This window comes from Mirounga angustirostris, unplaced genomic scaffold, assembly GCF_029215605.1.
Source record: "Mirounga angustirostris isolate CCGP_5_RB_7025 unplaced genomic scaffold, mMirAng1.0.hap1 SCAF_14, whole genome shotgun sequence".
NCBI lineage: Eukaryota > Metazoa > Chordata > Mammalia > Carnivora > Phocidae > Mirounga > Mirounga angustirostris.
The window spans coordinates 82161522-82442301 of record NW_026991722.1 but is presented as its reverse complement, the minus strand read 5'-3'; the positions used below and the strand labels follow the sequence as shown (position 1 = coordinate 82442301).

Here is a 280780-nt window from a genome sequence, read left to right as displayed (position 1 = left end):
CCGCGCCCCCTCTCCCCGCCCCTCGCCGGCGCCTGACGCGCGCGGGCACCTGTTCGCCGCTCCCGCGCGGGATTCGCCGGCTCGCGGGTCTCCTCAGCGGCGCCCAGGTGGCGCCGGCGGCCTTAACCCCTGCGCTGCCTCAAGCCCGGGGATGGCTGCGCGCGCCGCCTGGGGAGGCGGCTGGCGCATCCCTAACGGTCAGGGCGGCTCCCCAGCGCGGCCACGCCCCCTGGCCTCGCGCCCTAGGTCGGGCGTGGGCCCGCCCCCGGCACGATCACCTCGGGGTGTGGCCTCGCTCTCACCTCGGAGCACGGCCCCGTCCCCGGCCTCCTTCTCACCTCGATGCGCGGCCCCGCATCCGGGCTCGCGCCCACTCGTGGGCTGGGGCGTTTCTCCGAGTCCCGTGGGGATCCGTTTTCTCGCGCCTTAGGTAGTCTCCAAGAGGACTGGGGACGTTCTTCCAAGGCCGAGCCCTGACAGAGCCTCGTGGGCACGGATTTTTGGTCTGGGCCCCCGCCAGAGCTAAGCAGACTGGAGAGGGAGCCCTAGAGAGCAGGAGGGGGAGAGATGACTTCAGAAACCCGGCATTTTAATGACGATGACTCAGGGATATGAGGGACCAGATGCCTTCGAGATCAACAGCCCCGAAAGAAAGGGTTATGTTGAGAAATAACGGAAGAAACTGCTCACAGATGGGAACATGAAGCAAAGAATTGCCGTGATAATGACTTCTGTGTATTAGGTCTCAGTATGTGCCGTGGCTTGTGCTGAGTGCTTTGTACGCATTATCTTAGATAATCCTAACAAGAACCTATCAAGTAAGTGCTGTCGCTCTTTCCATTTTACCGGAAGGAAATTGAGGCAACGAGAGGTGGAGTTATCTGCCCAAGTCATCACATCCAGGCAGGCTGACTCCAGGGTTCCCGTAAATCATTATTCTTTACTTTCCTCGCGCGTGAGAAGTCTCGAGGAAGAGAAATGGTAATTTGTAACCAAGATGGCTGGGTGGATATAGAAGGTAGTATCAGGAAGCTTCCTGCAAAGATCAAAACAAGAATTGAAAGCCTACTGGGAGACTCCTCGCAGTTCTTGCTTTGACCTCACTGGTGATGCTCTGTCTCCTATTTTCAGAAACAATCCCATCTGAAGCTAGAATTGGTTCCTATTCTTTTCTTTTCCTCTTGAATAACAACCCATTTTTGAGTTAGATCATACCTTGATTATTTTCATCACAGCGAGGTGGAAATTTCAGGACACCAAGAGGCTGAAATTGGTCGAATGGCTTCTCCTGGTTTTTATTCTTTATTAAATTCAGAACCTATCAGTATTCTGGTGTAGACATGAGACTGAACCTCAGGTCTGGTTTTGTTTGCTTGTTGGTTGGAAAGGAGACAGACAACTAAGGGATTCCCTCGTCGATCTGAAAGCTGAATTTAGGAAGTTGATCATGGTACTGTTCCAGCAGCAATGGATTGTTCTAACATCTTTTATTATAACCCCTTGAACAGAAATTGTGGGCCCATGGTGAGATCCAACTGCAACTCCCTTTGGTCTTTTTTGGTCACAAAAGGACAAATTTCTCCCTAACCTACTTTATAGAGAAACAAATATCAAGAGCAAACTGGATTCCTAATCAAAAAGAGTTTCAGAGAGGGAAAAATCTTTCCAATGTCTTTAATGAAGCATATAAGTTTAATATCTACACAGATAGTAATATTATGTAGGCATATAGATGTTCAAAAAAAGGGGGGTCAGCTGTTTATTTTTCCTTGATGCAGACTTGGCAGCCTATCTTTCCTGAAAGGTCTTTGAATTACCTTTCTTGAACTCAATGGCTCTACTCTATTAGACTTACCTGTTACTGTGAGAATGAACTACAATTAACTCTAGCTCCTGAAGATTCTTCTAAACAATGTTCCCCCACCCAAACAGACTAGGAAGTGATAATTTCCTATTGTAGATTTGCCCTAAGCCCTATCTTTCTGTAAACAGTCAAAGGAGAACAGCTCAAGTTTAGAGAACTATTTAGAATCGTGGTTGTTACAGTTTTTGGTCTCACAACCTCTTTACACTCTTAGAAATTGCTGAAGATCTCAAAAACCTTTGTGTAGGTTTAGATATTTATATTTACTTACACAGTAAAAATTAAAACAGAACATTTAAAAACATTAATTCATGGGGCACCTGGGTGGCTCAGTAGGTTAAGCATCTGACTCTTGATCTCAGCTCAGGTCTCGGTTGTGAGTTGGCTCCACGCTGGGCATGGAGCCTAATTTAAATAAATAAATAAATATACTTAGAATAAATTTGTTACATGTTAATATAGTGTATTTTATGGGAAAAAAAATCCCCAAATAAAAAATGAGTGAGAAGAGTGCCAGTATTTTTCCATTTTTACAAATGTCTTTAATGTTTGGCTTAGTAATGGAAAACTGGATTTTTATATCTGCTTCTCCTTTGATATAGTGATATTTTGTTTAAATTGAAATATACAAAGGTGGGGCGACTGGGTGGCTCAGTTGGTTAAGAATCTGCCTTCATGGGCGCCTGGGTGGCTCAGTTGGTTAAGCCACTGCCTTCGGCTCAGGTCATGATCCTGGAGTCCCGGGATCGAGTCCCGCATCGGGCTCCCTGCTCGGCAGGGAGTCTGCTTCTCCCTCTGACCCTCCCCCCTCTCATGTGTTCTCGCTCTCATTCTCTCTGTCTCAAATAAATAAATAAAATCTTAAAAAAAAAAAAAAGAATCTGCCTTCAGCTCAGGTCATGATCCCAGGGTACTGGGATCAAGCCCCATGGCGGGCTCACTAGGGAGCTTGCTTCTCCCTCTGCCCCTCCCCCTGCTAATGCTAATGCTAATGCACGCTCTCTCTCTCAAATAAGTAAGTAAAATCTTAAAAAAAAAAAAAAAAAGGAATATACAAAGGAAATCTGGTCTCACAAAGATGTAGTTGAGAAAAGAAGGAATGTTTTAATAGCCTTTACATATCTCTGTGAATATTTCTCTTTGATATTACATCAAAACTCGGCAAGTAATAGCTTCTTTTTTTTTTTTAAAGATTTTATTTACTTATTTGACAGAGACACAGCGAGAGAGGGAACACAAGCAGGGGGAGTGGGAGAGGGAGAAGCAGGCTTCCCGCTGAGCAGGGAGCCCGATGTGGGGCTCGATCCCAGGACCCTGGGATCATGACCTGAGCCGAAGGCAGACGCTTAACGACTGAGCCACCCAGGCGCCCCAAGTAATAGCTTCTTAAAGGTTAGTTGCCATGTGCAATCTAAAACCTTATCAAGGAAATGCACTAATCTATATTTCATTTTGAGTGTATCTTTTAGCCATGTATGATTGATTCTGTAACAGCACATATTGGTCATTTGGAAAATGTCGGTTCACTAAGCTATACAGATCTTCCAAATATTGTGACATGTCATTATAGTATATTTAAAAAATCACGGTTATTAATATCATCACTGATCTCATCAGAAAAGTCTTCAAGTATTGGCAAGCTATCAAGCTCACTGAGGTGGATATGAGTTTTTCAGAATTCTAATTTCCACTGAAAAGCTCCAATCTTATCCTTGGTACAATATTGTCAATTATTTTCCTTGAAGTAACAGACTTGCTTCATTAATTTTTGAGAAAATATCACCAGATAACCAAATCTGAATACCATAGTTTATCAGTCATTCATTCATTCAAGTGAGGCAGGTGTTTCATGACAGACATGGCTAGTTCAGCTCATAACTCAAATTGTGGTGCAAGTGCTTTATCTCAAGGCAAACATTGTACTTGGGTATACAGCTGAGTGCTTTATGGGTATTTCCCATTTCATCACATGGACTATTAAGAAAATATGTACATGCTTGCTTTGGTGGCACATATACTAAAAAAGGGTTATACTCAAGGAATCAGGATTTAAAAAAAGTACTGCTTCATCAGGGACATTCCTAAGTGAAACTAGTTTTGTTTTTTTTTTCCCTGTGAGCACATGCTAGTGAAGAATAACAATAACTGCCTTGATTCATGTTATCAGTAGTGTTATCCACCAATGTTTTCACACCATCAGTGCAAATGTCAATGCAGTGAAAAATGAAAATAGTTATTAATTAGACAATTAGTATTATTAAGAAATTAGTTTTGCTATTAATTAATAAAGTTAGAATTACTAACATTGCAATTATTATGAAAAGAGTGTTTATTTCACAGATTATCTGAAAGGGTCTTCGGGACCTTCTGGAGTTAGTGAATCACACACTCTGAGAACTGTTGGTTTAGAGCCATTCAAGACCCTCAGGTCGTCCTTGACCTAGAAGAATGAACAAGGACCTTGCCTACATGGAAATTAGTGCCAGGAATCAAAACTCATCAAAGCAAAGTTATGAAAACCCTCAAGCTTCTCAGAAGCTTATTGTTTAGTTTATTCTGCTTCATACTGGATATGATAATATCCAAAATATATTTAGCACTGCATTCCTGACATTCTTTATATGACATCTGATTTAATCCTCATAATAACTCCATAATGCTAGTATGGAACACCAATATATACTGCTACATGATACTCTGGTGCAGTGGTTTAGGCCCATCTGACCCTAAAGTGCTTGCTCTTAATTTCTATGCCTCCCTTTACATTTTAATCATTTATATATTCCTTTAAATATATTTGTATTAGGCTTTGCTTTTGGTGCCTTGATTCCCTGGTTGAACCTGGGTACAACCCATCTTAACATACCGTGGATGGAGTTCTGCATCAAGTGCTGTTACATCACTAAGGGCAAACCATGAAATTGTCTTTCTTTAGAGATCCTGATATATCCAAATACAACAACACCCATCGAATTTCCCCGAAGTTGTTTATTTTTATTAACATCTTGATCTGCAAAAAACTGGAAAGTGTAAAAGACAAAACATTTCCTGGAAAATTTGTTTTTGAAAAGTCAGGTGTTGAAGAAGCATGAGGAACTGGCAAAAACATGCGATAAAGCAGTTTTGCGCTTGGTATTTTCATTCAGCAATTACAAGAGTGTGTGCGCTTTTTAAGTTGTAGATTTTATTTATGAACTAGTCGTGGGAACATAAAAGTCTCAAAAATTCCTCAAATGTTACCCAAAAGCTTTTTATATTTTTTGGAGATGAATTGGTTCAAGATTTTGCAAAATGTGGTGTGTACGCCCCTACTGATTCTCAACTTGAATTTTAAGGGTAAAACATTAACTTCCATGGCTGGCGTTCACCAGCGTCAGCCCTACCTGGTGTGGGAGTGTGTTTTCTCTGCTCCTCACTGCAGTGCTCCAGCTTGCCCTGCTGGGACCCCTTCCAAGCCCCATCTAAACCCCAGCCACCCCTCTCACCAATAGGTCCTCAGCTTGACAGCCCCCCCTCACATCTTTCCCCTTACCCCTCCTAGGGTCCTCTCCTGAACCTGGATCCCCAGGTGAGACAAAATGTATGTCTCACCTTTTCTCCAGACCAACATTCTGCCTGAATTTCCACTTCCAGCCTCTCCATTTCCCCATCCTGCCAAGCAGCTGGTTTCTCTCAGTAACTGGTACTCTACTTATTTGAGGTCTCATCATGCCCCTGCTCTGATGCCCTCTCTCCTCAGCTTCTGCCCCCTCCCATCACTATTCCTGCCCACTTTTTCAGGTGAGAAGTCCCCTCTCCCAAGGATTTAACACCTCAGGTCCCCTGCCTTTTTACCTCTGCCCATTATTTCCTGGCTATCGTTGTTTTCAGCCCCAGACTAATTTCCCTCCTTTCTCATCAAGCATCTCCAATCTTTCCCTTTATTGATGAAGAGCATGGACTCCTGAACCAGATTTCCTGGACTGGAATCCCAGTTCTGCCACTCATGAGTCGGGTGATTGATCTGGGACCTATATGCCTCAGTATCCTCATTTACAAAATGAGGATAACCGTTCTTACCTAATAAGGTTGTTATAAAGACAAAAATATTTCTTTTTTTTTTTTTAATTTTATTTACTTATTTGTCAGAGAAAGAGACAGAGAGCACAAGCAGGGGGAGCCACAGGCAGAGGGAGAAGCAGGCTCTGCGCTGAGCCGGAGGCCCGGACACGGGGCTGGATCCCAGGACCCTGAGATCACCACCTGAGCCGAAGGCAGCCGCTTAACCGACTGAGCCACCCAAGTGCCCAAAATCTTTAAAAAATAAAATAAAATAAAGGCATTAAGCTAAAAAATGAGCCAACTCAAATTTTAAAAATTATAATATAGGTGGCCATGGGAATGGCAAAATCATAGTGGCATGCAAATGATTAGAGTTGGGGTATAGTGGAGTTATTGAAAGTGATAATCTGGCGTTCCTGGCTGAGATCTGCTACTGACCAGCTAAGTACATTTAAGCAAGACATTTGACATGCTTGGGCTTTGGTTTCCTCATCTGTATGGTACGAGGTTGGGCGGATGACCATCTCTTCATCCTCTAAACCAGTGGTTCTCAACTGGGGGTGATTTTGCCCCCTGGGAACATTAGACGCTATCTGGAGATATTTTTAGTGGTCACAGCTGAGAATGGGGGTTGCTCCTTGGCATCTAGTGGGTAGAGTCCAGATATGCTGCTAAGCACTCTACAATGCATAGGATAGCCCCACAACAAGAATTATCTGTCCCTAAATGTTAGTAGTGCAGAGGCTGAGAAACTGTTCTAAAATAAGGGCGCCTGAGGTGGTTTAGTTGGTTAAACAGCCAACTCTTGATCTCGCTCAGGTCTTGACCTCAGGGTCATGAGTTCGAGCCCTGCATTGGGCTCCATGCTGGGCATGGAGCCTACTTAAAAAAATAAAATAAAATAAAACAACAAGCTTCTAAATTTGACCATGTTGTTGCCTGAGAAAGATATAAATGAGCTATGCACAAGAGAAGCTATGATGTGAGCCCAAGGGTGTTTCGGGCTGGTTTTAGGAATTCTCACCGGGAAACCAGCCCATCACAGAGCGATACCACTTAGGTAAATAAATACCTAAGTAACAACAACAAAACCTCTTCTGTTTTGGGCTGACTTGCTCCCTATTCTCCCCTCCCTCTTCTAATGATGTGGCTGTCTTCATTGCCCAAACTCATCAGAAAATGACTGTTTTATGTTCGAGAGTTGGCTATTTTTGGTTCTTCCAAAGCCCACATCTAGAAAGATTTGTGATTTAATTTTCTTGGTGTTCACGTTTTCCTGCTTCTTTTCAGCGATCTTGGCCCTAAACATACTGCTGATGTATTTTTGCTGCATATATATCATTCATCTGAAGCTATTTTTAGACCTTTCCTACTTTTATTTCATTTCAAGAATGTGCCAAGCATTTGTTATGTCTTGTTCCTTCTGCATCACGTTCTGGTTTAATCTGTTTGGCAGGCAAGTTATTTATACCTATTGATACTGCTCATACTAACAACGTCTTAAGTGAATTTCCCCCATTTTTCCCCTCTATTTTTCTTTGTCTATTTAGAAGAAACTGACTATAGAAATAGTATATCATCCAGTTGCCAGGCCAACTGAAAACTTCTGCTGGTGGGTAGGTAAAATGACTTTAATCTATTTTTCATATTTTGTGTTATCATTGCTACTACTGTCCTCCTTCCTTTTAGTAAAAAGCCTTTGTGGGCCTCTTGATGTCTTCTTGTTATCAGAGAAATTGTCATTTTCCGAAGAGCCAGGGTTTCAGTGCATGTCCTACGGAATGTAGCTGTATTTGTGTCCGGAGTGTATATGTAGGTGTGAGATATGTAGGCATGTTAAGTGTTCTCGGAAGATAGCTGGAATAACACACCAGTTAGTATAATTTAATTTATAATTGACAGTAACTGGAAGAAATAAGTTTTTAGTTGGTGATTAAATATTTATATGGGTGAATTATTTTTTTTTGAATTCACAAATTATAGGGGTGCCGGGTGGTGCAGTTGGTTAAGCGCTGACTCTTGGTTTTGGCTCAGGTCATGATCTCAGGGTTGTGAAATCGAGCCCTGTGTTGGGCTCTGTGATCAGCCTGGAGTTTGCTTGAGATTCTCTCTCCCTCTCCCTCTGCCCCTCCTGCTCATGCTCTCTCTCCCTCTCTCAAATAAAATACATCTTTAAAAAATAATAATAATAAAATCCCAAATTATAAGAAAATTCAATGGATTGTATAGTTATCAAGGCAGCTGGCCAGTAAGTATTTACTGAATAACCATCAGAAGTTTTTATGGATTTGAAATTAAAATATGAGACCTTAGGATTTATGAAAACATGATCCCTATCCTCAAGGAGGATTCCATCAATGATTGTGTAAGAGAGTGTGGTCAGGCTGGGATCCACTGTGGTTTGTCTGTAGCTTACACCAGAGGAAATATATGTATATAGTGGTTAAGAACATGACTTCTAGGGGAGGACCCATTTTCAAATTGAGGCTCTCCCAGTTACTAGCTGAATAACCCTGGGCAAGTTAGTTAACCTCTGTGACCACCAGGCATTGTGTAAATATATAATTTTGTTCATTAATGTGTTCTTAAGACCTAGCACAGTGCCTAGCATATAGTAAGTGCTGGATAAATTTTTATAATGAATGAATAATGCATGTAAAGCACTAAGGCATTACCTGTGCATAGTCAGTGCTCACTCAGTAAGATGTTAGAAAAGAATCTTGATCTCAGAATGCCAGATTTATTACATATTAACACAGTCTGTACAGTTTGTATTAAGCTCTTCATTTACTTAGAACATTTGTTGTTCTTCAGTGTTTGGTTACTATACAGGGGAAACAGAGGTATACATACTGTGATACGTGACTCAAAAAGTTTATAATTTAATAAAGGATAGAAAACATGAACAGAAATAACTATAGGAGCACCTGGGTGGCTCATCGGTGAAGCATCTGACTCTTGATTCTGGCTCAGGTCATGATCTCAGGGTGCTGAGATCAAACCCTGCATCAGGCTTTATGTTCAGCAGAGAGTCTGCTTGAGATTCTTTCTCTCCCTCTCCCTTTGCCCCTCCTCCTGCTCTCTCTCTCTCTCTCTCAAATAAATAAATCTTTAAAAAAAAGAAATAACTATAATTATACAGTTGATGCATCAACAACATGAGTTTGAATTGCATGGCTCCACTTACATGTGGATTTTTTTGGATAACTACAGTACAGTACTATAAATGTATTTTCTTTTCCTTATGATTTCTTTTTTTTTTTTTTAAAGATTTTATTTATTTATTTGACAGAGAGAGACACAGCGAGAGAGGGAACGCAAGCAGGGGGAGTGGGAGAGGGAGAAGCAGGCTTCCCACTGAGCAGGGACCCCGATGCGGGGCTCAATCCCAGGACCCCGGGATCATGACCTGAACCGAAGGCAGACGCTTAACGACTGAGCCACCCAGGCTCCCTTTATGATTTCTTTAATAACACTTTTCTTCTCTAGATTACTTTACTGTAAGAATACTTTATTGTAAGAATATTGTAAGAATACTGTGACCAGGTGACTCAATCCGTTAAGTGTCCGACTCTTGGTTTCGGCTCAGGTCGTGATCTCAGTGTGGTGGGATCGAGCCCCGCATTGGGCTCTGTGCCCAGCATGGAGTCTACTTGGGATTCTCTCTCTCCCCCCCTCTCTCTCTGCCCCTTCCCCCGCTTGCATGTGCACTCTGTCTCAAAATAAATAAAATCTTTTAAAAAAATACAGTTTATATATAATACATATAATATACAAAATATGTGTTAATTGACTGTTTATGTTATTGGTAAGGCTTCTGCTCAATGGTAGGCTATTAGTAGTTAAGTTTTGGGAGAGTCAAAAGCTATACACAGATTTTTTTTTACTGCACTGGGGGTTGGCACTCCTAACCCCTGTGTTCTTCAAGGGTCGACTGTAAGTAGTGTCACGTTATAGTAAACAGTATATGAAACACCTCATAAGTCATACTATGTATTTTTTGGAATTCAGAGAAGGAAGAGATTGCTAGATAACACTGGCGTAAAACTAAAAGTCAGTGTGCCTTTTGTTATCACTATGAGCTGGCAATTCTAAACAGTGTTAACGGCAGCAGCTGTCACCTCCCCTTGGCATGCCATTGACAATATTTGACAAAACTGATCAAAGAACACGTTGTTCATGAGATTGACCCTTAAAGGGCATAGAAGATTCCAGGGACAAACATGGAAGGCAAGGCAAGTAGAGGGAATAGCTTCTCCAAAGGCATGGAGGCCAGAACAGCAAAGGAGGGGAAGAATAAGTTGTAAAAAGGGTAAGTTGGCACTGGCTTGAGGAAGAAGGAAAGATGTCATTTATTGAGTGCCTACCCGGGTGGCCAAAAGATTGGCTTACATTATCTTGCTTGAACCTTACAACAAACCTTACAGATGGGTATTTTTACCCATATACTATAGATGAGGAAGCTGAAGTTTTGAGAGGGTGAGAGTCTTACCCCAAATCTTGCAACCGGTCAAGGGCAGCGTTGGGAGTTGCTTATAAAGCCTGTGGTCTTTCCATCTTTCTAGCGTTGAAAGTTAAATCAAAGACAACAGGGAGCCATTGCAGGTTTTAAAACTGGAAAGTGATCTGAATAAAACTGTAGTTCAGGAGGATTAATGTGGCGCTGGTGTTAAGGAGGAACTCAAGATGGAAGTTGGGAATCTGGAAGCCCAGCTGGGCTGCTGCTGGAACAGCCTAGGTGGAAGATACAGTGGAAATAAAAAAGATGTCAGAGAGGTTGTAAAGAAAGAATTGCTAGGATTTAGAGACTGATTGGATATTTGGGAGTGGGAGTGAGGAAGAAGGAGGATGCAGAGATGCCTCTGTGGTTACTAACCTGGGCAACAGAAGGATGTTGCTATCACCAGAAACAGGAAAGCCAGAAAAAGAGAGATAATTACAGAATTAGGTCCTTTGATTTGGCTATGGCCAAGGACATCTGGCCTAGGCAGGGAAATAAGACAAGTATGTAATCAGTATAAATATAGCAATTATAAGAGTCCGTTGTTGATGAGATATTGGGTTGGGAATTTTATCAGTGGACTTGGAAATGAAGAGTTTTATCATCTGGAGAGAAGCTTCTTAAAGGAAGTTACACTGGGTGGAGAAGGACTAGAATATTTGACAGGAGGAGAAAAGTTCTTCTCTGTGTTTGGAAAACCACTGGTGGAGACCTAGTGGTGGGAAATAGAGAGGTAACCATGACTCCTTGCCTTGGGAATTGCAAGCTCCTCTCCTTAACCAGGCCTGAGTGATCATGGGCAGAGTGACCACTCTCCCCATCTTCCCAGAGTCCCATCTGCAGCATAGCGCATGGGGCTTCTCTTCCCGACGGCCCACTCCACCCACCTAACCCCAGTCTAATAAAGGAAAGGATTAGGAAGAAAAGCAGGCCTTCCTGATGGGTTTAGAAAATAATTGCATAGAAGAAAGCTATATGGGTGTTCTATTATACATTTGTAGTTAAAAAAAATCAGGAGTCTAAAAAAATGAATAAAAAAAATCAAGAGTCTGCAAAGGCTTATATTCAAGAAGACATATGATATTACCCAATTAAAAGAAAAGATGGCAAGGACTTGAAAACTGGTTACAGAATTTAATTTACTTGAAGAAAAAAAAACAAGCAATACATCAAAGGTACAAATCTGCATTTCCCTGGGGTCTCAACTGAGTGATTCAGCTTTTTTTAGTAAGTGGGTCAGAAAACTACTAATCCTATAATGAATTTGTTCAACAGCACTCAGCTGGTAGACTGTTCCTTGCAGATCTAAAAAAAAACACAAGTACATAAGATGGCGAAAGTGGATGTCAATCCACTATCAAATTGCTTTATCAACCATGAATAATGTATTTATTTTCTTGATTGAAAGTCTATCCTTTTAATTGGCAAGTAAGGATAATACGGTATGGTTTTACTTGAAATGTTCTGTACTATGTTGCAGAACTCTGCGGTACAGCTAATACAATGACATCATAGAATAGGGAGCCTTTTTTTTTTTTTAAGATTTTATTTTTTTATTTGACACAGAGAGAGAGAGAAAGCAAACACAAGCAGAGGGGAGCAGCAGGCAGGGGAGAAGCAGACTCCCTGATGAGCAGGGAGCCCAACGCGGGGCTCAATCCCAGGACCCTGGGATCATGACCTGAGCCGAAGGCAGACACTTCACCGACTGAGCCACCCAAGCGCCCCTAGAATAGGGAGTCTTAAACAGAATGAAATCCAACAGGACAAGCCATTGCCTTAAATGAGGACAAATAGAGGAGTTGATATATTGGTTTTGTGGAAACAGAGCTCAGGTTTAACAACACAAGCCATGAGTCAGCATGGAAGAGGTTTTTGTTTGTTTGGTTTTTTGTTGTTCCTGTACGTGTGTGTGTATGCGTCTATGTGTGTGTTCTTTTTAAAGATTTATTTATTTATTTGAGGGCAGGGAGAGGCAGAGGGAAAGACTCTCAAGCAGACTCCCCTGCAAGCAAGGAGCCCCATGTGATGCGGGTCTTGATCTCAGGACCCCGAGATCATGACATGAGTTGAAATCAAGAGTCGGATGCTCAACTGACTCAGGCGTCCCTGTTGCTTTTTTATTTTTGTTTCAGTTGTGGTAAAATACAGATAACATAAAATTTACCATTTTAACCATTTTAAGGTGTTCAGTTCAGTGGCATTAAGTATATTTGTATTGTTAAGCGATGATCACCACCATCCTGCGGTAGAACTCTTTTTGTCTTGCAAAACTAAAACTCTGTTCCCATTAAACACTAACTCCCTGTTCCCTTCTCTCCCCTGCCCCCTGGCCACCACCATTGTACTTTCTGTCTATACAAATTTGACTTACTCTAGGTACCTCACATAAGGGGAATCATGCAGCATTTGTCCTTTTGTGACTGGCTTCTTTCACTCACATAATGTCCACAAGATTCATCCATGTTGTAGCATCTACTGGAATCTCCTTCCCTTTTAATGAATAAGATTTCCATTGTACGTAGAGAGTTCATTTTGTTTTTCCATTCATCAGTTGATGGATACTTAGGTTGCTTCCGCCTTTTGGCTATTGTGAATAACACTGCTATGAACATGAGTGTACAAATATCTCTGAGTCTTTTCAAATTGCTTTCAATTCTTTTGAGTACATACCGAGGAGAGGAGTTGCCAGATCATATGGTAATTCTATTTTTAATGTTTTGAGGAAGTACCGTACTGTTTTCCATAGTGATGGAGAGCTATTTTTAAATCATCTGACATCAAGGTGCATTTATTCTTTCCTCCCTTCACTCTCATTCTTTCAACAAACATTACTGAGGACTCGCCTTGTATAATGACTGTGCCAGGCTCTGTGAAGTTTACAAATATGAGGAGTTTGATGGTCCAACAGAGATCTAGAAAACCAAATATACAATGTCTCAGAATAAAGAGATACAGTCACTCCTCAGCCAGAGCAAAGCCTGAATTCAGGGGCAATACAATTTTTAAGAACATTGTCTATCAGAAGAGAAGTTGGTTTATTTGAAAGCATAGAAAAAAGGAGCATCGCAGGGGTAAATATCAGGAGACCTATTAAAATATGGCTCCGCAATGGACTTCTAGTATTACAGAGTCATCCCAGGAGGGGCAGAGTGTGTCTAAAAAACTAAGCTGAGGGACGCTTTGTTAGCTCATTTATCTAATTTTCTCTGTTCTAATGATATGTTCCTTAAGGTAGGGGTGTGTGTGTGTGTGTGTGTGTGTGTGTTTGCGCGCACGCATTTAAGCAATCTCTACACCCAGTGTGGGACTGGAACTCACAGCCCTAAGATCAAGAGTCACATGCTCTACTGACTGAGCCAGCCAGGTGCACCCATAAGGTGTGTTCTGATTGCAATTTGGCTTCTCTGCCTAAAACAGGGAGGATGCTTTAGTCCTGCCAATCTCAGTATTGTGATTCTTGAAGAGTTTAAATTTCTCATCACAAATTAATAATTTAGCATCCCAGTCTTGAACATTGGACTTAGTAAGCTCTAATTAATGTGAGTTCGATTCAGAAATATAGACCCATTCTTGACATACTGGCAAAATCAAGCCTTTTAGCTTTCTAATCCTTTCAGATCATAGATCAGGGCCAAGCCACAGACGTCTCTGAACCTCAGGTTCCTTCTCTGACAGTGGAGATGAAAATAGTGCCTACCTTTTAGAGTTGTTGTAATGATTAAATAAGTAACTTCATATACAGTGTTCAGAACAGTGCCTTGTACATAATAAATACTACGTAAGGGTTGAAGCTTATTATTAATGGGAAATTGTCCAAGACATTCTTACCCTATAAGATTTCTTGATAGAAAATGTCTGACCTCGAAGAGTACATATTCTTCTTTTCTGTTGGAATCTGCATAATTCTTATTCTCAAAGTGCAAGCAAAGTTGTGAAAGATTTATCTTGGTTGTCTATTTTTTTTTTTTTAAGATTTTATTTATTTATTTTCCCAGCGAGAGATGGAACACAAGCTGGGGCAGTGGGAGAGGGAGAAGCAGGCTTCCCGCTGAGCAGGGAGCCCGATGCGGGGCTCAATCCCAGGACCCCGGGATCATGACCTGAGCCGAAGGCAGACGCCCAATGACTGAGCCACCCAAGCGTCCCTTGGTTGTCTATTTTTAACCTCTTTTTTTGGTGCCCATCCCTCTGCTTCCAAGCACCTCACACCTGCAGGATTTTCTGCCAAGGCAAGATGAAGCAAGCACCCCCACAAGCCCCAAGCCCTGGCCTTCACATAACCACCTTGCAAGTTCCTAGGGCCTGGCAGGGTTACTGTGACCAATATGAGAAATTTATTGATGCCAATGAAGTCATGAAATTTATTGCCAACATCCTAAATAACGTTCTCAAATTGTAGAATTTAGCTGACTGAGATTGGCCTATAGGGAAAAAAACTTTGGGGGTCATATGAGGCCTATTTGGTGCCATCTCTCAGGCGTACTGTTTTCTCTCCATGTTCCCTTTAAAGAATTCTGGGCCATTACAGAAAGAGAACTTCTGCTCTTGTGTGAACTGAAGGGGTTTTTATGAGATTTGCAGGACTCTGGGTGAGACTAGGGAAATTCTTGGGCTAAACTAGGCGTTTCAAGGGCAGGTGAGGTGCTGAATAATAAGTATGAGGTAGTTTGGGGCCGGAGGCAGAAGAGTGATATGAACCAGAGCTGATCTGAGCCTAGGACAGATACAGGCTGATTCTTTTGGAGCAAACTAGGCTTGGTCCAGGGGGCCTGAAGCAAGGAGAGAGACTAGGCGCGAACCACTTTGCTACTTTCTATTGATGAGTCCATATATGAAGCCCAAACCAGCAGATGGTTCAGAGAATCATGAAATATAGCTAAACAATTGGTAAATAGAACTTAAAGAAAATGTGAGCGAATAGAATTATTTAACCTGAGATAGGTGGTAACATATCTTGTGTTATTTTACTGGAAGTGGTTGTATTCGGTCCAGAGAAACAGGACCAATAAGATACATAGATAAGAGGATATTTATTGTAGGAATTGGCCTACATGGTTATGGAGGCAGAGAAGTCCCACAGTCTGCCATCTGCAGGCTGGGAACCAGGAGAGCTGATGTAATTCAGTCTAACTCCAAAGGCCTGAGAATTGGGGGCTGCTGGTGGTAGTCCCGTTCCAAGTCCAAAGGCCTGAGAACCAGGATCGCCAATACCTGAGGGCAAGAAAAGATGGATGATCTAGCTCAAGCAAAAAAAAGCAAATACACCCCTCGTCTGCTTTTTGGGGGCCCTCAACAGATTAGATGATGCCCACTACACTGGTGAGGGCCATCTTCTTTACCAGTCTACCGATTCAAATGTTAATCTCTTCCAGAAACACCCTCACAGCCGCTCCCAGAAATAATGCTTTACCAGCTCTCTGGGCATCCTTTAGCCCAGTCCAGTTGACAAATAAAAATTAACCTTCACAGCGATGATCAATTACTCTCCAATTGCATCGAGGGTTTTAATTCAAATCAAAGAAAACTTCCTGAAAGTGCTCGTTGCCGTGATTCTGGAATCATTCACTGAGTTTACTGACTCTGGACTGCTTTAAAAAATTGGAGTGGTAGGCTAGGATGTAGTTTATATAGGACGCTTGTTTATAGAGAGTGTGGCCATGGTGAACATCCAAATATGAATGAATGATACACAAATCAACTTTTTATTAGTCTCTTCTGCCTTAGCACTCTGCTATAGTTAACCATAAAAACAGAAATTAGTCTGTGTTAACCTAAGCTGATTCACTATATTGGACATTTATGTCAACATGTAGTAATAACATTCTCAGAAAGTTTTTGCCCTTAATTTAACACTTTGGTTATTATGGTAATTGGGCTCCTGCGAGATGTCGAAAAACAGATCAGGATGGTTTGTTTCAGCTGTAGGAAGTTTTGAAAGTAAGAAGTGAAGGATACGGTTTTATATCAAACTGTTACAACTGCCATGATAAAAATTAATTTTCTTTTCACACAAATGGTATTTGACTTTAAAGCTAAGATTAAGTCTCCAGGACTTCAGTTGGGTTGTGGCAGCTCACTAGATTTTTGTGTAATAGGTATTCCAAATTAGATATGACCTCAAACTGTTACCTAAGAAATGAACCCTGGGGCACCTGGGTCTCTCAGTCAGTTAACCATCTGCCTTCAGCTCAGGTCATGATCCCGGAGTCCCAGGCTCCTTGCTCAGCGGAGAGTCTCCTTCTCCCCCTGCCCCTTACCCCGCTCATGCACTCTCTCTCTCAAATAAATAAATAAAATCTTAAAAAAAAAAAAAAAAAAAGAAATGAACCCTAGACCACTTCCTAGGGCTGGGGAAGGCTTTCTATGTTGAAGGCACCTGGAGAAGAGTGAAAAGTTCATTGTTCACACAAGTTCAGGTCACTAACCTCACTTACCTTCCATTAACTGTTCCCTTGAAATTTTGAGTGAGTGGAACCCTCCTCTGGGTGGGTGCAAATATAGGAGCCAGAAAAGAAAGAACAGAGAAATTAAAGAGGAAATTGTTTGAGCAAGGTGTCAGATCAGAACCAGCTGTCTCAGTGAGCTAGCAAGCTTTTATAGAATCAGAAACTTGGAAACCTGTATTTTTCAACTTGGCTTTTTTCTTTTCTTGTTTTTGGTACTTCCTGTGTTTACTAGTGAAGCCTCTTTTGGAAAATTATAGATGATCTCGTCTTTGCCAAAGGGAACAAAGGAAAGGAGGTTTTAAATTTGTCTGTGTTTCTACCAATTAAAGGGAGAATTATGGAAAAAGGCAGGGGTGCCCTGGGTTTTTGTTTGTTTTATTTTGTTTTTGCCATTTTTTTTTCAATGAAATGAACATCAGGCAAGTCATTTAAGATATAGAATTGTCGTACCAAACCGAAAATATATACCGTGTCACGTACAACTGCTTTCATAAAAATGGGTGTTCCAAGGGGATAAACTTTTGTTATCTTACAGCCTACTAAACATTGAACCATAACAATGTAACCTTTAGGGTTGATTTATCTTTTCAGAGCACATTCTTGGGAGTGTCTAGCATAATCATCTAATATTATTAAAAATGAGTCATCTAGGGGCACCTGGGTGGCTCAGTTGGTTGGCCGTGTCCGGCCCTTGATTTCGCCTCAGGTCATGATCTTGGGGTCCTGGGATCAAGCCCTGTGTTGAGCTCCAAGCTTGGTGGGGAGTCTACTTGAGGTTTCTCTCTCCCCTTCCCTGCTTGCATTCTTTCTCTCCCTCAAATAAATAAATAAATCTTTAAAAAAAATGAGTCATCTATGCTAGAAAGTTCTTTCTGTTATTTATTTTTGAAGGCTGCTTCCCAAACACTGTGCTACAGTTCTGCTTATTTTAGGAAGCATGCTTATGATTTGGCTATTAATATATTCAATATCAATTATCCACTTGTACACGGCTCTGTGTGGGTGAGTTGCAAAGTTGAGAATTTCCTTAAGAAAATGAATTCTGAATTTTAAGTTTACTTTTATCACTTTCCCGTTTCATCTGGCTACCTGGGATGAAGAAAAGCTCAAAAGACATCTGCTGCTGCATTTAACTTTTGGGTTGAGTCATGCAGTTTGGATTTAACTTTAATAGGAACAGAAGAAATAAATCCTGAAGTGGAGGTGTTCTTCCAAATTTATAGGTTCTGGATGAGACATCCGAGTTTTTTTTTTTAATTCATAAGGAATGCGCTTTTCATTCTTGTTGTTTGAAATCTCAGAACAGGTTTCCCCTGCTATCTGAAAGTTTGCTTTATGCCACTTTGCTTTTATGAAAGACTTAACATTGGTACCTATTTCAGTCGAAAGAAATCTGAAGAGGATTTTGCCTTTATGAAATGCTAATTACATCTTTGCTTTACATCAGTTTGGCTCTACTTTTGGATAGCGGGGGAAACCTGTATTGCTTAGCCTACTACAACCAGCCCCCCCCCCCACGACATACTATTATATTCTTAGCAAAGTTTTTTTCCAATTCCACCTAACCTCCTCTCCCAGTGTCTCCCTTTCCCCTGTAAGTAGCCCCCACTCCTTTCCCCTAATCATCACAGAGATACCCTCATCAGCTTCAGCATGGTAATGAGCTGGCCCCCTGATGGCTTGAATTTCTTTCATCCCAGAAACTATTTCTCAAAGTCCTGTTTGTGATTAACTAACCTTGGCAGTTAGGATAACAAAAGGTGAAGCAGTTCAAGCAGCATGTAGGAAATTTCCTTTACAGATGGTTTCTTTCCCTTTGGTAGAAAAAGCAGAAACTATTGCATGACATATATTGGCTCATAATTAATCATGAGCCAGGTTTAATATCCATCAACTTGACCCTACCAGAGTATTCTGACTTACAAGATTTGCCTCCCTAGGAAGACAGTAGGTGGTACATTCTTGCCTCTTTCTGGGCATAGAAGAAATTAAGCTAATGAAAAATAAACCTGTCTTGGACAAAAACATCTTAGATCTGGCTTTGTATCCAAAAAAAATTAAAGGCAGAGTCTTAAAGAGATATTTGTATATTCATGTTCATAGCAGCATGATTTACAATGACCAAAGGTGGAAGCAACCCAAGTATCCATTGCTGGATGAATGAATAAACAAAATGTGGTGTATTCACGCAATGGAGTATTATCCAGGCTTACAAAGGAAGGAAGTGTTGACATATCCTACAAGATGGATGAACCTTGAGGACATTATGCTAAGTGAAATAAGCCAGTCTCAAAAAGACAAATACTACATGATTCCACTTATATGAGTACCTAGAGTGGTCAAATTCCCAGAGACAGAAAGTCAAATAGTGATTGCCAGGGTCTGGGGAGATTAGGGTAAAAGGAAGAGTTGTTTAATGAGTGGCTGTGGAGTTTATCTTGCAAGATGAAAAAGTTCTGGAAATCTGATGCACAATACTGTGAATATACTGAACAATATATTTTTTAAAAGATTTTATTCAGGGGCTCCTCGGTGGTTCAGTCGGTTAAGTGTCTTCTTTCAGCTCAGATCATGAGCTCAGGGTCCTGGGATCAAGCCCCGCATCGGGCTCCCTGCAGAGCAGGCAGCCTGCTTCTCCCTCTGTCTCTCCCTCTGCTCATGCTTTCTCTCTCTTTCTCAAATAAATAAATAAATAAAATCGTTTAAAAAAATATTTTGTTCATTCATGAGAAACAGAGAGAGAAAGGCAGAGGAAGTAGCAGGCTCCCCACAGAGCAGGGAGTCCAAGGCAGGACCCTGGGATCACGACCTGAGCCGAAGGCAGACGCTTAACCGACTGAGCCAACCAGGTGCCCTATGCTGAACAATATTGAACTGTACGCTTAGAAATGGTTAAGATGGGGGGTGTCTGGATGACTCAGTCAGTTGAGCATCTGACTCTTGGTTTCAGCTCAGGTCATGATCTCATGGGTCGTGAGATCGAGCCTTGCCTTGAACCCCACATCAAGCCTGGAGGCAGGCTCTGCACTCAATGGAGAGTCTGCTTGAGTCTCTTCCTTCTGCCCCTCTTCCCACTTGTGCTGGCTCTCTCAATCTCTCCCCCAAGTAAATAAATCTTTAAAAACGTGGTTAAGATGGTTAAGTTTTACATTATGTGTATTTTATCACAATTAAAAGAAAAATCCTGGGAAGAGGAGTCAGTGACAACTCTGATGATGAGTTTGAGATGGTGACAGGGAGAGACAGGCATTGGGTGCTGGACACAGGGCTATTGTGTCTGGCACCACCCCATCCCCCCTCCAGGACTGAAGGACACCTGCCCCAGCTGCTGTGAGTGCTGCTGGTTTAACACACCCCAGTCACCAGCCCTCAGCTGGCAACCCTTTGTGGGAATTGCCCTCTTGCCAAAGAAAGCCACCTCTCCCAGTCTCACACCCACCTGCCCAGTGCAGCCTGCATCCAGTGAGATGCCCAAGCAAGGGCAAACAAGGCCCAGTCTTCTCACCCCAAGTGGGGGACAGCTCTGAAGGTTGAGCCCACCTTCATTTTTCTTTTTTAAAGATTTTATTTGTCAGAGAGAGGGAAAGTGCACAAGCAGGGGGAGGGGTAGGCAGAGGGCAGAGGGAGAAGCAGACTCCCCACTAAGCAAGGAGCCGGATGCGAGACCCCATCCCAGACCCTGAGATCTGAAGCTGTGACCTGAGCTGAAGGCAGTCGCTTAACGACTGAGCCACCCAGGCGCCCCTCTAGTGGGCTCTTATACTCTGAGCCACTATTGACCTGCCTTACTTCAGGTCCAGGTATTACACACCTAGAGAGAGCCCCTACACCCCAGAGCCTATTGAAATTATCCAAATTAGCCAATCCTAAACCTACTTACCCTGCCTCCTATGTTCCTTCCTATGGAAACCATAATAAAGGCTCTTGTCCACCTTCTCTCCCGGCCCTACCCTCTGGCTGTCCATACCTCCTGACTGACCTATTGTTCCCTGTGTGGCCCTGCTTGGCATGGCACGTCCCCTCCTCTCGGGCACCGTGAGTAACAAACTCTATTTCCAATGGTAACCAACTCCTGATCTGTTGGCCTCCTTATACCTGAATAATAATAAAGCCTACATTTTAAAACACCTGTTGAAACCCCAGTCACTTTACCTTGCAGGGCTGGGTGCTCTCTCGAAAGATGTGGTTTACACTCTGAACCAACAAGTGATATATAAAGGGTGAGGTACTGTGTCTCTCTAGCTAATATCTGAGGGCTGGAGATCAAGGAGCAGCCTTTCTCATAATTATACCCAGTGATCCACTTGCAGATTCTGTGCTTCTCATTCCCTATAAACTTGGGCTCTGTAGAGTACCAGTTTCTAATTTCTTGAGGAGCACTTAGGCCAGGGGACACAGTGTGGGCCCCACTGCATTGCACATTGTGACTCTACATAGTCACTTTGGGCTCTTCCTGTCACTGAGCCAACAGGCAGAGAAGGGGTGCTGCTACTTAATGGGGACAGGACAGAGAATGTCTGGAATCCAGATGATTCACTAGTGCATCATTTGCTACTTCCATGCTTGGGATGACCGTTCATGGGCAGTTACAGTAATCGCAACCTGTCAAGGGCACCTAAAGCATTCACACCCTTTGGGGATGAACGTCTGGGGACCCCACCAGGCAAATCACCCAGACCAACCAAAATGCTAGCTGTAGGTGAGGGAAATCTGGATGGGTAGCAGAGGAGGGAGATGATAAATGGAGGATGGCCCTCCCACTAGTCACAGCAGTAGAGACTCTGTGTTAGTTGCCTATTGCTACTGTAACAAATCACCACAGACTTTGTGGCTTGGAACAACACAAATTAATTTTCTTACAGTTCTTTAAGTCAGAAGCCCAAGATGGGTCTCACTTGTGAAAAGCAAGGTATCATCTTTGGAAAATACAATTTGCCTGGTGTGTGTTCTCTTATTTGGGCATATCAAACGTCACCCCACTTACACATTGGTTTCACCTCTGTCTTGTACCAAGTCTCTTAACGGTCTCCAAACAATGTGAAGAATGCTGCTGGATGAAATTGGGTTCCTCTTTCCTGGGACCCTCCCCCTTACACAGGACATTGCAGGACTCGGCTTCCGTGGCCATGGCTGGAGCTCACGTGACCCCACACTGGGCTCTCTCCTAGGAATCTGGAATGGGAAATAGAAAGGAACGAAGTCGGAGAAGACCTGGAACAAAGTGATGTTAATGGCAGTGTTCCAGAAAGAAAAATTTACGAGCTGCTACTGAATTCACAAAATGGACCCTGGTTTCTTCCTCCTCTAAATTTCAGTTATTTAATTTTGCCTTTGATGTTACAAAATACCTCTAGCATCCCTTCACTGACTTTCTCCACTGCCTTGCCCTTTTTTCTTGTTTGGTTTATGCTAGCCATAGGACATTTCTGTTACTTGGGATCAAAACCTTACAAACAAAACATCGCATACAGCCAAGTTCAACCTTGAAAGAGGTATAAATGACAGCAAGTCTTTGGGGAATATTTGTCATTTCTTCAGAGGCATCTATAAAAGCCATCACTTTTTGTCAGCAACAGGATTGAATGTGCCACCATGGTTTATATTTTATTGTCGTTGTTGTTTTCTAAAGAAACTACCCAAGGCTTGTGTTATGAATAAATAAGAGAGATATAGATTTATGGTGATAGCTATCACTTCAATATTAGATAAAATTTGAACACATTTCCACTATTGGACTGGCCAAAAAAAAAAAAAAATGAGCAGGTGGAAATTTTATTTACTCTTCTCTCCAACCTGATGAGGAAGACAATAATAAGGGCAATGGGCAGCAAGAAAGAGAGGGGGAAAAAAAAATAGTCCAGGCAATCTAAAAACTGAGTAATCATATTGGGATGCAGAAACATCAAAAGTGAGAAAAGCATCAAAAGTGAGAAAATGCTAGGGGAGCCTGGGTGGCTCAGTTGGTTAACTGACTCTTGGTTTCAGCTTAGGTCATGATCTCAGGGTGGTGGGATCCAGCCCTGCGTCAGCCTCTGCGCTGGGTATGGAGCCTGCTTAAGATTCTCTCTTAAGGGCGCCTGGGTGGCTCAGTTGGTTAAGCGACTGCCTTCAGCTCAGGTCATGATCCTGGAGTCCCAGGATCGAGTCCCGCATCGGGCTCCCTGCTCAGCAGGGAATCTGCTTCTCCCTCTGGCCCTCCCCCTCTCATGTGCTCTCTCTCTCTCTGTCTCAAATAAATAAATAAAATCTTAAAAAAAAAAAAAATCTCTCTTAAAGATCCAATCTCTTAAAAAAAAAAAAAAGTAAGAAAATGCTAAAGAGGTTATTTCCAGGTAAAATATCCTGACATTCAGGAGACAGTCATCATGGAATGATATCAGACTTAGCTAAGAGGTTTAAAGATAAACTAATAAGAGAGGTTTTGATAAGGAAGACTTAGAAAAACACTTCTTGATACCCAAGAGGTACAATTCGGTGCAATGTGCAGACAAGAGTCGTTGTGGATCTTTATCTCTGGAGAGTTGAAAGAAACGGGCAAGTTGCTCTTACTCATCTGGGATGGACTAGGTGAGCTCATCAGATCCTTCTGAGTCCTATGAATCATCCTTGGGGTGTCTTAAGGTGTATGCCCCTCGTCATCTAAACCACTCGTAATACGTGTTCCTAGCAGCGCATGCCTGCTCTCTGTGAGCTCATTCCTCGTCTGCGCCTCTTTATCTCCCTGGAGGGAAGGACAACTGGAAAACCTTTGTAAGGCAGTTCCTGAAGCACATACTGCAAACTTCTGGATGCCTCACGCCCTTCAGAAAAGCGATGAAAGAATCACAACATGCTCAAAAGTGTGGTGAACCTAACAATCTGTCACCCAAAACGTGCTAATCATGTGGAACAGTAGCAATCAGATTCATGGCTGCCTCTCACGAAATAGAAACGTGACACTTCACTGGCTGCCAGGTGGTGCTTAAATAAACTGGGACACTTCACCTTGAAAGCTTTCCGTGAGTGCTGGGAAACCAGGTCCTGGAAAAACAGAAATAAATGTTTAAAAAAGCCGCAGCCCCTGCATAGGAATGAATTAACTGGTCCTGTGTTGTACAATGTCATAGTCTGGTGCTGTGAAGCACTTGGATTGAGGCTGAGTGATGGAAGAACTCAAGTTGTAATTTTACTTGAATTCTATTAATTTCAATTTTTTAATGATGGCGACATTCACATAAAATTAACCATTTTATGTATTTATTTTTTATTTATTATTTTTAAAGATTTTATTTATTTATTTGAGAGAGACAGAGCAGAGAGACAGAGCACTCACGAGAGCAGGGTGAGGGGCAGAGGGAAAGGGACAAGGAGACTCCCCCGCTGAGCAGGGAGCCCGATCAGGGACTTGATCCCAGGACCACGGGATCATGACCTGAATTGAAGGCAGACGCTTGACTGAACCACCCAGATGCCCCTGTATTTATTTATTTATTTATTTATTTAAAGATTTTATTTATTCATTTGAGACACAGAGATACAGAGAGAGAGAGAGCATGAGCAGTGGGAGAGGCAGAGGGAGAGGGAGAAGCAGGCCTCCCGCTGAGCCAGGAGCCCGATGCGGGACTCGATCCCAGGACCCTGGGATCATGACCTGAGCTGAAGGCAGACACTTAACCGACTGAGCCACCCAGGTCCTCCTGTATGTATGTATGTATGTATGTATGTATTTATGTATTTATAAAGATTTTATTTATTTATTCATGAGAGACAGAGAGAGAGAGGCAGAGGGAGAAGCAGTCTCCCAAGGAGCAGAGAGCCCGATGCGGGACTCGATCCCAGGACCCTGGGATCATGACCTGAGCCGAAGGCAGACGCTTAACCATCTGAGCCACCCAGGCGCCCACCTCCTGTATTTATTTTTTAAAAATTTTATTTTTAAGTAATCTCGACACCCTAACCTGGGGCTCAAACTTACAACCCCGAGGTCAAGAGTTGCCCGCTCCACCGACTGAGCCAGCCAGGTACCCCAAAATTTACTATTTTAAAATGAGCAATTCCATGGTATTTAGCACATTCACAATGTTGTGCAACCACCACCTATATCTAGTTCTGAAACATTTTTATCACCCTAAAAGTAGACCCCAAACCCATTAAGCAATTGCTCCTCACTCTCCTCTCCCCCTGAGCCCCTTGCAACCACAGATCTCTGTTCTGTCTGTCCCTGTTCTGGACATTTCATATAAATGGAATCATACAATCTGTGACCTTCTGTGTCTGGCTTCTTTACCTTAGCATAATGTAATTCGTTATCATGTTAAATTTAAAAACTGATACTCAGTTCTGCTATTGGAAAATTTTTGAGTATGTTTGGAATTACTTGGGCACCTGAATCTACTTTTTCCACTATAAATTTTTGAAATTTAAATGTAGAGCAATTATTTCCAATTCAAATTTATCATTCCCCCCGCCCCCCCAAAATTTATCATCCCAATGGAGATGTCTGTGCGTATAAAATTACACTTTCTCCAGATTTCAAAACCTTAGTATGAAATAAAATATAAAATATCTCTTTTAAAAAATATTGATTACATGTTGAAACAATAATATTTTGGATATATTGGGTTTAATGAAATGTACTATTAAAATTAATTTCAACTGTTTTTTTTCCTTTTTACATTGTAGCTACTAGAAAATTTAAAATTATGCGTGTGACTCACGTTGTATTTCTATTGGACGGTACTGGTCTGGTCAAAGATCTAATCAAGCTAGACACTAGTTCAAAAAAAGTATTTTGAGCACCCATTATGGACTTGTAGAGTTTTTTGCTACCATGTGGAATGGACTGGTTAGGAATAATATGTTTGCCAATTTTTTTGACCTTTCCTTAGACTTTAGCCTGGATTGAAAATTGTCTATGAATTAAGTGGTAAGAATTTGACAAAGCTTTTCTCCTCTCCTGCTAGCTACTGATGCTCACAGAGAGACAGAATCAATAGGAGAAGTCTTATAATACAATCATTAAAAATTTTTTTTAAAGATTTTATTTATTTGAGGGAGAGGGAGAGCATGCGCGTGATAGAGTATGAGTAGGGTGGAAGGGCAGAGGGAGAGGGAGAAGCAGTCTCCCCACTGAGCGGGGAGCCTGATGTGGCTGATGTGGGGCTCGATCCCAGGACCCTGGGATCATGACCTGAGCCAAAGGCAGTTGCTTAACTGACTGAGCCACCCAGGCACCCCAATCATTAAAATGTTTTAAATGAGGGAAAATAAGTGACACGTACTGGCCTCTGGGCTTTTTAACCTATACTTCAACGATATACTATCAGTTTTGGATAAATCAAAAGTATATGCCTTTCTGCTCTTGAGAACAGAAAGATAAGCACTTTCTTTTTTTTTTTAATTTTTTTTTTTTTAAGATTTTATTTATTTGCGAGAGAGACAATGAGAGACAGAGAGCATGAGAGGGAGGAGGGTCAGAGGGAGAAGCAGACTCCCCGCCGAGCAGGGAGCCCGATGCAGGACTCGATCCCGGGACTCCAGGATCATGACCTGAGCCGAAGGCAGTCACTTAACCAACTGAGCCACCCAGGTGCCCAAGATAAGCACTTTCTTATACACATTCATTCACCAACAGCATATTGGCTGGATATTGTCTGCTATGTACTATGGTAGATGCTGGGAATTTCAGTGCAAAAATACCAAAGTCCCTGCCCTCATGGAACTTACATGACAGAAAACAAATGAATAAGAGAATCATAGATTCTGGTAAGTTCTATGAAAAAAATAAATATATAGATTTGATAAAAAGTAATTTTATCAAATGATGGGAAGTTGAGGGGGAGTCCTCTATTTTACATAAGGTAGCTGGGCAATCTCTCCGAGAAGGTGACAGTTGAAGAAAAAAAACCATACAGAAGAGCCATGGGAAGAACACTTCAGGCAGAAGAAGGTACAACAGAAGCAGAGACCTCAAGGTTGGAAAGAGTTTGATGTGTTTGAGGAACAGGAAAGGAAAGCCATATGGCTAGGATGTGATGAGCAAAAGGGAAAGGGATAGCAGATGGGGTTGGCAAGCAGGAGCCAGTTGGCCGTATTAAGAAATTTAAATTTTATTTTAAGGGTAATGGGGAGCCATTGATGGTTTTAGAGCACAAGAGTAACCAGATGCATTTTTCATACAGATGATCCAATAGTAACTTCAATGAATAGCTCTGTTCTTTAATGCTAGAAGAAGAACCAAGAACTGATTGATTTCGGTAGACATCCTCCAATATTCAACAGTATTTTAGGTAATAATTTCATATACCAAGAAACCTTGTACATTTTACATGGATCCTGTTTGCACAAGGGACCGAGGGACCTCCCAGGAGATAACTCATCAAAAAGACAAAGTCAGCCCAACAAATTTGGCTCAAAACAAGGTTTAAAATTTTTTTTAAAAGGGCACCTGGCTGGTTCAGTCAGTAGAGCGTGCAACTCTTGATCTCAGGGTCATGAATTTGAGTCCCATATTGGGTGTGGAGCCTACTTAATATTTGGTTGGAGTCTGGACTGGAGCTCGGCGCCCCTGGGAGCTCTGGGAGACTGGGCAACGTGTCTCATGTTATCTCAGTGGAGGGAGAGAAAGCTGAGATATTCATCTACCAGCTTCCACCCATCCCTGTGTGGGGCTGTTTCTAGGAACATGAACGCTCTGCAATTTCTGGGCTATCCCAAAAGCCAGAACAGAGCCCTTATTCAGAAAGCCACAGGTATAGCAATGAGTATGCTTTGGTGTATAGAGATGAGTGTTGAGGGCCTCTGGGAGGGGCCCCTGCAGCATCTGCTGGAGTAGTGGTTGTGAGCATAGAGGAATTTATCATGTTGATCTCTATGTTACTTTCATTTCTGGCCCCATTCCTTCCTTCTTATCATTATGCGATCTGGTTATGTTTTATGTATCCTTGTAAGCTGCCTTAAATCTTTTCTGGAACACAGTAGGATTTATTTATTGTAAATAAATAAATAAATGCTACCGAGGTCTAACATTTTCTCCTTTATTTATTGACCCTTTCCCCCCTTCTTTGAACTTCTTGGAACAGAGCCTTTCTTACTTGTGCTTAGCATTGAAAGCATTTCATTATTGTTCTGCAGAATGGCACACAGCGCTAAGATACACAGGCTGTTTATAAACCAGCTCTGTGACCAGATGCAGATACAGAGGCATAGGACTCTCTAGCCTCTTTTTTTCTTGAATCCAGTGATTACAACAGTGCTTGCCACACAGTAGCTGCCCAGTAAATACTTGTGAAATGAAAGAATGAGATTTACAGGACCTTTTTACAGTAAGGCTTCCCACACACCACCCATTAGAAATCTACCAACATACCGGAATTGTGTGTTTCATCAGGTCAAGGCTGCCCTTGAAATGACTATCATGTGGATGTACTTATTTTCATGAGCACAAACTTGAAAGTAGGGGCTAAAGATAGATCTCGAGATGGTGTTTTAAAATGTATACCCAGCAGGTTATGTGCATTTAAAAACACCCAGTGGTAATTCAAATACAGCCTGTTTATGAACCTAATCTTTGCTCGTAGGTGTCCTGGCAAACTGTTCTCAATAACACCCCTATTGAGAAAAGAATTGCCAGCAGTGTGGGAACTGGGCTCCCCAGGATTCTCAGATGCTAGAAATTGAGTGACTGCTTTACATTCCATGAATCAGAAAGAAATTGTTTTAAGTGGTGAGTCACAGGCATGTAAGTATCTGGAATTTGGGGCTGTAATATTTTTCCCTTAAGAGGCAAGTGCAGTAGTTTTATTTAATAAAGCACTAACTAGTGCTAAACTAGTTAGACTAAAGTCTAGCCTTTGAGGGGCACCTGGGTGCCTCAGTCAGTTAAGCGTCTGACTCTTGATTTCAGCTCAGGTCATGATCTCAGGGTCCTGGGATCGAGACCTGGGTCATCGGGCTCTTCCCAGCTCAACGGGGAACCTGCTGGAGGTTTCTCACCCTCTGCCCTTCCCCCAACTCGCATGCTCTCTCTCTCTAAAATAAATAAAGAAATCTTAAAATAAAAAGTCTAGCCTTTGAAAGAGAAATTCTTGCCATTCAGTTATCCACAAGTAGGTTATTCTAGGAAGCCTCATTTTCACGTAGATCTTAGCAAAGGAGGAGAGAGATGGTTTGGCGCTTCTGTTATTTATGGGTTTTTTAATTAAGACATAATTTACATAATATGAGATTCATCCCTTGAAAGTGAATAACCCGTGGTTTTAGTATAATCACTATGTTATGTAACCATCAATCCTATCCAATTCCAGAACAGTTCCATTTCTCCAAAAAGAAACCCTGTACCCATTGGCACTCACTTCCCTCTTCCCAGCTCCTGGAAGCCATTAATCTACTTTCTGTCTCCGATGCATTTGCCTCTTCTGGATATTTCATATAAATGGAACCATACCATGCCATACCACACCTCTCATGTCTGGCTTCTTTCATTTACCATGATGATTTCAAGGTTCATCCATGCTGTAATAAAGTATCTTTACTTTCTTTTTTATGGCCAATGGATATTCCATTAGCAAATGGATATTACCACATTTTGTTCATCCTTTCATCCCTCAACAGACACTTGGGTTGTTTTGATATTTTGGCTATTACGAGTAATGTTGCAATGGACAGTGGCATACAAGTGTCTGTTCAGTCCCTGCTTTCAGTTGTTCTGGGTATATACCTAGGAGTGGGATTGCGGGGTCCTATGGTGACTTATGTTTAACTCTGAGGAACTGCCTGTTTCCCAAAGTGGCTGCACCATTTTACATTCCCACCAGCAGTGAGTGAGGGGTTCTGTTTCTCCATATCCTCGCTAACACTCGTCATTTGGTGTGCCTGTTGATTTCACTTGTTTATTTATTCCTGTGGCTGTTTGAAGTATAGACATTCTAATGGGTGTGGAGTGGTGTCTTATGGGTTACTTCAGTTACTTTTTGGAAAAGCTTTAATTTTCCTCTGTTCTGTCTGAGCCCAGGGACTCCTGGGTTCTGGAACATTCCCTCCACCATTCTGTTTTGTTTTCCGTCTTCCCTCTTTCACATACTTTGAAATTTTGTTTTGTTTTGTCCTTGGCACCGATTTCTGTTTACAGAACATTGAGCAGATAGTACGGAGTTGACATACGTTCCTTCTCTCTGTTCTGGTTGTCTTCTTAGTAAGGTCATACATGAGTGTGACACATTTGTTACAATTGATGAACCAATATCAATACATTTTCCACTGAGGTCCTAGTTGTTGTTGTTTTTTTAAAGATTTTTTATTTATTTATTTGAGAGAGTAAGAGAGAGAGAGCACATGAGTGAGAGGGGAGAGGCAGAGGGAGAGGGAGAAGCAGACTCCCCGCTGAGCAATAATCCCAGGACCCTGAGCCGAAGGCAGACACTTCACCAACTGAGCCCCCCAGGCACCCCTGAAGTCCCTAGGTTTACATTAGAGTTCATTCTCGGTGCTCTGTGGTTGTATGGGTTTTGACAAACACGTAATGCCGTATTTCCACCATTATGGAACCAGACGGAATAGTTTCACTGCCCTAAAGATTGTCCGTGCTTCACTTCTTCCTCTCTCCCTCCTGTCACCAAACTGGGGCAAGCACTGTTCTCTTGCTATCTCTTTCTATTGTAATAGTTTTTACTTTTTTTCTATAGCTTTGTCTTTTCCGGAATGTCATGCACATAGTAGAATCGTGCCATAGTTAGCCATTTCAGGTTGACTTCTTTCAACTTGTTTGTCCACCTTTTGAAGGACAATTTGGTCGCTTCGGTTTGGGGCAATTATGAATAAAGCTACAGACACTCAGTGATTGAATGATGACACGGAGAGGCCAGTGCCATTGAATGCTTTTTTCTGACTCTCCTTCCCCAAAGAAGGAGGCCATGTCATGCCACACAGGGCCACAGAAGAGGCATCAGGTTTTGGTCAGGAGGCAGAAGCAGGGATGAGGGGAGAGCCTAAGTCAGAGCTTTCCTGGTTTTATAGGAAAGGTGAGGCAGGAGGAACAGTTTAGGGTCGGCTAGTTTGAATCATTCCAGTGGGCGCTGGTACCTGGTTCTCGGTTGATTCAGGACAGGGGACATAATGGCTTGGTGTGTAAAAGTTCTATGAGCAGGCACGTGGGGGCAGGGTGCTGAATCATGTCGTCTGCATGTGACTGTGCGCTCTCCAGGCAGGCCAAGCACCAGTCCTAGGAATTAGCTAGCCCTGTAGTGGCAGTCTCTCCCCAAATCCCCAGAAATGTCAAAACATCATAAGATACAGAAAAGAGAAAAAAATATGATCAATACACTGAGTTTCCCTAGAGTGATGGTTTTAGGGATAGGTTCTCGGCAAGCAGATACTTATATGGAGTGTGGGGTAGAAAATGCTTATTTGGGGTCAACCCCTCTGAAAGGAGAGGAAAAGTCTAGTTGCAGTACAGGCTTGACAAAGGCTTGGCCAAGCCAGAGGGAAGCTCTGGAGTGAAGATTGCCCACTGAAATGTCCTGCCTCGTGTGGAAATGGCCAGCCTTTGTAGCCTCGTCTTGCTTGGTTAGCAGGTCCAGGCTGTTCTGGGAAGGGCATAACCTTGAGTGAGGCAGCTTTCTGCCCCTGAGGCAGACCCCGAAGGAGCTGACAGCTGGGGGCCATCTGCTGACTACATTCCCTGCAGCTGGACAGCAAGTCTTTCCCTGAAGGGGATTTGGGCGGCACATCTCTGGGACGACCACAAGGGAGCATGTTCCGGTTGCCACAGCGTATCTGGTTTGACAACATGCTCTTACTGGCTGCCTTCTCTTGTTTCACTTTCCCACTCTTAGAGATATCGCTTTCACCTCCCCAATAAACTACATATTTGCACCTAAATCCTCATCTTGGGGTCTGCTTTTGGGGGAAGGAAACCAAGACATATCCAACTCGCCTTTAGAGGGATCTTCCTAGGGTGCAGGTCTGATGGTTTCCGGTTATATAAATTTACTTTTCTTGAGCTACATATACTTAAGGTGACTCAAATTTTGGTTTTCTCAACACAATTGCTGTTTCATCTGTTGCCCTGATGTTCCATTTTATTGATACCCTTTTCCTCTTAAAAGTATCTGGGCTTGGATGACATATTTGATAATTGTCCTACCCCTGTTTGAAGTGAGTGATCCTTAATAAGATACATGGACGGGGAGAGTGGTTAGTTTCGATCTTGGATGCCATCAATTCGTTGCTCATTTAGGGTGAATCATCAAATTTTGTCTCTGGAAGCAACCTCCAAGCCTGGCTAATCCGTTGACTCTTAACCTTTTTTCTATTACGATGCACAGGGTCGGGCATCCACACGCCCAATATCCCCATGGGAATTCCCAATATACCAGCTGTAACTGTGCTCCTTTTCCTCCCACTTAGGAGAGCATATTGAATGCCGGCAAGAATTAGGTTGTTATAGAGATAATGTATTATTTAAAAAAAAAAAGTTGAATCATTCTCAAGCTTCGGTCCTTTAACCATTAGCATCAAATCACTCATGACACAGTTCACGACTGATTGAATTTGAGAACTGCTGATCTCGTTCCAAATCCCTGCGTTACATAAAAGAGTCATTTAGCCACATGGCATCCCCATTTTTCTCACCTGGAAACAGGGATGGTAGACTCTCCTTCCCTGTCTGGTTGAATTAGGGTGGAAGGCGAATGAGGTAATGAATGCAAAAGCCCTGGGGAGTAGAAAACCTTTGAACGAATGGGAGCTGTTGCGGAAGCTATCTGTATGTGGAAAGAGGTAGCCATATGGGCTGAGAATTTTCAAGAGCCACCACAAGATTTACAAAATAGGACTATAGGTGAATTTACACCCCCCCCACCCCCCACACCCCAGTTTGCACAGAGATTCCTTCCTCAGGACATTTACAAGTCAGAATTTTATCATTGCTCTTGGTTGTTATGTGAATTCTCTTTACATCTTTACTATGGTGTATTAGTCAAAACCTAAGAATTGCAAGAAACAAAAATCCAACATGAATTAGCTTGAATACTTTGGTTTACATAATAAAACTATGGGAACGTCCTGGTTGGAGTTGGCTACAGGGATGGGCAGAGCTTGACACATGAATATCACAAGGATCCTCCATGCCTCTCACCCATGCTGCTCTGCATGCGGGCTTCATTTTCTCAGAACAATTTCTTTACTAGGTGAGGGTGGTACATGGCTATTAGATGCTGGGTTCTCATCTTTATATCCTTGTGACCAGAGAGGTAAGACACTCTCTTCCCCCACCATGTCCCCTAGAAGAACCCCAGGGAACTATTCTGATTGGCTCGCCCTTGGACTGACCACTGCGGTCCAGGGAATAATGTGTAGACTAAGTCAGTTAAGCCAGACACCTACACCTCAAATCAATGATCCAGGGGCCTCAGGGATCGTGGGGAACTAGCAGCCACTGGATCTGTGTCTATCACTCAGGGAAATAAAGTCTCATACATTGTCAAACTATTAACTCCTCGTGAATCTATTACATTTTCAGGGCTATAAATAGTAAATCCTTTCCCTTTCCTTCCAAATGCAAATATTTTGAATATTTTAATGATTGCTTTCCAAAGCCTACCTCCAAAATCACTCTTCAAAGGGTTTGTGCTAACGTATACTCCCACAAACAGATGGTGGTGGGCATTTTTGAATTGTAAACTGTCATTGATCTATACTGGTGGTTCTTGATTGGGGTGATTTTGCCTTCCCAGGGGATAATGGCAATGTCTGGAGACATTTTTGACTGTCACCACTGGGGTGATGCTGTTGGTTTCTAGTGAGTAGGAGGACAGGATGCTGCTAGACATTCTATGATGTACAGATAGCAGCTCCCCATAACCAAAAATTATCTTGCCCAAATCTCAGTAGTGTTAAGGTTGAGAATCCCTGATCTATACAAACTGATATGGTCTTTATTTTTGGATATAAAGCAGTCTCAGTAAGAAGAAGAAGAAGAAGGCTTGCCTCTACAGAAAAACTTTGGCAGCATACTCTATGGCTGGTTTTGGTGTATTGAGATACACTGGAGGTCCTGTTTTCCAGTTTGGGAGGAGGGCACTGAACATAGCAGGTAAAAGTTTTCAAGGTATCCAGCTACACTGCTTAGAAAACTGAGCACCTGGGTGGCTCAGTTGGTTAAGCGACTGCCTTCGGCTCAGGTCATGATCCTGGAGTCCCTGGATCGAGTCCCGCATTGGGCTCCCTGCTCGGCGGGGAGTCTGCTTCTCCCTCTGACCCTCCCCCCTCTCATGTGCTCTCTCTCTCATTCTCTCTGTCTCAAATAAATAAATAAAATCTTAAAAAAAAAACAAAAAAAACACCTCAATCTTCCAAGCTTTGCTGGACTCTTTGTTTTAAGGGTGGTGTTTAAAGCACTTTAGTAAAAGGGGGATAGCTCAGATTACAAATGAATGTGAGAATTACCATTGTTCGGTTTATTTCTATTCTGACCTTTGGAAAATGATACTCATATGCTATCATTAAGGGAACTTAGTGAATGACAAAAGAGAATGTAAGAAAACCCCACTAACAGGTCTGGTTTCAGCAAATTATACAACAGAAAATAATTTAACAACTAATCTTACCAACTGCTTCTTATTTTCAGAAGTACTATAACGAGGCAAAAAAGGGCAGAAACTCTGGCATCAGCCTGTTTTGATTCAAATCCTGACCCTATTAATTACTATTGATATGACTTCGGGCAAATGACTTAATTAACCTTTCCTCATCTGCAAAATGGCATTATATCATGGAGGAGGTTTATATCTGGCATTATATTAAGGAGGTACTATATCTCCTTTTCAGGCTGTTGTGAGAGTTAAATAGTTAATATACCTAAAGAACTTAGAACAGTGCCTGCAACATCACATACTATGTAAGTGTGAATGATATTATTCTCAACTCTCTACTACTTTATTGAAACCTGGTGTCAGACTGATACCCAATATGAAGGTTTAAATGAATGGTCATGGCTTAGTATGGAGTGGTGGTAAGGGTCTTTGGGTTTGAGAACATGCGATCTCAACCAGGATAGTACTCCACATACAACTCAGCCAATGCCTTTTCAATATACACATAAAGCTCATCCAGGAATAGAAATATCTAGAGTAGGGGTTAACAAACAGTGGCTTGTGGGCCAAATCCAGCCAGCCTTTTGTTTTTGTAAATAAAGTTTTATTGAAACCTAGGCATACCCATTTTTCCATGTATTATTTAAGATTGCTTTTGCATTAGAATGGCAGAATCAAGAACTCACAATGGCGGAGCTGAGTAGTCACACAGAGACTGTAGACCTTCAAAGCCTAAAATAGTTGGTCCTTTTTAGAAAAGTTTGCAGACCCTTCTCCAGACCTTTGCTAGCCAAAGTACGGTCCCTGGTCCAGCATCATCAGCATCATCTGGGGGTTGGTTGGAAACAGAGTCTCAGGCCCCACCCCAGACTTACTTCATCAGAAGCTACATTTTAACACAACTCCCAGGGAGTTTGTGTGCACAGTAAGGTTGGAGAATGCTGCATAGAAGACACCTGATTTAGAAGGAGGAGTTTTGGGGTGCCTGGGTGGCTCAGTCGGTTAAGCATCTGCCTTCAGCTCAGGTCATGATCCCAGAGTCCTGGGATCGAGTCCCTCATCGGGTTCCTTGCTCAGTGGGGAGCCTGCTTCTCCCTCTGCCTCTGCCTGCCACTCCCCCTGCTTGTGCTCTCTCTCTGTAAAATAAGTAAATAAATAAACAAATATCTTAAAAAAAAAAGAAGGAAGAATTATTTCAGGGTTCCTTCTAATATTAAGCCTCAATGAAGCACTAGTTGATTCCTTTTTTCTTTTAAACATTTATTTATTTTTATGAGATATAATTGACATATAACACTGTGTTAGTTTTAGGTATATAACATAACGGTTTGATGTATTAATGTATTGCAAAATGATTACCACACGTTTGGTTAACATCCACCACCTCACATAATTACAATGTTTTTTTGTGAAGAGAACTTTTAAGATCTACTCTCTCAGCAACGTTCAAATATACATTACAGTATTGTTAACTAGAGTCCCCATTCTGTACGCTATATCCCCAGGACTTGTTATCTTAGTTGATTCTTATTTGTCTCTCACTGATCTGAAATATTAACATTTGGGGATATTACTTGGAATCGGTAAATTTAGAACTGGAAAAAAATGTAGAGATGCCATTTCTTCCTTCACTCTCTTCTTGGTCCGTTTTCCTTTTCTTTGTCACTTTTCAGGATCTATGTGCCTTCACTGTTGGAAAACTTAGTTTTTGTGTGTGTGTGTGTGTGTGTGTGTTTTGTAATACCCGTTTTTCTGTAGTCAGTGAACTGGGAGTCAGAGAACCTGAGTTCTAGCCTCATCTAAACCCTGTTCTTGACCAGCTACAATGCCCTAAGCAAGCTGTGTCTCAGTTTACTCATCTGCAAAATGGGAATAATTTTACTTGCTCAAGGCTATGAGGATGAGTTGAAATATTGTATGTGAAAATGCTTCATCATTGGTAAAGGAACATAACAACATAAGGAATTAGCTCTAGATTGCCTGGCACAGAGCCTTGAACAACCCAGTGGGCGCTGCATAACTGTTGGGTGGAATTTTTTTCCTATGGGAACTGCTCCAATAAAAGCCACCAGATGGCAGCAAAGAGCAAGCTTCCGCTCGGAGGCTCCCTCTGGTCAGCACATGAGGGTTTTAGAAGAATTTTTTTTTTTTTTTTACTTTCATTTATCGTCAGAAAGAGAGAGATTGAGTGCACAAGCAGGGGGAGGGGCAGGCAGAGGGAGAAGCAGGCTCCCCGCTGAGCAAGGAGCCCGATGCGGAACTCGATCCCAGAACCCTGGGAACATGATCTGAGCCGAAGGCAGACACTTAACTGACTGAGCCACCCAGGTATCCCTATTTTTTAAAAATTATTTTATTATTATTATTTTTTATTTTTATAGAAGGGGAATAAAGTAACTGATGGTTCTCCCTGGTCCCTAGCAAGCTGATTCCCCTTCACTCACTACCCCCTCCCCAACTCTTCCCTACTTCAAACCCACCCAGATGTCCCACCATGAGAATGCTATAAAAGTAAGCAAGCATTGAGGGACAAATCGGAAGTGACAGCAATCTTTGTGTTCAGAGCCTGAAGTTAACATGTCTTGGTAATGGGGATTCAACCTAGGGGATTTATGAATTTGATTTTATGAATTTCGGGCAAAATCGGTGAAAATCGATGAGGCAATGCAGTATTTAAACAGATTACTTGTTCTCTAAGTTCCTATCCCAGGCAGGCCATCCATCCACCCACCACCCATTCAACAAACATTTGACTCCGGGCTTGGGAATACAGATGCAGTTCCAGTCCTCATGGAGGAAAAGAGAGACAAATATTGGACAAGTAAGTAATTACACGTGTGATATGACCCACCTAGAGAACCATGGAGATGTGTCAGAGGGTGACTTAATCTTCCGAAGGGTTGGGATGGGCCTCCCTGAGAAAGCGATGCTTAAGCTGAACCCCAGGGAGGAGTACGAGGTGGCTAGACAAAGGGAGGGGGGAAGAGGGAGTGTGTAAGAGCCCTCTCCGTAGAGGCTGAAGTGCACTGGATGGCCCAAAGACCTCCATATAATTTTAGTGCACTCCAACGGGGAAAATGTACAGTGACCAAAGGCTACCAGGATTCAAGGACACTTAATAGATTTCTATTTTATTTATTACAACATCATCTATACATAACCGAAAGTTCCTCATTGTGGGTGTGCTCTGGAGGCAACATTTCTTCAGTCTATAGCTGGTGATGGGTCAAATCGACGTCACAGAATCCTCATGATAACTCTACAACCCTCCCTCCCTGGATAGCACCGGACATCATCCCTGTCCTCCAAGGGCTGATAATTTAGTTGGAACAATGGTTGCCTCTCCCCACGCTCCTTGTCTTAACATTTCTAGGCTGGGTCGTATGAAGTATTTCCACACTTTGGTCATGACTTTCTTGGTTCCATTCCTATTCCTGATCTCTCTCTGTCACCTCTTCCCCAACACTCGCTAGACTAGGAGTTCCTAACCAGGACCCATAGGCCCTTGGGGGGATGTGGATAGCATTCAGGCATCCACGAACTTGAATGGGGAAGAAATTGCTTCTTTTATTTTCACTAAGTCCTCACTGAAACCAGCATATCTCCTTCCATTATGAACATAAGCAAAAAACCCACAGGAGTATTAGTGGTGCCTGTAACTGTCACCAGTAGAAGCCACATGGATCTTATTATTTAGTGCATTAATAAAGACATACACAAACATATTACTATGTCCCAAATTAGTTTTTTAAAGTATTTTGGTAAGGGTGTTTCAATACAACTGATTTCTTTGTGACCCTAGGTGTTTTATTTTAGGCATTTATAAACATTCTGAGAAGGGTCCCTCAGCTTCACAGGACAACCAAAGGGACTCCCCGTACAGGAAAGGCAAGAAGCCTCTGCAGAGCTCGTTGAGCTTGGCCTCAGCTCTCCTCTGTGTAGGTGGACTTGGGGCCACATTATGACTTTTGTGAGTCTGAGGCACGTTTGCCTCCGTGAGCCCTTCCTCCATAAAAGGTACTAAAAATTACATTCTTTGATTGCAGAGGTATAAAGACGACTATAATCCAGGTGGAATTTATTTTTATAACATTTCTTTTTCTTCAGCTTTTTAAAAGCAATTAAAACATTTTCATGGGCCCCTAGCCCTGGGCATGCTACGCCTGATGGCGAAGTCGGCCCTGAGTGTGCTCATTCATTTCCATTTCTTCCATTATTACCTGTGTCCCAAGGATACTCCGGTTTCTGTCTCCAACCCCATCATTCTTCCTGATGACAGACTTGACCAACCATTAATTCACCGACTATCCACACTGCTGTCCCAGAGGCATCTCCAGTGCATCAGAACCAAACGCATTGCTCTTCTCTCCAAATTTGATTTTGCTCCTACATCCTATTTGCACTGCCATCCAGTCAGTCACAAATGGAGGAACCGTGGGGTCGTCTATGACTCCTTCCTCTCCTTCCTTCATTCTCCAGTCAGTCACCACATCTTGCTGCTGTTGCCTCCCACGTCTGTCCCACGTCCAGCCTCCACTCACCATCCCCAGTGCCAACGACCTACTTCAGACCAGAATCACTTGCTTGGAATTCTCCAGGGGCTCCCTGATGACTATTCCTGGCTTTCTCCTCTCCAGAGTCAGCTCACTGCAATCCCAATATGATCAAACCCCATCATTGCTCCATCCTTGGACCATTCTCCACTGTCTAAATTAACAGTGAGTTTGTTAAAAGTGCAGATTGTACTGTAGAGATAAGCTTCTGATGAGTTAACTTTTCAATGGAGATCTGGAATCTGCATTTTAAACCACAAATGGGCAGGTAATTCTTTGTGGGGCAGTTCTTAGATCATACTTTGAAGAAACACTGTGATACCAGATAAATAAAACATGGCATTCAATTTTCATCCTGACCTGGCACCAACCTATGCTTTAAACGCTTTTCTTGTCCCATACTCTAGTGATGTCAGCTACCCACCCCTTCCTCACTGCAGTTTACATTTGTGTACCATTGCTTATTGTCTAAAATACTTTCTTTTCCCTACCTGCTGAAAACCTCCTCATCTTTTGGTGTCCAGTTCAAAAGCTACTCATTTTCAAGTCTTTCTTTGACTCTTCTCAGTAGAAATTAAGCACTCCCTTTTCTACACCTCCATACCCCTCTGTGCACACTTCCAGTATCACATTTTTATTGTAGAGAGGGCGTGGGTGGGATGTTTGAAATATTTAACAACAATATGGCATGTTGACCAGGTCAATCAGAACTCAGAAGATGAGACGTTCTTGTGTCTGGTTTATGGGGAGAGTCAGCCCAGGAAGGACTGGGTAGTAGTGTTACTGGATCCCTAAGACCAGGTTCTTGAGTCTCAATGTCAGAGAAATGAACACTGAACTCGAGAGAAAGAAAGCAGGCGGAGTTTATTAGAGATAGCTTGGTACAAGAGAGGCGACAGGAAAGAAGAACATCCCTCCCCGAAGGGGTGGCATGCAAGTCTTATAAAGGCACTTTTGCAAGGGGTGAGGGGCTGGGAGTGGCGAAGCATCCTCTAGTCCCATGGTCATTATCTTGTGGTCGTTACTTTTTGCTGAACCCAAGACAGTCACAGGATGCCTATCCCCAGGGTGGACATTCTTCCAGGGCTCCTGGAAAATAGGACTACTTGTGCAAGCAGGCTCTAAACTGTTACTTCTAATTTTGCCCAGACAACCATGACTCCCTGAGGGCTGTCTTCTCTCATTTTTCTCCCAGAAGGAGGCATTTGTCTTTAAGCCTATGGAAACTTTTTTTTTTTTTAAAGATTTTATTTATTTATTCATGAGAGACAGAGGCAGAGGGAGAAGCAGGCTCCCCGCAGAGCGGGGAGCCCAATGCGGGACTCGATCCCAGGACCCTGGGATCATGACCTGAGCCGAAGGCAGACGCTTAACCGACTGAGCCACCCAGGCGTCCGCCTATGGAAACTTTTTAAAAAGATTTATTTATCCATCTGAAAGAGAGAAAGAAAGAGAGAAGGAGGGAGGGAGGGGGGAGGGAGGAGGGGCAGAGGAGATAAATCCTCAAGCAGACTCCCCACTGAATGTGGAGCCCGATGTGGGGCTTGATCCCAGGACCCCGAGATCGCGACCTGAGCCGAAATCAAGAGTTGATACTTAGTTAACTAACTGAGTCACCCAGGTGCCCCAGCATATGGAAACTTAACTCTTGCCTTAGACCAGTGGGTTCACAGCGGTCAAGTCCCTCTTGCTTTCCCAATAGTAGCATGGGGGTGGAGGGCAGGAAGAAAACCTTGAAGGGAGCAGCTATTTACTAGCTGGGATAGAAGTGTTTCAACAGTTTAACAACAGATTAAAATACTGGCTGTGTAACAGGGACTTGTGTGGAAACGTGTACCGGTGTGTACGTGTGTGTGTGTGTGTGTGTGTGTGTCTGTGTCCTGCCAGGTTAAGAGCACAGAATAATGCACTGGACTGCTTATCCCAAACCTTTGTATAGTCAAGAGCTTCACCCAGCTCTGTCAATGGGCTCTGGAGCATCTGCAAAACTGATAAATTCAAATATCAACTCCTTTCCTTTCCTTTTTCTATTTCTGCTGCGAATATGGCTGGGCAGGTTAAAAAAAAAAAAAGTAAGAGACCATCAGAATACCTGCAGATTCCAGGGCCCCTAGGCTAAACCCACCCAATTGTAATCTCTGGGTAGGAACCAAGGTCCTGCACCCTTAATAAGTTTCCCCCAAGTGCTCCTCTTTCATGTTCAAGTTTAGGAACCACCGGTTTAGGTCAGTGGTTTCAGACCTGGTTGCACATTAGAATTACCTGGATAGTTAAAAAAAAAAAAAAAAAAATTCTCAGACCCTACTCCAGATCACCTGAGCCAAAATCCCTGCAAGTGGGACCCTGTATTTTTTTAAAACTTTCCAAGGTGATTCTGGTTTGCAGGCAGGATTGAGAAGGACTGGTTTAGGAAATTCTTAAACTGGTTAAGCAATCCCCGAACCATGGAATTGAATGTTTTCTGCAGTTAGGAGGTGATTTTCTCTCTGGAATCTGATCTTATATGTTGCTTTTTTTAATGTTGGGAAGGAGAAAAACTCATTCTTGTTTTGACTGCTGTCAGTGGGAAACTGCTTAGTGAGTCAAGTCATGCAATTCTGTTCTGTGCTGGGCACGATGATTATTAAAGTCTTGAAATTGTCTTGAGTGTGGGCAGAGCTGGAGTCGGCTGACTTGTCATTCGGGGGATTTGCATTAACCAGAGGGGCAGATGGTCTTTCTGCAGTACCTGGTGCCTGTGGACTGCTTTGCACAGCTCCCTTGTGAAAAAATATACCTCTTTCCTCCCCAGTTCATGGGAGAAAATAAGGCACAGAAATTTAAGGGAACTGCTCAAGGCTGGATATCTTTCAAGTGTCAAAGTCAAGTCCAGAGCCCCTGAAGTCAGGTTATACTACACAAAGCGGTGAGCTGATGGGCATTCAGAATAAGCATCTTGGATGACATAAGCCCTCATTGGCACTTGCCATCCTTGTTCTTTTTCAAAATTTTCGTTATGCAAGCTGAACTCATAGGCCAAATCCATCACTTAATTGCTTGCTGTCTACTTTGCTAAAATAGACCAAATCTAACAGGAATAGGTTAAGTTCTCACTATCAGATGTAGGACCTGGACCTGAATTATACAATCATTTCAAACATTTGTGCAAGGCTGTGGTGGGCTGGAGCCAGACCTCTCTATTAGCCACCAGGAACCAGCTATATACCTCTCTTCCTACCTCCATGTTCAATGACATCACATCGATAACTTGAAATTGGCAAACACAACAAACCAGGTTTTTGTTTTTGTGTGTGTGTGTGTGTGTGGTTTTTTTTTAAGCTCTCAAAGAGCCAGTTGTTAAACATTTACCAGCACACCACTGGTGCTAGATCCCCACAGAAATTTACCTGAACCCTTCAGGTTTTCCCAAGTGATGGAACCAACCAGAAAATATGATGAAAAAGATTGATCTGAATGTCACCTTTGGTATATTCTGTGTTAGGTTTTCTTTTTAATGTGGCCTATGAAATGTCAACTTGTAAATGTGATATTATTTCTCACCTATCAAGTTGGTTCAAAATAATATTCAGAATTGGCAAAGGTGAGTGGAAGAGGACATTCTCAAGCAGTGTTGATGGGAGAGTAACTAGTATAATTTCTGAAGGGCAATTGACAAAACTGTGTCAAAAGTCTTAAGAGGGGGGTGCCCGGGTGGCTCAGTCTGTTAAGCATCTGCCTTCAGCTCAGGTCATAATCCCAGGGTCCTGGGATTGAGTCCCGCATCGGGCTCCTTATTCGGCCAGGAGCCTGATTCTCCCTTTGCCTGCCGCTCCCCCTGCTTGTGCTTTCTCTCTCTGACAAATAAGTAAATAAAATCTTATTTAAAAAAAAAGGCTTGGGGGCGCCTGGGTGGCTCAGTTGGTTAAGCAACTGCCTTCGGCTCAGGTCATGATTCTGGAGTCCCTGGATCGAGTCCCGCATCAGGCTCCCTGCTCGGCAGGGAGCCTGCTTTTCCCTCTGACCCTCCCCCCTCTCATGTGCTCTCTCTCTCTCATTCTCTCTGTCTCAAAAAAAAAAAAAAAAAAAAAAGGCTCGGGGCACCTGGGTGGCTCAGTCATTAAGCATCTGCCTTCAGCTCAGGTCATGATCCCAAGGTGCTGGGATCGGGCCCTGCATCAGGCTCCCTGCTCGGCGGGAAGTCTGCTTCTCCTTCTCCCACTCCCCCTGCTTGTGTTCTCTCTCTCGCTGTCTCTCTCTCTGTCAAATAAATAAAATCTTTAAAAATATAAAATAAAAAATTAAAAAAAAAGGATTAAGAGGTGCAAACTTCCTGAGTTGATCCTAAGGAAATAATTAGAGATGTATGCAACATGATTTGCTTAAAAGCGTTCACTGCACAGCAAAGGAAACCATCAACAAAACAAAAAGGCAACATACTGAATTGGAGATAATATCTGTAGATCATATATCCAATAAGGGGTTAATATTCAAAATACATAAAGAACTCATACAACTCAATAGCAAAAAAAAAACCCTAAATAATCTGATTTAAAAATGGGCACAGGATCTGAATTGACATTTTTCCAAAGAAGACATACAGACAGCCAACAGGGACATGAAAAGATGCCTAACATCATGATCCATCAGAGAAATGCAAATCACCACCACAATGAGATATCACCGCATACCTGTCAGGATGGCTATTATCAAAAAGAAAAGAAATAACAAGTATTGGTGAGGATTAGAGAAAAGGGAACCCCTGCACACTGTTGGTAGGAATGTAAATCGGTACAGCCACCAAGGAGGTTCCACAAAAAATTAAAAATAGAGCTACCTTATGATCCAACAATTCCACCTGGGTATTTATATGAAGAAAATGAAAACACCAACTCGAAAAGATATACCCATCCCTATGTTCACTACAGCATTATTTACAATAGCCAAGATATGGGAACAACATAGATGTCTATCAACGAATGAATGGATAAAGAAAATGTGGGGGGGGTGTGTGTGTGTGTGTGTCTTATATGGAATATTATTCAGCCATAAAAAAATAAGGAAATCTTGCCATTTGCTACAACATGGCTGGACCTTGAGGGCATTATGCTAAGTGAAATAAATCAGACAGAGAAAGACAAATACCATGTGATCTCACTTATATGTGAAAAAAAAAAGCTCATAGTTACAAGAGAACAGATTGGTGGCTGACAGAGGAGAGGAGTGGAGGGTGGGCAAAATTGGTGAAGGGGCTCGGAAGGTACAAATCTCCAATTAGAAGTCCTGGGAATGTAATGTACAGCACAATGACTATCATTAACAATACTGTATTGCATATTTTGAAGTTACTAAGACAGTAGATCTTAAAAATTCTCATCACAAGAAAAAATTCTGTAACTATATATGGTGGCAGATATTAACCAGATTTATCGGGTGGTCATTTCACAATATGTACAAATATCTAATCCTTATAGTGTATACCTGAAACTACTATATTGTTGTATGTCAATTATACCTAAACAAATCTAAAAAACTAAAGTAACTCCCCCCAAAACCCCCAAAAGCTAAGGTAAAAAAACAAACAAGAAACCCAAAAACATTTACTATAGCATTATTTACACCACTGGTTCTCAATTCTGCTTGCATATCAGATTCACTTGGGGACTTAAAGACAGGATATTGGTGGTTCTCAACTGGGGTGGGGGGACTGGGAAGGTAAGGGAGCATTTTGTACCCAGGGGACATTTGGCAATGTCTGGAGACATTTTTTGGTCGTCACAACTGGGAAGGAAGATGCTACTGGCGTCTAATGGGTAGAGGCCAGGGAGGCTGCTAAACATGCTACAAAGCACAGAAAATCTCCCTGCAACAAAGCTTTATCTGGGGGGGCGGAGCAAGATGGCGGAGGAGTAGGAGACCTGGATTTTGTCTCCTCTCAGGAATTCAGCTGGATAGGGATGAAACCATTCTGAACACCTACAAACTCAACAGGAGATCGAAGAAAAGAATAGCAACAACTCTCTCATCAGAAAAGCGACCACCTTCTGGAAGGTAGGACGTGCGGAGAAGTGAATCCGAGGTGATATTCGGGAGGATAGACGGCGGGGGAGGGGCCTCCATCGGCCGCTTCTGGCAAGTGACAGAACCGCGGAGCACAAAATCGGAACTTTTAAGTCTGCTCTGCTGAGGGATGTCACTCTGGTGGCTAAGCGGGGGGTGGAACCCTCCGGGACAGTGTGGTCTCAGGACCCTCGGGGTCACAGAAAGACCGGGGGTGCCTGAGTGTGGCAGAGCTCCCAGGTAACGGAGCAGGGAAGCCGGCTGCAGAGGCGGAGCCCAGGCGCGGGCTCTCAGCTCGGGGTGGCCATAAACCGGGATCCGCGGCACAGCGGGCCCCTGCTCCTCCAGCAGGGACCCAACAAGCGGCAGATCCGGGGAGACTCACCTTCCTCCCCCGGGAGGAGCCATGCGGGAGTGCACCGCAGGGATCTGCTGGGTTTGGAGACTCCACCCGGGGCCGGGTGCCAGAGATAGAAACGCGCGGTCACAGGCCTGGTGAGCACGGAGTGCGGCCGGAGACCGGGGAGATGGGAGTGACTGACGGCTTTTCTTTGGGGGCTCACTGAGAAGCGGGGCCCCGAGTTCTCGGCTCCTCCGGGGCAGAGATTAGGAGGCCGCCATTTTCACTCTCCGCCTCCAAAGCTGTACGGAAAGCTCGCAGGGAACAAAAGCCCCGGAGAGCAAACCCGAGCAGATTACTTAGCCGGGAGGGGGCAAGGGCGGGGCAATTCCGCCTCCGGCAGAGACATTTGGAAACCACGGCAACAGGCCCCTCCCCAGAAGATCAGCGAGAACAGCCAGCCAAGACCAAGTTTACCGATCAATGAGAACGGCAGAACTCCAGCGCTAGGGGAATACTGCACATAGAAATCATGGCTTTTTTACCATGATTCTTTAGTCTTTCAAAGTTAATTTTTTTTAACTTTTTTTCTTTTTTTTTGAATTTTTCTTTTTCCCTTTTTCTTTCTTTTTTTTTTTTAAAAGATTTTATTTATTTATTTGAGAGAGAGAGAAAGAGAGAGAGCACATGAGAGGGGGGAGGGTCAGAGGGAGAAGCAGACTCCCTCCCGAGCAGGGAGCCCGATGCGGGACTCGATCCCGGGACTCCAGGATCATGGCCTGAGCCGAAGGCAGTCGCTTAACCAACTGAGCCACCCAGGCGCCCTTCCCTTTTTCAACCAACATCTTATCAATCCCTTTTTTAAAAAAACATTTTTATTTTTCATTTTTAGAGTCATATTCTATCCCTTCATAGTAGTTACCCGTATTTTTGGCATATATATATAAGTTGTTCTCTCTTTAAAATTTTGAGATAGTTTCTTCTAACAGATTAAAATATACCCTAAATCTCTAGTATATGGTTTTTTCTACTCCCCTGCCTGATCACATTCTCTCCCTTTTTTTTTTCTTTTTTCTCTCTTTTTAAATCCTCTTCTTTCTTTTTTCAAACAACTTCTTATCAATTCCTTTTATAAAATTTTTTATAATTTCCATCTTTACAGTCATATTCCATCCCTTCATCATATCAACCCTTATTTTTGTACATATATAAGTTTTTCTTTCTTTAAAATTTTGGGAGGCACTTTCTTCTAAAAGACCAAAATACACCCCAAATCTAGTGTGTGGCACTGATCTATATACCAGCCTGATCATATTTGGTCACATTCTGGTTTTTGTTGTTGTTGTTGTTTTGTTTTGTTTGTTTTTATCTTTATCTTTTTCTTTTTTCTCTCTTTCCGTTTCTTTTTCCACTGCTTCAGGTCTTTTCTGATTTGTTTAGAGTATATTTTCTGGGGACGTTGTTACTCTGCTAGCATTTTGTTCTCTCATTAATCTATTCTCCTCTGCACAAAATGACAAGATGGAAAAAATCACCTCAACAAAAAGAACAAGAGGTAGTACCGACTGCCAGGGACCTACTCAATACGGACATTAGTACGATGTCAGATCTAGAGTTCAGAATCATCACTTTAAAGATACTAGCTGGGCTTGAAAAAAATATGGAAGTTATTAGAGAAACCCTTTCTGGAGAAGTAAAAGAACTAAAATCTAACCAAGTAGAAATCAAAAAGGCTATTAATGAGGTGCAATAAAAAATGGGGGCGCTAACTGCTAGGATAAATGAGGCAGAAGAGAGAATCAGTAATATAGAAGACCAACTGATGGAAAATAAAGAAGCTGAGATAAGAGAGATAAACAACTACTGGATCACGAGGGCAGAATTCGAGAGATAAGCGATACCATAAGATGAAACAACATTAGAATAATTGGGATCCCAGAAGAAGAAGAAAGAGAGAGAGGGGCAGAAGGTATAATGGAGCAAATTATAGCAGAGAACTTCCCTAATTTGGGGAAGGAAACAGGCATCAAAATCCAGGAAGCACAGAGAACCCCTCTCAAAATCAGTAAAAATAGGTCAACACCCCGACATCTAATAGTAAAACTTACGAGTCTCATAGACAAAGAGAAAATCCTGAAAGCAGCTCAGGAGAAGAGATATGTAACCTACAATGGTAGAAACATTAGATTGGCAACAGACCTATCCACAGAGACCTGGCAGGCCAGAAAGGACTGGCATGATATATTCAGAGCACTAAATGAGAAAAATATGCAGCCAAGAATACTATATCCAGCTAGGCTGTCATTGAAAATAGAAGGAGAGATAAAAAGCTTCCAGGACAAACAAAAACTAAAGGAATTTGCAAACACAAAACCAGCCCTACAAGAAATCTTGAAAGGGGTCCTCTAAGCAAAGAGAGACCTTAAAAGCTACATAGACCAGAAAGGAACACAGACAATATACGGTAACAGTCACCTTACAAGCAATACAATGGCACTAAATTCCTATCTTTCAATAGTTACCCTGAATGTAAATGGGCTAAATGCCCCAATCAAAAGACACAGGCTATCAGACTAGATTAAAAAACAAGACCCATCGATATGCTGTCTGCAAGAGACTCATTTTAGAACCAAAGACACCCCCAGATTGAAAGTGAGGGGGTGGAAAACCATTTACCATGCTAATGGACACCAAAAGAAAGCTGGGGTGGCAATCCTTATATCAGACAAATTAGATTTTAAACCAAAGACTGTAATAAGAGATGAGGAAGGACATTATATCCTACTTAAAGGGTCTATCCAACAAGAAGATCTAACAATTGTAAATATCTATGCCCCTAACATGGGAGCAGCCAATTATATAAGGCAATTAATAACAAAAGCAAAGAAACACGTTGACAACAATACAATAATAGTGGGGGACTTTAACACCCCCCTCACTGAAATAGACAGATCGTCTAAGCAAAAGATCAACAAGGAAATAAAGACTTTAAATGACACACTGGACCAAATGGACTTCACAGACATATTCAGAACATTCCATCCCAAAGCAACAGAATACACATTCTTCTCTAGTCCCCATGGAACATTCTCCAGAATAGATCACATCCTAGGTCATAAATCAGGTCTCAACCGGTACCAAAAGATTGGGATCATTCCCTGCCTATTTTCAGACCACAATGCTTTGAAACTAGAACTCAATCACAAGAGGAAAGTCGGAAAGAACTCAAATACATGGAGGCTAAAGAGCATCCTACTGAAGAATGAATGGGTCAACCAGGAAATTAAAGAAGAATTTAAAAAATACATGGAAACCAATGAAAATGAAAACACAACTATTCAAACTCTTTGGGATACAGCAAAGGCAGGCCTAAGAGGAAAGTATATAGCAATACAAGCCTTTCTCAAGAAACAAGAAAGGTCTCAAGTACACAACCTAACCCTACACCTAAAGGAGCTGGAGGAAGAAGCCTAAACCCAGCAGGAGAAGAGAAATAATAAAGAAGAAGAAAGAGAGAGAGGGGCATAATAAAGATCAGAGCAGAAATCAATGAAATAGAAACCAAAAGAACAGTAGAACAGATCAACAAAACTAGGAGCTGGTTCTTTGAAAGAATTAACAAGATTGATAAACCCCTGGCCAGACTTATCAAAAAGAAAAGAGAAATGACCCAAATCAACAAAATCATGAATGAAAGAGGAGAGATCACAACCAACACCAAAGAAATACAAACAATTATAAGAACATATTATGAGCAACTCTATGCCAGCAAATTAGATAACCTGGAAGAAATGGATGCATTCCTAGAGATGTATCAACTACCAAAACTGGACCAGGAAGAAATAGAAAACCTGAACAGACCTATAACCACTAAGGAAATTGAAGCAGTCATCAAAAATCTCCCAAAAAACAAAAGCCCAGGGCCAGATGGCTTCCCAGGGGAATTCTACCAAACATTTCAAGAAGAATTAATACCTATTCTTCTGAAACTGTTCCAAAAAATAGAAATGGAAGGAAAACTTCCAAACTCATTTTATGAGGCCAGCATTACCTTGATCCCAAAACCAGACAAAGACCCCATCAAAAAGAATTACAGACCAATATCCCTGATGAACATGGATGTAAAAATTCTCACCAAAATACTAGCCAATAGGATCCAACAGTACATTAAAAGGATTATTCACCACGACCAAGTGGGATTTATCCCTGGGCTGCAAGGTTGGTTCAACATCCGCAAATCAATCAATGTAATACAATACATTAACAAAAGAAAGAACAAGAATCATATGATCCTCTCAATAGATGCAGAAAAAGCTTTTGACAAAGTACAGCATCCTTTCTTGATCAAAACTCTTCAGAGTATAGGCATAGAGGGTACATACCTCAATATCATAAAAAGCCATCTATGAAAAACCCACAGCAAATATCATTCTCAATGGGGAAAAACTGAGAGCTTTCCCCCTAAGGTCAGGAACATGGCAGGGATGTCCACTATCACCACTGCTATTCAACATAGTATTGGAAGTCCTAGCCACAGCAATCAGACAACAAAAAGAAATCAAAGGCATCCAAATCGGCAAAGAAGTCAAACTCTCACTGTTTGCAGATGATATGATACTTTATGTGGAAAACCCCAAAGACTCCACCCCAAAACTGCCAGAACTCATACAGGAATTCAGTAAAGTGGCAGGATATAAAATCAATGCACAGAAATCAGTGGCATTCCTATACACCAACAACAAGACAGAAGAAAGAGAAATTAAGGAGTCGATCCCATTTACAATTGCACCCAAAACCATAAGATACCTAGGAATAAATCTAACCAAAGAGACAAAGGATCTGTACTCAGAGAACTATAAAATACTCATGAAAGAAATTGAGGAAGACACAAAGAAATGGAAAAACGTTCCATGCTCATGGATTGGAAGAACAAATATTGTGAAGATGTCAATGCTACCTAGAGCAATCTACACATTCAATGCAATCCCCAACAAAATACCATCCACTTTTTTCAAAGAAATGGAAAAAATAATCCTAAAATTTGTATGGAACCAGAAAAGACCCCGCATAGCCAGAGGAATGTTGAAAAAGAAAAGCAAAGCTGGCGGCATCACAATTCTCGACTTCCAGCTCTATTACAAAGCTGTCATCATCAAGACAGCATGGTACTGGCACAAAAACAGACACATAGATCAATGGAACAGAATAGAGAGCCCAGAAATGGACCCTCAACTCTATGGTCAACTCATCTTTGACAAAGCAGGAAAGAATGTCCAATGGAAAAAAGACAGTCTCTTCAACAAATGGTGTTGGGAAAATTGGATAGCCACATGCAGAAGAATGAAACTGGGCCATTTCCTTACACCACACACAAAAATAGACTCCAAATGGTTGAAAGACCTCAATGTGAGACAGGAGTCCATCAAAATCCTAAAGGAGAACACAGGCAGCAACCTCTTTGACCTCAGCCAAAGCAACTTCTTCCTAGAAACATCGCCAAAGGCAAGGGAAGCAAGGGCAAAAATGAACTATTGGGACTTCATCAAGATAAAAAGCTTTTGCAAAGCAAAGGAAACAGTCAACAAAACCAAAAGACAACCGACAGAATGGGAGAAGGTATTTGCAAATGACATATCAGATAAAGGGCTAGTATCCAAAATCTATAAAGAACTCATCAAACTCAACACCCAAAGAACAAAGAATCCAATCAAGAAATGGGCAGAAGACATGAACAGACATTTTTCCAAAGAAGACATCCAAATGGCCAACAGACACGTGAAAAAGTGCTCAATATCGCTCGGCATCAGGGAAATCCAAATCAAAACCTCAATGAGATACCACCTCACACCAGTCAGAATGGCTAAAATTAACAAGTCAGGAAATGACAGATGTTGGCGGGGATGCGGAGAAAGGGGAACCCTCCTACACTGTTGGTGGGAATGCAAGCTGGTGCAGCCACTCTGGAAAACAGTATGGAGGTTCCTCAAAAAGTTGAAAATAGAGCTACCATATGATCCAGCAATTGCACTACTAGGTATTTACCCCAAAGATACAAAAGTAGGGATCCGAAAGGGTACGTGCACCCGATGTTTATAGCAGCAATGTCCATGATAGCCAAACTGTGGAAAGAGCCAAGATGTCCATCGACAAATGAATGGATAAAGAAGATGTGGTATGTATATACAATGGAATATTATGCAGCCACCAAAAGGAATGAGATCTTACCATTTGCAACGACGTGGATGGAACTGGAGGGTATTATGTTGAGCGAAATAAGTCAAACAGAGAAAGACATGTATCATACGACCTCACTGATATGAGGAATTCTTAATCGCAGGGAACAAACTGAGGGTTGCTGGAGTGGGGGGTGGGGTGGGAGGGATGGGGTGACTAGGTGATAGACACTGGGGAGGGTATGTGCTCTGGTAAGCACTGTGAATTGTGCAAGACTATTGAATCTCAGATCTGTACCTCTGAAACAAATAATGCAATATATGTTAAGAAAAAAAAAAAGAAGAAGAAGAAGGTAGCAGGAGGGGAAGAATGAAGGGGGAAATCGGAGGGGTAGACGAACCATGAGAGACGATGGACTCTGAAAAACAAACTGAGGGTTCTAGAGGGGAGGGGGGTGGGAGGATGGGTTAGCCTGGTGATGGGTATTGAGGAGGGCACGTTCTGCATGGAGCACTGGGTGTTATGCACAAACAATGAATCATGGAACACTACATCTAAAACTAATAATGTAATGTATGGGGATTAACATAAGAATAAAAAAAAAAGAATTAGGATGCTAACCATCAGAGAAGCCAAATGCAGGTTCATGGTGGACTATATTTGGTAAAAGGGCTGGGAGAGGGTGATTTTTTGTTTTTAATCCAATATCCTCTTCTACTGTGCATATTCAATAAAACATTTTAAAATGCTTTAAAAAAATAATAAAAAAAAGCTTTATCTGGTCCATGATGTCAGTAGTGCTTAAGTTAAGAAACCACACGATGGGGTGCCTGGGTGGCTCAGGTATTTAAATGTCTGCTTTTGGCTCAGGTCATGATCCAGGGTCCTGGGATCAAGCCCTGTCGAGCTCCCTGCTTAGCAGGGAATCTGCTTCTCTTTCTCCTTCTACCCCTCCCCACCACTCTTGTGCTCTCTCTCTCTGCTCTCTCTCTCTCAAATAAATAAATAAAATCTTAAAAAAAACCACACCACACCAAATGCTATATGTGGGCACTAGTCTAAGCAATTTACAAGATAATAGATATAGATAGATAGATATCTTGCATGCACATCTATTTATGAGAGAGACGCAGAGCAATAATCTTTCATTATTCAGAATGAAACACTATTCAGAGAAAGAATGTCTCATCATTGTGTATATCAAAGAACTAAGAATTACTTAAGTGTCCAAGTGGAGACTAGTTAAAAAATTATGGCCTATTGGGGCACCTGGGGGCTCAGTCGTTAAGCGTCTGCCTTCGGTCATGATCCCAGGGTCCTGGGATCAAGCCCCGCATCAGGCTCCCTGCTTGGCGGGAAGCCTGCTTCTCCCTCTCCCACTCCCCCTGCTTGTGTTCCTGCTCTCACTATCTCTCTCTCTGTCAAATAAATAAATAAAATCTTTAAAAAAATTATGGCCTGTTTATGCAACAGAACACCATGTGGCCATAAAAATATATTTAAAATATATTGTTACATTAAATAATAACTTGTTGAACAATAATACAGCAATTTCATTCTGTATATATACACAGAATATTCTGGGAGGATACAGAAGAAACGCTCAGCAGCAGGAGTAGTATGAAGTTTTTTTTACTTTTCTACTCTTCTCTACTACTGAAGTTGTTTTTTTTTTTTTTTTTTTTACCATGGGCATATATTTTTATACAATTTAAAATTATTTAAATAGGTTATAATATATAAACATTTTTGTAGAAGTATATAAATAAATAATAATATCCATGATATACTACTAAGGGAAACATTTGACTCCGAGAAAAGTTAGTACAGACTTGTTATTTATGTATGTATGTATGTATGTATGTATGTATGTATGTATGTATGTATGTTTAAGTAGGCTCCATGCCCAGAGTGGAGCCCAGTGCGGGGCTTGACCTCATGACCCTGAGATCAAGACCTGCGTGGAGATCAAGAGTCAGACGCTTAACAGACTGAGCCACCCAGGCACCCCAGTATAGACTTGTTTTTGTAAAACATTCATAGGAAAAAGACTGGGAAGTACATGCATCAAAATAGCCCACTGTTTGGAAGATTGGTGTTTTCTCTGTGCTTTTCTGTCTCCTCCAAATTTTCTACAAAGGGCTTGTGATTCTTCTGAAATTAGAAAATTAAAAAACCTGCGAGAACTGTTATTTTTCTCTACGCAAATCTATACACAATTGTTAGGACATTGTGCATAGCTCTCATATAGTAATGTGCAAAAATAATTTGGCTGTGAGTACAATATTTTGCTGGGCATCTGTGGCGAGGCTGGGAAGTGAATCAGCTGGGATGCTGATCCTGCAAGCCCTTTGTTAAAAATGGCACTTCCTCGACACATGGTTCCCAGATGCTCTTCATTTCTGGATCCATCTATTTAATGTGAAAAATGTTTCTGCTGCAGAAATTCATTGTCATCTCAAGTTTATAGAGAAGATATTCTCACAGAGCAGAGTGCCAATATCTCAAAAGGGAAGCAGAGTCCCGAATCCCTCGTTCAACATACATTTATAGGGTACTGAGTTATGCTTTGGGTATTGTTTAGGAGTTTGGGTTCCAGTGGTAAAGGAAACATTCAAGGTCTCTGTTCTTTTTTTTTTTTTTTTAAGATTTTATTTATTTACTTGACAGAGAGAGAGAGAGAGCAAGCACAAGCAGGGGGAGCATCAGACAGAGGGAGAGCAGGGAGCCCAATGCGGGACTTGATCCCAGGACCCTGAAATCATGACCCGAGCTGAAGGCAGATGCTTAACTGACTGAGCCACCCAGGTCCCCTCAAGGTCCCTGTTCTTAAGAAAATGACATTATATAAGTGATGAGAAAGACAAACTGGTAAACAGATGAACAAGATGGCTATAGAGAGTAAAAATGCTGGGGTGGTGGGAAAGAACTAAATAAGGAGGATGGCTAATTTTAGGATTGTGTGGCCGCCCATATAGGAGGGCACATTTTAAAATTGATATATAATTGGCATATAACATTAGATTAGTTTCAGGTGTACAACATGGTGATTTGATCTCTGTATAAGGAGGGTGTGTTTGCACCAATAAATAGACTACAAGCGGAGCTAGCCATCCATGGGGCTGGTAGAAGAGCCCAGGCAGAGGGAATGGCAGGTACAAAAGCCCTGAGGCAGGAACAAGTTCGGCATATTTAAGAAAAACAAGGTCAGGGGCACCACGTGAGTGGGTCAGTTGGTTGAGCATCTGGCTCTTGATTTTGGCTCAGGTGACGATCTCAGGGTTGGGGGACTGAGCTCCTCCGTGTTGGGCTCCACTCTGGGTGTGAAGCCTGCTTGGGATTCCCCCTCTCTCTCTAAAAAAAAAGGTCAGTGTAGCTTTCGAGTGGTAGGTTAATGAGTGGTGGGAAAATGTTCTAGCAGGGTCTGTAGGTTATTGGTAGGGGTTGGATTTTATTCTAAGTTTAAAACTAACATAATACAATAGCTTACATTTATTGGATACTTACTATGTGCACACACCGTTCTAAGCATTTTACAAGTATTATTTAATTTAATCATTTCAACAAACTTGGGTAGTAAGTATTATTATTATCCTCATTGTTCAGATAAGAAAACAGAGGCATAGAAAATTTAAAGTTTTTTTTTTTTAAGATTTTATTTATTCATTTGACACAGAGAGAGAGATAGTGAGAGCAGGAACACAAGCGGGGGAGTGGGAGAGAGAGAAGCAGGCCTCCCTCGGAGCAGGGAGTCCAATGCGGGGCTCGATCCCAGGACCCTGGGATCATGACCTGAGCCAAAGGCAGACACTTAACGACTGAGCCACCCAGGCGCCCCAGCATAGAAAATATAAATAGTTTGCTTCAGGTTACCCAGTTAATAAGTGACTGAACTGGGATTTGAAATCTAGTTGGACTTCTATATACTGTCCAACGAGCCAGTCAGATGTACCCTACATACAATCCAATCTTTGCAACCATAAGACCCAATAATTGGTATAAATCATTGGGAAAAAAAATCACAGAATGTAACAAAAATGTATCAAATACCTTTGTTTAAGGAGGGTACCTTATGTGCCAAGTATTGTGTGGATCGTAATTTTTACAGCTATCTATTGTTTTGTCTTCTCAAAGCTGGTTTCTTTCAAAAAAAAAAAAAAGGAAAATATCTGGTAAATTCTGAACTTAACCTTGCAGGTTGTGACTTCCTGCTTTAGAACTCAACATTATATTTCCACTATTCTGAGCCATCCCTTAACAAATGTGACAGTGAGCAAAACAGCCAGGGAACAAACCCTTTTACACCAAGAGTAGAAATAAAGAAAAAATTTCTTAAATTGTGATAGCTTTAAATAGTTCTTAGAAGGCTTCCCTATTTGCTATTTAACTTGATTCTTTCAGAAATCCTACAAAGTAGATGTGGTGCTCTTCCCCACTCTCTTGGAGTTGAATGTGCCCTCGTGACTTGCCTTAAACAATGAATTGTAAGCAGAAGTGACACCACACTTGAATTGGGCTTTAATGAGCCAGTCCATGATTCACCATACTTTCTTTTTCCCTTGGTCATGGAAACCAACAGCTTTCAAGATGGCAGCTTGAATCCCTGAAATACTATGATGAACATCTTTCAACCTGAGATGGTATGAGCAAGAGAGAAACTGTTGTCTTAAGCCACTGAGATTTTGACTTTATTACCTTGGTATAACCCAGCCCAGTGGTTCTTAATGGGAAATGTTGGAATGCCCCTATAGAGTTTCTGATCCAATAGATGTATGGTGGAGCCCAATGACTTGCATTTCTTTCTTTTTTTTTTTTTTTAATTTTTATTCATGAGAGACAGAGAGAGAGAGGCAGAGGGAGAAGCAGGCTCCCAAGGAGCAGGGAGCCCGATGCGGGACTCGATCCCAGGACCCTGGGATCATGACCTGAGCCAAAGGCAGACACTTAACCATCTGAGCCACCCAGGCACCCTCAATGATTTGCATTTCTAACAAGTCCCTGGGACCACATTCTGGGAATCATTACATAGCCTATCCTGACTAATTCAGTATTACTCCAAGGAAACCAATGCTCAGGCACAACTTGTTCATTCCCTCATGCACTCAGGGAATCTTTACTAAAAACCTGCTACATGCAAGGAACCAACCTGAGTGGTGCATAATCAGTGACAATCAAAAGAGACATGGTCCTTGCCCTCAAGTTTTAGAGACAAGTGATTTTCCCAACATTACACAGCCAGTGGTGGAGCTAACACTTAGACTCTGTCTTCTTCCTCAACATCCGGCACTCATTTCGTTATGCAATAAACATTAACGAATACCTTGGTTGCTATTTATTACTCCCTTCGATATCTTTTAAGGAGGTAGCATTAGTGGTAACGTAACCAAACTCAAGGGGTTCGCCACTTGGGGTGCATCATATTGCATACAATGGAAGGAAGTGTTGAAAGCAAAGATCTTTTTATTACTTGTCACAGGTAAGGAGACAGGGAGATAGCGCTCAAAGCACTATCTTCCCGAACATACATCGTATGTTCAAAAAATGATGGAAAAAATCTTAGTATGATGGTAGTCATCTATAGAGATCTTAGTATTATAATGAGCTAAAGGTAACTTCAGGACAACTCAGGGAGGCTTCTGCACAGGAGCTCAGCTCCACTCCAGCTCACACTGGCTCAGGTAAGGGTCTATCAGGGGAGACACACCTAGCAAGGGGCCATCAGTAAAACGCCTCGTTGGTCATCTTGTTGGCCGGAAATGTTGGTTCCGCAAAACAAAACACATTCCTTCCCTGCTTTCGTCCCTTCCCCACCTCCCTTCTGCTGATAGCTTGCAGTCCTCTTACTGGAGTAGCTTCTCTTTGCATCCTAGCTAACAGTAACGCAGTTTCTTTGCAGATGGGTTTGCATCTACATGTTTGGAGAAAGAAGCTTCCACAGGGAGTGAGGACTGTGAGGGCCCCTCAGCACTGTGAGGAGAGAGGAGAAAAAAGGAGCCCTGACTGACAGCGGCCAGAGGAAGAGAGAAATGACAGTGGAGGCTTGGTAGACACTGTGATGTGCTGCCTGGATGCTCCTTAAGGCTGAAGGACTTATTCCCCCAGCTGCTGGCTGGCGGATTGCCTTTCCTATAGAGAGCCGCTTCACCCTGGGAATCCTACATCCAGTGGGCAACATAAAGGCTCTGAAGGGCTATCCCAGCTCCAGAACTCTTCATGGGGTCAATGAACTAACATGAGTTTGCTCCTTGTGCTGGAAACTACACCAGGTGGAGTTGTCACGCAAGAAAACCTTTACTTGCAGCAAGTAAAGAGATCGTGGGGAATAACTTCCAAAGCCATAGCTCCCTGAGCAAGGGTGAGTGGGTTCCTTTTATTTAGGTTTAAGATGACTATTTAGAAAGGGGAGCCCTGGGCGCCTGGGTGGCTCAGTTGGTTAAGCAACTGCCTTTGGCTCAGGTCATGATCCTGGAGTCTCGGGATCGAGTCCCACGTTGGGCTCCCTGCTCAGCGGGGAGTCTGCTTCTCCCTCTGACCCTCTCCCCTCTTGTGGTCTCTCTCTCTCATTCTCTCTCTCAAATAAATAAATAAATAAAATCTTAAAAAAAGGGGGGAGCCCTGTCATCGTAGGGAGAGACAGACATAAAGTTGTGCATGCACCTTAAGGAAACATGCCTATGCGTATATTGCATGCTATGTAAATGAGGCTTGTGCTCCTCTTTGGGCAGAGATTTCCACATTATAATGAGGAAAAGGTAGCTATCGGACACTCTGCGGCTCACTCCGCGGTCCACCTGTGCAGGTGTGAGTCATGGGTTAAACTCAAACCGGTCTGGGTGGTCTGGGCCACCAGAGCTTCTTGTCCAGGCAGACATTATTGGTTGAGGGGTAGTTTTGGTTTCCATTATAGATGCTCTGTCCACCAGGTCTTTTGCCTGAGTTAAGGGTTAAGCTGGAAAGAAGAGCTTAAAGAAAAATGTGGGGGCAATTGTCAATGAGTATAAGCATGTGAGCAATAAAGTTCAGGTCTTGGGGTCTAGCTGGTGACACACTCGGGTCTCTGATGTGGCTGCATCACCACCCAACCCCTGGGTTCTTCTCTTCTTCTCCTCGCTTCGCAAGGGTTGAGAACCCAAGAGCGAGTTCTTTAATAATATCCTCTCTGCTAATCTCCATCTTAGAGTCAGCTTCCTGGGAACACCTGTGACGGAGAGATTTCAAGGTATCTGCTGTGGGGTGAGTCATCCAAACCTCCTCCTCCTCCCTTCCAGCTTTGGTGAGATGGGTGTTGCTCACTCATGCTTTCGTGAGACAACATTTATAGCATGTTGAATAGTATCCCCCACCCTGCAAAGATTCATGTCTACCTAGAACCTCAGAATGTGACCTTATTTAGAAATAAGGCCTTTGCAGATGTAACTAGTTAAGGATCTCAAGATGAAACTATCCTGGATTTAGGCAGATCCTAAATCCAATGAACTGGTGTCTTTATAAAATAAGGAGAGGACACAGAGATGGCCACATGAAGACAGAGGCAGAGACTGTCAAGCAGTCACAAACTAAGGAACACCAGGCCACCAGATGCTGGGAAAGGCCAAGAAGGATTCTTCCTGAGAAACTTTGGAGGGAGCGTGGCTCTGTAGGCACCTCTATTTGGGACTATTAGCCCCCAGAACTGTGAGAGAACAAAATTCTATTGTTCAAACTGCTCAGTCTGCAGTACTTTGTTATTGCAGCCTTGGGGCTGTTATTGCAGCCTTGCAACCATATTCAACTTGGAAGAGTTTAGTGAGAAAATTGAGGTGACAGCTGATCATCATACAAATGGAAATGAAATGCCCAGTGCTGCGCGTGTAGTAGGTACTCAATAAATGCTTATTGAATGAAACTGAACCAAATGCTAGTAAAGGAGAAAGCAAAATTTATTGCAAGTTATCTTAGAATAAGCTTCTTGATTTATTTTCTTTAGAGCTTGGGCATGTGAGCACTTGCTAATTTGCATACTTACTCATGATATTTGATTCTATCCATGAAACTGTGGAAGGATCAGTATTCATTTTGAACAATTCTAATAACTCGTTAAAAGTCAGTCACTAATGAGGTCCCTGCACTGTGTCACTATAATGCATGTCCTGATAATTTAAACTAGATTTATAATTTTAAAATGCCGCTGGCCTTTTTTTTTTTTTTTTGTCTTCTTTTTTTTTTGGCCTGCCCCTCCTGGTCCCCTCCCTCCCAGGAGCCTCCAGTTCTATTTTTAGGTGTCTAGGCAGGTAGATAATATGTGACAGAGGTGATTTAAGAGCTCAGAACAGCATCAAACGTGAGTAGCTTTGCTAGAGCTTTTCACTCCATAGCTGAGTCTATCACCACCATATGCCTCAATTTGCCTTATCCACAAAATAGAGCTCATGCTTCCTTTTCATAAGTTAGCAACAGGAAGAGATTAAAGTGAATCATCTGATCAGTTCCTACAAGCTCAGCCACTCTTCTGATCATATTTGGGGGTCCCAAATCATCTCTGAATCCTGCCCTTGGGTCAACATCGTGCAAGGAGAGTTGTGTTTATCGATGGCCAGAGATGCAAAATAAATGAGTTTCTGAGCTTTATGTGGGTTGTAACAGCCCAGAATGAGCCCTAAGACACTTGCTCTGTTTGTTCTTGCCTACTTCTTCAAACTTAGTGACCCAAAACATAGGAATGATTTTAAAAGGCTAAATCAAAATGAAAATTTCCAATCAATCAGCAAATTTACTGAGTTCTTGCACACGTAGGGCACTCTAATAGGCTTTGTTAGAGGACTCACACATGTGGTTTCTATAACTGAAGAGACTCCAGGAGGATCTGTGAATACCCCTTAATGTGCCAAGAGAGCCTGCAGAGCTTGCTTTGGGAGTCAGGTCCTTTTTAATGGCACATGGCCTGAATTACCCCCATCTGTTACCCCCTAAAAAAGTAGTAAGTTGTCAATGAGGATGCTTTTGGCTTTAGCCTAACTCCAGATGGCTTGAACAATAATGGAATTTGTTACCTATTTGCTCACATAACTGAAAATCTATATGCAGGGCTGCCTTCAGGTAAGACTTGATTTCAATGGCTTACAAATGTCTCCAAGCACATGTTTTCTTCTCACCTCTTAATTCTAACTCTGTAGTGTTGGCATCATCTTCAAAGGTTACCGAGTGGTCCTAGGACTGCTCCAGATTCTGCTATTTTTAGCACATTTCACTTCTTCATGCCACACCATCCAGGGGAAGAAAGAATGTATCTTCTGATATCTCTTACATGAGTCCTGGAATTCACTCTCTCGCTCATTGACCTGAATCCAGCCTTTGCTGATTCCCAAACCAATCACTATGGACAGGAGACAAGAACCAGGGACTAGAAATCTCTCAGGAGTCAAACATCTCTCAGGCTCCTTTTTTCAGATGCTACATGGTCTCTCCTCAACTCTCTCCTGTCAGTGCCTCTGCTTCTTTCTTTCTGCATGTCAACTTTCTCTCTCTCTCTCTCTTTTTTCTGCATAGAGTGGAAGGTAACCATCTTTAGTCCTTGAGTTTACATGGTCTTATTCAAGGGTTAGTAGAGCCTGATGGACTCTCATGTCCTGATTTCAAGTGCTGGGAGAAATAGTCTGATTGGGCTCAGTAGGGTCAGTTTCTGCTCCTGGTCCCAACAAATATGCTCAAGGAGTTGGAATCACATTGTACAGACACAGGGAAAGGGGACCACCACTGGACTGGGGAATGGGGACAAGATAATTCTCCAGAACATGATGTCCACCCCCCTATAACCTACAGAAAAGTGAACATATGCCCTTATATGCCAATATCTGAGAAGGTCTTCAACTCAATAGACCTGATACACATATTACTAGAATTCCTTAGGGGCAAGGGACAGAAATCAACACTGGCCAACTCAAGCCAAATACACACACAAACACACACACACACACAATCTGAAGGGGTTCAAGGAGGATCTGTGTATACTCTAAAGTGCCAAGAGAGGCTGCAGAGCTTGCTCTGGAGTCCCAGGAGAGAGTATCTAATTGAAGTGGGCTGGTCATTTGCTGTATTAGATCATTATAATAATGGCCCTCAATGAACCACACTTTCTTCTGTCCACCCCTCTTTGTAATGTGATGTTGCTCCTCCTCCCTTCAAAAAGGGGAGTCTATTTTTCCACTCCCCTGAATTGGAGTTGACCTTATGATTTCCCTTGACCAACAGAATGCAACAGACATGATGTGTGAGCTCCAGAGCTTAGGTCTTGAGAAACCTTGCAACCTTTGCTCTTATACTCTCTAAACCTTAAAACTACCATGCCATAGGGCTAGCCTACTGAAGGATGAGAGGCCACATGCAAGAGAACTCAGGCTCTCCAGATGATAGCACCCACTGCCAGATATTGAATGAGACCGTGTTGGATCATATAGCCCAGTCCAGCCCAGCCAACTGAGGGCAACCATGTGGATGAGCCCAGGTGAGACCCGAAGATCTGTCAGATGGCTAACCCACAGAATCATGAGAAATTATAGATCATTGTTGTTTTAAGCTTCTAAGTTTGGGATTGTTTGTTGCACAGCAATAGCTAACTGAAACACATGCCCACTCTCTAGATCTAAAGAGGAGGAATCTGCCTTTGCTGGATTTTCTGCTCTACCAGCTGCCTACAGTCAGGGAGAAGTTCTTCAAAATGCAAGCAGAGTGCTGTGTGTTAAGAGAGAAGTATACACCTGGCAGTAAAAATAAATAAATAAATAAGAACACAAAAAACCAACAAATATCCACATTATTTTGCATTGTGCTTCTTGTAAGCAGAGCTGTGTAAACAGTCTGAGTACCTATTACATGTTGTCTTAAACTCATACTTTTGGAATAAACTCCACCAGGACAGACTCATCTGAATTAAATAGACAGAGACTACAGGCTGTGCCATCTGCAGTCCACCACTTCTTCTCTTGGCCCAATTTGAGAACAAACACATACACACCGAACCACAAGAGAACTACTGATTTAGAACAAATTAAATAAAGCAACATGTAGGATGTCAATGCTGAGCATTCCAAGACAGGACCCACACACCTACTCCACTGAGTGTGGAAGCCAGAACTGGCCATGTGCTCAGCCACTGAGTACCCCCTGGTCAGAAGCAGGATTAGAACACCTTCCATTTATTAAGTAAAGTCTAATACAGTGGTTTTTATCCAGGGGCGACTTGGCTCCCTAGGGAACCCTCGGCAATATCTGGAGGCAATTCTGGTTGTCACAAGTGGGGCAGGGGCGGGGGGGGCACGCTAGTGGCATCCAGTGGGTGGTGGGCAGGGATGCTGCTCGACATCCTACAGAGCACAGTACACCCCCCTCTCCCCGAAACAGCAAAGAATTATCTGGCTTAAAATATCAATAGTGCTCAGGTCAAGAAACCCTGATTTCATGGAAAGAGTATTGCCAGATAGAACAGAAATCCTAACTATATCCCTGGGCCTTAGAATAGTCTTGAATGATAGCAAAGCCCTGCTGTTTAACATAGCACTACGTCTAACATCTTACCGTGGACTAAAACCTTACTCCTTACCGGCCATCCTGCTCCTCGGTATTTACCCCGAGAGAAATGAAAGCATACCTCCACACAAAGCAGCACACGAGAATGTTCAGCAGCGGTGGTATTCGTGATAGCCACCATATGGAAGCAATTCAAAATCTATCAACTGGTGAACAGATAAACAAAATGTGTGGTAGCCACGGTACTTAGCAATAAAAAGGGGTAATGACACATGTTACCATGTGGATGAACCCCAAAACATTATGCTCACTGAAAGAAGCCAAACACAAGAAAACCACCAATTGCATGATTCCATTTATAGGAAGTGCCCAGAAAGGGCAAATTATAAAGACAGAGGGTAGATTCGTGGTTGCTTGGGGTTGGGTGGGGGTTGGGGGAGTGGGGATTAGTTGTAAACGGGCATGAGAGAGCTTACTGAAGGGGTGAAAATGTTCCCAAACTGGGTTATAGTGATGGTTGAACATCTCAAGAAACTCACCAGAGAGTACTCAGAATGGGTGAATTTTATGATCTGTGATTCATACCTCAATAACACCTAGCTGTTCACAGGTCCAGGCCCTGGACCTTGACTTTCCCACTTGAGCTGTAATACGAAACCATATTTACATCCCATTGGAGGAATGCCTTCCTTCCAGCTTTCTAGTTCACAGGCTCAGTACTATCTCAGGAACTTGAACCACAAGGCAAGTTTGCGCCCATGTCTTCTCTTTACACAGCCAGTTTGGGAGACCTACCAGTGTGTTTGAGGTTTCTGAATAGATTCGAAAAAGTTCTGTCAAAAGTTTGTAATAAAAACAGGATGGCAGGAGACAAGCAGTTTTAGGGAGCTTATTTTCCATAAGAAAACATTCTTCTAAACTGACCCAACTGGTTGATAATCCATTGCAGGACTCGGATTCCCTCCCTGAAGCACAAAGGTCCCTAGGCCAGGTTCTGCTGAGTAAGGTAAGAAAATAACTCTCAACTCCATGGTCTGAGGTGCAGGTAACTTTTAAAAAGTATTTTTTTTTTTTTTTTTTTTTGCTGAGAACTCAAATAATGCATGCTCATTACTGAGAAAACCAAACATGACCAAAATGTGTGTGACCTGGATGTAGCAAGTCTCCCAAGAGAGCCACAGCTTCTTACCTTGCATCTGCTCTGGGCCCACGTTCAGCACTTAAATGCAATCCTAGAAAACCGGGTCCAGTTGGTGACACATCACTAAGTGATACAGCTTGGATGAAGATGTTTTGAGAAGGTGAGGGAAAAAGGTTTACCTCCCATACCACATGGCAACACTTTCACAGTAATCTCTGTAAACACCTTTGTTCTGCCAGAATTTCCCCTCTAAACATCAGCCTCCTCTCTCCCCTCCTCTTCCTCCTTCCCTGTCTTTCTGGCTTTGTTCTTTCTCACAACCTGAATTCCCCCTCAATTTTTAGAACAACTCACTTCTGGTTCTCAACTTGCCTATCCCACTCAAAAAGACAAAGACTCAAAAAAACAAAGACTCAAAAAGACTCAGTAGATGGCTCGTCTGACTCTGATCCCGTTTTGGAGGAAGCGGCTCAATATCCATCAATTATTTATCAAGAATGGTTGGGGAGGGGGGAGCTGGAGCTGGCATTCTCAGGCTTGGCGTGTTTCTCTTCTCACTTCTGCATTCAGCAAAATCCTGTGGGTAGCTTGAAATGGGCTACAGTTGGAGTATTTACATCACGGAAATTGGCAAACACTATAAATCAGGGTCCCCACCCCCAAAGAGCTAGTTCTTAAACATTTACCAGCACACAACTGGATCCACCCTGCAACACGCATATAAAAGTTTTACCAAACAAAAATAGGTTTTCTTCTGCAGAAGGCAGTGCCAGGGGCTGGGGTGGGGGTGGAAGATAATTTCTGATGCCAAGAAAATAAGAGCTTTTCTCCAAATTGTTACATATATAATGTATATAGAAAGTGCAACTCTCATTCCTTTTTTTTTTTTTTTTAAGATTTATTTATTCTGAGAGAGAGAAAGAGACAGCAGGAGCGGGAGGTGCAGAGGGAGAGGGAGAGAGAATCCCAAAGACTCCGCACTGAGCGGGGAGCCTGACGTGGGGGCTTGATCTCATGACCCTGAGATCATGACCTGAGCTGAAACCAAGAGTCGGATGCTTAACTGACTCATTTCTTTATCCTCTCACGGCATGCATTCTCCCCAAGATAACCATCATTTAGTTGAATATATAGTTCCCTCATTTTCTCCAAATATATATAAACAGATATTCATGTTATTTGCATGAGATTATACAACATATCTTGTTGATATCTTACTCTTCTTTTTAATCTAACAAGGTATCTCTGATATTTTCCTTTCTGCACAGAAAGTCATTGTTAAAAAATGGATACATAGTATTTAGCTGTGTGGCTCTGCAGTATTGAATACAACCAAGCCCTTATGAATAGCTGTTTGTCTTTTTTAGTTATTATTATTATTTTCTGTTGGGTAAGGCTTTTTTTTTTTTTTCCCCAGTAAACTGCCAGAGGAAGAATTGTGGAGACAAAGGGTAGAAAACATTTTCTATTTTTGTAGATACTGCCAAATTGCCCTCTGAAAAGGTTTGTGTTGATTTAGGTTTCCACTAACAGCGTATGATAGAATTTTTGAAAAAATCGTTTTTCAGATAAAATTTAATGCTCTGATTGTTGCTGGCAGGCACAGCTGGGACTGAGCACTGATGATTTGATCGATTTCCTCATGAGCCTTCTGTTCCCCCTTCTTGGTTCCTTTATTCATCTCATTGTACCCACTGGAAATGCCTTTCCCACATAAATACATCCCACCCATTCTTACAGATTTTTTACAAATCCCTCTCTCTAGCTCAGTGTTTTTCAACTGGGGACAGTTGACAGTATCTAGAGACATTTTTTTTTTTTTTTCCACAACTGGAGGTGGAGGGTGCTGCTGGTATCCAGTGTGTAGAGACCAAAGCTATTGCTAAGATTATGGCGAGGGCAGTCCCCTCACAATGAAGAATTCTCGAGCCCCAAATGTCAAAAGTGCCATGACTGAGAAACCCTCCTGTCGCCAGGTTAATTTCTCCCTTCTCTGAACACTTTATGCTTACTTTGCTTTTTCGGTTTGGGCACATAATAGATTGTTTTACTTTATCGATTACCATTTGTATCAGTTTCTTTGTTTGGAAGTGGCAGAACTTTTGATTTGAATTAATTTAAATAGTAAAGGGAACTTATTGGCTTACATAACTGAAATGTTCTGAGGTTATGCTAATTTCAAGTGATGCTTAATCCGGTGACTCAAATGATGTCACCAAGAACCCAGTTTATTTCCACTTCTTTTCCTTAGATGTGGTCAGTGTCATCTTAAGCTTCCTCCCATGAATACAGATCTAGTTTTCCATCTTCATACCCTACTGCCCAGGGGGCACACATGTGGCTCTTGAGAAATGTGGCGAGTCTGAATTGAGATGTTCTGTAAGTGTATATTTTAGATTTTAAAGACCTTAGTATGAGAAAAAGTAAAATATTTATTAATACTTTTTAGTCTGATTACATATTGAAATGATAACATTTTAGCTATGTTGGGCCACATAGAATATATTGTTAATACTAGTTTCACGGGCGCCTGGGTGGCTCAGTCGTTAAGCGTCTGCCTTCGGCTCAGGTCATGATCCTGAGGTCCTGGGATCGAGTCCCACATCGGGCTCCCTGCTCGGCGGGAAGCCTGCTTCTCCCTCTCCCACTCCCCCTGCTTGTGTTCCTGCTCTCGCCGTGTCTCTCTCTGTCAAATAAATAAATAAAAAATCTTAAAAAAAAAAATACTAGTTTCACTTTTTTCTTTTTGCTTTCTCAAACGTGGCTACTAGAAAATTGAAAATTGCATATGAGGGCGCCTGAGTGGCTCAGTGGGTTAAGCGTCTGCCTTTGGCTCAGGTCATGATCCCAGGGTCCTGGGATGGAGTCCCCTGTGGGGCTCCCTGCTCAGCAGGTAGTCTGCTTCTCCCTCTACCCCTCCCCCCTGCTTGTGATCTTTCTCTCTTGATCTCTCAAATAAATAAATAAAATCTTTTAAAAAATTGCATATGAAGCTCACATTATATTTCTATTGGCTAGCACTGGTGCAGAGGAAGAGACTCTACTGAAGACTTCCTCAAGAGTGAGGGGATGTTCTTTTCCAGAGGCCTCAGTAAATTTCTTACCTCTCATTGGCTTGGGTGGGGTTGCTGTTTCAATTGTGAACCAATCACTCACTAGGGGAAAGGCATGGGGTAAACTGTAAACCAGCTGACGCCAGGTATAGGCTAATCTCTGGAGGAGGGGATGGATTGATTGATCCCACCTGAGGCTTCTGGTCGAGAAGATGTAGGGGGAAGGGGGCTCTCGCAAAAGATGTTTGGGATTCTGTTTCCAGAAAGTAGGATAGGAAATGGCTACTCTTGGGCGCCTGGGTGGCTCAGTTGGTTAAGCAACTGCCTTCGGCTCAGGTCATGATCCAGGAGTCCCGGGATCGAGTCCCGCATCGGGCTACCTGCTCAGCGAGGAGCCTGCTTCTCCCTCTGACCCTCCCCCCTCTCATGTACTCTCTCTCATTCTCGCTCTCTCAAATAAATAAATAAATCTTAAAAAAAAAAAAAAAAGAAAGAAATGGCTACTCTTGGGCACCTGGGTGGCTCAGTTGTTAAGCATCTGCCTTCGGCTCAGGTCATGATCCCAGGATCCTGGGATCGAGCCCCACATGGGGCTCCCTGTTCTGCAGGAAGTCTGCTTCTCCCTCTCCCACTCCCCCTACTTGTGTTCCCTCTCTCGCTGTGTCTCTCTGTCAAATAAATAAATAATACCTTAAAAAAAAAAAGAAAAGAAATGGCTACTCTCAACTTCTGCATGCTCATTATTTAAAAATTCAAACAAGGTGGACAAAAGCTGTCTACTATGTCCTTTAGGTTTATGGTCCTTTTACCCCCTCTTGGGTAAGACCTTAGAGCAGTTTCCATCTAGGTTGTAAACATCTTGAGATCATGCCTCATTATTCTTTCCATCATCAATTTATGGCTAACACTCTGCTTTGCTCAGCAGAGGCACTGACAGCTGAGCAGATGATAGCGGTGATGGTAGAGACCTCCCTGTACGCATAGAGACAGGTTTGTCCCCACTGCGGGGTGTCCAAGCAGGGCACTCATGGAGATGTGCCCTATAGAGTGGCAGTGTGGATTCTCAGTATTTGGAGGGGAGGTAGATGGGAAAAGGAGAAAGAAGAAGCAGATAAGAGGATAAGAGAATCATCCAAGTTTGCCTTCAACTGTGTGGTAAATGCTATTCTTGAATTAAAGGATTCGTGACAAAGGATGGTCCATCTGTCAATCACAGGGATGAAGTGCATCTTTATTTAAACCAAGTCATCACCATTTATACCACAGTGATGTTTTCAGTCAGTTTAGACAACATGAAAGACAGACTCTAAGGGGACTCCCATGATCCTTGCCCCCTGATGTTCATGTGCTAGTGTGATCCCCTCCCCTTAAGCATGTGTGGGACCAGTGACTTGCTTCTAACCAAGAGAATATGGCAAAAGTGATTGGCTATCACTCTGTGATTAAGTTACTTATGATTGCTGTAAGACTTGCTGTAAGACTCTCCCTTGCTAACTTTGAGGAAGCAAACTGCTGTCTTGTGAGCTTCTCTGTGGACGGGGCCACAAGACAAGAAACTGAGGGCGACCTCCACTGTAAACCAGCAAGAAACTACGGAGTTCAAGGAACTGAATGTGCCTGCACCCACGTGAGCCTAAAGCAGATTCCTCCCCAGTCAAACCTTGATATGAGACTGCTACCTTGGCCAAAACTTTGATTGCATCTTTGCAGAGGATCTGGCTCGGGTGTCCCTGAACCCAGAGAAACTGCGAGATAATAAGTGTATGTTGTTTTAAGCCCCTAGGTTTGTGGCAATATTTTTATGCAGCATTAGATAACTAATACAGACAGAGCTGAGTGATGTGCTCCATTTAATTTCCAGCAGGCATTCAGAAGCACCTTATAAGGTTGTTCTCATTTTATTGAGTAGCAGTGACTAGAAAGACACTCCAATGGCTCAGAAAACAAAAGAATATCTCCATAAGTTACCATAGGTCCCAGTTTCAGTCATTGGCTGGCTGCCATGACTATTTCCAATAAATTTCAAATCTTAACAATTCCTTGTTCCTTGAACAATCTTAGCTCCACAGAGTGAAAAACTGGTAGAGAATCTCAGACGTAATGCTTTGTGTTAGTGGTAGAAATGGTTTTTACTTGGCAAAGGAAAGTGAGCTGGGAATTATGTTCCTGAGGTCACAAAGTGTTTATTTTCAAAGTCTGCTTTTTAGACCCTGCTAATGGGGAGCAGAGAGAAAACTAGCTCGGAAGAGTGATCATCTTCCAAACACATCACCCCTTAATAAGAAATTTCAATTCTAAAAATATACCACCAAGCACACCGATTGAAAGAGAAATGTCTTAATGGTTGTGGAAAATCTTTAGGCCCAGAAAAATTGGTCACATTAAGGAGCTGTCTTGCTTTTGTCTGCAGTGAACACAAAGTATGTTGATGCATCAATCCGTTGTTCTTCCTTTTCAAGCATTTCATGCTAAATTACAGCAACCCCGTGGGAGCTTACAAAATCAATTTATCCCTATTCTCCTCTTTCCTGCTCCATGCGCACTGGAATCTGCTATCCAATGTTCGCATCTTTCCCCTCTTAAATCCCTAGAATTTATTTCAGTTTATAGGTGGGCCTTCTTTTTAGGTCATGAAACAATATATTTTTGGAGACATCTAGGATATAAGGAGCATTGTAAAGGAGTTTGAACCTCTTGATTGCCTTTGTAATCGAGTGACTCTGGGGGACATAAAAAAACTTCATGGACCCCAGGTTTAAAAGAGAGAAGGAAAAATTCTGTAAGATGGGACTAAACTTCTTTGCTATCTGCAACCTCGCTCAGACTTCCATTCCAGGCTGTTTGGGGAGTGGAGGTAGGGGAAGGTCTGGCACTGTTCCCCTGCCCTCCCCGTGGGGACACTTCCTTAGAGAGGAAAGGATGGAGAGTCCCTGCCAACAGGAGGACTGGAGGCATCTCATTCCCCAGGGGGACCAGGTGGCTGTCTATTTGGGCAGCGAGCTTGTTTTTTTTTTTTTTTAAGATTTAATTTATTTATTTGAGAGAGAGAGAACATCAGCTGGGAGAGAGGCAGATGGAGAGGGAGAGGCAGACTCCCTGCTGAGCAGGGAGCCCGATGCGGGGCTCGATGCTGGACTCGATCCCAGGACCCTGGGATCATGACTTGAGCCGAAGGCAGACTCTTAACTGACTGAGCCACCCAGGTGCCCCGGGCAGCGAACTTGTTGATGCGCTTTCTGAACTTATGCTTTTTTTCTTGGCTGATCTCTTGCAATTCTGCTTGCCAAAGAATTTTATTTTTGTTTCTTAAGTCTCTGCCACACCTCTCCCCCAAACCCTAAAGTTGGGGTGTTTTTTGAATTGCATTTCTATTGGAGTTGCAGTCCTTTCTTTATTGAGGTATAATTTACATACAATAAATGCACCATTTTAAGGATACATTTAGATGAGTTGTGACAAGGGTATACACTATGTAACCTCCAGTGCAATCAAGATATAGAATGTTCTCATCAACCTCCAAGAGGTCCCTCATGTCCTTTTGCAATTAATCCTCTTCTCTACCCCCAACCCCAGCTGCTTTCATTTTTCCCCTTTCTAGAATGTTATATAAATGCAATCTTACAGTGTGTACTCTTTTGTGTCTAGCTTGTTTCACTCAGCATAATGATCTTGAGATTTATCCATGTTGCTGCATATATCAATAATATATTCCTTCTTACTACAGAGTATAATTCCATTGTGTAGGTGGACCATCATTTATTTATCCTGCTCTTCATTTTAATGTTAATTTGGGAAGAAAAGGACTTCTTTCAATGCTGATGCTGCCTATTTAGGAACAAGCCAAGCCTCTCCATTTTCTTACTCACATCTTGTGTTTATGTTTGTAGTCAAGCTTTATAGTTTTCGTTATGTGGCCTCTGCTCTTCTCCTGTTGAGTTTATTTTCAGGAACTTGATATTTTGCTATTACCGGAATAGAATCTTTTCTCCATCACATTAGTTCAATGGCTGCTGCTGGTATAATGGAAAGCTATTGATTTTTCTGTGCATTCCTCTTATTTTGGACTATCTTTTGTAACTTTTTTGGTCCTAATAATTTCCTAGTTGAGTCTACTGGATTTTTTAAGCTTACAGTCCTACCTGATGATAACATGATCTCCTTTTTTATGAGTGATACTTACTTATTCTTATTAAATGACCTCTGAGCAAAGGGAGAAAAATGGGAAAGAGAGGGCTGGGGTTCACAGGCAGAGAGGTAGAAAGAGGGGGCAAAGTAAAGCAGCCTCAACTCTTGCTGTTGGATGGGGCAGGAATGAAGAAATGGACACCTTGGGACTTAGCTAAGAGTGTGAGCTGAGGGAGGGTAGTTGGAAAAGTCCAATCAGAAGTCCATTTCTGACGTCAGAAAATTGTGTAGGGAAAATTTCCAGTCATGGCTCCAAACATCAGAGAAGTTTTGTTTTTTTTTCCCCCTAGCATTTCAGAATAAATTTTAAAAATAGTTGACATGTAATATTAAGTTAGTTTCAGGTGTACTACATGCTGATTCAACAATTATATACATTACAAAATGCTCACCATGATAAGTGTATCACAATATTATCGACTATATTCCCATCCTGCACTTGTCATCTGTATGGGTTATTTATTGTATAACTGGAAGTTTGTACCTCTTAATCTCCTTCCTTCAGAGGAGTTTAAAGATTTTATTTTTAAGTCATCTCTACACCCAATGTTGGGCTTGAACTCACAACCTTGAGATCAAGAGTCACGTGCTCTACTGACTGAGCCAGCCGGGCACCCCCAATTCAAAGGAGTTTTCAAGGAAGAAGGGAGAGAGGAAAGTGCATGAGAGAGAAGACCACCCCCACCGACCACCCTCCTCTCTGTGGCCTGTTCTGGGGAGGGGAAGGTGAAGTATCAGATGGCATGACAAGGAGCTGTGGGAACTTGAGGAAACCTGAAAACTAGGGTTTGCTAGGTACATCTTTGAAGGGTGCAAAAGGGAGGTTTGCTAGAGAATGACTGAAGGAAGAGACTGGAAGAAAATTAAATTACTTCTTTTTTGGAATGCTCGTTCAACAAACCAGTTGCATTTAAAATGTCAGCTGCATTTCTATTATTCCTATTTTAGGAAGGGGTCCAATTAAGGGGACACTGGAGAAGGGATTGTCATTTGGGGTGAAGCCTAGCTATATAATCTTTGTAAAAACGCCACTTTCTGAATCGGATTTGGATTTCACCTTTCGTGGTGCTGCCAGATGGGCATCACCAGGAAAATAAAATACAATCGAGGATTCTGTATTGGCACAAGCGTTAGAGTAAAAAGGGGGCTATACCTGCAGTTACCCGATTGGGCCACTAGATAGCACCTCGGCTTCGGTGAGGCAAAATGCAAAACAAGGCGCGGTGCTTTAGGTGCTTGAAAGGTAAGGAAGCCACTGACTGAAGTAATTTTGAAGACAGGAGCCTAAAGCCGATTGGAAGTGAAGTAGAGGTGCTTATTAGACAGTGTGCAATGAGTGTGATCTGGAGAAATGCCTGCATTTCATAGAAAAGATTCGTTTACTAAGCAAGGAAAATACAAATAAATAGGCACAATGAGATGCCGCTTGATACCCATTAGGATGGCTATTATAAAATAACAAGCACAGAAAATGACAAGCATTGGTGAAGACGTGGAGAAATCGCAGCCCCGATGCCTCGCTAGTGGGAACGTAAAATGGTATAGCTGCTGTGGAAAACAGCAGTTCGACAGATTTGGCAGTTCTTCAAAAAGTTAAATGTAGCATTACCCTGTGATCCAGCAATTCCATTCCACTCCTAAGATGCGCCCAAGATTTGAAAGCAGGGACTCAGATAGATGCTTGGATGCCGATGTTCAAAGCAGCATTATTCCATAACAGCCAAGAGGTGGAAACCACCCAGGGGTCCATCACCGGGTGCAGGGATAAACAAAATATACCTACAATGGAATATCAGTCAAAAAAGAAAAAAAAAAAAAAACAGGAATGGAGTTCTGATACATTCCACAATGTGGATGAGCCCTGAAAACAGTATGCTACATGAAATAAACCAGACACACAAAAATAAATATTGTACGATTCCACTTGGATAGGCAAATTCAGAGAGACAGAAAGAACAGAGGGTACCAGGGGCTTGGAGGAGTGGAGAATGGGGAGTTAGCATTTAATGGGTGCAGAGTTTCAGTTTTGCAAGATAAAGAGTTCTACAGATGGGTGGTGGTGATGGTTGCCCAACACTATGAATGTACCTAATGCCACTGAACTGTAGAGTTAAAAATGGTGAAGATGGTAAGTTTTATGTTCTATGGATTTTATCATGACTAAAAAATAAATGAAAAAAAAACCCAACTATGCAAGACTGGCCAGTGTCTTCCCCAATACACACAAGCCACCAAATAGAGATCTTGGTTTTTTTCTACAAAGTGATGCTAATGAGCAACAGGATACACCCTTTTCCACCCACTCCACGTTTTGTATTTCCTTTCTTTCCAAAGTTCTCTCAGCTAGGTCTCCTTTTGGGGATTGGACAGCCTCTCTCAACATTCACATACACAAACTTGAAATAATTCATGCTGTAGTCTCTCCAAGTGTTTTAATTTTATTAGACGATGTTGAGAAAGAAAGAGAACATTACAAAGGCAGTCCAAGAGCGGAAGGAGCAGAAAAGTGCAACTTAATGTAATTTACTGTGGAAAGGGCCAATGCAATTAGTTTCAAAGGATGAAATTGCAAAGATGATTCTTTTTAATGAGTGCATTTTTAGTCATTAAAAAGGAGTATCTTTGACCTTCTCTCCCACTATTCTTGCCTGCATCAACTCTTCTTCAACCTTGCTGGTTGTGGTAGACCCAACAGTGCCCCCCCAACCCCCTGCAAAGAGACCCACATCCTAAACCTCCCCCACCATCAACATACCCCCACCAGGGTGCACATTTTTTAAAAAAATATTTTATTTATTTATTTATTTGAGAGAGAGAGAGAGAGACAGCATAAGAGGGGAGAGGGTCAGAGGGAGAAGCAGGCTCCCCGTTGAGCCAGGAGCCCGATGAGGGACTCGATCCCAGGACTCCAGGATCATGACCTGAGTTGAAGGCAGTCACTTAACCAACTGAGCCACCCAGGCACCCCAGAGTGCACATTTGTTACAATTGATGAACCTACATGGACATGTCATCAGCATCCAAAGTTCACAGTTCACATTACTGCTCATTCTGGGTGTTGTACATTCTATGGGTTTGGACAAATGCACAATGACATGTATCCATCATTATGGTATCAAACAGAACAGTTGTGCTCCCCTTAAAATCCTCTGTGCTCCACCTATTCATCCCTCCCTCCCAACCCCAGGCAACCACTGATTTTTTTTACTGTCTCCATAGTTTTGCCTTTTCCAGAATGTCATATAGTTGGAATCATAGAGTGTGTAGTCTTTTCAGATTGGCTTCTTTGACTTAGTGATATGCATTTAAGTTTCCTCTATGTCTTTTCATGGCTTCATAGTTCATTTCTTTCTAGCACTGAATGATATTCCATTGTCTGGAATGTTTCACGGTTTATTTATCCACTCACCTGCTGAAGGACATCTTGGTTGCTTCCAGGTTTTGACAATTATGAATGAAGCTGCTATAAATATCCATGTGCAGTTTTGTGTGGATATGCAGTTTTCAACTCCTTTGGGTAAATTCCAAGGACGGTAATTTCTGGGTTTGTACGTTAAGAGTGTTTAGTTTTATAAGCAACTGCCGAGCCATCTCCCAAAGTGGCTGTACCATTTTGCATTTTCCCCAGGAATGAACATGAGTTCCTGTTGCTCTACATCCTCACCAGCATTTGGTGATGTCTGTGCTCGGAATTTTGGTCATTCTAATAGGTGTGTAGTGGTATCTCACTGTTGTTTTGATTTGCACTTCCCTGATGACGCAGGATGTGGAGCATCTTTTCATTTGCTTTTTTGCCGTCTGTATATCTTCTTTAGTGGGGTGTCCTTTAAGGTCTTTGGCTCATTTTTACATTGGGCTGTTTTCTTATTGTTGAGTTTTAAGTGTTCTTTGTATATTTTGGATCTTTATCAGATGTGTATTTTGTAAAAATTCTGTTGGTCTATATAAAGTATATTTAATGTATTCATTGGAAAGTTTCATAGCATCCAGTTATAAACAAGTGGTTCTCTATCCAGGGTGGTCCCTCCCCCTACCAGGGTACATTGGCAATGTCTGGAGACATTTTTGGTTGTCACCACTGGGAGTGCATGCTAGTGGGTGGGGCATCTAGTGGGTGGAGGCCAAGATACTGCTAAACATCCTACAACACCTGGTTTGATGAACTAGTTACCATCGTTCCTAACACGGTAAAATGTGTAATTAAAAAAAAATAAGTGACATTTTGGGGCACTGGGTGGCTCAGTCGTTAAGCGTCTGCCTTCGGCTCAGGTCATGATCCCAGGGTCCTGGGATCGAGCCCCGCATCGGGCTCCCTGCTCCGCAGGAAGCCTGCTTCTCCCTCTCCCACTCCCCCTGCTTGTGTTCCTTCTCTCGCTGTGTCTCTCTCTGTCAAATAAATAAATAAAATCTTTAAAAAAAATAAGTGACATTTGTATGTGACTTGAAAGTGTCCCTCATACCAGTGGTGGGTACTCATCTCTGGCAAACAGGTAATACCTTGGCTATGACTTCTTAGAAAGCACTCAGTTAATGGTAGTTGGTGTCATGATTTAGAAGTTACCTGCAGCTAAAATAGCTTGAAGAATTCTTCCTTGCCAAAGGGACCAGAATAAATTTATCTCTATATCTAGAATGGGGTTAGTTCCTCAGATCCTTTTTTCTGTCCTTTGGGGGATGGTTATGTATCATTCTTAAGGTTCCACTAGGTCTGGTTTGAGTCTTGCTGTCTTTCCTTCCCCTTCCAGGAGCCTTGGAGTATCTCCACTTGTGTTATCTCCCAGGGGACCGCTCTGAGGGCCATCGCATTCTTTCCATTTTCAAGTTTTGGCTATGTGCTGCCACGTACCGTCTGCCCTCCCCTGTCTGGGTTGCCCCAGTTCTCTGTACTTCCCACTGTGACAGGAACTTCTCAAAGTGTTTCACGATTGTTTGCTCACAGCCCCATTTCCCCACTGTAATTAGCCTTTGAAAATCAGACAAGAAGGGTGTCTTTTTTGTTTCGGTACCCCCAGTGCTTGGCACCATAAATGGTTTTTTTTATAAATGAATGGTTGAATGGAGGAATGTCATAAGGTCCTTCATTATGGCTCAGTTATGATGGCGTTCTTCTAGAATCCTCATTATGATAATCGTCATGGATTCATGTTCAGCATAAGTCTTGTCATGGTTTCATTTTGTGCAAGAACAAACATACGGTCTCAGGTTTCCTGTTTTTTTTTTTTCTTTTTTTTTTAAGATTTATTTATTTGAGGGGGGGCAGAGGGAGAGGGAGAGAGGGAATCCTCAAGCAGACTCCCCGCTGAGCACCGAGCCTGATGTGGGGCTTGATCCCAGGACCTGAGATCATGACCTAAGCCAAAATCAAGAGTCTGTTGCTTAACGGACTGAGCCACCCAGGCACCCGTCTGTCTAGTTTTAATGACAGTTCTATCTGGCAGTGGCTTATCCTTTTAGCACCTGCATATCCACTCTTGGGCCCTTCTTATTTGCTCTCCCCATACATTTTTTTGTGCAGCTACTACTCCTGAAAGAAAATTGGTGGGGTTAATGTGTTTTTTGGCTGTATCTTTCTGTATTCATTTTATTTGTTCTTTATTCCCTGTCTTGTTTCATAAGGGATTTGCAGAGACCAGTAATTGTTCTAACGGGAAATTAGGATATCTAGGCAGGATTCAGGGCAGTGCAAAACAGTGCTGCTAACACTGCATTCTAATTTAGGATGAACAAATCCCAAGATTCTGGTAAAGCCTTCTATTTCTGATGCCAGGAAACTAACAGGTTTGGCTGGACTAGAAAAATCAGAAGTGTTGACTAGATCCACCTTCAGACCTTGCTGAGATCCTTTATATCAAATCAACAGTTGGCTACAACCCACTTTGCATCTCCCCTTACCTTGCCATCTCCAACATGTCATTTAAAAGCATTTCTTAGTTTTGCTCGACATCTTTCTATACTGGGTCAGCCCTTGCAACATGACAAATGTAAAGACTGGGAGAATTTCTAACGTCCTTCTGAGAAGCAGGTTTCGTATAAGACCAAAGGATTTGGAGTCAGTCCGGGAGTTCCAAACCCCATTCCACCACCTAAAGTTGAATACCTTCAAATTAGCCACTCCATTTCTCTGAGTTTTCGTTTTTCCATCCATAAAATGTGGGTTATAGTTCCTCTCTCTTAGGGTTGTGGTAAGGATTAAATGAGGTAAAGTGCTTGGTAGGGGAGGGGGCTTGATAAATAGTAGCTATCATTATCGTCCCAGGGAGAAAGAGCAAGTTTACATTTGGGGAAAATAAGTGTATTCAGCAAGTCTGTCACTTTGGTTTTCTACTGCTGCACACACACATGTGTGTATGGGTGCATGTGATAACATATCTCCAGTTCTATCTAGTGTAGGAATTAGAAGAGTACAGGAAAGGGGCGCCTGGGTGGCTCAGATGGTTAAGCGTCTGCCTTCGGCTAGGTCATGATCTCAGGGTCCTGGGATTGAGTCCTGCATCGGGCTCCCTGCTCCTTGGGAGCCTGCTTCTCCCTCTGCCTCTCTCTCTCTCTCTCTCTCTGTCTGTCTGTCATGAATAAATAAAATCTTTAAAAAAAAAAAAAGAGTACAGGAAAGACTGTCTCTTCCTTCAAATTTTTAATATACATAAATAGAACATGTATATAAATACATGCACACCCAGTTTAATAGTTCTAAAACAAGCATCTATGTTATTACCATCCAGGTTAAGAAACAGATCATAGCAGCTCCCTGACACACCTTGAATGGCCTCCATTTTAACGCAAGGGAAACACTCTCCTGACTTTTGCTTTCTTTATGGTTTTACCACCTGTACGTACATCCCTCCCTTTACATGTTTTTGGTCTGCTTTTGAAATTTATTTTAATGAAATCATACTTTATTCTATTGCCATTTCCCTCATTCAGCATTTTTTCAAAAATCATTATGTCATTGTGTTTAGCTGTATTTATTCCTTTTCATTACTGTATGAAAATACTGCAATATAAAAAATTATACTTTGTACTGCTGGTAGACATTTGCGTTGTTTCCAGGGTTTTTTTTTTTTTTTTTTTTTGCCATTATGTCATACAATACTATTTGTACATTCTTGTACATGTGAGCCATAGAATGTGTTTATCTTCAGTTTTACCAAATAGAGCCATACTTTTTTTTCGAGACTGTACTAATTTATAGTCCCATCAGCTATGTATGAATGACTGTGGCTCCACATCTTTTTTGGGGGGGAGGGGGCGGTGAGTGTTATATCTCACTGTGGTTTTATTTTTCCTATTTCGTGATTATGTATTAGGTTGAGCACCTTTTTATACGTTTGTTGGCCGTTTGGATTTCCTTTTTAGTGAAGTGCCTATTTAAATCTCCTGCGTTTAATCGATTTTAAAATGTCCTTTCAGACATTATCAATACATTCACCTATTGGTCGCTGGACAATCAGCCCGAAGTTGCAAGTAACCGAGGCAGGTCGGCAGTTCAGGCTCAAAACATTTCCTGCCCCAGCTGTAGCAGAGAACAAGCTGATTTCCCCAAATAACAAGTACTTCGACTTTAGCCCGGTTTAAGGAACAAGACCAGGGCGGTCTGGCTGCCTTCCTCCTCGCAGGTGGCCATGATAGCAGAGGACAGCGCCCTGGCGACCTCCCCAGGGATCCTAGGCACAAACAGACGCGTCCTTAAAAGCAGCATCCTGCTTAACCGCCAATTTCAAACTTCCAGGAGCTGCCCTGCGGGGGTTTGTCTTTCCCCGTTTTCCATTGGTCACGAGTCAGAGGAAGAAACAACCTGATTGGTTTTCCCTTTCACTTCCTCTATCCCTTTAAGGACTTGGGTGGGGCTTGGGTGGGACGCAGTGGGCCATCCTGGGAGCGGGCACTCTGATTGGTCCGGACACGACTGAGCCCCGCCCATGCTGTTCGCCTGGTTCAAACGCGGCGGCGGGAGGCGCGGGGCGGAGCAGAGCTCGGACTGGCGGGGTCCGCGGAGTGTGAGTCTGAACCCCGCACGCCCATTTCTCCCCACCCCACTCCGCAAGGCCGGGGGCAGGGCCGCCTCCACCCACACCAGTCCCGGCTTTGCCTCCCGTGGCGGGGAGGGCGGTGGTGCCGCCCCCAAGGCTGCCGGGGGCCCGAGGGTCTTCCCAGGCTGGCGGTGCGCGCGCCCTCCTCCGAGAGAGCCTAAAGGTCAGTAGGTGGTGCCCGGGGCAGGAGGAATCGTTCCCTTCTTAAACCCGGAGGGGGTCCCCTGTGGGTTCCGCCCTGCCTCGTTGCTTGTCAGCATTCCCTGCGTTATTCCGTCCAGTGGAGTGCGGCAGCTCCCTACTGTCTGTGTAGTGACTTCACACTCGGTACCGTCAGTCACCTCCTATTTCCCGCGTCTTTCCCTCTGCTCCAGCCCCTCGTCTCCCTGCTGTTGTCAGAGAAGGCCAGGTCCTGCCTCAGAGCCCTAGCCCTGGCTGTTCCCTCTGCACGGCACCCTGTCCTTTCCTCCCCCGCCCATCAGCAAGGCTTACTGCTTACCCGCTTCAGATCTTGCTTCAAATGTTACCCTCTCAGTGAAGTCTACTCTGACTATACTGTTAAAAATTGCGCACACACACCAATTGCCCCTACCTTGCTCTCTCTCATTTTTAACTCTGTAGCACATATTACTTTACAACGTACTATGTAATTCGCTTATTTCAATCATTCACTAAGTATTTATTAGCACCTGCTATGTGCCGGGCTCTGTGTCTCCGCCCTTGTGGAGCTTACATTATCGGTGGAGCAGATAATAAACAAATTGATTTGTAAGAGAATATGTCAGATAAGAGTATTACCTCTTGTTACAGTGAATAAAAATCTGTTTTTTTAATGTCCCTTGCTAGACTGAACTTCCCAAGATCTGTTTTGTGGTGGCTGGTTTTCACCTCGCTATCCCTGACATCTTGAGGAAGATCAGGATCTTTCAAGCCCATCCTCCTCAATTTGGCAGTTCACACTTGACCTTCTCCTGTATCTCTTCACCATCGGAGAGATGTTGAAGTTCAAATATGGAGCACGGAATCTGCTGGACGCTGGTGCTGTTGAACCCATTGCCAACCGGGCCTCCAAGCTGAATCATTTCTTCCAGGTAACAGGCTGCCAGCTCTGTTCACCTGTGTTTGTTTCCTTGGAACCTCCTTGTCACTTTTATTCTTATTACAGGATTGAGGCTAATCTTCTGGGAGAAATCCCATTTGGTCTTTTATACGTGCTGATAGTATTGGAAAAAGCCACTGTACAGAGGAGTAGCTAGCTGAACTTGTCCTTGAAGGGAGATCTTTTTAATAATTTCTCACACTTATCTGTACTAAGGTTGTTCTTTTGTTAAGGAAAAACAAACAGGGGCGCCTGGGTGGCTCAGTCGCTAAACGTCTGCCTTCGGCTCAGGTCATGATCCCGGGGTCCTGGGATCGAGCCCCACGTCGGGCTCCCTGCTCAGTGGGAAGCCTGCTTCTCCCTCTCCCACTCCGCCTGCTTGTGTTCCCTCTCTCGCTGTGTCTCTCTCTGTCAAATAAATAAATAAAATCTTTAAAAAAAAAAAAAAAGGAAAAACAAAGGCATTTTTTTGGCCAAAATTGCTATAGATGTACTTCTATTTATTTTCGTTCAAGAGATTTTTTTTTAAGATTTTATTTATTTATTTGACAGAGAGCGAGAGATCACAAGTAGGCAGGCAGGCAGAGGAAGAGGGAGAAGCAGGCTCCCTGCTGAGCACAGAGCCTGATGTGGGGCTCCGTCCCAGGACCCTGGGATCATGACCTGAGCCGAAGGCAGCCGCGTAACCGACTGAGCCACCCAGGCGCCCAAGAGATCTTTTTTTTTTTTTTTTTAAGATGTTCTTATTTATTCATTTGACTGAGGGAGAGAGAGAGAGAAGCAGGCAGAGGGAGAGGCAGGCTCCCTGCTGAGCAGGGAGCCCGATGCGGGGGCTTGATCCCAGGACTCTGGGATCATGACCTGAGCTGAAGGCACATGCTTAACCGACTGAGCCACCCAGGTGCCCCGTTCAAGAGATCTTTATTAAAAAAAAAAAGAGATGATAAATACCCACACCTGTGAAACCCATATTCTGTTTAAGATAAAGAAGCTTTCTATCACCCCAGAAGTGTTAAAGCTCAGGAAATAATTTCCAAGTAGACTTCTAATTCTTTTATTTTTGCTGTAGATGAAACATTGTTGATGTAGAAATCCTTGTTTGACTTATGTATTCACAAGTCAGGGGGACAATATAGATAGTGGTGAAGATCTGGGTTTGAATCCTGGCCTCAGCACTTGTTAGCTGGGTTATCTTGGGTGACTCTCTTGCCTTATCTGCATCCATTTGCCACTCTTTCAAATAGAGGTTATGGCACCAAATTCACAGGGTTATCATGAGGATGAAATGAGATAATTGATGTAAAGCACTTATCTTCTTGCTTAGCTCTTGGTAAGCCAATGGTTATAAATGGTAACTATTATTAATGCGAAGTGTAGAAATAATATTAGTTATAATAATGACAAATTTGTGTTTACTTAGCAGTAATTATATTTAGGAAGGTATTTATGCAAGGATACCTGTATGATGATAAATACTGATACTTTCTTGATGACATTTTTTTCCCCAAAATATTGTTATTGGGGAATGTTCAAAGAGATCAGAATGGAGACAGATTTAAAGCTTAGGTTGTTTTGTGGGACCATTCCTGTTGTCATTGTCATTTTAAGTCATGAGATATTTTTCACAAATGAATAGTCTGTCCCTAACTCCTGCTGACCGGAGTGCTGCCATGTTTAACCCCTCCAAGACTTTTTTGACTTACTACAAAATTGACTGAAGGCATATAATGTGCTCCTTTGTAAGAATTGTGGCTTCCAATGTGCTGGGTACAGAGCCAGCATGCTCCTGATTATCTCACTTCAGCTCCATTACAGACGTAAGGACTATTCTTATTTACATTTTAAATAGGAAGTGACAGATATCGAGGGAGGCAAGGACTTGCCCAGGATCATGCAGCTTGTAAATGACAGAGGCTCCATTTTTGTTCAGACAACAGAGGCTGGGCATGTAACCATTGGCAACACTGCCAAAGTGCGTTAGAATTTATTGTGTATTATATTTATGTCATTCTAACAGCAAGGGTTGTGGGTAAATCCCCAGTTCATCTTTTTTCATGATGAGTTCTTCCCTGTCCCCAGGAAAGCTATTATTTGCAAGTGTAGCATACATCTAACATTTGCCTAACCAGGTACGGATACTGTTCTTTCCCTGTGTAATACTATTTTAATGAGGTTTAGATAGAGTAGTGATTTTGTTTTCCATTCAGGTAGGTACTTTGGACTGGGTCTTAGTTTCTTTTTTTTAAAAGATCTTATTTATTTGTCAGAGAGAGAGAGAACATAAGCAGGGGGAGCGGCAGGCAGAGGGAGAAGCAGGTTCCCTGTGGAGCCAGGAGCCCGATTCAGAACTTGATCCCAGGACTCTGGGATCATGACCTGAGCTGAAGGCAGACGCTTAACTGACTGAGCCACCCAGGTGTCCCTGGGTTAAGTGGTTTCTACTTAACATTGTACTTAATGTCCCAATGAGTTTTGTGTCATGTGGTCAGCAGACATTTAGATTTTTGAGCCAACAAAATTTCACAAATTTGCTAGGCCAACCTCGGTTTGCCAGCTTTTTATTTTGCCAACTAAGAGATATAAGAAGGATGTAACAAGACAGATATAGAGAAAAGCCATTATCTTCTGGTCCTTTCGTTTCATAAAGAAGGGACATTTTAAGAAACACCAACAGAGGAAGGACGTGATTTCAGAATAAAAGGTCACTTTAAAATTTGAATGTATTTAGCTTTATAGACCAGTCATCATGTGGTGTTTGTTTTTTCTCATTTCGTGGCAGACTTGAGCACTTGGTTAAGCATCAGTACTGTATTTGGGAACTGTTGCTCCAATTAGTCTAAACTCAGTAAAGAACGAAGGAACAAAGACTATTTTTTGGAATTTGTGACAGAACTATTAAAGTGACAGGTATGGCGGCTTGTGACCCAGTGCTTCACATCCCTGGCTGAGGTTTGAATCTCTTGGTGAGCTTGTTAATAAGACAGATTCTAAGCTACAAACTGGGAAGTTCTAGTTCAGTAGGTCAGGGATAGCACCAGATAATTTTTTTTTTTTAAGATTTTATTTATTCATTTGAGAGAGACAGAGATAGCGACAGAGAGCACGAGCCGGGAGGAGAGGGCGAAGCAGGCTCTCTGCTGAGCAGGGAGCCCAACGCGGGGCTCGATCCCATCCTGGGGTCATGACCTGAGCTGAAGGCAGACGCTTAACCGACTGAGGCACCCAGGTGCCCCAGCACCAGAGAATTTTGTTGTTGTTTTTTAGCTAAGTTCTTCAAGTGATTCAAATGTAGCCAGTCCGTTTCTAGTATCCAGTGCTGTGTAAGAAACCACTCACAGAGTTTAAAGCAGTGATGATTTATTTTATCTTATGATTCTGTGGGTTATTTGGATTCAGCTGGGCAGTTCTGTTTCAACCTGTGATATCAGCTGGGGTCACGCAAGAGGCCATATTGTGTTGGGAGCTTGGCTGGGGCTGGAACATCTGGGTACTGACTGCTGGCTAGGGCATCTCAGTGTTCCTCCAGCTGGCTTCTCTATGAGGTCTTTCATTATCCAGTAGTCTGACCCAGGCCTTGTAACTTTCTTCTCGAAATAATAAATATTTTAGGGGCGCCTGGGTGGCTCAGTTGGTTAAGCGACTGCCTTCGGCTCAGGTCATGATCCTGGAGTCCCGGGATCGAGTCCCTCATCGGGCTCCCTGCTCGGCAGGGAGTCTGCTTCTCCCTCTGACCCTCCTCCCTCTCATGCTCTCTGTCTCTCATTCTCTCTCTCGCAAATAAATAAAAAAAAAAAGAAAGAAAGAAAGAAATAATAAATATTTTAGGCTTTGGGTGTAGCTGCAGCCATTCAACTCCGCCATTGTAGCACAAATGCAGCCACAGACAATATGTAAGTGAATGGGTGTGGCTGTGTTCCAATAAAACTTTATTTATAAAAACAGACGGTGGGCCACATTGGCCTATGGGCTGTAGTTTGCTGACCCCTGGTCTAGACTAAGCTTTTTTACGTGGTGACTGGCTTCCCAAAAGAGCAAAAGCAGAAGCTGCTAGGCGTCTTTAGAGCTCTGCCCTGAACTGACACAGTGTCACTTGTGTCACCTGTTGCTTGAAGCAAGTCACCGAGACAGCACAGATTCACGGGGCGGGGAAATAGACTCTGGCTGTTGGTGAGAGCGGTGCCAAGCACCTACAGAGTGAGAGGGCCTGTAGGTGGCCATCTCTGCAGAGATACCTCCACACAATCCATAGCCTGGCACATGGAAATCATTGTTCTAGACCAGAGGTTGCAAACTCATGTCTTTGGGGGCCAGGCAGTGACTATGGGTGAGTCACAGGGGCCACCTGGAAGACTGGGAGTCAGGTCTGTGATGAACTGCAGACCACGATCACTACCCAGAGGGGCAGCATCACTCAGCCACAGCTCAGCATCACTGGGCAGGGATGTGGGGGCAATGTGGCTCGGTCCTCCAGTGTTTCAGGAGAACCCCCAAATCCCACCTCTTTTGGGTAAAATTTCCTGATTTTTCAATATTGGCAGATAATTCAAATTATTTTATCTTATTTATTTATTTATTTTTAAAGATTTTATTTATTTATCAGAGAGCGAGAAGAGAGAGAGAAACAGCATGAGAGGGGAGAGGGTCAGAGGGAGAAGCAGGCTCCCTGCAGAGCAGGGAGCCTGATGCGGGGCTCGATCCCAGGACTCTGGGATCATGACCTGAGCCAAAGGTAGTTGCCCAACCAACTAAGCCACCCAGGTGCCCTAATTCAAATTATTTTAAATGCTGCAGGCCCAACAAAACATGTGGGTTGGATACAGTCTGCCAGTTTGCAACTGTTGGTCTAGATCATGAATAAGTTCAGCTTTAGCATGATCACTCTGCCCATACTATTCTAGATTGTTCAAGTGAATTAAAGAAACCACAGTTATATTAACAAACCTCTGGGCACACTCGAAAGAAGTAGCAATCATTGTGTCCTGTTGTAGAGACATGGAAACATTTCAGAACCAGCAGGGTCCAGAGTAAATGTTCCCATGAGCCACAGACTGTTAAAAAGAAGGGCCTTGGGCACCTGGGAGGCTTGGTCGGTTAAGTGTCTGCCTTCGGCTCAGGTCATGATCCCAGGGTCCTGGGATCCCAGTCCCACATTGGGTTCCTTTCTCAGCGGTGAGTCTGCTCCCACTGACCTCCCCCCCACCTCCCTGCTCATTCTCTCTCTCTCTTTCTCTCTCAAAAATAAAAAAAAAAAAAAAGAAAGAAGGGCTTTTTGTTTTTAATGGCATGCTTGTGAAGTTTTTCTTCCCAGGTGCTGGTGGAAAAAACCCACAGTAATGGAATCTTATAAGTGATAACATAATGACTCAGTTGATGTCACTTTAAAGAATGAAGCCCCAGAATTGTGCTGTTAGCGTGTGTCGTGAGCAGTTAGAGTTGGTGGCTTGTAATTTACTCTGTGTGGATGTTATTGATCAAAGCTTTTCGTTATTGACAGTGTCTCCATCTGCTGTTTGCTGTTTTTAGGGGAAACCACCCTTTCTGACTCAACAGCAGATGTCTCCTCTTTCCCGAGAAGGGATATTAGATGCCCTCTTCGCTCTCTTCGGAGAATGTAGTCAGCCTGCTCTGATGAAGATCAAGCACGTGAGCAACTTTGTCCGGAAGTGTAAGTTTGGAGAACTTTCTCTTGAAAACTGTTCTGCTAGACAAAACTGCAAAGATGCTGGAGGCCAGATGAGTTAGTGGTTGGTGGTCATGGGTAAGAACTCTGCTCGGAGGAAGACAGACCCAGTTTCAAGGCCAGTTTCCACCTGCTGCAGCTGGGAGACCAGATAAGTCAGGTCTGCTGGTTGCAGGTGACAGAAACTCAACTCAAACTAGCTTAGGCCAAAAAGTGAATGTATGGCTCATGAAACTGAGAAACCCAGGGTTGGGTCAAACTTTTGGCATGGCTGGTTCCAGGGTCTTAAACGATGTCCTCTGGTTCCATCCTTGTACCCACTCAGGGCTGATAATCTAGTGGGCATAGCAGGCACAGTGCTTAGGGCCCACAGTATTTAATTTTAATAAACAGCTTCTTTTCATTAGTTTAATTTAATTTTGAAATAATAAGAAAAATATTATTATAATGTATAATGATTAGGGGTTATATTCATCTTTATGTTAATGTCACAGTAAAATATAAGTTTTGACTTTTTTTAATAGTTTTTTGTTGTTGTTGTTAAATTAGGCTCCACACCTCACGTGGAGCCTGATGCGGGGCTTGAACTCATGGCCCTGAGATCAAGACCTGAGCTGAACTCAGGAGTTGGATACTTACCCGACTGAGCCACCCCAGCGCCCCTTGATTTTTTTTTTTTTTTTAAATGGAGGAAGAGACTTGATGAAGGGAGGCATGCCTAGGGCCTATGAAAGGCATAAATCGGCTCTACCCACACCCTCTTCTTGTCTTCCTTGAGGTGGGGGAGTTGGCTGCTGGTGTCCGTGTCCCACTTTTGTATTTTATTACCTTACATCAGTGTTTTTCAACCAGTGGTGATTTTGCCCCCCTCTGGACTCTTGGCAGTGTCTGGAGTTATTTTTGGTTGTCACAGCTTGGAGGGGAAGGGTACTACTGGCATCTAATGGGTGAAGCCAGAGATAATGCTAACCTTCCTGCAACAACAGAATAGCCACCACAGCTTAGAATTATCTGGCCCTAAATTTCAGTAGTGCCAAGTGTGAGAAACCCTCCCTTATACGACCTTGCTGTGTAACCAAGCACCCTGAACTATAGTGGCCTAAAACAGTAATCACTGTATTACCTCTCATGAATCTGTGGGTTGACTGGGCTCAGCTGAGGAATTTTCCTCTCCATGGGACTCTGACTAAGATTGCAGGCACCTGGGACTCTCCTGGTCTAGAATGTCCAAGATGGCCTGCTCAGTGTTTGGCGGGTTGCCTGGAAGACTGGACTCAGCTAGGACTCTGGGATGACTGGGCCTTTCCCTGTCTCTGTGAAGTCTCAGGGCCTCTTGCTCTCCATGTGGCTTCTCCGTGTGGTCTCTCCATCAAGGTCAGCCAACGACAGCCTGGGATACCTGTCTTGTACGCAAAGTTTTACTGGAACTTGTTAGCCATGCCCTTTGTTTATGTACTCTCTGTGGCTGCTTTCTCACAACAAGGCATTTGAGTCATTGTGTCTGAGACTGTATGGCCTACAAAGCCTAAAATATTTACTCTCTGGCTCTTCAAGCAAAAACTTGCTGACCTCTGATCTACATGGTCCCTTTGGTGCCAGGCACCAAATTTCCAAAGCACCATAGCTGCCAGGAAGGGACAGAGGATTTCTTTGGCTGCATTCTGTGGTTTGAAGTGAGTTATACGGCTTCCCAAATTCCATGTGCCAGGGAACTACACAAGGTCGTGAATTCTAGGAGGCATGTGATTCATTGGGCACCATCTTTGGAGACTGGGTACCATACCCTGTGCAACTTTTATCGTCCACTGTGTATATTAGTATAATCCCGATGAAAGATTCTAATTAGCTCTGCTCTGGGTCATCTGCCTACCCCTTGAGCAGGCACTGGGCCAGGATATGAAGTGTGATGGGAACTTCTCTGGGTATCCAGGGGTTCAGGGCACCCTGATTACCGGGGTCTCATGGAATGGGGGATGTGCAAGTGTCCAAAGGAGCTGGGGGTTTTGAGTAGCTAAAATCAGCGTATGGCCACCACAGTGAGCTTTGGGATTTACCTGTACCTTGTCTCTTCTGATTCCTTATCTGCAAGATGGGGAAAATACATATGTAATAAGGCTGTGCAGGGATTGAATGAATTAGTGCACAGACCAGGCTTATGTTGCCTGACACGTAAGAGATAATAAATGTTAACCCAATAACTGTGGCCATCAACCTCAACATATATTTAATATGTTGTGTGTCTTTAATTTTAAAATGTACTTGGGTACTTTTCTTTTTTCCATATTTGTTTGAATAAACTCCCACCTTATCTTCTTGAATATTTAAATTTTTAAGTAGGGAGTGGGAGGGGAGGGGAAATTATGAGACAGACGAATTTATTAAGCCATCTACAGGCACCTTCATCAGTCTGGAGTCTGCCCTCTGGTTATTTTATTTTTTAATTTTTAATTTTTATTCTTTAAAAAGATTTATTTATTTATTTATTTAATTTATTTATAGTACAAGCAGGGGGAGGTGCAGAGAATCTCAAGCAAACTCCCTGCTGAGCATGGAGCCCGACACGGGGCTCGATCCCATGACCCTGAGATCATGACCTGAGCCGAAATCCAGAGTCCAGATGCTTAATCAGCTGAGCCACCCCGGACACCCCTCCCCTCTGGTTACTTTAAAGTAGTGGGTCTTCTAAACTCCTTCAGTAATCAGGGGACTTAGGCTTAGTGAAATGTAGATTTTTCTAATAGAATTCTCTTGCAAGGAATTGTTTCGTATTTTTGAAGAGGCTTTCTGGGGAGTAAGGCCGAGAGGCTGTGATTGAAAAAGGGTGATTACATTAGTAGGGTTGTTTGTTTTCTTTTTTCCCCTCTTTTTTTTTTTTTTTTTAAAGATTTTATTTATTCATTTGACAGAGAGAGCGAGAGAGCACAAGCAGGGGGAGCAGTAGAGGGAGAGGGAGAAGCAGGCTTCCCGCCAAGTAGGGAGCCTGATGCAGGGCTCGATCCCAGGACCCTGGGATCATGACCTGACCTGAAGGCAGATGCTTACCCATCTGAGCCACCCATGCGCCCCTCCCGCTTTTGAGTTTCTGTTTTGGAATGTAATGGGAAAAATGGCCAACAGCTGCTGCTGCATAAGTTTCTTGAATCTTGTCATAGAGGTGGAGATTTTCTTTTGGGACTGTTGGAGGAAATGAGACGGAGGTATAGCTCTGAAGAGGTGCCCCAACTTTGGGCCAAAGGAGGGCCGGGAGCAGGAAACCCGGATCTGGGAACCAGGGAAAAGATTTTTGTTTCTTAATTACTGTTCTATTCCCAGTGCTTAAAACAGTGTCTGGCACATGGTAGATGTTCAGTAAATATTGGTCGAATGACTATATTGCTAAGCAAACCAAGTGGGAAAACCTTAAGCATTGTATTATAGAATTTGTGTAAAAAAATAAACATATTATGCATGCAAAGTGTTGATAATTGTTGAAATTGGACTGCTCTTGGTGATTTGACATTAGCTGCAATCCTATGCTCTTTCAGCTATGTTTACTGTAGGCAAAAGCTTCTGTATGTTCACAACTGTAGTACTTATAGGTGAATATATAACTTTAAGAATTTTTTCTTCCTAATCGTGAACAGAATACAAAGTTAAATATAAAAGGTCAAAATGAGAGAATATCCCTCAAAATCTCCTCTGAGATATCCACTGTTACCAGTTTGGTGCATAATATTGCAATTTTTTCGGTCCTTATAAAATATTTATTATAGAAATTTTCAAGCATGTCTCAAGGTAAAGAGAATAGCATAGTGAACTCCTGTGTACCAGTCAACACGCTCTAGCAATCAATCAACCCTTTCCATGTATGTTCTAACATCACTCTTGTTTCATTTTACACAAAACGGATCATATGTCTGTAATATTTTGCTACTAGCTTTGCTCACTTAGCAATATATTTACTCAACAAATATTTATGGAGCATTTGTTTTCTGCCAGGTTCTGTTTTGGGTACTGGGTTTATAGTGTGATCAAAACAGAAAAAAATCCCTGCCCTTAAAGAATGTATATTCTCGTGGAGATTGAGCTACTTCATGTGCCTAACATTCTTTTATGTGGGTGGACTTTAGGTTGGTTCCACTTTCCTGTTGATGGACCTTTAGGTCATTTCTTTTTTCTTTCTTTCTTTTCTTTTTTTTTTTTTAAAGAGTTTAGTTGAGAGAGAGAGCGAGCATGAGTCAGGGGCAGAGGCAGAGGAAGAGGGAGAGGAAGAGGGAGAGGGACAAGCAGACTCCATGCTGAGCCCGACGTGGGGCTCGATCCCAGGACCCTGGGATTATGACCCAAGCTGAAGGCAGACACTTAACTGACTGAGCCACCCAGGCGCCCCTGGACCTTTAGGTTCATTTCTGGTTATTTTTCTTTTACAAGCAGTGCTCGTGATGAGCATCTTGCTGTGTTTTGTTTTCCAGCACATCTGCTAATGTTTCTGTGAAGGACAAATTCCTAGAAATTGAAATGTTGAATTGACTGAGTTTCAGGAGAGGAAGGGATATACTCAGCTGTGTTGGCTTTTGCCCCTGGGTCCAAATGTTTATCTGACAAGGCCGTGCTTTGACTGCATTTTCATTACAGTGCTTTGGATCTTCGTTTCCACCTCAATATTCAGTCCTTAAATGCTGTAATTAACAGTGTGCAGGGCTGAAGTGGGATGTGGTTTTGGAGTCATAGAAGCTGCTGGTATGGAGGGAAGTTGTGAGGGTCTTTTTTTTTTTTTTTTTCAATCATCATACTCTTGAGTTTAGTATCTGACCTGTTCCCCTCAATAATCCAAAGCGTTTGGAAAAAGACATAGACATTTGGAATTACTCCTCATAATCCTGAGTATTCTTGTGGTTTTGCCTGTAGCAGTTTGTCTACTCACGTGATTGAAATGCCTGGTGGTTACCAGCCACGGATCCAGAGTTAAGTTGGACAAATGCTATAAGCAACCTGGGGACACAAGACCCAGCAGAGAATCGAGAGAGGTTGGCTTTGTGGGCAAGCAATAATAAAACCAGGTTCAACCCAGAAAGTTGCAAGCCAGCATATTTGGGGAATTATAATTCAAACCTCAAATACCTGGTCTGAAAGAAACTTGGAAAAAGAGCAGGGAAGAAAGACGGGACTTGGCACAGGGATGTCAGGGCAAAAGGAAAATATTGTGCAGCTTTCAGCTTTGCTTCTGCATGGAATTCTCCATGAAGGCGCTTTAGATTGATTTTTTACAGTGATCATGGTGAATTTATTTGGATCTACCCAGCACTCTTGCCTGATTCCCCCAGGGACCAAAGGGAGGTATTTTCAGGTTGACTGGCTGAAGAGAAAGGTGTGGTCTGTGGCTGGGAAGGTACCCAGTGCAGTGGGGTTCATCATGTGTGCCTTTGATCCAAGTGAATTCAACTCCACTCGTGCCACAAAGAAAGGGGGTGGGTAGCAATTAAAACTGCATTGACTAATTTATCAATATGCTGCCCAACAACTATAGGTATGAAATGATTTTCCCCTTCCTTGGACTCATTTCCTCTCATTGTGTGAATAACTTGCCAAGCTGAGTGTAACTCTAGAATGTAGCCTCCTGGCTTTATCTGGTGCCCAACCATGGACATGGCAACCCACTCTAGTGCCCGGAGGACTTTAGTGTCCGTGTGGGAATTCAGGAGTCTCTTGGTCTTCATCACGGCACCTTTCTGAGGGATTCTCCAGGATAATTTTGATTATGTGTTCCTCTTGTCTTCCTTTGGAGTGTAACCCCTGTTTCTCTATATGGAGTTTCTCTATCATGTGAAGGATTGAATTTTTCAGTCAGATACAGCTGTTCTGCTCCATTCTTTCAGATCCTTAGAGTCGTTGCATATCCAGTGATGTCCCAGCTTGGTGTTCTTAGAGCATCAATAAATATATGGTAGATTTCAAATCTGCCATCCATTTAATCCATACTTCATACATGGAGGATCTCTACCTGTGATGGACTGAATGTTCATGTCCCCCTGCAGATTCAAATGTTGAGGCTCTAATTTCCAATATGGTGGTATTTGAAGGTGGAGACTTTGGGAAGTAATTAGATTTAGATGAAGTCACGAAGGAAGGTGGGGCCTCCATGATGGAACTATTGTCCTTCGAAGAAGAAGAGAGACCAGGGTTCCCTCTCTCTCCATCCTGTGAGGATATAGTGAGAGGGTAGCTTTCTATAAACGAGGAAGCGGGTTCCCACCGGGAACTCGATCTGCCAGCACCCTGATCTTGGACTTCCCAGCCTCCGGAACTGTAGGAAATAAATGCCTGTTGTTTAAGCCACCTCATCTGAGGTATTTTGTGGTAACAGCCTGAGCGGACTAAGATACTGACTGAGAGACTGCACTTGAAAAAGGAGTAAGACTATATGCTAAGAAAAAGATAGTTGTAAACCCTTCCAGGGGTGTGACCTGCCAACTCTGCAGAGCAAATGCCAGGACGTCATTTTTTTTTGTTTGTTGGTTGGTTTTATTTTTTGTTTTTTGGTAGCACTGCTATATATTAAGGGAAAGAAGGTAGTTCTGACAGCATCCAGGAGATGGAATAGTGGGATAAAACCTGGGTTAGTGAGATAAAACTGCAGAATGCACTTAGGATGGAATGATCTGGAAGTCCGCTCCAGAGTGGATTGAGATGGGAATCGTGTTGCTTATGTCACATCATAAGCCAGTCTAAATGCTTATAAACATGTTTGACCAAACACTGCCCTGCAGCCCTTCAGAGAGGAGGAAGAGAAGCATGATTTGTGTTCTCCTCCTATTTTCTGAGTCTACAGGATTCAAATTATAGCTACCATGGAAACTGCTTTGGAATTTCTGGAGCCCTTAATTTTAACTTAACATATAAAAACACTTTTGTGCTGATTTTATAATTATTCATGACGGATGAGAAAGTGACTAAATGTCTTTTGACAGGGAGGGAACACATAGGAACACTTTTTCCTTTCTTTCTTCTTCTTTTTTTTTTTTTTGCTTTCATAAAGATGCATGTATTTGAAATGCTTTCCTTACCTGGGAGCAACTCTTCCATCTCTTGCAGATTCTGACACCATCGCTGAGTTACAGGAGCTCCAGCCTTCAGCCAAGGACTTTGAAGTCCGAAGTCTTGTGGGTTGTGGTCACTTTGCCGAAGTGCAGGTGGTAAGGGAGCGAGCAACCGGGGACATCTATGCCATGAAAGTCATGAAGAAGAAGACCTTGTTGGCCCAAGAGCAGGTAGGAGCATTTTAACACCACGGCCTTTCCCCTTTCTGTGCCAGAATGTTCACTGCAGAGGTGATGATCTGTGGAATTGACATCTGGGATCACACAAGTTTTCCTTGGTGACTCTCTGGTTAATGACGGTTGCAGAAAGCTCTCTCACGTTCTCAGCTTTTCTTCTTGAACTGATATTGACTCATTTTGAAAGCCTCACAAGCTCTCCTTGATTTCTTTATCACGTTTCTCTGGTTGTATTTTGTTCAGAATCAACATGGCCTTTTAACTAACGAATTTAAGATGACCTTTCCTGACCATTGGCTGGGGGATTTTGAGATACGCATATTGTGGGGTTAGACAACATTCGCTTTGGGGCACATTTTCTTTCTTTGTGCTGTGGGCATATGTATTTGATTTTTAAACAGGCCTTTGAAGAAATGAAATACAATTACTCTGTGGCTAGGGTGTTGCTTGTTTAAGAGCAGGTAAGAACTTCCCTTTTTGGTTGTGGTATTTTTCTTTCTTTAAACAAGTCTGCTGCTCCAGACATATTGATTCATTTGCCGAGTTTCTAGAGAGACGGTCATCAGCCTTGGTGTTCAGAGCAATTTATTAGTTACAGACGTCTGAGTGCACATCATGTGTCCGATAATGTACCCAGCTCCGTGGGAAGCCTGCAGAAGGAATTGAAGCTCCATGGCTGTTAGTTACAGGTTTTAAAAACAACTTTGGAAAGTGGAGGAAAAATGCAAATGTGTAAAGCAGGCGCCTAGCAGCTAAAGCATCGCAGAAGGGAGAGCAGTGAGCAAATTCGCCAACTATGGAGTGAGGAGAGATGTGGGTGAGCCAGGGACAGTCAGGGGAGGTTCACACCACTGACAGGGAACGTAGGTTCTGGGCAGAGAGGCGTGACGGCAGGTGGAAGTGTGTGTGTGTGTGTGTGTGTGTGAGATGTTCCGGAGGATTGAGTACTAGAATGCTATACAGATGTGTGTGTGTGTGTGTGTGTGTGTGTTTTCGTCGTAGTGGTTTAGAACAGAGGGAATGGGGAGAAATGAGACATTTGGTTGGGGACAGGGTCATCGGGAAATTGGAAGAACCTTTTTTTTATTGTGGCAAAATATACATAGCATAACATTTACTGTTTTAATCCTTTTTTTTTTTTAAAGATTTTATTTATTTATTTGAGAGAGAATGAGATAGAGAGAGAGCATGAGAGGGGGGAGGGTCAGAGGGAGAAGCAGACTCCCTGCTGAGCAAGGAGCCCGATGCGGGACTCGATCCTGGGACTCCAGGATCATGACCTGAGCCGAAGGCAGTCGCTTAACCAACTGAGCCACCCAGGTGCCCCTGTTTTAATCCTTCTTAAGGTACAATGCACTGGTCTTAATTGCATTTACAATGTTGTGTGCAACCATAACCGCTTTCTGTTTCTGGAACTTTCTAATCACCCCACACAGAAACTCTGTACCTATGACATGGTAACTGCCCATCCCCCAAGAACTGTTTTTCGGAAATGCAGTTCACTCTGTGAGGCGGTTGGGGATCGTTTGCACTTTTGGAAGGAGGAGGTTGGGATCAGAGTTTGAGGACTTAGTGACTTTGTGCGGCCTCCAGTCAAAGGAGCAGTGGAGGGCAGGAGGCTGCTTGTCAGAGTCCAAGAATGACGTAGCCTGTGTTTCGCAGTGAAATCGGAACAACTTCACCGAAAGGAGAAATGACAGGACGTTGCAAATCATTTGGAAGGGAAGACTGGAAGATGCTCACTCAAGCTTCCAGTACCTAAGCCACCACCTATCATCAGGACACACTTCCCGAGCACCTGTTCTGCATGGTGTGCTTCTAGGTCTTTGAGAAGAGGCATTAAATGTAGCCCTGACCTTGCAGGGTTTGTTTTATATGGGAAGTAGTGCATGTAAAAAGAAAACAATCTAATATACTGTACTGCAGGCAAGCAATAGAGATGTTCGAATAGATGTGCCTTCCTTGAGGTGAAGGACTCTCAATGACCCTGTGTGAGGTATGGGCTGGGGGTTTTAATTTTTTCGTTTCCTTTTATTTTTTTTAAATTTATTTTTAATTTTATTTTTTTTGAAATAAAGTGCGGGGTTTGCACTTACAACCCTGAGAACAAGACCTGAGCTGAGATAGAGAGGCAGAGGCTTAACCAACTGAGCCACCCAGGTGCTCTGCGTGGGCTGGGGGGTTTTTAAAATCAGACACACACAGGAGCTAATGAAAGCTACCCAACCATTCCTTAAGAGAGTGAATATGAAGAAAAGTAGAATCTTTAATTGAGCCATGGCAAGGCTTTGGAATTTAAGGGCATGAGAAGAGAAAAACCAGCACAGGGAGTGAGTGAAAGGAAATGCCAGAGAAGGAGACAGGAGGGGCACATCCTATCCTGTAAGCAAGACCGGTCACCAGGAGAGCCCAGCACAGCTGCCCAGGGCTTGGTGAGAACCAGAAGAGTCCTCAGAGCCCACTTATTTTAACAGAAGCTTCAGGGCTCAAACAAAGAGTCCACAGTGAGCAAGTAAAGATGTAGGTTCTTCAGTTTGGCCAACCTTCACTGCACACCTTTTATGTGCCGGGAAAGGAGAAGGACCTCAGATCAGGAGCAGGAGATTACGGCAGTTGGGTTGTGGTTCCCCAGCAACACCTAGATTGGTGTTTGATTGAATAGCTGGGTGCTGTAGCCTAGCCAAGTTGACATGGAAAACTAGCACAGAGTATGAACAACTTTTTTCTTCCTGAGCCATTTGAAAATCTGTTGCCAACCCAATGCCCCATTACGTCCGAAGACTTCAGTGTGCATTTCCTACAATAAGGACGCTGTCCCATGAACCACAATACAACCATCAAAATCAGGAGAGAAACAGTGCTCCATTACCACTGTCTAGTCTTCAGACCCCATTCATGTTCCACTGGTTGTTTCATGTTCCTCTAGAACAAAAGTGTCCAGCTCAGGATCCCACATAGCATTTAATTGTCCTGTCTTTTTTGTCTTTTTCATTCTGAACCAGCTTCTCAATATTCCCTGGACTCTCATGATCTTGGCGATTCTGAAGATTAGAGACCACTTACTTTGTAAAATATAGATATGTCCAATGTTGCTCAGGTTCAGGTGCTAGATCTTTGGCAGGAATATCACAGACAAGATGCCCTGTTCTCGTTGCATCCCAACAGGTGACTTTGTTTCAGTTTGTCGCGTTCACGTCAACGTTCACTTAGGTATCTGCCATGCTTCACTGTGGGGTCAGCCCTGTCTGTTTCGTCATTACATTAGTGTTCTGTAGGGAAGTGTTTTCGAACTAGAAGCACCTGTTCCTCACAAAACTTTCAATTTATTAACTTATAGCTGTGTGGATTTGCATTTTCCTGTTTAAGTCAATGAGTTCAAGCCATTATTGTCATTATGTATTTTTATACTCAAACTGTCCTCTAAGTTGGGCCACGAGACTCTCTTCAGGTTGATTTTTGCGTCTTTTGACACATCCCCTTCTTTGGGTTGTCTTTTGCTTTCTGGCACAACAAGATGTTCAGGCTCTTGCCTGCCCCACCCTTGCATCAGTTATTTCTCAAAGATGAGCAATAACTTTCAGTGTAAGAGGGTATTTAGAAGCCAAGATCTGGGCACTAGATGCCCTTATTGCTACTGGGGTATCACAGCTTCCAGACCCCTTTCAGTGGACAGAGCCAGGGAATACACCTACCTCTGTACACACATTTACATCGATATTTATTTCTCTGTCTCTGTATATTGAAAAACCATGTGTTCACACCAGTACCTCCAAGTCCAATCCAACTTCACTGAGTTTATTCTAGTGTTCACCCTTTCTGTATTTGTAGCTCTCTTCTCTTCCCTTAATATTCTAGCTTACTTTATGCATCTGTATGCATCCAGTCTCCTGTCTTTGCTGTCACTCCTCCCCTTGGTGGGCTCAGATGCCCTTTTCCAGGCCATCCCTGCATGTGGATGCCTTCCTCACCCTATGTGGGCCCTTGATACCCGATATTGGACTGCCCTTACACATGGTCGCTGCCCTCCTCACACTGCTTGGGCCTGGCACCCTGTTCTGGGCCACCGTGGCCCTCTCTTCCTACCACCTGTCATGGATGCTTACCTTGTTCTGCACCACGTAATGGCTTTAGGACTGAATTGTTCAGGGAGAGGAGGTGAAGAAGAAGAGAAAGAGAAATATACGTAGATTTAAAAGAAGTGAGTTGACTTTAAGGGGAGGGGTTCAGCCAATAATTGGACAAATAAGATACAAATCTGGCAAAAATGTTGAGCAAAGTAGGCAAATGAATGAAATTTGTCAAGTGCTGGGCTAAGGGATGGTTTTTCTTTTTTTAAACTAGAGACATTAGTTTGGCTTACAGAGAGAGGATAGGGCATTCTCCCCACCCTACCCCAATGCTGTTATAATTGTCTAAAGAGTTTCTTTTCCCCCTAGGTTTCATTTTTTGAGGAAGAACGGAACATATTATCTCGGAGCACAAGCCCTTGGATCCCCCAGTTACAGTACGCCTTTCAGGACAAAAATAACCTTTATCTGGTGAGTCTTTCCATCCATCTCTCTAGAATTAGTCCAGTGCTGACACTCAGATATCACAGATGTAGAACTGGATGTAGTTCTTGCCCGTACGGTCCATCAAATTGCTTTCCTCACTTTGAGGTATCTTCCTATTCTCCTGTCCTAAAGATTAAGGGCTAGTCCATTTAGAGACAGCCCCATCTATTGTTGGGTATTGTAGCCATGGCTTAAAGGGCAATAATGAGAAGTCATTTATTTGGGAATAGTCTGATATGACCTTTAGTAGACTAGAATCTTGCTTTAATTTTTTTTTTTGAGTCATAATCGACATACAACATTATATTAGTTTCAGGTGTACAACCTAATGATTCAGTATTTGTCTATGCTGCAAAATGATCACCACTAAATCTAGTGAATGTCATTAAATTTTTTAATTTTTAAAAATTGAGATAATGCATTGTGATTTTAAGAAAATGCAAGCACTGCAGAGTGGTATGAAATAGAAGGGAAGGTTCTCTACTTTTCTTTCTTTCTTTCTTTCAAGATTTTATTTATTTATTTGTCAGAGAGAGAGAGCACAAGCAGGGGGAGTGTCAGGCAGAGGGAGAAGCAGGTTCCCTGCTGAGCAAGGAGCCCAATGCGGGACTCGATCCCAGGACCCTGGGATCATGACCTGAGCCGAAGGCAGACGCTTAACCAACTGAGCCACCCAGGCGCCCCTACCTTTCTTTCTAATCCTTTTCCTTAGGAAAACGTATTAATGGTTATGTATGTTCTTCCTGACCCTAATGGAAAAAATATTTCTATGTCTGTATTTATAACACATGTATATAGTTTGTTTTTACAAAATTGGTGTATATTGCTTTCTACTCTGCTCCTCAGCTTGCTTTTTGCCTTTCAGCAATTTACCCCTGACATCTTTCCATGTCAGCACGTACACATACAGATCTGCCTCATTCTTTTGTTTTGTTTTCTATTAAAATTAGTCAATATTTTATTACCTCCAACATTTATTTATTTTTTAAAGATTTTATTTATTTATTTGAGAGAGAATGAGAGAGAGTGCATGAGGGGGGGAGGGTCAGAGGGAGAAGCAGACTCCCCGCTGAGCAGGGAGCCCGACGCAGGACTCGATCCTGGGACTCCAGGATCCTGACCTGAGCTGAAGGCAGTCACCCAACCAACTGAGCCACCCAGGCGCCCCCTCCGACATTTATTTTTGCCTTTGCCCATGGCAGTGTGTGGCACATGAAGGCACATCACACCTTGTTTTGTTTATTCTGTGCTTTGGTATCATTAAACATTTGAGTGTTAGGGGCACCTGGGTGGCTCAGTCGTTAAGTGTCTGCCTTCAGCTCAGGTCATGATCCCAGGGTCCTGGGATCGAGTCCTGCATTGGGCTCCCTGTTCAGCGGGAAGCCTGCTTCTCCCTCTCCCACTCCTCCTGCTTATGTTCCCTCTCTCGCTGTGTCTCTCTGTCAAATAAATAAATAAAATATTAAAAAAACAACAACAACAAAAACATTTGAGTGTTAGATGTGATTCAGAGGATAGTTATAGAATTTTGCAATTAATTGTAAATGAATCTGGAAAGGGGAACTGCCTCCCTGCCACAGCTTTCTTTTTTTCTTTCTAATTTTTTATTTAAATTCAATTAATTAACATAACGTATTATTAGTTTCAGAGGTAGAATTCAGTGATTCATCAGTTGCATATAACACCCAGTGCTCATTACATCACGTGGCCTCCTTAATGTCCAGCACCCAGTTCCCCCACTCCCCACCGTCCTCCCCCAGATCTGCCTCATCCTTTTGAACAGTGCCATAGTATTTCTAATGTACATGTAGCATAACGTATACGAGGCTAAAATTCATTTTGGGGCCTTGTTTAGGTTCTTGGGGGTTTAGATTCCTAAAGGAAAAAAATGTATCCCAGAAACAATTTTTGTTCCTGATTCAGCCCTTCAAACACGACCATCCTATTACCTTGAATGGAGAGAAACTTTTATAGAGCCTCACATAGAGAAGGTAAGAGAGGGATGGACTCCTATTTATCTTGAACATCCATAGGGTAGTTTGGGGGACTTTATTGCCTTTATTCCTGACCTATAATAAACAGTTTATTTGCGTTGGTTTCATATTAGTTGAGAACGCAGTGCTGGTAGAGAAGACCCCTGACCCCCCCGACTCCCGCCGCCCACAGCACTACCCAGCCTTCTGAGCGAAGGTGTTTTCATACAGATGTGTTGGGAGACTGGCCTTGCACTAACCACATGCTTCTTTTTTTTTTATTTTATTTTATTTATTTATTTATTTATTTATTTAAAAGATTTTATTTATTTATTTGAGACAGAATGAGAGAGAGAGAGAGCTCATGAGAGGGGGGAGGGTCAGAGGGAGAAGCAGACTCCCCGCCGAGCAGGGAGCCTGATGCGGGACTCGATCCCGGGACTCCAGGATCATGACCTGAGCCGAAGGCAGTTGCCCAACCAACTGAGCCACCCAGGCGCCCTTGGGACTCACTTCTTTTTTTTTTTTTTTTAAGATTTTATTTATTTGAGAGAGAGAATGAGAGACAGCACAAGAGGGAAGAGGGTCAGAGGGAGAAGCAGACCCCCTGCCGAGCAGGGAGCCCGATGCGGGACTCAATCCCGGGACTCCAGGATCATGACCTGAGCCGAAGGCAGTCGCTTAACCGACTGAGCCACCCAGGCGCCCTAACCACATGCTTCTTGAGGACCAACACTATGCCTGTTGTTTAGGGCCTGAAACTTCCTTTCCTTGAATATTGTCTTTGGAACTTTCTTTCCTTGAGACATGGGGCATGGATCCCTGACCTTCATAACTGACCTTGGTATGTTTTAGGCTCACTGACATTCTAGGATATTTCTTGCATACACAACATTTGCCTTGTGCTCTCTGTATCTTCTAGAGCCCCTCGTGTTTGGGTGTATTAACAGACTTCTTCATTAGCTCTCAGAAAAGAAAATCCCTTGAAACAGCAGGGATTTATTTGTTTGTTATTATTGTTTTGGATGTTTTAACTTCAGCTCTGCAAGCAGTCCTTTTTGTGTTCAAGGCAACACAGAACACAGGCGGTCCTGGAACTAGCAAGGGCCCCGATTTGTGGCAAAAGTTGAGAGTCCCCAGTTTTCTGGTTTGCCTCGCATCGTTCTGTAAGCTTGTATTTCTCTTCATCTGGATGGAAGACCCAGACAAAGTGCATCTTCAAGAGGGTAATACTTCGTCATTTCAAAAATGTTAAATCTCTTTGGGGCCACCATTTTTTATCCCTGCTAATTGGCTTTGTCCCAGTGGTGGAACCTCCCTTTCTTTGTAATCGTGGAATTCACCCCTGTGGACTTGCTCTTGGATACAGCCTTGCTGGAATACCTCAGGGATTGGGAATGTCAGCCTCTCCTCTGCTAAGACATCTCCCAGGGGCAGGGGGCTTTCTTTTTGGGGCCTTTTGGCTGGGGTGGGGGGGCTTCCATCTGGATTTCGCCACTAGCATCAGCATTCTGGGCTTAATGACTGTCTTCTCAGGTTTTCCAGCCACCATCTTACAAGATGGGAATGATCTCGTTGCCTCAACACATTGATACCTGGCTGCAACGACTTTTTTTTTTTTAAGATTTTATTTGACAGAGGGAACACGAGCAGAAGGAGAGGGAGAGGGGGAAGCAGGCTTCCTTCTGAGCAGGGAGCCCGATGGCGGGGCTCGATCCCAGGACTCTGGGGTCATGACCCGAGCCAGAGGCAGATGCCCAACGACTGAGCCATCCAGGTGCCCCTGCAACGACATTTTTACACCCTTCTTTAGTAGCTCAGTTGGGTATCGCTGATGGGATCTTGTAATTATTTCCTTCTCTGCATTCTCTTCTCAAGTGCATTGGTAATTCGGAGTAAAATGCTTGCTAAGGGCACAGTTTTCTTACAAATATCCAAACTCAGCATAGAAGCTAAGATAGATCCACCATCCCTTATCTGCAATTCTGAAACACCCAGAGCTCCGAATACCTCAAGTTCTTTTGTTACTTATTTGACAGCAAAACCTGATGTGAACTCTAGCAAAACCTGACCCAAATCTCGTCTTCATTCCCTTTAGTGTGACTTTTCATACATTTTGCCTCAAAATTGTGAATGCATTTGGGTACAGGGAGATATCCCAAAACCCTACGCTAGGGTGTCACATAATATAAAATAAAGTATACACACCATTTTACTTTTCTAAAATCTCGACATTTTTAAGTCTGGAAATACATTCTGTACAAGAAGAGCGTAGATCTGTATTGGCATCTGAAGTTCCAGAATTCCATTGTACCTATTGACCATTTACAAATCACCAAACCTTTGAAGTTCAGGGAAGCATACAGATCATCCTAAGCTCCCTGGCAGTTAACCGTTCATTTGTAATGCAAATGCAGTGTAATTGAAGAGACATTTAAAAATCAATGAGTAAAAGAAGTAGCCCGGTGATGGGTATTAAGGAGGGCAGTACTGCATGGAGCACTGGGTGTTACACGAAAACAATAGATCGTGGATCACCACATCAAAAACCAATGATGTATTGTATGGTGAGTAACATAACATAATAAAATTAAAAAAAAAAAAAAAGTAGGATTGGTGCCCTGTATATTTCTCAAAGCTACCTTTTCTCTCCATTCTTGCTTCTACTGGGTGAGTTCTGGCCGCCACCTTCTTCTGCCTGCGTTACTGCAGTAACCTCCTAAGTGTTCTTCCTGCCATCTGTCTTGCCCTTCCCCCAGGTCTTCTACACACTGCAGCCAAGTCATCCCACTGTTAAAACCCTTTAAGACTCCCTGCTGCCCTCTGGATGAAGTCCAGACTCTTCCATGTGGTTTACAAGGCCTTTTCCCATATATCTCTAGACTTGTTGCTTACCTTTTCTCTCCTTTCACTTTAATTAATTAATTAATTAACTTGTATTTTAAGAGAGTGCAAGAGATGGGGGCGGGAGGAGGGACGGGGGGGAGGAAGAGAGAATCTTTTTTTTTTTAAAGATTTATTTATTTTAGAGGTGGGGGAGGGGCAGAGGGAGGAGAGGCGAGAGAGAATCTCAAGCAGACTCCCCGCTGAGCACAGAGCCCATCGTGGGGCTTGATCCCACAACCCTGGGCTCATGACCTGAGCTGAAATCAAGAGTTGGATGCCTAACTGACTGAGCCACCCAGGCACCCCAAGGAAGAGAGAATCTTAAGCAGGCGCTATGCTCAGTGTGGAGCCTGATGTTGGGGTTCATCCCATGACCCTGAGATCACGATGTAAGCCGAAACCAAGAGCCAGACATTTAACCAACTGAGCCACCTAGGCACCCCTCACCTTGCACTTTATACTCATCTTGACCTTCTTTTTGTTCTTTGAACTGGCGTCTGACCTTTCTCTGTGCCATTTCCTCTTTCCCTATTTCTCTGGCTAACTCCTATTTCTCCTTCTGGCCGTGGACCAGATGTCACTTCTTCCAGAAGCTCTTCCTGGCCCCTTTACTTCTGGGAGGGATGCCCTTCTGGCTGTGGACTCATAGCACCCTGTTCCTCCTCTTCAGGAGTGGGTGTTGGGCTCCCCCACCAGGCTACTCCATCCCTGAAGGGAGGGATTATGTCTCGCTTGCTTCCAGTAAGGCTTCTCCAAGTATATGCTTAAGAAGCATTTACTGGAAGAACGTATGATTTATTTCATAGAAATTGATTTACATACAGATTAACTTATTGTGTTATGGAAATCACACATTAGGAGTGTAAATTTTATTCTCTAAAGTATGTAATTCAGGTTAGATCCAGTGGGATTTTCAAAATTTGGAGCAGAGTGCAAGGAAATTGAACTTGGATCCTTTTGAAATTTGATGGTTAAAAATTTCCTATTTGTCATTACATACCAATGAATGTGGCTTGCCATTTTCTGGTATACAGAAAATTGTAATGAAGCCCATTGTATTGTTAATGTCTGGTTCTATATAACAAGGCTAGTTCTGTATTCTGGCAGGCAGCCCATGGAAACAGCGCTTTGTTGATCTGGTTCATGATGAAATCTGTTCAGTTCCATATAACAGATGCCTTCACCAGTGTCCTTCCAGGAAGGAGCTGATCTTTACAAAGAAAGCATTGTTTTGCAACTCACTATATGTAGTCTTGTTGTATCTGAATGCTTTGTGAGATTCTTAAAGGTTGCTGGCTTTGTACTGATGTTTTTCGTACTGGGGGTCTTTCGGGCTGCTCTTGCTCTGCGCCTATAACTGACCCATGAATCTTCTTTCCTTACAGTGACCTCACATTAACCTCCCTCTGTTCATTCCAAACTTTTCTTCCCCAGTTACATATAGGATGTATTAGTTAAGGTATAGGCTAAGCTACTGTAACAAAAAGATACCAAAATACAGTCCAGGCTGATGGAGCAGCTCTGTTGTATGTTGATAATTCAGAGACCCAGGTTCCTTCTATCTTGTGGCTCCTCATCCCTTAGGATGTTGTCCCCCTGACATGGTGGGAGTTGGGCATTTGATGTTCTTGTTTCCCCTGGCTGGCAGGAGAAAGGGGTGGAGAGCAGAACAAGAAAACTCCTTTTACGTAGCACGATATGGAAGTGGGACACATCATTTCCTCTCCTATTTTGTTGACCAGAACTTCATCACATGACCTCACATCAGTACCGTCTAGCTGCATGGCCAATATCCAGCTAAGGGAAGAATGGATTTGGGGGGCAAGTTATAGTCTGTTTTGAGGGTAATAAAAGATAGATCTGGGTTTTGAAGCCAGGCCCCCTCGATCCACCTCCAATATTCTTACCCATTACGTTACACTGTTGCATCCCAAAGCACTGCCAGTCTGACCCTGGCCCTGAGGTCCTACTTGGGATTAGTTCTTTATATTTCCTGTCTCGCTTATATTTCCTGTCTCGCTTATATTTCCTGTCTCGCTTTCCACTGAAGGTTGTGCAATCACATGGGGAGTATTTCCTTCCGGTGTAGGCACAGTTTGGAGGTTAGCGGTTTCTGGGCAGTGACCTGTATAAACACCAGCCCATGCTGTGACTGGGAGTCTGGAGAGAGTTAATAAATAGAACTTCATTGTTTATTTTAGTGAAATGTGGCAGCTTATGATAGTTTTGACAGCGAGACATGTGCTGTTTTGATCTCTCGGATAAGATTATCCAGTTTTCAGGCATGTCTCAAAACTTACCAGCATGTTCGCATGTTGCCGCTTGGGAAGCTGGGGTTTGGAAGCTGGCTGCCCGTCGGAAAGAAGCTGTTACTAGAATAGAGGTTCTCGTTTTATTACTCTTCCTTGGTTGGTCTCTCTGGAGTCATTGGCCTTTTCAGTTTCAACATTCTCATTGGCAAAATGAGATATTAATACCTCTTATTGACCCCACTTCAGTTGCTGAGTGTGTTATTGCCCTGGGGGGTCCTTTGTGCCTTCAAAACAGTTGTTTTGTGTCCTGCTCTTTTGAGGCATATTTCAAGTGAATGCGTTTGGAGTTTTAAGAGTCAAAATTTCGTTCCATTTTCCCAGTTTGCCTGGTACCACTGTCACAGTTTCTGGTTTAGTAGGTCTAGGATGGGGCCCAAGAATTTGCAACCAGATCCCAGATGCTGCTGCCGGTCTGGGGCCCCCACTTTGAAAACCTTGGTCCTGTGGCTATAGCTAGCTACAGTTCCTTTCTGGGTACTGCTTCTTCCTTTCGTTCCTTCAGCAGTAGTGAAAAACCTGAGATCCTGTTCCTTGCACTTGGCTCTTTCAGGTGGAGGAGTGGTACCTACTCCCCTGTTGTTAACTGGCCCTGGGATTCTTCACCAGTGCGGGGTGCTTCATTAACCATGTCCTCAGTTACCTAGTTTGAGTGTGCTATCTGTGTCTTGCCAAGGCTCTGGATGATTTGGTGCTCAATGAGGATCTTTTGAATAGATGGGTGAGTCAGGCTGGGATTTGTATTTTCTGAAATAAAGGGTCTTCTCTCTTTTTCTCTTGGTGACCTTGCCCTTCAAGAGGAATAACTTAAGGTCTCTGCCAGGGACCACTCTGCTTCCAGGATCTCTTCCTTCCTCCCCGATGCCAAAGATCGGGAACACTGCACAGGGCAGATAACAAGGCCAATAACATCATTACATTCCCGTGGTACTTTCAGGCATGCTGATTGTAGTGCAAGCATTTCAAGGGCGAGCTGCTAGAGGGGTGGCCAGCACAGCTAATGACGCCCTGTGCGAACTGGAACAGAGTACAAGAACGATTAGATACTCACCTCCTCCCCGCATATGGATACGTGTGCATGCGAGCATACATAGATGTGCACGTGCATGCACATGCATGTGGGTACACACACACACACACACACGTCCTTGGTTTCGAAGGCAACACAATTGATGGGCACTGCCATCCCTGTTCTTGGGGTGTAGATGCGAACACCAGCAGAGAAGCCGCTGCTCCTTCCAAACTGAACACATGTAAGATTTGCCCTTTAATTAGCATCTGCAGCTGTGCCATTAACAGGGTTTGTCTCTATTGGCCTGAATGTCTTTGCTTTAAAAGAGCAAGTCCGTTATAGCTCCAAGCCAGGCTTGTCTGTCAGCTGCTGTGCTTTCTCTGCCATCTGCAGGGTGATCGCATTGTTTAGGACTGTTTCACTGTAGGGCTCTTTCCTCCTCCTGGCTCCCCGGCCTTTGATTACCATGCCTTGGTGATTGCCGTTCGGGTGACCTGCAGCTGGTCGTTGTGGGCAGGGACCTCGCACGTCCTTCCGCACAGGATGGTTGCCTCCGTGCTGATGGACTGGTTCCTTTCCGGCCCTTTGTTGCCGGTAATCCTGGCGTGGTAGGCAGATGACTGTCCTGTCCAGGTAGTCACTGAAAAAAAAAAAACGGCAAACAGCAGGAGGGTTGGCTGTATTCAGGGCACCTCTGCCGTAGAAACTTTTCATCTGGCCGACGCAGGAAGCCTCTTTGTCTCTGCACCTTCATCTGCGGTGGGTCTCAGGACTGTGCTGGCCGCATGAGATCACCCAGGGAGCTCCCTAAAAATGTAGATCTCTGCACCTCACTCAGGGTCACTGGAATTTTTAAATAGCTCCCTGAATGGTTGGGAGGGGAGTGAGATGCACTTTACCCTTTCAGACTGCTTAATGTTTACTCTTGTTCATTCCACTAGAATTCCAGCCCCATGAAGGCAAGGGATTTTTTGTCTGTTACAGTCTCTGCTGTTTTTCTAGTATCTAGAACAGTGCCTGACACATAGTAGGCACTCAATTTTTTTTTTTTATGAATGTGTTTATTTTTTTAAAGATTTTATTTATTTATTTAACTAACAGAGAGAGAGACAGCGTGAGAGGGAACACAAGCAGGGGGAGTGGGAGAGGGAGAAGCAGGCCTCCGGCTGAGCAGAGAGCCCCATGTGGGGCTCAATCCCAGGACCCCGGGATCATGACCCGAGCCGAAGGCAGTCACTTAATGAACTGAGCCACCCAGGAACCCCGGATGTGTTTATTTTAAAAAAGCAGCTCCTCAGGTGATTCTGATGGGCAGGCAGGTTTGAGAAGCCTTGCCCTGGAGGACTTACCAGGTTCATTAGGTGAGAAGCCACATTTTTGGGGGATCAGTACCTCACTGGGCGTCTCTGAGTAGTTAAAGTCTGGGATGGAGTCATGCTTTTGGACAAAAGCAGGTGCTGTGAATGGATTGTCTGGCATAGCCTGGGTAGTGACTTTGGCCTTAAATTGTTTATAGTGTTCTGCTGACCCTGGTGTTTAGTTCATAACAAGTCATCTGGTATGGAGACTTGAAGACTCTTAGTTTTTGACCTTTAATGATGCTTTTGGAACTTCTTGACTTGGTACCGTTTTTAAAAGTCCAGAAGAGTTTTCTGAAAGTGCCCGAGTCCTGTTCTTCACTGTACGTCTAAGCTCAATAGCAAGATGATCGATTCGGCTTGGGGTGGCCACACACAAGCCATATTCCCCCTGGGCTCCATTCATAACAGAATGAGTGATTCTACCACAGTAGGATGGTTTTGGGGAAGGGGTGACATCTCGGGACAGCCAAATTTGCTCAGTAAATTTCCAAATTAAGTTCTTGGATGGCGGGTGCTTGGAATTTTTAGTATGGTAATGTGGAATCGTGTTGATGGGTCAAGTCTGATTAGTTTCTTTGATAAGGACCCAGTCTATTTAGAGGTTTGTCATTTCGTGTCTATTTTGTCCCATGCTGTGGAGCCTGCTGCTTAGCAGCTGTTGTAATTTTTGTCGCTTGTCTTCTCAATCAACCCTGGTTTTGAATAAATGAAAAGTTGTTTGACTCAGAAAAGACTAATCTACTTTTGGCGGGGGTTTTTAGCTCAGGAAATTGGATCTTCTGAATAGGAGCAAAGAATACATATCTTTTGCCTTTTAAGAGATGGTTCTTCTTTTCTGAACTATTTTACTGGTCATTCCAAAATAGAATCTTCAGGAATAGTTGCAAAGTATTAAATAGTGGTCAGTTTGTGAGCTCTTAAAAGTTGCCAGCTGGTGCTATCTGTTTGATGTTGTCATCTTCAAACTTACAAGCCATTCTATTTCACACATCTTTAATAGAGCCAGGTTAGAACATTTATAACTGTGATGTGTCATCATAAATATGCATTGTTCTTATTTTAAGATGTTTCCGTTCTAAAAGCACAAGTACTTCTGTTGTTATCGGTGAATTTTTTTTTTTTTTTTATATTTAAGACCTTTTTTAATGGCAATATATATTTAAAACAGATGTAAAAATTGGCATTCACCCACATATCCAGGGCCTGTGGAGAGCCAGGTTGGGATGAGTGGGTGAGCTTTAGGCAGCCAGGTGGCTCCTGTGGGCTCTTCTAGGGCTGGTACTGGTAGCTTTCAATCTGCTGTGAATTTGGGGGAAATAAAGTCTGCATTTTAGCTGCTACCCCTTCTAAGTTTTGTTCTTCTTGTGGGTTCATAAATCTTTTTCCAGCGATTGCAGTGCAAATGGAACCTTACTCTTCCAATCGTCCAGTATCTGGTTGACTCTCCACTCCATGCAAGATGTCATGTGAATGGGGGAGATTCCCAGATGACACAGAGCCCTTGTGGAGGGCATGTGGGTCACTGGCTCCCCCAGGGGTCTCTGGTGTGGGGTTCACTTAGTGCCAGGCAGAATCTTTACTGGGCCAGCCTGCGGCCTCTGCAGATACGTGCAGATGCTTAATGTCTCACTTGACTAGAGCTTTCTTCTAATTCTGGACCGAAAGCAAACAGGAGTTTGGAGGAGGATGGAGAGAATTCACATCCCAAAATTGGCTTCTGGAATGCAGTAGTTGGAGAGATTTTGTATTTTTTTTTTTTTTTAAGATGTTTATTTGGATCTTGCCTCTTTCCAGAAAGGATTTGAGACAATTTAAAACAAAAGGCGTTTAGAGTGTGGCACACAAAATGGGAAATCAGAGCAAAGGACAGGAAGAGAACCGAGTAAGAGTTAACATGACTGCAAAGATGATCAAAATGTGTCCCAGGGGCGCCTGGGTGGCTCAGTTGGTTAAGCGACTGCCTCCGGCTCAGGTCATGATCCTGGAGTCCCGGGATCGAGTCCCGCATCGGGCTCCCTGCTCGGCGGGAAGCCTGCTTCTCCCTCTCCCACTTCCCCCTGCTTGTGTTCCCTCTCTCGCTGTGTCTTTCTCTGTCAAATAAATAAATAAAATCTTTAAAAAAAAAAAAGTGTCCCAGTTTCTCACAGCCAGAGAGGGAAGGATCCTGAGGCCAAGGATGGGAAAGGAAGGCGCTTGACCGGCAGTGGAGGACCTCCTTGGTTCCAGGCACAGTACTGCGAGGCAGTTGGTCTCACCCCATTTTACAGCGGGCGAAACTGAAGGGCCGAGAGCTGAAGTCACCAGGCTGCGGTTTGAAGCCCCTGGGCAACTCGGCCTCAGAGCTGCATGTTGGCTCAGAATATCACACTCACTTATCATCAGAAGGAGGAAGGATTTCAGGTCCTTGGAGTGGAAGACATGTTTTGCTAATCAAACATTTTACTTGAAGCTGTACTTTATATTCTTTTTTTTGTTTTTCTTAAGATTTTATTTATTTATTAGAGCAAGCACTGGGCGGTGGAGGTGGGGGGGCGCTGCGGGGATCAGAGGGAGAGGGACAAGCAGACCCCTCCGCTGAGCGCAGAGCCGGATGCCTGGGGCTCAATCTCACGACCCTGAGATCATGACCTGAGCTGAAATAAGAGTCAGACGCTCAACCGACTGAGCCACCCAGGTGCCCCTATATTCTTTTTCCAGATTTTGTTCCTATGTATGTATTAACAAATGTAATAATTTTTTTTTTTTAAATCGCAAAAAGGAGGTTGTATTTTGTCCTGTATAGGATGTCACTTTGTATTATCCTGGGCAGCTCTCCACGGCGGTATGAATAGATTGACTGTTCATTTTTAATATCTACATCTTCTCCCATTATTTAGATATATCATATTTCAACAGTTTCTTTTTTTTTTTTTTTAAGATTTTATTTATTTATTTGAGACAGAGAGAATGAGAGAGAGAGAGCACATGAGAGGGGGGAGGGTCAGAGGGAGAAGCAGGCTCCCTGCCGAGCAGGGAGCCCGATGCGGGACTCGATCCAGGGACTCCAGGATCATGACCTGAGCCGAAGGCAGTCGCTTAACCAACTGAGCCACCCAGGCGCCCCTCAACAGTTTCTTAATGATGGATGTTTGGGGGATTTCCAGGCTTTTCCTCCCCTGTGTTACAAACAGTGCTACAGTGAATCTATGTATCTATCGATCTACAAACTACTATAAGTTCCTGTAAAATAAATTGTCAGAAATGGAATCATGAGGTTGGAGAGTGTATGTTCACATTTAAATTTTTAATAGAAATGGTCAGATGACTGTTGCAGGAAAAGACTATATCATATTTATTGCACGCCTCCTCTAGTCTGCTGGGTGCTGAGAGAAATGCAAAAAGGATGCTGGAGGGTTTGTTGCCCTCTAGCAATTTCCATCTATACTGTGTACCTAATCCTAGGGAATGTCTGGGGTGTCGACTTGGGTGGGTGGGTGGGTGAGTGGGTGGATTTAATTCAACTTTTCAAGCTTGCCTTGCAAACATTGTGCGTGGTGTCTGGGACTAGTCTTTCATTATATTGATTCTCTTGGGTATCGGATGTAATTTCCTTAGGGCAGGGACCTCATCCTACGTGACTTACAATATGTCTCCCACATCTTAGTTGCTTTGGGGAGACATTGTAATTATAACGCGTCAGGTAGTCTTTGAGGCTCTAATTGAGATGTTCCTTTTTTTGGGGTGTATGAAGAATTAATAACTTTGGCATTCTATGCAGGTCATGGAATATCAGCCTGGAGGGGACTTGCTGTCACTTTTGAATAGATATGAGGACCAATTAGATGAAAATATGATTCAGTTTTACCTAGCCGAACTGATTTTGGCTGTTCACAGCATTCATCAGATGGGATATGTGCATCGGTAAGTGAGACTCTCTGGTAGTGTACTGAGAATTTATGTGTATCACCTAAGCATTCCCACAGAGAGAATAGATTAATAATTTCAGCATCAAAATGATGCTCCATCAAAATTTTAACTAGTCCTAACTGCAACTGGCTGAAAGTATATTTTCCAGAGTGGCACACATTTCAGCTTTACCCATTCAACAGTGAAATAAATCTAGAATTATAGTGTTCTCACGTTTGCTAATAAGATCTGTGACCGTGGCTGATAAGACTGAGAACTCTCGCATGGGTTCCTTGAGTTATACGGTGGAAAAACCAAATTCGATTTGCAGAGGGAACCTGCATTACCACATAGGAGCAGAAGACCATGGAGTTGTACTTCTGACCTCGCCCATTAGTAATTTACAAAGGTGTTCCAGCAAATCCTCAGTTGAAAAGTGTCTCTTTACATCCTCATGCATGTGATGTTTTATGTACATCCGAGAATGTTGTTCCCTTCCTCTCCCTCCCCCCTTTTCTTTTTCCTTCCCCTTCCCTTTCTCTTCCTCCTCCTCCTTTTCCTGCTTCTCCTTCTTTTTCTTACTTAAATTTGTTTTGCAGAATGTCTGCTTATTATTTATATCTATCAATAGGGAGGTCTATATAGCAGAATTTAGACACTGAGGTTGTTGGCTGAATCAATATCCTACGTTAGCAGTTGCTTGCTGATTTGCATGGAGAAAACAACACTAATTTGTGGCCCTGATTTTCTTAGAGACATCAAGCCTGAGAACATTCTCATTGACCGAACAGGACACATCAAGCTTGTGGATTTTGGATCAGCGGCTAAAATGAACTCAAATAAGATGGTAACATAATGGAATGAGATAGCTTAATAGAGATTATGCTACAAAGTGTTCCGTGGTCCTCATAAGTTTGGAAAATATGGGATAACTTTGAGTGACATTTTGGAATCTTCAACTGCCTGTGTAGGGCGTGATTTCTCTGGAGGTGGTTGTGGGGATGGGGACATAGAGCTATTTCCCAGACTTGCTTGACCTTGGCACCCTATCTGTTAATACCCTACAAAACATTTTTTTTTTTTTTAAAGATTTTATTTATTTATTTGAGACAGAGAGAATGAGAGACAGAGAGCATGAGAGGGAGGAGGGTCAGAGGGAGAAGCAGACTCCCTGCTGAGCAGGGAGCCCGATGCGGGACTCGATCCCGGGACTCCAGGACCACGACCTGAGCCGAAGGCAGTCGCTTAACCAACTGAGCCACCCAGGCGCCCCCCTACAAAACATTTTTAGGAACATCCTTATGGTTTGGTTAAAACATAAAAGGGAAAATGCTCATTTTTGGTTTTCTTCTCATTTTCCTTATTATAGATTATCTTCTGTAATCTTATTTCACATCTGTATTTTCTATTCAGCAAAATTGAAAGAAATCACTGGCACATTTGAACCAAATAACCTTTAGCATTAAGAACCAACTGCTCAAAATGTCATTTCGAAGTCCTGGACCTCTGGTAAAAATTAAGCTGTATTCCCCATGCTAAATAGGAAGGCCAGAGGGTACCTGCTGAGATCAAGAGCAAGAATACTTGAGGGAAAAGATGACAAAGTAAAAAAAATATATATATATATATAGAGAGAGAGAGAGAGAGAGAGAGAGATTTAAAAACAAACCCTAATAAAATTGGTACAGACTAAAGTGAATTTTCATGTCATCTATGCAAAAAACTGGTAGGTCTAAGAGAAAATCAACTTAGATTTTAAGACTTATTTTACAACTAACCCATTTGGTGACCTGGACAAATTTTTAGGAACTTGGCCTTTCATTCTTTCTCAGTAAAGTACTGATTCTAGTTAAAATCCACAAGTTAAGGGGAGCCTGGGTGGCTCAGTCGGTTTAGTGTCTGCCTTTGGCTCAGGTCATGATCCCAGAGTCCTGGGATTGAGCCCCGCATGGGGCTCTCTGCAGGAAGCCTGCTTCTCCCTCTACCTGCTGTTCCCCCCTGCTTGTGCTCTCTCTCTCCCTTTCTGTCAAAATAAATAAATAAGTAAATAAATTAAAAATGCACAAGTTAAGAGGTTAGAGAGGTTACTCTGTAAAATGCCCCCCTTCCTAATGTCTGAGAGTTAAGTCCTTATAAAGGGAAATACGTAAAATTGCCTTTTTTCCCTCAGGCTCCTTGGAGGAAAGGTGGGTGTTATCAGGTTGATATTAGGAAAAGGTTTGGGGTTATGTTAACTGTTTGCACCCTAGGCTCTGGCTTCCCTGTTCGGCAGACCTGAGGCCTACTTGAGATAATTTACTTGGTGTTCAGATCCTTGGAAAAACAGTCTCTCTAGGCGCTGTTTCCCTGCTCCCCGCCAAATCATGTTCTTGTAATCGACTCCTCTACAATGAGATTTAGATTATAGGAGCATGATAAGCATTTCATGTTTTAAAAATTACCTGCTGAAACAGGCATGAAAACTTAGTTGTTGAATTTAGTGGAATAAAGCACAGGAAAAAAGTTAAGTAATGGAAAATTTTTATCATAGTGGACTCAAAAACTTGTTCATTGCATGAGTGACCTTAATAAACTCATGCATCTAGAAATAAACTGAAGCATAGATACATGGTCTAATTAATTGAAGTGTAGATACATAGTCAGCTCTGGATACCATAGACATTGACCATTAATATTTTGCCCTGGATAATTCTTTATTGTGGGGGGCTATCTTGTGTATTATAGGATATTTAGCTATATTCCTGGCTTCTATCCACCAGATGCCAATAACACCCTCTCCTCCAGTTGTGAAAACCAGAAATGTCTCCCGGCATTGCTGCGTGTTCCATGGAGGACAAAATCACCCCTGGTTGAGAACCATCCCAAGTTGATTGAGAAACAGCAGACAGCTTATTAATGAGAGCCAGCACTAGGTATTTGCAACAAGAAAACCTACTTGGGGAAAACTAGATTATGATCCAAAGTCACTGCTTGGTAAACAAATAGGAATAAAGAGTAAGGCCCCATCTCTGCATCTGGAATCGCTCACTCTCTTCTGGGCCCCAAGTGGAGAGACTGAACTTTCCTTCATTTCAGGTTTCTGTTTCTCAGTGCTTCAGACTATCCCTTTTCAGTTCTTCTAATTGGAACAACCTTCACTTCAGGCGCAGAGCCCTTCAGAGTCACTCAGGTTTATTTGCAGCTCAGTGCTCAACCCCTGATTATTCTGGTGAAGGAGATAAGGCACTCAGTCCTGCATACTTGAGAGTAGTGCACCTCCTCTTCTCTTGGAGAAAGAATCGCCTCTTCAGGGGCACCTGGGTGGCTCAGATGGTTGAGCGTCTGCCTTAGGCCCAGGTCATGATCCCAGGGTCCTGGGATTGAGCCCCACATCGGGCTCCTGGCTCAGCGGGGAACCTGCTTCTCCCTCTCCCGCTGCCTCTCTCCCTGCTCATGTTCTCTCTCTCTCTCTCTCTCTCTCTGTCTGTCTCAAATGAATAAATAAAATCTTCAAAAAAAAAAAAAAAAAAAGAATCGCCTCTTCAGAACTTTGTGCTTTTTAGAGCCAGAATGTGACAAGCACATAGGAAGGAATTTTTAGCATTGTTTTAAGTGAAAAGGCCTTTAATTATAAAAGACCGATAATCTACAATCTAGGTGAAGTCAAGTATGGATATAGAAATACTTTTTTTTTGTATTTTTGATCAGTGGAGGTGGGTTAAACTTTTTTTTTAAAGATTTTATTTATTAGAGAGAGAGTGCGCAGGGGAAGAGGAGGGGGGAGGGAGATGGAGGGGGAGAGAATCTCAAGCACACTGAACTGAGCATGGAGCCCTTTGCCCATTGTGGGGCTCGGTATCACGACCCTGAGATCATGACCTGAGCCAAAACCGAGTCAGACGCTCAACTGACTGAGCCACCCAGGCATCCCAACATGTGTTTCTTTTAAATAGAATGTTTTATAGGCCTAAAGGACATTCTAAATGTTTTTTTGTACTCAAAATATATGAAATATAATCTACGTTTACTGAAATTCATGTATGCTACTCACCTAAAATCAATTCTTTCCCCTACCACTCTCAAATATTATCTACGAATTTTAGATATTTGTGACTTTTAGATCTGTTGGGTTTTCCATCTTCCATTGTCATTATTTCAAGCTTCTTGGTGTGTTGCTTTGAAGTATTCTTACTAACAGTGGGGAACCATACTGCCTAGAGGTTTGGGTGTTGAGCTGAGACATGCCATCCACCTGCTATGTGCCCTTAGGCTACCCATTTCACCTTATTAGAATCTCAAAGAGTGGCAAATAGTAAACTCTTCCAACCTGTCTCATTCAGCTCTCACACAAACACTTGTAAGGAGATTGTAAATAAAGAGCAGTATAGCATGTTAAGTGTTAATCAGCCTCACTGAGCAGTTGAAAATCTATAGGAGATAGCCTTTTTTGACATTTACGTAGGAGTGAGAAGATTTTATCCTTTTCCCGCAAAAGGAACAACATAGTGAGATACCATTCTCCCCCTACCGCCCCCCCTGCCCCAACCCCCCATCCCACCCCTGCTTCTGCAGGTGGATGTTTCTGCCCTGCGTAGCCACATGGGGGAAATTTAGGTTGAAATAGTTTTATGTTTAAGCATTTTATGGGAAGAGGCTTGGGGGGAGACAGACAGTGGTTTTCTTACTTTCTTCTCATCTGCTTGTAAAGGAATCTAAGTCAATCCTTTTTTGTTTCTTTTCTTAACCTCTCTCTCTCCTGAAATATGACTCCGTCTTCTGTCTCCTACTCATTTTGTTATTGTCTCCTGCTGAACTGGTGTATTTTCTTCCCTGTCAATACAGTGAAAATTAACTAAAATTTAGTAAAACTTTTCAGATGGTGCCCTGTACATGGCTCCACTTTTAGTATCTTACCCAGATTAGCTGGCTGTGAATAGCCACCAGAGGAGAGTGAAAGCATCCTGCAAAATCCTTATCAGGATGTGAGACATTAAGTGTTGAATGGGTTTAATGTGCTTGGAGGTCAATAACTAATGGAAATTTAGCTGTCATTAAATTGTCATTAAAAACCTTTGTAAATTACTATTAAGTACCTAATGTACTTTATGCAGGAGATGTGCATAAAGGAAGCTAGGGATATTTTCCCTTAAAATTTAGAAAATCACAAAGTGATTAGACATAAATGTGTATAATCACATGCTTGTTGTGGGGCAGGAATTAGGGAGTTATCTGACTTTCTTGGATAAGTCTCATCATGAATCTGAAAATGAGGCATTGATGACTTAAACCCCTTGCCTGGGTCATGCTGATAAACACAACCCAGTCAAGTTCCTTTCAACTCTTTGCTGGTGAACAAGTGACTAAGCCCTGTGCACTGCAAACAAGGAGACTGAATGTTCCCAAACAGTCTAGTGTGATGACAAAATAAAACCCAACAAGTGCAAAGATGCATATTTGAGGATTGCATAGTAATAGTTCTGCAAGGTAATTAGGCATAAAGGGTAAGCATTTAATGATGACATTAGTTTTTCTTCTCTTGTTTTCATATTTAAAAAAATATTATTGTCAGTATGGAGGGTTTTTACCAAAAACCTATAGTTTAATCCTAGTCCCATGCTGAGCTCATTAACATTTACACACACATTAAAAGATAGAAGTCTTAGCGCAGGCTCCCCAGCATCAAGGCTTTCCCTTGACTTACGCTGCTTTCAGTTTCTCAAGTTTAAGGTACCCTGTCTTAGACCAGATATCGTCTCCTTTCTCCCCACTTTTATCTATCAGCAATGGCTTGTGGCTTTCTTGGGCAGTGTGACCATCTAGCTTTCCCCAGTGGGTACTTGCAGTGAAAATTCTTTTTTTTTTGGTAAAGATTTTATTTTAAAGTAATCTCTGCACCCACTATGGGGCTTGAATTCACAACCCCCGAGATCAAGAGGGGCATGATCCACTGAGTCGGCCAGGCACCCCTCAGTGGAAATTCTGTTGCCCAAAGCAATGGATGACTGGCGTCAAGAATACCAGTATCACACTGTTGTCCAGATTTAGGGTTTGGAAAAACCTATGGTGGGCTTGAGAGAAGGGGTGAAAAGAGAAGGAGAAGGGAGAATGGGTCTGTTTCCTACAACTGTGGATCTGTGGGGCAGAGGGATGGATTAAAGATTAAAGTTACAGGCTTGAAGAGCTTGAGTCTCCATCCCTAGGGAAGGGATATAAAGCCCAGCCTTAAAGATGCGTGCCATATCTATAAAATCTCTAACGTCTCTCAGGGGCACTCAACATCCTTTAATGGGGAGAAGATTCTTTTGTGCCCATGTAACTGCTCACGTGAGAGAAGCCTTTTTAAAGGCAGGATTACTGGACAACTGTAGGATTATTGGTTAACACAGATATGACTAACATCAGGCCCTTTCTGTTTTGATGGGGAAGAAGTCAGAGAGGTGATCCTTAGCCTTTAAATTTCATGGATCAATAAGACTTCAAAACAATTTTCAAGGCTGAAAGGGTTGCCAGCTTACTCTGTTGTCTAGGAAGGAGTGGGGTGGGAGGGGGGCAGAAAACCTTTCATCAGCATCATTTCGAGAAACAAAGGACGTATAAACACTAAAACAGAAGGACAAATTCTTAAAAGGACAGTTCTTCAAATGGGATATATTTAGCTTTACAAAAAGACCTACTACATTGTCCTAGCCTTTCTTTGCCAAGGTCAGGTGCTTGAGTGCCATTGGATTGGAGGGCTCTGGATTTCTGAACAGTGGGGAGGGAACCACAGGACCAGGAGTTGGGGGTGAGGAAAATGAACTCATTAACATTGGACCTCTGGTGGAAGATATTTATCATGTCTTTCCCTGTGGGTGGTTCAAAGTAGGAATGTTGACTCTAGATATTTAAACTTGAGATACAACGAGTTTGCAATATTGTTTTGCCCCAGCTAGCTGCCAGGTTTTCAATAATGGGTAGATCTTATAGATTCATCTTCAGGATTTATTATCATTTTGCTGTTTTCATAAGAGAAGTTCTGTGTAACATGTATCAGGAAAGACATCTTCTGTTCTAGTTATATACCCAACTCTTATTTGTGTAACCAAAGGGTGTATATCATCAACAACTCTTGCCCTTTTGCCTTTGGATTATATTATGTACTTTTTTTTTTTTTTAATTAGTAAATCGTTTGCATTTCCTGACAGCGTGCCACTTGACAGAAGGTTTAAGTGCCTGGGAGAATAGTAATCAGTGGCAAATCAACTCATGTCTGAAATGTGGCTGTTGGCAATCTATTTGAGAATAATTGAAAGTTTGCTGTGTTCATTTTATTTATGGGTTTCCAGGTGAACGCCAAACTCCCGATTGGGACTCCAGATTACATGGCCCCTGAAGTGTTGACCGTGATGAATGGGGATGGGAAAGGCGCCTACAGTCTCGACTGTGACTGGTGGTCGGTGGGAGTGGTCGCCTATGAAATGGTTTATGGAAGGTCCCCGTTCACCGAGGGAACCTCAGCCAGAACCTTCAGTAACATCATGAATTTCCAGGTAAAGAGCTGGTCGTAGGTTCTGAAGTAATACGGAGAGCTGTCATTTAAAAATGTGCGAGTGAACATTTGTGATGTAAATCAGCAGTGCCTGGATAATGCCAATAGCAAATACTTAATAAAGCACCTCGTGCTAAAAACTGCTCTAGACGCTTTAGTAATTGTGTTTCATTGACTCGCAGCTGCCAGTCATTGTAAGCTTGTGCCATTATTTTAGGTCCTGCTAAAAAAGAAAAACTCTTGCCAATTAATCTATCATATGTCATTGATTATAAAATGCATTTTGATTTTAGTGCTGTTGTAGGAATAACTGAGTCTTAGACTTGAAATACAGTTCATTAACTTGGCTAACCCTCAAACAATGTGAGAGGTCGATATTCTTTTTCTTTTGCAGATGAGGAAACCAAATCCCAAAATGGTTAAGTAACTTGCCTAGGATGTCTGGCTTTGAGTCCTTTCCTTTGATAGATATTCTGCTGGGCTCTTTCTCAGTACTCCTAGCTGTCGAATATGATAGTAAAATCGAATGGGGCTAGGAATTAGAATTATGGCAATATATATGGAGTAGAATTAAAACCATTTTCTAATAACTGTACATTCCAGTATGTTAAACCCATTTCTTAAGGATATGATAAATATGTATGTTTTAGTTTCAACCGAAAGGAAAAAGGAGAAACTTCACAGGTTTTTCTAACTCATTCAATCTCATCTTTCTGGAATGCTTAGTACATATTTTCATATGTATGATACATATTTCATATGCTTAATACATACATATATTACTTGTTATTCTTGAGTCTCCTCTGGAGTGAAAGTTTCCCCTTAGATGATTTTTGGAGCCAATTTATCTCCTTCATTTCAGTCTGCTCGATCAGTAATGAGTGAATTGCGCTTGGCCCGGTTAGGTACTGGGTTTACAGTGATGAGCAAGGAGAAGGCTCTCTCTGCCTTCTCTCCCTGTTATCACATAGAAATCACAGTGCACTGTGTTTGTGCAGAAGTAGATTACAAAGGGAGCATGGGGGCGGGGCAGTGATCGGGTGGAAGAGGGGCATGGGATGGGGAGGGCGTTCTAGGCAGAGAGAACAGCATGATTTGTTCAGGAGCTTTAAATAGCTCATCATTGTTGGACAGCAAAGAGCGAGATGGGGAGTGGAGCTACAAGAGACAGAGAGGAGCAGGGTCAAATCATGAAGGATATTGAACCCTTGTAAAGGAACGGGACCCATTGATGTGAACAGGCCATTTATTTTGGGAACATGCCTTTGGTCCAAAGTTAAGAGGGCACAAAACTTCCTTCTTTTAAAAGAAAAAAAAAGGGAGAGAGAGAAACTTGCATATATGAGAAATACCTTAACTTTGGAACATCAGAAGCTGAATCTGCTAAGGAAATGCTTATTTTATTTTATTTTATTATTTTGGAATAGCGGTTTTTGAAGTTTCCCGATGACCCCAAAGTTAGCGGTGAATTACTTGATCTGATTCAGAGTTTGCTGTGTGGCCAGAAAGAGAGACTGAAGTTTGAAGGCCTTTGCTGCCACCCTTTCTTCTCTAAAACTGACTGGAATAACATCCGTAACTGTAAGTAGAGCCACAGTCCTTCACTTCTGGTGTTGGAATTAAGTGTAAACACTTGAGAATGATCGGAAATTATTCTGACCCACAGGAGGTGGTATAAATTATATAAATAAGGGCCTTAATTATCTACAGGGGATAGAAAAGGCTAATGACAGAGCTGTCGGTAAGTGATAATTCTTCTTTAAAATTGTTTGCACAGAACAGGGTCATTTATCAAACTCTGGGCTTATGTGGCCTTCCGAACATCATCCCTCAGTAAGTTAGAGGTACGGATTGGTGGAGTTCAAGGGTTGTCACTTGCTTTGACAGAGTTTCTTCTCAGAGGAAAAGCAGACCTAGGTATATCCTTCACAGATTAGGAAAAAAGACTCAGAAATGAGGCAAAGCGCCACGTTGCTCTGCGAATGGCCAAGCCTGCACAGAAACCGTAAATGTCTCTCTGGGTTCGTTTGTTCTCCTCTAGAATATTTGTCTTTGTTCACAAGCTTGTAAAATCTATCACATAGATGCACAGTGGAGTCATTCATTCATACATACGTCACTCTGGGATCAATTAGTGCAAAGGGAATTCATTAAAAACAGAGACCTGATTTATTATCAACAAAAACCAAAATGCTTGGTTTTTTACAAATTGGTGATTTTTTTATTTTTGGATGTGTTGTTGATTGAATGTGACCCAGTGATTAGCACAGAGGAGAGCCAGTAGGAAAGCAGTTGGTCTGTGTGAGTGTTTTATCCTCGGTGATGAGGGGAAGTGGGGAGTGGAATCCATTTCTAAGGTGTCAGCACCAGGCTTCTAGCTGGAGCCATGTCGTTGTAATGTAGGAGTTGGGTTAAGATCCAGCGTTGTCCAGTTGAAAGCCATTGTGATGGTTTCTCTAACCTGCCCAAATATTTAAATAGGCTACGTTTTTGTAAATATTTCTTAGCAATTTTTTTTTCTTCTGGTAGGGACATTGCTTACTTTTTCTAACCTTCATGCATCAACCCCCAAATCTCCAAGGTTCGGGGCTTTTAATCAACAGTATATTTTCAGGGCTGTCTTCTTTTTTCGCTTTTAGAAAGATTTGATACAGTTTCCCATAGATGCTATTCATATACTCAGTCTTTTCTTGCCTTGCCTTTGTGTCTCTGTAGTCTCCTTGAACGAGCAGTTAATTTTTCTTTGTGTGCACTTGCCGATTATATCTTAACAACCTGTCTCCACTCAAGTGAGCCAGTGAGTGGTGATGAATTACCCAAGTAACTTTATTTTGAGTTTTGGTTCACCTTGATGTTGTTTTTGGTATGGTGTCAGAATTCCCAGATTTTGTGCTAGTCTTTTTCTTCCAGGCTGTTTTATAGGCTCTAGGCTTATTGGACTTACAAGTGTAACTCCTGTTCTGTAAATTACATAGTGCTCGTAGGGGATACACGTCAGTGTAGATTGTGGCCCATGCTGTCCATCACAAGGCCCATCTTTTAAGGGTGACTGGCTGACACAGTTGGTTAAGTGTCTGACTCTTGGTTTTGGCTCAGTTCTGATCTTGGGGTCAGGAGATCGAGCCCCACATTGGGCTCTGCGCTCCGTGCAGAGTCTGCTTGGGTTTCTCTCTCCCTATCTGTCTGCCCCTCTCCCTGCTATCTCTCTCTAAAATAAAATAAATAAAATCTTTAAACAAACATACAAAACAAGGCCCATCTTTTATTTATTTTTATTTTATTTATTTATTTTTAAAGATTTTATTTATTTACCTGACAGAGAGAGAGACAACGAGAGAGGGAATACAAGCAGGGGGAATGGGAGAGGAAGAAGCAGGCTTCCCACTGAGCAGGGAGCCTGATGTGGGGCTCGATCCCAGGACCCCGGGATCATGACCTGAGCCGAAGGCAGACACTTAACGACTGAGCCAGCCAGGCGCCCCAGCCCATCTTTTAGAAGGTCCTGGTTTTCTTTGGGATGAGATGACTTTGTAATGGGTCACTACAGTCTTGGTCATCTTCACACTTGCTGCCCCCATACGTGACTCACCCTGCCTCCTGTGGCTATCTACTTAAAATTTCCATGTCCTAAATCATACCCACTTAGTTTTTCCTTATTATTATTTTTTTTAAGAACTTACTTTTAAGCAATCTCTATACCCAGTGCAGGGCTCGAACTCACAACCCCGAGACCAAGAACCAAGAGTCTCACACTCCACTGACTGAGCCAGCTAGGTGCCCAGTTTTTCCTTATTTTTAACACATGCGCATGTGTCATTCCCTCACTCCCCGCCATCTTGTATTAGGGGATTCTCATCCACCTGAATCCTGATTCTTTTTTTTTTTCTGAGGTTATTTTTTTAAAGTAAAAATTGTAGGGTGCCTGGGTGGCTCAGTCAGTTAGTTAAGTGTCTGCCTTCAGCTCAGGTCACGATCCCAGGGTCCTGGGATCGAGCCCCACATTGGGCTCCCTGCTCGGAGTGAAATCTGCTTCTCTGCCCGTCCCCCACCGACTTGTGCTCGAGTGTGCATGTGCTCTCTCTCTCTCTTGCAAAAATAAATAAATAAAATCTTAAAAAAAAACTTGAAAAAAAGTAAAAATTGTATATAAGGTGTACAACATGATGATTTGATGTACATACATATGGTGAAATGATTACTGTAGCCAAGCTAATGTTCATATCCATCTCCTCACATAGTTATCATTTTTTCCTTTTCTGTGTTGAGAGCACCTGTAATCTACTCTCTTAGCAAATTGCCAGTGTTCAATACAGAGTTATTAAACATAGTCATCATGCTGTGTATTAGCTTTACTTATTCATCCTATATAACACCCAACTTTGTACCCTTTGACCACTATCTCCGCATCCCGCACCACCCCCCCGCCACAATCTGGTAGCCATCCTGCTCTCTGCTTCCATGCATTTAACTCTTAGATTTCACAGAAAAGTGAGATCATACAGTTTTTTCTCTTTCTGTGCCTGTGTTATTTCTCTTAGCATAATGTCCTCCAGGTTCATCCATGTTGTTGCAAATGGCAGGATTTCCTTCTTTTTTTTAAGGCTGAGTGATATTACCGTGTGTGTACCTGTGTGTGTACCACAACTTCTTTATCCACTCATCACTGATGGGCACTTAGATTATTTCCATATCTTGGTTGTTGTGAATAATGCTACTATGAACATGAGAGCACAGATAAATCTTCGAGGTACTGATCTCATTTTTCTTTGGGTGTACAACCAGAAGAGGGATTGCTGGATCGTGTGGTAGTTCTATTTTTAGTTTTTGAGCCACTAAAAATAGTTTAGTTTTTGTTTTCCGTACTGGTTGTAACAGTTAACATTCATTCCTACCAACAGTGTACAAAGATTCCCTTTACTCCACATCCTCGCCAACACTTGTTGTCTCTTGGCTTTTTTTTTTTTTTCCTCCCAAAATAGACCTGGGCGTGGTGCCCAGTGCAGGGCCCAAATCTATGGCCCCGAAGATTAAGACCTGAGCTGAGATCAGAGTCTGACGCTCAACCAAAGGAGCCACCCAGGCACCCCCTCTTGTCTTTTGGTTACTAGCCATCCTAACAGGTGTGAAGTGTTATCTCAGGGTGGTTTTGACTCGCATTTCCCTGATGATGAGTGATGTTCAGCACCTTTTCAGATACTTGCTGGCCATCTGTATGTCTTCTTTAGAAAAATGTCTTTTCATGTCCTTTGCCTTAAATCTTGATTCTTAAAAATCTTGGTGGTTGGGACGCCTGGGTGGCTCAGTCGGTTAAGCGGCTGTCTTCGGCTCAGGTCATGATCCCAGGGTCCTGGGATCAAGCCCCACATCAGGCTCCCTGCTCGGCGGGAAGCCTGCTTCTCCTTCTCCCACTCCCACTTGCTTGTGCTCCTGCTCTCGCTATCTCTGTCTCTGTCAAATAAATAAATAAAATCTTAAAAAAAAAAAAATCTTGGTGGTTTTTATGGACTTCCAACTCCCAGTATAGTGGCTCTGAAGTGTTATGAAATATGTTTGCTCTAAAAAAATTTCTTTTAATTTTAATAAACCTTTTACTTTGGAATAATAATAGATTTATAGAGAAGTTGCAAAGATAGTACAGAGAGTTCCCACATACCCTTCTTCTCCCAGTTTCCCCTAATGTTATAACATCTGATGTAACTATGCCACATTTGTCAAAACTAAGATTAATGGGGCGCCTGGGTGGCTCAGTCATTGAGCGTCTGCCTTCGGCTCAGGTCATGATCCCAGGGTCCTGGGATCGGGCCCCGCATCGGGCTCCCTGCTCCGTGGGGGGCCTGCTTCTCCCTCTCCCATTCCCCCTGCTTGTGTTCCCTCTCTCGCTGTGTCTCTCTCTGTCAAATAAATAGATAAAATCTTAAAAAAAGAGTCATCTCTATAAAAAAAAAACTAAGATTAATATTTGCACATTACTATTAATTTAACTTGAGACTTTATTCTGATTTCACCAGTTTCTCCACTCGTGTCTCTGTTCTGTTCCCGGAATCAGTCCAGGATACCATATTGCAATGAGAGTGTTTGCATCCAATGGGACTCTGCCTGGCTGAGATACTTGGTGTAGCTCAGCCAGTGGGTGGGATCTTCATGTCCACTGAGGACTGGTAGTGCCTTTTCCTAGAGGTTCCATGGCATCCCTGACTATGCAGAGAGCCACGGTATTCACTGAATTTTTCCTAGCAGATTTCCCAGTTTTTCACCAACCTCCAATCCCTGTGTATTTGCAATCAACTCAGGGTTGTGTGATTGAAAACATTGCTGGACTTCATGCTGTTTGAACTACTTTCTAACGACATAACTCTAACAGAAATTATGCCTTTGTCCAGTCCCATTTTTCATAAATGCACTTTGAGTGATTTTTTTCAACCAAAAAACTTGAAGCCATTGGATTTCCTGAGTTTATGGTTGCTGCTCAAGTGCCTTATGGCTCCAGCATATTAAATATTTCCACTTTCCACACACAAGATTGTCCCTTGATGAAAGCAACATTAGCCTCTCTGCTGCCTCACCCCTAATTCTTCTTTTTCTTGTTGTAACCAGTGAAAGGAAGTACTGCTTAACACAGCAGGTAATAATCTTCTAAAACTCATTATCTCAAGAGGTGGTCCTGGCAAGATATATAAATGCAGTTTAAGAAGGGTCTGGGCAAATTTCTGAATGACAGAATTGGGAGTGGCTGCTGAGGGGGGAACTAGGACATGCCTTGGCTTTGACACTGAGGTCAGACGGAACATCTGCGTCCTCCTGGGTCCAGCCTCTTAGGGTTGCTCTGGGCAACACCACGCGAAACAGGAACCTGACCCAGTTCCGGAATGCTTATTCTCCCAGCAAGTCAAAAGCTTTGTGGAGAGTTACTGCCCCATGGAGGTCACCAGGTGCCCATTACCCTGATGTTCCATTCCCAGCTTCACATGATCAGATGTCAGCTTGTGTTTTCAGCTGCTTATTATTATTATTTCAAGGCTGCTTTCCAGGTTCCAGTAGGAGGCTTCTTAAGTATCCTGGCTGCCCTGGGCTCTGCAGTCCCAGTGATGTTTCTGATGTTGGGCAAGAGTCTGGTTGTACCCAGTCTGATTTCCTGAGCTTCTGGAGAGCTGAGGCCAATCGGAGTGCCTCTTCCATTCATGCCTTTGTGGTTATGCCTCCATTTCCTGGCATCACGCACCTGCTCCTATCAGTGGGGAAGTTTTGCTGCCTGGTGCGCTTTTCTAGTTGCATCAGTTAAAATATGTTCCCTGCACAGGCACAGTGATGTCCACGGAACCAGCATGCTTGTCCCTTTCATTCAAGACCACCATGTCCCGACAGTAAGGAATGTAGAACGTGAGTGTGGATTGTGGAAGTATCCTGGATTGTCTGTGGTGAATGCTCTAGAGAACTTGCATTGTCTGTTACTTATGACACAGGCTGCTTCTCCTGATTTGTGTTCCTTTCACTATTCTCAGAAAGACACGTTTCTTGCAAAATTATTGTGAGTTTTCAGGTCCTTAGCGTTTGTTAGCAGAGAGGACATTTCACTTCCACTGGTAGTGAGTGACCTGGGGGTGCTCTCGTGCTGATGAACACTGAGGTATTCCCCTGCTGATAGGTCTCCTTTTTGTCATTGATGATCATTGTGCACTACCAGGCCCCGAATGGCCTCATGGTTGCTCAATAAATTTAGGGGATGATGGCCTTTGGTTGAAAGGAAAGGGATTTTGTGGCTCTGTAACCTCATGTGAGCTCCTTACATATTGTTGTATGCAGAAATAAGCACCATGTAACTCACTGGGCATCTACTCTGGTCCTTAATATGGTAGGAAATATTGGTTAGGTAGCCCCTGTTGTGTGCCAACCAGTAGGTGTTTAAATACAGCACACTCTATTACTTGAAAACAATTCTGTCAGAGGTCAGGATTACTATACCCATTTTACAGATGTGGACACTATTCTCACTTGTCTCAGGTCACATAACACATGAGTGAGAGAATCGGATTTGGGTCGAGGTCTGCATGATTCTAGCGCCCATGCTCTTTCTACAAAACCATGCATGCCTTAGCATAGATCATTGTTAGTAATAATATTTGTGGTGATGACAAAGAACCACGTCACATTTGCGAGTGGTTTAATCTCTACGTCTGTTTAGTGCATATGGAATCACAGTAATTTTTGAATTCCTCATGATGTTTGAATATCTACCTCCTCATTGTGCTAAATTAGTTGTAGCTCTCTTGATGGGCAAATTTGGATATAGCCCTGCCTTCAGGGAACTTACAGTCTAAACTTTGGGTCCTCTGCTTACATAGAGCTTTGTTCCTGTTAAATTGCTCAAAATCATAGAAAAGTTAATGCTTAGTAGGTCACTCACTGGCTTACTGAACCACATATGCTTGATTTTTTTTTTTTTAAAGATTTATTTATTTATTTGAGAGAGAGTGTTTATATGCATGAGTCGGGGGAGGGGCAGACTGAGAGGGAGAGAGAATCTCAAGCAGACTCCCTGCTGAGCGTGGAGCCTGTTGTAGGACTTGATCTCATAACCCTAAGATCATGACCTGAGCTGAAATCAAGAGTCAGACGCTTAACTGACTGAGCCACCCACATGCCCCCACAGAGGCTTGATTATAAGCAAAATATGGACTATGACCTGGTGACTCTTTCCCCACATACAGCATCCCATTCTTTCCTCTAATCTGTTACCCTCCCCAGGCCTCAGACCTAGCCTGAGAAAGGACAATGTTGGATTGAAGACCCACTTCCACATTTGGGGTTTATATAGTCTTGAGATGAATTGACAGGACTTGATTCATATTTTCTGTTTATTAGAACAGGGTTTCTCAACCACGGCACTGTTGACATGTGGGACCGGATCATTCTTTGTGGTGCAAGCTTATGTGTGAATTGCAGGATATTTAGCAGCACCCCGGCCTTTACCCATAGATACCAGCAGCACCCACCCCCGTGCAGATTGTGACAACCAAATATGTCTCCGGCCATTGCTCAGTGTCTGTTGGTGCCACATCTGCCCCCGATGGAGAACCATTGATTTAGAATTAGCCTGGTTATTACCAGGAGAGAAAATATTGCAGTCATCAGAATCACTCGAGACTGCCGTTGCTAACAAGTCATGGAATGATAGTTTGGGGTCAGTAGGACCTTGTTGCGCAGAGTGCAGTCTGTGGACCAGCAGCATTGACATCCCCGACATCACCTGGGAGCTTGTTAGAGATGCAGAGACTCGGGCCCCCCTAGACCTGCTGAGTCAGAAACTGCACTTGAATAAGATCCCCAGAAATAAGGTTCCTGTGCATATTAGCATTTGCGAAGCCCTGGAAGAGGAGAAAATTTATCCTGTCAGCCTCAGAATTTCTTGCTCATCTTTGTAGGGCCCTTCTTCCTCATTTTGTTCTCTGGGCTCGGGATAAGGGGAGACTGCTTTTTGGCTGAAAACTTCCATAGGTGGATGGAAATGCTTAGAAATGCTGGATTTTAGGCTCTGCTTTTGAGGAATTTAAAGCTTTTTTCTCAGATGAGCTTTACAACCTTCCTGTCTTTCAAGATGGTGGCTTACCTTAATCTCCACCCGCTGATAGCAAATAGGTGGTTGTAAGAAGGCGTTTATATGCCTTCCACTGTCCATCCCTGCCCCGCCCCCGGCTTACTATTGTCCCATATTTAGTTTCAGTTAAGGATGGATTAAGTTTTCTTCATTAACTTGTTAGCTGTGTATTATATTGCCATGCCATTTTTTGAGCACCTACTATGTTCCAGGGGCTCTGCAAAGCACATTATGCGTATTATTGTCCCATTTGCTCACTACACCTCTGTGATATGGGTGCTATGATTAGTCCCACAGTACAGGTGAGGATATTGAGGCCTAAGGAGATGAAGCCACTTGGCAAAGGTCCCGGAGCCAGTACTTGGCAGTGGCAGAAGTCAAATGCAGTTCTCTCTGACTCCAGGTTCTCTTTGCTTTTATTTATTTGAAAAGTTAGTATAGTCCATGGTTTAAAAAAAAAAAAAAAATTGAAATGACACAGAAGGTTAAACAGTGAAAATTGTCTCTTTCTCACCCTATGCCCAGGGCCTCTCCCTAAAGTGATCCACTATTGTCAGTTTCTTATATAACTTTCCAGAATATTCTACACCAACATAAACACCAGTATGGCCTATACTCTTTACGACGTTATACTGCCTCCCAAGAAATCAGGAGTTTTTATTGTCAGGTGATTTTCCTGCATCATTGATATAAATGAAGAAATCTTTGTAAGCCCTGCCATATTTATCCTTTGAATTGGCCACTCTGGCATTGATTTCTAATGAGCAGTGTTCTCTTCTTTACAAATGAAAACCCCTTATGGTTTTAACATGAGTACTTCATTTGTTTATTTTAGCGTTCTGCTTTTAGAATAGCATCTCAATGGCTTGTGAAGCGTGTGTGTGTGTGTGTGTGTGTGTGTGTTGGCTTGTTTCGGACCTTTTTCAGGACTGCTTATTTTGGGTTCCTATCATTTGAACAGGTGTCTGTCCATGCTTTGTTTTCTAAGCTAGTTCGTGGAGGTTGGTAGATGTGCTTCTGTGTTTGCCTTGGTTGGCCCTGAAGTGTATCTCCCTGTTGGACAGCCACCTAGTGACTTCAGGGGCACGAGGAAGTGTGGAAGGGGAGCTGGGATGTTGGGGGATCAGCATGAGAGAGAGGAAGGTAGAAAGAGGCGGGATGCTGTAGTAGTGATGGCAGGAATTCAACTTACTAGCCCAGGAGCATGTGGGGCGCCCCCCCCCCCACTCCAACATAAACAAGGAATAATGAAGACATGCAGTCAGTAGCTATTACAGGCTTATGGGCTATACAGGCAAGTATTTATGTGTCTCTTGGGGATTGTTCTGTTTTTAGAAAGTCAGTTATTGATAGGAGAAAATAGGCTAAGAAGAGCTAAATGCTTATAAATTAGGATTATGGGATTTCCCTGCTGTAGTCTGAATTTAGAAGCTACATCCAGAGATGTTAAAAATATGCAGTATTTCATTTTATTCCAAGATAAATTGAGATGGCTTATTTTAGAGATAATTGCAATATCAAAAGGATAAAAATAAATAAATGTAGGAATCTGGTTGAAGGGGGTATCCCAGTAAAGAAATATAAGTCAGGGTTAAAGGTAAAAACAAAGAAGTTCTGGTCAAGTTGCTGGACGAGGACAGATTTGGGACTCTAAGCCTCCTAGTGGCCAAAGCAAAAAGGAAAATATGAACAGTGACAGTTGACCCTTGACTAACATGGGGGTTACTTCTGCATAGTCAAAAATCTGTGCATAACTTTTGACTTCCCCAAAACTTCTAACAGCCTACTATTGAGCGAAGCCTTACTGATGATGTAAACAGTCAATTGACATATGTTGTATATTATATGTATTACATTCTATATTCTTACAATAAAGTAAGCTAGAGAAAAGAAAATGTCATTAAGAACATTGTTAGGAAGGGAAACATTTACAGTACTGTGCTGAATTATCGAAAAAAAATCATGTGTAAGTAGACCCCCACAGTTCAAATCCATGTTCAAAGGTCAACTGTATGAGAGCCTCAGTCCCATGAGAGAAAAACCCAGAATGGTTTGCTCAGAAAAGACTTGATTTTCTGGATACTGAGCCCTGAGGAATTTCATCATTGGATTCCCCAAAATGAGACCTCCTTGTGACACTGTGGACCTCATTCCTCCCATATGTGCTCTGGGGATTTCCCTATGACTGCTACTTCTTTTTTTTTAAAAGATTTATTTACTTATTTTAGAGAGAGAGAGCAGGGGGGAGGGGCAGAGGGAGAGGGAGAGAATCTCAAGCAAACTTCCTGCTGAGTGTGGAGCTTGACATGGGGCTTGATCCCACAACTCTGAGATCATAACCTGAGCAGAAATCAAGAATCAGATGCTCAATTGACTGAGGTACCCCCTTGTACCTCCCCATAACTGCTTCTTATCGTGCCTCTTAGTGCAAGCCAACAGTGCAACGTTAAATTTCAGTTTAGTAAAATCGGTTCTAGATGAGGTAAATTAATGCCTTTCCTTGGGGAAAGGTTTTTCTAGAAAGCCCATAAATTGGAGTCCTCGACCCTTAAATTCTCACTTGCCCAAAAACATTGACAACCAAGCAAACATGGAAACTATTTGGCCAAAGATTCAAAATTACATAAAACATCTGGGACTATATTCAGCAGCCAACTTCCAAGTCAGTTTTATGAAGTGTGGTGATTGCATTTACGCTCATTTTATGGGTGTGAAGTTTGGATAGGACTAAGAAGGTGGCTGGCAGGAGTCAAAAGAGGTTAAGAAGCCAAAGGACAAAGAGTAGGAGGTCCAGGTGGTTCACAACCAGGGGTTTGCAAACGATTTTCAGCGTCTCACTTCAGAGAAAATAAATGTGACCAACTCTGTTGCTCCCTAGTGATGGAAAGAAAAGGATTGGGTTCATCGTACAGCATTGGCAGGTTGGGGTGTAAGACCCACTCTTCCTGTCCTTCAAACTTCTGACAAGCAAAGGACACACACATCCCCAACACATAGATGGGGATGAAAATATCTACTTTATTCTTGGTGAGGCAAATACTCAATAACGCTTGACCTGCTCCTGGACATTTACCCACCCTCCCAGAGAAGAATGGAAGGCCTTCCCTCATGGACAGAGAGGGCTTGTCACGGTGGGACTGAGGGAAAGAAGGAGGACAAAAGCGGTCAGTTGGCTGAGTGAAACAGGAAGTGTTAAGCTTGGTTCTTTGCTTTCCGGGCACAGTAACCCTGCCTTCCAATAAAACATAGCCCGGTGATGTCCAGCCTGATGAGTCACATTAGTTCCCTCTTCTTGGGGGAGGAGTGAGCAGAGGGGTGAGGCTGGATGTGTTTGTGTAGCACTTCTGCCTCATGGGCTGAAGGAGCCTGACTGGAAGCTCCTCAGACCAGGAAAGGATTGGGGCCAAAATATTTGCCCTTCCCAATGGTTGGAAAGAGCTTTATTGAGGAATAATAGACATACAATAAGCGCATGTATTTTAAGCATACGGTTTAAGTTTTGAAATATGTATATACCCATGAAACCATCATGACACTCAAGAGCATGAACATGGCCATCATCCCCAGAAGTTTCTTCATGCCCCTTTGAAACCCTTTCCTCACACCCCTCCCCATTCCATCCTTTGTCCCCGGGCAATGACTGATCTGCCTTTTGTCACTGTAGTTTAGCTTTATTTTCTAAACTTTATATAAATTGAGTCCTGCACGGTGTACTTATTTTGTCCAGCTTCTTTCATTCAGCATAATCATTCTGAGATTCTCCCTGTGTTGTGGCATGTGTCATAGTCTGTTCCTTTTTACTGCTAAGTAGTAGTTCATTGTAGGGATATACCACAGTTTGTTTATCCAGTCCTCTGCTGATGGTTGTGGTTGTTTCCAGTTTTTGGCTATTTGAAATAAAGCTTCTGTGAACATTTGTGTACAAGCCTGCAGACATACACATTCATTTCTCTTGGGTAAGTATCTAGGAGTGGAATGGCTGGATCATATGATAGAGGTATGCTTCACTTTTTAAGAGATTGCCAACCTTTTTCAGAGTGGTTGTACCGTTTTATATTTTCACCAGCAATGAATGAGAGATCCAGTTCCTCCACATTCTGCCAATGCTCCCAGCAGTTGGATTCAAAGTCACTCATATCTTGGGATATAGTCAGCTATGGAGATAAATTTAAATTTTTTTAATGAAAAATACGTGTATATATATATATATATATATATATATATATACACACACACACACACACACAGACGTATATATGCACATATATACATGTATATCATTTTTTTTCTATGCCATTGGCTTGATGAAGAAGTTAGATCATTGGCTTACAGAATACCCCCACATTTGTCTCTTTGCTTCCTCCGTAAGGGATGATGATGGTACTTGTTCTTCTGGCTCCTGTAAACTGGAAGGTAGCTCCAAAAGATAAAAATAGATTCTGGTTTGGCTTTTCTGCCAAGAATATCTAGTAGAGGGGCTTCTCCTTGCCGAAGATGGGACAATATGAACACCAAAAAGACTGTAGTGACTTGAAACACAACAAATATGTAATAATTTATGAGTTCTTAATGATAACTCAAAAAGAAATCTCACTGGTCACTTCTGGCAGTTGCTCAGGGCCCCCAAGTCATTACTCTGATTGTTGCTAAATATAGGGAAAGAACCAAGCATTTGACCTGCCTTCCTATTTGAACTATATTTCAGGGTAACCAAATTGTTGATGTGCTAATACATGTAGAAGGAATGGTGAAATGAGAAAACCATCATTTTGCAGCCCTTAATGAAATAATGGCTATAGGCAATGCTCATCAATGGTTGTAAACCTTTAAGTGAAAGATTGGGGGGATCAGGTTGATGTCAATGGAACCCATGGATCATTGTGAACATCACAAGATGGGAGACAAGCAGACATTGTGTGCCTTCTAATGTCATGCATTAAGTAGACAACACATCCAGAATACTGGGAAGTATTCTTGCCAAAAGAATTGAATATGAATCTAAGGAAGGCCCTCAATTGAACTGCCAGTTAATAGGAAGCATGGGGGACAGAGAAACATGTTAAATGATGTCAACAAGGATGCATTCATCCAAGTTCAGAATTTGGGAAATTCTACAGACATGTGATCCAGTTTCTTAGACCAATAAATGACTTTAAAATAAAGTCATTGTTACAGATTAAGAGACACACCAGCCAAATCAGTTTGTAAACCTTGCTTGGATCCTGACTGAAATGAAACCAACTGTAAAGAGACATTTTTGGGACAACTGGAGAAATCAAACACAAATATGGTGTTAGATAATGTTACGGAGTTACTGTTAATTTTGTTGGGTGTGATGAAGGTATTGTGGTAACAGTATTTTAGAAGTCCTTACCTGTTAGAGCATTGGTTCTCAACTGGGGGTGATTTTGCCCCCCATGGGACATTTAGCAACGTCTGGAGACATTTTTGGTTGTCATGACTTGAGGTACTGATGGCATCTGGTGGGTAGAGGTCAGCGATACTGCTAAATGCCCTACAAGACACATGGCAGCCCCCACCAGCGAAGTACTCTCCCCTCCCACATGTCACTGGTGCCACAGTTGAGAAATCCTGCTTAGAGATACCTACTGCAGTAGGTACGTGCTAAAGTGATCCGGTCCTAGGGAATGCAAGCAGAGGAACTAGCTCCTTCACTATCCTTGAAGTATGTTCTGGGGGCGTCCACCTGGGCCCCACACTGGTTAGATCTAGACCCAACCTGGCAGGAAAATGCAGTCATGACTAGTTGAGGTTTGAAAGGATTCTCTCTTTGGAGCGTTTCCAGCCCGTGTGTGTTTTGCAGGTATGCCGAGTACCCAGACCCAGAGGGTGGGGGACAAAGTAAAGCTACAGTATTAGAAGTCTGGTTCAAGTATGATGCAGAATTGAGAGAAAGCATCTCTCAAAGTATAAATCTGTGGAAAAATGTCCATCGTTTACCAAAGACTTGATGCTAAGCAGCCTGGTAGGAACATGGCTTTTGAGAATGGTGAGGTTCAGACAGAGCACACAACTCATCAAGAATTTGAATCTGCCACCAGAGAGGGAATCTGCTTAGCCGTTGGCAGCTAGACCCTAGCGTCCTTGAGACTGATTGATTGAAGCATACTTGAGTAATGCTAACTTCCTTATTCATCTCCTTTGAAGACACCGTTGTAAAAATTGACCACTGGCCAAATCAGCATTACCTTAAAGTCTCTTTATGACTCTTTTGGGAAGCAAAGACTTGGGAGAATATTTTATTTACTTAAGTCTCTTGGAAACTGGATCTAGTCTGTCTTCTTTTTGTATTTCTTACACAACATTTTGTTTGGAGGAGCTATACCTGACCACTTCCTACCCAGAGGGGAGAAAGTAGGGGACTTGCCTGGGGCTCTGGGGAATAGAAATCTGTTTTGATGGGCTGAATTATTTACGTATATTTAGTGACTAGTTGTATTTGCCTATCCCCTAACTTATTCTATTGGTTCATTCCCACGATCTCTCTGATCCTGGATCTCTTGCTCTTCCTACTATTGCAACCTCTTTCTCTCGGAGCTGTTCCCATCCTAAGAGTTGGTCGTTGAAATTCCTAAAAGCTCTGCTGTTGTGTCAGTTGTCACATTTTGCCCCTTCTTTCTGTAGCCTGCCTCCTGTTCATCCACATCCTCTCTGTTTCCATTATCACTTCCTTACTGTAGAATTTGTCATGTTGACTATTGTAGACTTGTCCTTTAGAGGTTTCTAGCATCGACCTCTTCCAACCACCGCTCCTGCAGCGATGGTATCAGTCTCTGGCACTGACACCAGCCCAGCGCTCTAAAACTCTGTCTAATAATCCCTTCTGTCAATCCGATCCAGGATTCCCCCGCTTCAAGGTCCGGCCAAGATTTCACTTTCGCTTCCTTCCTGGCCTCATTACCCATGGCTCCCTCGAGCTGCAGCTCTGTGGCTTTTCTAAAGTGGTACTCTTCCCCACTCCAGCCCGCCAAGATACCTTTTAACCAACTCTTGACATTCAATCACCTCTGTGACACTTTCCCGCAGGAACACACAAAACTCACTGTGTCCCCTTCGGCAGAACTTACCGGCACTCCATTTATGCATCTCTGCTTTTCACGCCCACCCCTTGACCTCTAAATGACATAAATAGCCTCCTCTTCACCTACTTTGCAGTCCTGCCTTTGTACCATGGATAAGTGTGATCACATTGGTTGCTTCGGAGTTTAAGGAAATGGAGGACGGCCACTTTTCTGGTCGTCTTCCTTTTAGGTTTGAACATGGTATCGCATTAATTAAGTACTTTTTTTTTTTTTAAGATACGGGCCATCATGGTAGATAGAATGAAGCTGAAAATGTTTTTGATTTAATATTGGATGCCCACTGTGTTCCAGGCACAGTCCCGATTCATTATATCATTACACAATATTTATTTATGTGCCTTTGTCCTTTATGACACTGTTGGCTGTTATTCATCTTGTGCTTCTGCCACATGCGACTCAGCACCAGTGTCTAACTCACAGTGATGATTAAAAGTCATAGGAGTTTTATGAGCTATATCTAGGCAGATTTTTGTTGTCGTACTTGTTTTTTAATGTGCCAATTCTTCATGACTAAATCGGGTACTCTAGGTTTCCTAAAGCGGCACATTGCACGAAATAGCCCATTAGGTTTAAGAAATTATCACACATCCAAGGTTCTTGTTATTCATTCATTCCTTTAACAGAATAGATACTAAACATTGACTAAGGACATCCAGGTGTTAGGGGTGTAATGGTGAACACAGCCATAGTCTTCCCCTTCATGGAGCTCGTGTTCCAGTGGGGAAGGCAGGCAATAAACACTATACCAAAATTAGAAAATCTTTTCTATTTGTAATATTAATGTTTGTGTGGTATGCTGAAAAATGTAAGGGTGGGAATGGGGTAGATGGAGCTCAATGGAACATGTTAGAGATAAGGAGGGCAGAGGACAAACCCAGTTGATTCTCCTTTCCTTGTTTTTTTGTTTTTATTTTTTTAATTTGTAGGCAATACAATTTTCCCCAAAAAGCTTCTAATGACTGTCAGAATTAAAGAAAAGAGAGAATTTATAGGAGAGCGAGTAACTAAAGCTCTTAAAATAGCTGTTTCTTTTTTTTTTTTTTAAAGATTTTATTTATTTATTTGACAGAGAGAGACACAGCGAGAGAGGGAACACAAGCAGGGGGAGTGGGAGAGGGAGAAGCAGGCTTCCCGCTGAGCAGGGAGCCCGATGTGGGGCTCAATCCCAGGACCCTGGGACCATGACCTGAGCCGAAGGCAGACGCTTAATGACTGAGCCACCCAGGCGCCCCAAAATAGCTGTTTCTGAAAACCTTGTTCTACCATCTATCTTATAATTGGGGATGGGGGGCGGGCAGGAAACACTCCAGAACTTGCTTGCATAGCCCTTGCCACTATGTGGAATGTGCCCTAATGTGACTTCAAGCACAGGCTGATTTATTTTTAAAAATACAAGGGAAAAGATTTTCTTGTTTTTCTTTATAGTTTTTGGCAATGAACAGTAGATTTTAATATATGACTTCTGATTTGTCATTATTGAATGTGGTGGGTATGGGGGATGAGATGATTTCATAATACTGTATCAGAAAATATTAATACAAGGCACTCATTAACATATTTTTCAGACAGAACAATCTCCACTTTTAAAGCCTCTTCATTTAACTCAAACATCAAGTAATTTCTCCATGGCCTTAATTATGCTAGGTGCTCTCTTTTCAAGAGTCACTTTCTATACATCTGTTCGGCAAATATTTATTGTGCACCTACAGTATGCCTGGCACTCTGCTATGTTCTCAGATATAATGTGTATCTCCATCAACATAGGCTTAAATCCAATGACCTATTAATACCTTTTGTAAAGAAGAAGAATTACATTTTAAAAAAGATTTTATTCATTTGAGAAAGAGAGAGTGAATGGGAGGGAGAGGGAGTGAGAATCTGAAGCAGACTGACTCTGCACTGAGCGCTGAGCCTGAAGCAGGGCTTGATTCACAATTGTGAGATCATGACCTGAGCCAAAACCAAGAGTCGGATGCTCAACCAACAGAGCCATCCAGGCTGCTCAGAAAAATTATATTTTATGAAGAGCAAAAAAGGAATATTTTCCATAAAAAGGTACAAGAAGGAGGAGAATTAGCCCCCAAAGATAGGTGTGGTCATATACTTGGTAGTCTTGGATTTGACCAAGTTTCCCATAATCCTTTCAAAATGTGGCATCCAGATTTTGAGCTAGTTCACTCTCTCTTTCTGGTGCACCTGTTAAGATATGTATTGAACCTTCTCATTCTTTGTCTCCTGACCTCTTATGTCTTGTCTCTTTGTCTCTGTGCTGCATTCCATGTGAGCACTTCTCCAACTGCAGATCTTGTTACAATGCAGGTTCTGATTCAGTGGATGGGGGGCAGAGCCAGAAATTCTGTATTTTTTTTTAAACATTTTATTTATTTATTAGAGAGCATGAGTGGGGGGAGGGGCAGAGGGAGTGGGAGAAGCATACTCCCTGCTGAGCATGGAGCCAACGCAGAGTTGGATCCCAGGACCCTGAGATCATGATCTGAGCTGAACGCAGACAGTTAACCGACTGAGCCACCCTGGCGCCCCAGAGATTCTGTATTTCTAACCAACTCCCAGGTGATGCTGATGCTGCCAGTCTACACATAACACTTTGAGAAGTATGATTCTATGTGATTTCTTCAGATCTAACGCTACTTCACTAATTTTCTCTTTGGCTGTGTCTAATCTTCTATTTAATGCATTCAGGGAGTTTTAAACTTCAAATTCAATAACAGTACTTTTCATTTTTAAAGTTCTGTTTGGTTCATTTCAAATGTGTGTGGTCCTTTTTTCAGAGTATCCTATTCTTTTATTAGAGCTTCTACTTATTTACCTTGATAATAAATTAATTTTATGGCCCATTTTATTTTATTTATTTATTAAAAAAATTTTTTTTTTTTTAAGATTTTATTTATTTGAGAGAGAGAGAATGAGAGACAGCATGAGAAGGAAGAGGGTCAGAGGGAGAAGGAGACTCCCTGCTGGGCAGGGAGCCCAATGTGGGACTTGATCCCGGGACTCCAGGATCATGACCTGAGCCGAAGGCAGTCACTTAACCAACTGAGCCACCCAGGCACCCCTTTTAGATTGTTCTTTTATCTGCAGTTTTTGGAAGTCTAATTTTCCCATTTCTTATATGTGATGATGGTCCTCCATGGTAGTTTGGGTGGCTTCTTTTTCCTCGTTATGTGTAGTTGTTGGTTTTTACTTTTTTGTGTGTGAATTCCTTTCAAATAGGGTGTGTGTGTGTGTGTGTGTCTGTTGGTTTGTCTGTCCCATGTGCCCTGGATTGTGGAAGTGCTTCCACAAGATGTTCTCCTTTTGTGTCTGCCAGTGCCCTAAGGGCTCAGTGATCCTAGGCCAGTACTGATGTTAATTTCTTATTTGTTTGTTTTTTAAGATTTTTTATTTATTTATTTGACACAGAGAGAGATAGTGAGAGAGAGTGCACAAGCAGGGGGAGTGGCAGGCAGGCAGAGGGAGAGGGAGAAGCAGGATCTCTGCTGAGCAAGGAGCCCGATGTGAGGCTTGATCTCAGGACCCTGGGATCATGACCTGAACCGAAGGCAGACCTTAACCGACTGAGCCACCCAGGCGCCCCAAATTTCTTGTTTTGTAGTTCCCACCCTATACAGATTACTATAAATGCAGACACCCTAGCTGGGATTACAGTTTTAATCGCCAGCCTGTTTCTTTCCCCCAACGGGTCCTGGCCAAGGGTGAGCATCCTTGTCACTTTCTGGTGGGTATAGAATTTCCAGTTTGTCCATTTCTTTTTGGCTTGAGGCTGTGGCTCTTTTCCTGCCCAAACGTGGCCCTTATAAGTCCTTTTTTTTTTTTTTTTTAAGATTTATTTATTTATTTTAGTGAGAGAGAGAGTGTGAGCAGGGGGAGGGGCTAAGGGAAAGAATCTCAAGCAGACTCCCAGCTGAGTGCAGGGCCCAGTGCGGGGCTTGATCTCACGTCCCTGAAATCAGGACCTGAGCTGAAATCGAGAGTCAGATGCTTAACCGACTGAACCACCCAGGTGCTCCTATAAGCCCTTCTTTTCAGACCTTACTGTTGAGGTCAACTGACTACCTGTCTAGAGGTTTATATCCCTGGCTTTCAGTCCATCCTGTGACTATCTCACCTGTTACCAGCTGGTGTATTTCATATTGATTTTTCCTTCCTTCTATTGAAGATTGTCTGGCCGTTTTTCTAATCTCGACCATATGGGCTGGCTTTGAGCATGATGGAGTTTTCAAGAGAAATCTTATTTTATAGTACAGAATTTCTAAATCATAATTATTTCACAGAGGGTGGCTCCTACCCCTATATTAATTATATGGGATTCTATTTTAGTCTCCCAAAGATAAATTAGTATATAGTGGAAAGGGAATTAAACTTCTGCTAGAAATAAGATGATATGATAAACACAAACATCCACATGAGTGTGTGCGTGCTTTGAGCACGGAAGAAGAAGATTCAACACAGATTGGGCTGTATCTCACCAGCCTTCACTAATTGCAGGATCTGTCATAAACATGAATCTCATGTGAGCAATAACAATAATAGGTGATTTTTATGAAGTGTTTACTGTGTGCTAAGGAATATGCTAAGCACTTTATATAGATTTTTTTTTTTCCATTTAAACCTCCCAACAGCCCTTTGAGGAATTTATCTCTATGTTGGAAATGAGGCTCAGAGAGGTTAAGTGACTTTCCCGAAGTCACAGAGCTGGTAAGTGGTAGAGCTGGGATTTGAACCCACTCAGATCCCCAAGTAATGTGCCATCAGTCATAACGCTTCCATATTTGTATCATCTGTGAAACTGCATACATTTCCTCAGTCTTTATCTGAGTTTTTTGAGATGGAAAACTTCTCTTTCTGATCCTTATGAAATGTAATTTCCATTATTATTTTTTTTTTCTTAAAGTATTGGGTAGTTGAAATCAGATTGGATTTTAGTCTATGTTGATGGAAGTACACACAGGATGTGGGCTGAAGCATTCAATGTAATTTTTCTTTCCATCAGCTAATTTTTAAAGTATTAAGCAAGTAGATTCTGATACTAAGAGGGAAGCTTTAAATTCTCTTGAGAGCTTGGAGGTGTTAAATAATTTCCTGGTAGTGCATTTTACGTTTTCAATCTCTTACCTCGTCTCAGTGCACTTGAAGCCCTGCGAATGCTCCTTTGCTCTTCCCAGGAGGAGCCAGACCTCCTCCTTGTGGCTTCCTTCCCTCCCCCTCCACACCATCCCTTCACCTCTCCATTCACTCCCCAGCACTGCCGCTTCGATGTGGTTGTCACTGGGGTACTTTGCAAACAGCCAGATTCTTTGGAGTCTGTAAGCAGAAACCAGACTGCTGCTTCTGTCTGGTGCACAGCTGCTTCAGAAAACAAGGAGTTAAAAAGGAAGCCTGGTCTGTGACCGGCCGTGACAAGGGTCCTAGGGGGCGCTGTAGCGAGCTCCGGCAGTGAGTCATGCTGCTCTGTCACTTGGATCAGCACTGGCCCCTGCCACGCAGGCGGCCAGGTGGGGTTCCAGCCAGAGCACGCACAGAGTGGGGAGCATGAAGCCTGCACTGCGGGGGCTGTGATGCCCGGCTCCCCAACTCAACCGGCCGGCTTGCCACAGACGCCTCAGCCTGCAGCCATGGTAACGCTTCTGGCCCGCTACCCCCCCCGGAGCCCACCACAATGGGCAGCCTCCTGGTGACTGATGGCCCAGTGTCCCCCTCCCTGACCAAGAGAGCTTAGTAGGTCTGCAGAAAGTGGAGAAGATGTAAGATGCCCCTAGCCTGGAGTCATGCCTTAACGAGGTAGGACGCAGACGTCCATCGGTGCATTTACACCATCAGGGGCAGGGGTGCTGTAAATCATCGGGAAGAACTTTATTTGGCTGGTGTTTCATTATGCTGATTAAACTGCGGTGAATTTGGGCGGCATGACTGAGGTGGGGAGGAGGGATGATAATGAACTAAAAAAAAAAAAAAAGTGGTTGATAAGAGCTCTGAGCACTCTCCTCTGGCTATGAATGAGCTAGACTGCAGTGCTATCCTAACGTGAGTTACATGCCTCCCAGGTCCTCTTTCCTGCTCCCTTCTCTCATTTCATTGCATGAAATGTAGAAATGCCATCTTATTTCAATGATTAACATTAAATATTGATGATTTAGAGCTGTCCAGAGGAAGAAATACATAGGAGTGGGTCAGCCGCTGGACCAGCCAGCCTGATGCTCTGTTGAAGCCTTCTGGAAATATCTGGAATGAACAGCCGGCTCCCATGAGTTCCCCAAAGTGCTTTTGTTCCACTAAGTGACCTGTTTGAGTTTCTCCTTCAGTTTACCCCCCCGCCCCCCCCCCCTCGGGGAAGGCAGCCTGTCTGCCGGCTGGTGGCCATGTTGGCAGAGAAGGGGTTAATCTCTTGTTGCTGTCAGAGCCAAGGCTGGGTCTGCCTGTGGGAGCTAGACGCTGCAGTGCTGAAGGAGCAAGACGATTCTCCGCAACAGTGTTGAATCCGTCTGAATTTTTCTCTCCCTCTCTTCTTGTTTTTCTTTAACCAGCTCCTCCCCCCTTCGTTCCCACCCTCAAGTCTGATGATGACACCTCCAATTTTGATGAACCAGAGAAGAATTCGGGGGTTTCATCCTCTCCGTGCCAGCTGAACCTCTCAGGTTTCTCGGGCGAAGAACTGCCGTTTGTGGGGTTTTCGTATAGCAAGGCACTGGGGATTCTTGGTAGATCTGAGTAAGTGAAAATTTGACTTTCTAAGGATCGGTACTGATGTGAGGCATACAGAGCCCAAAGGTGGTGGGGGTGGGGGGGGTGGGGGGGTGGGGGGGTAGTGCAGGGAAGGGAAGCTGTTAATCAGCCTGCATTTGGGAAGCAATTTACCTGTCTGGGCTTTGGTGGGTAGACTGTTCATATTCTCATTTTGCTGTGTTTAAGGTTCCTCTTCCTGTCCCTAGCATCATAATTGTCCATTGGGTACTTTGGGTTAGTTTTTCAGTGTTTGGTCTTCTTTACAGGGGAGGAAATAGTGGGGGATATCTGGCAGTGCAGATCCTTGGTGGAAGGAGAAACATGCAGGGTTCAAATGAGCCGTCCATCTATTTCTCCATCTGTGTATCCATCTCTCAGGTGGGTGGATGGAGGTTGCTGTCTTGGCTGTACTGAACGAGATCTCATAAACTAAAGGTTTCCTGATGGGCTTAGCTGAGCTGCAAGTGGCTGTACCAGAGCTCTAACAGATGGATGGTGCTCAGCTCCGCTCGAAGTCGGCTGCAAGATCAGGGATCTGGCAGCTGAGCTTCTCTGAGCTGGCGGAGCGCTGGTGGCCAGTGAGAGACCCGTTACCGGGAGCCACCGGGAGGGAGTGTGATGTAGCCGAGTCATTGATTCACAGAAACTGGGCTTCACAGGGAAAACAAACAAACCAACAAACCAGGAGACTAGAAAATGGAAGTATAAACATCCCTGTAAACCTCTCAACATGACAGGTCTTTTCTCCGTTCTTGAAAAAGCTCATGAAAAATGCATTCGCACGGCACCTGGGACTGGAGGGTCCTGGCTTCCAGCCTCCGGGAATTTCTGTAAAAATGCAGTAGCGTCTGTGGATGTAGGAGCTCAGTGTCTTGCTTCGTTCCGTGATCCCATGACATGCTGCGTTCAGAGACATGGGTTTCCCGGGAAGGTCTTGGACCAGCTGTGTTATTCCCCTGATGCCCTGGCTTTCTCACTTGGAGGCTCTCGGGGTAATGTTAGGTAATTAGTCGCTGCCCACTTAGGAGACAAGCAGAATTTGATTTTCTCCTTGGCAGCGTCCATTCCTGATTTGTTGTGCTTGTAGTTTGGAGATCGATTTGAAGGCATGCGTTGGTTCTTGAATGGTGTCTCCCCATGGGCTCCTCAAAAGATTTCAGACCATCGTGGGGGAACTAGGCACTTGAGATGAAATAGGGTGGTGGACTGTGATTGCTTGGGAGAGAGATTTTTATGTTGAAAGGTGCTGAGGTGGTCCTACTTTCCTTCTTCCCTGGGGTCTGGGTTTAATATCCGGGGTTGCATTTTGGTAGCGTTGGCAGTGTCTTTCTGGCTCCTTTGCTTTGCAACTCCAAAAACAATCTGGATGGTAGGAGTACAGGCAGAGAGCTAACTAGCTGTTGAATGTGCCATCAGATGGATTTGAAATGGCCCAGCAGGGCATTTGGAGAGCAGGGCAGAAGTGGAGGCCTGACGCTGAAGGACGCGTGGTTGGTGGGCAGCTTAATGTGGACACGCGCAGCACACTGAAGGTCACACATCAGACTGGAGGGAGGTGTGTGGAGAGTTCCAGTTCTGGTTAGCAGTGGGCTGGCCGGCTCAGAATGAAAGCTTGCTTGGGGTGCTAGTGATCTGAAAAACTAGGGAGGACTTGAGGGAATTCGATTTCGGGGGCAAAGGCAGAATGCTGTGGGGGATCTTAGGCACTGCAATTGATCTGAAGCAGTGTGTGATTAATGGCTTATCGTTCAGGAAGCCTGAAATTGCATCTGCCCTTCACAGAAAGCTCAGTTAAGGAAGCTCTCTGACGGGGAGCGGTGGGGGGGTGGTGGGGAATGGGACGACATCTCAGTCTTAAGGCCCAGGCACTCAATAAATATTTGTTGATTGTGTTTGTACTGCTCATTGTATTTGAAGATAGGCTATTTCACCTTTGATAGTTCACAATACCTCTCTGGAGCATAACACGAGCGTCTGTTCATGCCCCAACAGAATGCTTAATAAGATTTTCATAAAAAAGAAAAAAAAAGTCCACGCAAACAAAAAAGCATGTATTTCTTACCTGGAAGATGGGATTGGAGTATTCCTGCCTTTGGGGAACTTTAATGTCTTTGCCATGGCAGTTTGGGGTTGGAATCAGAAAGATATTCTTTCATCTCGTGTCTTTGAATGTGATCTTGCTGTCGGGTTTGGCTCTTCGGTCACGGGCAGCCCTGCGGGTAAAACCTACAGCATCCTTATAGAAATCCACTCCACCTGTTGGGTGCAGGTGATCCTGGACTGATCGTGTTATCATTATTTAGAAATTCAATAAAAGATGCAATGATGAAATTAATCAGAAGCCCCTGCAGTGCTACGGACATATAGACAAAATTCATTTAGAGGTGGGAGGAGGCATCTTCTGGGGGTCCCACTGCTGCCACCGGGGACCTGCTGTTTCTTCCCAAGCATCTCCTTCTCCCCTCCCCATTCTCAGCGTCACGGGTTTTTATTTACAGAGATTACCTGTGCCGTTACTCACTCTTCACACCACCTAGGAGATTGCAGATGCTGTGGTGCTGCGCTGGGGAAATTGACCCCAGATCTGTTCCAGTGAATTGAATGAAATGTTCAGAGGTGATGCTGAATGAATGAGGAGTTTTCACGGAGCCTCCGGTAGTGAGAATGATTTTAATTGTTGTGATCATTGGTTGCTTTTTAGGATCCTTTTTTGGGACCCCAGACAGTTTTTAAGCCTGCCATGGAGCACATCATTATTTTAAGCTTAGCAAGAATCTTGATCTCAGCATTCTGTGTCTGAAGTATCGTGGGCGTTCCTTGCAGCTTGAGTTGGAGGGAGCAGGAGAGATTAGACAGGACCGGTTTTGGTTGTCTTTGGGGTGGGATTCTGGCAAAGCTGGTGCTGGAGAGTGAGGGAGTGTCTGTCTCGTGCCTCTTTTTTTTAACTGCCAGTAACCCAGGCCACATCGCCAAGCTCTGGATGCTTGGGTGTTTCTCTGAGCCTCTGTTTGCTTGAATTTTACAATATGTTAAAGATGTATGTTAAAGGTTTAAAAATAAAATGGATCCCAGTTCTCTTCCCTCCCCTGTCAGCAGGGGTACATTTCTTTAGGTCCCTTCTTCCTCTTAGATTGGAGATACCGTCTCATTTAAGCCCTAGCTGAAACCGTGCATTTCTGCAAACCTTCAGTATAAACTCTAGAAGGAAAAAACCATTGGTTTTTTATTTTGTGCTAGTTTTACACATGCTGGTTTGATGCTTTTGGAGAACTTGGAAATCTTGGAGGAGCAAAGAGATCTCGATGAGGCTGGAATCTGTGGGATGCCAGTGTCTGAATAGGCTGTTTTTAGGAAGGGGGCGCTCTCTCTTCCTTTTGGCTCAGGGCTCTTTCCTTTCCTTCTGGGTGATTGGAAGTTTCATTTTGGAGCCAGCCATCCAAACACAGCGGAGGAATGAAAAATGGCTTCCACCATTGCCTTCCCAGATTTTCAGGGAACCAGTTTTTGGTACCTCTTCTTTGCTCTGTTGGCGCTTCTTTGCATGCCTGTTTCCTCAGGTGCAAAGTGGAGGGGGGAGGTAAAGATCCCTTCCTCTTAGGGCTTTCGGGAGGATTGTATGAAACCCATAAAGCACTTGATCTAGTACTTGGCACATGGAAAAGTCTCAGTAAATGTTCACTGTTATTATTATTATTTTTTTAAAGATTTTATTTATTTGAGAGAGAGAATGAGAGAGAGAGAGCATGAGAGGGGGGAGGGTCAGAGGGAGAAGCAGACTCCCTGCTGAGCAGGGAGCCCGACGCGGGACTCGATCCCGGGACTCCAGGATCATGACCTGAGCCGAAGGCAGTCACCCAACGAGCTGAGCCACCCAGGCGCCCTCACTGTTATTATTTTTGTTATTGCTAGTTTGCTGGTCTCTATGTGCATAGTGTTCCTCTGTTTATACCGAGAGGATATGGAAGGAAATCAGCAATAATTAGGTAGTCTAGTCATGCCAGAGCAGAAACCCAGCCTCCCAGGTCCTGGGAATTTTCTGCTAGAGAAGCTTAAACATCCTGACCAACCACAAGTTAATATGCAGTTGCCAGCTACCTGCAGGTAAAAGGTGGTTGTGGGGATGGAGTGGGTTGAGGGACAGAATTAGAAGGCCCAGTCCCAGAACGGGTGCCCTTCCATCAAGTTGAACAAGTCAAGGCATATATGTGTGAAACAGTCCAGAGAACACAGAGCAAATACCTTTCCTGCAGAACATCATGGTACAAATGGGATATCTCACTGCTGTAGGAATCAGGAGAGGAAGAAGGCAGTGTCCCTTGTGGGGGACACTTCATGGGTAATGCCAGCTCACAGTTCTTGCCAAGTTACAGTGATGATCTTCGTTGGAATGTCTTTCCATTTCCCCAAGTCGGCCGTGATCTCAAGAGCAGGGCTGGCTCTGATTCATCCTGGTTCCCTTGGAGCGCAAGACATGGTAGACCCTCAGTAAATACCTGTGTTGGAGACTGAGTGTGTTAGCACACTAATGGGGGTGAAATATTTGGCTTTTTGGAAGACAATGGATTTGGATGAGGGGAGAGATATGTAGAGAGCATTTCATGCAGGTTCAAGTGGTAACAACAGCTCATCCATACAGGACACCAACTCTGTACCAGGCTCTGTTCTAAGCACTTTACACAGATTAACTCATTTAAATTGCACAATGGCCCACGAGGAAGGTAGTGTCGTTATTCCTCTCTTACATGTAAGGAAACCGAGACACGGAGAGGTTAAGCAACTTCCCCAAGGTCATGCGGCCCTGAGCAGCTCAGCCAGAAGTTGAACCCAGACAATGTGGCAGCTCAAGAGTCTGTTAGCCACTGTGCTATGCTGCCAGGTATGAATGCTGTTGACAGGAGAAATTAGGGGATTTGTGGGGTCCCCAGGTTCACATGCTTGTTGGAAGTAGAGGCCCACTGTGGGGAATGATGAGCAGTGGCGTTGGGGCAGGGTGGGATGAGAGCTGACAGGCCGTCTAATTGCTGGGTTTTGTTTTCAATCTCTGTAAGTTTTTTGAGTATGTACACTAGCTCTTGCATTTTTTATAAAAAATTTCTTCCTCCTCTCATTTGGAGACTCTTTCCTGGTGTGTGTGTGTATGTGATAAACACATGCATATATACTCTCTCCTGTAAAGTTCTTTGCTTGAGTGTAAGCTTGGTGAGCTGAGGGAACTGTGTTGACCTTGCTCTCCACTGTGGCTTCAGGCCGATCATATGCAAGGTGCTCAATAAGCATTTGGTGAATGGTCCAAATCATTTTTATGGCTGTAGCTTTCAATTTGTTGATGACTCTAGCTCCGTGTCTATGCAAATCTATGTTTTATATTTCCAGCTGCTTCTGTCATTTATCCTGGGGATGGCTTATTCCAGCAGAAGATGGCCTGAATTCTCCAATCAGTCCTACTTCCCTTTTACAGAAATACTTGGGAGGGTGGGGAGTCTGCCCTTAAAAACTGTCTTCCTTTCCCCTTCCAGCTGAGGGCTGTCTGTCATTGTGCATGCTACCTCCAGATCCCTATTGCTAAAGAGCCTCATCTGTCTTTCGAGTTTTGAAAAAAAATAGTCAGCAACAGTAACAAAATGTGCTCTGGTACACGAAGGTGTGCATCTTCTGTACTTCCCAAATAAGTTAAAAACCTGTAACTAGCTCCTGCCCATGGTTCCTGCCTTCCAGGGCTCTGTGTTGCTCCCATTTCCACGATCATCCAGACCAGATATCGGACCTTTGCCTCTCTTGGTTGTGTTGGGTTCTTTCCTCTCATTCAATGTCTTCTTTCCCTTAGTCAAGCACATCTTGTTCTGCTTGCCTTATTCTGTTCTCTATTTAGACTGTGCGTGCTTGCCTCGCGGGCCTGGCAGGACCATTCTGCCGCCTTCTTGTTTGTCTTAAAGGTACCTTTAGGAAATGTAATCCAAACGAGCCTAGCCCCATCCTGAAGATTAGGCTCCAAAAGATCTGTCAAGTGCGTTTTTTGCTGGCCTACACATGCTAATTTGCATGGTTGCCTCGGATCCCTTAAGAAGACAGTAATTGACTAAGTGGTGCTATGTGTTCCCAAGCTCTGCGCCAGTTTGGCATCTCTTCCTTCGCCTAAGTGAATCGCTCTCCATTCTTTCTGTTTTACGTGTCTTTTGTCTCCTGTTCTCCGTCACCTTCCTTTCTCTGACCAGCTTCGTGCAAGAATAGCCTTCACTCCGTGCCTCTCTTCCAGTCTCTCCAACCCTGGGGAAGTTGCTGAGAAGCCGCCTATTCCACCCGACCACCAAAGCCAGTGATTCCCACCTTGCCATGCAATGCCGTCACTTACCACGTGTGCCTTGAGACTTTCGGCTTGCTTCTCTTCCACACTGTGGAAACTCGGTTTTCCCTCCTACCTCTCTGCCTGCCGGGCTCACTGCTTCGTGGCTGTTGTCTTCTGTTCAGGTCCTCGAAATGGTGCATCGTCTCCTCAGGTCCCAGCAGTTACCTTTTTAGCCTGGGTTTGGTGATCTCATTCATTTCCTGGCTTATACTCTTATGTCCTCATGGCTCTCCTCCCCATGTGCCCTGTGTTCGTTATTGCCAAGATGTTCTACCAGTTTCTCAACGTCCCTGTCCTGTTTCCTCCCAACACAGATAGACTTGTTTGCTCATTCAGTTAGCCAGTAGGTGCCAATTTGGTTTCCTTGTTTCATTTAACAAACTACCACTCTCCCTACACTTCTAGACAAGAAAATTGAGTCTTCTTAAGCTATTTTCCATCTCCCCCACCAGCCCGTCATTTGCCAGGTTCTCTCTCTAAGTTGTACCTCTAGGATGACACTTGAGACTATGCCCTTCTTTCTGTCCTTACTGCCACCCCTCATGGAGTTTTGCTTGGACTGTTGCAGTAGCCTCCTAACCGATTTCTCTGCCTCCAGTTTTCCCAGCTCTGATCCATTCTCCACAGAGGGTGGAATTCTTCCAAAGCATAAGTTGGATGATGTCATTCTCCTGCTCAGACCTTCAGTAGCATCACAGTGTGCACAGAATTAATGGCCACTCCTGAACTTGGCATTCCAGGCTGGTATGCCAAGACCCCAGCCTTCCTTTTCATTCGTACCTCCGTCTTCTCCCCTGTGTCTGGGCACGCTGCTCAGCGCTCACTGGGGACAGGTACCATCATGTCTTCCACCTCTCGCCTGAAACAGTGAGTTGCCCTTGGCAGGTCTTCAAAGAACATTTGTCAAATTGAAGTACACTAAAGTGGCCAAGGACTATGCCAATTCCTTCTGCACAAGTGCTAATGGAGGCTGTCCTCTAGTGAGCACTTCTTGTGTGCCCAGAGCTGTGCTGAGTGCCTTACATGCATGATCTCACTAGGTCTTCCCAGTCTCAACTGGGAAGGTAGCGACTCCGTGAGGTAGCAGGCATTAACCCCATTTCCAGATGAGAACACTGAGTCTCAGCCGGGTTGAGTTCTTTTCCTGACGTCTTGCAGGTAGTGACACATCGAAGACTTAGCCTCGTCACTGGCTGCCTCCAGGAGCACTGTGCTGTCCTGTCTCTAACAGTTGTGACTTAGCTGGATTGTGCGGGACCTACGGGCTAGCCTCATAATAAGGGTGAAAGAGTGGCTCTTACTGAGAATTCACTACCAGGCCCTATTCCAAGTGCTTGACAAACATCCTTGCTTAATCCCGGCAGCACCCATTGTTTTACAGATAAGGAAACTGATCGTGAAGCTTGGATTACCTTTTTTTTTTTTTTTGTAAGATTTATTTATTATTTTGGGGGGGCTGTCCACGGGAGCCCGGGAAGGGCGGAGGCAGAGGGAGAGAGAGAATCCCAAGCAGACTCTATGCTGAGCGCAGAGCCCAATGCAGGGATGGATCACACCATCCTGAGATCATGACCTGAGCCCAAATCAAGAGTCAGATGCTCAACCAACTGAGCCACCCATGTGCGCCCTGAAGCTTGAGTTACTTCTTAAAGTTCGCACACCTTGCAAGTGGCAGAGAGCGGCCAACTTTTCCAACTTTTAACTTTAGAGTTGACATAAGTATTCTTTATTTGGGGGCACAAACTGTGGTACACACATTAAAAGCCCAGGCTTTGGAATTGGGTAGATGTGGGTTCCCATCTAGGCTCTGCCGCTTACCACCTGTGTGAATGAGGCATTTAGCTTCTCCCAGCATCAATTCCCTTATGTATAAAGTGGGGGTTGTCACAGTGCCTAGCTGCTAGGTTTGTTGGGGGAACACACAGAGCATGTGATATTAGCACCTGGAGCAGAGTGAGGGTCCATTGCATATTTGTTCTTGTTATTTTGGGGTGAGAATGGGCCTAGGGATGCTTTCAATTCTCCCTTCGTCCCTGCTTGAGTTTATAAAGACATCTTGCTAGTTTCTGCCCATTGAGAGAATCAGGCTCCACGTGGGGTGCCTGACAGATGTCCTAATATCTCCATCCAATTTTTTACTCTGAATGGAGTCCGTGATGTGTTGGCTAAACTGGTTCCTTCCATAAAACATGCTCGAGGCTTCTGGTTGGATCTAGTTCCAGTGGGGTCTGGAACTTGGTGCTGGGGAAATGTGCTGTGCCCAACCTGGATGTCACGCATTCCCACCCACCCCCTAGTGCTTGAGTGTCCCCGGGAGGGGACAGTGTGTGTGTGTCATCGTGACGCTGCTGTCCTAGAACCAGTGTATCTGGGCATCTTGCAGGCAAGGGCCAGAAAGCCTTCTCGTGCCAGCATTGATTCAGCATACTTCTTGCTTTGGATTCCTTTGCCCACTGTGACCTTTAAACTGCGGCTGCCTGGGGCACAGAAATATTTGGCATACCATTCATTCACCCATTCATTCACTCCACAGATATACTGCTCTAGGCCTTGTGGCATAACTGAACAAGCCAGACAGGGTCCCTGCCCTCAAGCTAGCATTCTGTTGGGGGGGACAGAGGATAAATAAGTTCATATATAAGAGATTTTCAGATGATGGTGAGGGCTGTGAAGAAATAAGAACCTGGGATGGGGAATGACCACATGGATCCCTGAGGCTGGGACTTAGCCTGTGGGTGTCCAGTGAGCACAGAGCCTGGTGGGGTAGGTAGAGCTCCAGGGGTACATGGGGAGCTGAGTTTTGAGGTAGGATGGGCCTTCAGGTTTGGATTTTGAGTAGGGACGTGGTACATATGGTTCTCACTGACCGTGTGTGGTGGATGGAAAGGCAGCAAGAACTGGACTCAACGAGATAAGTTAGGTCACTGCAGCCATCCAGGTAGGAGGCGGAAGTACGGCGTTAACCCACAGAGCAAGGCACTGGCTTAGAGGTGGGGACTGTATGAGTAAATTCCACCAGTAGCTACACTTTCATTAATAATGTGCTTTTAAATAAATGCTTCTTGAGTTACGTATTAATCATTCCAAAGCAAATGCTCTGATTCAGCTGGAGACCACTGCTGTGTGTGTGTGTGTGTGTGTGTGTGTGAGAGAGAGAGAGAGAGAGAGAGAGGGAGAGAGAATATATGATGTGTATGGGTAGGTAAGGGTGCCCCAAAGCTAGCTAGACTCTGAAACTTTAGTAGAGCCGTATTTTTAATATTTCCAAGTGTTCATGATGGACACCACTCGTGTATTTTTAAATGGGCTTATAAAGTTAGTTCATAAATTTCAGAATGCTCAATCTTAAAAGCCAATATATTTTTGGAACAGAATGCTGATGAGTGTTTTATTTTTTGCACCATATTACATCTTGCAGTTGCATGTATTTTTAGTGCCATTGGCCACAATTAAGGTAGGGCCCTCAGCTGAGCTAATTTTGATTCCCTGGGTTTAGACTCAAGTATCCATTCTTGGTTATCTCGAGAATATCTGTGATTTGTGATCTGGGTTCTCTGTGATCTGGGGGCATCTTCTGCAGTCTTAGGATCCTCTTCCTAAGGGAATAAATGGATGGCTTGATGCTTAAGCATGATCTTAATTATTATAGCAGCGACGAGAGAGTATTCAACACATACACTTTCTTGAGGATGGAAGTACAGATTGTATTCTCTTTTGATAGGAAGCATTCTCTTGGTAGCTTTATTAAGGAATTTTTTTGAGTCATGTGGATGATTACAGACACTGGGAAAACTGCATTTTATCATTTGTACTTAAATGTTGAAGTTACATGGAAAGCAATTTTTAGGTCACATCTAACACATTTCAAGCAAATATTCTTTCTGCTGCAGCAGAACCAACCGAGCCCGACCTTCCATCCGTGTGTCATATACCATTACCTCTATTAATACTCTTTGGGCCCCTGTAATTATAAAGCAGATGTGTATATCAGGAAGAGATGTTGATTTCAGAGTAATTTTTCTAGAAAATAGAAGCTGGAAAAAAGAGGAAAACCCAAACTTGGCTTCATGCTGCTATGTGTGGGCGGCTGGCTGCATGCACCCGCTGCTCAGAAGTGCCTTTTCTCTCCATGGGTATAACTCGCTGTGTATCAGAGATGCGGCCAGGAGGAGTAGGCAAGCAATGTGTGGGCAGGCTGCATGTTCTTTTATTAGCATCCTCATTGTACTGCATCTCATCGAGCCCGGAGCATGAACCAGCCTGGGCCTCTAAAGTCTGTACTGTTTCCTATTTAATTACACCCCTGAGTCGCCAAATGAGGGAGGAAGAGTCGCTCTTGTGTGTGTGTTGAGCTGTTTCTGGGGGTGGCTGTGGACTCACCTGAATGGCTGTTCTTGGGCACCTGGGCTGTCCTGGGCTCAGCCTTGGAGCTGACCTCCCAGCATGGCCCTCAGTCAGTCACGGATGGAAGTTAACTTCCCTTGAGTGATCCATTTCCCTTTCTTCCATGAGCTTGCTCCTCTGGGTCTCTGCAGCACTGTTCTTGGGTTGCTTCTCTTGGGTTTGTTCAAGGCTCGGGATTTGAACCTACGGCCATTGGGTTGCAGAGCCCAATTTTGAACCAAAACCCAGTTCTGCTGCCCCATACCTGCGCCCACATCATCATAATGGGGTGGGAGCATGTAGAGGCCATAGGGTAAGCCATTCCCGTAGGTTCAGTGCCATGTGATAACAATACCCACCTCATAGGATTGTTGAATGAGTTCAATGACATAACTTGTAAAGTATCAAGTATAGTGTCTGATGCGTAGGTAAGTGCTTAGTGAATGGATGCTATTATTAAGGACAAAGGTAGCGGCATTAATTTTCTCTCCTACATTGCTACTTGTTTGAGGACAGGAATTCTAGCTTTCTTAACTAGGTGTCTGCATGAAAAATAAATAGAATACAAATATGTTGAGCCATACCTGTCTCTAGTGTGTTTCTCTTACAGAAGTAATTCATGGAAATGGTATATTGACTTATTAAAAATAGGGGTAAGAATAGTCTTTAATCACTGTCTGAAATCTGCACATTGTCTTTTTTTTTTTTTAAGATTTTATTTATTTATTTGAGAGAGAGAGAATGAGAGAGAGCACATGAGAGGGGGAGGGTCAGAGGGAGAAGCAGACTCCCCGCCGAGCAGGGAGCCCGATGCGGGACTCGATCCAGGGACTCCAGGATCATGACCTGAGCCGAAGGCAGTCGCTTAACCAACTGAGCCACCCAGGCGCCCTGCACATTGTCTTGAAATTCATAGCCCACCACGATGAACTTCAAAACTGTGTCCCCACTCAAGGAGTGACCAAAAGGCACCAGTACCAAATGGCCTGGCCAAAATACCACCTCGAGCCAAATGCTAGGGACAGTCATAGTATGAGTTTTAAATGCCTAGACCCGAAATCACAGGTGCTTTCTTCTGATTAGCATCCTGGTTCTCAATCCTCTCTGTACATCAGAATCACCTGAGAGCTTAATAAAATGGCGCCGCCCAGGCCTCCCCCCTCCCAGTCTGTCTCCTATTTAATTGGTCTAGTTGGGCCCTGGACATCAGGGTTTTTTTTGTTGTTGTTGTTGTTGTTTTAAGACTTTATATTTTTAAGAGCAGTTTTAGGTTCGCAGCAATATTAGCAAAAGGTACAGAGATTTCTCATTTACCCCCAAATATACACAGCCTCCCCCATCATCAACATCCCCCACCAAGAGGGTATTCTCGTTACAGTTGATGAACCTACACTGAAATGTTATCATCACCCAAAGTCCATGTTTACCTTAGAGTTCACTGTTAGTGTTGTGCATATTAATGGGTTTTGACAAATGTGTAAGGACATGGATCCACCATCATAGTATCTCATGGAGTATTTTCACTGCCTTACATCAGTATTTTATAAAAGCTTTCCAGGTGATTCTAATGTGCAGCCTGGTTGAAGACCAGGGAAGTTCCAGAAAGCTGTGAGGACATTTGTCCCCACTCCATTCCTCCAGCCTTAGGTACAAGCTGGGTTCAGTACCAGCATTCTTACCATAGCTTTTTTTTTTTTAGGTGTGATTTTTATTTATTCTTAAAAAAAGGAGATTTCTTTAGCAGCTTTATCCTGAAGAGCTCTTAATTGCCGTACTTAGAACTTCTAAACAGTAAACATTTGTCAAGCATCAACATAGCTATCAAAATAGAAAGAGGGAGTTGATCTCAGGTGATGAGGGCTGTCTGAGGGTCTCCTGTGAGTGCAGGTGGGTGGGTGGGGGGCGCATATCCCCTTGATTCTGGGCCTCATTAATGAGTGACCTAGAAATGCTTTTTTTTTTTTAATAAGCAATCAGCTTTTGTACCCACAGCAGCATACTTTAAACAGTAAACACTGCTGGATCCTGTCCTCCATGTGTTATCAAGTTTTGGGACCACTTCCTACCCCCAACATCATGCACCCCCTGAATCGTTCTTCTAGAAGGGGCTGGTTCTGTGTTCACGCATAAAGAGCTATGGCCTCTGCTATCATCCCTGACCCAGGTCAGTGTGTAACTTAGTGAACATGTGGGTGCCTCCTGATTACTAAAGGACCGGGGACCCCGTCTATGGATCATCCCTCCCTCCTTGGGGGGTTTGGGTCTCCTTCTCTAGCCTATGCACCAGAGTGAAGTCAGGAATAAAGGAAGCAGCAAAGGTAACCCAAGGTCATGCCAAGTAACCCATTTCATCTCAGATTAAAAAGAAAAAATGTGTATGTATGTGGGTTTTGGCTAGATTTTAGATAGAAAATAGGCTAGTGAGAGCTCTAGAACTTGATTAAATTTTTTTGCCAAAGGTGATACCAAAAGATTTGTTTCTGGTTTCAATCCCTGTTGCCCATTTCTGATTTTAGATAGAAAATAGGCTAGTGAGAGCTCTAGAACTTGATTAAAATTTTTTGCCAAAGGTGATACCAAAAGATTTGTTTCTGGATTTCAATCCCTGTTGCCCATTTGGTTTAATGTGAATAATAGCATGGAACACTTTTAGCCCCCCGAGTTTTACTATTCCAAGCAACTGTTCTAGGCCTGTGAGGCATGTGCTATTTATTTACACCGTTGCATGGGTTGTGATGATAGAAATGACAATGATAAAGCAGTGGTTGGCATTTATTGAACCCTCATAATGTGCCAGGCTCAGTGCCAAGGGCAATATCCGGCTTATCTCATTTAACCCTCACAAGAACTCTTTGAAGGAGGTTGAGAATTATCCCCATTTTACAGATGAGACTGAGGCTCTGCAAGTGGCAGAGTCAGATTTTGAACAGAGTGGCATGCCTCTGGGTGCCGACTGCAGCGTGAATGTGGGGGAGCCGTCACCAGGGTACAGCGAGCCAGCCCTACTGTGTCAGCCCTTGCCACTGGGCCAGGGAGGGAGGGCTGAGTTGCTGCAGGAAACGGACCTCTTGTAGGCCTGGAAGTAGTTTGGGGCATCAGAAAGCAGAATTTCATGGGCTGGTAAGAAGTGAGTGCTCACTGATGACCGGCTCCTGCAACCCTGTTACCAAGGCAACAAAGATGGGCACGTGGGGCGGTGGTGGGCTCTATCACAGGTCCCTCTGCGCACACGAACCTCTGCCGGCTGTTCCTCTGGCCCTGCCGTTCCCCCACCCCAGTGTTCATGCCCAGGGTGCCACCCGCTGAGGGCAGATGCCCTGGGTGAGAAGTGTCCTCTCCACCCATGACCACTGCTTCTCAGGACGAGGCAGAGTGTGTGAATGACATAAACATGTGTGGGTAAGCGCCTCCTTTCTGTGGAGAGGGCCTCCTTCCAGCCCCTTCTTGGGAGGTCCTGCTGCATTCTTTTCATGATACCATCCTGGGCACTCTCTCAGGTGCACCTGTCAGTCCCTGAACTCCAGCTCTCTGTAGAGACCAGCAGAGATCAGTTATGAATCGGCAGCTTCCTCATCTCTAAAATGCCTCATAGAATGATAGAGAATAAAGAGTTAAGACCTAGCTAGCTTCAGTCAGGAGCCATGCGTGTAGTCCATGCTCAGGAAGCGTAGCAGTCTCCTGTTGCTGCTGTAACAAGTTGCCACAAATAAGTGGCTTAAAACAGCACAAATGTATCACCTTGGAGTTCTGGAGGTCAGGAAGCCAGGATGGGTTTTGCTGGGCTGAAATCAGGGTATAGACAGGGCTGCGCTCTGTGGAGCCTCTAGGGGAGAATCAGTTTCCTTGCCTTTCCCAGCTTCTAGAGGCTGCCCAGATTCTTTGGCTTGGGTCTCCTTCCTCCCCCTTCAAAGCTAGCAGCGTGGCATCTTCGAATCTCTCTCTCTCTGACTCTGACCTGACTTCTGCTCTCACATCCCCTCCCCTCCTCTACTTCTGTCTCCCAGGGACCCTTGTGATAACATTAGATCTGCCCAGATAATCCAAGATAATCTCCCCATCTCAGAACTCTTACCTTAGTCCCAGCTGCAAAGTCTCTTTTGAGTCCGACTCAATGTCAAGTAACAGATTCACAGGTTCCAGGCATCAGAACATGGACAAGTTGGGGGTGGGGGACTTATTTGGCCCACCATAACAAGCATTAGCTGGATTTTTCTTTTTAAGATTTTTTTATTTGAGGGGTGCCTGGGTAGCTCAGTTGGTTAAGGGTCTGCCTTCGGCTCAGGTTCTCCCTCTGCTCCTCCCCCCCGCCCCCTGCTTGTGATCTCTCTCTCTCTCTCTCAAATAAATAAATAAAATCTTAAAAAAAAAAGATTTTTTATTTAAGTGAGAGAGAGAGCAGAGCGAGCAAGAACACGAGTTGGGGGGAGGAGCAGAGGGAGAGAGAGAAGCAGACTCCCCGCTGAGTGGGGAGCCCGACGCAGGGCTCCATCCCAGGACCCTGGGATCATGACCTGAGCCATGCGTTAGCTGTTTTTATAAAACGGAAACAGAACCAAACTGGCTAGCTTGGGGCTGGAAGAACCAGTAATTGGATCAGTATTGTCACTAATGATGTTTGTTAGGCACTTGCTGTGTTAGCTCACTCTTGCCTCAGGGCCTTTGCATCTTATTCCCCTTCCCTGAGGTTTGCTTCCTTCCAGAGCTTTGGATGGCCAGCACCTTCTTATCCCAGCTCAGATGTCACCGCTCAGAGAGGCCCGTCCTGGTCACCCTTGCTTAGACCAAGCCCCTGACCCATTTCCCTCTCTCACACCATGGCACCCTGTTTCCTTCTTTGCCATCATCTGTAACTTTTTGTTTGTGTGTCTTACTGATGCATTCTGTCTGCCATCTGTGGAAGTCAGCTCTGGGAGGGTGGTGGCCCCCTGTCTTGTTCATAGCTGTTCCAGTACCGGGAACAGAGCAGGTGCCCAGTGCGTATCTGTTTCGTGAGTAAGTGAAAGAAGCTGTGTAGGCACAATGCCGTGCATTTAATGCTCATGCTCCCCTCTGTGGGACGTCCCTTCATCATCCCACCTCATAGATATGGCAACCAGAGCCCAGAGAGGCTGAATCGTTGCCTCAGGTCAACGGCGACTGAGTTTACACCCAGGTCTGCCAGAGTTCTTGCTTCTGTCCACTTCTGCCTCGTGGCCTTGATGTCATCAGAAGCTTCTTGAGCCAGCTCTGTGGACGGCCACAGAACTCTGGCAGGTCCGTTATCTCTGCCACGGGTTCTGAAAGCCTTTTCAGACCCACCTGCTGGCCACCTTGACACTGGCTTTCTTCTTATCTAGGTCTGTCGTGTCAAGTCTGGACTCCCCTGCCAAGACTAGCTCCATGGAAAAGAAACTTCTCATCAAAAGCAAAGAGCTGCAAGACTCCCAGGACAAGTGTCACAAGGTATTTATTTCCGCAGCTGGCCTCCCTCCTTGCTCCAGGATCCTCCCGTCAGTCTATGCCAAGGGATCCGCCTGGGGCCGCTGCTGGCACTGAGCCACCTGATCCATACTGAGCGGGCGAGGCGCTCCCTCCCTCGCTGAAGTCTCGCCTCCAGCAGCTCAGAGGGAGATGAATTCAGGCCTTGACGTTGCTGTTAATCCTTTAAATCTTAACCAGAGGAGGCCCTGGATTTAAAAACGGCCCGTTCCTCAGCATGACCCAGCCAGATGTCTGCTTCTTCCGGCAGGTGGCGTGGGTCCTCACCTGTGGCCGAGTTGCATCCCATCTGCTTTGAGTGATGCGAAGTCTCTCTTCCTAGTCCTTTAAGCCTCCTGCTTATGTAACTGCAGCCACTGTGTTGACTATGCTCAACGTCTCTTAACGCTCACTGTTCCTGCCCAGGGGCAGCTCTCTGGAAGCTCCTAAGACCCACTCCTTGCCTGGGACTCCTCTAAGAGTGCAGACGAATACATATCTCCTTGCCCTGTCCTGGATTGGTCCTCTAGATCTTTGCAAGGAGATGGGGGGGATCAAGATGGATTTGGGATAAAATTAAAGTGACGTGTGCCAAAAACCAAACTAAACCCAAAAAGCGTACAGGTGAAAAATGGTGATTGTGGCTTCCTTGCTCACGGGGCTAGAGAAGTGACCAAGTGTGAACCGAGTCTTGGATGAGAGGAGTGACTTAGCATTGGTGACTGTCCTTACGAAGAACTGTGCACTCCCGGGCGAAGAAGCAATGGTATTTCCTTCCCAACCTTTGGCGAATTAGTGCCAGCCCAGGTGGTTTCGGAGGCTGCTTGAGATTTGATTGCTCCGAACGAACCTCCACGGGCCCTTTTAACCTGTCGATGTGTCTGTTTCAGATGGAGCAGGAAATGACCCGGTTACATCGGAGAGTGTCAGAGGTGGAGGCTGTGCTTAGTCAGAAGGAGGTGGAGCTGAAGGCCTCTGAGACTCAGAGATCCCTCCTGGAGCAGGACCTTGCTACCTACATCACAGAATGCAGTGTGAGCCTTCCCCAAAGTCCCCTTCCCTCGGAGGCGGCACTTCCTGTTGTGTGTGTCTCATCCTGTTTCATGACAGCTTCATGAGGCACATCACAGCCAATGGCAGAGCGTAGAGAGAGAGACAGAGAGAGAGAGAGAGAGAGAGAGAGAGGGAGTGTTCCAAGGCAAGCTGTGTGATTGGCAGGGTAGCCTGAGCCAGGCAGGAGGTCCCAGAACTGTGAGGACTGGGCTCCAGGAGTCCCGGTAGGCTGTGGAGCCTGGACACGGGCCTTGTCGTTGCTGCGGCGAGCGGCCAAGGCTCCAAGCACCTCCCCTCCCAGCCTCTCTGGTCTATACCCCTTCCACCACCAGCAGCCTCGAGAGCCCAACTCCTAAATGAGCACAGGAACATGTATTTTGAATCTGCCTGAGATCTGTTTTCCATTGCTTAGAACCAGTGCAGCAACGAGAAAACTCAGCCTGTAAAAACAAAACAAAACAAAACAAAAAACCCAGGCCCTCTGTCATTATTTACCATGTGACTTTTTTTTTTTTTCCTTTCCTTCACAAGAGTAGACTGTCTTCTCCATTGTCTCGTTAAATTTTTCATTCAGGTGTTTTTTTTTAACGTGGCCAATTAAACAGTCTTAAGAAGTTGAATCACACATTTTTCAAGTTTTTTTTCACAAGGGAGAGGAAATCTATAGAACGTGGCTGATTAAGAATAACTGCTATGTTTCCATTCCAGATTTGGCTGCCTTTCAGTGGTGGGTGAAGTTATTCAGATATGTATCTCAGTGCCACTGAAGCATTGAGGGAACCTTATGGATGAAAGGTGTCCAGGAAACGTAAGCCAGGAGGTGGAATTAGACCCCTTGGGGTCTTAAGTGGCAGTTAGGCAAGAAGGAAGTCATTGCTACTTTGAAAGAGGGATCTATCCTGGAGAGCCCTCTAATATCCGATATTCCAGAACAGGCTTGCTAGCCATCCCAATGGTGGGTTAACGAAAGGCTAAGGGATCTTGTTGGTTTTCAGTCCCAAACACACAAGTAAGTATCTGACAGGACAGGTAGACAGCGGTAAGAGGCAGGTTGTGATGCCAGTTTGCAGTTTCAGGCCGGACCCGTGAGGACACAAGGTTGAGATGATGTTTCTTGAACCGAGCGGTTTTACAGGAAAAACCGGAGCCAGCAACCAACTGGAAGTTGTCAACTTTGCTCCATCACCCGAAACCATCGTGGTGTCTGCGAAGCAGCTTGCAAGCTCCCTTTAATGAATCTTTCCAAACAGAGCAGGAACCACAGGGCATCCCTATTAAAATTTTTGCTTTCCTCAGAGCTTAAAGCGAAGTTTGGAGCAAGCACGGATGGAGGTGTCCCAGGAGGATGACAAAGCACTGCAGCTTCTCCATGATATCAGAGAGCAGAGCCGGAAGCTCCAGGAAATCAAAGAGCAGGTATGACTGCTGCTCAGGTCTGGTACCTAGACCTCTAATTTTAGGGGAGGTGTGTTTCAGGAGGGGCAGAGAGAGGGAAGGGGGGTGGGGGGAAAGAGAGAGAGGTATGTAGGTCATTTGGAAACTGTATATTCTCCATGATTTATATAAATGGTGGAGCGCTTGTTCTAGCTCCTTTTGAAGTCTGCAGCCCAGCATGGCTACTCTTTTCAACGAAAGGTGTAGGTTTAGAACAAAAGTGGCCAAACTGTGGCCCGTGGGGCGAATCTGGCTCACCACCTGTTTTCCATGGCCACGAGCTAAGAATGGCTTTTGCATTTTTAACTGGTTGGGGAAAAAAAAAAGGAAGAAGAATATTTCATGACATGTGAAAATTATATGGAATTCAAATTCCAGCATCCATAAATAAAGTTTTATTGGAACACAGCCATGCCCATTCATTTATGTAGTGTCCGTGGCTGCTTGTCATGTTACAGTGGCAGGGGTGAGTAGTTGTGACAAAGACCATATGGCCTACAAAGCAGAAATTACTTGGTGTCTAACTTTTTACAGAAAAAGTTTGCTGATCTCTGCTTTAGACCATCAAAAAAATTAATATTTTTATAGCTTTTCAGATATACTTTAAGTTTTTGAGAGAAGCCAGGATTATTTCTTTTCTTTCTTTCTTTTTTTTTTTTTTAAGATTGTATTTATTTATCTGAGAGAGAGAGAGAGAGCACGAATGAGGAGAGGAACAGAGGGAGAGGGAGAAGCAGACTCCCTGAGGAGCAGGGAGCCCGACGTGGGGCTGGGTCCCAGGACCCAGGACCCATGACCTGAGCCGAAGGCAGAGGCTTAACCAACTGAGCCACCCAGGCACCCCAAAGCCAGGATATTTCATAGTTTTACTTGTATAAAGATAGAGAAGAAGAGCTTGAGCAGCGAAGCCCGTGTCAGAATTAACCTGGGAAATCTGAGCGCAGAAGGCCATCCCCTGAGTGTTCAGAAAAGAGAATCAAGATGTTTAAAAAGCCTACTTACTCTCTTTCTTTTTTTTCCTTTCTAAAAGGATTTTCTTTCTAGATGGTTCATTTTTATTTTGCTTCATTGTTTCCTTTTTAGCATGGATTTTTCGGTCCTTTCAAGAAACTGTAAATAGAAACTTTAATGAAGAGATGGCAATGAGCGATTGGGAGAGCTGAATTATCAGCTGCCAGGCAACTCTCATTCATTTTAGAAAATCTAATGGAAACAGTGATGGGAATGAACATTTTTGTCTCTGGATAGCACAGACTTAGCCATCTGGGTGGTAATGCAACAGACTCCTGCAAATCATTGATCCATTAGCTTTTCTTTAAAGAAAAAAATGAATGTTTGGGGGTTTTTGTTGGCACAATCTGTGTATCGCCTTACTATTTTAAAGTGATTAGTTAATATCCTTGCTTGATCAAGATGTTATAAATAAACCTGCAAAGGTAATGTTGGCAATCTGTTCTGAAAACCGATACTAATCTTAGAGATTTTGAAGGTAGAGTTTGAAAAATCTGCTCTGACAGTTGACTCATTGTGCCTTTTATCAACATAAAAGTGTCAAGGGACAGGATTCTTTTTCTCCCATTAGTTCAATGTGTTTTGGAGATTTGCTTTTGGTGACATCCTGGGGGAAATGAAAGCCGCATTTGGCCACCAGAGGGAGCAGCTGGTGGCCATGCCTTCCATAGAAACTGAATTAACAGGACATTTTGAAAAGGTGCATGCTGATGGTTGAGTTCAGAGAGATGTCTTTGATGATTCATACAACAGTTGGCATACATGGGGAGTTTTAGATTTAATGACTGCTAGAAGTTTCACTGGGGGGCAGAAAACTTCTCAGCTTCAGATTTTCTTTCTCATCGGAAGATGGATTTATTAAATTGGCGTTTAGTGAATTTTGGGAGACCAGGATGTCTGCAGTCCAGGAAGAAGCATTTCCCGCTTCTCAGCGGACTCCTAGTGTTTCGTTTGCAGCTTGTCGATTCCTCCCAGATTTGGCATTTATTCCCCCCACTTTTTCTCTCAAAAGCTAATTTCTGTACAGCAATTCATGTTTAAATTTTCTAAACATTTTGCTTCTGCTTAGCCACCCCCTATAGAGTGTTTGCATTTGGCTTACAATAAAAACACCTAAGAGTCTCACATGATAGCTCGATTCATGTACCATTACTAGAGATTGCTGATGCCCCTCGCCCCTTCCTCAGGAAGGGGAACAGAAGTTTGAGTAACACAGAAGGCATTGGTGTTTTGGGATTTCTGATTGAATAGGTGTATGTCTGCTAGTTTCTTTCCACAAAACTCTGAGGCTCCATTCAGGAGACTTTAGGGCAGACCTCAAAAGTTGTCCGTGGTTCCCTCTCTTGAGCTCACTCAACACTGACTGACAGTCCATCCCATGCCAAGATACAATCGCTGTCTCTCCGCTCTCCTTGGAAACAGACCTGATTGTCTTCTCTCAGATTTTTCCTGAAGCAGGGATTTGGTTAGCTGTTGGATTTGTAGGATTTCCTTGGAGGAGGCAACATGATAATAGCAGCTCAACAGATGAGGTAGAAATCCTTTTGATGCTTGTAGCAAGCTGGGTACCCCAAGAGCTCAGATTGCTGATAGAGATGTTGCCTGATTCTTGCCTTCCTCCCCCTGAGCACCGGCAGCTCAGGAAAGAGAAATGTTGAAGGGAAAGAACAACGCTCTGTCCTTGCTCTTGACAAAACACAAAAATTACTTACGCTTCTTGCCGGCAGAAGTTCCGGACAGAAAAAGGAGCTTGAGGGTAAAAGATGCCCAAGATTTTCTCTCAGTTCTTTGCTTCCTCTAGAGCTTGGTGTTTGTGCCTGTGAGCAGGGCCAGCAGTACTTTTAGGGACCCATAAAATGCTTTCTTTTTTTTTTTAATCAGAGGAAAAAAATTGAGCTTTTAGGTCAAAGAAACTGTTTTCGTAGATAATACTAATGTTTTTGTCTCTATATGAATGCCATTGGAAAATATATATATTTTTAAAGATTTTATTTATTTGAGAGAGAGAGCACGAGCATGAGCAGGGGGGAGGGGCAGAGGGAGAAGCAGACTCCCCACTGAGCAGGGAACCAATCCCAGGACCCTGAGATCATGACCCTGAGATCATGACCTGAGCCAAAGGCAGACGCTTAACTGACTGAGACACCCAGAGACCCCATAAAATAGAATTTTTCATGCATTTTTTTTTTTAAATGAAGGAGGGGGTCCAGGGAGGCACAGTGCCCAGAGCCGCCAAAGTCATAATGCAACCCTGGCCAAGGGGGCTAGAAAGTAAAGGATGCAAGGATGTATCATTTCACATAATCTGGCTCATGTTCCGCTCTCTCAGTTCAGATAATTATGAGCGGGTTGTGAAGACCTTTGGTTCTGTAACCCAGCTTCAGCCACTTTGTGTGCACCCCCCAGACAGCCTGGTGCCCCATGACTTCTGGGACTGACCTTCAATAATAGTATGCTTAGGGGTGGGAGAAGTAAAATGAGACTGTGCTCCACTCTGGGCTCATTATTTTCCTTTCCCAATTATATAGAGAGGTGTGCTTGCATGAAAACTATCCAGATTTCTTAAGAACATCACCTCTGCTTTAGCGTGCATCTAGGGGAATTGCCTGCTACGATGGGATGAAAGGTTTGCTTTATACCCTGTTATTTGAAAAAATCAATTATTGTTTTTACTGGTTAAAACCATGTCCTTGCTTAATTGATACCTCTTCAATGATTTTCTGGGAGAACAGATCTTAGAGATGTTCACTGTATATTGTGAATATCAAAGATGGTCTTGATTCAATTCCTTGTTCTTTTCACTTTATATCCTCCTCCCACCCTAAGCCACCTTGGATTGGATACACGCTCATTCATAATCCCTATATGCATAAGCTTTGATATTGCTGACAGAATATTTTCATACTTTGCCCCCAAGTTTTCAAAATCATTGCCCATTTCTTCTGGTAAATCCAATTTTGAAAAACCGATTCAAATGTTCTGTTTTGATTTTAGAAATTCATTTTGGAAAAGGTCAGGCTGTTTGGATCACTTTAAAGGTTTGCTCGAAGGAACAAGATAATTCTTTCTCCGGAGTTTTGCTCACAAGTTATTTTGACCAGAGCCAGTGTTTCTGACTCTTCCAAATTTCAGGGTGACTTGGCATTTCAAGAGCAATGTTAAGTTCATCATTCAGTTTGGGGCCCAGAGAAATTAATGGTGAGAAACCGACATGATGAGTTTCACCTTCCAAGATTCTTTCTACCGAGATTTCCAATTACCCCTTGTGCCGTCTGAAAGGTTAATTTTAAAACAAGTACCATATCTAATTGTGTTAGGAGCACATGACTTCTAAAGGACAAATCTATATAAATGATTACCCTTGGAAGAAAGCTACATGTAAGCAGTTTATCCTGGTTGTTTAAAGAACATCCCTTTCAGCTCTCCTGTGTTGCAAATGCCTTAAGGTTCTGTGCTACTTGTGTGGGATTATTTGCTCAAAGGATCTTATTAGATACAGGCACTTATGTTCCAAATGGTGTTACTAATGATACATGATCTACATTAAAACAGTTTAAAGATTTTTATTTATTTGAGAGAGAGAGCGAGAGAGCACGTGAGGGGAGGGGTAGAGGGTGAGGGAGAGAAAGGGAGAGAATCCCAAGCAGACTCCATGTTGAGTGTGGAGCCCAACTCGGGGCTTGATCTCACAGCCCTGAGATGATAACCTGAGCTGAAACCAAGAGTTGGACACTCAACCGACTGAACCAACCAGGTGCTCCTACCTACATTAAGATAGTTTAAAGACTTCATATTCTTATCTCCCTCCTCGCCCTCCCTACACCTCTCCCTTCTGCCCATTTTGATCCATCTTTTCTCTAGGACTGTTCCCTGCCAATCTGTCTTCAACGTGCGTCTTCCCTCCGTGGTCCATGGTCTTCTGTCTTCACTGCCTGTCTTTTCTTTTAGGGGTTCTAAAGTTCACTTTTCTTCCCTTGCCTGCCCTTTAGGAGTACCAGGCTCAAGTGGAAGAAATGAGGTTGATGATGAATCAGTTAGAAGAGGACCTTGTTTCGGCAAGGAGACGGAGTGATCTCTATGAATCGGAGTTGAGAGAGTCTCGGCTCGCTGCTGAAGAGTTCAAGCGGAAAGCGACAGAATGTCAGCATAAACTAATGAAGGTAGCCAGCCACCAAAACACCCAGAAGGCTGTTTTTGGGGTAGACTCCTGGATGATCTTAGTAAGAATAAAGGGAATACTAGCTTCATGAGTGTATGTTTGCGGAATAATGGAATACTCTGCCAAGCTCCTGGTCTTTTTTTATAGAATATAACCTAGTTATCATCATCATCATCATCATCATCTGGCCGTAGAGACCAAGAAAGTACGGTAGTCTCTGTAAGACTTTTAGGTGCTTGAGATTTTCCAATATGTTTTATCTCTTAACTTATAGGCTAAGGATCAAGGGAAGCCTGAAGTGGGAGAATATTCCAAACTGGAGAAGGTATTTTCCATTGTTGGTATTGCTATTTTTGGTAGATAATCTGTAAAAATTTTTTTTTAAGATTTTATTTATTTGAGAGAGAGAGCTCACACATGTGGGGGTGGGGTGGGGTGGGGTAGAGGAGCAGAGGGAGAGGGACAGGCAGACTTACACTGAGTGTGGAGCCCAATGCAGGGCTCTATCTCATAACCCTGAGATCACGAGCCATAATCAAGAGCTGGACACTTAACTTATTGAGCCACCCAGGTGCCTTGATAATCTTTTATATGTTACTCTCCATGGCTAGTCATTGGTTAAGAATACTCTTGCAATGGATAGAGAACTCTCTTCCAGGTTTATTACGATGGTCAATCTCTGGGCAACCACATTTAGCTTTAGCTGTGGTTCTAAAAGGGATAAAAGACACCTCATTTTTTGTCATGCCTGATCACAGTAACATACAAACCAAGACACCTAGTAAAACATAGGTGAAAATTTCTGTAGTCTTAAGGCACTGGGCAACTATGATTCTCTTGCCATTTGTGTGTTGCTGGTTCTAGGGAAGTAGCATGGAGGTTTTCCTTGGGACATTCAAAGACTTCTCTGATAGGCCTCTGTTCTTCCTCTCCATTAGTAGGGGCTGGAAAACAGAACAAAAAGACCCCACAGAAGCCTTCAGACAATAGCACTGCACTAAATGTAGCAAGACAGTCATGCCAATTTACCTTTTGCTTTATTTCCTGGAATTTTAATTGTAGATCAATGCTGAGCAACAGCTCAAAATTCAGGAGCTCCAAGAGAAGCTGGAAAAGGTAAGCCCTAGGTGATTTTTTGGGAGCTTGCCCCTCATTTCCAAATACTTTTCTTTGCCTTGTCCTGGAACCCAAAAGATGAAAGAGATGGAACTAGTCAGCCAGCACCGAGGAAAATGAAGGGCAAGTGAGCTATTACCTGAAATATCAGAGTTCTGAATATAGTTTTTCCTTTTGAGACATGTCAGCAGTGTTTATTTTTAAAAACTCAAGCTGCGTGAGACTCTCAAGTAAAAGTTCTAATTATACTATGACAGGAACCCAAGAGGCCAAGAGGCCAGCTTCTCTCCCTTCAGGGGGCCAGGCTCCCCGTTTTGCACATTTGTAAGAGAAGCAGGGGTTGTTCAAGACCCAGACGGCTTTCAGTGAGAAACCGTGGGCAGCCTTCCTGCCCATTGGAAGACTGGGGGAGCTGGGGAGTCATCTCTGGGTGGGGGAGGGGGTGGATTTGGTTTATAGCATCCTGTGCAGTTGGTTTAATGACCCTCCCCTTGGCTGAACACTGGAAATGCTAATGCATGGTCCAGAATGGATGTGGTTCTGAGACATGCCCATCACAGCAAAAATGTCCATGTGTTTCCTGGCCTGGTTTAATAGAGCCTCTTCTCATTTACTCTTTTTTTGTTGTTGTTTTTTTAAAGTTGTGGTGAAAAACACATAACATTAAATTTACCGTCTTGGCCATTTTTTAAAAAAAGGTTTATTTATTTGAGAAAGAAAGAGTGTGTGCATCTGTGCTGTGCGTGCAGGTTGGGGGAGGGGCAGAGGGAGAGACTCTTTAAGCAGACTCCTGCTGAGTGTGGAGCCTGACTCGGGGCTTGATCTCACAACCCGTGAGATTATGATCTGCGCTGAAACCAAGAGTCGGCTGCTTAAGCGACTGAGCCACCCAGGCACCCCTACCATCTTAACCATTTTAAGTATAGAGTTTGGTAGTGTTAAGTATGCTCACATCGCTGCGCAGTGGATCTCTAGAACTTTTTCATCTGGCAAAACTGAAACTCTTGACCTGCTAATTTTCCTTCCTTCCTCCCCCTAGCCCTTGGTAAACCACCTTTCTGTGTTCTGTTTCTGTGATTTGGACTACTTTAGAGACTTCAAATGAGTAGCGTCATAGAATATTTGTTCTTTCATGACTGGCTTACTTCGTTTAGCATAATGTCCTTGAGGTTCATCCATGTTGTAGCGTGTGACAGGGTTTCCTTCTTTTTAAAGACTGCGTGATATTCCATTGTGTAGACAGACCACATTTTGTTCATCCGTTCATCCGTCCCCGTCTCACTGATCCTGGAGATCACTAATGAAAGCCTCTACCGCCCTCTTTCAGCTAGACATTTGTCTGAGGATTCACGTTTCTATCTAGAACTGTGTTCTCTAGCGGAAGTATGATGCAAGTCACAAGTGTCAGCTTCTGGTGTAATTTTAAATCTTCTAGTAGCCACGTTAAACAGGCAAAAAGAAACAGGTGAAGTTATTTGAATGATACAGTTTATTTAATCTGATAGAGCCAAAATATCGTTGCAGCGTTGTGTCGATAGTAAAACATTCACACTGTTTCAGTTTTTAAATGAATCAAACGTAAGTTACATTAAAAATTAATTTTCCAGCCACATCAGCCACATTGCAAGTGCTCAAGGGCCACCTGTGGCCAGTGGCTCCTGTGTTGGACAGTGCTGATCTCAAAGATGAAGTTTTCTTGAAGTTTTGACTTTTTAAAAATTATAATTCAAAGCAAATAAGTGTGAGATTGTTGGTTTCTTACCCTCAGATCTTTGCTATGATGCTATAGGAGCTTCAATATAGATAAGACCCAAGTGAAAATTAACTTAAAAAGGTTTAGCTGTTTTTTTTTTTTCTTTTTAAGCACAGATTTGTGAATTACCAGGGAACTCTATGGTTGTTGTAGGCTTTGATAGGTTGAAGGAAAGCTGACAGTTTTTATCCTTTTTTAAATAAAAGTAGTACAGATTCCCCATAGGAAAATGAGCAAATGAGATAATTAAATAAGAAGAAACTGAGGGTAAACACATTCACACCTGGGTAGGTAAGTCCTGCTAGGCCTTTCTGTTTGCATTTACTATGTTGCATTGCATCTAAGATACTAATCATTATCAGATACACTGTATCTGTGCACCCCCAAGAAGGAAAAATTGCTGTCCATTTTAACTGTAAGATGCATTCCAAATTCAGTGATGTTAAAATATATACATAAGTGCACTTTAGTGGAGAGGAAATGCAGAATAAAGTGAATGTTAGTGGGTTTTGAAAATGGATCTGGTACATATATACTTAGTATTGCCTGACTTTTCCCCGTTGAGGAGATCGTCACTATCTTTTCATGTGAATGACTTTGGCCATCTGTCTCCTGTACCTTCTCCCCGGGTAGGCTGTAAAAGCCAGCACAGAGGCCACCGAACTGCTGCAGAATATCCGCCAGGCGAAGGAGCGAGCCGAGCGTGAGTTGGAGAAGCTGCAGAACCGGGAGGACTCCTCTGAAGGCATAAAAAAGAAGCTGGTGGAGGCCGAGGTGAGCAGGGGTCCTCAGCCCGCGGTGGACTGAGACCGGGTCCCGGTGTGGCTGCCCATGAGCAGCCGACCAGCTTTGGGCCGTGCCAAGGAGAAGACACTGCAGAACCACTGTCCCTTCTGCCAGTCCCTTTGAAACCTGAGAGGCTTGGCAACGTTTCCCCAAAGGGGAAGAAAAGACTGGTCACAGCAGCTTCAAGTAGAAAGATGTCCTGATAAGCGTGTTGCCTTTCTGTTCCTTTTCCTCTGGCCTCACGAACCTGGGAAGATTTACATTTCAGTAGATGAACTGTAATGCTCTCCCTCAGTTTCTCTTTTTCTTCTCTCTGCACCCTTGTTTTTCCTTGCCTCCTCCCCACAGAGTTAATAACGTTACCTTTCAAGGCTTCAGCTCTTACCTGTGTGTCGATGTCCCCCCGCCCCCGCCACCCCGGGGCCTGTATTTTGGGCCTCTTCTCTCCCTCGAATTCTTTGTTGTTGTTGTTGTTGCTGAAATATTTGATATAATTATACAGGAAACACATGAGTGTCTTCTCGTTGTAAAAAACTTGAACAGTACTGAAGAATGGAGAATCAAAAGTAAAACTTCCCCCTTACTCCCCTCCACCTCCCCCGCCGCCTTGGTGATTGTCCCAGAGAATAAACAGATTGTAGTTGATTTACACCTCCCCCCACCCCGCCCAGGCTCTCTGCTTTCCCCTGCCCCGGTCCCGGCTGGTGCATCACATCTAGAATGAACTCCGTGTCTTCCCTCATGAGCAGGGCTCCCTTCTTAATCTCCTCATGCCAGTCAGGGCCACCATCACTCATCTGGTCACCCCAGGCTTGAAACCTTGACGTTGTCTGTTCTCCTTGCTCCCTGCCATTCAGTGAGCCGCTCAGTCCTAGAAATCCAGCCCCGCTGTCTCCCCCGTTCACTCCTGCTTGCCATTTCTGTGGGCCTCCTCAGGGTCCAGGCCTTCTTCCCCTTAGTTGAGCACATTTAGTCATTTCAGGGCCCTCCACTTTCCATCTTCCCTTCCTGCCCATTGGCTCATTCAGTGTAAGACTCACGGGCCTCAACACAAGGCTCATCAGCACCCCCTGGCCCATCCCAGAGCTTTCAAAGCTTCCCTGTGTCTTACGTGCACCCCTGAACTTGGTACATGAAACTCTGAGCCATCCGACCCACTAGTGCTCCCTTTTACCTTCCCTCCTACTCTGTCCCCTAACGCATCTTATGCCCTAGCCGCTGGAGGCTTCACCTGGGGCCTCACCGGCTCCCTACCCCCTCCATATTTGTGCTAATGCATCTGCCTTCGTCTGAAGGGCCCTCCACCCTCCCTCCCCACTCCAGCCTGGGTATCCCAGCGCCCTCCAAAGCTCACATCTCTGTGACTTCTCCCCTGAGCTCGTTCAGTGAAAAGGCCTCTCTCCTGCCTGCAACCTCCCCTGTCTTAACCTATATTATGTTTCTTTGTGTTTGTCTTATCTTTTCCAAGGGCAGGAATTCTGTCGGCTTCCTCTCCATATTTTCTGTGATGCCTAGTGTGATACTTTGCAGATAGTAGGTGCTTGGTAAATATTTGAATGAATGAATGCACTCTTATAGCCCAACACAACCAAGTACTTGGATTCTAGAATTTTCTTTTCCTCACCGTTGCTTCGGGTGCCTGAGACTTCTCTTCCTGCCTTGCGCGTATGCTTCTCGAGGGCGCTCTCCCTCGGTGCAGGCGCTATGCCCGTAGCAGTTACTCCATTAAAACTCTCTGATTGATTCATGATCTACAGGAACGCCGCCATTCTCTGGAGAACAAGGTAAAGAGGCTAGAGACCATGGAGCGTAGAGAAAACAGACTGAAGGATGACATCCAGACAAAATCCCAACAGATCCAGCAGATGGCTGATAAAATTCTGGTGAGCAGGAACAAAGGCTGAAAAGTTAAAAGACAACAGGTTAGAGGTTGCAGAGGGAAGGGGGTGAAAAGAGGAACGGAACGCCGTCACCCAGGGGAGGTGTCACCGAGTAGGCGAATGGAGAGAAGTGGCTTCAGTGTCTGCCCCCATGCTAGGATAGCACGAATAACCAAATGTTGGACGTCTCGGCACTGGTAACAGATCCGTAAATAATATTTTTCCGCTCTGTTTGCTACCGCCTGACATTTTAAAACATGAACGTGCGTCCTCTGTCATTTCCGATATGTTTTTACAGGAGCATTGACGTACTTCTATCAGCAGAGTTTTGTATGGCTGTTAACTTTGCAATGGCAATTTGCAAAACAGTGGGGATTTAGACCCTTAAAACCAAAACCCAGATTTTTGCTTTTGGAGAAGAAAGAAATTAGTCATGCAGGGTTGTTTTTCGCAGAGTAGTATTTGTCATAGATCTCTGTTCACCCACTCACTCTCTCTGCTACAGTTGGTTATTAGTATTATTTTTCGCCCTTAATTTCCTTAGATGTAGCAGGTCTTTTTTTAGGTTTGTAAACCATCATGATTCTGTTTCCGGCTCTGGTGACCAAATTAACTTCATCACGGAAAGCCAGCTTGGGTGCTACTTACAGATGTGGTGAGGTTTTGTCCCAGGCAGGTGAATTTTTAAAGGACTATCCTTGGATCTCAGTCCTAAAGCCAGGAATGTGTGCCACGTTTGGGAGTCTTAGTGTTGACATGGAATCTGTTCATAGCCCCCTCCACTCTGCCCCTAGGAGAGACCCTGGACTGTTCCTTTCCACCATAAGGAGGCGAGGCGGTGAGCAGGGCAGTGCGTCTCTCTCTGTGTCTTTCTGCATCACTTCTGGAAAGTGGGTCACCTGCAACTATATGAACTCAAGAATGGCCAATTTATAGGCCTATCGTTAATACCAAAACCAAAAAAAACACCCCAAACCCTTCAAAACTTTACCTGTCTATGTTTGCATATATTCACGAAGATATGGATGCTCTTGAGCGAACAGGTGAAAGAGAAATTGGTTGAACTGTTTTGCTTTAACACACAGTCTTCGTATATACGTCTGCACACCAAGGCAAATGTGACTGTTAGTCTACCCTTTCTGTTCTCTTGTTCCATCATCAAAGTTTCTCTTGGCGATTGTCAAGTGTGTGAATTTTATCGTGAGTAAAATTAGATCCTACCGAGATCTCACCACCGCTGTCCCTTGCTTGGTGCAAACAAAGTGGTTAAGTCTCCTGTGGTTGCAAAGTGTTTCTCTGTTTAATGGTGATGTGTTCATTCATTCATTCAACAAATATTTAATGAGCTTCTACTATGTGCCAAGCACTGTTCTAGGAGCTGGAAATGTAGCAGCGAACACCAATGTTTGCATAATAGGACTGAAGAGTTTGATCCAATACATAGAGAAAAGATAACGTTTTACAAAAATGACAACAACAACAAAAAATGCCAAACCACCAAGAAGTCAGATTTAGAATATCTGCTTTTCCAAAGATTCACTTGCTATTAAAATGTAGGAGTAGAGAGTTCTACCTTCTCGGATTCTGTGTTGTAAACTCCCATTGACATATAGACCAGAAATCAGGTTTTCAAGTCGTCAGTTCAGGGATCTGAGTTTTTGACCTGTTTTTAGACTCTGCTTTCCATTCCTGTGCTCTCTTAGGAGGACCGAAACTCAGACAAGATGATTATCAAGCGATTTCTTACATAAAGAAAAAGTAAACAGATTTCTTTGTTTGAGAGTATCTTGCCACCTGCCTGACTACCTTTGTGGTTGTGACTTTATTTATTGGAAAGTGCCTTTTGCTCAAGAAACCTGTGCTTAGACTGTGAAGTACCCAGGACGTGGGCAGAGGGGGTCCTTACTACTGCCATATAATGATGATGCTTGGAAACAGATCCCCAAATGTCATTTGCTTTAAAATATTTGCTATTCTGATAAGACCTTTTTAAAACAGGTAATTGAGGTTCTCATTATAGCAAAGTCTTTTGCTTTAATGAAAGAAGTCATTGCAGGAGATCCTTTAGTGCACATAAAGCCTTTAAAGTATGTTTTTATTAATTAAAATCCTGTTTACATTCAACTTTTCAAGATCACATCTGTTAGACAGCAATAGATCTTGTGCACCTGGTCTTAAAATTGAACACTTTACTGGCCCCCAAAGCAAAGTCAATGCTTGTAGGCTTTAGAATTTCAAAAGCTTAATCAGTAACATTTTATGTGCATGTGAATCTGAAACTATTTCCCCCACCCCCCATTTTAAGGACATATCCTGTATAATTTCCTCATTCTTCAAAATTCTCATAATTACTTCTACTTCAAGGAAAAATTTCATAACTGTGAAGAGATGAAAACTTGGGGTAATGACTTTTGATATTAGTAATTAACTAATGGATCCAGATTCATAAGAATTAATGTGGATGTAGAAATCTGCATTTAGAGAATGTTTCAGTGGATTGAATGCTGTCTTTTATAAGATCAGTTTATAATACACTGGCAAATGAATTGGTATAATTTTCAAATGAATAACAATTTTGTTTAAAAGCAGAAATCTTAGAACGAAGGGAATGTTAAGTCTGAACTATTTATATCACTCCAAATTCTCTTCCCATCTTTAATATATATGCATACATATTTGGGTCATTATTATCACTGTATTTTATGTTCTACTTTGTTCCCATTAGCATTGTAGCCTATAAACATGATATCATATGAACATCTCCAGATGTTCACATTCTCTACACACCAATCAGTTAAAACAAAAATCATTCAAACCTCAAAGTGTTTGAATTGTAACATTACCTTTCTTTCCATAGCTAGGGTGAGCAATCCTGTTGATAATCAGGAAAACACAAAATATTTTTTATCATAATAAAATAACTTGAAATTTAAAAGAAATTAAAATTACTTCTTTTCATTTAAGGCTGTTATGACAGTGAAAATGGCCTGGGGCTCAAGGCAGTGGGCAGGGCCTTTGTGCTGCACTAAATTTTTAAATGTTGCCTTGTGACTGTCCTTTCTCTGTGCACAGATGAAGAGCTGCCTTTGTTTGACCTGTCACACTGACAGTGTTCTGATCCCAGCCCACCAGCTGTGTGTGTATGTGTGTGAATACTTGGACCCGGAAACCCCAGGGCCAAGGATCGGTGGTGGTTTCCTTCCCAAGAGCCTTAGGGCTAGTCATGAAGGAACATGTGCCTGTTGCTTGTGGTGCCAATGCCAAAGTCATGTTTCCCGTGAATGTCTAACACACCTGAGCTATGTCTTTCCCTTTGCACACCTGACCGTCTGTTCCTTTGTGTCCAGGAGCTGGAGGAGAAGCACCGTGAGGCCCAGGTCTCAGCCCAGCACCTAGAGGTGCACCTGAAACAGAAAGAACAGCACTACGAGGAAAAAATTAAAGTAAACACACTTTCTGATCTTCCCCAGCATTCTTCCTCTGGCATGACCTAGCTTCTCTCTCTTCCTGGGCACTTTGGGCTCCTTCTTGCTAGACCCAAGGCCTGTTTGGGGTAAATGCTGTCCTCAGGCCATGGTGGGAGGTTTTGGGGTATTAACCCATGTGGGGGATGTTAAAAAATATATATTTTTTTAAATTATTAATCTCAGTTCTGTCTTTTTTTTTTTTTTTAAGATTTTATTTGAGAGAGAGAAGTAGAGAGAGAGAGAGAGAGAGAGCATGAGGGGGGGGAGGGTCAGAGGGAGAAGCAGACTCCCTGCTGAGCAGGGAGCCTGATGCGGGACTCAATCCCGGGACTCCAGGATCATGACCTGAGCCAAAGGCAGTCACTTAACCAACTGAGGCACCCAGGTGCCCCTCTCAGTTCTGTCTTTAATGTATTTTTTGCCCCACTGTCATTCAGTCCATGATGATTTAGATTTAGCCACAGACTCACCATTCTTTGCTTTAATTTCCTTCCTGCATCTCAGACCTGAACATTTTCCTTTTGTTTAAAGTATATCCCTGAGGACTTTCCTTAGCGAAGACCTGATGGTGACAAGGTCCCGGTCCCGTGTGTCTGAAAGTATCTTTATTTCACACTCATTCTTGAAAGGTGTTCTGCCTGGGGATAGAATTTGGGGTTGACAGTTATTTGTTATGACACCCTTTGAAGGTATCACTCCATTGTCTTTTGACTTTCATTATTGCTAATGAGAAGTCAGCTGTCGGTCTAACCGTTGCTTTCTTTGAAAATCATCGCTCTTTTTTGTTTGGCTGCTTTTAAAATTTTGCTCGGTCTTTAATTTTCTAAAGTTTTACTATGATGTATCTAAATGCAGATTGATTATTTATTTTGCTCAAGATATACAGGACTTTAAAATATATTGGTATCTGTTATCAATTCTGGAAAATTATTGGTCACTATATCTCAAATATTGTCCCTTTTCCTTCCTTCTTCCTTTTTGAGGCTTTGAGTAGGCATCATGTGTGATTTTTTTCATATTTTCCATTTCTTTATCTGTCGAAGCACATTGGGGGTAAGTTCTGACTGATTTTCCACTTTACTAATTCTTACCTGTCAAATCTACTGTTAAATCCATCCAGTGAGTTTTAAATTTCAGTTACTGTATTTCTGGTTTCTAGACATTTTATTTGGCTCCTTCCCAAGTTTAGTAGATTATTTAAGACAATAATTTTCTATTTCCTGCATTCATTTTTAAGCTTGTCTTTTATTTCTTTAAACACATTAGCATAGTTGTTTTATGTTCTTTATCTGATAATTCCAGTATCTGATGTATCTGAAGGTCTGTTTCTGCTCTGTTGTTTCTCTTTGTTGTTCTTCACAGTGCCTGCCTTCTTCTTTTTTTAAATAAGGTTTTATTTATTTACTTGACAGTGAGATGGAGAGCACAAGTAGGCAGAGCTGCAGGCAGAGGGAGAGGGAGAAGCAGGCTCTCCACTGAGCAGGGACCCTGACGCAGGGCTTGATGCCAGGACCCTGGGATCATGACCTGAGCCGAAGGCAGAGGCATAACTGACTGAGCAACCCAGGCGCCCCTCACGGTGCCTGTCTTCTTGTGTGCTTGGTCAGCTGCTCATTTTCTTTAGAAAATTATTAATGGGAATTCTTTGAGGCATTGAATGGAAATGTGTACTCCCTTCGGGGGTGGCCCTGGGCTTAGACTTTTCTGTCTTCTTACCCTTTGAGGCTATTAAAAATGAAGTTCAAGTTTATTTGGTTCAGCAAATTCCTCAAGTTAAAAACAGCTTTGTGCTCATCTTAACTCTCTAGGTTTCTGCTGTCACTTAGAATTTTAGTTTCTAATTTCTTAGTCTCTTGCCAATTTTTGGGACAACGTTTTCTATATTTTATCTAGCATTTTAAATCATTTCCCATAGAAGAGTTGGCCTAAATAATCTAGCCCGTTGTATAAAATATTAAATTCAATTGTTATTTCGATTATTGAAATTATAATTTCAATTCAGTTATTAATAAATTCAGCAATCAGAAAAAATGCCAGCTTATTTATTTCCTTTTAAAATCACATCACATTTTCATTATGACTTTGTACCAAGCCTTTAACTCAGTTCTTATGTTCCTGAGAATCAGATATTGATCATTACATCTTAAATATTATCTTCCCCTTCCAAATCAGACAATGAAGGAGGCTTTTAATTTTTGTGATGATCCTGTTAATAGATTTTGTTGGTATTTTCTGTTCCTTTTTTGGAAAACCAAACATGTATATGCCCACACAGCACAGCATCATCATCCTCACCACCCTGGTACCTTCGTTTTTCGTTTGTTTGTTTTGTTTGTTTTTTAACCCCTGGTGTTACTTTTGGTTATTCTTCGTGAAGAAAAATACAGAAAAATAACTCAGAAGTGACTTCAAAGTGTTGTAGTGTGACCCCCTACTCAGTGTATTTTAAACTTTATATACAAATGCTTTTGATCTGATTTCTTACTGGCTTCCCAATTTTTATCTTTGGAATAAACCAACTTCCAGAACATTACGAGAATGTATGCAGTAGTCCACTGACACCTTTGCATGACGAAAATAGCCATTCATAAAATTAATTCTGTAATTTGGGTGAGTATATTGACTTTCCTGTCTGAAAGCTGTGTTCTGTCTTAAATTGATGTAAATGTCTATAATGGTTCTCTCATTTCAAGTTCCTTGCTTCCCTCCCATGCATCTCTTTTCTTGTTTGTCCTTCCACCAGTTTAACCCTATCAAAGTTGAGGTGTGTGCGTTTTTGATAGAGACCTATTCCTCTCTACCTCTTACTGGGCTCCATCATGGCCCAAAGTTGAGGTTTTATTTTGAGCATGAGTCGCCCTGAAAATGTGTTTCATTGCCTTAGCACCCCATACAGAGGAGCATACCTGGTCCAGGTACTGTGTGGTCTCCATAGCCTTCTAGATGGAAAGAACTTTGTTTTATAGATCCTAGGGAATGTTATGGAAAGACCTGTTTTCTTCTGTCTTCCCTACTGGAATCTTTATGAAACCATTTCTTTTTAGCCTGTCTTGCCTTGTGCTTCCTGTTCCAGCCTCTCTAAGGCCATTTTAGTAATAATCATGGTCATACCCTAGATTCTGTCCTTTTCTTGTTTGTAATTTTAGAATCAACCCCAACATCCTAGAGAATGGGCCACTTCTCCTGTTGAGCTTCTCCCCTCCTCCCTTGACCTGTCCTCCACCTTTTGTTCTTCTCCACAGACTCCCAATCTATTTTTTTCATCAGTCAGTTCTAGTTTAAAGCCCTCTTTGAGATCTGTTCTTTCCTCTCTCTGTCATGTGAACCCCTTCCCTGCTGACTGGCTCCTTTTAGGAGCTCATGTCCCCATGAGCCACGAAGGTCCCTTCACAATAGACATTGTGGGAAAGGCAGATTTCAATCCCCTCTGTGACCCCAGTTCTTTCAGCTTCTTCCCAGTATCAGAAGCAGTTGTGTCATTCAGAAAAGGCAGAGTGGATTCTCTGTGATGAGAAACACAGGATTGTGCTCAAAGGCTTGGGCAAGTTATGATGTTGTCTTCCCTTTTTTCGCCTCTGTCTTTCTTTCTCACTTGTTGTTTTGGCAGCTGGTAGGGCTGTGTGTGCCTTGCAGAACATTAGATCAAGCTGGTGGATGGTGACACCATTACTGTTTTATTTTTTTCCCCTTGGGAACAGTAGGTGCTTGCAGTGGTGTTCTCGGCACTGAGAACACATGATTTCTCTTCCCCTGGGAAAAGGTTTCTCTTTCCAGTGCCTTTTTTGTTTGTTTCCCAGCCAGATCAGAAGAAAGAACGGAGGAAATAGCTCATGAGGATAGCGCATGAGGAAAAAGGCACTTTTTTTTTTACTCTCTCTTTTATGTTGTCTTTTCAAACTATTGACTCTCCATCTGCTTTATTGGTGGGCAGAATCCTCTTATCCCTGTTTCCGAACATCAGCCTTGGTCGCACAGACGTCCTTGGTCTTCAGCTTTCTGTCCCTCTGTACATGGCCTTGGAGATACCTAGATTAATGCTGTACAGATTAAGAGCGAGCAGTGTTCTGAAAACTGGTGCATTGACTACGATAAAGTTGCCCCCAGGTAGCATCTGCACATTGTAAGATCTGGGGACAGATCTTTTTTCTCTCATTTGGAGTCTACTTCCACTGAGGATATATACCTCTTTTTGGTTGCTGATTTTAAAATAAAATCTTAGTTCAAGTCCGCTGGTTACTTGCCATTGGATGGTCAGGCTTGACTTCTTACCCTCATCCTGGCTCATAAGCAGACTCCCAGTCCATCTCTTTGCCCCAGAGTTTTCTTGGCCTCTTTACCGCTTCTTCCGCTTTTCCCAAGAGCCCCTAGTTAGTCTTCCCCGCTCAGCTTTGCTACTCAGGACACTAACTTCTTTTGTTTCTCGTAGGTGTTGGACAACCAGATAAAGAAAGACCTGGCCGATAAAGAGACTCTGGAGAATCTGATGCAGAGACACGAAGAGGAGGCCCATGAGAAGGGCAAAATTCTCAGCGAGCAGAAGGCGGTAGGTATAAGGAATCACAACGCCAGTTTTCCAAGGAGGGTTTGTGAAACGTGCCCGGAATCACACACCCAAGGAGCATCCATTCCAGCTGATGAATTATTCTTCCTGTTTAATCCTGTGGAGTTTGTTGCCTACAGCAAACTCTCTGCAACCCCTTCATCTCCTAAACGCAGTGGAGGTGGTGGCTCAGGGTGGCCAATTTTGCCTTTCATGCTCTTTAAGGACTCATGCTGGTCTGCCATCAACGTTGCCCTTCACAACGCCACCTGACAAAACGGCCAGTGGCCCTACGTCTTCCTTATGGGCCTCCTTTCTCTGCCCTCGCTTCTTGCCTTTCTAACCCATGTACGGGTTTCAGAAACTTTCTGCTCATAAGGTTCATCTGCGGTGCTTGTTTATCCATCCATGGTCTCACACTCCACAGGGACTCTGTACCTCAGAATCTCTAAGGGAGGGTCCTAGGAAATGTATTTTTTAATCAGCACCTTCCCCCCGCTGCCTCCCCGATTCTTATGATTTATTAGGTTGGGAAAACTTTGATGTAGAGAATCTAAGACGGTAGTGAAATGACAGCCCCATGGGTGATGAGAAACACGAGTTTGCAGATTCAAGTTAGAAGCTCCGGCAGGCCCAGGCTACATGCGGATGATGGGGGTTTAATGAGGCCTGCTTACTCACAGAATGTTGGGTTCCTAAGTTGGTCCTTCCGTGTGGTTAGGTAGTGCGGGGACATGTAATCTCTGAGAAAACCACTGAGTGCCATTGTCTGGGCAGTAAGACCTGTGACCCTGAGGGTACAGAGCAGTTGGCTCCCCTGTTACCTCTGGTCAGATAGCCTGCATTTCAAGGGGAGCCTTTGACCCCGGCCCGACGGCCCACATTACTCTCACACTGGTAGAACTGTGTGTGAGGTGTCAGAGTCCCTGCTTGTGTTTCAGATGATCAATGCTATGGATTCCAAGATCAGATCCCTGGAACAGAGGATCGTGGAACTCTCAGAAGCCAACAAACTTGCGGCAAACAGCAGTCTTTTTACCCAGAGGAACATGTAAGTATTCACATTCCACCTGCGTGCATGATTACACATTGGTCTTTTCTCCTGGGGCAGAAACTTCGTTCTTCTGTCTGATGAAGCCGGAGCAGATTTAATTACTTCTGTAGTTTGTTCCAGACCCTGTTCTACCTGTGTAATTTTGCCGTCTCTTAAGTGGTCTCATTCTGCCATGGCCTTTCTTTGGAGCTGGGTTTTCTTAAATGCTTCAAATTGCCATCAGATGACAGAGGGCTTTGCTCTCTCTAATGAAAGCTATTTATAGTTAGCTTTTGGAGAGCTTCGGGCCTTGTTCCCCAGACATGCCTCCTGTGACTAGCTGGACGTGATCTTGTGTGTGCCTCGTTGGGCCATCCGTCCTGCTGCTATTGTTAGGCCCAGGGGCATGAGGTTTGCAAGGACTCCCCATGTTCTAGGAGCGCTTGGATCTTAATCTTCTCCCCCAAAGAATGACCATCCCTGGGACTCCCCCCCTCCCCCCGCTTAGGTACCCCTCCTCAGAGATCTTCTAAAACATTCCCGTTTTCACTTAAAGCGGCTCAATAGGCTGCTTTTTGGTCTTTGAGTCATTCCAGTTTCTGATACTTGTGAGCAGTCTGGTGGGGAGGTGAGCAAGGTCTATGGAGAAGTGGAGGGAATAGCATTATTCCTTCCCCTCATTGCTCTTTCTTCCCCAGGGCCTGCCTCCGGGAGCGGGTGGGGCACTCCTGTTTATACTCTGCAGAGGCCCCTTTCTGCCCTTGGACAGACTAAAAACAAAAACAAAAACAAAAAAAGGGTCTACCTTAGGAGGGAAATGTTAGTGTCTCTTGCATTCCCCTTGACCTTCCTGAATCCCATAGACAAGGGCCTCTGAACAGTGAGAACTGAACGGGTCCCAGGTCCCCATGCTGGGATCAGGCACACGAGGCCGGGTCAGGACAGAGCCAACCTGGGAATGAGCATGCCCACTTACCAAGACACACCTCTCACTCTCTTTCTGTCCGGCCTGCTGAGGGAATGTGCTCACCTCTGACGAGACTGTGATTTCGCTTGGCTCCCCCGACCACCCCCACCAGGAAGGCCCAGGAAGAGATGATTTCTGAGCTCAGGCAACAGAAGTTCTACCTGGAGACACAGGCGGGGAAGCTGGAGGCCCAGAACCGGAAGCTGGAGGAACAGCTGGAGAAAATCAGCCACCAGGACCACAGTGACAAGAATCGGCTGCTGGAGCTGGAGACAAGGTTGAGGGAGGTGAGCGTGAGGGGCCCTCTCCCAGGAGGATTCGCTGGGGGTCGGGAGCCCCCAACACCTTCCAGGTGTCAAGCATCAGTTAGCATATACCCAAGAGGCACTGTGCATGGTGGTGAAGAGTGCAGAGCGGGCCACCCGGGTCACCCTGATCTGGGCTAGGATTCCACTTCCATTTCTTGTGAGTTCTGTGACCTTGGGCAGCCCACTTTCTCTCTGTGCTTCCGTTTCCTCATTGGCCAAATGGCCATGACGATGGCTCTCCCTCCTGGGGTCACGTGAGGATTATGTACATTGGTGCATTTGTCAAACTGGGGGGCAGAGTGATTCCTCTGCCATCCTGCTTTAGCGAGGGTCACCTGCCTGAGTCCACGCTCGGGGTTTAGCGCCCGGGGCCATCGCGTGGCCTGCTCAAGGCAGTGGCTCGGGGTCTCCAGGTGCCGGTGGGAGAGGAAAAGACAAATCTCAATTTTAATGGAAGGTGGTTCTCTTCAGAGACATAGGGAAGCTGGGAAGGGCAGCCAAGTTTTGGGGAGGAAAATGCAGCACATTTAGTCACAGGCCCGTTGAGGCTGATTGAGGTGGTGATGGCATGTGTACTCACTGTATATTCGTTAAATGCCTGCCATGTGCCGGGCAGCAGCCTGGCTCTGCAGTGGCGATAAGACCCAATCCCTGATGCTGGGGGCTGTCACCTAGCCGGCAGGGCTAGCTGGTTGGACAGAGGAGTTCAGGAGAGTGGGTCGCTGGAAGCACGACATCCCGGCTGGGCGAGAAGACAGTGCCCGGAGCCTAGTGGGTAGGTGCTCAGGTCTTTGTGATGGAATTTTTCAATGAGCACACGGTCTCTCTTAAAGGAAAAGACTGTGAAGCACACAGAGGTCTGAGGACTAAACTTGGGGATACCTGTGGTTCTTGTATTGGAGTGTGAAAATGAGGCCGGTCCTCCAAAGGGACGGGGTCGGGGGGATTGTCTTGTGTTTTTCAGGGGCGGTCCAGATGTAGACCCCTCTGTTAGGATCATCTGGTGTGTCTGTTGAAATGCAGATTCCTGGGCCTCTTCCTCTCAGTGTTTTTGAATGAAATAGGATATGGGTGGAAGAGGGGAGCAGGGCTCTTCATTTTGAACAGTCTTCGGGCAATTCTCATACTCCCACAACAGTGGTTCTGTTTTGGGTTGTCCAAAAGCCTTAGGTGGTGGTTTCAGTTTTATTATCCAGGCTATATTTTTACTGTTTGGTAAGTTTAACTACATTTCCCTGTAGTGTCAGCCTTAAGAGTGTGAGTGTAAATAACTCTGATTTCTTTGAGCGTGGGAACACTGAGTAGCCGTTTTGCCTTCCCTTCCCACAAATGTCTCTCTCAGCTCAGCACCTGCCCTGCATCTGTCGCTCATCTGGACAATTAAAATGCCCCAGGGGGAGCAAGTTGCTTGCTTGCTTGCTTGCTTTCTTTCTTTCTTTCTTTCTTTCTTTCTTTCTTTCTTCCTTTCTTCCTTTCTTCCTTTCTTCCTTTCTTCCTTTCTTCCTTTCTTCCTTTCTTCCTTTCTTCCTTTCTTTTCTTTCTTTCTTTTCTTTCTTTCTTAAATCGGTACAGCTTGCCCCCCTAGGAAGGTGGCAGAAAGAATGCTGGCAAGAGGCTCAGGGCTGTCATACTCCCTGGGAGTTCTGGAGCTTAGCTTTAAATATAACAAGGCGGCTCCACTTTCGGTTTGCTGCCTGCAGCTATCGATTGGGGGCCGAAGCCTCTCAGCCTCTGGTTCGATCCATCTTCAAGGCTTCCCGCACCCTGCGCGTGCAGTGTGAGCTCTTCCCTAGCGTAGTGTGTGGAGTTGCGACGGTGCGGGGCCCTGGGGTCCTCCTGTCCTTGCACAGCATTCTGCTCACCCAGCCCCGCACGGCTCAGTCACCCGCCTCCCCTGGTTCTGCCAAGTGGCCTCAGGGGAGCTTTTCGGCTGGCTGGCGGCGTCGCAGCCTGCTCTGACCCGGGCATTTTAATGAGACAAACAGCAAGTCGTGGACTCTGGAGCCGGACTTCCTGGGTTCGAAGCCAGCCCTGCCACTGTGGAGCTGGGTGACATTCGCTCAGTCGCGTGCTCTCTCGGTGCCACGGCTGCTGTGTACGAAGAAGGCGACCGTAGCGCCTCCCTCTCTGGGCTCTTATGAAGGTGGGAGGAGCTGAAAGAGCGCCCGGCGCCTTGTGAGTGAGTATGTCCGTGCTGCCGTCGTGTCGCCGCCATTGTCGCTCGCGGGAGAACGCAGCCTTGGCTGCAGCTGTCACTGACTGGCTGAGGGCTCCCAGGTCTAGATTGCCAGCCGAGACCTTTCTTGGGAGCCTCTGACCCATTCCCAGTAGATGTTAGACACCTCCACCTGCATGTCTCCCTTGCTGCTCAAGTTCACCACGTCAGCATGGAATTTCTTTCTTTCTTTTTTATTTTATTTATTTATTTTTATTTATTTATTTATTTATTTATTTATTTATTTATTTATTTATTTATTTATTTATTTATAAAGATTTTATTTATTTATTTGACAGAGAGAGACCCACAGCGAGAGAGGGAACACAAGCAGGGAGAGCGGGAGAGGGAGAAGCAGGCTTCCCGCGGAGCAGGGAGCCCGATGTGGGGCTCGATCCCAGGACCCCGGGATCATGACCTGAGCCGAAGGCAGACGCTTAACGACTGAGCCACCCAGGCGCCCTCTTTTTTTTTTTTTTTAAATATTTTATTTATTTATTTGACAGAGAGAGACACAGCGACAGAGGGAACACAAGCAGGGGGAGTGGGAGAGGGAGAAGCAGGCCCCCCGTGGAGCAGGGATTGCGATGCAGGGCTCGATCCCAGGGCCCCGGGATCATGAACTGAGCCGAAGGCAGCACTTAACGACTGAGCCACCCAGGTGCCCCAGCATGGAATTTCTTATCTTTCTCCGTAGACTGGCTCTTCCTCTTGTGTTCCTGGCGTAGCAGAGGTCTCTCCTTGTGCAGTTCTCCTGGCCAGAAGCTCAGGCGTTACCTTCTGTCCTTTGTTTCTTGCCCCACCTCAAATTAACCACCAAAACCTGTTGGTTCTCTAAGCTGAATCTTTTATAAGTCTTTGTTCTCTTCACCCTTATAGCTTTTGGGACTTGGGTGTCACCTTCTCTGACCCTCCTAAGCTGGAGGTCCCCACAGCCTTGCGTGTTTAGATCATCACGTTGTGTACCTGTTAGTGAGCTTCCTGAGGACGGCGAGTACCTCTTATTTGCTTGACATCCTCAGTGACTGGCACAGAGTCTGGTCACTAGGACAACCTTGTCAGTGTTGGTTAAGTCAATAGATAGGCCATGGGTCTCCCTCATCTCCATGCCTTTGGATGTCTTGGTTCCTCTGCTTGGAATTTTCTTTCCTATTTGCTGGTTTAGCTCCTATGAATTCTTCAATAAACATATGCAGAGTTGTTACCTCCTTTACCCTCCACTGTGTTCCCACTACATCCCCACATATTCTGACCATTACACTTGACCACATACATGGTTGGTTTTCACTTTTCCTCCAATTCAAGTGCAGAAACTGTCTTTCATCTTCATATTCCTTTTTATATGGAAGTTGCTGAGTACATTTTTCTTGAATGGATGAAACGTTGAGTAGATAGAAGGATAGATGGGCAGATGGAAGGAAGAATGATTCCTTCATAATGTGACATTAATGTGGGTTACCTAATTAGAACAAACCAGAGGAGTATGGATGTATGTATGTATTTAAAGATTTATTTGAGAGAGAGAGAGAGAGAGAGTGCAAGGGGAGGGCCAGAAGAAGAGAATCTTCAAGCAGACTCCCCATTGAGCCTGACCTGGGGCTGGATCCCATGACCCATGAGATCATGACCTGAGCCTAAACTAAGAGTCGGATGCTTAACAGACTGAGCCACCCGGGCACCGCAGAGCAGGAACATTTAAAATAAAAAGAATTCAGTTCTGTGGTTCCATTTTTATCCCAATTGTAAAGAGGTCCCTATTACTAATATGATGTTATTTATAGCCATTTACTTTTAAATGCTTTTCTAATAAAAGTAATTGTCATAGTTTGCACTCGAGATTCTTGTGTGGTTTTTCCTTTGAAGCCTCCCTAGGCCTTTGAATGTTTGTAAGTAAGGGTTGGTTTGTACAGACATTCTCTTACACGGTCTTGCTCCTGGTCATTTCTGAGACTCCTGAAGTCAGACCCGTGTTATAGCGGCTCCGTTTTCTCCTTCGCAGTTGAGCGCTGGGAATTTGACTCCATGACCACATTTAAGATGCAGGTTGAGTGTCAGGTTGCGTCTCGGCTAGTCAGGCTCAGCTCGTTAGACTAGTGAGTTGCATTCTCTCTAGTTGGGGTCAACTGAGCATTTGTGTGTGTGTCTCTCTGCCCGTCTCAGGTCAGCCTAGAGCACGAGGAGCAGAAACTGGAGCTAAAGCGCCAGCTCACAGAGCTGCAGCTCTCGCTGCAGGAGCGCGAGTCCCAGCTGACAGCCCTGCAGGCTGCCCGGGCAGCCCTGGAGAGCCAGCTGCGCCAGGCCAAGACCGAACTGGAAGAGACCACAGCAGAGGCGGAAGAGGAGATCCAGGCGCTCACGGTAGGTCTATGGACAGGTACCTTCAGGCTGCTCCAGGCCTCAGCCGGGAGGAGTGTGGTGCTGAGGAGATTTGCTCACTCGGAGAAATCCCAACAGAGAAAAAACGATCCCTAGAGATATTTAGTGGCTAGAAAACTGGCTTATGTGAGAGTTCTCCTTCCTGAGAATTAGTGTCAACATCTGACCTTTCCTTAGTATCTTGAAAAAGTCCCTCCTTTCTTTATGTATCTTCCCTCTTTTAAAAATAATCATCATTAAATTTAAAATTTTAGTTTGAGCTGAAGGCCATTTACTTGAATCTTCTACTTAGTTTTCAGTGATCATTAAAAAAATAATAGTTTTATATTTTATAGTAGTTTTCCTACCACCTTTCTATTTTTGTATTGGTTAACCTTCATTTGCAGTTTTTTTTTTTTAAGCTGTAAATTCTCCTTCAAGTCTTATGTATGCATCTAGTATGTTCTGGATGGAAAAGATTGTTCTGAATGAGAGATTCTTTTCTCTCAGAGGGACCTGGCTTCTCTGCTCTTTCAGAGACAACAGTTTACCCAACTGAAGAGTGTTCTCAGGAAGTAGAACTTGGGGGGGGGTAGGCGAGGGTGTCACTGGATTTAGACCTTGGTTCTTTCTGGAAGTCTAAAAATATGACTTTTTCAGTTTTCCATAGTTGATCCTTCTCACGGGGACTGACCCAGGCTAACAAAACTGACAAGAATCTTACATATAAAATGACAACTCATCTACTTACAGTGGAAAATACAACCACCAAGTTGACTGGGATACTCTGGGTGGCTCATCTTCCCATTTTTTTCTCCTTCAGAGAAGTCTCCTTAAAAACCTCATTTCTTTTGGAAGGCTGCTTGGTGGACCTGGACTTGGCCCAGAAAGCCGAATGAGTTTAATGGCTAGTATCAGCCAAGCAAATCCATTGCTAATAGTAACATAGTGTACTTGCCAAGTGGACAGGCACAGTCATGCGTGCTGGTCAGGGTACCCTCTTCCATGGGCAGGGCACAATGCAGCTGATTGGGTTTCGTGTTTTCTAAAATAAGGTACTTAGGTGGGTACCTTACTCACTCTGATTCATCTTGGATGCGGTCCTCATTTCCATCAGTGAACATCTCTAAGCATGTAGAGTGGGGTTACTTCTACAGATGGCATGCACATTCGTTGCTTATGATTTAATCCTGTTCAAAAGTAATGTGTGTGTGTGTGTGTATATATATATATATATATATATTTTTTTTTTTTAAGATTTTATTTATTTATTTGACAAAGAGAGACACAGCGAGAGAGGGAACACAAGCAGGGGGAGTGGGAGAGGGAGAAGCAGACTTTGTGCTGAACAGAGAGCCCAATACAGGGCTCGATACCAGTACTCTGGGATCATGACCTGAGCTGAAGGCAGCTGCTTAACCGACTGAACCACCCAGGAGCCTATATATATATATTTTTAAACAATCTTCTTAGAAGCTACCTTCTATTGTTGGTTTTGGGAAGCCCATTATCTGAACCAGATTGGGAACATGATCTGACAGTGCCAGGGTCCTTATGGACTAGTCTAGGACATGGAGGCTTCCAGGATTCTGGGGATACAGAGTAACTCCTATTAGGAAGGTGCAAGTGCATTTCAGATTTTCCAGGACTTATGCCAAGGTCAGATATTGATTGCAACCTTAATTTCTCAGTGAGAACACTCACCGTGTGCTATGCCATGTGCCCCTAGTACTTGGTTTGGAAAAGAAACAGTCACGATATCTCTTTATTTATCCTCTGCCTTGTATCTTTCCAAACTGCTCTGAATCCATTTTGAAACAAAACAGTATAACAAGATAAAATAAGAAAGAAAAGGCCAAGAGAAAATAAGTCTATAGAAGAAAAATATGGAGGTAGGAATGAAATGAATATAAAAGAATGCGTGCCAAGAAGGCTTATGTGCTTTTTGGAATTGGGTGGATGGGGAGAGAGACAGCCAGATAGCATTTCTTAGCTGCTAAAGGAGGCATCTAAAATCCAGCCACTATTATATTGAATGCATTGTATATTAGTATCTTCCCCACCCTGTCCAAACCACCCACGCTCTGAAAGGAGAAGGAGACATCAGTAATCTAATCCATACTTAATGAGTCCTTGCTATGTGCCTAGTGCTGTGTCTTTAGCCTTTTCTCCCCAGGGGATTGGCCTGTAATTCCTCAAATCCTTTTACTTTGGAGCCGAGAAGGACACATTTATCTCACTGCTCTGTTGGAGTTGGGAGGGAGGGTGGTGGCCATGCATCTTATCCTGCCCATTCAGGAGGAGGAGGATATAAAATAGAGCATGTGTCACTGCTGTTTATCTGTGGGGGAATTAGTCTTTAAATCCTGTCTTGCTGCTGGTTGGAATGTGCTGTGTCTTAATGGCTGCTGGAAGCCTTCACAGCGGCAAGTCACGACTTAATTTAGTCAGATGAGATCACTGCCTTGAGCATCTTCTTATGAAAAAATAAAGAAACATACCTCCCTAAGTCTAGAAACTAGGGCTCTACCACTCTTGCAGATGAAGATGCCTTGGAAAATAGGGCTTTTTCAAGGTGATGGCAGGAAAAAAAAAAAACCCTCAGAGCTGTTTGTAGCCTGTCATGCAAGAATCCAAATCCCATATCAACTTGCCTCGGTCCAGTTTTGAGGCCGTGGGTTTTCCTCTCCCCTCCCTTCGATTATGTCCCATAAACCTGGTTATGGACCGCATGTGGCTGTTGCCTGAATGGCTTTGTTGAATTTGTGCTGAAGACTGTATTTTCCTAGAGGAAGAGGAAGTGGCCACAGGTGCGGTACCCTGACTCTGTCTCATTGTTCAGGCCCCAGGGCAGGACCCACGTAAGCGTCCGCCAAATTAAATCAGCTGGATCTAAAATGATCTCCGAGGAGGTTTGCGAGCTTCATAGCCGGCTGATTTATCAATAAAAGGGAATGAATAGTCAAATGGGCTATTACGGCTTAATTTTAAGAGGCCGCCGTCTCCTAGCCTGAGGAGGGAGCAGTTACTCTGGCCTCTGCCCCTGGAGCAGATTAGATGGGGCACAGCTCAGTCAGCGGTCTCCATTGAGGAAGCGTGGCCGGGTCCGCCGGGAAGCCACTGGTTGGTCTCCTTGATGTTTTCTTGCTACCCACTCTCGTCCGTTGTGTTTGTATGGAGATTCACTGGCCATCCGTGGAGGCCAACAGGAGAGTCGTATTGAAACAAAAAGCCAGGCTTTTAAGGTGCTTCCATGCTTCTTGGCAGAAGAAAGGATTTTCCACCCGGACTTGATATTTAAGACTCCATCCCTTTATCTAAGGAAGATATTTGAGTCTGCACACTGTAGAGCAGACAGATGCGTGATATGATACATCACTCTGAATGGGGGCCACAGGGTGGAGGCCTGGCATAGGCTTTGTGTACACCAGCATGACCCCACGACACTCTTCGTGTCCGGGTCCCTGTTGTCATGCTCTTTTACTGATTTGGTTAAATGACTAATGTTGAATAATTAAGAGTCTAAAGCTAGAGACACTAACGAAAGGTACCCTCCCAGCATGGTGTGGCCATGGGTTCCCAATGTCATCCTCTTTGATTTGTTAAAATCATGAGTCAGTGCATCCTCTCATTTGTTTTACATAAATATCAATCTGTGTATTTAATTAAGCAAGCCGTTGGCATGATAAGCAAGATCTAAAATTAGGGCACCTGAGGTGACAGTCTTGCTTGGTGCCCGCATTCACAGGGAAAGGGATGGATGTGTGGAAGCCTGAGTGTTCTAGAACCCTGTCCATGGATCCCAGAAGATGGTCAGACGTCTAAACATTAGTTTCATTTCTCGAGTTCTGCAGGTACTTCTCTCTCATCAAGACTGCATTATAATCCTCTTTTCTTTCTTCCTCTTGTAACTCTCTTTAACATTAATGAAGATATAAGTATTCCCCCAAAAGAGTGCCTTTCCAGTCTTCAGGCTGCAGCCTGTGCATTCTCCCTGATCGCCACCCAACCCTTAGGTCAGCGGTTCTCAAAGTGGGACTGGTGGATCCCTAAGGGGGTTCCCCAAATTCAGATTATTTTCATAATAATGCTAAGATGTCATTTGGCATTTTTCATTGTGTTAGCATTTGCACTGGTGGTGCAAAAGCAGTGTTATTTTAAAAGAAATGAACAGTAAATATTTGGGGAAAAAAATCTCCATTTTCATTTCTAAAGTGGTAAATATAGATAAATGTAACCCACATAAACAAAAGCTCTTCAGGGTCCTTAGAAACCTTTGTTTTTCTATATGTAACTTGTCTTTATTCTCTGTAGCACCTGATACCTAGTGAACACTCAAAAATTTCATTGAGAGAATCTAAACACTGCCTTACGCATTTTACTATCTTTATATACACTATTTTGTGACCTTTTTTTTGGTGCACTTGTTTTACAAGTTATTTCAAAGAAACATAAAACATGTTTCTTGACATTTTCTTGCTCAGATCAGTTCGGTAATTGTTAAATGCTTATAGAATCTCCAGCGGTCGTAACAGGATCCGTTCTACATTTTGTGTTTATAACTCACAGTCAATAATAAATCAAAAGCCGTAATGATGGTACTCCATTACATTTTAACTTCAAAGAGGATTGCCATTTGATTTCAGTGGTAGTGCGATGTTCCTACTTTGGATAAATGGCATTCATGCCCCATTAAATCAGTAAATCTCTTGGATTATTGCTGGGCATACAGCAGATTGATTTTGGGGGAAAAGTAAGAGTCTGATAAGTTAGTCCATAAAAATATGGGCTAATGATGTGGGGAGTTGATTCTCAATGATAACTTTTTATTCATGAATCTGTGAGTCTATTTTGCAACTTTTTTTTTTAAGCCATTTTCCCAGGGCTCGTCATGCTTTTGTGTGGATTTATATTTCTGGTTGTCACCTTCCTTCTGCCTGAAGGATTTCCTTTTCCATTTCTTACAGTGCAGGTGGCAAATTCCTTCAACTTTTGTATACCTGAAAAAGTCTTTTATTTCACCTTCATTTCTGAAGGATATTTTTGCTGGGTATAGAATGTCAAAGGTTTTGGGTTTTTTGTTGTTGTTTTTCCGTTCAGTGCTTTAAAGATGTTGTTCTACTGTCTTCTAACTTGCTTCGCCCCCTCCGCTCCCCTTTTCCCACCCACCCCCTGGTGAGGAATCTTTTTGTTTTTCTATATGTAACTTGTCTTTTTTCTCTGATTGGCTTTAAGCTTTTTCTCTTTGTTACTGGTTTTAAGCAGTTTGATAAAGATGTGATTTAGCTTAAATTTCTTTGTGTTTCTTGTGCTTGGGGTTCCTTGAACTTTTTGCATCTGTGGGTTTATGGTTTTCATCAACTCTGAAAAATCTGTGGCCATTATTTCTTCAAATGTTTTTTCTGTCTGACCCCTACCCTCCTCCAGGGACTCCAGTTACATGCATATCAGGCAGTTCAAAGTTGTCTCACAGTGCATTGGTACTTTGTTCATTTTTTAAAGCCTTTCTTCGTGTGTTTCATTTTGGGTAGTTTCTAGTGCTTTGTCTTCAAGCTCACTAATCTTTTTTTCTGCAGCGTCTATCTGCTGTTATAAATTTAGAATATTTATGGCAAAATAGATGTATTAGAGAATACATCACAGCTCTAAAATTTTTGACTTAGTTGTCTTATAGATCTGACAGACTTTTTTTTTTTTTTTTTAAGAGCAGGGCCACATTTGCCTCTGCCTCAAATTAGATTCTTCTTTGGACTTTCATAGCTAAGCTCTGGTACCACAATCTACCCTGTCTCTCAAGTCAAAGGTCTGTGAGGGCATCCTTTTCCTTTCTTTCCCCAATGTCTGTCAGCAAGTCTTATTACCTATGCTTCCAAGAGATCTCACTGCTGTCCACTTCTCTGTGTCTTTTGCCACCGTCCTACTCCAAGCCATCGTCATCTCCTCCTTGAATGACAGCAACAACCTCCTCAGTAGTTTCCCTGCTCATTTCTACCTTTGTCCTGTTTTGATCTGTTCTTGCTACAGCATCCACAAAATGACAATTGGATCATTTCACGCTTCCAATTAATGGTATTTTGAATGAAACCCAAACTGCATTCTGGGCCTTTTAAGATTCTTGGTCCCTGCCTGCCTCTCTACCATCATCTTGGGTGACTTTTTCCTTCTCTTGCTGTGCTTTAGCCAAAAATTGTTTGACCACTACCCACCAAAAACACATTTACTTTACAATCTAATACAAGAGAGCATATATATATACTCCACTTCATTGATTCTAAGGTATCTAAAATCAGGGTGCATTTTATAGTCATAGATGGTATAGGACTCTTAGTCATGTGGACATACAGACGTGTGGACATGTCATAGTTTAGTCAACAGCACCTTGTTTTCCTTAATGCCACATAAAATTACAATGTCTGACGATTGACAGCATCCTAAATTTGGTGAATTATGGTATTTGGAACAGAAGTATCCTGTGACAGTGCTTCCCTATCCAAGGTACATCCCAGTGTTCTCTGTTCTATTCTGTTTATTCCATTTCATCGAATAGACCAAAACAAAACAAAAAAGAAGGAAAAACCCCACTTGTCACGCTTGCTCTTGGGTCATAGCTTGAAGTTTGAAAAGCTCTGCTGTAGCCATTCAGGCCTTTTTTTGTTCATCAAATGCACCAAACCCTTTCTTGCTTCAAGACTTTCACCCTCTGCCTTTTCCTGTTCTTTGCATGGCTGGCTCCTCATCATAGTATGGGTGTCAGTTTAAGTGTCATCTCTTCAGAGAAGCCCTCCTTGATTACCCCATCTAAGTAAGTTCCTTTCTGTCCCCTTTATCCTTTTTTCCTGCACCTTGTTTGTTTCTTTTATAGCATTTGTCACTGTTTGTAATCATGGACTCGTTAACTTTCTACCCTCCCTCAGTGAATGACAGTAGCGCTGCGTATGCTGTGCGGCACCTCAGTGTACGGCCTATCAGGTGCACTCAAAGTCCTTGAGTGTCCGCTGAACGAATGCTGCTGTTTTGGAGCAGCTCTGCCTTGGAGAAGGCCTTCTGCTTACTTGAAGGTCAATGTCTGGTTTCTGAATCTCAGCAGCTTTTGATTAACAACAAAAAAAATCCCTTGTTTGTCCTGGCTGTTGTCCTGTGTGTGTGTGTGTGTGTGTGTGTCTGTGTGCATGTGTATGTCTCTCAGGGCGTAGGCTAGGGAGGGGTCAACTGGAAGGAAGAGGGACAGGTTAAGAACGAGGAGTAAACAAAGGAATGAGAATAAAAACTTCCTCCTTGAGTTTTCTTCTTCTTTTTTCCCAAAGTCCCTGGGTGTTAATGTGAATGTTAAGATATTTGTACAGGGTATGCATGTGTGGTCTAAGTAGTCAAGTGTTATTAACACAGCACTGTGTATTCCTGTAACTTTAATTTCTGATGTTGGACATGACTTGATTAATTAGTTCTTTGAAAACCAGATGTTTGGGCGGCTGCAACAGCATTCTTGGCTTTCTAGTTTAATTGCTCTTTTCTTTATTTGATCCATAGCATGTAGAATTGTATCCTACACTACGAAAAATTTATAATCGACTTCTTACCTTTTAGGCCCATAGAGATGAAATCCAGCGCAAATTTGATGCCCTTCGTAACAGCTGTACTGTGAGTATTAAATCTAAAGATGATTAAAATAACATGAGACTAGACACCAAGAGGGAAGAGGGGGCATCTCTTATAATATCAACTGACTGATTTTTTGTTACAAACTTTCCACTTGAAGCACTTAATGGGGTCAAACTCATTTGGAGTTCCTGAGCCCCAGATAATGCCAGTTCTCGGTTTCCTGCCAGTTTAAAAAATTCTAAACCATTCTTTATGTTTGGGGAAGGATAGTTGGAGTGGTGGAAACAGTTCTCACTGCATAGGCTGCAGTAGCTGCAGCAAAAGTCCCAAGGCAGCTCCCACTCCCGCCCCAGTGTAGAAGATTCCGAGTCTAGTCCCAGGTAGATGCTGTGCGGACGCTGGACATGGTTGCCACCCAAGGCTTCTCTAGCCCGCTGCTGCCGCAGAGAGGAAAGTCTGGCAAGTTCTATGGACCTAGAAATTTTAACTTCCTACCAGGCAAAATAAAACTCTATGGCTCTTTGGGAGACGTCATTTATATGGGGGGAAGTAAATTCTGTGGGTGGAGAAGTGTGCACAGATTATGTAATGGCGTAGGGTCAGCAGGAGCTCGCTCTGTTTCCCATCGGAACAAAGGACTGAAATAGGCCCCTTTCAGAAGATAGGATGTTACCTTATTCATGGTTCCACCTCCTTTCTTTGGTACTTTCATGGCTTTATTACCTTCTTAGTCCTCAGTGAACTTGTCTCCATTTGTGTTACTCACATCTGTGGATTTCCAGAAACAACCCCACCGTTGTCCCCACATACATATTTTATTGTCTTGTAATGAACTCTTTCTTTCCTCTTTACCGATTATAAATTGGATGTTAAGTCTTAAGAGTGTATGCTTTTCCCCCTTAATTTAGTTATAAAATCCACACCGTAAAATGCATTAAGTGCACTAATCTTATGGGTACAGTTGAATGAAATTTATACACCATATAGACAACTGTGTAGCCACCACATAGATCAAGATCCAGAACATTTTCAGTCTCCAGCGGGCTGCCTCACGTCCCCTTCTTATCAGCATCCTTTGCCCAAAGGATGACCACAGTTCTGAGCTCTGATACCAGAGATCAGTTTGGCCTGTTCTTGAACTTCAGAGAAATGGAATCACAGAGGATGTGCTCTCTTGGGCTTAGTTTTTTGTTTTTTGTTTTTTTTTTTTACTTAAATTATCTGTGAGGTTCGTCAGTGTGGTTGAACCTGTCAAGAATTTGTTCCTTTTCATTAATTATGGTGTAGCCTTGCCATTGGATGTGTAGACGTGGAGTTTATTTATCTACTCCCCTGCTGATGGAATTTGAATTGCTACCGTTAGGAACACAGCTGTCAGGAAGCACTGTTGCGTGAGTCCTTTGGTGGCCGTAAGCACCTGTTTCTGACTAGCATATACCAAAGAGTGGAGTAGCTAGTAGGTCATGAGATATGCCTCTGTTTGACTCTAGCAGGTACCCAGCAGATGGATTTTTGGTCTGTATTTCCCGATGCCGATGGCTGCATCAGGGGTAGGCCCGCCTTACAAGTGTCTCCCCATCTCCTCCATTCTGCCTCTCTTCCTTGAGTTGCTGATGCGTTCTTTTCCTGTACTCTCGTGCCCCCACTTTTTTAGTTTCTTACTGTCTCGGTTTCTTTTTTTATGCACGAGTTATTTGCTTGTATTACATACATGCTCGTAAATGATCACTGAATAAAACATAGATCATTTTATGACCGTGATTTTTTTTTTATATTACTATTTTTTCCTAAAATAAACTTGGATATGTTTTAAATGTGTACATCGTTAATCCTTCATCTGGAGTTTTCTCTTTTTTTAGTCTTTTGGCATAACAGTTTTTTTTTTTTTTAATTGAAGTATAGTTGACACACAATATTACATTAGTTTTTGGTCTATAGCACAGTGATTCAACAACTCTATATATTATGCTAGGCTCACCACAAGTGTAGTTACCATCTGTCACCATACGATGCTATGATAATCCCATTGACTATATTCCCTATGCTGTACTTTTCATCCCTGTGACTTATTCGACCCAGAACTGGAAGTCTGTATTTCCCACTCCCTCTCATCTATTTTACCCATCCCTCCCCCTCCCCCTCCCCTCTGGCAACCATCAGTTCTCTGTATTTGTGGGTCTGCTTCTGCTTTTTGTTTGTTCGTTTGTTCATTTGTTTTGTTTTTTAGATTCCACATGTAAGTGAAATCATACGGTGCTTGTCTCTGTCTGATGTATTTCACTTAGCCTAATACCCTCTAGGTCAATCCATGTTGTCACGGACGGCACAGTCTCATCCCTTTTACATGGCTGAGTAATATTCCACTGAATAAGTGTGTGTGTGTGTGTGTGTGTATGCCACATATTCATAAGAGCTTTTTTTTTTTTTTAAAGATTTTATTTATTTATTTGACAGAGAGAGCGAGAGCACAAGCAGGAGGAGCAACAGGCAGAGGGAGAGGGAGAAGCAGACACCCCACCGAGCAGGGAGCCTGATGTGGGGCTCGATCCCAGAACCTTGAGATCATGACCTGAGCCGAAGGCAGATGTTTAACGACTGAACCACCCAGATGCCCCCATAAGAGCTTTTTTTATAAATTTTTTTTATTTGCGAGAGAGAGAATGAGAGAGAGCACGAGAGGGAGGAGGGTCAGAGGGAGAAGCAGACTCCCTGCTGAGCAGGGAGCCCGATGTGGACTCGATCCCGGGACTCCAGGATCATGACCTGAGCCGAAGGCAGTCGCTTAACCAGCTGAGCCACCCAGGCGCCCAAGAGCTTTTTTAAAAAACGTTTTTATAGCTTTATTGAGGTATGCTTGGAGTACAGTAACTTCAAGAGTTTTTTTTTTTTTAAAGATTTTTTTTTTTTTTAAAGATTTTATTTATTTATTTGACAGCAAGAGACACAGTGAGAAAGGGAACACAAGCAGGGGGAGTGGGAGAGGGAGAAGCAGGCTTCCTGCTGAGCAGGGAGCCCGATGCGGGGCTCGATCCCAGGACCCTGGATCATGACCCAAGCGGAAGGCAGATGCTTAACGACAGCCACCCAGGCGCCCCTTCAGGAGTTTTGAAATGTGTACACAGCTGTGAAACCAGCAAGACAATCAAAATAACGAATGTATCCGTTTACTCTCAAATGTTTCCATGTGAGAAATGAAATGTTCCCCACCCCCTCAGATTTTAAAAATTAGAGGTTTGTTTTTAAATAGAATATGCCAGTATGTAGAATGAATTTGGTTACTTTCTTATGTAACTTTTATATTCTCTTCATCCCTCACATTTGCGTTTTTTTCGGGAGCAGTGACTTCTATTCCTTGCTTTACTTACTTCTGATATTCTGTGGAGAAGCCTTGGGACCTCTCCCAGTGGGAGGGGGAACCCGAAAGAGTGACCCCCACCCACACTTCGGCAAGAGCAGCTGGGTTGCTCGTGGTCCGACCAGTACTCTGGAGTCAGATGGGTTCTGATTTGAAATTGGCCTCTTTTAACTGTGTGATGCTAAACTCCCAAGCCTCCATTTGCTTACCTATAAAATGGCACCGACATTGTATATTCCCCATTTCAATATATCGTCAATTATAAGATGCATAATTCATTTAGTAACTGCTCTTTGAGGGGCTTGGTGAGGGCAGAGAGACAGCGGCTTAGTTCCAGTATACGTTCAAAACTTAGGAAACACTAAGTCACAGAATCAAATTTGGTCCTAATGCCTGTGTCATGGGGGTCCTGCAGGAATTAGATGATGCATCCAAGGGATTACACAGGGCCTGGTCCATAGAAAGTGCTAAATAGTATTGGATACTATTAATATTTTATTATACTGGGTTTACGACATACTCTTTTGTTTAGAAAATGGTCTGCCCCTTTAAAAAGTTTGAAAACCACTGCTTTAGGACAACGTTTGGCAGCAATAGTAGATCTCTGTTACACTTTTTCAACTTCAAAGGCTGCTTTAAAGACACTTCTGACGGGCATGATGGATGTTTCTGTCTAACTGGCGCTATCTGAGGTTGTCTCTGCAAGGAGACGTCATCTTTGTTACTGGTGGGAACTCTTGCAATAACTCAACTGATAGGAGCTCCCAGTTAGCAGCTTTTAAAAAACTCATGAGCTGTAACATTTTCCAGCTCAGACCATTTCTATATTTTGATGAGATTTAAAAAAAGGGTTTGATCCAATCTGGCACCTAAAACCCTACCTAAGTCTGTTTCGGAGGGGAGTTGGTGGGCAAACATATGACACAGTTTTAATTATGAATCAATCTGTCAGCTATAAGATTAAAAATAAATAATATGCAAATAGCTGCCTTCAAGAAGGAACCAGACATTCCAGTAGGACTTTAGCCCTGTGTCTTTTTAGCCCGATGCTCATCATCTGACTGGTTTCTAAACCCCCACCGTGCCGCTGAACATATACCTGGTTACCTTCTCCCTACTGGTCTTCCCATCAGGTGTGAGAGCTAAACAGTTCTTGCTCAGATCTGTCAGGTTTGCTTGAAAAGCAACAGATAACCCCAAATAGAGATCTCTCTCTCTCTCTCTCTCTCTCTCTCTCAGACACTGAGAGTAGATCATTTTTTATATCCTTATTTCCTCTTAGAAATGCATCACGATCTCTTATCTGCAAAAACAGCCTAGAAGAAAGCTCTGTTGGCTCCTGTGTTAGGAAGGTGTCTCCCTCCTCTTCTCACTGCTAAGATGGAGTCAGCCTTTCAGTTTCTCTTTTTTACCCTGTATCTTTGGGGTTGAAAGGTTAACAGACTCATAATAGAATAAACAGATCATTTGCCCTTGGTGTGGAGAGAATACACCCACGGACACATGGTAGATCTAAGAATCCTCCTTGCACATTACCTGGTTCAAAATCACAGATTGCCTATCACAATACTTAAAAAAATTTTTTTTAAACCATGGAGACCATTAATTTTCTGCCTGTGTCCCCAGTCATTTCAAGATCTATAAACCCAATAATGTATGTGTGGGTATGTTGGGGGGATGTCTAAAACTAACACTTAATACCACAACTCCAACACCTCAAAATAGAATCACAAGCTAAACATGTTATGACTTGGGCAGAAAGAATATATAAGAAGTCTGAATGAGTCAAAATGCTTTAATGAGTGCTTGGGGGCTTCACATAAACACACAAGCCTCCTCCTGACAAACATGCAAAATAGGGTAAAATATAGAACCAACATTCACAAACTATAAGTAGAAATCAGAGATGTGAGACCCCTTGAAAACTGAATGACAATAGGGAAGTAGAAGGATGCCTCCCACTCCGGTGGGCCCGTCTCAACTGAAGTGAGAGTCATAATCTTGGCACTTCATTGAGCTTTTCAAGTATTTTGTCTTTAGCACTTTATAATCTATTTTGAAAGGAGAAGAGTGAGCAGAAATGGGCTAATAATAAATTGCAATTTTTTCCCCATAAATCAGAGAAAGGGAGTGAGAACCCAAAGGCTTAGGTATGTCTTTGAGCAGTGAGTAAATTATTTTGGCAACATGTATATTCTTATGTGAGCAGATTTTCTGTAGCCTCTCTGCCCCGCAAGAGGTACCATGATAGTCTTTAAAATGAAGCATTATCTTGGTCATTATTATTATTTTTTTTTATGGATTTTATTTATTTGAGAGAGAGAGAATGAGAGACAGAGAGCATGAGAGGGAGGAGGGTCAGAGGGAGAAGCAGACTCCCCGCCGAGCAGGGAGCCCGATGCGGGACTCGATCCCAGGACTCCAGGATCATGACCTGAGCCGAAGGCAGTCACTTAACCAACTGAGCCACCCAGGCGCCCTTGGTCATTAATTTTTATCCCTTGTATTTCACAGGCTACATTAAGGTAGAATAGTATGCAAGAAAATTCAAAACATAAAAAAAAAAAAAATGAAATGGAGGAGATAGTAAATATAGTATCTACCTCCTTATCGCAGATGAAGACCCCAACCCTGCAAAGTTCAAGATGGCTTTATTTGGGGCTCCCGACTCCATTTGAGAACGTAGTTTCTAGGCCAGCTTGCCTCTGTTTTTTGTGTTTTTGTTTTTGGTGTGTGTGGGGGAAGGACATTAGAAAGAAGCATAGTAGTTAAATGGAGACATTTATAGCCCAGGATGAAAACTATCTTAAGGAATGGCTTCACTACATATAAGATGGAGACCAGTTGAACTACTGGGCATTGTTTACTTATTGTTTCTGGTTTTAGGAGATTTAACCATGCACCCAAAGGGTGATCCAGGATCCCTTTAAGGTATAACTGCTGACTAGAAATGACAAACTTGCAGTCTTTTCCCATTTTCCCGATAAAGGAGTCCTAGCTAAGGACCCAACCAGATAACCTTTATTTCCCATCTTGTAGCCAACAGTGCACCTCAACCAATACGTTGGGAATTAGCAGGGTTGGGCGCCTGGGTGGCTCAGTCGGTTGGGCGACTGCCTTCGGCTCAGGTCATGATCCTGGAGTCCTGGGATCGAGTCCCGCATCAGGCTCCCTGCTCGGCGGGGAGTCTGCTTCTCCCTCTGACCCTCCTCCCTCTCATGCTCTCTGTCTCTCATTCTCTCTCTCTCAAATAAATAAATAAATAAAATCTTAAAAAAAAAAAAAAAGGAATTAGGGCTTTAAGGTACATTAAGGACATTAAGGTACAAATTACTAGACCACTTACTACATTAAAAGCTTACCATCTCAGTTAACAAAAGCTCTGTTTTCTGAGCCACATTGAGCAAATGTGCTTAATTGATGTTCTTTAATTCTATGTGCCCGGGAAGATTTTTTTTAAATTGATAATCAAAGGGGGTTAAAATAGGGAATTAGTCATGGAAACAGTGGCAACATTTCATAAACTAAGTCTACTCTAGGTTTGGAAATTGGAAACAATTAATAAACTGTAGGCTTCAAGACATTTCCTTTTAATTTACTTCTTTTTGTTACATAAAATGTAATTTACTGCCTGTGTGCTTCATTCGAACTATTATTAGAAAATTGCCCTTAAACTTCGAAAGTATTATATATACAAAAGCCCTCTGCAAGAGCTGATACTGAACCTCAGAAAAGAGAATAGGGAAGCTAAATGCACTGAAATGGAAGTCATTCTGCCATTGAGCAGGGAAATAATTTAGCAAAACCAGATTAAATCTCTCTCAATAAAATGACAATTTCATATACATGCCTTCCCATTTTTGATAGCTAACTGTATAATAAAAACCATTAAAGTGATGCCATAGTACAATATTTTCAGGATTATTCTGAACTTCCCTTAAATTTTTTCCTTTTGTTGCATGAAATTAAATTTATCGCTGAGATATTAAAATAACTTTTAGTGTCCTTCGCAGTCAGTCCTCCTTGATAAGAATTTTATTTTGCTTTCTAAGACTATCTCCAGTTCTAATGTCCTCTGGATGGTGCCGTCTGTTTAATTAGCTGATTGTGATGCCAGTCTCTTAGACGCCTTTCCTTGGCTTGCATTTTCCACATTATATTATCGTCCATTAACTTGATCTCATTTAAAGTTGCCCCTTCCATACAGCAATCACTTTTGATTGATCTACTTTTGCCATGTCTTCCAGATAAATCATGCGTGAGAAAGAATCAGAAACTTTTCTTTTTCCACCACAGCACGTGTGTCTTAGTGCTAAGTGGGCGGGCACGGGAGTTTGGCTTTGGCTGCTGGGGTTGGATAAGCAAATGTGAGTGGCATGTGGATTGCTAGTGTCACGTAGGTTCTAAAATCAGTGGCTCTAGAAGCAGTTCCTCATTTCAAACAGACTTGCTGGATGCAGAACCGGGTTCCTTTCCTCTTTTAGGTAATCACAGACCTGGAGGAGCAGCTAAACCAGCTGACCGAGGACAACGCTGAGCTCAACAACCAAAATTTCTACTTGTCCAAACAACTCGACGAGGCTTCCGGCGCCAACGATGAGATAGTACAACTACGAAGTGAAGTAGACCATCTCCGCCGTGAGATTACGGAGAGGGAGATGCAGCTCACAAGCCAGAAGCAAGTAAGGACAGTACGCTGTGTCAGAGATCCCTGGCACACTTTGATTCTGTTAGATTTCAGAGCAGACGCCCAGTATACCTCTCCCAAGGGACCCAAGACCGAGCCCTGTCCGTTAAATGGGCTCTTTTTTATCATCATGTCTATGTTTTGAGGGCTTGGGGGTTTGGAAAAAGTAGCTTTTAAAAGTGTGTTGTTCTCTTAATTCTGACTTAAAAAAAGGTAAAAATAAAATAGAATATTCTGGGAGGCTAGTGTGAGCCCCTTGACTTTTAAGCGTAGTCTCTTCCCCCTGGCTTGCATTGGGTTCTGTCTTTAAGATGGTGGCAGAAATGGACCTTTATCCATTCTTGTCTGGTCCCCTGGGTCTGTAGAAGAAAACAGATACACGTGTTTCAGATTGTAGTTAGAAACTTGTGCTTTTCTGACACTGATCCAACAAAAGTAACATCCAGGAAATCCTCATTTGATACAAGGCACAACTCAGTGGTACTGATTTGCAGACGATGGAGGCTCTGAAGACCACTTGCACGATGCTGGAAGAACAGGTCATGGACCTGGAGGCCCTGAATGATGAACTGCTGGAAAAAGAGCGGCAGTGGGAGGCGTGGAGGAGCGTCCTTGGTGACGAGAAGTCCCAGTTTGAGTGTCGGGTCCGAGAGTTACAGAGGATGCTGGACACCGAGAAGCAGAGCAGGTGGGGCTTCCTGTTTGTAGAAAGCCAGTGACAGGTGTCTTCACTGGGATCACCTGAGCCTTAGGAACAAGGTGACCAACAGTCCCAGCTTGCCCAGGACTGAGAGAAGTTTCTAGCATACAAGACTTTCAGTGCTAAAGCTGGGAAACTCTTGGGCAAACCAGGATGGGTCGGTCATCCTACTTGTAAATATGGTCAGTGTCACTTGGATTATGTCTGTGTTGGAAGCTGGTGTCCTTTCACCCCATGCGGAGGCCTGGGAGTCAGCAGGGCAAATAGCTCAGTGCTTTCTTGGCAGAAACTCTTACCTTGCGTTTGTTATCATTGTGACCATGTAGCAAGACCATCACCATTTTAATCCTGGTCCTGTGTAAAGCTAGTCACCCGTCTACACTAGGGTTTCTCAACCTCGGCACTATGGACTGTTTGGGCTAGGTAATCCCTTGTTGTGGGGGCTGTCCTATGTATCGTAGAAGGGAAGCGTCATCCCTGCTTTTACCCACTAGATGCCAGTAGCAACCCCTTCCTCATGTTGTGACACCAAAAATGTCTCCAGACATTGTCCAATGTCCCCTGAGGGGCAGCATCACCCTTGGTGGAGAACAGCTTCTCTATAAGAATAGTTCCGTTTTTTTCTTTCGTGGTAGGAAATAAGTTCAAGCAGAATCTTTCCTCTGCTTTCCCACTTTGATTTCCAAAGTCAGAATCCCCTTCCTGCTGGGGCCACGATAGTGCAGGTCATAGACTTCCTACCCCTAGGGGATGCCATTCACACTGCAGACATGGTTGATGGGAAGATTGGTTATGACGGTTTTACAGCTCTTGGCAGGAAAGTGTTTGGTTCTAACAAAATGGGTATATTATGACAGTTTACCAGCAGATAGAAATAAATGACCTTGAAGAATGGGTCCCATTTTCCAGTGTGCATGCTAGAGTTAGCTCATGACTTCATGTGTGCGCAAGTGAATTGTAGCCGTCCTTCATAACCTCACTCATATCACCTTCCTCTGAAACTGACCTTCCTGGGATACCCTGAACTCCTTAAGTGAGATAAACTATGCCTAGAAATGCCTCTCACAGAGCATTTAGTTGGGCACCATCAGACTCATTTTGGTATTTCCTGCATTTACTTGACCACAGTAGACGCAGCCAAATGTGGTGGATGTTTAATGGGAGCTGAGTCAGTTAAACTAGAAAAGATTGGAGGCAAAAGATAAGACTCCTTAAATTTGAAGAGACACTGGTAGAAATATTCATTTTTTTGGGTATCCTCCCACTCAGGGTATTTGCTGACCTGACGGGCTGCTGATTAAGATCTCCTGTTCCTCTTTCCCCTGAGTCCTCACCGTATATTCTGATTGCTTTCACGCAGACCCCCTTCCTTCTGCCCTCAAGTGCAGCTCCTATCTGAGGTGTTTCTAGAATCCCTCAGAGACCAATTTGAGGGTCGGAAGCTGGCTTCAGCATCAAGAAACACACAACTCCACATGGAAGGTATAATTATGGGCTGTGCTTAGGAAGACATTTCATGTATACTTTCAGGGACAGTTGTGAAAGATCTTGGCTTTTCCTTTCTTCCCCCCACCCCCCCTCTATTTTGGTGTTACATGGGATCCCGAGATGAGTAAAATATAATTCTTAATTCCTGTGCTCAAGAGGCAAGTCTCATAGAGAAGATGAATTATGCTTTCGGGTATTTACCACCTCAGATAGAGAGTGGGGTGTGCCAAGAGAGGAGTATGTTTACACTTTGGATACAGAGCAAGGAGAGCTGCTTTGCAAGAGGAGAAATTGAGCAAGGTTTTACGGAGGACATGGCCTTTTGAGTTCATCCCTGAAGGCCAAGTAAGATTTGGGTTTGCAGGGTAGGGGAGGTGGGGGAGGAGAGCGCTGGCCAGAAGAGGAGACTGTATAAGCCCAGGTGTGGAAGTAGCAAAACACAAGACCTAAATGGGGAAGGGCAGCAATTTTTCTAGCTTGCTTCTAGTTTTTTCTATTCTCTAACCTTATTTATAGATACATTCATCGGATTCAAGTTTGTTTCCTAACAAGCACCCCAAACACATAATTTAATTGCATAGACTTGAGGAGAGGAAATGGTTGCTCGATTAGGGTTTCCTGTGGTCCCTCAGGGGGACCTCATTCCATTTCCACTCCCAGGGGAGGCTGTGGCAGTCTTGCTGTATCCTATTCAGTCCAGTTGCTTTTGGAAAATTGCCTTTCCCCTTCGGCCTTTCCAAGTGAGTACTCACAGGAACTTTACCTATTAAGAGTATTTTTACCCAAGGTCTAAAGTGGGTCAACTCTTCGCTCTGTAAGCAGTCAGAAAGCAAGACATCATTTGGAACTGGGAATCAGGGTTGGGCCTCTGTCCAGCTGCAGCCTGTCTGGTTGCTTATTGGGATTAGAGATGGGCCCACTTCCTTTTTTGGGATTGGTGATGGTGGCGCTTCTGAAATGGGCCTGTGCTTTCCCGGCAGGGCGCGGGCCGACCAGCGGATCACCGAGTCACGCCAGGTGGTGGAGCTGGCGGTGAAGGAGCACAAGGCTGAGATCCTTGCTCTGCAGCAGGCCCTCAAAGAGCAGAAGCTGAAAGCTGAGAGCCTCTCTGACAAGGTCAGCGCCCATCCCTTCTGCCTTTTAGCAGGACATCTTATCTCCCCCTTTTAGAAGGCATGCTCGACCCACATTCAGGTGCAATCCACGGTCAGCATATTTCACGAACACACGTTTACTCCGTTCCATCAAGTCGCAGGGTTAGGCTCCACACAGGACACCCTGGGTTGGCGAGAGCGTGGGAGGCATGGTGGGGACTGGTGTGTCCCAATCTGTCGGTGACTTCTTAACATCTGCCTGTCTGGGCGCCTGAGGTCTGAATTCTGATCTGGCCACACAGCTCCCTCGTTTTCTGGCACCTGATTTCTAGATTTAATCTCTGGGTTGGTTGCTGGATTTAATGTCGAGCATTCTTGGGAAGTGCTCAGTGGCAAGGACTAATGCTCCTTCCATTGCTGTGATGGGTAGGCAGCTCAGCCTCTCTCTGTTCCAAGGCCAGGGGCATGAGAGGGTCTGATGGCCACGTGAGTCCTTGGTATTTTATATTGGAAATATGCATGTCCTGTCCATGTAGCACGCCACGTTATGTCCCCGTGTTCTGGAGGTTTATCTAAGTCTTGAAAGAGACTTCAAATAGATGCCCCAGTGTTCCAGATAACAAGAATGAAGATCAAAGAAATTTCATGTATATACCCAGGTTCACACACACGCACTTTTTCACGCACACAAACACACACATAAAATAAAGCAAGAATCTGAATTTCGTGTTTGGTATAACTATTTGTTATTTCGTGATTATAAAAGTACCTATTTGGGGTCATTGTGGCAGATCTAGAAACCATAGAAAAGTAAAGGAAAAGATGACTGACAATCCACCACTGATCTATTAGAATAAATTTAGATTCTTACTATGTAAACAAGTTTACATCTTTAAAAAAAACAACATAAAAGTAGGGGCTTTTCCTCAGTTACTGAATGTTTTTTGAACATGTAGTTCTAAAAAAACCCTCAACAACACAGAAGTACCTATTTAATCATTTAATCATTCTACTTGTGTTGGAACTTTGAACTTCTTTCAATTTTTTTTGCCATAGTGTTATAAAGAACACTATGATGAACATAAATCTTTATGAATATCCATGATTTTCTTACAGAAATGAAATTTCACAGAAATAAAATTATTGGATTCAAGGCTAGAGCTTGCCACTCAGGGACACTCTGGAGTTCCTTGATTCTGGCTTACTATTTTTTTTTATTTTTTACCCATGAGGAAACTAAGGATATTATTTAGAGGTAAATGAGCCCTTTTGATTTAACTTGAGTATCTTTTCCTGTTTGATGGTTCTTAGAGTATTCTATAGCAAAGTTCTGCTCATCCTTTAAGACTCCAGACATTGGGGCATGTGAGTGGCTCAGTTGGTTAAGTGTCCAACTCTTGATCTCAGCTCAGGTCTTGATCTCAGAGTTGTGAGTTCAAGCCCCATGTTGGGCTCCATGCTGAGTATGGAGTTTACTTTTAAAAAAAACAAAACAAAACCAGACTCCAGACATTGATATCATCTTTTCTTGAAACTGGTAATTCAGGAAGAACTTCTCTTCTCCATACCCCTCTTATCAAAAATTTTATGTGACAAAGCAATCCTTGTTTGTGTATATGTCTAGTTATGGGCTACTCTCTGCCTTTGTGACTTTATGTAAGATTCTTAAGAGAGTTCATCCATTCTTTCATCCCAAGAGCCCCGATATAATGCTGTGCAAATAGTAAGCATTCAACATTTGATTATTTAATTAAGCTCAGCCAAAGTGATCATCCTTGTCTTAGAACTTGTCATAGCTATTTATGTGACCCATTAGAAATAATACTATCCCCATATAAGGCTTATCTGTGACATGGACCTTTGTGATATACTTTGAGAAAACAATATTTATTTATTTATTGAAAGATTTTATTAGAAAGAGCACACGCATGTGAGAATGAGCATGAGTGGGGGGAGGGGCAGAGGGAGAGGGAGAAGCAGACTCTGTGCTGAACATGGGGCTCGATCCCAGGACCCTGAGATCATGACCTGAGCCGAAGGCAGACACTCAACCGACTGAGCCACCCCCAGGTGTCCCTAGAAAACAATATTTATATTCTGATCTTCAGAACTTGATTCTTTACCTGTGAAGGTTTGTGGGTATTTGCAAAAGTCATTAGCATCTAGCATTCCTAAATATGATATTATGGCCAATTTTTCCCAATGCCCAGCTCAATGACCTGGAGAAGAAACATGCCATGCTTGAAATGAACGCCCGCAGTTTACAGCAGAAACTGGAGACTGAACGGGAGCTCAAACAGAGGCTTCTGGAAGAGGTGAGTACAAAACACCTGAGAAGTAGAGCCAGGTGGAATTCTGAAGGTGAAAATATGTTGTGTTTAGGTGGTCAGATCCAGATCAGACGTTCAAATTTGGAAGTTTGAATTTTCGAGGAAGAGTAAGGTGGTCACTTAATACTTTTTTGAAGGTATTTAACACGTTCAAAGAATGTGTCATGAAGGCCAGAGGGTCTTTGTCACTTGTATCCCCCCACGTGGTGCTTAAAAGAATGTTGAGCACAGATGAGTATGTGCCAAATGGAAGTTTATTAAATATACGAGTGACTGAATGTTGAATTAAATTGTTGTTTTAAAGTTAATATCTAAAGTATATTAAGTTTTCAGGCTGATAAACATCTATGCAAATTAGCTTCATGCACAGGGCAGGGACTTGATCAGATTTATGCTGAGTACTAAATTTCATGAAGACTTTTGCTCATTCATTTAATTCAATTAAAAAAAATTATGCCCTGCCTTTGAGACACAGAATGGAAAGCTCAAATTGGTCTCCCGAACCCATCCCTTATATTATTTCCTGGACCTTTTAACAGAATTCTGAAAATCTCTCTTTAAGTTGATGACTACTTCCCACCCCCAACCAAAGCCCTCCCTTATGTGTTGAATCACTTATGATTCTGCTTTGTTCATTAGAATTGACCAACGAGGACAAATATACTTTATCAAGATATTTAATGAGAAACAGGACTCCAAGAGTGTTCTGTTTAACCCATAGTGAACCTGATAGTTCAATTAACCAGAATACCTATTCTGGTTCGTTGAGGTTTTATTATATGATACCTCCCAAGGGACTGTGCTGATAGAAATAATACTGCTAAACTATTAACTTTGAAAAGTGTGGTGCAAATTTTGCAGGTGAGTATGAAATATTTTACAGAATGAGACCTGAAAAAAAATGGGTGGGAATTTGGGAGAGTTCTGGAGGTGGATGGTGGTGATGGTTGCATAACACTGTGCATGTCCTTAGAGCCAGTGAACTGTCCACTTAAGAATGGTGAAAATTGTAAATTTTATGTATATTGTATCACAGTAAAGATTTTTGCAATAAAATTAATTATACACACACATGGGTGGGAAGTTCACCAAAGGCAACGTTAAGAACGCTGTAATAGGGGTGCCTGGGTGGCTCAGTTGTTAAGCGTCTGCCTTCGGCTCAGGTCATGATCCCAGGGTGCTGGGATCGAGCCCCACATCGGGCTCCCTGCTCAGTGGGAAGCCTGCTTCTCCCTCTCCCACTCGCCCTGCTTGTGTTCCCTCTCTCGCTGTGTCTCTCTCTCTGTCAAATAAATAAATAAAATCTTTAAAAAAAAAAAAAAAGAACGCTGTCATAAAAATTTAAAAATCTACCTGGTGGTCAAGTAGAGAATGATGGTCTTTTATCTGGAATGAATAGGCAATGTCCCCGCTTTAGGCACATGTTGGAAACAGAACAGAAATAATCAATGATCTTGCCTGTCCTATTTTCCTTCCGAAGAAAGAGAGTTGGCTCTGACAGCTCAATACTTTGGTCCAAGGTTACATGGTGAGTCAGTGACAAGGCTTGGAATAGCATACTGGGATCCTGATTCAGTCCCCTCTTTCTCACTTCTAAACGACACGAGAACATTTCCAGCTTCCCAGTCTGTACCTCACAGATAGATTTTTGAGCACAGACATCTGGCTGACATGGAGTTTGAGGCAGATTTCACTGACAGTTGAAACCATTATGAAACAAAGAATGATATTTATTGTCCAGGATGTAGCGAGGATCCTTGGTCGTGGTGTGCATTTTATAAGCATGTGACCAAGGGCTTAACCTGAATGTCGTCTTTTTTTTTTCTGAATCATTTTTTAAATGTAAACACCTGACTAATCATCATCACAATGAAAACATAAAACATTTTCATCATCCAAAAAAGTTCCCTATGCCCCTTCTAGTTGATACCTTCTGACCCTGGCCCCAGGTATCCACTGATCTTCTCTTTGTCACTACCGATAGCTTTTCTTTTCTTTTTTTTTTTTTAAGATTTTTATTTTTATTTTTTTATTTACTTGACAGAGAGAGCACAAGTAGGCAGAGCAAGAGGGAGAGGGAGAAGCAGGCTTCCCGCTGAGCAGGGAGCCCGACGTGGGGCTCGATCCCAGGACCCTGGGATCATGACCTGAGCCGAAGGCAGATGCTTAACTGACTGAGCCACCCAGGCGCCCCCGATAGCTTTTCTTTTCTAGAATTTCTTAGAAGTGGGGTCATAGTATATATACTCCTTGTATCTGGATTCTTTATTTTTTTTTATTTTTTTAAAAGATAATTTTATTTTAGAGAGTGTGTGAGTGGGGGGAGGGGCAGGGGGGAGAGGGAGAGAGAGTGAATCTCAAGCAGACTTCCCAGTGAGCATGGAGCCCGATGCGGGGCTCCATCTCATGACCCTGAGATTATGACATGAGCCCAAACCAAGAGTCAGATGCTTAACCGACTGAGCCACCCGGGCGCCCCTGGATTCTTTGGTTTAGTTGAGCATGTTTTTGTGGCTTATCCTTGTTGATGAATGTACTAGCAGTTCATTGCTTTTTATTGCTAAGCAGTAATTTATTGTATGGGTATACCATAACTTATCCACTCACCTGCTGATGAACCTTTGAATAGTTTCTGGTTTTTAGTTATTATAAATAAATCTGCTATGAAAACTTGTATGCACATCTTTGTGTGGATATGTTTTCATTCCTCTAGGAGGAGCATTGCTGGGTCACATGTGTATGTTGATAACAAAGTGGTTGTTCCATTTTGCAGTTCCAATCCCATAATGCTTAGTATTGTTTAGCCTTTCTCGTGTGTATATTACAGTATCACATTGTGGTTTTAATTTGCATTTCTTTAATAATGAAAGATGAACATCTTTTCATGTATTTGTCATTCATATATCTTCTTTTGGAAAGTGTAAGTTCAAATCTTTTGGGTAGTTACTTCTGAGTAAAGTTGTTGAAGATTTCTTCATACTACTCTTTGTCAGATGTATGGATGCTGGATCTTTCAGCCAGTTTGTAGCTTGCCTTGTCTTTTAAAACAGTGTCTTTCAAAGAGCAAACGTTCTTAATTTTTATGAAGTCAAATTTATCAGTTTTTAAAAATGGTTTGTGTTTTCTGTGTCCTATTTAAGAAATCTATGCTTACCCTAAAGTTGCAGATATTTTCTTCTCTCTGTACTACAAGAAGTTTTATAGTTCTAGCTTTTATATGTAGGGCTAGGATGTATTTTGAGTTGATTTTTATGTATGAGAGGAGAGGTTCGCTGTTTTCCATAGAACTGTCCTGTTACTCCAGTACCATTTGTTAAAAGACTCTTTTCCTCATTAAATTTTCTTGACATCTTTGTCACAAAACCATCTACATGTTTATCTTATTCCATTAACAGACCATCTGATTATAACACATCTTGAAATCAAGAGATATTATCGTGTGTGTGTGTGTTTATCATGATAAGTGTACTCTTTAATGCCCATCCCCTATTTCTCCCATCCTCCCACTCACCTCCCCTCTGGTAACCATCAGTTTGTTCTCCATAGTTAAAGAGTCTGTTTCTTCATTTGTCTCTCTCTCTTTCTTTTTTTGTATTTGCTCATTTGTCTTCTTTCTTAAATTAACCCAAGTGTCCTCTTTATTAGGTACAGAGACTTGTAAATGGGACCAGAATCACAGTCTCAGAGTTGGGAAGAGTTTTTTATGTCATGGAGCCCAGATTCCCAGCCCTTGTTCCATTGTCCCCTTCATCCCTGCCCTTGGCAGACTTTGCTAATGGATATCTCTCCGAAATCTTTCCTCTTGGGCCCGAAATGGCTTTGGAAACTTTTTTTTTTTTTAAGATTTTATTTATTTGACAGAGAGAAAGATAGCTAGAGCAGGAACACAAGCAGGGGGAGTGGGAGAAGGAGAAGCAGGCTTCCCTCCAAACCGGGAGCCCGATGTAGGACTTGAGCCCAGGACCCTGGGACCATGACCTGAGCCGAAGGCAGATGCTTAACAACTGAGCCACCCAGGCACCCCTGGAAGCTTTTTTGACATGGCCCTTGATAGCCACTATCAGTCCGTTGGAAGTAATGCCAAAGGTGAAAGTCCATTTGCAAATTCTGGTCAAATTAACCTCATGTCTAAGGCAGACAATCCCTTCCCCAACATTCCCCACCAGTGGGCCTGGTTGAACCTCGGCCTGAGTGCACAGTGCCTGTGGACCTCCCAACCCAGTTTTTCCAGCAACTTTAATTCTCAGAAAGTCCTGTCTAATTTCCGTTAAAGCCTATAACTTCCAACCAATGGTTCTATTTCATTGAAACATTTGAAAATAGAGCAGTCTGATATTTCCAACCAAAATAGGAGAGTAATGCTGACTAATGATCAAATTACTTGAGTAATAATTTAAAAATGAATGTTTCATTAGCAATTGCTGTGTGCCAGGTGCCTTTCTGAGTACCTTCCATGATTGGTTCCTACGGCCTTTGTGACAGTTCTATGAGAAAAACTACTTCTATTATCTCTGCGACAGTCAGTTTGATACCAACGTCGCTCTCCCACTGCAGACCGCCTTCCCTTTCCTAAGAGAAACATTTCAAGTCCCTCCAAGTTTGAAATGTTCTTTTCTGGTAGATTTATCTTTCCAAAGAGAGTTTCTAGAAGTCTGCATGGTCTGAACAACATGGAGTACAGCGGGACATCTCCAGCTCCATTCCAGGCTCTGTAAGCCTCTGCCAGTTACCCACTGACCTGTCATATCGCCACCAACCCTTCCATAAGGTGTTTTTGTTTTTTTTTAAGATTTTATTTATTTATTTGAGAGAGAGCACAAATAGGGTGGGGCAGGGGAGGGACAGAGGCAGAAGGAGAGGGAGAAGCAGACCCCCCACTGAGCAGGGACCCTCCCCTCCCCCTGCCACACAGGGGGCTCCATCCCAGGACCCCGAGATCATGACCTGAGAGCCGAAGGCAGACACTTCACCGACTGAGCCATCCAGGCGCCCTTATCAGTCAGTGTCTTTAAAAATCCCATCCTTTTAGGGGCGCCTGGGTGGCTCAGTCGTTAAGCGTCTGCCTTCGGCTCAGGTCATGATCCCAGGGTCCTGGGATAGAGCCCTGCATCGGGCTCCCTGCTCCGCGGGAGGCCTGCTTCTCCCTCTCCCACTCGCCCTGCTTGTGTTCCTGCTCTCGCTATCTCTCTCTCTGTCAAATAAATAAATAAAATCTTAAAAAAAAAAAAAAAATCCCATCCTTTTGAACTTTCTCTGGTTGGTTTTGATCCATCCTTTGAGCCACCAGGGTTGTCAGGTGTTCCGGTTCTGTGATCCATTTCCTTGGTGCGTCCTGCCAGTCTCCCATCACCCTTGTGAAACTCTTGGACAGATGAAAGCACAGAGCTAATGCTCTCCTTTCAGTCTGACACTGACCCGTGAATAGCCCCCATTTGCCTCTCTCTGGGAAGCAGGTAAATGGTTTTGAAAAGCATTCCACCGAGCAGCAACCTGCCATTCTCACTTGTTTTTTTATTATAGTGAATAAGCAGCCTATTTCTTGGAAGGCTAATGGACAATTGATGTGTTTGTTCTAGAGAAATATTTTGGGCCCGGCTGTCACCAACCCGATTCTTGTCCCCAGCTCCTTATTCTCTGCTTCCTGCCTAGTAATTAATGTTGTCCTAAAATAGTGGGAAGAAACTAAAGAGGGTAATTTGCGAAAATCACTTGCGCCGTAGGGGACTGATAGCTCCCTTTAAGAGGTAATCTTAGCTGTTTTCTCTGCTCCCCCCTCCCCATATTTTAGGGGTTTCTGTGGTTTGATTCAGAAATTCCAGGTTGGCATACAGGGCAGGTGATCTCTGGTTGCTGACAGTATCTCTTGCTTTACAGAGGACTAATGCGGGGAGGCTGGGAGAGGAGGTCGGCATGGGGAAGACAGCTGGGCTAGGGACAGACGGGCGTAGGGAGAGGGGAGCCTGAACTGGATGGAGGGAAGGGGAGACAGAGAGACTGCTAAAACTCCTTGAGCATCTATGGTACTCTGGGCGTGGCGCTCAGTATATCACCCGATCAGGGGAGACATTGTACCCACTTTCAGGTGAAGACACTGAGGCTTCTAGAGGCAATATGAGCTTCCCCTCAGGTCCTATGACCGATACGTGTTAGAGTCCTCATTTACACTAGGGTCCGTAGCATTCCAAAGTCCACGTTCGTTCCACCACACCGTGATGCCTCAAGGAATCCGCTTCCCCTCCAGAGGAAGGGCTGTTGAGGAGTAGAGATGGAAAGAAAAACAAAACAAAGGTGGAGGGAAGCGAAATGGGATGAAGAGGCAAGTTCTGAGGTTGTTGGTAGCTCTTGGCCTTCTGGGGCGGAGAGCGTGGAGATTTGCCACTGCCTGCTGGGAAATGCCCGTGGTGGTATTTACGGCTCTTCAGGAGCTCTGTCCTTGAGTCTGCAGAGAGTCTAGGCCACCACGGGAGGGGATATTAGGGCCACCTCCAGGGTGGTTAGATTGTCACGCCGGGGTTGGATGCCATCAGGCGGTGTCTCCTCAGGGTAGCTGCTCTCTCCTGCTTTTTTAGAAACAAGCATTTTAGGAAGGAGAGCCATAAAACCAGCATCTTTATAGCCCGCTTTATTTTCTGGTTGACTTCCATTGTAAAAATTGGAGGAAGATTTCCAGCACAAAACTATTTCCAAAACACTAAAGTAATTCCGCCCCCCTCCCCACCCCGGGTTTTACTGACTCTTGTGCTGAGTCTGGGCTCTTCTCTTCCTTCCTCCCCACACTGCAAAAGTATCTCCTATGATTGTGGCTATTTGTGTCCTGGTTGGGGGTCCCTCACCCTGACAAGGCGCTCCTTAAGTTAGAGGTGACATGATTCCCCTTTGTGCATCCACAGTGCCTGAACAAAGTGGTTTCTTGTGGTAGCAAATGAGACCTTAAAAAGCAAAGCGAAGGACAAATTGGAGCTTAGCTGTCGTTGCAGTAATTCGCAGCATCTTTGATGTCAATTCACAGGGGGGCAATGTCCTTAATTGTAACTGACTAGAAAGACAGACACACCAGCCTGGCCTTCCTCTTACAGTGGGGGGTCCTGTGACTTGCTGGCCGTCAGAGATTTCTGGGCAAATTCTTTTTAACTGTGCCCATGCATCCATCTGGGACAGAAGACGGAGATGATTTCAGAAGCCGAAATTTGGCGCCGTGTCTGCAATTAGTTTGGTAACAAGAACAGTGGGGCAACGAGTTGTATTGTCTGTGGTATCGAGACTCTCTTTGGCCTTTCTCCCCACTAGCAAGCCAAATTACAGCAGCAGATGGACCTGCAGAAGAATCACATCTTCCGTTTGACTCAAGGGCTGCAAGAAGCTCTGGACCGGGCTGATCTGCTGAAGACCGAAAGGAGCGATCTGGAATACCAGCTAGAAAACATTCAGGTGAGAACCAGCAAAGGAAATTTACTTAAAAATTGTCTGCAGAGGCAAAGCATCATGGCCAAAAGCCATCTGGTGAAAAGTTCATTTTCTTTATACTGTGTATTTTTGTGTGTTTTCCCCAAGATTTCATTATGAAAATTTCCAAACCTTCAGAGAAGTTGGAAAATACCTATAATGATCAGCTCTGAGATTCTAATATTAACCCCTGGCTTTTTTTTTTTTACACTTTTCCATATACTTATCCATCTATCAGTCCTTTTTTTAGTTTTGTTTTTGGCCATAAGAAAAGGACTAAGTAAGTAAATATTGGCCCAGTGTGGTCTGTGTTGAATTTTCATATGCTAGTATCCTCACGACCTAATTTTTTTATGTTCTTAAAGTACCACATTTAAAAGCATCCTTCTTTTGAGGGCTGAGCTTATTTTTGTTTTTATGAATTTTTAGGTTCTCTATTCTCACGAAAAGGTGAAAATGGAAGGTACTATTTCTCAACAAACCAAACTCATTGACTTTCTGCAAGCCAAAATGGACCAGCCCGCTAAGAAGAAAAAGGTGGGTCCTCGTGTTTGAAAAGTGGGGAGTTTTTGCTCGGTCATTATGATTCATTAAATACCGCTGTGATGGATAATTATAGAAACATCAAAGAAAACAAAACGCACATTCTCTTGTTTTATATTGGGTTGAAAAGAGGTTTTGAGGTAGTCAGAACAGTCCGTACAGAAGGGATGTCGTTAATCAAGTCTGTAACACACTACTTTGTGTTCATGGCCTTTGGTGCCATAAGGGAATGATTTTTTTTTTTTTTTCCCATTTCCTAAGCAGCTGGGGTGGGGGTGACAGCAGAGAGAAAGGTTTATATGGATGTCATTGTACAAGACTCCAGAGGGATTAGCAGGTCACAGGTACAGGACTATAGAGAGATATAGGTCATGCATTCGGAATTCAAGAGAGAGAGAAAGGGGTTCTCAGTTCTATCGAGGGATTCTCAGGGCACATGTACGGGACTCTAGAAAAGACTTGAAATTACGCAGCCCAGTCCTTTTGATTGGCAAAGGCCTGTTTGGAGACCAGGAACCAGGGAATTGAGGTGACTTGCCTACAGGGCCTGTCTGGATAACTAGGCCCTCCACTGAGTGCTGCTTCATCCCTTTAAAATTATGATAGACAAACAAATGAAAAACTATGACCAGAAAGAAAAAAAAAAACCAACAACTATGGACAGGGTTCTATGTAGATGCACCTGGGAAGATTTTTACTACACCTAAAACACGCTTCCCTAAACCACCGAACCCCAACCTCCCCCCCACCCCCCCCAACCCCCCCCGCCCAGGGAGGTTTGGTCAGGTGTTCTCAGTTGGAAAAGGTCTCTGAGGAGTTTGCAGTCTGCTTCCAAAGGCATCCCTACCCCGGGAGAGCAGTGGCAACCCCCCTGGGACTTGGAATACGTGAGAGGGGGCTGGAGTGGGCAGTTGGTGCCAGTGGTCCCAGCCCTGCTTGCACTGTAAGGGGCAACAGTAGTCTTCAGAGGCAGCCCCCTCCAGTGGGGGCTGCAGGGGAGGGAATATTCTGGCCTACCGTGTGACTGTTGGTGCTTGTTATGCTTATGATATTTAATCTTCTTTTATGATATTCAATCTTTTTTTATTTTAGCAGCGGATTGTTATCTAATTGTGTCATGTGCTGTAGCTAGGGTGTTTCCATTAATTTTTGGTTGTTAATTTTTTTTTTCCAGTCCCATTATTCCCTATGTTTTCCGTTTTTCCCCCTCCGTGTCCAGTATGTGTTTCCATTTGCATTTTTTTTTTTTTTTTTTTTTTTTAGTAAACCCCTTGTTTTGATATCATTTTAGTATTCAGGTTTTTGGTCTCCCTTTTTTTTTTTTTAACATTCATCTCTGTGTCTTGTAACTAAGCGTCATGAGACAAACACAAAGCAAGAGTGATTTCCGAACCATCCCTCCTGACTCCATCCTCCACTTCCATTTTTTGAGGGTAAAGACTCAGGAAATGGCTCTCCTTCTTGGGAATGCTAAAGGAAGAGGTGGTGGCAGTTCAAGCATCTTGAACCCTCTTGTCGAAAATTTCCGAAACCCTATTTTTTTCCAGCCGGCTGGAATGGGCTGTGGCTCAGTCTCCCCTTCCCCCCCTTCACATGCCATTTTTACTAAATCCGCTTACAGTGAGTATGCTCCTGGCTTTCGTAGTTTGCTCCTCTTGAGTCAGTGTTCCTTTAGCTAGTTTCCAGTGCCAGTTTCCAGGAGTTAGGAGATATCTCTGTTTCCATTGCTAGGGTTTATTTAGTCGACGGAAAGAGGACCCTGCTTTGCCCACACAGGTTCCTCTGCAGTACAATGAGCTGAAGGTGGCCCTGGAGAAGGAGAAAGCTCGCTGTGCAGAGCTAGAGGAAGCCCTTCAGAAGACCCGCATCGAGCTCCGGTCTGCCCGGGAGGAAGGTAGGGGCACTCCCTATGCCACGTCTGTGGAATAAAGGCAGAGGACCCATCTCAAGCAGATTGCTCGTACTAGTCCAGCATCTGTCTCTATGGGCTGGAAGCTCTCGGGGCAGATGGCCCCCAAGTCTGAAAAATTCACAGCATCCGTGGCATTGCCCGGTCGGCACGATGCATGTTCTCTTGGTCTTGGGTCCTCGAAAGACAGCCCAGGGGCAGCCCGCTTGGTTTTGGCCTCTCGGTGACCCAGCTAACCAAAAGGCATCGGACTGGTCTCTCTCCAGCTGCCCACCGGAAGGCCACAGACCACCCGCACCCGTCTACGCCAGCCACCGCGAGGCAGCAGATCGCCATGTCCGCTATCGTGCGGTCACCCGAGCACCAGCCCAGTGCCATGAGCCTGCTCGCCCCGCCATCCAGCCGCAGGAAGGAGTCGTCCACTCCGGAGGGTACGTGCCCACGGAGCCACTGGAGTTCTGTTGAAAATCGTTTTTAATCGACTAAGAAAATGCAGACATATGGTAAAAGTGACAAGTAATAATACTAAGGGTAATAATACCAAAGAGTAAGAGGTTGGTCTTATCCCCTGTCCCAGTGCCAGTTCCCTGAGTATTCTTCCAGCAGTGGTTCATGCATGTAGGCACAGGTCGTGTTACTGCTGTATCTTATATAATTTCAAGAGTATGAGAAAATTTAGGCGTATTTTCCTCAGCCCTTTTTTCTATTATAAATATCACAGTGCACTACACCGTACCCTGCAAAACACCTTTTTTTTTTTACTTAAAATATTATCTCAGAGTGTTTATTAATTCCTATGCATCGATCTCGTCCTCTGAGAGGGCTGCATGGTATTCACTGGTGTGGGTACATGGTTCACCTGTTAAACCAGACCCCTGCTGATGGGCAGTCTCTCCCTACCGGGAGCACCCTGCAGTGAAACCCTGCACCTCTTCGGGTGCTGCAGCCAGAGGATTAGTTTTTGGGAAATGACTCACCGCATTCAAGATTATTTGCATTTTGAGTGTTGGTAGTTTGATCCAGTTTATATTCTTACCAACAGTGTAAGAAGTTTTCTTTGCGGTCTTAAAAGTACTCTGTTCATCTAGAGAGGAAAGGGACTTTAAAGAAAAAAGGCCAGGTTGTAAGGGCGATCTGGCTGTGACATGTGACACCCCGTTGATGGCCAGCGTTGATTCGGCTGATGTGGCTGACTAGGCAGGTGTCCCCCTTGTCCCTCACCGCTCCATGTGTGTGTCGTCCCCCCTGAAGCTGCATGCTTGGTCAAAGGCGGTGGCCTTCCCTGATACCGGAGGACTGTTCTTCGGTCAAGGGTATACGAGTAGCTGAGCTCCCCTGCTAGAACCTTCAAACAAGCTCTCAAGGTCCATTTGTAGGAGAATGTCAGGTGGTCAAGCTTCCAAGACTCCAGACGCACCCAAATGCGGTGCTGCATGTGGCAGTCTGCCTTTCTTTAAAAAAAAAAAAAAAAAAGGCCAAGGAAGGTGGTTTGGAAGGTCTTAGGGGATCATCGAGCAGAGCTGTGGGGTAGCGTCATGGCATCACAATGTAACGGATGTTAGTGGCAAATCTTGATGGTGTTGTGGTGTGTCGGTGGTTCTTCTTCAGTAAATGGTTTTTCTTCGGTGATGATGCCCTCTTGTTTCCTCTGTTTTCATAACACTTTGAATCAAAGAGCTTTACTCTTAAAGTCATCATTGTATAGTGATGGTAACACAGGGCAAGAAAATCCTTTCTGGCCATAGTGTCTGTTGACCAGGCTCCGTAGAGCAGTGGCCTGAGAGGTTCCTCAGACCCCAGGCCCCTCCTTCCTGTGTATATTCTCCGGGTCAGAGTGCGTTCACGTCATTCATTCCTTGCAGCTTTCTGATAAAGGATGGGAGGCCATGTTCTGTGGAGAACCCAATTTGGATTCAGAAATTTGGATCCCGAGCTTTGCTGTTTAAGGCTGTCTTTAATTAGGTCACTATGGAGAGAGGGCCTGTAGCAACCTCGTTATTTTAACAGACTGGCATATAAATGTAATAATTCAATTTTTAAGGTTTAAAAGTTGAGTTTTTTAACCAAAGGAGGTTATACATGAAAGAACAGGACATGAAGAGAGAATTCTTCAGGCAGTTTATGTATCTAATAATTAGAAATTCTGTAATTCAGAACTGATTCTTAAACTGCATTCTGAAAACTTCTAGATATGGGATTTCATCTGGAAAACAAAACTTTCATGATTAAAATATTTACATACATTTGACTTAAAAGCATTATGTTTCCTTAGGCCCACAAACATCTTTGCTATCATATAGCCTGGCTTCTGCCAGTAATACGTTCTTTAAAAATACTCCTAATAACTGGCTAATGGAGATTTGAAGTTGATTCCTATAAATCTAGATGCATCTGTTAGTGTTAAAATAGTTTCACACTCTGTAACTAATCTGCTGTAATGGTTTTTTTACAGCTTTATTGAGATAAACTCACACACCATACAATTCACACAGTTGAAGTGTATGATGTTTTTTTATCAAGTGCACAGCGTTGTACAACCATCGCATTGTAATTTGGGGACATTTTTGGCCTCAACCTTTCCCTCCCCCAAAAGCACTCTACCCTATAGCAGAACTCCCCATTCTCCCCTCTGCCCGACCTCCAGCCGCCACTAAGCCAAATAGATGTGCTACTCTGGACATTTCAGTAAGTGAGATCATACCGTATTTTTTGTGTCTGGCTTCTTTCATTGAGCATAATGCTTCTGAGATTCACCCATGTTAGAGCATTTATTAGTTTACTTTTTCTGGTTGAATAATATTCTATTGTATGGATAGCACATCTTGTTTCTTAATCCACTGATAATAATTTGGGTCGTTTCCACTTTAGGCCATTATAAATAATGCTGCTGTGAACGTTGTATGTTGTGGCCACGTATGTTTCCAGTTCTCTTGGGGACATACCTAGGAATGGAATCGCTGGGTCATACCATTGCTGGGTGATCCTAAATTTAACTTTTCGAGGGACTGCCAAACTGTCTTCCGGAGTGGCTACACCATTTGACATTCCCACCAGCAGTGTATGAGGGTTCTAATTTCTCCACATCCTCACCAGCACTTGTTTCCTGCATATTTGATTCTAGACGTCTGAGTGGGTGTGAGTGGAACCTCATTGTGCTTTTGATTTGTGTTTTTCTAATGACTAGTGATTTAGACCATCTTTTCATGTGCTTCTTGGTCATTTATTTATCTTCTTTGGAGAGATGTCTAGTCAAATCCTTTGCCCGTTTTAAAGTTGGGTTGTCTTTTTATTATTGAGTTGTAAGAGCTTTTTATATATTCTAGCAACAAGTCCCTTGTCAGAGATATGATTTACAAATATTCTTTCCCATTCTTTGGGTTGTTTTTTTTTTATTTTCTTGATGGGATCATTTGTAACACGTAATGATTTTTTTTTTTTAATTTTCCTTCAGAATTCAGTCGGCGTCTTAAGGAGCGCATGCACCACAATATTCCTCACCGATTTAACGTAGGATTAAACATGCGAGCCACAAAGTGTGCTGTGTGTCTGGATACTGTGCACTTTGGGCGTCAGGCATCCAAATGTCTTGGTAAGAGCAGCGGCTGTGCGTTCGCAGTGGGCACCTGCCTGTCTCCACCCAAACAGATCTATCTGGTGGGGGTGGGTGGCTTTCTTTTCTTTTTTCTTTCTTCTTTAAAGATTTATTTATTTACGTTAGAGAGAGTGGGGGAGCAGAGAGGGAGGGGTGGGGTGGGGGGGACAATCTCAAGCGGATTCTGCGCTGAGCTTGGAGCCTGACTCAGGGCTCGATCTCACGATCCTGAGATCACGACCTGAGCCCAAACCAAGAGTTGGACACTCAACCCACTGTGCCACCCAGGCGCCCCTGTGTTTTTTCTTTTTAAATTTTTCATCCTGTAGTACATTCATTTTCAAGCTTTCAGTTTCAGTGGGAGGACACTATTTTTCCCCTATTAAAGGAATGAGCTTATCCGTGTTTCCAGCTCATGTCTCCACCGCCCTCTGCAAAAGCAAAACACCTTGTGCTTTGCTGATTTCCAGCCCCCTGTTTTTGCCCAGGTTGCTCTCTCCCCACTTTTAGGCTGTGTGTTGTCTCCAGCTGAACTGTGCAAACGGGTCCCTTACACACCTGTTGGTGGCGGCCTGGGGAGAAGCCGGGAACACTGTGTCGAGAACACTTGGCTCCCTCGTTTCCTTTCTCTGTCGGGGCCTGGCTTCTGGTCAAGCTTAGGGATTGCCTGGGTGTTGGGGCCTGGCGGGGGCTTGGCTGGCAGAGGAAAGCATGGGCCAGGGTCCGCCAAGGTGTTTTCTGCTTTTCCCCAGAATGTCAGGTGATGTGTCATCCCAAGTGCTCCACGTGCTTGCCAGCCACCTGTGGCCTGCCAGCCGAGTACGCCACACACTTCACCGAGGCCTTCTGCCGCGACAAAATGAACTCCCCGGGTCTCCAGACCAAGGAGCCCAGCAGTGGCTTGCACCTGGAAGGGTGGATGAAGGTGCCCAGGTATTGTGGCCACGTGCCTCGGGCTGGGGCAGGTGCTGGTGAAGACACCACCCCAAAATAGGCCACTTGGGAACAAGGAATATTTGGAGCCAAAGGCACATGACAAACCCTGGTCTCAGAATGACACTCTGACCTCCCCTCTCTCTTCCTGAAAGTCGGAGATGCGATTCCTGTGTAAAAGCAGCCCTCCCTTTTCCAGGAGGAAAGGCGTATTATCACCAGAGACAGGGAGTCAGGGCCTACAGAGAGAACTCTGCAAGGAACCCTTGTTAAAGTAACCTCTTATCTTCCTTCTGTCTCCTGCAACATTTTAGTTGCTTTTTCATAATTACTAGTCTTCGAGCCAGTGTACAAACATGTAGGCCTCTCCACTTTTGGGGCCTTTACTGTCTGGGGGAGACTCCCAGGAACATATAAATTAAAATTATATGCTTCTCTCCCATTTGTCCTTCTGCTACCAGGGGCATTCCTGGGCCAGCCACAGAACCTACAAGGGGTAGCAGGAAGCTTCGCGGCCCCTGACAGAACAGCCCAGGCCGCTCCCATTCCTGAGCTTTCCCTGGGAAGCCTCTTGACTAGGATTCCCTCTCCCCCTTCCCACCACTCCTCCCCCTTCCCTGTGATTCGGGCTCCACACCCTTGTTCTTGTCCATCCCTCTTTTCCCAGGAATAACAAACGAGGACAGCAAGGCTGGGACCGGAAATACATTGTCCTGGAGGGATCCAAAGTCCTCATTTATGACAATGAAGCCAGAGAAGGTAAATTAATAATTCAGGGGGAAATTTCGGTGCACGTGGTTGACCCAGGTCTCCCAGTCTTGGCGTGAAGGCTTTGTTTTTCGGACTGCGTTGCAAGCTTTCTACGATTTCCCATTTTTGAAAATTAAAAACCAAATGACTTCGCTAAAGGTTATTGGTACGATACTCACGTCTATAGGTCTCCCCTCTGAAGAACCCGCAGGGTGCTGCCCTGAAGATTCTGCCTGCTAATACACCTTCAGAGAACTTCTGCCTCAGTCAACTAGCCCATAAATCCGCATCATCATCAGAAATTTGACTGTGCTACTCATCTGACACACTTTATTTTGTTTTTATCTTCCCTCTCCGCCTTCTCTGCACACCTTTCTCCTTCCTCCTTTGTTCTCGTGTGCCTCTCTTTCCACGCATACTGTCTCTCTTGCCCTGTCTCTCTCTCTCTCTCTCTCTGTTTCTTTCTCCTTCTTTTCTCCCCTTGTTCTTGTTCCTGTTCTTTTGGTTTTCTTTCTGCCCTTCCTCTTTGCACCAAGCTGGACAGAGGCCGCTGGAAGAATTTGAGCTGTGCCTTCCCGACGGGGACGTATCTATTCACGGCGCCGTTGGTGCTTCTGAGCTTGCAAACACAGCCAAAGCAGGTGAGGGAAGCAGGAGAACCCACCCAGGGGCACGCTGGGCTTGCTCAGCCAGCAGGGCTGCAAGGGGTCACTCTCCTCCGCTCTCCAGTCTCAGGGAGGACTGGAACTTGCGTGCTTGGGAGGGGGGATCTCTGACACCTCAGGGCCATCCCTCTCCTGGGCGTGAGGGAAAGCCACACCCAAACCCTGCTCTCTGTCCGATCCCCTAGATGTCCCCTACGTACTGAAGATGGAGTCTCACCCGCACACCACCTGCTGGCCCGGGAGAACGCTCTACTTGCTGGCTCCCAGCTTCCCTGACAAACAGCGCTGGGTCACTGCCTTAGAGTCTGTTGTCGCAGGTGGGAGAGTTTCTAGGGAAAAAGCAGAAGCCGATGCTGTGAGTATGAAGACGGGCGCCGGAGCTTGTCTTTGTGACGTGGGCTGACGTGGGAACTGACCTGAGTGCTGGGAGCCCTGTTGCTGCCTCCCTGAGGGGTATTGGTCCGAGACTGTCGTGACTGGGGCGCTTGTGTGACCAAGACACGGGCTCTGCGCTGGCTTGTCTGGCATCACATGCCCTCCCTCTGCAGCCCTTCATAACAGGGGAGTCAGCGCCGTTAGCGAGCGCTTGGGGCGCGATGGGTCTTGGTCATGGAGGCAGACATACTCATACGGAGATCCTCTCTCTCGTTTACTCTGATGAGTTTATTTGAAGACTTGAGTTGCAAGCACTTGGCCACGAAGCAGCGCAAAAGTCTGCCAACTCGGGGAGGGCTTTCCATAACCTTCTCCGTAGCTTCCACATGATCTTCTCCTCTGTAGGCAGGCTTGGGATCCTACTTCTCCTTAAGACGGCAGAACCGTAGGTGTGCCTTGATTGGCATCACTCCTCCAGGAAAGTTCCAGAATATAAGCAGGGCTCCTTGCTCATTGGCGTTTTCTCCACCCAAGACCAAACACTGGGCTCCTAGTAAACATGTTCGGTGTTTGCAGGGGCAAACTTCTTAACCATGAGCCTCCTGAGAGGAGCTTGGCTCACTGGGTGGACCTGTTTTGATAACTTGTTCTGTGGTTCCCTGTGCGAGCCTTTTATTGAAATCCACGTTAATATGTGCACAATAGGGCGGCGACCGTCTCTCCTACGAGCTTCTGCCTGCGTGGGTTCAGGTAAAGAGATTCAGAAGCTTTTGCTGCTTCGCTGCTGACCCTGGGCTTTGTTCTTTGGCTGCAGCCTGGAGGGAAAGGAGCCTTCCACGTGGCTTATTAACTCTCTGTGGGTGACATCTCTTTAGCGTCAGTTTATTTCCTACCGCAGAAAATCTCTCAGTGTCTACTTCACTCATTTATTTCTGCGTCCAAGCCGAGGCGTAACTCTGATGCTAATTAACAACTGCCCCGGAGGTACCAGAAACATTCACCTGCTGCCTTTTGAGCTCAGATCAAAATACGGGGCAAGCCAAGAGCAAATGTGTGTTTCTGGTGTTTTCAGGAGTAACCTTACTTTCTTCCTGGCACCAAACTTCTCTCCATTCTTGCTTTTGTCTTTCTGGATGGTTTGGTTATGAACAGCTCACACTTACTGTGCCTTTTTTTTTTTTTTTTTCTTTTCTTTTCTTTCTTGGTTCCAATATGAAAAGAAATTGCTTGGAAACTCCCTGCTGAAACTGGAAGGTGATGACCGTCTGGACATGAACTGCACGCTGCCCTTCAGCGACCAGGTAGCGCTGTTCTCCGGACACTGGCTGTAGTCCCCCCGAAGTCACGAGACAAAGGGCTCTTGCTCTTCCTACGCTTCGGGGTTGTCGTGGGGACATGGTTATGCTTACGCTCCGCCTGTGGACTTCTGTTCCTGCAGGTGGTGTTGGTGGGCACTGAGGAAGGGCTCTACGCACTGAATGTCTTGAAGAACTCCCTCACCCATGTCCCCGGAATTGGAGCGGTCTTCCAAATTTATATCATCAAGGACCTGGAGAAGCTCCTCATGATAGCAGGTGGTAGGCCAAGGACGTGGCGCTTTCTTTTCACTGTCGAGGGAAACTATTTGAGACCAAGTGTCACGCCTGTGAAACACAAAGGCAGGCCCTCCTGGTGGCAGATGGGAGCCAAAGCGGCTCTTTCCTCCGGGTCCCCATCGGTGCCCAAGCCGATGGCACTCTTGGCCCAGATTCACTCCCGTGGTGGCCTGTGCAGCACAGTCTGACACCCCCAAAGAACACTTGACCGTTATGCCGAGTGAGGACAAGTGAGCCCCGAAGTGTCATGAACGGCAGACCCTTTGATACCGATGTCATGGTGACGTCAACGCCATCGTGAGCCGTGGCCTTCTGAGAGCTTGCCTGCTGTTAGCATGTGGCCTCTCACTTCTCTGGGACCCCTCGGAGACCCCTGGGCTGTTCACCACTGTTAGCAGTTTGCCATATTTTTACCCTCTTCCTCTACAAACGCACACGCACACACACTAACTGCTGAACCGTCTGAGAGTCCCTCGCAGCTGTGACCCCAAAGTCTTTAGCATATCAGCTAAGAACAAGAGCATTCTCTTACACAACCACGGCAGAAAAAATTTTTTCTCTCTTTATTGGCGGTCCTTTTTTTTCCTTAAGGGACAACAGTAATTTGTTGGCCCAGTGTTCGAAAACATCCACAGCCAGGTCTTGTTTCGGGTGTGGCCGGATGCCTCTGGGGGTGAAGTAATAGGATCAGGAACTGACCTTTCTGGGTCTTCCAACACTCCGTCTCTTTGCCTCTTCTGTTTCTTTCTTTCCGCTTGCTTGCCTCCCTTCCTGTTCTTCCTTTCCTTCCTTGCCCTCCATCCCCACCTTCTTCCCTTCCTTCTTGACTTTATTCTTTAGAGTGGTTTTAGGCTCACGGCAAAATTGAGCAGAAAGTACAGAGAGTTCCCGGATGCCGCCTGCCCCCACTGTCACCATCCCCACCAGAGTGGCACACTAGACGTAACTGATGAACCCACAATGACACATCGTCACCCTGGCTCCACGGTTTCCATTAGGGTTCACTCTTGGTGGTGTCCCTCCCATGGGTTTAGACAAACGTGTCAGGGCACAGATCCACCATCGGAGTATCACACAGGATAGTGTCACGTGGCCCGGTTTTTGGAATTCAAGAAATTTAACCCTTGCTGTAATGCACTTGTCTCATACGCTGCCCAGAGTCAGATTTTACCCGCAGCTCCAATAATGTCCTTTCTGGTATTTTTCGCCCTGATTTGTGATCCCGTCCCAGGTCGTGCATTACGTTTAGTGGTGTCCCAGTAGTCCCCTGTAATCTGGAATGGATTTTCGTCCTCCATGACATTGGCATATTGGAAGAGTCCAAGCCTGTGGTTTTATAACATGTCCCGTCGGTGCTCCTAACCCATCCTTCTTTCCACTTTGGTGGGAGCATGTTTAAAAGTCCAGTTCATGCTCTCGGATTTTACGTCTGCAGAGGTTTTGTTTTTTTTTCCATCCCAGCATCTTGACCAAGAAGCCAGATGTTTTTCACTGTACTTCTAAAACTTGGACCGGAGCCGTGTAGACAGGACTCTGTGGAAAACTGTTCATCTGCATGGCCCCGCCTGGCTCCTTGTGAGGAGAGATGGAACTGCCTTCCCGGGTCTCTTCTTCCCTGCCTCACACTGACCTGAGGCTCCTCCTTCCCCCTCAGGAGAAGAGCGGGCTCTGTGCCTTGTTGACGTGAAGAAAGTGAAGCAGTCCCTCGCGCAAGCTCACCTTCCCGCCCAGCCCGACATCTCCCCCAACGTTTTCGAAGCCGTGAAGGGCTGCCACTTGTTTGCCGCCGGCAAGGTAAGCTCTCCTCAGGGCCTCGGCGGGCCGAGTGTTCTGGAAATCAGCTCTGCCCCCCTTTCTACGGGGCTCATTGATTTGACCTTGAAAACCAACTGTCCTCTCATTGGGTTAAATTTCTGTTGCTTCCTTTAGGCACACGAAACAATTTATGTAGCCATGAAGTTTGCTTAGGCTTTGAGTCCAAAGGAAACGTCAGAGAGAAAAATGAGGATAAAATTAACAAAACTGAAAGGATGATCCATAGTTTAAAAAAAGTGTGTGGGGGCGCCTGGGTGGCTCAGTCAGTTGGGCGTCTGCCTTGGGCTCAGGTCATGATCCCAGGGTCCTGGGATTGAGCCCCGCATCCGGCTCCCTGCTCCACGGGGAGTCTGATTCTCCCTCTGCCCATCCCCCTTGCTTGTGATCTCTCTCTCTAGGATAAATAAATAAATCTTTAAAAAAATAAAATAAGTAAAATAAATTTAAAAAGTGTGTGTGAGTGTACATGTGTGTGCGCGTGTGTGTGTGTGTATGTATGATGGAGTCCTTTTTATTTTCATTTTTTTTTAAAAAAGGCTCCACACCCAGCATGGAGCCCAGCATGGGGCTTGAACTCACGACCTCTGAGACCAAGACCTGAGCTGAGATCAAGAGTCGGCTGCTCAACTAACTGAGCCACCCAGGCGCCCCTAGTCTTTTTTTTTTTTTTAATCTAACATGGAACCCCATGTGAACTAAGTGACAAAATGTTTTATTACTAAAAACTTGCAAATTCTGATTTATGACATTTATATAACATAAAGTCAGTTCCTGATAAGTCAAGTTAATTCTTTGGTAGCTAATAGCATATTGATTTTGGCACATAAATACATTTGCTTGCCTGCTTCTTTAAGGAAATTTTTTTTATTAAAAAAAATTAAGAGTAGGGGCGCCTGGGTGGCTCAGTCGTTAAGGTCTGCCTTCAGCTCAGGTCGTGATCTCAGGGTCCTGGGATTGAGCCCCGTATCGGGCTCCCTGCTCCACGGGAAGCCTGCTTCTCCCTCTCCCACTCCCCCTGCTTGTGTTCCCTCTCTTGCTGTGTCTCTCTCTGTCAAATAAATAAATAAAATCTTAAAAAAAAAAAAAATTAAGAGTATTTGTGGGTGCATACACGTGAACATATATAACTTTAATAAAATCTGAATCAAGCATTTGTAGACTCCCTGAGGCTACTGGAGTTCTCCCGTTGTAAACCACGGCCTTTCCCTTCTCAGAAGACTGTTCACTGGGTATTTGGCATTTAGTCACTCAGTCAACGTTTACCTAGCACATCCTATGTACTTGACCGAGCCTTCAGAGGGGTCTGTGCTGAGGGATGGAGGACCAACAGGGGAGGGGTGCAGTGGGCCACAGGAACCTTCTGAGGGGGGGCTTGACCTTGGCCGTGGCCACTGTTCTTGAGGCTTTTGGTTTCTGAAACCCTCTGGCCGTGGGGCTGGTGGGATTCTTTTCTTAGTCACTCTTACAACGGTTGGGATTAACTGTGGCAACAATAAAAAGAGGATAGAATATAAAGGAAGAGGATAAAAAAAAAAAGGAAGAGGATGGCTGGCCTAGAGTTTGCAAAGATTTCTCAGAGGAGGTGAATCTTGAGGGACTGATAAAGGACGTTGCTGGAAGGACCCAGGATTTCCAGATAGGGACCCAGCAAGGAACACTGTACCTTTTCAGTTTTATCAATTCTTCTTTTTAAAGAGAACAGTTTTTTCCTCTCCTTTTTTCTGCTTTTTGTTCTTTGTTGTATATTCTCTTATAGCTGTTGCATTTTTTTTATCCCTAATATTACTTGTGCTGGATCTCTCATTCATCTTAATTTCATCAGCATTATACCGATTTTACTAATCTTTATAAAGGAGCAGCTTCGGGCTGTACTGATTCTTGCTACGATAGCATTATCTTATTTATCATTGATTTTTGCTTTTTCCTTAATCTTTGTTTTTCCTTCCTTCAGTTTACTCTGGCTTTCTTCCGTTGTTCTCTTTCTAATCTCTTGTTTAGCTAATTAATTTTCAGGTCTTTTTTTTTTTAAGATAAGCCTTTTAAGGCCATACATTTTCCCTCTAACTACAATTTTAGTCACATCCTGTAAATTTTTATCATTCCACGTATTTTTAAGTTTCTTACGATTTCTTCTGTGAATGATGAGTTACCTAGAAATGGGCATTTTACAGTGTTGGAACTACTAAAAAAATAGGTACATTATAAAATTATAACATCTAATAATATAAACATCCCCAGACTCACTACCCACCCCAAGAGCTAGAACATTACTAACAGTTTCCATTTTCCTGTGTGTTCCTTCCCTCTCCCATCCCATCTCATTCCACCCCTCCCCCCCAACTGCTGACCTTCATGTCAGTACTGATTTGAGAAGCTTCTTTCGCCCTTGGTGAAATGACAAAGACCTGATATTGGGAGGCGAAGTAAGAGTGATTCAGCTTTCCAGAAAAAGAGAACTCCACGTACACAGATCTTAGCTAAGAACTTTTTTCTTTGAACCACAGTCTCTAAATTCTTGAGGTAATTCCTACTGCCTTCCTCCCTCAGGGTAAGATCGTCAAAAGACCCAGTCTCTAGCAGAAGGTGCTAGAGACACCATCTAGCAAATGTGTGTCGTGTCACGGGATTTCCAGGGGCCTTTGGCAGGTCTTTGTTAAATCAGTGGTTCTTATGCAGGGGCAGTTCTCTCCCGTAGGGAACACTGGGCAGTGTCTGGAGACATTTTTGGCCTTCACAGCTGGTGGTTGTGCCATTGACATCTAGAGGGTAGAGCCCAGGGTTGCTGCTAAACACCCTACAATGCACAGAACAGCCGCTCGCCACAGAGAATCATCTGGTCTGGCGTCAGTAATACCGAGGTGGAGAAACTCTGCTCTAAATTGGTGTCACGTTCCTAGTTTTGCTCTGGAGCCAGCATACACACCAGTGACCCTCTCTTTCTTTTCGTTTCCCTGATCGCTTTTCAGATTGAGAACGGGCTCTGCATCTGCGCAGCCACGCCCAGCAAAGTTGTCCTTCTCCGCTACAACGAAAACCTCAGCAAGTACTGCATTCGGAAAGTAAGTCCTGGGCCTCGGCCATCCTGCTGTTCCCCCACTTAGCGTGGAAAGCGTGCTGCCTCAGGGACCAGTGTGTGCCCGGTCCCTTCAGCCTGGGTGACCTCCAGAGAGAGAGAGAGACGGACAAGCAGACACACCCTTCCTTCCTGGAGAAAGCTCCAGAGCCCTGAGTAGCTGCAGTTTTCCTTCTCACTTTCTTTCTCCTGCCTGTGAGCTGCCTCTCCAGCCAGCCCAGTGAATTCAGCTCTTTGTTAAGGGGAAAGGAAGCAGGCTGATGGAAGAGACACTTTTAAATTAGCATAAAAAAGGAAAGAGCTCTCTCTGAGAAGCTAGCAGTCCCTGGCCACACTTAACAGAATCTTTGTCGGATCCTAGACGTTTCCATTAATAACTTTTGGAAAAGCCAGTGCTCACTGTGTTCCTAGCTGTAATTAGGGAGCTGATTCTCCGTGGAGCAGAGTGGTGGTGATGGTGACTGCAGTGTGGACAAGGTGCACATTAGATCATTTGCCTCCCTTCCAGAGGCTGGCCGTTGTCCCTAGATTAGGAAAACTCCACCTGTTGTAAGCCTAATTTATTTCAGGTGCCTTCACGATTAGTCTCAAGTGCAATGTGGGGTGAATATATAAGGGTCATTATGTGTTAGGGAAACAGTTTCATCCTGGGTGGGCTGTTCGTTTGTTTAATTTTATCGATCACCTACTGGTACCAAAGACCCAGCTGACCATTTTACAAACACTTTTCACAACAGCCCTGAAATGCACGGGTGGTAATCCCCAATTTTCAGGTGAGGCCATTGAGGCCGGCTGAGATCCTGTTACAAAGTTGAGACCAAAACTCTGGAGTTTGACTGTTCCCTGCTTTCACTGTGTCATGTTGCCTAAACGTCTCCTCATACTTACCAGCTGCTCAGTAAATATGCAGTGGTGATAGTGCAGATTAGATTTTGAACTGTTAGCTTTAGGAAAAGCCTCAGAAATCAGTGCTGCTTTATAATTCTTGGCCACCATTTTGAATAAGCATGCCTAGGTTTTTGAAAATATTGGGATGGGCCTGAAAACAAGTGGAAGTAATTAGAAAGCTGATCACTAATAGACAGGAGGACCCAGAGATTTGCCATGGCGGAGGGGAAGGGAAGAGATGACAACAACAGTGATGAGAATAATTATATAGGTAATAGAGGTTCGTGTTAGAAACTTAGCTCACAAAAAGAAGGAAGCTAAAACCACTCCCTCTAACCAGCCCTGTGTTTTCCAGTCTTTTTCCTCAGATAATAATTTATTATTTTTAAAGATCTGTCTTTGAATGCAACCTTTCCATTGAAATGGTGTTTCTCTTTTTTGGGCTGCCATTTGATATTATTTTCTTGGTCTGGGTTGCAAAGAACACAGAGGTAGCAAAGGAATTATTAGTCTTCGTGGGGGACTTGAAAGGATTGAGTGTGTGTGCTTTGTGTGGCCGAGAACGTGAACAAGTCCAGAGGCGACCGTCTCCAAGGCTCGGTGAGATGCCTGAGGGGGAAATGGAATAGCAGTGGAAATGGGCTGCCCTGTGTTAACTCACATCGTTTTCTTCTACCCTCTGTCTCAGGAGATAGAGACCTCAGAGCCCTGCAGCTGCATCCACTTCACCAATTACAGTATCCTCATTGGAACCAATAAATTCTACGAAATTGACATGAAGCAGTACACGCTTGAGGGTAGGGTCCTAGTCCACCCGCACTCCCCCCCCCCCCCCCCGCCAATCTCTGCCCTGGCCTTGCCGCCAACTCTGGCTCCTCCCTGACGTCCCGCTTCCCACCTGCCTTTACAGAATTCCTGGATAAGAATGACCATTCCTTGGCGCCTGCTGTGTTTGCCTCCTCTTCCAACAGTTTCCCTGTCTCGATCGTGCAGGTGAACAGCGCAGGGCAGCGGGAGGAATACCTGCTCTGCTTCCACGGTGAGTTGGGGCTCCCTGCCGGCCACTGTCCTGAGGGCTTGCGGGCGCCGGGAGTCCCAGACCCCCACCAGGGCTCTCGCCCGGTCCAGCTCCATCATACTCTGTCCTGAGAGCAGCCACTTCTTTCCTTCTCCGCCCCTTGCTTCTCTCGCTCCCTTTCCTTTCTCTCTTTTCCGTTCCTTCTTTCTTGGGTTTTCTTTTGGTGTTTCTCTTCATTCTTTTTTATTCCTCCTTTCCCTTCCCCTCCCCCATGGCAAATCTCTGGGGCCTCCTGTCTCTTCCTCCCTGTGTCTGGGTCTCTGTTTCTTCCCTTTCCCTTCCTCCATGTCTCCCGTCTCTTCCTCCTCCCCCCTTTGCTCCTTCTTTCCTGTCTCTCCCACTTTCCTTTAACACATCTCTGAGAGACGTGGCTCAGCAAAGGTCCTCAGGTCTTAACGATCCAGTTAAATGTGGCTGCTGGTCCCCTGGGCTCAATCCCTTGTTCTTCTGGCAAAGTGTGTAGTGTCATTGATTCTGTTGCCTCTGACTGTGCCGACGCCCCCCGGCTCAAACTCCTTGCAGAATTTGGGGTGTTCGTGGATTCTTATGGAAGACGTAGCCGCACAGACGATCTCAAGTGGAGTCGCTTACCTTTGGCCTTTGGTAAGTGAACCAGGGTCTGGAGGGCTCTATTCTGCCAGCAGCTGGAGTTCTAGGAAAGAATTGCAGGTGGAATCCTTTTTGGTTTATGCGCTATGCCTGTGGATTACATTAGACACCAAGTGCCATAGGTCGTAGTCCCCTGAAGTGTTCAGGGCAAAGATTCTGATGCTTGATGAAGAACTGCATATGCCAGATCCACCAGCCTTGTGAAATATTTGTTAGGTTCTCATGAAGAAAGGAGAGCATTCCCTGTGAATTTATTTAAATCATTTCAAAGGCTGCAGAGTACTCCATGGCATAGCTGAACACCTGTCAATTTAACCAGTTCTAATTAGGCAGAGCACGTAGGTCATGCTCATTCTTGAACATCTTGCACTAATCTCTGCACACTTACCTAGTATCTGCTGCTCATAAGCCCTAAAATTGGAGCTGCTGGGTCACGCATAAACACCTATATACATAAACACGCACACATGTACAAATACGTACACACATATTGGTGTAAATGTTCTGAAACACTGTTATGGCTAAAATACCCGTCAAGGCTATTTGGTTTCTCTTTTGCTGCATATGGACAAGACAACAACAACTTATTATTGCCCAAGATGCTGAGGCTTGACTGGACAGTTCTGCTTCATGTGGTACCAGTGGGGGCACTGGGATAACTAGAAAGTCCAAAATGGCCTCACAAAATGGCGGCCAATTGGTATAGTTGGTGGAAACTCAGCCGGGGCTGGGGGCTGGAGGCTGGAGGCTGGAGACCTCAGTTCCTCTCCACATGGGCTTCTTCCAGGAGTGCGAAAGTAGAAGCTGGCTGGCCTTTGTTGCTTCCACCACATTCTACTGGTTAAAGCAGCCACGGGGTCCGCCTAGATTCAAGGCGAGGAGGCTCCACTAGGGTCTGAGTACCGGGAGGCATGACTCATTGTCCAAAACCAAAGTCTTGGTTTACCACAAGGGATAATAGTGATAATTTCCTTTTCCTTTTAAGACAGAAAAGGCTCCCATCATATCCTAGAGTTTCACTGATGCTATGATATAGACATATAGTATTAAGATTAGAAATATTTAATTATCTTTGAACTCAGTCTTTTTTTTTTTTTTTGAAAATGTACAGAATTAAACAGTTTAAAAAGGTATACTATGAAAAGTCTCACCCATATAACCTATCTCTCCAATTCTCCATCCCCACTCCCCCAGGATGGGGGGGAAACTCCTGCTTCTTATCCTTTCAGTGCTTTGTGCAAATACAGATGCATAAGAAAAAATAAATGTATTTTTAAGATTTTATTTATTTATTTGACAGAGAGAGACACACCAAGAGAGGGAACACAAGCAGGGGGAAGTGGGAGAGGGAGAAGCAGGCTTCCCGCAGAGCAGAGCCCGATGTGGGGCTCGATCCCAGGACCCAGGATCATGACCTGAGCCAAAGGCAGACGCTTAACGACTGAGCCACCCAGGCGCCTCGAAAATATATTCTTATCCTCCCCCCCACACACACTTTTTTTTTAAATCAGTGTGGTGCCACACTTTACACATTATTCTGAATCTTGCTTTGCACACTAAGTAAAACACACCTCAGGGTTTTTTATGCATCCGTACATAGCTTCATGCATTTTTATAGCTGTGCAAAATCCCACAGTTGAACCCTAATATATTTAACTGACCCCCTATAACGTACCCTTGATTTGGTTCCCATCTTCTGCTCTGACAACATGGCAGTGAGTAAACTTGAACATGCCTCATTATGTTGGCACGTGGATATATGTGTAGGCTAAATTATTCTAGGTGGGATTGCTGGGTCCAAGGTAGCACTGCAGCCTGGTTTTGATTTCCTCTTTTAAACCTTCCTTGCTCCATGCTCTTCTTCTGTTGTGGCCATGCAGCCTACAGAGAACCCTATCTGTTTGTGACCCACTTCAACTCACTTGAAGTCATTGAGATCCAGGCACGCTCCTCTCTGGGGTAAGCATTGCCCTTTCAGGCTTTGAAAAGCTCAGCTGTTGGGGTCGGGGGTCGGGGCCAAGTGTCTGTTTCTTCACATCCCGCCTAGCAATGGAGGTAACCTGAATGTAAACTCTTACCTGGAACTCCTCAGGACTCCTGCCCGAGCGTATTTGGAAATCCCGAATCCACGCTACTTGGGCCCTGCAATTTCCTCAGGAGCGATTTACCTGGCGTCCTCATACCAGGATAAATTACGGGTCATTTGCTGCAAAGGAAACCTCGTGAAGGAGTCCGGCACTGACCACCACCGGGGCCCCCCCACCTCCCGCAGGTACCATACTTCCCCTCTTCTTCATTATAGGATGCAGAGTGCTTTTCTGTAAGGTAGAAGGAAATTTTGCTAAGCTGGTCAAAGGTTTCCCCAATCTTCAAGCTCAAACCACTCCTTTCTTTGAGATACCGCATGAAAGTGACTCCATCCTTTTCGAGTATCGGGAGAATTTTTAAATGCCCCCTTGGAAAAGGTGGAGGGAAATGTCTGGCCTTTCTCTGTTGGGTATTCTCAGTGGCATTAGAATGGATCATGAATTATGCATTCATTGCTTTAGCAGATATTCTGCCGCACTAGTTGGGCTTGCTATGGGAGGTATAGCGCCGCATAAACCAGATGCAGTCCCTCCCTCGTAGAGCCCAGTGGGCGAGAGACATGAGCAATCAGGCAATTACAGCACAGCCTAGGAGGATGGGGCTCAGACTGGGGTAGTTTAAGACACCTTGGGAACCCAGAGGAGGGTTGCCAGCCTGGACATGGGGGCCAGGGAAGATTTCCCAGAAGAAATAAGGCCTTCCGTATGGGCCATGCTTTCCTCTTTCTTTGCATGTCTTCTAATTTTTTGTTGGGAGACTGAACATTTCAAATAATATAATGTGGCAACTCTGGAAATCAGACCCCCACCCTTCCCCTGCGTTTGTTGTTGCAGTTTATTGAGTGACTCTCCGGGACTAAATCTGTAAAGTCTGTATTCTTTGTTATGTGTGGCCATTCAGGTTTCTGCTTGGTTAAGTTAGTCATCTGCTAATGATTGGGCAGAGATTTCCTTCAATGCATTGAACCAGGAAGTCTCCCACCCTTTGCCGAGGGGTTGTGTGTGTGTGTGTGTGTGTGTGTGTTGGGCATACCTTCAATGCTCAAAGTAAGCCAGAGTTGAGAGACTGAGGCCTTCTCAGATTTTTCCTGGGCATTTGCAGAGCCTTACCTGTGTGCATAGCCTTCTAGATTCCTACAAATATGTGGGACCATTTCAAAATGCCCTGTAGACATCTTATTCCCAGATTGCCTTTTGAGTGTTTTGGCCAGCCTCTTCCCCAACTGGTATCACTGCCTCAGGTATTTGCCAGGTTAAACACTTGCTGCTGATTGTTTTTGATAAACATCTGGGAATAGGGCTTTTCTCATAAGCAAATCCTGTGTCAGGTCAGCTAAAAAGCCCGGAGAATGGTAGCCAGAGGAGTAGCCAGACAGGTCAGATGGGGACTGTTTGCTGGGTTTGGGGCTTCAGTCCTGATCTCCCTCCAGTGCTGCTGTGGTTACAGGGCTGTTGGTTTCAAAACTGCAGATCTGGGGAGAAAAGGGTGGGAAGAGGTCACATTAACATGTCACAAAGCTTGCTGTTCTTACAGAGATTCAGCTATTTTTTACATAAATGCTCTTGCTCTTTGAGTTATTGCAAGTCTTTGGTTAATTTCCAGAGTTCTGAAAAGTTTATTTAGACAGTTGTTTTCAGTGTTCTGGTTGCTTTTATGGAGGAACGGGTTTTCAGCAGTCCTTACTGTACCATTCTGGAAGCGTTCCTCCCCTTTTTAATACAGGTGATAGCACACTGCACATTCTTCTGTACCTGAATGTATCTTGGAGGTTGCTCCATGTCAGTATCAGAAGTATTTCTTCATTGTTTTTTATGCCTACACAGCATTTATGCCTTCGTATGACCTTAATTTATTTAACTGCTCCTGTATCTGGATGTTTCGGTGGTTCACAGACTGTTGCTGTAATAAATTAAATGACTTTGTGCTTATGTCATTTTGCATGCTTAGGAATCCATCTGTAGGATAAATTCCTAGGGAAAAAAATTGTTGGGTGACATCAGATGTCCATTTGTAATTTTGATAGATGTTGCTGAGTATTCCTCCCTGAAGGCTATATCCATTTTTAATCCTACCAGCAGTGCGTGGGAAGTGGGACTGACCTTGTCTTGACATAGAAGTCTTTGAGCCAGATCCAGGTTGATGGGTAGGTTTGAGATGTGTAACTTTAAGTTCTTGGTCTACAAAGAAGTTCTGAGATTATTTAACCCAGGGGAATATTTAACTGACCTAGGATTTAAATTTTCTGCCCTGCTGTGTCTACCCTGTAAAGAGTTATGTGGATCCCCTACCGTGTGCTAGACAAGGTATCTGGGGCTGGGGATACACTGATGAAGACATGTTTCTATTCTCAAGGGACTCTCAATTTGGTGGAGGAACTATCTCTAATATTTAAAAAGTGCTTAGGTCTTGGAAAAGAACATCATAAATCTAACATTTTGAGACTACGTCCTAATGAATAGTCTTTCTTCTGTTGAAATACAAGAGGTTGGTCTAAATGTTTGGTCAGTGTAATTTTAATCCCGGGCACTTGCTAGAAAACCAGAAGTGGTAAATAAGTGGTAAATAACCAGCAGTTCCTCTTTTGGCTTGACCCTGCCTCAAGAGTAACTGCTCAAAGGACTATGGTTCTCTCCTGAAAATGTCGAGATTTTAAGTAGTTCCCAAGTCATGCCAAGAACAAATCAAAGTACTGTAATTTTTTTTTTTTTTCTCTACTGCCTTACTAATTAGATGGCAGGCACCTTCCTTTTGAGATTATATAGTGTCTCTGTAAGAAGTTGCTTATTCTGTGGTTGAAAGGAGTTCCAGTTCCTGTGAAGGAGAGGCAGAGACAATGCTGTTGCTTTCCTGCTGTGGCCAGGCATGTCCAGAAAATTGCAGTTAGTCTTTGCTTGTCTCTTGGCTTATAAAATGGTCTTTTTATGCAGGCTGCTTTGGCAGGTCAGAATGTAGAAGGCCAGCTTGGTTGAGTGTGATTCACTGCAAGGCCTCACTGACCTGGTCTGTTTAGCACAGCAGGAAATGTAACTCTTTGCAAACAAACAAAAAACCCCATAAAATTGGCATGGGAGATCATTAGTCGTTAATGGATACAGAGATGGGAGATTGCCCACTTGGCCTAGAATGATAGGTATTTTCTTTCATTCCATTAATCTTTTTTTTTAAAAGATTTTATTTATTTATTTGAGAGAGAGAATGAGAGAGAGAGAGCACATGAGAGGGGGAGGGTCAGAGGGAGAAGCAGACTCCCTGCTGAGCAGGGAGCCCGATGCGGGACTCGATCCCGGGACTCCAGGATCATGACCTGAGCCGAAGGCAGTCGCTCAATCAACTGAGCCACCCAGGCGCCCTCATTCCATTAATCTAAGCCAACATTCCAAACGGTCTTCCTGGAGCCATCCTTCTTGCTTTATGATGGGCCCCTGTGGACACATTTTATAATTTCCCTTCCATTACAAATAGGCTTAATATAATTCTCCTACTTGGAATTTATTTTTGTCTTCCGTATCTTAAAGCCACATGACTAGAGAGGAATATAAAACTTTATTTCAAGATGTTGAAATCTGAGTTATCTTAAATTTTTCACTGGACATGTAGCACAGGGGGGTTCTGGCTTTCTGGGCATGTTGTCTGGAATCTTCACAGTTAAGAGTTGCACAGGGAAACCAGAGAATCACATGAAAATCTTGACAATGAACTGATCACTTATCAAATTATCGCTTCTTACCTTTCTGTTTCACTGTAGTGCAGGAATTGGCAAATTTTTTCTGTAAAGGTTCAGATAGTAAATATTTTTGGCTTTGTGGGCTATATGGTCTGTCTCAATTATTCAACTATTGTGTGAAAGCAGCTATAGACAGTGCATCTGGTGATGGGCATGGCTGTGTTCCAATAAAACTTTATTTATAAAAACAGGTAATCTCTCTGGATTTGGCCCTCAAGCTTGCTCTAGAGTCTCTCCTCCCCCGGTAGATGTCTTTGTTTTTAATTATGGGCATTGCCAGAAGCGATTCTGGCAGATCAATAACTGAAGAAAAAAACAACAAATTTGGCCCCTTTCAAAGAGAAGGATTTAAATATCAAGGATTAAGATAGGCCTCTGGGAAAATCAATGACACTCTCATTTTTGAAGAAATGACTTTGACTTTACTGCAGAAGTCCAACATTGACAGAAAGTATGTCATTGAGTATATTAGCATACAATTGTGTTGCAAAAATTAGAGCGAGTTAAATCAGTATGTGATTCATACTTGGCTCAGTCTTAGAATCGGCATATAATTCCAATTGTAATTTAGATTTTAAAAATAATGAGGATAAATTTACTTTCTTGATTTCTACTTTTATTTTCTGAGATAAAGGCCCAATCAATCAAAATATGTTCTCCAAGTAATATTCTCTATAAAATGTGCCCATTTTAAGTAGATTCCCTTTTCCTAGCTCTAATTGTGCTGAGATGATGAGGATTGAGTACTTTTTCTGCTCACTGGAGTGGGAAGGAATTGACTCTCAGTTCTGTTTCTGGATCTCGCTTCTTCAGAGAGATGGTTAGGGCTGTATCTGCTGAAATCTTCATTTGAAATATCGAGGCCAGAGCTGGATGGAGGGTTGGATGGGCCATACAAAAAGGCCCCAGTGTTTTCAATTGTTTGGTTATTACTATAAACCTTTGGGGCCAGGGACATGTTTTGAGCCAACTATACTGTTTTTATTTGTCCTGCTCAGTGTTCTAATTCTGTCAGGCCTGATCCCCACACCTCTCACATCAGTATTGGGTGCCCAAGAGTCTTGGAAAGCCACCTGGAAGGAGAGGTGACCGAGCACCAGGCCGAGGAGGGGGGACAGAGATGGCAGCTGACAGTGATGAGCACAGGCTTTCTCAAAATTGCTCCCTTGTATCAAGGGCCTGGTAGCAGTCTCACCCCTAAATAAAGACTTCCTTTGTGCCTTCTAGGCTCTGCAAAATACCAGGTCAGTAGGATACAGGATGGAATTAGGATGTCAAACTGACCTGTGTCAGAGTCCCAGCTCTGCAGCTCTAGGTTCTTGTCTGAACGGTGAGGGTCATGCTTGTTCCTAGCCTGTGGAGCTGTTATGATGATTTAATGAGTCAAAGCACATAAAGAGCTTAGCACAGGGTTGGGCACACAGTAGGTGCTCATTAAAAACCTGCACTGAGAGCAGGAAGCTTTTTTGTTTTTTTTTTTTGTTTTGTCATCTTTCTTTCCCTGTCCTCACTACCAAAAGAAAACAAAAAGCCTGAAGAACTTCAGGTGGGATCTTTTCTACTAAAGATTGGGGCATGGGTGTTTCTCAGAGGAGGAAGATGCCCCTTTGGGGTTATGACTTCTCAGCTCCGCATCTCCCTTTCCTGTTGCCTGCAGCCCCAACAAGCGAGGCCCGCCAACGTACAACGAGCACATCACCAAGCGTGTGGCCTCTAGCCCGGCACCACCGGAAGGCCCCAGCCACCCGCGAGAGCCAAGCACACCCCACCGCTACCGAGAGGGGCGGACAGAGCTGCGCAGGGACAAGTCTCCTGGCCGCCCCCTGGAGCGGGAGAAGTCCCCAGGCCGGATGCTCAGCACACGGAGGGAACGCTCCCCTGGGAGGCTGTTTGAAGACAGCAGCCGGGGCCGGCTGCCTGTGGGAGCTGTGAGGACCCCACTGTCCCAGGTCAACAAGGTCAGGCACATCCTGAGGCCAGAGGAGTGACCTGGGGAGCTGAGGGCCCTTCAGGGCCACTGTTAGAAAAAAAAAAGGGGGGGGGGATTTATTATCATTCAGATTTTTCAGGACATATAGCAAGTTTAGGAAGAAAACATATTTAAGAGGGCTTTCTAAGCAGATGGATGATGTGTACATGTGTACCTCAAAATGTAATAGGTACCCTAGGGTAGATCATTCCCTTCCCCAGAGGCAACCAGTGTTAACAGTTTCTAGAGATATTCTATGCATATAAGCAAATATGTATGCGTATCCTCCCTTCTTAAACACAAATGATAGCATACTACGCAAAATGTTTATGCCTTATTTTTTTCAAGCAAATATACAGATACACACGTACATCAAGAATTTTTTTTGGAGGGCTACACAGAAACTGGGAACAGTGGTTGCCTTCTAGAACTTTGAGCCTTTTGAAATCTCTAAATTGTATGCATGTGTTATCTATGTAATTTTTCAAGTTAGCGAATGAAGAGATGGTGGGAGGTCTTGAAGACAAGGGGGCCCCCATGAGCAGGGGGAGGGTCTGAGTGCTTGGTGCCTCCTCGGCAGGCTAGCCAGTTCCAGGGGCCCCCTCTGGACAGCACAGCCACCTTTCTGTCCCGGGGGGCCAGAAAGGGGGCTGGTTTTCTAGAACACATTCTCCTAATGCCACCTACAGGTCACTGTTGGGACCCCTGCCAATAAAGAGAAGAGGAAAAGCCAGTCAGCGTTTCTTCTTAGCCCCTCTGATTTACTGATAAAATGGGGACAAGTGTGTGTGTACGTGTAACAGAGATCCATCCATAGCTTTGGAGAATTTTCCGTGAATTACATTCCCTGACGAACCCCGAGCTCAGCGGCTTGGCTCTGCTCGCTGCTGCCGGCCCAGGCAGCACTTGGTGTTAACGGCCACAGGGAGACCAAGTGTGGCATGCTTCCTACGGGGATTATGCGGGGCGAGCCCAGGGACTCCTGGCCCCCTCAGCTAAAACTCCTCCTCATTTTGCTCCTAGGTCTGGGACCAGTCTTCAGTGTAAATCTCAGCCAGGAAAACCAACTCCTCATCTTAATCTGCAGGAAAACACCAAACACTCTAAGGAACTCTGCTGAAGGGGCCCCCAGCACCCATCTGCTCAGCCACCCCAAGGCACAGCTGGGCCCAGAGCCACCTCAGTGTGGACACCCTGCATCCAGGCGGTGCAGGGGCCGAGGCTCTTAGGAGCTGTCAGCGCCTTCCTGCAGTCATCCTCCGTGCACTTTGTTACTCTTTCAGAGCATTCATAAACTTTTATACCTAGCTCTAGCCTCTACCGGTTCATCAAAGGAAACCAACCTGCGCTAACTACAACGTGGTTAGAATCCTATTTAATAGCTACTTTAAGATCCTAGGGTTGGTTGGATTTCCTTTTTTTTTTTTTTTTAAGACAACAGAATTCTTAATAGATTTGAATAGCAATGTATTTCCCGTTGTAGTTATTTTTAGCTAGATCACGCCATCAGGTCTTTGCTCCGGAAACGTATTGTGGAAGAGTCCCCGCCAGTTGGCCAACCTCCTGAGCTCATGTAGGTTCATTCTTATCCCAGTCCATCCTCACAGATGGCCCTGTTTTACCCAGGGTGACATCTTAGCCAAATGTTTACTGTTCTCATTGCCTTTTATGGCCTTGACGACTTCCCCTCCCACCAGCTGAGAATGTACGGAGGTCATCGGGCCTCAGCTTGGAGGCAGTGACTTGGGGCCATGGGCCCTCGAGGAGCTCTCCCTCCCTGCCCCTCAGCGTCATCTCCCCAGCCTGCTGTCCCTGCTTTCCACATAGCTTTGGCCAGGAAAGCATGCAATAGACTTGCTCGGAGCCCAGCATTAAGGAGTCTCTGGGTCCAGGAGGGGACCGGGGGCGCCCACCTCCTGTCCATGACAGTGCATTGTTCCCCACCCTGGGATGGGAAGAGACCCATCCGGGAGTTCTGCATGGCGGTTCACTGCATGTGCTGCCCCCCCCCCGACCTGGCTGCCCCCCTTGGGTTGCTCTGCCGAAGTACTAGTACCATACCACAGCTCCCGCTGAATTGAGACCCTCTGACCACTTGCCAACTCACTGGCCACAACAAGCTGCAGTCTGTAGCACTGAACAACCAACCAAACGCTCAAGCCTTACGACCAGAGAAGGATTTCAGCAAACCACCAACTCACACTTTCCCGCTTTCCTGCCGACTCCCTCGTGGATGACTCTGTTCACACACAATCCAGCACGGTTCTACCCCCATGAAACTGTGACTTCCCAAGGGAGCCTTTCCCTAGGGCTAGACGAAGACCAGGAAGTTCGAGAGCGCCGCAGCCCCTCCTCCGCCTCTGCTGGGGTTGGGAGGTCCTCAGGTGCAGCGCAGCGCACACGGGTTCTCTCTACCCGCTACCAGAATGCAAAATTCCTGGCAACTGGAAAAGCAGCAACCTAGAGGCTTTGCAGTTGGCAAGCTAACTAGCGGCCTTATTTCTGCCTTTAATCTCCCATAAGGCATCTCTTGCTTCAGATTCTCCATGACTCTTTTAGGCAGGCCTCAAACACCAAGGCACATCCTAGGTAGGCTGAAAGGTAGACCTGTTTCCACCACTGCAGGTGAACATAACCACATTTCCACCCACGTTGTCCACAGTTCAGATCACTTTCCAGATTGCAACCTGGCCCAAATCCCAGCTCCTTCCTGCTCGTCTCTTAACCTAAGTGCTTTCTTGTTTGGAACGCCTGTGTCCCTCCCTCGTGTTGTTAACGGCCTTGGCAGGTGTCACACTGTTGTTTTATGTGTTGCTTGGAGTCTTTGGGGTCATACTGCATCCCCTCCCTTCCCCAGGGCAGATCAGACTGAATGTTTGCTGAAGTTTTTGTCTCTTGGTCCACAAGTATTTGGAAAGGTCACTGAAAACTGGTCTTTCAGTCTTGGCATTTCATTTCGGATCTCCATGAGAAATGGGCTTCTTGAGCCTGGAAAGTGTATATCGTGTGTCTCATTTGTGAAATGCTTCCTGCTATAGAACTAGCTCTAAAGACTGTACATATTTACAAGAAACTTTATATTCGTAAAAAAAAAAAAAAGGAAATTGAATTGGTTTCTACTTTTTTATTGTAAAAGGTGCATTTTTCAACACTTACTTTTGGTTTCAACGGTGGTAGTTGTGGACAGCCATCTTCACTGCAGGGTGGGGAGCTCCGTGGGACCACCAAGATGCCAGCAGGAAATACCGGACCACGAAATTGCAGTCAAAAGCTTATTAGCATAAGTAAGATTCTAGGTCTCCAAAAGTACAGGCTTTTTCTTCATTACCTTTTTTATTCAGGATGAGGAAAAGAACACAGGGAACAATTCAAGATCCACCTGGAGAGGAATGAACTTTGTTGTTAAACAATAGTGAAATAAAGCAATGATCTAAAATGTTTGCTTTCGTGCAATGACCTCTTCTTTTCTTGAGAGACTGTAAACATCCTAAGCATTGGGCCCGTGTCAGCACAGGTTTGTTATCATGGCCTGGGACCTTGCTTCCTTTCTTCGGGGTGGGAGTGGTCAGGGAACGACACAGGTCTGAGCACACTGCTCTCCTGGCATCAAGAAGACTGGCAGCATTCTCTTCTAAGAGTGAGACCTTGTTGAAGTTGGGTCATTATTTCCAGTGAACCGCAGACTGGCTGTTAGGTCACTTTATAGGACTGCAGACCGGGAGAGCTCCGAACGCAAACAGGCCATTTTGAAAGGCTTACTTGAGAATGGATTACCTAGTTCTCCTATAATGCAGCTAACCAAGAAAACAGGTCACCTTAAAATCTCTCTCATCCATTTTAAGGCCGTGGGGAATTTAATGATGTAGATTTCCTTCGAGGAGTTCAGATCTCAAGGTAATTTAAAATGTAAATATTTCTATTTTTAACTAGATGGATATTTAGAGTCTGTGAGGTAGATTTTTTCCCATGATTTTTTAGTTTGTTAGTATAAACTCTGCTTGATCCGGACAAACATCAGTTTTGGCAAATGGTGATTTCTTTCATGGTTCCTGTTGCTTTTACTCTTGATTTTTATTTTCCAATGAACTAATCTGACCACAGCCACAATCTTACTTGTAGGGTTGTATCTGACATGGCTTGTTAGAGGAACTGTAGTTGCAATTCTGTTCCACTTTACTGTTGGAGATAAAAACCTGCCAAAGGTCATAACTATGAGAAGGGAAATAATTCAAAAGTTGAACAAGTGAAAATGTTCGAACCTCTCCTACAACACTGGGGAAAGTCCATTAAATACCAACCCCCCATTTCAGTTAATGAGAATTCTCGGCAGCCACAGAATACTTCAAAAGCATAAACAGTTTGGTTCCAAAAGGAATGTTCCAGAAAGCTTCTCTGGACCCTAAGGAATGACATCAAAGAAACAACCAATAAATTACTCAGCCACATCATAAAATGAGGCCCAACCTTCCATGGTGCCACCACTCTTTTTTTTTTTTTTGATTGTTTTGAGACAGAGCATGCACGAGGGAGGGGCAGGGGAAGAGGGAGAAGCAGGCTCCCCGCTGACCAGGGAGCCTGATGTGGGGCTTGATCCCAGAGATCATGACCTGAGCCAAAAGGCAGACAGACGCTCGACCAACTGAGCCCCCCAGGTGCCCCACCACTCCTCTCTCTTAAACACAGAATCAGACGTCACGTGTTCTATGTTTACAACTTAATTTTCATGAGACTAAAGACACTGATTGCACAGCAAATTTCATAACCATGCAAATTTAGGATTTGGAGACTTAGGCCAAAAAGAGATAATTTGCTTAATGGGACTGAAGTTTTTCTTCAGAACTGGGCCTCTTGAATCTGATTTGCTTCAGCAAACATCCATGCCCATATAAGTCTAAAGCATTAAGACTAGGCCTACAGGGGGGGGAGCAGCTAAACTTCTGCTCATAATAACAGTTGAATAGGCCTGTTCCAGTGGTTCTAAATCACTGGACTTTGCTCCCCTACCTTGAGGACATCTGACAATGTCTGCAGACTTTTTTTTTTTTTAAGATTTTATTTATTTTTTGACGGAGACACAGCGAGAGAGGGAACACAAGCAGGGGGAGCGGGAGAGGGAGAAGCAGGCTTACTGCTGAGCAGGGAGCCTGATGTGGCCTCGATCTCAGGACCCCTGGATCATGATCTGAGCCGAACGCAGATGCCTAACGACTGGGCCACCCAGGCGCCCCTATCTGCAGACATTTTTGATTGTCACAATTGGCATCTAGTGGGTCCTACAGTGTAAGAGCAGCCCCCACTCCCAGCAAGACCCATATCAGATCCAAGTGTCAGTAGTGCCCAGGTTGAGAAACCTTGGCCTGTTCTGGTCAGATATCTCTCTGGGCAGTTTAAATAGTGCTTATGATGTCTACAGCATGGAGACTGTGGTGCTAGGCACACAATGTTTATATGAGAAAAATGTTTTATCACTTCCCTAATCAAGTATTGCTTTATTTTCCAAAGCTGGGGAGGGGGAGACTAGTGGAAATACAGTACAGTGTTGATCACTTGACTTTCCCTTGAGTCTATCAATGATTAATGGAACTCTGTTTACCCTGAGGTAGAGGAAAGAACTTCGAAAACTACTTTACTACTATATGCAACTCAGGCTGTCTTTCAGAGAACCACAAAAAGGAAAAAAAGTTGACTCACGGTACAGACAATTTTCCAGTTGAGATGGGTGAATTCACTCCAGGGGTAGTAGAAAAGGTAGCAGTGAGGGCTGGTGTCCTCATCCAGGCAAAGGCCCATACTGAGGACAAAAAGGACTAGGAGTGGGAGCTGACCAGAGACAGGGCAGGCCCCCCAGACTGGGATCTCTGGCTGCTCCAGCTTTCAGGATCTTCTCCAAGGGTCTGACTCACTGCAGTGATGGCTCTTAGGAAGGCCCTGCAGATGTTATTACAACAGGAGGGATGACTTGGGCTTTAGAAGAAATGCACACGGGGCGCCTGGGTGGCTCAGTCAGTTGGGCATCTGCCTTCGGCTCAGCTCATGATCCCAGGGTCCTGGGATTGAGGCCCGCATCAGGCTCCCTGTTCCACGGGAAGCCTGCTTCTCCCTCTCCCACTTCCCATGCTTGTGTTCCCTCTCTTGCTCTGTCAAATAAATAAATAAAATCTTTAAAAAAAAAAAAAAAAGAAATGCACGTGTGCTTTGTAACTTCCTTATTTTCTCCTTAAGACAATTATCTTTGGCATTCTGGGTCAGAAGGCTCTGGCTTGTTCCTCCACTAATTTGCTGGTCAATAGAGGTGCTAAGTAGGGATCCTTCAGAAGCTGAATGGAGATGTGAGTGGTCCATAGACTTGGATCCTCATTAATTCATTCAAACTGTTCATAAACACGGGTGGAGAATCAGGTATTGGGAGAACTAAATGCATGTTCAGAAATGAAACTGTGCTCATCTAGAAATAATGGGTGTTGAACCAAATAACATTTTACTCTTTCCTAAGTGGTTGTCTCTGACCTCAGCCATGGATGAGATCACTTGATGTTCTGGGTTTTTAATCTTGGCTTTTGGAGTTTGGAAGTTTCCTACTCGAGCGAGTTGAGGGGTTGGCATTTCTTTCCTTTCTGGCCTCCTGACTTCCTGTTTGTGGCCGTATCCCATCCATGTTGTAAAGGTTTTGTGGCTCCGAACAAGAAAGGAGTCCTAGGATCATCTAGTGCTAGTCCAACCCCTCTCATTTTTCAGAGGAGGAAGTCAAGCTAAGAGGGGCGATGTGACCTGCCCAAGGTCACACAGCTAGTCAGCACCTGAACTAGATCAACATCCCTAATCTCATTCCAGCATTGACACTCGGGGCGGGGGGGGTGGAGACAGCCGACTCCAATGTGAAAATTTCCCTCACATTTATACCCATAAGTGAAGCCAGAGGAAGGAAAGAAAGGAAAGAGCTTTGCCTGGGTCCTTTGATCTTTGGTTTCAGTATTTTGACATATGGCCTATTGACTCAATACCATTATACATGTTAGAAATGTGAAGGCCTTACCTTTGGCTCTATAGATTCATTTGTATATATATTTCCAGAGGGAAGAATACATCTTCATTCAAAAGCATTTTGGGTTCCAGGACAAACAAACTAAAAGCATTTGTGATCACCAAACCAGGCCTACAAGAAATATTGAAAGGGGTCCTCTAAGCAAAGAGAGAGCCTAAAAGTAACATAGACCAGAAAGGAACAGAGATATACAATAACAGTCACCCTACAGGCAATATGATGGCACTAAATTCCTATCTTTCAGTAGTTACCCTGAATGTAAATGGGCTAAGTGCCCCAATCAAAAGACAAAGGGTATCAGATTGGATAAAAAAAACAAGACCCATCGATATGCTATCTGTAAGAGACTCATTTTAGACCCAAAGACACCGCCAGATTTAAAGTGAGGGGGTGGAAAACGATTTACCGTGCTAATGGACATCAAAGGAAGCTGGGTGGCAATCCTTGTATCAGACAAATAATTAGATTTTAAACCAAAGACCATAATAAAAGATGAGGAAGGACACTACATCATACTTAAAGGGTCTATCCACAAGAAGATCTAACAATTTTAAATATCTATGCCCCTAACATGGGAGCAACCAATGAGATAAGCCAATTGATAACAATCAAAGAAACACATCGACAATAATAGTAGAGGACTTTAACAACCCCCTCACTGAAATGGACAGATCATCTAAGCAAAAGATCAACAAGGAAACAAGGGCTTTAAATGAGACACTGGACCAGATGGACTTCACAGATACATTCAAAACATTCCAACCCAAAGCAATAGAATACACATTCTTCTCTAATGCACATGAAACATTCTCCAGAATAAATTACATCCTGGGTCACAAATCAGGTCTCAACTGGTACCAAAAGATTGGGATCATTCCCTGCATCTTTTCAGACAACAATGCTTTGAAACTGGAACTCAGTCACAGGAAAGAACTCAAATACATGAAGGCTAAAGAGCATCCTACTAAAGAATGACTGGGTCGGGGTGCCTGAGTGGCTCAGTTGTTGAGCGTCTGCCTTCGGCTCAGGTCATGATCCCAGGAACCCTGGGATCGAGCCGGGCATTGGGCTCCCTGCTCGGCAGGAAGCCTGCTTCTCCCTCTCCCACCCCCCCGCTTGTGTTCCCTCTCTCGCTGTGTCTCTGTCATATAAATAAATAAATAAAAATCTTAAAAAAATGAATGCAACCAAAAATTCTCCAAAGAGTTCAATATTCTTTCATGCTTTTATCCCACCCACTTCCCAGACTCTTTGTATTCAGTGTATTCTCTGACAATGTAAAAGTTCCTTTTGTTGCTCTCTGAATTGTACTCATGCATTTCTCTTTGTGACTTTTCTCTCAAATCCACAGTTGCTTAAAACAATGGTGTATTGTAACTTTATTTGAATTACCTTGACAACACCGTTTTACAGATCTGCAACAATTTGATGTCTATAAAGGAAGACAATGATTGCTTTCAATAAGAAGTTTTTAAGTATTAAAAAAGTGTCCACAAAAAAAAAAAAAATGAATGGATCAACCAGGATTAATTTAAAGAAGAATTAAAAAAATTCACGGAAACAAATGAAAACACAACTGTTCAAAATCTTTGGGATGCAGCAAAGGCGGTCCTAAGAGGGAAGTAGACAGCGATACAGCCTTTCTCAAGAAACAAAAAAGGTCTCAAATACACAACCTAACCCTACACCTAAAGGAGCTGGAGAAAGAAAAGCAAATAAAGCCTAAACCCAGCAGGAGAAGAGAAATAATAAAGATCAGAGCAGAAACCAATGAAAGAGAAACCAAAAGAACAGTAGAACAGATCAACAAAACTAGGAGCTGGTTCTTTGAATTAGTAAAATTGATAAAGCCCTGGCCGACTTATCAAAAAGAGAAAGGACCCAAATAAATAAAATCATCAATGAAAGAGGAGAGATCACAATCAACACCAAAGAAATACAAATAATTTTAAGAACATATGAGCAACTATATGCCAACAAATTAGACAATCTGGAAGAAATGGATGCATTCCTAGAGACGTATAAACTACCAAAACTTAACCAGGAAGAAATAGAAAACATGAACAGACCCATAACCAGCAAGGAAATTGAAGCAGTAATCAAAAATCTTCCAACAAACAACCCAGGGCCAGATGGCTTCCCAGGGGAATTCTACCAAACATTTAAAGAAGAATTAATACCTATTCTTCTGAAACCGTTCCAAAAAATAGAAATGGAAGGAAAACTTCCAAACTTGTTTTATGAGGCCACCATTACCTTGATCCCCAAAGACCCCATCAAAAAGGAGAATTACAGACCAATGTCCCTGATGAACATGGATGAAAAAATTCTCACCAAAATACTAGCCAATAGGATCCAATAGTACATTAAAAGGATTATTCACTACGACCAAGTAGGATTTATTCCTGGGCTGCAAGCCTGGTTCAACATCTGCAAATCAATGTGATACATTAATAAAAGAAAGAACAGGGGAGCCTGGGTGGCTCAGTCATTGGGCGTCTGCCTTCAGCTCGGGTCGTGATCCTGGGGTCCTGGGATTGAGCTCTACGTTGGGCTCCCTGCTCCGTGGGAAGCCTGCTTCTCCCTTTCCCACTCTCCCTGCTTGTGTTCCCTCTCTGTCAAATATGTAAAATCTTAAAAAAAAAAAAAAAAAAAAGAATAAAAACCATATGATCCTCTCAATAGATGCAGAAAAAGCATTTGACAAAGTACAGCATCCTTTCTTGATTAAAACTCTTCACAGTGTAGGGATAGAGGGTACATACCTCAATATCATAAAAGCCACCTATGAAAAACCCACAGCAAATATTCTCAATGGGGAAAAACAGAGCTTTTCCCCTAGGTCAGGAACACGGCAGGGATGTCCACTCTCACCACGGCTACTCAACATAGTACTAGAAGTCCTAGCCACTGCAATCAGACAACAAAAAGAAAGAAAAGGCATCCAAATTGGCAAAGAAGTAAAACTCTCACTCTTCACGGGTGACATGATACTCTATGTGGAAAACCCAAAAGACTCCACCCCAAAATTGCTAGAACTCATACAGGAATTCAGCAAAGTGGCAGGATATAAAATCAATGCACAGAAATCAGTTGCATTTCTATACACCACCACCAAGGCAGAAGAAAGAGAAATTAAGGAGTCGATCCCATTTGCAATTGCACCCAAAACCGTAAGATACCATAAGATATCTAACCAACGAGGCAAAAAATCTGTACTCAGAAAACTCCAGAATACTCATGAAGGAAATTGAGAAAGACACAAAGAAATGGAAAAACGTTCCATGTTCACAGATAGGAAGAACAAATGTTGTGAAAATCTCTATGCTACCTAGAGCAATCTACATATTTAATGCTATCTCTGTTAAAATATCATCAACTTTTTTCACAGAAATGGAACAAATAACCCTAAAATTTGTAAGGAACCAGAAAAGACCCATACAGCCAAAGGAATGTTGAAAATTAAAAGCAAAGCTGGTGGCATCACAATTCTGGACTTCAAGCTCTATTACAAAGCTGTAATCAAGACAGTATGGTATTGGCACAAAAACAGACACATAGATCAGTGGAAAAGAATAGAGAGCCCAGAAATGGACCCTCAACCCTATGGTCAACTAATCTTCAACAAAGCAGGAAAGAATGTCCAATGGCAAAAAGACACTCTCTTCAACAAATGGTGTTGGGAAAATTGGACAGCCACATTGCAGAAGAATGAAACTGGACCATTTCCTTACACCACACACAAAAATAGACTCAAAAGGGATGAAAGACCTAAATGTGAGACAGGAATCCATCAAAACCCTTGAGGAGAACACAGGCAGCAACCTCTTCGACCTCAGCCGCAGCAACTTCCTCCTAGAAACATCGCCAAAGGCAAGGGAAGCAAGGGCAAAAATGAACTATTGGGACTTCATCAAGATAAAAAGCTTTTGCACGGCAAAGGAAATAGTCAACAAAACCAAAAGACAACCCACAGAATGGGCTAGTATCCAAAATCTATAAAGAACTTATCAAACTCAACACCCAAAGAACAAATAATCCGATGAGGAAATGGGCAAAAGACATGAACAGACATTTCTGCAAAGAAGACATCCAAATGGCCAACAGACACGAGAGAAAGTGCTCAACATCACTCAGCATCAGAGAAATACAAATCAAAACCACAATAAGATACCACCTCACACCAGTCAGAATGGCTAAAATTAACAAGTCAGGAAAAGACAGATGTTGGCGAGGATGCAGAGAAACGGGAACCCTCCTACACTTTTGGTGGGAGTGCAAGCTGGTGCAGCCACTCTGGAAAACAGTATGCAGGTTCCTCAAAAAGTTGAAAATGGAGCTACCCTATAACCCGGCATTTGCACTACTGGGTATTTACCCCAAAGACACAAATGTAGTGATCCGAAGGGGCACCTGCACCCCAATGTTTATAGCAGCAATGTCCACAATAGCCAAACTATGGAAACAACCTAGATGTCCATCGACAGATGAATGGATACATACACACACATATACACACTCAATGGAATATTATGCAGCCATCAAAAATGAAATCTTGCCATTTGCAACGACATGGATAGAATTAGAAGGTATTATGCTAAGTGAAATAAGTCAATCAGAGAAAAGATAATGATCATATGATCTTGCTGATATGTAGAATTTGAGAAACAAGACAGAGGATCATGGGGGAAGAGAGGGAAAAATGAATCAGGACGAAACCACAGAGGGAGACAAACCGTAAGAGACTCTTAATCTCAGGAAGAAAACTGAGCGTTGCTGGAGGGGAAGGTGGGTGGGAGGGATGGGGGTGATGGACATTGGGGAGGGTATGTGCTATGGTGAGCGCTATGAATTGTGTAAGACTGATGAATCACAGACCTGTACCTCTGAAACAAATATTATATGTTAATAAGCAATTTGGGTTAAGCTTTAACCATGTAACCAGTCCTCACCCATCATGGGAATGCTAGTAAAAAGGCACCGCCTGGGTCATAGGACACTTCACTTCTACATTTGGCTTTGCCCCTTTGATTTGGGTCTCCTTTCCCACATCTGTGAAATAATTTCCATTACCTTGGGTATCGAGTCTTTCACTTGGGCCTGTGAGCAATCTTTCGAACCACAGGAGACTTGCTTTGTGTTGCCTTTTAAAGAAAATGGGTCTTTTAGACGCATTGCCAGCTGTAGAGACTGCAGAGACCATGGTTCCAGGCGGAGGTTGTTCCTACATTTCCACCGTAGTAGCGTCTCCCTCGGGAGTCCTTTGTGGTCACTGGGCTGAGAGGGCTCTTAACAGGGTTTCCTGACTCCCAGTTTGTTTTTACACTGGACTTCCAAGTTCATGCTGTTTCCTTCACAGCCTGGGGCTGCTGGCTTCCTCTGAGCTATGACTCAGGCTAGCAGCCAGATTCTCTAATCCTCCCTCACAGAAAGGGCTGTGCAGTTCTAGACCAACTCAGGCAGGGGCCCCACCACCAGCTGCCCTCTGTCTCCCCCATGGACCTAGGGGGTGTGCTCTCAGCTCACCAACATGGCAATGGTCTCTATGTTCCTGGTGCTTGAACAGATCCCTTTCATACTTTTGAGCTTAGGTATGTATTTTCAATTGTATTTTAAAAATACTTTGTCCAGTTTTGGAAAGAGGATTTTTGCATGTTTCCATAGTCTAAATAATCCCTATAGTTCTTAAAATCTAGGGTTCCCCCACTGCTTGGGTTTTCAGAGTGAGACAGCTAATTATTGAGGTAGGAATGCTTTCTAGGCTACTCTCCACCTCAAGTGGACCAAATGACCGAGGTTCCCTTCTCTCATAAATTTATTTAAATGTTTCCTGATGCCTGGGAAGGAAAGGCTTATTAAAAGAACATCTGTAATCTTTCATCTTTTTTGGTAGAACAAACGAAACTCCTTTTAGCTAATGGGAACAACTCTGATTCTAGAATGTCCTGGTGTCTTCCAAAGCAGGTGTCAAGATCCCAGGCTCCCGTGGTGCTTACTGATGAGCAAGAGGCGGCAAAATCTCTGACCCGGGGATGCCACCAACCTGCCCAAACTGGGAACCTTCACTGTCGCCTCTCCTTGGCTTCCCCTCATGACTCACTGGTTCAAAGGAGCTCAGTTTTACAGGCTCCTTAACAGCCTTCCAAATTCTGCGTGCAGAATGGGGTGGGTCAAGGGAATGTTCCTCAGCCCTGGGGACAGCTGGATCTGCCCTGTCACTCACCCGAGTACCACGAGGATGGGACCATTTTCAGTGAGTGCCGATATGTGATAACGATTGAAAAAGCACTGCGCTGAGTAAACCTCTGAAGAGTTCCAGTCTCTTCTCCAAATGACGGAATAAAATCAAGGCTTCCTCCAAGCGCACGTCCCATTACCTTTACAAAGCTTTATTGAAACCTGTACGTCAAGGTGACAATAATTCAGTGTTTGGAAAACAGTAACAAAAAAAGGGTATCCCAGACTCAGGTTTACCAAATAAATACTGGAAACCAGGGAGCTCGTTCCTCCATCTCCCAGCAGGAACACAGGGTGTAACAATAGCAGCTGCTGCCGACTCGGGGACAGGAACTTGTGCTAATGGGCATGTCTGCAGCGTCTCCCCGGAAACCACGATGAGTGTAAAGAGGTTTGCTTTGGTCCAAAGGATGTCTTCTCGACACAAATTTAGAAGGCTGCTGTCAAGTTCTAAGTTCCTTCCAGAATAAGCAAGAGCAACTCTACCACCTTCATTGCTAAGTGGAGATGGAGGCCCTGAGCAAGACGGCACAGGCTAGGGTAGGGCGCTTCTCCGAAGTGTTCATGGTAACACTGTCACCTCACTGCGATTAGAGTAAGAAGCTGGACAACCCTCCAGCTAACAGTGGTCAGTCCTCAGGATCATCCAGCTTCATGGAGAAATCCGGCAGCGGTTTTCAGAGTCTGTTCTAAAAACAGATTATTGCTGAATACAGTTCACATGATCTATATTCTAGTGGGGTGATTTTTAAATTGCCCTAAGACCATAGAGTCAGCCACCTCTGGTTTACAACAAAAGTACTTAGTGCACAGAAGCCTAAGAAACAATTGTAAATTTCATCTGGAAATCAGACAGGTTCTAATTTCTATAGAAATTATACCTCCCTGGAGCAGAGAACAGGAGACCATCTTATTGCTTTGATTTCACAGGACCGGTACTTGCTGTTAGCTCCACAGCCAGGCCTCGACAAGGACAAGTGGGTGGCCTCAGAGAGACATATGATTAGACATTCTGTGTGGCCTTGGTCCCTGCTTCCCGGATTTTACCAGCAAAGTGGCTAGGGTTCATTTTTGGCTTAAGAAGCATCTCCACAACCAGCTCAGATGTCTGTTAAGAACTGCACCTGTCCCCATGCACCGTGGTATGGGGGCCACAGACCTTCTGTGTACCCTCACTCTGTTCTCAGCTCTGGTGAGCCCTGAGGCTCAAAGCCACTGGGTGCCCAGAGGACTGTTACAGACGGGAGGCACTTCAGGAGCTGCCACGCCTGGAACAAACCTTCAAGCAGGACTATGGCGGGTATGAAATGTCTTATAAAGAGTGTGAAATGAAAAATTTACAGTCCATTCCCTCTAGTGGAAAGCATGCACATGTGGAGCCTGGGGGTGCACACTGTTCCCTGGGGCCCACCGCTGGCTCCCAGCTCTTCATATGGGCTTGTATAACAAGGTGGTGACATACTTTTTCTTGTATCGGTGGGTCGCGCTGAGCACCATCACTCCATCCTGAGGAAGAGGGTGGAAATGATCAAAGGCAGGACTAAGTCAAGGGCTCAAACGTGTGTGTGTGTGCGTGTGTGTGTGCGTGTGTGTGTCATCAAGGGGGCTTAATAAAAAGAGTCCTGTTCTGTCTTCGGAACCAGAGCCTGCGGGTATGCATCAGGTCCCAGAAGCTGCCCTTTAGGTAAGTACTCCAGGTAATTCTGTGGCTTGGGGGCCCCAGAGCACACTTTGAGAAACACAGCTTTATCAGCAACAAACATGTCATTACCTTGATAGAGAGCGCGTAAAGGTGGTTCAACATGACGTGGTTGGGCTCAGGGAGCAAAGCTGGGTCACACTGTGGGGGGAACAAAAGCAGATGGTGAGCATTTAGGATTTGGAAATGAAGAAGGTTCTCCCTTTATTTCGCAGCAGTGGGTGTCAACAGGAAAGAGGCCAGCTCTCATGCCCCTTTCTGCTTAAGCTGGGCAGTGAAAGCCTCGTCTAAGACGACAGGTGAGGTGATGGGGGTCATGCCTCATGCTCCAACTAAGGGGAGCTCCCTGTGTGCCTGCTGGATGCCCCACTGGTATGTGTCTTGGTCAGGCTTTACCTTGGCCTCTAAAGTGTGAGCCATGGCTCTATCCTCTTACAGAAAGGGAAGCAGGAAGAAAGAGCTGTCGACCGAGTGCACTTTTAGAGAAAGCAGCAAGATAAATCTGTACTAAACATTCCTGAGCAGTGGACTGCAGGCTCATGTCTATACTCAGGGAGCATGATGAAATGGATTGGAGGTGGGGCATGGCACCTGGTGCCTGGAGAACAGCGAGTCCCCGGGGAACGAGCCATGACTGCTATGGGGCATGCCCGCACATGCCTGCGTTCAGCTCTTCAGCTCAGCACACATGTAGCTGCTTGTATGTGGAGTCCAGAGCAGTGGCATGGTTACTTTATCACCTCATAAACATGTGAATTTTAGGGGGTAGCTTGGACAAAGCACAGGACATCCAGATTCCTCAGAATTAGGGCCATGCTGTGCATATCTACTTAAACAGAACGGAAAATTAACAAGGTAATAATGGGGTGCTCTTCAGGATCCAGGAGGATATACACTTCTTTTTATAAGTAATATCAACTTCCCAGAGAAAACGTGTGTTACCCAGATTCCCCAAATTTGGATCCAGGAGCACTGATGTTTTCTGAAAGCAATTTGGTGATTTGGATTAGATTCTAAAACGTGGGGGCCAGAGGAGGAATTCCATTCGGTAGCTTACTGAGAAGGGGTGGCTATATATTTCATCATGATTTATAAGGAATGAGGCTGAGGCAGGAGTGAAACACAAGGAAGACAAGTTCAGAAAGGCTCTGTGTGATGGGAGAGCGGCACCCACACTTGGGGAACATCTTGCTCGTAGCCCATTCCCACAGCGGAGGGGGACCTCGGCAGGTGGCAGTTAACACCGACGGGCAACCCAAAACCTTTTTACCAACTGCTTTCTAAGAGATGGTCAGAAGGGGGAGCCTTGGAACATGACCATGGAGGATGGTCCTGGCAGATGCCTGTGTACTCACAGAAATCCCCGTGTCCTTGTTCAGGATGACCTGGAGCAGATGTGGAGGGAGAATGGGTGGGGCTTTAAACCGTTCTTCTGGTTTTGAGACATAGGGCTCCTGATGGTAGGGTCCTGGTGGGGAGCTGGACAGCTCTGTTGGGAGACGGTGACAGGACATTTACATTGAAAATTATGAGTTTGAGGAGCAGGCTCGTTGAATTTGTGGCATCATCTAGTTTTCCTTGTCCCCTCAATAAAGATTTATATTCCCTTGAAGAACATACAGGCCCCAAGGGTGAAGAGTAGAGGCAATGAGAAAACCCTCTGGAATTTGGGTGACTGGCATAAAATACAGCAGCAAGCTCAGATGCCCTGGCAGCAGACAACGGTGGTGGTGAAGCTGGTGATTCCGGGTCAGACTAACAAGGAAGCTGCTCACAGTAACCTAACCTGACCTGCCCCTGCAGAACAACGCTTCTCGCCTTGGGCTGGGCTGGCAAATACCGCAAAGAGGCTCAGGGCTTCAAGTGAGGCTTAAGCAGCCAAGCTTAAGGTCTGAGCACCACCAGCCAGAATAAAACAGAAGATAAAGTAGCCTGTGTATACAGACACGGTGGCAAAAACAGGTTCTAGGAGGCACCAGCACATTTCAAAACTAAAACCAAAAATAAAAAATTGAAATCCTGATCTCTACAGGTTCTCTGACTCTACCACTCTGAGATTCCTTTCAAACTCCTGCTTGAGTGTCTTGATTACACAGATATATCAAGAAGCTTCTAGAAGGGCAGTGTTTCATCAGGTTAGAGACGGCTCACTTAGCAATGTTGGGCCAGCTGGAAGGGACTGAGCGGTTATTCAAAGGACACCTGGGCTAGGTTCTGGTTGCCTGATCCTTGGAGGCATCCAGAATAAATCTGATGCGCTCTCACTCTGCCAGTTCCCTTGATGTCATTTTCTAGGGTACCAGCTCCCTTCACACGACCCAACCATACGACAGCAGGAAACTGAGAAAAGCATTAAGTGCAGAAAACTGAGCCACTGGGAGGAAAGATGTATTTTAAGAAAGTGAGTATCTAAATATGAAGTCTGTGCAGAGCCTGATGTTGGTTTACCGGCAGTGAGGGGTCAGTTTTCTTTCCCCAGGTGGTCTATGCTGCAGAAACTTGACTAAAAGCTTCGGTATGTGGCCTAAAATTACATTTATCAGTAAGTAGGGGATACTGGGGCATTTTCTTCATCCCCCAATTCCCACCTACTAAGAAAGAAATAAATGACTTCTCGAAAAGATTAGTTAGCTAGCTATCCAGAGGGAGCACTATTTTTGGATTTCCAATTCCTGCTCAACAAGCTGGCTTTTCAGCCACAGCAAGCCCACCATGGTCAATTTACCACTGTGGTTTCTGAACTGATAAGAGATCCTGGTGGCAGAAGCTCCAGGCCCAGCCAGGTAACAACGAAGAATCATCCTGTAAACTGAACTGAACCCATCTTGTTAGATTATCAGGTACAGTCCTGGGCAATCTTTTCACTGCCTCCCACAGGGGTCCAGGAATTATTTAAACCCCTGCAAGAAGGGGCAGTGAAGCTGGCATGGACACTTAGATTACAACACATCACTGCCCCTGAATTCTACGTATTACGTTTCTTCCTGTGGGTTTGGATGGAAAGCAATTAACCGAAAGCTTGACGACTGGCTGACTCTTGGGAGATGGAAAAGTTTTACTAGGTTGGTACTGAGTAGGCTGCACAGTTAGCCTGTTTCCTGTGATGAGACTCCGTCTCCCCTACAAGGGATTCTGAGAAGGTGCTAATACACCCCATGAGGTCACAGAGGTGTCCATTTACCACCTGCTAGGCTGAAACTCTTTAGGCAGGCACCCCAAGCGAGTCGGGAGTGGGTAGGGAGCTGGCAGGCTTCCCCTGAGCTGGCTCATCACCGACCCAACGCAACTCTCCAGGGCCTCTTGGGCCCTGCCCCTGGCACGAGATCAAGCTCTGGTTCTGTTTCCATGGTCTGCTCTCTGTGGCTAAGCAGACCTACTGAATACTGGAGAGGACCAGAAAAAATGACTTACAGCTCTCTTGGGGCTGGATTTCAACAACCTGACCTGACAGAGTTAGGAATTACTTTTGTGGCTCTTTAGGGAGCTACAAACATCCACCCGACTGGGCAGCAGCTTGAGCTCAAGAGTGAGAGGCAAGAGAAAGAGAGTATTTCTAGACTGCATAGCCCCCACCTGCACACACGTGGTATAAAATAACTGTGTTCATACCAGACACATCGGAGCACTTTTGGGAATCCACCATTAAAGCATCAAATACTTCAAAGTCAGTTTTCTTCACTTGAATGATGTTGTTAACTGTGCCAAGCTGGCTGGTTACTATTGGCTGGGAAGAGACAGACAGGCAGAAATCATAACGTGGAAGGTCTCTGGAGTTATTCTCTAGAGGATTTAGACTTCCTGGCTGGAAGGTCTCATCTCCGCGCTAGCCAATCTGCTCATTTCCATCAAGTTTGCCCGTAAGTCTGACAATCAGCACTGCTATCTAGCTCAGCCACACACAGGGATTTTACCGGCAGGACAAAGGGACCTGGCACAATTGATAAGGGAAAGTGGTTTGTTTGGATTGTGCAGGTAGTCAGAGGACCAATGGCAGGAGGAAGAGTACCTCAGAAGGGTCATGCGTCCATTGCCCATCCACAAAGAACTTGTACTGATGCTCTCCTTCAGGCAGGTCCAGGATGGCTACAAAGTTATTGTGGCTGCACGGGAAAAGGAAGCAGAGGATTTCAGCTGGGTGAGCTGCCCTCCTAAGCGTACCGACAAAATCAGCCATCGAGGGGCGCCTGGGTGGCTCAGTCGTTAGGCATCTGCCTTCGGCTTAGGTCACGATCCCAGGGTCCTGGGATCGAGTCCCACATCAGGCTCTCTGCTCAGCAGGAGGCTTGCTTCTCCCTCTCCCACTCCCCCTGCAGGTGTTCCTGCTCTCACTATCTCTGTCAAATAAATAAAATCTTAAAAAAAAAAAATCAGCCATCAAACAAAACCCGACCTTTCCATGTGAAACAAGAGTTCAGCTGCAGAAGAATAAACATTTTTAGCCACTTTAGACAATTCAGTAGAATGATCCCAATCTAGAAAAGCTGTAAAGAAGCAGCAATGCAAGACGTTTCCTGGAGGACTCACTTAGCTCAATTGCAGGAATAATCCGCCTTCCTACCAGCAAAAGATCAACAATCAGGCACATGTTCTTTTCAGCTTGCATGCAAAATACCACTCATGCAAGGAGAGCAGCTCCAGGTAAACTGCGTGCTGCAGAGTCTTAATCCTTGTCAGTCTGCCTTGGGCAGGAGATGGGACCGATTCCACAGGATCCACAAATAGGTCTCTAAAGAAACTTGCTTCCCTACTAAGACAAGGTTCCAGGAAAGCTCTCTGTTTTGTTCCCCAGACTTAAAAGGACTTAAAAGTCCTTAAAAGGACTTGTAACTGTGTTGAGTGTCTCCCTCCTACACCAACATCAGCCCTGGGAAAGCACGTGGTCTGGGACAGCAATCAGGCCTGACGCAGTGGGGCACAATCTCTCCGTTTCATCAAGAACACTCACTAGTAAAGATGTCTTTTTCTTTTTTTTTTTTTTTTTAAAGATTTTATTCATTTATTTGACAGAAACAGACACAGCGAGAGAGGGAACACAAGCAGGGGGAGAGGGAGAAGCAGGCTCCCTACGGAGCAGGGAGCCCGATGCGGGGCTTGATCCCAGGACTCTGGGATCATGACCTGAGCCGAAGGCAGACGCTTAACGACTGAGCCACTCAGGTGCCCTGAAGATGCTTTTCCAATGACAGTTTGAGACTGAAGTCCATGCTAGGATTCCTGATCATGTGTTTTACTATGGTCTTGCTAATGATGCCTACAGAACAGGTACCTTCCAAACAAAAGTAATACACAGAGAGGCAAAGTTAGAAGAAACCTCAGAGATTATCTGTCCAATAGTCCCTTCTTACAGACAGAAACACTGGGACTCAGGTGTCACCAAGACGTTAGCTCAGCCAATGTGGACTCAAATCCTGGTCTTGAAGATTCCCAGCTCAGTGCTCTCTCTCCACTAGGAATAGATTTCTCTCTTTCTGCAGAAGTCCCGCCTAAGCAAACACATAGCTGCGTATCTGAAGTCAAAGATGTTCATGAAATCTCATTACTGAGAAATGTTCTCTTCTAAGTGTGCTCTAAACCTAGAGACTAACTGGGTGTGAGATGTGAACCCTGTGAATTATTTTTTTTTTTTTTAAAGATTTTTATTTATTTATTTGACAGAGAGACACAGCGAGAGAGGGAACACAAGCAGGGGGAGTGGGAGAGGGAGAAGCAGGCTTCCCGCTGAGCAGGGAGCCTGATGAGGGGCTCGATCCCAGGACTCTGGGATCGTGACCTGAGCCGAAGGCAGATGCTTACGACTGAGCCACCCAGGCGCCCCGAACCCTGTGAATTATTAAGCAAAATTATTTTCCATTCAGCATCCATTTTATAAAAACATCCTTTTCTATTCCTCATTTAGAAACCACAGTATCCCTGGATTAAGACAAATACGTGAATACTGCCCAGGCAGTTACCTTCTTGTGAGGGGAAGTTTACTCCAGTTGTTGAAGGACCCAGATAAGTAAACTTCCTTTCCGCCCCCCGTCCATCGAAATACTGTTGGCCGAGCCTGGGCAGGGGCTTTATCATTCACTTCCAGATCATGCCGCCAAGCCAGGAATTCTTCCTTCTCTGGAGCCTAGAAACGGAACAGTTTACTCAGGGTCAGGAAGCCATTAGTGAGCTCCCTACAATGGACAGTTACCCTAATGTAGACAATGCATTCTAAAGAGACAGCGATTACTACTTAGGTTCATATTCAGGCTCATTAACTTAATAGCGGTGCCTTGGTTTCTCTACTTGCAAAACAGAGATAACAAAAGCAACTATTTCTTAAGGTTGTTGTGAAAGACTGAGTGAGAGGGTCCGTGTAAATTGCTCTGCATAGTGTCTGACACATAGTGAGCACTTAATAATTATTAGCTGTTAATACTGTTGTGATTAAAGAGATCTACACCAAAATTTTAGTAGAAGCCACAGAACTCACTTGGAAGAGGATGCAATGAATTCAAGACCAGATAGATGTCATTTTCTTCCCTTAATTAACAAGATTTGAAGTACACGAAAATTTATTAGGAACAATTCCAGAGCTGTCAACTTGAAAACTCACAAATCCAGATTCTAAGGGAAAAAAATATTCAAAGTGGTGTTCAGGCATTGGGAATAAAAAGGTAAGACACAGACTGACCCTCCATATGGCAAACAATGGTTTCTTAGCACAGGTAGTGATGTATAACTGAGGTATTCCAAACTAAGAGAGAAATAAACACATCCAACTCTGAGGGAAATATATGTGCTTTTGGATCTTTTACATATTTACTAGTCAGAAGCCAAAGATATTAAAAGAGCCGAAGATATTAAAGCCAAAGATATTAAAAGAGCGGGAGTTCTAGGCTGGGAGAGACCCTTAAAGGTGTCGATGAGTGAGCTTCTAAGACCTTCATTTCAAATATTGACCAGAGTTGGTTTTTTTTAAGATTTTATTTATTTATTTGAGAGAAAGAGCGCACAAGCAGGCAGGAAGGACAGAGGGAGAGAGAGAGAAGCAGACTACACATTGAGCAGGGGGGCCGACATGGGATTCAATCCCAGGACCCTGGGATCATGACCTCAGCCAAAGGCAGACACTTAGCCGAGTGAGCCACCCAGGCGCCCTGACCAGAGCTTATCTGAAATGACGCCTGCTTTAAGACTGAACAAGATCTACAGATTAAAGAGTAACAGACTGGAATCACTTGCCACTGAGAAGGTGATAACTAACCACAGCCAAAATGGTGAACTAGTGTAGCTAAAATAACCCATGACTTCTTTGGGAATATAGGGCATTCAATCCAGTGTCTCTGCTACATCATTTCAGTAACTGCTGAGGAAGCGATAATGGATACTATTTAAAATCATTGTCCACAGATTCTCTGCATGCTAAACGTTTCTTGTAGGAATTTTGGAACAGCAACAGAACAGATACTTCTAGAATAAAGTAGTTTGGTTCTTATGGTATCTTAAATAGCCGTCCCTGGGCCACGTTATTTCTGGGGGGAAAGGATATCAAGTCACTGGAAAAACAGGATTCCAAAGTTCACTTTGCATACAGGTCCTCAGGAATGCAACAAATTCAGAAAGCAAGTGCAAATCACAGGACATAAGGCCCAGTGAAAGACTCTTTAGACTCAAAGCCAAGATCCAAGTGAGGATTTAAGATCATAATGTGATCACCAAGCCCAACATCTGAGAAAAAATATGAGTAAAGGTGGAACGAGTTGCCAGGCATTAGCCTAATGGGCAACGATGATTAATATGCAACTGGATACTAACAGAGAATATGCTAGGCTGGGGAGACACCTCGATTTTTCCTAAACCTACTCTGCTGCATTGTCCTTAAGGGATCAGTTCTTCTTTCTTAGGATCTACCACATACTTATCAGCTGCCAGAACCACTAAGTGCCCGTGGTCCTGGACACCAGGCGTGGGCCTTGCAGCTGGAAACACGAGACCCCATCAGGTAGTTAGCAGGCATGTGGCTGAAGCAGGAATCAAGATTCATCTTCAAAGTTTTGATGAATTACAGCAGACCACGGTAAGATGTTCAAATTTGGCTTGCAAAAATGTTTGCTTTGGTCTCTCTAAAATCTTAAGTCCTATTTACACAATAGGAGAGAGAAGGTGAGTAGCAACTGGCTGCCCCCCTTCCAGACTGACACCTCACTCACCCACTGACCTCCAAAAGTGGATTTACTTTTCTGTCTGCTCTCAAGTAGCTTGGTGAACCGGAAGTTTCAGTTAGAATGAAACACCTCTGGCAACTACAGTCAGCTGTGTAACTCTACTTTCGGCTTACACATGTGCTCTGGGTTATCTCCAAGATCGACAATAAACTACAAAGCCAGCTATTACAAAAAGTGTCAGTCTTCGTAAAGGTGAGGGAAAATTTCTCAAAGCAGTGAAACTCATTATACCTAAGAGGAGAGCAGAGACTGGGGCTCATCTGCTGCTAGCTCAACGATCTTAATTAATTAAGAATTTGAAACGCTGTCCCAGAGCTGCTTTCGCCTTGATGATGTTAAACGAAACGCGTTCCTCCTCCATCGGGGTGACTTCCTCATCGGTAATTAGACACAGGTTCCTGGACTGCTGGCTAAGAGGGCTCTTACCGGGCCATCTGGCTTTTTAAGTGCACGGAGCTTAGTGCACTTAAGTTTTCCCACTTCTGATGAGTTTTAGCGGGGGCGGGGGGGATGTGGCGGGGCATCTAGGAGAGGGCTCCTCCCCTCAACGTTAGACAAGGGGAGCCGGATTCCGTCACCCCCTCACCTTGATTTCCTCGGAGTGGAAGAGGTCGGCGTCCTCGGGACTGTCCATCAGGATCTTGGGCCTGTCCCCGTCCTTGGCGCCCCCCGAGCTGTCCCTTCGCGGCGTCTTGTGGCCGCCCTGCCGCTCCAGCGCGGCCCGCTCGCTGCTCGTATTGCCCATGGTGGGGCTCTGCGGGGACACCGGGAAGCCGGACGGGGCCTCACTCCAGGGAAGGGGCAGGGGACTCCGGCAGCCAGCGGGTCACACGGACCTCGGGGAAGGAGTCGGAGCCCCGAGTACCACACCCCTCGGGCGAGGCTTCCGGGCCGGAAACCGGTTTGAGGCGGGTGAGAAAGACCTGCCAGGTTACTCAACCGCGCTTAAACCTATGAAGCCCAAAACACCCCGACGCTTTGCCAACAACTCCCCCACCTTTTAGCAACTTCCGCTTCCGGCGCGTCTGTGAGTCAGTCGGGATCCGGGGTGGGGGCGGCGGCGGCCGGCGAAGCGCATTAGGCAGTTCCGCTTCCGGTCCGGGTTGGCGGGGTCGCAGCACCCTGAGGAGGCCTTCCTCGGAGCGCGCAGTCGCAGTCGGCTGCTACGACGGGACCGAGGATGAGGCTGCTGAAGGCCGGCAGGGGGCGTGCCAGCGCGCGGGCTGTCTGGGTCCCTCTCCCCGCGCTGGAATGAGTGATGCCGTTAACTCTTTTAGGTATCTTTGCCCACTTCCAGTTGATTCTGTACTCGACAGCCGAAGAGCTCGTTTAAAGTGCTCATCTAATTAAGAGACTCATCCTGTTAAAGCCTGTTAATGTTCTAGCTCCCACGCTTTTGAGCGCCTTAGAAGCACCGCCTGCATAAAATGCAGATTCCCCGGCCCTAATCCCCGGAAATTACGATTCCGAAGCTCTGGAGTGGGGTCTGCATTTTAATAAGCACTCCAGGTGATTCTGATGCAAGTAATCTTGCAGGTGTTTGATTAAATGTCAGACCATAAGAGTTCTGGAAATTTCTCACTAGTAGGCTTGGGGGTTATAAAACGTGGGAGTTATTAGTGTATTTTTAAAAAATTGAGTGCACAGCCTTTTGATAGATAATTTTGTAAGCTATTTTATAATCACTTTGGACACAACATTCTGCATAAAATTACTTATTAGTGTTTGTCACTGTGGCCAGTGCTTTAGCAAGAACTGTTTACACACTGTGGTCCTAAAATATTCTAATCTAGTCAGTCACTGTCGTGGTGTTTTGTTTTTTTTTTTTTTTTGGTGGTGGTGGGGCTTTTTTGTTCTTGTTTTTGTGTTTTGTTTTGCATGTGAGTATCTCAAAATGCTTTGCATTTGCTGGGCCAGCTCATGCATTTTGTCCACTGAGCAAACATTTATTTGATACCTACAAAGTGTCAGGTATTACGCTAAGTAAGTGGGAGACAGATGGCTAAGAAATGGTCTCCTGGAGGGGATTTGGTCGTATCTATCAAAATAAAAAATGCACCTTCATCTTAGTGCACAATTTGACTTCCAGGGAACTTCTGCAGAAATATACACGTCAATTATATGGATGTACGTTCATTTGCAGCTGGGTCTCTAAAGCCATATTACATTAATTCCAAGATGCGCTTTTTTTAAGATGCATATTTTATTTCACATTTTAATCTCTTTGAAACTAGGTGCTTCTTACAATCAATGGAATCTTAGATTTGATGAAATAAGGCAATGAAAACTGCAAATTTTTAAAAAGTGTGTCAATGGAATGACAACATGAATTAAATACATTTTATAGAATACTGAGCAACTTTAAAAAAGGAGGAAATAGAATTCTGTGGGTAACTATGGAGAAGTGTCTATGACATTCCAAATTCCACAGCAAGTGGCAGAACAATAGAGGTTAAGAGCATGAGCCCTAAAGTCAGCCTGCCTGGGTTTAAATTCTGGCTTTACCACATTTGTAACTGTCACTTTGGCTTCCTCTTTTGTGAAATAGGAAATAAAATAACACCGACCTTCTAGGCTTGTTTTGTGAATTGATTGAGAACACGCTCGGAAAGTGCTTAGCATAGCATCTGACTCAGTAAACATTCAACAAACATTAGCACGTTTATTGGCATCATTATTCTTGTGAATGGAAAGTTCTGGAAATACATACAACACACTGTTAATAGTGGTCCCGTCTGGGGAGAGGAGTGGGATTGGAAACAGGGGAATATCAAAAGGGGACTTTCTCTTTTTTGTTTATTGTTTGATATTTTTTCTACTGTGAGGATGTACTACTTTTGTAATTTAAAAACAAACTTTTTTAAAAGACAAAAATAAATAAGACATGATTCCAGTGCCAAAGGAATCCACAGAGTAAAGGTGGAAACAGACTCACAGAAAGGCAATAATTCAAGTAGGCAAGGGGTTCTACTGGTGCCCAGAAGGGACTTAAGCCAGGCCAGTGGATAACCCAGAATACATTCTTTGAGCTGTTTTTCTTACTCACACTAGGCAATGAGGAAGCCATGGACATGAGGATGTTGAGCTTTGGGTTCTCCTCCAAACAACTTGAGAGGTAAGAAAGAACATGTAAGCTGTGGACCTTTTATCTGAGCTATGCAGATGCTTTCATGCATGAAGAAAATTTTAATACTTCTGCTCTGGCTCAGATAAGATAACCAGGTAAAAAGCATGGGCCCCGGATCTCCCCACCTCCCCATGCTCTCTCTCCATGCACACTCAGAAGAAAGGCCAGGGGAGGACAAAGTAGCCATTTGCAAGCTAGGAAGAGAATGCTCACCAGAGCTGGAACCTTGCCAGAACCTTGATCTTGGACTTTCCAGTCTCCAGAACTATGGAAAAGTAAATTTATGTTGTTTAAGCCATTCACTCTGTGGTACTTTTTTATAGCAGACTAAGACAGACTGCAGTGTGTGTGAGGTGTTGGGATAGAGTTGTAAGCTTGCTTTTTAGTTGGCCTACCTGGATTTCTACCAGGCCTTCTGAAATTTGCCTAGGTGATGTAAATAACACTGACAATGTTGGCAGACTTGTCTGTCTTTTTTGGTAGACATCCCTGTGTTCTCTTCCCACTGAGATGCAAATGTCATTGTGACAGAGAGATGGAATGAGTTCATTCTGTGGTATTTGGTCCACAAATATTTGTGGAGAGCCAATTTAGGCTAGGCTTTGTTTTGGGTGCTGGGGATAAAGGAATAACCCACAATGTTAATCCTTTTTGCAAAGCTGAAGGGCCCTGTGTGGCAGATAGATATATAAACAAATACACAAACATAAATAAGCTGGATAATTTCGGAGTGATTACTACTATGAAGGAAACAAATGAAATCATGTGAGAGAGTGACTGGTGTACTACTTTAGATGAGGTGGTCATGGAGGACCTCCCTGAGGAGGTGACAGTTCAGTTGAGACTGTAATGACAAGAAAGAGTCAGATGGGAGAAGAGTTCGGGAGGAGCATTTCAGGCAAAGGGAAAATGCAAGTGCAAAAGCCCTGAGGTGGGTATGAGTTTTACATGCTGGAGAAACATAGAGGTGATTTGTATGGTGGCTGGAGTGTACTGGGAAATAGGAGGAAAGGCTTGATCCTTTTGGGTCTTGGTGGTCACAGTAAACTTTCTGGATTTTACTCCCAAGTCAGTGGGAATTCATGGGAGGGCTTATGTGTGGGAGTCATTATCTGAGTCACATAATGATTAATATACATTTTATAATATCATAGAATTTTGGGGTAAGGCTAAATGTTACAAATTAGCTGATTATAAAAATACAGAGTTGTAAATTTTGGAAGGAAGAGACCTTAGTTGGCAAATAGCTTCATTTTGTGACTTGTAGGGTATCTGGCAAAATTATGTTTCTTCACCTGGGTGGTGGTTATGAAAGCATTTGTTTTATAATAATTCACTAAGCCATACACTAATTTTGTGTGGTTTCCTGTATCTTTGTTTTATTCTCAATAAAATTGAAATTTATTTATTTTCAATAAAAATATATTTTTTAAAGAAATAGCTTCACATACAGGGTAAACTGAGACCTAGATTGGAGTAGTGCCCAGCTGAAGGTAATACATCCACCTTAATAAAGTTCAGCCCGAGTCTGCTCTCTTTCAAGTTTTGAAGAAATAGGAGAAAAGGATGTATATCTCTTCCCTTTTCCAAGAAGATGATTGAAACTAAAGCAGTTTTCGGGCAAAGATTCAACTAAGGTGGGAAAAAAAAGTCTGTATTTGTCTCATTAAAATGTGAGCTCCCAGGGATTTGAGGATCAGAGTTTGATAATCCCTCTAACATGCATTGTCAATGACCACTGCACCTCATCTGCAAATTGCATGCATCCTTCAGTGTATGCCCCAAATTTCCTACTATAAGCACATGTGACTGTCTGAGGGCCTTCTAGAGCATTCTTAGCATGCGCAAGGGGGAGTCCAGAGGGGCCACAGAGTGGGTAGCTTGTGAGCAGTGCTCACCAGTGACAGATAGGAGTTAGTGGATAGATACCCAGCTCCCCTGCCCACTGGGTAGGACAGCTCTAAGATCTGTTCCATATAGTGTCCATACAGAAGTCCCCAGTGGAACCGAACCCTGGTTGCCCAATGCAGGAACGTGATCATAAAGGTGCACTAGATTTGTTGGCTTCCCTCCTCTCTTTCCTTTGTCACTTCTGGGGATCATCTTCTAACTAAATACTCAGAATCACCTTCCAAATAAATTACACAAAAATTCTGGTTCAACCTCTTAGGTTTCAGCTGAAGAGGTAAAAAGGCTTGCTGAATTATACTAGCTAGTGGCTGTCAATCACCCCTAGGACCACCCTGTGCCCAGGTTTCTGGTCCAGGACACTGATAACTTCATTCTTCATGATCTGACAGACCACGCAGGCTTAAAAAAACAGGATTGGAAAACACCATTCACAATAGCCAAAAGGTGAAAATAATGCAAACATCCCTTAAGGTAAGAGTGGATAGATAACCTGTGGTGTAATCCATACAATGGAATATTACTCAGGCCTAAAAAGAAGGAAGCGCAGTTGACCTTTGAACCACTGGGGGCAGGAGCCCCGCCCTCTACCCCTCCCACTGGAAAACCCGGGTGTAACTTTTGACCTGCGCTTTTTAATCCACCCATCGGCGGGCTGGGACACCGCGGTGGCTTTGGCGGGCCTGGCCCCGGGTTCGCGGCGTCCGCAGCCTGGTGGCCTTGGCTTGGTAACGACAGTCACCTGGAGGCACAGTTCAGGTGTCCCCTTCTCCTTGGAGGTGCAACACCAGCTGGTGGCCTTTGGCAGCTGCGGCGACAGGTGAGTGCTTGGCCTCCGCGAGGCGGCGGGGCTGGGACCACGTGTGGGAGGGGACCGCGCCTGGTGCAGCCCTGAGCCCCAGCGCCAGGAGGAGAAGGGGCGGCCCGGGCTTCGGGGCTCCCTGCCCAGCCCCATCCCTGGTCTCTGGGCGCGTCCCTCCGCTTCAGCACAGCCTCCAACCCGCGGGCCGGGTCGGGGGGTGCTCCACCCGACCGCCCCCTCCTCCGTCATCAGCGCAGGGGCGACCTGCAGCCCTGCCCTGTCCTGGGGTCCTGGCCCCGGGGCTGCTGAGGGCGTTGGCGGGCTTTCCTGGGGACTCAGAAGGCAGCAGGTGCAGCCTCTGCCAGTCACCTTGGATCAGGTAGCTGGAGACTAAGGGGGGCGGTTGTAGATAAATGCCTCGTGGCTTTTGCTGTCAACTCAAGGGTTAGCTGTACTGATGCAGGCTACAAGGTGGATGAACCTTGAAAATATTATGCTAAGTGGGGGCACCAGGGTGGCTCAGTCGGTTAAACCTCTGCCTTGGGCTCGGGTCATGATCCCAGGGCCCTGGGATGGAGCCTCGTGTTGGGCTCCCTGCTCAGCCGGGAATCTGCTTTTCCCTCTCCCTCTGCTGCTCCCACTGCTCCTCTTCTCTCCCTCTCTCTCAAATAGGTAGATAAAATCTTAAAAAGAAAAGAAAAGAAAAGAAAATATTATGCTAAGTGAAAGAAGGCAGCCACAAAAGGCCACATATTGTATAACTCCGTTCATATGAAATATCCAGAATAGGTAAATCCATAGAAATAGAAAGCAGACTGGTGGTTGCCTAAGGCTGAGGGAAGAGGGGATGGAGAGTGTGCTTAATGGTGATGGGGTTTTCCTTGGGGGTGCTGAAGGTGTTTTAGGACTTAATATAGATGGTGGCTGCAGGACACTGTACTGAATACAACTGAACTGTACACTTTAAAATGGTTAATTAGATGTTATATGAATTTCACCTCGACTGAAAAAACAGGACTGGTCTTAGGACAAATGTTAGAGGTGTACAGTTTATCCTATTTCCAATTTATTTTATGTACGCTGTCTTGCAGGATGACCCTTCTGGTCCAGGCCTCCTGTCCTGCCCATCAGAATTTAACCAGTCTGTGATACCTGTTTTAGTTAACATATAATATTTTAGAGGCCTTCAGTTTTCTAACTTCATTAATTCATTTCTTTATCAATAATTATGTATGGCACAACTATCTGCCAGGCACTGTGGTAGATGTTGGGGGTAAAACCAGACCCAGGCCCTGTGCTGATAGTGCTTATGATTCTCTCAGAGAAGATGGACGTTAATCAAACAATCATCCAACAGTCATCTGTGACAAATGCTAGGAAGAAGAAATGTGACCTTGTGAGAGGAATGTGACCTAGTCAGGGAAGGCTTCCTAGAGGAAGTGTCAGTTAAGTTGAAATTTGAAGTCTGTAGGTGTTTCCAGTGGAAATTGTTTATCAAGCCCTATCACGTGGCTCGCATTGTGCTTGATGTATCAACTCATAAGGCCCCCAAGAGTCCTTTGAGGGGTCTACTGTTATTATCACTCGTATTTTACAGAAGAAACTGAAGCTCAGAGAGGTGAAGTGACTTGCTCAAGGTCACATAGCTAGGAAGTCGTGGAATCCGTATTCAAACCCAGGTGACCATACTTATGTAGAAATTTAGGCATTGTGGAAAGATAATTGGGTACAGTGTGAGATCATTTAGGTCAGGCCAATGGGTCTAAACTAATCAAGATTATAAACATAAAGCCAGAATGATCATTCAGTGAAGGAGACCAAACAAGGTGTTTTTTTTTTTTTTTAGCATCTATTGACTTTTATAAATATGGATCTGTTTTTGTTATTGTTACAAAACTCATTATCATCTGAAAGTTGGAGGCTATGAATTGCCTGGTGTAAGGCACTAAATCAAGGTGGTATCACATTAAATAGTAAGTTTAACCTGGTGACCCATTATGGCAGGCAATACCCCCAGCATCCGCTAGGTGGCAATAAAGAACATTGAGAAATAATCCCATGGGTTTCCAAAAAATTAAATCTCTATTTTTAAGTATGAACAAACATGGTAAGAATGTCAAGTAATATAGGAGATATTGAATAAAAAATAAAAGTTCCTCTTACACCTTCTAGTAGAGCTCTATTTCCTTCCCCCCAAAATAACCTATTGAGAGTTTCTCGTATACTTTTGGGGGGGCATATTTTGTTATAGTTGTGTAACTTTTTCCGGAAGAATTATTTGCTTATATCACTCTCCTTTAAAAAATTGACACAGTGGGGACTTTTTCCCCCTTAGTGTCTCTTTCCATGTCAGCACATACAGATCCCTCTCATTTTTTAAATGGCTGCAGATTCCATAACAATAATAGTTAACATTTATAGAGTGCTTACTGTATACTTGACACTGTCCTAAGCCCTTTCCTTGTTTGAACCCATTGAACACTCACGGAGCCCTAAGAGGTGCATTCCATCATTACCCCCCACTTTACACATGAAAAAACTGAGGCACAGTGGATAAGTAACTTGCCCAACATCACAAAGCGAGTAAGTGATAGAGCCAGGATTTGGATGCCGGAAATTTGACACTTGAGTCTACATCCTTAACTACCACCCCAAACTATGGTAGCATAGATGTACCATAATTGATACATCAATCTTTCTCAGTACTCTTAAAAATTATTTATTTTTGGGGGGCACCTGGGTGGCTCAGTTGTTAAGCGTCTGCCTTCGGCTCAGGTCATGATCCCAGAGTCTTGGGATCGAGCCCTGCATCGGGCTTCCTGCTCATCAGGAAGCCTGCTTCTCCTTCTCCCACCCCCCTGCTTGTGTTCCTTTTCTCGCTGTCTCTCTCTCTCTGTCAAATAAATAAAATATTTTAAAAAATTATCTTTTTAAAATTGACTAAAATATACTGCTGTAAAGTGTACCCAGGATTTTGGACTTACTCATGTATAGTTAGGCCAACAGATCAGGAGATGATGGCCATGGAAATATTCCTCTCCATTCCCAAGAGGAGGGGATATGCTGCACCACTCAGGTTGGCCACAAGTAGAGAGGATGAGGGGAAAGCATGTGCAAAAAACCCTTATTGTGGTTTTGGTGGGCCCTGGACTATAGGCATTGTCCCTGGTTGTCTGGTATTGGGCCCTGGGGTGTTTAGGGCTGAAGAATTTTGCCTTCTGGAGTGTAGAACTCAGATAGAGGATGTGGTTCAGAGTATGGGCTCTGGACTGGTTGGTTTGCATATTCCAGGCAAGTGATTTTCTACCAGTAGAAATTAGTTAATTTGGGGAGGTGCATTCTCTTCCCAGTTACTGAGGGCCCAAGATGTGAAAGCATCATAAAATACAGAAAAGAAAAAGCATGGGGTGCCTGGCTGGTTCAGTTGGTAGAGCATATGACTCTCGATCTTGGGGTCGAGAGTTGGAGTCCCATGTTGGGTGTAGAGATTACTAAAAAAACAAATTAATTAAAAAAAAACATGATGAATACATATAAATAAAATTTACCATCTTAGTCATTCTTTTATTTTTTATTTTATTTTATTTTTTAAGATTTTATTTATTTATTTGACAGAGAGAGAGCACAAGTAGACAGAGTGGCAGGTAGAGGGAGAGGGACAAGCAGGCTCTCCGCTGAGCAGGGAGCCAGACGTGGTGCTCGATCCCAGGACCCCAGGATCATGACCTGAGCCGAAGGCAGCTGCTTAACCGACTGAGCCACCCAGGAGCCCCTATTTGTTTTTTAAAAGATTTTATTTATTTATTTGAGAGAGAGAGAGACTGTGAACGAGAGCGTGGGTAGGAGTAGAGGGAGAGGGACAAGCAGATTCCAAGCTGAGTACAGAGCCCATTGCGGGGCTCGATCTCACGACCCTGAGATCATTACCTGAGCAGAAATCAAGAGTCTTATGCTTAACTGACTGAGCCACCTAGGCACCCCCTCAATCATTTTTTTTCTTTTTAAAGATTTTATTTACTTATTTGACAGAGAGAGAGACAGCAGAGGGGAGTGGGAGAGGGAGAAACAGGAGAGGGAACACAAGCAGGGGGAGTGGGAGAGGGAGAAACAGGCCTCCCGCAGAGCAGGGAGCCCGATGTGGGGCTTGATCCGAGGACCCCGGGATCGTGACCTGAGCTGAAGGCAGACGCTTAACGACTGAGCCACCCAGGCGCCTCCCCTTAATCATTTTTAAGTGTACTGTTCGGTGGCATTAAGTGCATTCACACTGTTGCAAAACTGTCGCCACCATTCATCTCCAGAGCTTTTTTCTCTTGCAAAGTGGAAACTCTATACCTGTTAAACCATAACTTCATACTCCCTCTTTCCCCGTAGCCCCCGGCAACTACTATTCTGTCTCAATGAATTTGACTCCTTCCTACAAGTGAGTCACAACATTTGTCCTTTTATGACTGGCTTATTTCACTTAGCATAATGTCTTCAAGGTTCATCCAGGTTGTAAGTTATCTCAGAATTTCCATCTTGATTAACGCTGAATAATATCCTATGACGCATATACACCGCATTTGTGTATCCATTGGCCGGCCGACTTGGGTCGCTTCCATCTTTTGACTCTTAGGAGTGTGCAAATACCTCTTTGAGTCTCTGCTTCCAGTTCTTTTTGGTGTATACCCCCAATTGGAATTGCTGGATCATGTGATAATTCTATTTTTGGTTCTTTGAGGAACTGCCATACTGTTTTCATTGAGGCTGAACCAGTTTATATTTGCACCAGCAGTGCACAATGGTTCCAGTTTCTCCACCTTCTCCTATGTTTTCTCCAGAAGTTTTGTCATTTCAGGTTTTACATTTAAATCTATGATCTATTTTGAGTCAATTTATATTACCATGTGAGGCATGGGTTGAAGTTCATTTTTTTGGCATATGGATGTCTGATTGTTCCAGCATCATCTGTTGAAAACATTTATTTTCTCCCCATTGAATTGCTTTTGCACTTTTGTGAAAAATCCATTGACCATATATGTGCAGGTCTATTCTGGGACCCTATTTTATTCCATTCATCTCTGTGTCTAATCACCAGTATCACACTTTCTTGATAACTGTAGCTAAGTCGTGAAATCAGGCAGTGTGAGTCCTATAACTTGGCTCTTCTTTTTCAAAATTGTTTCAGCTATGCTGGGGCTTTTGCTGTGGCAGCTAAATTTTAGACTCAGCCTCTCAATTTGTGCAAAAAGTCCTGTTGAGATTCTGATGAAGATTATGGTCTTTTCTATTTACTCACACATTTAACATTTCCAGAACTTACTTTTTCCCCCATAGATACTAATTTCCATCTGGTTTTCCTTTCCTTCATCCTAAAGGATTTCCTTTAGCATTTCTTGTGTTTCAGATCTGCAGGAAACCCAACTCTCTCAGCTTTGGTTTGGCTGAAAATGTCTTTATTTCATTTTCTACTTAAAGGATATTTTCACTGGAGCTTAACAGTTGTTTATATAGTTGTCATTCTACTGTATTCTGTATTCCATTGTTTCCAATGGGAAGTCAATTATTTTCACCATTGTTTCCATGTATATAATCTATTCTACCCACCTCTGGCTGCTTTTTAGATTTTATTCTTTAACTTCGGTTTCCAGCAATTTGGTTTTCTTTAAATATTTCCATATTAGAGTTTTTTGAGCTTCTTGAATATATGGGCTGATATTTTAAATAACATTTGGAAACATTTATGTCAGTATTTCTTTAAAATTTTTTTACTGCTCTATTCTCTGTCTTTCTCCTCTTATTTTGGAAATCCAATTACATATATGGTGGGATGCCTGATATTCTATAAGTCACTGAAGCTCTGTTTTGTTTTTAAGTTGTTTTTCTTGCTCTGCTTCAGTTTGAATAATTTTTATGGACCTATTCTCAAGTTCACTGATCTTTTCTTCTGTGTTGTCCCATATGTTGTTAATATCACACAAATAATTTTTTTTCAGAATTTGTAATTTTCTGATCTAGGATTTCTAGTTTTTCTTAGTTTCCATATCTCTCCTGAAATTCTCCATATCTTCACTCATTAACCTTTTCCTCTAGATCCTTTAACTTATTTATCGCCTTTATTTTAATGTATTTGCCTACTTCAACATCTGTATTATCTTTGGGTCTGTTTCTATTAACTATTTGTTCTCTTGGTGATAATACTTTCCTGCTTCTTCACATGTTCAGTGATTTTTTAAACTTTATCCTGGACATTGTGTATGATGTATTGCAGAGAACTTGGATTCTGTTATCTTCCTCAGAATAGTGTTGGGTTTTGATTTATCTGGCAGTTAAATTACTGGTGACTCTTATTTATCCAGTGGAGGCATGCTTTTAGGCTTCTTTTGGGTGGGTCTATTTTGGTTTTGTGCATTCTAGACTTTAGTCCTTAGATATGATCTTTACTCCTAATGTGTGACTCCTCTGGAGTTTCAACAGAAAGACTGAGGGGCTACCAGGCTTCTCTAATTTGGTGGAATCTAAATCCCAAACTCTGCCTCCCAGCACTGAGGATCTGATAAAATCTCTGCTCAGTTCCTTGAGCTTTGCAGCTGTCTTTTTCTTTTCTCTTCTTTTCTCTTCTTTCTTTTGTTTCTGCTGGGCTCCACATATGTAGTTCAGGAGTCAGCCAAGGATCTGAGGGGAGTTTATATTCAGATTTTTGCACCCCTTCTCTGTGGCTCTTACCTTTTCTGGGATTTCTCCTCTCAATTTCCAGGTACACCAGGAGCCCCAAACACCAACCTGTGATTCCTCAGCCCAGCGAGACTGTTGGTTTCAGCTTGGCATTTATTCCATGTGAGTTATGCAGACTTGGAGACCCCTCAAAGGAAAATCCAGGTAAATGTGGATGATTTCCTTCTTTTAAGGGTTCTGTTCCTTACAGTTTTTGCCTGCTGTTGGTTGTTCTCAAGAGCCTCTCATTTAAAAAAAAAAAAAAAAAATGTCTTCTCCAGCATTGGTAGCAGCTATAGACAGGAGAATTAGTCCAATATGTTACTCCATTATGGGAAGCCAGAAGTCTAATCAGTCTTTATTGATGGACATTTTGTTTTTCATTTTGGACTTTCACAAATAACATTGCCATCATATACCCATACAAGCTGACCAATCTATATATCCTAGTGTAGTTTTGTGAGTAAAATAGTGGGAATAGTTCCTAATGATAGAATCACTAGATCTAAGAGCACATACTTTAAAACATTTGCTCGAAATTGCCAAATATATCTCTAGAATGTAGTAGCATTTATGTTTGGAATGACTGGTTATCACACCTTCTTCAAAACTGAGCATTATAACATTTAAAATTTTGTTCAGCAGTCTGATTAGTAAAAAATCAGAACATCTCATTGTTCTGCTGTGTATTTGTTGATTTATGACTGAGCTGGATCAACTTTTCATAATTGGTCATTCTACTTATACTTTACCTGGGTATGAAAACATAACATTTCTTGTAATAATAAAATTAGTAAGAGCCAATATTTACTGAGTGACTCTAGGGGCAGGTCCTGACTGGACAACCTCACCCTTCTTGCTACAGTAGTTGTTTCAGGTTTTTGTTTCCTGAATGTTTCAGAATGGTGGTACAGGGACATTTTCTCCCTGAGGCTACCTCCCCCCACCTTGGATGTAGCCAGTGGCACCTCCTGCAAAGACTGCAGAACACCGTTCATGCCTGTCTTAGCATCCTCACGTTTTCTCCTCATTGTTGACTATGTGTCTGTTCCTCACTGCGGACTCTTCTCAGGGTGTCTCTTGATCATACTGGAATCTGCAGAGCCTAGCCCATGGTCGAACAGGTGCTCTGTAAATAACGATTGAATGAGGGATCGCACCCCAGATGTACCCCAGATCTGTGCCAATCTGGATTCAGCCATGACCCTACAACGCAAGTGTAGGGCTTTCGTCAGATTGTTTGGGGCAGAGAGGCCTTCCATCTCCCAGAACATTGATGAGGAAGTTTTTAGCCTGAGGAGGTAGTTTGACAACAAAGAATCATACTCAAAGGAGAACAGAATGGAGAGACTCAAAGAGAAACAGTAGTCTGCTAGCTTTGTGATCTGCTGGATCAAATCAACCTTGAAGTTTGCCCTCTGTCTGAAATTTTCCACTGTGAGAACCAGTAACTTCTTACTGTGGTAGTTGACTGGATTTTCTGTCGCTTGCAACCAAAGGCATTCCAAATCACACATCAGCCAATCAGATGAGCTCCTGTTCATAAGCGGTAGGTGTGTAGTTGTTTTGTCTCCTACAGATGTCAATTATCATACATAGAAAATCAATTTTAGATAGAGAAGTGAGACCTCAGAGTTTCTTTAATCTCTAAGATTCTAAACAGAAAACGTGTCGTGATGACTGCAAATCTGTTCCAGAAGTTCAGCCAACACAAATTTATGTCAAGCTTGCAACTACTTAGGGAAAGTGGGGAATAGACAATGAAGTCATTTCACTCTGTTATGTGTGAAAAGTAGTTTTGTTATTTTTTCTTAGTTATGAACTGAAAACCATGAGAGCTAGTTTGTGATTTATGGGAGTTAGTCAGGTGTTGTGATTAAGAACATGGATTTTAAAATCAAATTGCCTGGGCTCAAATCCTCAGACTTTGCTGTCGTGTGACCTTGAACAATCTCTTTAACTTCTCTGTGCCTCAGTTTCCTCAGAGGCAAAGATGACTTAATCATGGTGTTTATATCTGGGGTTGTTAACAGTGATTATATGAAAGTACATTTAAGGGCTTAGCACAATCCTTGGTAGATAGCAAGCCATAAAGTTTGCCTCAATAATATTATTATAGTTACCCACTTTTTAAGAATGGTCAAACAATATCTTGGGGGCAGAAGAGTTAACTTTAGAACTGCAGAATGTGGAGACTGAAGAACAAGCCCTACTGAGCCAGACTTTGCCTTCCTTGGTCACCAAGCATTTTGCCATCTTGTCTATCTTCAGTGTTTTTAAGCAACAGAGATGTGAATATTGGTACCTACATTGCTTTTGAGAACTGTGGCCATAGCTAAGTTTTAAAGTGAGCTAGCCTGGTTCAAAGGCAACAGACTGTACTTTAGTGCTTTGAACCAGTGACTATAGGCAAGGACCATCATGGTTGGGATCCCAGGCTCTGGGGCCAACCCACACAGGTTCACACCCTGGTTCCACCACTTTCTAGTCATGGGCCCTTGGGCAAGTCAGTTACTTACCCTTTCCACGTCTCAGTTTCCTTGTTTATCAAACTGGAGAGTAAAGAGTGGCTTTCTCAGTTGGGTCCTGCAGAGATTATATGGCACAGAGTGCTTAGCACAGTGCCTGGCCCAATGTAAGACCTTAAAAAAGCCTTAGCTCCATTTCCTCTTTATTGAACTTGTTGCTTCTTTTCTCTATCAAATTGTGTGATTTCTATCCAGCTTGTTTCTGGATCTCCTTACAGAAGCGCAGAGGGTTAAAGGTAACCCCTGAAGGGCCTTTGTCCATTGCTTCCACTAGGGGGCAGCCCAGCCTCAAAGGGAGCCTTGGGGAAAGGTTACCCACGCATACAAGCTGGGGTTCTTTCCTGGGGTCCGTATCTTCTTGAAATAACTTTTGGGTGGACTGAATTTTCATAACTTCCTCTTTCCAGACCATCGTGATGAGAGACAAAGGAATACGCAAGGATGTTTTGGGGCAGGACTTTGAACCGATTCCTTGGTTAGGCACTTCTTCCTTTGGAAGGGAGGTTTAAATCTGCCAGAGAATGTAAAAATTAGGCCAAGGTGATGGAGCAACTTTTGGTTCTATTCTCTTTTTCCATTTCTCCCCGCTCTACACCCTCATTCTCATTCATTATTTATTTACTCGTTCTTACTAAAAACCTTCTTTGTGCCAGGCACCGGGAATGCAGAGGTGAAAAAGGTGAACAGCATTCCTGCTTTCATAGGGGCTGAGAGTCTGCTGGGAAAGAGGCATTAAATGATAATTATACAACTGGCGACTATATCTAACCCCGTTGTGATAGAGCTTGAAGCAAAGCTCTGGGACTGTGTGATTGTGCAAATAGAAGACCCTAGGGGTGGGGTGGTGGTAGGGCAGGTTAGGGCAGCCCTCTCCGAGAAGCTGAGACCTGGAGGAAGAGGAAGGGAGAATCCAGGACTCCATTTTCTGAGCAGGTGCAGCACGTACAAAGGCCCTGAGGCAGGAATGATCTTGGCACATCTGGGGAGGAGCCAGAAGGCCAGGGTGGGGCTGCAGCAGAGGGAGGGAGCGGGAGCGGGAGTGGTAGGAGATGAGATCTGAGAGGCAGACAAAGCTCTGATCATGGGGGGCTTTGTGGGACATGGTTAAAAGTTTGAGTTGTAGTTGCACGGGATGCCACTGGGGGGGTGGGTTGGGTTTCAGCCGAGGAATGACATGGTTCGGTTTAAGTTTTGAGATCATGTCAGGCTGCTGTGAGTGCTGTAGGGGGATCAACTGTGAAAGCTGGGTGTGGTGGGCAGAATAATGGTCTCCCCCAAATGTCCCCATACCAATCTCTGGAACCTGTGAGTCTGTTAGGATACACAGCAAGGGGGAATTAAGCTTACTAATCTGCTGCTTTTAAAATAAGATTATCTCCCTCTCACACTCCCCCTGCTTGTGTTCCCTCTCTTGCTGTCTCTCTGTCAAACAAATAAATAAAATCTTAAAAAAAAAATAAGGAGATTAGCCTGGATGACTAGGGTGGGCCCCAGGGAACCACAAAGGTTGTTACATGGAGAAGAGGAAGGCCGAGAAGTCAGAACCAGAAAGATGCCAAGTGAGAAAGAGTCTAGGGGCCATTGCTCACTT

General features: G+C 43.9%; 2 protein-coding genes across 10 annotated transcripts; one reads left to right on the top strand and one right to left on the bottom strand.

Moving 5' to 3' along the window:
- The first annotated feature begins 79331 nt into the window (after positions 1-79331).
- CIT (citron rho-interacting serine/threonine kinase) lies at positions 79332-244392 on the top strand. Of its 7 annotated transcripts, none has more exons than XM_064578478.1 (49): positions 79332-79403; positions 80283-80527; positions 86059-86200; positions 93287-93462; positions 97905-98006; positions 111320-111462; positions 112201-112294; positions 118752-118955; positions 120382-120535; positions 142192-142375; positions 158453-158558; positions 159464-159607; positions 160923-161042; positions 166061-166231; positions 166505-166555; positions 167293-167346; positions 169733-169873; positions 171643-171768; positions 175113-175208; positions 179659-179775; positions 180714-180823; positions 181885-182059; positions 186456-186653; positions 194235-194288; positions 202089-202286; positions 202759-202979; positions 205460-205595; positions 207784-207888; positions 215191-215331; positions 215776-215883; positions 217621-217783; positions 218065-218229; positions 221250-221387; positions 222143-222323; positions 222991-223082; positions 223610-223714; positions 223924-224093; positions 224819-224863; positions 225334-225414; positions 225552-225687; positions 227363-227502; positions 230490-230582; positions 232173-232281; positions 232395-232523; positions 233085-233165; positions 235052-235130; positions 235264-235443; positions 240641-240941; positions 241976-244392. In XM_064578478.1, exons 2-49 carry the CDS (start codon positions 80432-80434, stop codon positions 241997-241999), a joined length of 6279 nt encoding a protein of 2092 aa, XP_064434548.1. In that variant the 5' UTR covers positions 79332-79403; positions 80283-80431; the 3' UTR covers positions 242000-244392. The 7 variants fall into 7 exon arrangements, with proteins under 7 accessions (XP_064434548.1, XP_064434549.1, XP_064434550.1 ...); XM_064578479.1 differs by having other exon boundaries at positions 79338-79599; positions 202786-202979; XM_064578480.1 differs by having other exon boundaries at positions 79338-79599; positions 217666-217783.
- On the bottom strand, positions 244199-265148 carry PRKAB1 (protein kinase AMP-activated non-catalytic subunit beta 1). Of its 3 annotated transcripts, none has more exons than XM_064578485.1 (7): positions 264715-265148; positions 261882-262045; positions 259937-260030; positions 259540-259654; positions 257286-257419; positions 256003-256071; positions 244199-244331 (listed from the first exon to the last, which is right to left on the bottom strand). In XM_064578485.1, the coding sequence occupies exons 1-7, from the start codon at positions 264871-264873 to the stop codon at positions 244290-244292; spliced, it is 777 nt and encodes a 258-aa protein (XP_064434555.1). In that variant the 5' UTR covers positions 264874-265148; the 3' UTR covers positions 244199-244289. The 3 variants fall into 3 exon arrangements, with proteins under 3 accessions (XP_064434555.1, XP_064434556.1, XP_045743480.1); XM_064578486.1 differs by lacking the exon at positions 244199-244331 and adding an exon at positions 254363-254920 and having other exon boundaries at positions 264715-265147; XM_045887524.3 differs by lacking the exon at positions 244199-244331 and adding an exon at positions 254363-255737 and having other exon boundaries at positions 264715-265146.
- Positions 265149-280780: the final 15632 nt, after the last annotated feature.

What these genes read in the sequence shown, in the direction of transcription:
- CIT (XM_064578478.1), top strand. Translation starts at nt 80,432, where the DNA reads ATGTTGAAGTTCAAATATGGAGCACGGAATCTGCTGGACGCTGGTGCT. An exon ending in TTCTGCCTGCGTGGGTTCAG is followed by an intron (nt 224,864 to 225,333) that starts GTAAAGAGATTC and finishes CAATATGAAAAG; the next exon opens with AAATTGCTTGGAAACTCCCT. An exon ending in GCAAGTACTGCATTCGGAAA is followed by an intron (nt 230,583 to 232,172) that starts GTAAGTCCTGGG and finishes CCTCTGTCTCAG; the next exon opens with GAGATAGAGACCTCAGAGCC.
- PRKAB1 (XM_045887524.3), bottom strand. Translation starts at nt 264,873, where the DNA reads ATGGGCAATACGAGCAGCGAGCGGGCCGCGCTGGAGCGGCAGGGCGGC. An exon ending in TCCACTCCGAGGAAATCAAG is followed by an intron (nt 262,046 to 264,714) that starts GTGAGGGGGTGA and finishes TTCCGTTTCTAG; the next exon opens with GCTCCAGAGAAGGAAGAATT. An exon ending in ACAAGGACACGGGGATTTCT is followed by an intron (nt 256,072 to 257,285) that starts GTGAGTACACAG and finishes TTCCCCCCACAG; the next exon opens with TGTGACCCAGCTTTGCTCCC.